Below are 288358 nucleotides of genomic sequence, written 5' to 3' on the forward strand. Positions count from 1 at the left end.
ACAGACCATCACTCAACATAGACCCTCCCCCAGCACAGACCCTCCCTCAGCACAGACCCTCCCCCAGCACAGACCCTCCCTCAGCACAGACCCTCCCTCAGCACAGACCCCTCCCTCAGCACAGACCATCACTCAACATAGACCCTCCCCCAGCACAGACCCTCCCTCAGCACAGACCCTCCCTCAGCACAGTCCTTCCCCAGCACAGACCCCTCCCCCAGCACAGACCCTCCCTCAGCACAGACCCTCCCTCAGCACAGACCATCACTCAACATAGACCCTCCCTCGGCACAGACCCTCCCTCGGCACAGACCATCACTCAACATAGACCCTCCCCCAGCACAGACCCTCCCCCAGCACAGACCCTCCCTCAGCACAGTCCTTCCCCAGCACAGACCCCTCCCTCAGCACAGACCATCACTCAACATAGACCCTCCCCAGCACACACCCTCCCTCAGCACAGACCCTCCCCAGCACAGACCCTCACTCAGCACAGACCCTCCCTCAGCACAGACCCTCCCTCAGCACAGTCCTTCCCCAGCACGACCCCTCCCTCAGCACAGACCATCACTCAACATAGACCCTCCCCCAGCACAGACCCTCCCTCAGCACAGTCCTTCCCCAGCACGGCCCCTCCCTCAGCACAGACCATCACTCAACATAGACCCTCCCCCAGCACAGACCCTCCCCCAGCACAGTCCCTCCTGAAAGGGCGAGGGCTATGCCCTCCATCTTGCCTGTATCCTCCATGTTGGGGCCACATGCGGCCTTCTTCCCGGAAGCCCAGGCCTCTGCTGGCCACGCCCGGGATTTTAAACTTACCAATGACAATCAAGGGAAGTGCGCGCCATAGATATGACCACATCCTGTGTAACAGGACCCGGCTTGCGCCTGACCAATCGGCAGAGCACAGTCCTTTCTCCTCCCCTTACTCCGACCCCCCCCCCCCCCCCATATAACCGGTCTCTGGGCGGGGTTGGCTCTCTTGGCCACTTGGCTAGCCGATGTGTCGGTGAGTCTGGTGGATGGAGAGCTCAGCTAGCTTGAAATACAGATTCTTATGCTTTTGCATCTGATTGGATGGCTCCCTGATGTGGTTTCTTGGGAATCTTGAAATCTGGGCATAACACCTCCCTCAGCACAGACCCTCCCCCAGCACAGACCCTCCCCCAGCACAGACCCTCCCCCAGCACAGACCCTCTCCCAGCACAGACCCTCCCCCAGCACAGACCCTCTCCCAGCACAGACCCTCCCTCAGCACAGACCCTCTCCCAGCACAGACCCTCCCCCAGCACAGACCCTCTCCCAGCACAGACCCTCCCTCAGCACAGACCCTCCCCCAGCACAGACCCTCCCTCAGCATACACCCTCCCCCAGCACAGACCCTCCCCCAGCACAGACCCTCCCTCAGCATACACCCTCCCCCAGCACAGACCCTCCCTCCGCACAGACCCTCTCTCACTCAGATCAGATCCCTCCTGCCAGCAGGCCTCCCTGTCACTACCCTGGCAACTGCTCTCCCGGTGCTCTGGTCAGGGCAGGGTTTGCTCCAAGAGAAAGTTCCAGCCCAGGTTCCTGCGCAGCCCGGGCCTATCCCACTCAAACCCCGGTTTGCACTTTCTGTTGGTCTTATTTATTTATTGTTTGTTTGTTTGTTTATTTATTTATTTATTAATATTCCAGAGCCCAGCGGCTGCCCCCACCGGCGTGCTGAGTGACACTCCATGCTCCCGCCCTCCACCTGTCGCCGCATCACATCCCCATGGCAACGACCAGGCAACGATCTCTCGGTTTCCGAGCTTCTCCGGGCGGGGCGAGGCTCCGCACAGCTGTCCCCGCCGCGGTCTCCAGCCCGGCAGCGCGCAGAGGACACGCTGTTTCTCACGCGGATGGCGTGCGCAACGGGACTCTAAGGGGGTAGACTCCCGGCGGCGGGACTTCCCGGAGGGCGGGCGCCGTGCTTCCCGCCTCGTTCCCTCCGGGTACCGGGAGGTGCGGCGGCCCCGAGAGGCGCCCAGGCCCCGCCACCCGAGCTGCGTGCGGGAGGCCCTGCTCAGCTGCTTCTCCTCCCGCTCCTGCCCGAGAGGCGCCGCTGGGAACGCGCTGCGGGGCGGGCGCCCTGGGCGGTCACCGGGAACTCACCGCGCCGGCCCCGCAGCCTCGCCGGTGAGCCAGGCCCCGCCCCCTCCCCTCCCACCTCCCCTCCCACCTCCCCCACTCCGCTCCCCTCCACCTCCCCCCGCCCACCTGGCGGCGCTACAGCCACGCGCTCCCCCTCCGCTCCCCTCACCGCCCTTCTCACTTCTGAGACCCAATATCCACCCCTTCTCCTCTAAGTGTTTTTTCGTAGTTGTTGTTTGTTAATCCTCACCTGAGGACGTTGTTTCATTGTCTTTTAGAGAGAACGGAGAGAGTAGGGAGGGGGGTTAGAGAGAGAGAGAGAGAGAGAGAGGGTCTGTGTGAGAGACATACTGATTGGTTGCCTCCCACACGTGCCCCAACTGGGGAGAGGATGGAGCCAGCAACCCAGGCCTGTGCCCTTGACCAGAATCGAACCCTAGACCTTTCAGTCTGGGGCTTGGCGCTCTAACCACTGAGCAACAGGCTAGGGCAAAAAATGTCTCCTGTACCCGGTGATGCCTCCCTGCCTTCGAGTTTTCATGCCCATGTGAATTCCCACGCTCATGCTTTAAACGGTGATTTTTCTCCTGTTTGTAGTTTATTATCCTAGCCAGAAGGACTTAGGACGGGGAGGAACAGTATTAACATATATATGTATGTGTTTTAGCCCCACACCCCTAGGGTTGGGCCCCGGTGTGTGCTCTGGGAGGCGGAGGTAAGGCCGGAGAAGCAGCCACAGGTCCTCTGTGGGTGGGGTTTGGGGGTCAGAAAGACCTCGTCTAATAAACCTCGAAAAACCAGGGCTGAGCTGAAAGAGGATGGGGTTTCCTGTCGAAGCGAGGGACCCCGTCACGATGTTGGATCAACCATCAGAAAAATTCCAGTCGGGAAAAGTCCAGAAAGAATCTTACACTTGAGCCTCTGATGCAGGAGCAGAGATGGTGCTTCGAGGATGTGATGTGGCATTTTGACCGCCAGATGGCGACCGAGACCAAAGATTCAGTTGTTTTTTCTTTAACTTCCTCTGCAGGGAATCCCCGTGGAAACCCAGGTTTGTAAGGGGCTTTCCCAGGTAGCCTGTGCGTTTCCTTCCTTTCTCACATTACCTGTCCGCCAGGCTGAAAGGAGCGGTGGTAGTGGGAATTCAGGAAAGGGAGGACAGAGGGCGCGAAGCTGCCAGCCCAGCTCCCGTCCTCACTGCTGGGCCTCTCCCTGACCCGCCACCCTTCACACCCAACGCTGCAGTTCTTATTTATTTTAAATTTTTATATTTTCAATGACAGTTTACATTCAATATTATTTTGTATTTATCAGTTTTAGGTGTGCAGCATAATAATTAGACAATCATATACTTTACAGAACGTTTCCCCTGACACTTCCAGTACCCACCAGGAGCTAGTTATCACAATTTTACTGACTACGCTCCCTCTGCTGGACTTCACGCCCCGTGACTGTTTTGTAACTACCAGTCTGTACTTCTCAATCCCTGCACCTTTTTCACCCAGTCCCCCAACCCCCATCCCACCTGCCAGTCTGTTCTCTGTGTCTGTGAGTCTGTTTGTTTTGTTTGTTTACTTTGTTCTTCAGATTCCACGTCTAAGTGAGAGCATATGGTATTTGTCTTTCTCTGATTGGCTTATTTCACCGAACGTAATACCCTCTGGGCCCACCCATCACCGGCTGCTGTCCGTAATCACTCCACTCGCCCTTTATCACTGAAGTCTTCACCCATAGGAAGCTGGGTCAAAGACAAACTGAATTTAATGTTCTATAAAACAAGACAAAATCTGGCAAATTAAAACATAATAGATACAAGAAGCAAATCCATTTGGCAAATTGGCTCTTCTGTGACCTCAGGGCACTGGCCAGCTTCCCAGTCACTACGATGAACGTGGGCACCTGATCAGGTCGAAGGCCTAGAAGGGACAACAGAGAGCGCTTAGTGCAGTCCACGCGCTCTGCCACTGGAGCCGGGAGCTCTGGGGGCACCAACGCTGCCTTTCTTCTTCACCAACGTATTCCCAGCGCCTGGAACAGTGCCAATCACACAAGTTTGCTAATGGAAGAATGAAGTAGAAAAACCAGGCCATACTGTTCTAAGTGGCTTGTCTAGGGCCACACAGCCAGTTAGTGGCGAGGCCAGTCCTAGAACTCAGGTGATTCCACTTTCACTAATTTGTATAATATCAACAGTGTTTCTATTTTGAGTCTTTTAGTCTTAGTTATTATATGAAAGACTTCATCTCCTCTTTTTTCTATATATTTTATTTTATTTTTCCATCATCATTGATCCCCATGAACTCTCCTCCAACCCCTCCCTGCAATCACAACCTCCATCTCCCCTTAAGGCAGTTCAGTGGCCAGAGAACTGGAAGGATTTCCTGCCGGCAGTATCCACATGACATGTTCTCTTCTTTCTTCCATCTTGAGCACAGTCATTAGAGTTCTCTCCTCTCCTATTTCTTCCCCAGATGAATAGCTTGGTTAGCACTTACAGTGCATCTGAATTTGAATATAGATGCCCACACACGCGCGCGCGCACACACGCACACACAGATACACAAGCACAGGCACTACTTGGTGTTCCTGGGGAGACATAGTAAAATTCCTGACTGTATCAACTCTAGAATCCTATATAATAAAAGCCTAATATGCTAAGTGTCTGACTGTTCATTTGACCGTTTGACCAGGAGCTAGGACACACACTGCCTACCAGGGGGCAGACCCTCTGACTGATAAGTTAGTTTGCTGCTGGAGTCTGGGCCATCGGGACTGGGTGTGACAGGCTGGACACACCCTGGAGCCCTTCCACAGTCCCTCCCTGACCCGATAGTGCACTGGTGGGGTCCCTCGCCTGGCCTATGCCCTCTCACAATCCGGGACCCCTTGGGGGATGTCAGAGAGCTGGTTTTGGACCAAGCCCTGCAGGCCAGGCCAAGTGACTCCACCAGTGCACGAATATGTGCACGGGTCCTCTAGTATGCTATAAGAATTCTTCATGTGAATTACAACTTGACTGACTGCAAACCAATTTCTGCAATTCCGACCTTGTATGTTTTTTTTTTTTTTTTTTTTTAAATTAGGGGCTCATATTTGAAACCACCATTTGCTGTTTGTTTCCAGACCACGGTGCTGTGGAGGGAGCAGCCACGTGGGCCTCCCACCCTAACTGACTGCTGTGCAGCGAGGAGCAAGGCTCAAACCCCAGGTGCCCAGTGGACGGCCTGCCTGCGCTAGCTGGTCCAGGAAGCTGCCAGCTGGAGGACCAAGGCTGGCTTTTAGCTGCCCATCACCAGAGGCTCCCCTCTCCTCAGCCCGAGATCACAACTCCCGGCTCTGAGGTCCCAGATGCCCTGAGGTGTTCCCCGACAGCACTTGCGGAAGTCTGCGCCTGAATCCTCTGCCCTTGGCACCAAAATAACCGAAAGTTGCCATGGACAAGGCTACCTTCTCACTCGTGCCCTGAAAGGGAGCAAGGAGGACGCGAGGGCCCAGCCCTAGAGCACAGACACTTGGTGCCGCTGCCTGTCCTTCTGCGGTTGACCCGGTCTTGGAAGTTTTCGACTTCTCGGTGGGTCCTCAGCTCCTGACTGTCACCTCAGGCCACGCACTTCTCTGCAGGAAGCCTGCCCTCCTCCCTGAGCACCACCCGGCTGGGCCTGCGGGTGTCGCTGCTCACAGGCCCCTGCTACTTCTGTGCAGGGACAGGGACACGGAGAGGCCCTCTTGCCCTCTCCTCCCCAAGCCTGCCTGCCTGTCGGTCTGTGTATCATCTATCTATCTATCTATCTATCTATCTATCTATCTATCTATCTATCATCTATCTATCTACCTACCATCTATCATTTCCATCATTTATACTATATCTCACGGTGTCCCAGTGCCAAATCAAGGAAGGAAATAAACAGGTTTTAGTTATCTCCTCTCCCGGGGAATAACATTCCACTTCCTCTTACCTCCCTACTGTCAAACCCTAAATATAAGAACCAGAGAAATGGAATAAATGTCCCCGAAGAAATACTCCAAATCGCATTCTTGTCCTGGTTCCTGAACCCCTGAGCGTATTCCAGCGCAGGCAGGCTCGTGCTGAGCAGTAGGTGGCTCAGGAATCCTTTTGTTGCATTGAGAGCTTTCGTTAAAAGTGTTTACCCGGCGACAAATGAGAACTTAAGCTATTGGGTTGACTGGCTTTTTCCTAAGAACTGTCCAATCCTAAGGCTCAGAGAAGGGTTCCCCATTTCCATCTTCTGCAAAGTGAAACATCAGGTGAGCTGCTGGCAGCTGTGCCGACTGCGGTGCTTCTGTGCGGTTGTCTCGGTTTCCGCGTGGAAAGATGACCGGGACCCCCAGAAGCCCCTGGGCGGCAGCTGGAATTGTGACGGTGGTTCTCACGGTGCTGAGGACGCCCCTGGCTCACCGCAGAGGGACCCCCGGTGAGTGCTGGGCAGCTGCTCTGCCAGCCCCCAGGCCTGGGGGTGCTGGGAGCTCAGGGGCTTGGGGTTGGTGTGCTGCACTCTGAACTCCCAGGTAGGCTTGGAAGGGCTCCCATGACAGTCCAGATGTCTCCGCCTTAGAAAAAAGATTTTGCTACCTTCTTTTCTCCATCCTCTGCAGCTGAAAGGAGGGTAGTGTCTTTCTTTAAAAAAATATATTTATTGATTTCAGAGAGGAAGGCAGAGGGAGAGGGAGATAAAAACATCAATGAGAGAGAACCACTGATCGGCTGCCTCCTGCATACCCCCTACTGGGAATTGAGCCGGTAACCCTGCATGTGCCCTTGACTGGAATCAAACCTGGGACCCTTCAGTTCACAGGCCGATGCTCTATCCACTGAGCCAAACCAGGTAGGGCGAAAGGAGGATACTTTCTCTCAGGGAGTGGGCTTTGGGATCTCAGAGTTGGAAGAAAAAGTACATTTTTACCAAAACAAAGGTACCGAACTACTACTACTTTACCCTCTTTAATCCTCAACTGAGGATATACCCATTGATTTAATTAATTAATTAATTAATTTTTACCCATTCATTTTAGAGAGAAGAAGGGAGCAAGAGAGAGAAATATAGGCCAGTTGCCTCCTGTATGCACCCAGAAGGGATCGAACCCACAATCTTTTCCATGTATGGGACGATGCTCCAAGTGAGAAGGATTTGCCCTGCCCTTTTGGGCCAAGCAGTGCTCAGTGGGACTCGGGGGTGCAGAGGTTCAAACACCATGGTCTCTGCAGCGCCTTATGTGAAGAGAACCATCCCCTCCTGGAGTGTGAGTGGTGGGCCAGGGCGATAGCGCCGGTCTGGAGAGGAGAGCCCTTGGGGGTGGAAGGCAGGCGGCGAGTCTGTTGTATATTGATGTTCTTGGTGAACGGAGGCGCAGAGATGAGTCGGACGACAGGATACGGAGAAGCAGAGGGCTACCGCTCGCTCAGGCGAATAGCAAAGATCCTCTGATGCCTCATGGCTTTTATTGGGGGTGAGCACAGCAAATAACAATGGAGTGCAGCAAGTAACAATGATTAACAATCATGCTTATGAAATCATCAGAGCTAAGTTATACATTACACTATTAATTTCCTACATAATACAAAGACTCTTTCCACCTGCAGCAGTGCACCCTCCCCTGAACTTTTTATGCCCTCATGGACTATTCATCATGTCAAGGAAAGTTCTGCCTCGGAACAGTAAGTCTCGCGTGCAAGACTTTGTTCTGACGCGGCCCGCTTGCAGGCTCACGCCTTCTCCCGGCAGAGCGTCCTCTTCTAGTTAACTTCTTTCCGCTTGACCGCTACATTTCCCCCTTTTTTGTTTTGCTTCAGGTTCATGATAGAAAAAATAGCACTGCGTTGATTGTTCACTGCTGCGGCTTTACGGGATCTTCTGCAGACTAAATATAGAACAAAGCAAAGTATTAATACTAGCAATAACAACCCTGAGGAGGTTCCCATTAATGCTTGAATATGTGGAATAGGATTCATATTCTGTATCTTATTTATAAGACCTTGTAAAACTTGCTGTCCGGTTACCTCCTCTAATCTCTTTTGAAATGTTGTATGAATATGATCTTGAAGATCAATAATTTATACAGACCAGTATGGTTTCAATCACATTTTAACTGTAATCGCCTTTGCAGGCTTACAATTTGGTCCTCTAATAAAGCTACTGTTTGTTTAAGATCGGCTATTTGTTTATTAATTTCACTATCAATTTTCCGTTGAGAACTCCATAACTGTTCTGAATCTTTATGCTATTCCTGAACAAAAGTAGCAGTTTGGACTGATCGCTGCAATGCCACCCCAGCCGTAGCTGCAGTTGCTGTCACAGCAATCAATCCTAGAATTGCAGCAATTATTATGCCAATAAACCTTTTTGACCTTTTTAATATTCCTTCCGCAATGGTTTGGAGAGCTCCAGCTAGAGAACTTTCCTGCCATCGTCGGTCCATCCGCACAGGTAACCATATTCCTGTTCTGGCTCGCAATAGATACAAGCTTTCTCTATTGTGATTAAAAGGTACAGAGTTATTTACACAAGTTAACAAAGTACAATCAAAACAAGATATTTCTCCAGCAGTTTGATTCCATTGGATTGGACCTTTTTTCATCTGGTTTCAAAGGTCCACGATCTTTAAAAAGTCTAGGCATTTAATTAGAGTCATTAGTTACAGGGCCTTCCATGGGCAGTCACAAGACGTCCCCCTTCCTGGCATCGGCACTTCACCTGTCCCCATGTAGGTGGAGAAGTATTTTGGGTGCGAGGCAACTGCGTGCGAATTGTTTGTCCTCCCTGGATGGTTAGCTGAGCAAACCGGTCTTCTAGTTCCGTCTCGTCACGCTTCCTCTTGCTCGCCATGCCTTAGCTTGATTCTTTTATCAGGAATCCAGAACTTCTTAGTTCCTGTGGAAACATAAGCCTAGCCTCGACCCCATCTTAAAATGGTAGCCGGGTACCATTGATTAGTAGTGATATTTTGATACATAATAGGTTGTTCTACCGGGACCTCCTTTTTATGTCCCCAATGCATTTTGGCAGCTGATACTGCATCTGTATTCAAATTTAAAAATTTTAAAGTAAATAGAGCTCTTAATAATCTTCGTCGGGGAGTCTGGCCTTGATACCAGCTCCTCTCCCCCTTTTTGTTTTTGTAGCATTTCCTTAAGGGTGCGATTCTGTTGTTCAATAATTGCTTGACCTGTATTGTTTCCAGGAATTTCTGTAATATGTTTAATATCAAATTGTTGAAAAAATTGTTGACATTTACCTGATAAATATGCTGAGCCATTGTCAGTTTTAATGGCTCGGGGCTTGCCCATTACAGCAAAGGCTTTAATGCTGGATTTGGAATTCCAGGTTGTAAAGGTTCTATAGATTTAATAATCTTATTAATTCTTCTTAAATCAGTTAACATTCTCCATTTATCTGGTTTTTTCTTTATAATAAAGACGGGAATTCTATAGACTAGAGCTGGCTTCTATATGCCCTAGTTGTATTTATTCTTTGATAATAATTTGGAGCACTTCCAACTTTTCTCTTGTTAGGGGCCATTGCTCTACCCAAACCGGTTCAGTTGTTTTCCATTTTAAAGGCAGGGCGAAGCGCTTTGAAGTGGCCCCCTCTATAAATTTTGGTCCTGAACATTGGTGCCAGTGACACCAGCACCAGCTTGACAAATCATTTGTCTATGACCTTTTTGTAAAGAAGGTATAATAATTGTAGCCTTCCACTGTTGTAAAAGATCCCTTCCCCACAAAGATAGTGCAATGGAGACAACATATGGCTGTATTTTGCCTTTTTGTCCTTCAGGCCCTTGATATTCAAGTACATTAGAGCTTTGTAAAATTTTAGTGAGGTTTACAACCTGTAAAAGTTGCATTCACCTTGTGTACCGGCCAAGATTGAGGCCAGTGCAAAGTAGAAACTATAGTTACATCAGCCCTAGAATCCACTAGGTTGATAATTTTTATTCCCTCCGGGAATAAATTGTAAAAATTGAGGTCTTTGGCCTCCTAAAATTGTATGTTAAAAAACCTTTTTTCCTGTGCTACTAAATCTTCTAGTTTGCTTAACTGGTGCTGTATGCCCTATTTGTTTATAGGGAAGTAATAATAACTGTGCCATTTTTTCCAGCCTTTATATTTATAATACTAAAAGCAGACATCATAATTTATATTTCTCCTTTATAATTTGCATTAATAACTCCGGGAGCATGCTTAGCTTTCCCTTGTGGGACTTTTGCCTTCAGACCATTTTTTTTTTTTTTCATATGTTCCACTTTCCCACATCCATAGCATTTAGCAGGATGGGAATTGCAGTTTTTAATGCATCAGCAAGAAGATTAGAATTATTATTAATTTATGTAAGATTTTAATAAGATGATTATTATTATTATATTAATATTATTTATATAACTTTAGAAAATGATTGGACTGGGATGCTAGCCTCCTCTATTTTTGACCAAGCCTTTAAGCAACAAGTTCTAATTTGTGCAATAACAGCATTCTCTAACAGCACCTGTTGCTGTAAGCTACTATGTGTTCCAGTTCCTGTTAACTGGTCAAAATTACATCCAGGTGGGTTTTCTTGGGCGTTAATCATTGCCACTCTCCTGGCTTCTTCCCACCACCAGGATTTAAATTGCAGATATTGCCCTGGGGCTAATACTGCCTTAGCTATAGCATTCCAAGTATAAGGAATTAATTTATAATCTGTATAAATTAATTTTATATTAATTAATATATAAAAATTAATAATATATATAATTATATATAATATTATAATTAATAATATATATAACTCTTGAGGGTATTGAGCATTAGCAGCTCTTTGTGTCCTCAGGAGGTGGGTGGAGGCTCAGCTGCTAACGCCAGATTAATGGCTAGTGCCGCTTTACTTTCACTTTTCGGTGGCAGTGCAACCAACTCCTGAGGGCTTTTATTCTCTTTCTTTTCCTTACTACTGTAAGTAATAATTCTTTTAAACTTCCTAAAATTTCCTTCATCTCTGTTTCCCTTCTCGCCACTCTTTTTTTCCTTAACTTAGGGCGAGGGCATCGTTCATCTTCCGAACCAGCAGAAGATGAATCATCCAGCTCTGAATCGCTGGCTGAGGTTATTCTTTCATAACCCCCTACTTCATTTTTATCCCTAGCTTTCTGTCTTTTACTTGACTCCCTCGGTTCAGTGACCTCTAACGGGAGCGGCTCGGGTGGTAGTGATTTCCCAGGAGGGAGAGGCTCAGGATTTAAACATTCAACTCCTGGAGCAGCACTTTGTGACTTCATAGGAATTTCTTCACAATCTTCAGAATCAGACTGAAAAGGCTGTAAAGCTAACGTTACTAAATTAAAAACAGCCCATACATCAGCCTCTATAGCATTTCCCTGTTGGTGAGCCCTTCTTAATGACCTTCCAATTTGTTTCCACAATTTAAGATTTAACTGCTGTTTTCCTTCTGGGTTAAACCAATAACAGTGCTGCTGAATTGCTTCAAACAATTTTTTAAAAGCCTCACTCTTCACTTTTACCCCTGAACTCTTTAACAATGATCTCAAGACAGCTATATATTGACTCTGCATCGACGGGCTAGTCCCCATACTCTGCTTCTATTGCCGAAAGTTCCGCGTACTCGGCGCTGGCATCTCCCTTTCGGTCCCACGCCCCTTAGACTCACCCCTGGTCCCTGTTCGGGTGCCAGATATTGATGTTCTTGGTGAACGGAGGCGCAGAGATGAGTTGGACGACAGGATACGGAGAAGCAGAGGGCTACCGCTCGCTCAGGCGAATAGCAAAGATCCTCTGATGCCTCATGGCTTTTATTGGGGGTGAGCACAGCAAATAACAATGGAGTGCAGCAAGTAACAATGATTAACAATCATGCTTATGAAATCATCAGAGCTAAGTTATACATTACACTATTAATTTCCTACATAATACAAAGACTCTTTCCACCTGCAGCAGTGCACCCTCCCCTGAACTTTCTATGCCCTCATGGACTATTCATCACATCAAGGAAAGTTCTGCCTCGGAACAGTAAGTCTCGCGTGCAAGACTTTGTTCTGACGCGGCCCGCTTGCAGGCTCACGCCTTCTCCCGGCAGAGCGTCCTCTTCTAGTTAACTTCTTTCCGCTTGACCGCTACAGTTGTACCCTTGATCGGGATTGGTGATGGAGAGGGCTGCAAGAATGGCGAAAAGCAAGGAAATTAACAGTGATTTTGCACCCACTAATTCCCAAACCCTGGGTGATATCATTACACAAACTATGCCACTGAGTCTTTCCACACATGGATGCACTGATGAGCCCACTTTTAAAAAATTATTTTGAAATATAACACAATACAGGCATGATATAAAGCACAGATATAAAATTAACAAAACTTATAAAGAAATATCCAACTAATAATAACCAGGTTAAAAATGACTGAATGTTACCAGCACCTAAAGAAGTCCCACTAGCCTCTTCCCAATTAGCCCACTTCCAGTTGCCAGAGCCGGTGCTTGCAATCTCATGACCCTTGTAATACTGATTTCTTGCTTTCTGTTATGGGTCTAACATATGAATGTGTCCTTAAACAATGTAGATTAGCATTAGTGGTTCCATAAATGTGGTGTTTGTCTTGCTCCTTTTGCCAGTGCTACGTCTGAGGTCCGTCACAGATCTCCCAGGTAACGGCTGTCCATCTACATTTGTTGTCGGGGACTAACTTCCACTTTGAGATGCAACACTTACCCCTTCCAATGTGGATGCATTCTGGGGCTGCGCCTGTTTCTTCACGTATCCTGCAGCCTCTGAGCCTGACGTTTTTAGACCAGCGTATATGCTTAGATTGGAATCCATAGGCAAGAGGCTATGCTGGCTTCAGCTCTACGGCAGGAGGTCCGACTGATGGAAATTGGTTGCCTCTACCACTCGCGCAGTTCACAGGAAAGCCAGCCCAACTCTTGGCAGCTCTTGGCATTTAGACTTTCTTGTGTTGCCCTGTGTTGTGGGCAGGTAGTGGTGTTTCACCATATTTTTAGCTGGCATTTCTCTGATTACTAATGAGGATGAGCCATTCTGCATGTTTATTGTCCATCAGTATTTACTCTTTGTTGAAGTATCTATTTAGATATTTTTTCTTTTTTTCTATTATATTACCTGTCTTATTTGTTTTTAGAAAATATTAAAAGGTATTGTGGCCTTGGCTGGGTGGCTCAGTTGGTTGGAGCATCATCCTGTGCACCAAAAGGTTGTGGGTTCAATCCCCAGTTGAGGGTCATGCAGGAGGCAACTCATCTCTCTCTCTCTCTTTCTCTCTTCCTTCCTCTCTATAAAAACCAATAAAAACATATCCCAGTGAGGATTAAAAATAATAAAGAACTGTGTTGTGAGTCGAGCGCCTGACCCGTGCATGCTTTGCGGATACCTGTTTGTATTTTCTTGCTTGTCTTTTTTGTTTGTTTGTTTATTTTTTTGTGGCTTGTCTTCTTAACTCTCAGTATTGCTTGATGGGCAGCAGTTGTTAATTTTAATGAAGTTGAAGTTATCAGTCTTTTCTCTTTATGGTTAGTGCTTTGAACGATCTGTGTGAGAAGTCTTTACCACCCAGAGCCATGAAGGTGGCGTAGCATGGCCTGTTCACGCAGGTGTAGTTGCATCTGGCGCGAGGCCCATGCCTGCCTTGCTCTCTGCCCCGCCACTGGGACACCGTTTATTAACAACAGCACCATTTCCCACTGAGCTACAATGCCACCGTGGTCGTAAACTTACTGTACATATATGCCTGGAACGAATTTTGATATATAGTTTGCCATCTGTTTATTTTCCTATGTCTGTGTCAATAACACAGTGTACAATTACCAGTTTTATTTGATATTTTGGTATTTAGTAGAGAAAAGTTTCTCATAATATTTACCTCTTCAAGAGTAGTTTGGCTAATCCTTGCTATTAAATTTTAGAATCTCCCTGGTGTGGCTCAGTGGATAGAGTGTAGGCCTACACACCTAAGGGTCACGGGTTCAATTCCCCGTCAAGAGCACATACCTGGGTTGCAGGTTCGATCCCTGGCCATGGTTGGGGCACGTGTGGGAGGCCATTAATCAATGTATTTCTCTCACATCGATGTGTCTCTCTCACTCTCATCATTCCCTCCCTTCCACTCTCTCTAAAAACACTAGTGGAAAAAATATCTTTGCATGAGGATTAACAACAACAACAAAATTTTAGAATCATCTTGTAAAGTTTTAAATAATAAAAAACTGTAAGAATTTTAATTGATATGCATAAAATCCATTAATTCACTTAGCATAATTGTCATCTTTAATATACTGAGTCAATTCAAAATATATCTTTTTATTTATTTGGGAATCTTTTAATATATCTCATAAAATTTCATTATTTCCTTCAAGAAATCTTGTATATCTTTTGTAGGTCTTATTCCCAGATAATTTTTTTTGATGTGGTAATAATTGAAAAATTGTTCTTGGTCTATATAATGTTTTAAAATAGATCTTGTATGAAGCTACTTGCTGAACTATCGCTTTACATCCATTTAGCAATAGATTGTTTGGATTTCTTTATTCGCAGATCCCTTATATGCAGATACTGACAGTTTTATCTTTTCCTTACCAATCATTCACTGTTCCATTGGTTTTCCTGCATTACCTTCGGTTTTCTCTAATAAATGCTCAGTTCAGGGCTTGAGGCCGAGAAGGCATCGAACTCCTTCCTGGGGATAAAATTCGGGGGGTTGAGAGCAGGGTTTATTGAGCCGCGTGGCCGTACTGGTGTCTCCCTTCCCCAGCGCCCGCCCAGTGGGTGGTTGACACGGCCCCCCCGCCCCCCGCAGGGGACTTCGTGTACCAGTTTAAGGGCACCTGCTACTTCACCAACGGGACGCAGCGCGTGCGGCTCGTGGCCACCGAAATCTACAACCGGCAGGAGATCGTGCGCTTCGACAGCGACGTGGGGGTGTTCGTGGCTGTCACGGAGCTGGGGCGGCCCCACGCCGAGAGCTGGAACAGCCAGGAGGACCTGCTGCTGGTGTACCGGGCGCAGGTGGACGTGCTGTGCAGACACAACTACAAGGAGATGGCTCCCTTCACTGCGCAGCGGCGAGGTGGGCTGGAGGCTCCTCGCGCAGCCTCGCGCGGAGGCCGGGAAGGGATCTAATGTGGTTGCCTAAGATCCCGGTGGTCCTGGGGTTCACCTTCCCGGGAGAAGTGGAGGCAGGCCGGGGAGGGGCCTGGCATCCAGGTGGTGAGGAACTCTGCCTTGGGCGGCGCTGGTGGTCCCTGCTCGGAACTCAGTCCTCCCTCGGTCACAAGGCCCTGCCCACGGGCCCCCTACTGGGCTCTTGTGGCGCCTGGACCGCCCGCGGGTCAGAGCTGGTCCCCGCGCTGTGCACATGTGTGTAGGGATATGCACACACGCAGAGTTTAAAAATGGTCAGTCCATGTTGCAAAGAGTTTCACATAAATTATCCTGTTTAACAAACAAGGAAACACCAAGTAAAGGTATTATTTCCCTAGAAAGCAGGCTTACAAATTATTGGTAGCCCGTTCATACCCAGGGCAGGGGTTCTAATGAAGACGATTTGAAACCCTTGTCCCTCTGCTGCTGTGAGAGAGAAGGGCCTGGGAGTGGGGGAGGGGGGGCGCTCAGCTTCCAGAGCCCGTGCCCAGCCTGCGTCCACGTTTCCCAGGAACGTGAACCCCCAGGACCACCGGGATCTTGGGCAACTACATTAGATCCCTTCTCGGCCTCACGTCTTCTTCCTGGTCACCCTCCCAGTGGAGCCTACAGTGACCATCTCCCCAGCCAGGACAGAGGCCCTGAACCACCACAACATGCTGGTCTGCTCGGTGACGGATTTCTATCCAGCCCACATCAAAGTCCGCTGGTTCCGGAATGACCAGGAGGAGTCAGCGGGCGTCGTGTCCACTCCCCTGATTAGGAACGGGGACTGGACCTACCAGGTCCTGGTGATGCTGGAAATGACCCCCCAGCGAGGAGACGTCTACACCTGCCGCGTGGAGCACCCCAGCCTCCAGAGCCCCATCGCAGTGGAGTGGAGTAAGGGCTCCTCATGGCACCCGGACTGGGAAGCGCAGAGGCAGGGAGGACCTGGGCCTGGCGGGTGGGTTGCCCCTTAGCTCTGGCCACCTACTTTCTGGGTTGGGATCATGGAAGACTGAGGTCCCCTTATCCCCAAGACGTGGCCATCCCTGTACTAACCCACTCCCCAGCTGCAGGTCAGCCTGGGCTTGTGTCTCCCAAGAGCTGGGCTCCAATATTAATGCTGGTCTCTCGGGGAAGGTCTGTGGGTTTCCAGGTGGACGCACTTCCTAAGAAGCTGCCATCACCCCTACACCCCACCCATCTGTGCTGCCTCCTGGGGCCCCTGCTGCCTCCTGGGTCCCTGCTGCCCTGGACCCTCTGTCTGCTTCCAGAGCTCCTCCTGCCTTGACCTGGACTAGACTCAGGGCTTCCAGATGAGGACACGGTGGAGTGTGGGGACAGACGGTGACCTGCAGGCTTTTACTTCCCAGGGGCGCAGTCTGAACCTGCCCAGAGCAAGATGCTGAGTGGAATCGGGGGCTTCGTGCTGGGGCTGGCCTTCCTGGGGCTGGGCCTTGTCGTCCACCTTTGGAAGAAGAAAGGTGAGGCCTGTGGAGAGCGAGTGGGAGCCTGGTGCTGGGAACGCGCCTACCGACCTGAAAGGAAGGGCTGGGGGGTCAGCGGGAGCTGCAGGGACTGGGAGACTAGCTCTCCTGCCGGGCCAGGCTTGCTTCTTCACACAGGTGCACGGTGAAGGCTCGTTCTCAGGCAGAGAGAGCAGCTCTCCAGCTGTCCTCACCTCTGTCCTCACCGCTGTGGGGCAGTTATTAGATGGGACTTCCTGCTCTGAGCTCCCTGCCTGAAGCACGTGCAGGCTCTGTCGCCTTCCTAGGTGACTGGCTGCGTGGCTGGGTGGCCTCACCTTATGGCGTGGAAGCCTTATGGGCCTGGGTGGGTGAGGACAGACCGGGAGCTCTTGCATTCCCTGGTGGAGGGTGAGAGGAGAGGCAGATGCAGTGTCCCTCTCGCCAGGTTAATGAGTTTCCCTTTTCTTTTCCTTCTTCCTGAGGATAGGAGGCCCCGAGGCCCCGCCCACAGGTGACGTTCCCACTCTTCCCGCAGAGACGTGACTCAGGTGAGACAGAAAGGAGGGAGTGGGCTTGTCTGCACACTGACCGGCTCCCGTTGTGCTTCCTTGCTTCAGCCACATGCGTTCTCATGTGAGTCGGGCTGGGGAAACTCTGGGATGTTCTGCATAGTCTCAGCGGGCGACTTCGGAGGTCATTTCCCAGACTAAGACCAGGCCTTGGCACCAGCCGTGCAGTGAGGTTTGCATGGTACCCCAGCGTCCAAATGGCAGGAAGTGCCGCTGAGCTTGCTGGCGGGCGAGGCGACGGGCCCGCGGGGGGCAGGGCCAGTTTACTCAGGGACGTGTGGCTGCTGACGCCCTCCTGTCTCTTCTCCAAGGCTCTGCACTGACCCAGACATTCTTCTTCCTGGATTCGTCACCGCCTTTCCTGGGCCTTGACATGCTGTTACGTCGTCCGAGGGTCCCAGCCTCCCCTCCACCAGGCTGGTGAGCAAGCCACCTGTGCCAGCTGTCACCCAGGTCCTGCCCCCAGAGACGGAGAGGCAGCTGCTGGCCTTCCTTTGGTTCTGCCTTTGCTGCGTGGCCTGTGACTGGTTTGCACCCGGTGCTGCAGGCTCTTGCCCGCCGTGTCTGTCTGAACCAATGCCCATTCTCAATGGCGTTTCAGATCCTGCTCTTCCTGAAGACAGCCCCTGAGTTCAGCGCCAAGCTCTTTTCTTTCAATAAATTTTTTTTTCAAAATTAAAAAGATTTGTGTATCACTTGTGTTCCACTTCTGCTTGCGTATGCGGTGGTTGGCGGGGGTGGGGGATGGGGTGGGAGGTGGGGGGTAGGGGGAGTGGAGGGGGTGGAGGTGTGTGTGAGGTGTGTGGGGGGAGACACTGAGCAAAACAAAGGTCAGATTCTCAAGTTCAGTTACGCTCCAAAGAAGGTATTATCCAGGCAAGGAGACTAGGAAACCATGGGTCTCCATGCTTGGTATAACTCAGGGGCCACATACGAATGGGACATGAGCCCTGGCTGGTTTGGCTCAGTGGTTACAGCGTCAGCCTGCAAATCAAAGGGTCACGGGTTCAATTCCCAGTCAAGGACACGCACCTCAGTTGTAGGTTCTCCAGCCCCGGTAGGGGTGTGTGTGGTAGGGGCATGTGCAGGAGGCAACTAATCAATGTATCTCTCTCATGTTTCTCTCAATGTCTCTCTCTCTCTCTCTCTCTCTCTCTCTCTCTCTCTCTCCCTCCTCCCTCCTTCCCACCCTCTCTAGAAATCAATGGGTGAGGATTTAAAAAAAAAGAATGGGACATGAGGTATGAAACAAATTCAGGTTTCCACCCTCCAGGGCCCTTGGGTCTGGGGTTGTGTGCCTCTCCTGGCTCCCACTGTGGTCTATGAGCTTCAGGTATTTGTGCACCTGACTGGCACCTGATGCCTAGTGGTGTAACGGTTGGAACCAACAGCATAAACTTTTCCTGTAAATGGCCCTGTGTACAGTGGGGAAAAACAATGATTGTTAACTGAATATGACCCACCCACTGTAATAAGCAATGGAGGTTTTATTAGTACTTTTTAAGTTGCATATGATGAAAACTCTACTAATGCCAGCTTAAGAGAAAAAATTAGGTTCATGAGATTTGAAAGTTCATTATGTGAGTTTGGCTTCAGAAAATGCCTAGATCCCAGGACTCAAATGAGGTCTTTATCCCTCCTCCCTCTGGCTCCCTCCTTCCTCTCTCCTCCCCTCTGTGCTCCCTCCCTTCTCCCAGTGTGCTTCTTTCCCCTTCTATTCCACATCTCTCTGTCTGCTGCTTCTCTCTGTCTCTCTCATATCTCTCTTGCCATCCCTGTCTGTCTGAATGACCCGCTCTTGTGCTGTTTATCTATCAGATGGCTTTTTTGTCTCTGTATCTGCATTTCTCTTTATATCCATATCTCTGTGAATTTCTTTCTATTTCTCTCCTTCCTTCTCACTCTATGACCCTTTCTTTCCTATGAATATGTATTTACTGTGTCTTTCTCTCAGGATGTCTCTCTGCCCACCTCTTTGTTTCTTAGTCTGTTGGCCCATGTGCCTTGCTGGGTTTTTCTCTCTCTGTCATTCTGTCTTCCATGGTCTTTCCCTTTGTCTATACTCTCTCCTATGCTGTTTGTCTCCCTGCCTCTCTGTCCCAATTTCTCTTTGTGTGCATCTGCTGCCCCGTGTCTGTCTCTCTGATTTCTACTTTTCCCTGTTCATTTCTCTTATTTTCTCCTGCGGGAGTCAGCATTTCCCACTCAACTAGGAAAGTGGCCATCTCATATTTTCAGCCCAACACCTGAAAAGCAAGAGACCATTATGTCAGCTCCAATTAGCAATCTGGCGAAAGCACCAGTTTTTCATACAGTCACTATAGATATGGGATTCTTACAATTGCTCTCAGGGCAAAATATAATTAGGCTCAAGAGGCCACTTAAGGTATAAAGATGGGAAAGAGATAGAAAGATGCTAGACAATGTAATCCCTCTGTTAGGGACACAATTTTAGGGCTAAATCTGGCATCTATTGATTGATTTGTGGATGTTGAACCACCCATGCACCCCTGGAATAAATCCAACTTAATTATAGTATATAATCCTTTTAACATTTAATTTGGTTTGCTAAGATTTTGTTGATGATTTTTACATCTATATTCATCAGAAATATTGGCTTATAATTTTCTTTACTTGTAATGTCCTTGTCTGATTTTGGGATCAGGGTAATGCTGTCCTCATAAAATGAGTTTGCGAGTGTCCCCTCCTTTTTATTTTTTTGGGAGAGTTTGAAAATTATATTAATTAGTCTTTAGGTTATTGGTAGAATTCACCTGTGAAGCTGTCTGTTGCTGGACTTGGTTTGTTGGGAGGCTTTTAATTGCTGATTCAATCTCCTTACCAGCAACCCATCTCTTCAGATTTTCTATTTCTTCACCATGAAGTCTTGGTAGGCTGTATATTTCTAGGAACTTATCTGTTTCTTCTAAGTTGTCCAATTTGTTGGAGTTTAACTTTACATAGTCATCTCTTATGATCCTTTGTATTTCTGTGGTATCAATAGTAACACCTCTTTTGTTCATATTTTTATTAATTTGAATCATCTCTCTTTTTTTCTTGGTGAGTCTAGCTAGCTAAAGGTTTGTGATTTTTTTTTTGTATCTTCAAAAAACAAGTTCGGTGGAACCAAGATGGCGGCGTAGGGTGTGGACCTGTGTGTGCTGCTCTCTCACAGTATCATTGAAACTACCAGCTATGAGGCAAACAACCACCACTCAGAACCATGGGGAAGTTGGCCCAGTGGGAGATCTACAACTGGAAGAAAAGAAAGAAGCGCAGTGAGACTGAGTGGGAGCTACGGAGGCACCAAAACCAGAGGTACGCAGTCACACGCCAGGCGGGCTGCAAATGGATTCACGGTTTTTTTTTTTTTCAATCGGAAGTGGTTACGAACCCTCGAACCCTCTGGGCTTGCTCGGGGCGGGTCTCTGAGGCCCCAGATCCCACAGGGAGAGGTGGCCAAGGCCTTGCAGTGGTCGGAGAGTGAGGTTAGCTCTGACGCGCCGCTGCTCGCAGGCACTGAGGGACAAGAACTCCTGGTGTCCCGGGAGGCGAGGGGCGCGGAGACGCCGCCATCACAATTTCCTCCGCACTGGCGACTCCTTGAGACCCCGCCCTATCATCCGGGCTGTGCCAGAGGCACAAGAGGGAATGACTGTGCTTTTACAAACTCTCAAATCCACTGAGCTGGTTTGGGCGGGTCTCTGAGGCCCCAGGCCCCACCGCGAGAGACCTCACGGCCTTCCAGCGGTCAGAAAGCGAGGGAGACTCTGGTGCTCGGCTGCTCGCCGGCACTGGGGGATGCAAAGTCCTGGTGTCCTGGATAGGCAAGGGGCCGCTGAGACTCTGCCCCGGCGACTCCCTGTGACCCCGCCCTACGCAATTTATATTCCCATCTGGGCTGTGCCAGAGTCACAAGTAGAAACGCCTTTGCTTCTGCAAACTTTCAAATCCATTGAGCTGGTTCGGGCGGGATCATGAGGCACCAGACCCTATGGGGAGAGGCAGCACGGCCTTCCAGCCATCAGAAAGCGAGGGAGGCTCTGTCGCACAGCTGCTCACCGGCACTGGGGGACACAAAGCCCTGGCGGAGAGGCAAGGGGCCGCGGAGACTCAGCCAGTGCTATTTGCTTTGCCATGGCGACTCCCTGAGACCCAGCCCTAGACAATTTACATCCCCATCCAAGCTGTGCCAGGTGCACAAAAGGACCCACCTGTGCTTTTGCAGCCTAACCCAACAAATTGCAGACTTCAACTGCTCGCAGCCATGGGAGACACACTCAAGAAGCAGACCCAGGAGAACCAGGATGGCGGCGTAAGGAAGAAATGTGTGCGTGCTACCTCACACAACAACATCGAAACTACCAACTATCGGACAAACAGCTATCATACAGAACCATGGGAAAGTTGGCCCAGTGGAAGCTCTACAACTGGAAGGAGAGAAAGAACATTGAGACTGAGTAGGATGTGCAGAGACACCAAGTACAGAGCCCAATCCAACAAACTGCAGATTTCAACTCCTCGCATAGAAAGAAGAGCATTGAGACTGAGTAGGATGTGCAGAGGCACCAAGTACAGAGCCCAACCCAGCAGGCTGCATATTTCAGCTCCTTGCATCTGGGAGGGATGCAATCGGGGGGCGGAGTCGGGTTTGGGGCAGGCCAGGGCTGGGCCCAGCTGGGCCGGCGCTGTGGAACCGCTGTACCAGCAGTTGCACAAACATGCCCACCGGTTCCAGTCTCGAGTGGGGTGCTGGGGGACGGCAGACAGGCAGTCTGTGCACTTGGTGGAGGGCATGATCCGAGCAGGAATGCTGGATGTTCAGCCACCAGGAACGCCTGGAGATTTTGTCTGGTGGGGAGCCACCAGCAGGGGACAGAGGGCCAAACTTCCTGTTTCCCCGGTAAGGCTGGGATGGCCCTGGTGAGGTCAGGACAGCCCCGGTGAGGTTGAAACTGCCCCGGTGAGGTCGGGATGGCCCCGGTGAGGTTGAAACTGCCCCGGTGAGGTCGGGACGGCCCCAGTGAGGTTGAAACGGCCCCGGGGTGGTAGGGACGGCCCTGGTGAGGTAGGGACGGCCCTGGTGAGGTTGAAACTGCTCCGGTGAGGTAGGAACGGCCCCAGTGAGGTTGAAATGGCCCCGGTGAGGTCGGGACGTCCCCGGTGAGGTTGAAACTGCCCCGGAGAGGTCAGGACGTCCCCGGTGAGGTTGGGATGGCCCCGGTGAGGTCGGGACGTCCCCGGTGAGGTTGAAATGGCCCTGGTGAGGTTGAGACTGCTCCAGTGAGGTTGGGACAGATAATGGGGACCAGTATAGACTAATGAACAGGGGTAGATACAGAGACAGAGCAACATTGAACAGACTGTCAAACTACAGTGGGAAGCCTGGGGAGGGTTTGGGGGGGATTAAGAGATCAACCGAAGGACTTATATGGATGAATATAAGATTAACCAATGGACACAAGACACGGGGGCGGGGGGGGATGGTGGGTAGGGGCCGGGGGAATGTCAAGGGGGGGAAAAAGGAGACATATGTAATACTCTTTGTAATACTTTAAGAAATAAAAATTATTAAAAAAAAACAAGTTCTTTGTTTTATGATCTTTTCTATTGTCTTTTTAGTCTCTATTTCATTTATTTCCATTCTGATCTTTATTTTCCTATTTCTAACTTTGGGCTTTATTTTTCTCTTTTGGTAGTTTTTTGAAATGCAAAGTTAGGTTGTTTATTTAAGATCCTTTTTAAAAACATATTTTTAAAAATCTTTATTTTTGAGAGTATTACACATGTCTCCCTTTCCCCTTTCCATTGCCCCCCTCCACCTTGTTCCCACCCCACCCCAGGCCTTCACCACCCTATTGTTCATGTCCATAGGTAATGCATATATACATGCAAGATCTTTGGTTAACCTCTCCCCTGCTCCCCCTTCCCTCTGAGATTTGTCAGTCTGTTCCATGTTTTCATGCCTCTAGTTCTATTTTATTCATCAGTTTATTTTGTCCATTAGATTCCTTGTTTGTTTATTTTGATTTTAGATTCAATTGTTGGTAGATATCTATTTATTGCCATTTTCTCCTTCTCCTTCTCCTCCTCCTTCTCCTCCTCCTCCTCCTCTTCCTCCTCCTCTTCCTCCTCCTTTTCCTCCTCCTCCTCCTCCTCCTCCTCTTTCTTCTTCTTCTTCTTCTTCTTCTTCTTCTTCTTCTTCTTCTTCTTCTTCATCTTCTTAAAGAATACCCTTAAACAATGTAATACTGGTTTGATGGTGATGAACTCCTTAGCTTTTTCTTGTCTGTGAAGCTCTTTATCTGATCTTCAATTCTAAATGGTAGCTTTGCTGGGTAGAGTAATCTTGGTTGTAGGTCCTTGCTATTAATCACTTTGAGTATTTCTTGCCACTCCCTTCTGGCCTGCAATGTTTCTGTTGAGAAATCATCTGACAGTCATATTGGTGCTCCCTTGAGGTAACTAACTGCTTTTCTCTTGCAGTTTTTAAGATTCTTTCTTTGTCTTTAATCCTTGGCATTTTAATTATGATGTGTCTTAGTATGGACTTCTTGGGATTCCTCTTGTTTGGGACTCTCTGCACTTCCTGGACTTGTACGTCTATTTCTTTCACCAGGGAGGGGAAGTTTTCTGTCATTATTTCTTCAAATAGGTTTTCAATATCTTGCTCTCTCCATTCTCCTTCTGGCATCCCCAAAGTGCAAATGTTGGTATGCTTGAAGTTGTCCCAGAGGCTCTTTACACTACTTTAATATTTTTAATTTTTTTGCTCTTCTGATTGGTTGTCTTTTGCTTCCTCATTTTCCAAATCATTGATATGATTCTTGAAACCCTCTACTCTACTTTTGAATATATTTTATTGATTTTTCACAGAGAGGAAGGGAGAGGGATAGAGAGTTAGAAACATCGATGAGCGAGAAACATAGATCAGCTGCCTCCTGCACGCCACCTACTGGGGATGTGCCCGCAGCAAAGGTACATGCCCCTGACCAGAATCAAACCTGAGACCCTGCAGTCCGCAGGCCAATGCTCTATCCACTGAGCCAAACCGGTTAGGGCCTCTACTCTACTCTTGAATCCCTACAAATTATTCTTTACTTCAGGTAATGCATGCTTAATTTCTGACTGGTCATTTTTCATGTGTTTGATGTTCTTACTAAGATTCTTGTAAGTCTCACTAAGTCCCTTGAAGCTCTCATTAAGATTCTTGAGCACCTTTATAACCATTGTTTTGATCTGTATCCAGTAGTTTACTTGCTTCCATTTTTTTAATTTGTGACATGCTTCTTTGTCTTCACATTTTGGCTGCATCCCTGTGTTTATTTCTATGTTTTAGGTAGAGCTACTATATCTCCTGGAATTGATAGAGTGGCCATGTGTAGTAGGTGTACTGTTGGGCCCAGTGGCTCAGCTTCCCCAGTCACCTGGGCTGGGCCCTCTAGGTGCACCCCTGAGTGGGCTGTGTGCACAGCCTTGTTGTAATTGAGACTTGATTGCTGTTGGCATCACAGGGAGAAATTGACCTCCAGGCTAATTGACTGTGAGAACCAGCTGTGACTGCAGTGAAAGAGCTGCTCTGCAGTGAATCCCCTTCTCATACCACCCCCCCACCCCCAAATTAAAAAAGCTGGGTGGCATAGCAGTTTGAGGTAAGACATAAGAACAAATAGAAAGGAATAGCAAAAATGGGGAGACAAAGAAACAATCCCCAAAGGAAAGAAAAGGAGGAATTGCTAGAAAAGGAACTAAATGAAATGGAGGCAAATAATTTGTGATGTAAAGATTTCAAAGTAATGGTTATAAGGGTGCTTAAACATCTGACTGAGAATTACAAGCAACTCAATGAAAATTATAGTAAGCTGAATGAAAAATATACCAACATGGATAAGAATCAAGAGGAAATGAAGAATGACATAGCTGCAATAAATAGACTACAACAAGCATGTCAAACTCATGGCCCACGGGCAACATGCAGCCCACAACAAACATTTTTGTGGTCCAGCCAATATAATGGTATGTAAGAAACATTTTAATAAAAAATTTCATAACTTAATTTTTACAATATCCTGTTATACATAATTATTAATAATGATCTACAACATTTGCTAATGACTGATTACTATAATTGTTTTGCATTCATTTTCCTTATGCATCTTATGTGCAGGCATACCATTTTTCTCCACTATCCAGCAGTGAATACTTTAGTAGTCGATTGCTATGTCATTAGTCTTGGACTGACTTGTTTGGTGTGTATAACAGGAAACATTTTGCTTTCAGATAACAAGAAAAATAGGTTTATTTGCATTACACTTATTAGTTTGTGCAGTTATTCAGTTAATGTTTAATAAAAATATTAATTTTTATTAAAATGTTCTATTATTTTATGTTAATGATTACTCATTTATTTTAGCCCTTTGTATTCATCATGTCTCTATCAAAATAAACCTATGTTTCTATGAAAATTGAAGCTTTTGTTTATTTGACCCATGTTAGCCTTTGAGTTTGACATGCTTGGTTTCAACAGTAGATTAGAAGCAGCTGAGGACCAAATTAGTGAGTTAGAAGACAAGGTAGAAAAAACAGCCAATCAGAGCAGCAATTGGAAAAAAAAATTAAAATCAGGAGGAGAGTTTAAGGGAGATTTGGGATAACATGAAATGAAGCAACATTCACATAATAGGGGTGCCAGAAGGAGAAGAAGCTGAGCAAGGAATAGAAAACCTGTTTGAAGAAATAATGACAAAAACATTCTATTACTTGGGGAAGAAAAACATCACCCAAGTCCAGGAAGCACAGAGAGTCCCAAACAAGAGGAACCCCAAAATACCCACACCAAGACACATCATTCATAATCAAAATGGCAAACATTAAAGACAAAGAAAGAATCTTAAATTCTGCAATAGAGAGACAGAAAGTTATCTACAAGGGATCTCCCATTAGACTATCAGCTATTTCTCAACAGAAACACACCAGGCCAGAAGGGAGTGGCATGAAGTATACAAAGTAATGAAAAACAAGGGACTAAATTCAAGACTACTCTATCCAGTAAGACTGTCATTCAAAATTGAAGGTGAAATCAGGAGCTTTGCAGATAAAAAAATGAGTAAAGGACCCCAAGGGGTCCTGGATTGCAAGCAGGTGGAGACCAGGCCGAGGGACCCCACCAGTGCACAATCGGGGCCAGAGAGGTACTGCGGGAGGGCTCCAGGGTGTGTCCAGCCCCATCTTGCCCAGTCCGGATCAGGGCCGATAGGGGCTGGCCAGGGAAGGATGTGGGGGGTTGGCCAGTTGGGGAGGGACTGTGGGAGGATTCCAGGGCATGTCTGGCCCATCTTACTCAGTCCTGATCGACCAGACCCCAGCAGCAAGCTTACCTACTAGTCAGAGTGTTTGCCCCCTGGTGGTGAGTGCATGTCATAGCAACTGGTTGACCAGTCAACTATCTGCCCCCGGTGGTCAGTGCATGTCATAGTGAGCAGTTGAGTGGCCTTAGCATATCATTAGCTTATTACGCTTTGATTGGTTGAACGGCTGACTGGTAGATCGGACTACCAGAAACTTAGCATATTAGGCTCTTATAATATAGGATAGTACAGGAAATTCTAGCATAGCAATCAGGCAAGAAAAAGAAGAAATAAAAGACATCCAAATTTCAAAGGAAGAAGTAAAATTGTCATTTTCAGATTACATGATGCTGTATATAGAGAACCTTAAAGATTCCACCAAAAAACTATTATAATTGATAAATAAATTCAGTAAATTAGCAGGATACAAAACAAATATCCATAAATTGATTGCATTTTAATTAATTTATTTTTAAAATACGTTTTCATTGATTTTCTTTTAGAGAGAGAGGAAAGGAAAGACACACACACACACACACACACACACACACACACAGAAACATTGATGAGAGAGACACATTGATTCATTGCCTCTGCCCACACTGAACCCGAAATCTGGGTATGTGCCTTGACCATGAATTGAACCAGTGACCTCTCAGTGCATGGGTCAATGCTCAACCAACTGAGCCATACCAGCCAAGGCAGTTGAGTTTTTATACACCAATAATGAAGTATCAGAAAGAAAAGCTAGGAAAACAATCTCATTTTCAATTGCATAATAAAATAAAATACCTAAGAATAAATTTAACCAAGAAGGTAAAAGACCTGTACCCAATCGATGTGTCTCTCTCACATCAATGTTTCTCTCTGTCTCTCCCATTCCCTTCCAAGCTTTCTAAAAATCAATGGAAAAATAGTCTCGGGTAAGGATTAACTAATAAATAAATAAATAAATAAATAAATGGAAGAAGATACAAATAAATAGAAGCATATATTGTGTTATGGATAGGAACAGTTTACACGGTTTAAATGTCCATACTACTCAAAGCAATCTGTAGATTCTAAAAAATTCTTATCAAAATGTCAATGGTATATTTCACAAAACTAGAACAAATAATCCAAAAATGTATATGGAGCCACAAAAGATCCTGAATAGCCACAGCAATCTTGAGAAAGAAAAACAAAGTTGAAGGTATCATACTATCTGATATCAAACTATACAACAAGGACACAGTAATCAAAACAGTATGGTATTGCCACAAAACAAACATATAGATCAATGGAACAGAATAGAGTGGTTGGAAATAAACCCATACTTATAAAGTCAATATTTCACAAAGCATGCAAGATCATACAATGGGTAAAAGATAGCCTATTTAATAAATGCTGTTGGGAAAATTAGACAGATATGTGCAAAGAAATAAAGCTAGACAACCTTCTTACATCATATAAAAGAATAAATTCAAAATGGACTAAAGACTTAAATGTAAGTCTCAAAACTATAAAAATCCTAGAAGAAAACATAGGCAGTAAAATCTCTGACATTTCTTTCAATAATATTATTTTTCTGATTTTCTCTTCAGGCAAGGGAAAAAAATAAAAAATGGGATTATATCAAGCTAAAACTTTTTGCACAGCAAAGGAAACCATCTACAAAATGAAAAGACAACCCACAGAATGGGAGAACATATTCACCAAAGGTACACCTAATAAAGGGTTGATATTCATAATTTAATAAAACAACCTCCTAAAAAGCAACACCAAAAAATCAAACAACCTAGTTAAAAAAATGGATAAAGTACTCAAATAGACAGCTCTCCAAACAGGAGACATAGATGCCCAATAGACATATGAAAGATGCTCAACATCACTAATCATCAGAAAAATGCAAATTAAAACCACAATGAGATATCACCTGTCAGAAGGGCTATCATCAATAAATCAATAAACAAATGATGTTGAGGATGTGGAGAAAAGGGGACCCTGTGCATTGCAGATTGGTGCAGCCACTATGGAAAACAATATGGAAGTTCCTAAAAAAATTCAAAATGGAACTTTTTTATGACCTGTGATTCTATTTCTGGGTATGTATAGAAGAAACCCAAAGCACTCACTTGAAAGGATAAATGCACCTCCATGTTTTCTGCAGTGCTATTTAAAATAGCTAAGAGTGGATAAAATAGGAATGGTCCATATAAACAATGGAATATTACTCTGCCATAAAAGAGAAAGAAATCTTACATTGGTGACAGCATGGTTGGATCTAGTGAATATTAGGCTTAGGAAAATAACTCAGGCAGAGAAAGACAAATACCATCTGATTTCACTTATATGTAGAATCTAAAGAACAATATTAACTAACAAAACAGAAACAGACTTACAGATACAGAGGGCAGACTGATGGCTGCCAAGGGTAGAGGAGATGGGGGATTGGGTGAAACAGGTGAAGGGACTGAGAAGTACACATTGGCAGTTACAAAATAGTCACAGATTGTAAAGTGCAGCATAAGGAGTATAGTCAATAGTATTGTAATAACTGTGTAAGGTGCCAGGTGGGTACTGGACTTATCAGGGGGATCACTTTGTAAATTATATGAATGTCTAACCACTGTGCTGCACACCCAAAACTAATACAAAATAATATTGAATGTAAACTGTAGTAGAAAAAGGTAAAAAACGTAAATAAAAAAATAAAGTTATGGAGAGAGACCAAGATGGCGGCATAGGTAAACACCTGAGATTGCTGCTGCAAACAATCACTTCAAAAATACAACTAAAAGACGGAACAGACATCAACCAGAACCACAGGAAGGCTGGCCGAGGACACACTCTTCAACTAGAAAGAAAGACAACAGCATACCGAGGCTCAGAAGAGGCGCAGTGTGGAAAATTTAAAGGTGCGGAGGTGCACTCGAAAAGCAGGCTGGTGGCTGAGTGTGCGGTTGTCGTTTTCAATCAGGAGGGAGTCTCAGACTCTGAGCTCCTGATCCGGGCGAGTCTCTAGGGACTCAGACTCAAACGGGAGAAGCGGGATTGTCTGGCATCAGTTGAAACGTGAGGGCAGCTTTCTCTCCGAGGTTTGCAGCGGTTGCCGGGGTTCTGAGAAGCAGAGCCTCTGGGAACAGGACTGAGAGCAGCCATAACTGCTCCCTCCGCCCGCCCTGCTGATCCCGGCCCGCCCAAGCCCTGCGCAGAGCCATTTGCCGATCACCTCAGGCAAAGGCTGGATTAGCACCACCCCAGAGGATTGAAGTTTTCCACACAGCTGATTCCTACAGCCAGTCTGCCTGGTGGTCAAATCCCTCTAGTGTTAACTACAACAATTAAGGCTTGGCTAGAACAAGACTGCGCACAAAGACCACAAGGGGGTGCACCAAGAAAGCATAAAAGATGCGGAGACAAAAAAACATGACAGAAATGGAGGATATGGAGCTAAAAATCGCAATTTTGAGGGTTTGCTATAAACTTGAGCAGAGCCTCACGAAAACTAATGAGACCCTTGATGCTACGATAAAGAAATTAGAAAGTAAGCATACACGGACTGAAATAAAGAATATTATACCCAATAGCAGACCAGAGGAGCACAAGAATCAAACCAAAGATTCGACAAAAAACACCCAATTGGAAAAGCAAAATGAAAAAAGAATCCGAAAGTGTGAAGATAGTGTAAGGAGCCTCTGGGACAGCTACAAGCGTACCAACATCAGAATAATAGGAGTGCCAGAAGATGAGAAACAGCAAGATATTGAAAACCTATTTGAAGAAATAATGGCAGAAAACTTCCCCCACCTGGTGAAAGAAATGGACTTACAGGTTCAAGAAGCGCAGAGAACCCCAAACAAAAGGAATCCAAAGAGGACCACACCAAGACACATCATAATTAAAATGCCAAGAGCAAAAGACAAAGAGAGAATCTTAAAAGCAGCAAGAGAAAGAGACTCAATTACCTACAAGGGTATACCCATACGACTGTCAGCTGATTTCTCAACAGAAACTTTGCAGGCCAGAAGGGAATGGCAAGAAATATTCAAAGTGCTGAATACCAAGAACCTACAACCAAGATTACTTTATCCAGCAAAGTTATCATTCAGAATTGAAGGTCAGATAAAGAGCTTCACAGACAAGGAAAAACTAAAGGAGTTCATCACCACTAAACCAGTATTATACGAAATACTGAAAGGTATCCTTTAAGAAGAGGAAGAAGAAAAAAGTAAAGATACAAATTGTGAACAACAAACATGCATCTATCAACAAATGAATCTAAGAATCAAGTGAATAAATAATCTGATGTACAGAATGAACTGGTGATTATAATGAATCAGGGACATAGAAAGGGAATGGACTGACTATTCTTGCGGGGGAAAGGGGAATGGGAGATTCGGGAAGAGTCTGGACAAAAATTGTGCACCTATGGATGAGGACAGTGGGTGGGGAGTGAGGGCGGAGGGTGGGGCGGGAACTGGAAGGAGGGGAGTTATGGGGGGGGGGAAGAGGAACAAATGTAATCTGAACAATAAAAATTTAAAAAAAAAAAGAAAAAAAAACCATAAAAAAATAATTTTTTTAACATAAAAAAATAATTTTTTATAACATAAAAAAGCAATTTGTTTAGGTCTAGATAATTCTTTTACTTGTTTTTTGGAATGTGAAATTGAGGAGAATATGATTCTGATTAAGCTACCTAAAACTATACTTCAACATTCACTCGTTCTCAATGCATGAGTGAAATCTGAACCAAACATTAGGTTTTCTGCAGAGTACAAAAGCCTATTCATTATTTCTGATTCTCTGTCACTTCTAAGTTACTTTCAGGAACTTGCTATACCAACGATTCACTTCCCCTCTCTTTTTATTTTTAAGGTCTTTACTTTTCCATGAAGTTTTACCTCTTCCTTTTTGTCTTGCTTTGGGTCGCATACATGAGGTCTACCACTTCCAGTTTCAGATCTCTCCTGAGGTTGGCATTTGTAACTTGCACTAAAACATCATTGGTGATGTTCTTTTTGAGGCTTCGCCACCATAAGACATTAAATTAAACTAATTAATTAACTTATTTATTTTTACCATAAGACATTTTAAAGAGAGAGTCCCATCATTCAACAGAAGATATTTACTATTTTCTATATATTGCCCTTACAACACATGCTCCGTATACTTGGACTTAGATTGGGGTCCTTTAATGAGGATGGTATGGTGAGGATCACCATAATCCTCAGCAACAATGCTTTCCTCATAGATTCACATTCTTGGAGAGCATAGGGTCTTAAATTTATAATAGTTTAAAAGTTCTTCCCTTCTTTTAACTTTAACACATCACTTACCTTAAAGTATAAGTTCTCAAAATAAATTGGATTTATATTTCCTGACCTGGATATATATATACCTTTCTCTAGTTCATAACTTGAGAATAAGGCTTTCATAATGGGGGATTTATTAGTAGCATTTATTTTGGAATTACATTATATATATATATATATATATATATATATATATATATATATATATGAAAGGAATAGTAACACACAGATTAAAGACTGAACACAGCTGGCCTCCCAGAAGCAGCTTGTGTGCACCTTCTAATTACCAACCTTAAGAGGAAAATATTACTCTGAAATTGTGAAAATTATTTCCTTATATACTCATCATTTTTAATTTCAGAAAAATAAAATTTTATTTGTTCGTTTTATTTCTTTTGATAAATATTTCATATGATTCACCATTTTCTTTCAAAAAGTTTTAAAAATTAAATTTTTATTGTTAAAAGAATTAAATACATTCTTTTTTGTGTGTAATTATATACACCCATTAAGAGGGTTATGATAAAAAATTTAGAAAATATCAAGTGTTGGTGTGGATGTAGGAAAGTTGGAACCCTTGTGCATTGCTGTTGGAAATGTAGAATATTGCAGCCACTGTAAAAAACAGTATGGTGGTTTTTAAAACAATTAAAAATAGAATTACCATGTGATCCAGAAATTGGGGAGATTATATATATATATATATATATATATATATATATATATATATATAAATATATATATATTATTTTTTTTCAAAAGAATAGAAAACAAGAATTGGAACAGATATTTGTACACCAATATGCATTGCAGTATTTTTCACAATAACCAAAGGTGGAAATAATTCAAATGTATATTGATGGATGACTGGATAAACAAAATGTGGTATACACATACATTGAAATCTTATTCAACCTCATAAAGAAAGGAAATTCTGATACATACTACAACATGATAAAATGGTCAACTTTATTTAGAGAAAAAGTAGAATGGTGTTTGTCAGGGGCTGGAGGGAGGATGGGGATGGAGTTATTGTTTAATGGGTACAGAGTTTCAGTTTGGGATGGAAAACATTTTGGAAATGGATGGTGGTGATGGTTGCACAGCAATGTGACTGTGCTTAATGTCACTGAAACATAGACTTAAAAATGGCTAACATGGTAAATGTCATGTTATCCATATCTATATATATAAAAGGCTAATATGCAAATTGTCCCTTGGGCGGTTGTTTGACTGGGAGTTCAACTGCTTGCTATGATGTGCACTAACCACCAGTTGGGGGCATGGAATGAAGAAAGGCACCAGCCAGCAGCTGGGGAAAGGAGGCCCCAGCCGGCAGCGAAGGCCCCGGCCAGGCCTAGGGACCCTACCCGTGCACGAATTTTGTGCACTAGGCCTCTAGTTTACCATAATAAAATAAGTAAGAAAGCAAGAAAGGTAAGAATGCCTAATATCTGGAACTGTGTAAGATGTAGAAAACTAATAATTTAAGCAAAAAGAATGATCAACATGGACTAAACTTGGTTCCCAAAGTTTGGGCATGGAGAGTAGCGTTTCAAGACCAGATCATATAAATCACACTCCTAGTTCAAATGTATTTGGGGCTTACTGTGTGGCACATATTAGCCTAAGTGTTTTACATGCATTAACTCGTGGGTCCTCTCAACAGCCTATTTTGTGGTTACTGAAGGATTACATTCTACTAGTATGTAAATTGGAAATATTGTGGCATTAATATATTACTAAAATCTCAGTTAACCTACAACAACCCCAAATTAAAATGTTATCAATAAACATAATCCACGAGCTTGAGCATGAAGTGAGTTTAAATTGTATTTATGCTATTGCCAAAGGGAGGTGCCTACAGGGAGGTGAGGCCCGTTAGCCAGCCAATGCCCTCCATCTCTCCTTTCTCACTGATATTCGCCCAAGTAAGAGCAGAGTGTGGGGACTTCCTGGGCACACACTGCGGTCTCTCCTGTTGCTGCTCTCACTTCTGACTTTTTTCTCTTCTCAACCTACAGTTTTGGTCTAATCTAGGGAAGAAAGTGGGGAGGAAACCTCTCAGATCATTCTGCATTTCTCACAAATCTAATGCTTATGATAAAATTTCACTTTTATTCTCAAAATCCAATTTTGTATTTAAAATACTTTATTTCAATTTTTTTTGTCTCTTCCACAGATTTTTGAATTCTATTTTAAAATAAAAAACCTAAATATTGTACCTTCCTCATTTTTTGGTATTTTTTGGATATAAAAAACATTACACTGAGGGGAGAAAGTTTGCACTATTCTCACTGATACCTAAATGGGTAAGGAGAGAGAGAACAAAATGGAAGTACAGAAAGGAAGAAAACATGTTTATTATGTTACAATATCATTTGGACACGTTGACTGTGTGTTATTAACATGACCCAAGAAAGAGGTTAAATGAGCTGAGATGTCTGCTAACATTCCAGCATGAGGTCTCCCATACTTATCCATTTAGAGAAAATTATACTCTAAACAAAGATACCTATGAAAGAGATATAATTTTTTTTTCAGTACAGATATTGAATTAGGGTCACTAAGGACCAGGAGGCTGGGCAGAATGGCCCAGGTTTTTCTGTGAAAGGTAGGTGATGAATGAAGACTGAGTAGGAAGAATTCATAAAGGTCAGTGGTCTCTGAAGAAAAAATTGGTCACAAGTTCCACTCAAATGGGGAGATGAGGAGGCTGAGGAAGGAGCAGGGAGCAGGTCTAGGTCATACATCAAGGCCAAGACAGGGAACTGAGTCTGAACCATTCCTCTTCTTTCTTATGAAGACCGATGACCTGAAACAGGAAACAGCACGAGATTGGTGGGTCCTCCATTCCTGTCCCAAGGTCAACCCATTCTTCAATTTTCCCACAAATTTTCAAACACATTTATGTATCCTGGGTGCCAATCCTCCCCCACCGGCTTCACTACCTGCAGAAACATCACCCCAGATCTGTACACCTGATTCCTACCTTCCCACTTCCCAGGCTGAGACTCATGTGTTCCTCCAGCTCCTGGAGGCAGCCCCTGCGTGCAGCCGGCGGATGGTTAGCACGGAGCCCACTACGATGCCCACGAGGCCCACGGCCAGCCCCAGGGCACAGACCACAGTCTCTGTCAGCTCCGACATGGGGGCTGGAATCTCAGGCTCTGAGAAAAAAGAAGCTCACAGGGTCAAAGGGCGCTGTATGCAGGGTGTCGTATAAGGGGACCAATGTGTGTGTTTGGAAATGCACAAGACATCTGGACTTTGGGAGAAGAGTATAGTCAATTATTAGAAAACTTACAGTTGCGGGAAATAAACCTGTGGCCCTGGGGGTTTAGGGCTCTAAGGCAAGACCATGTGACGTGGGACAGAACTCAGGGTGTACGGACAATGAAGGGATGCGGCGTACCCCAGTGCCTGAGGAGCGGCTCTTCCAGGCCCCAGTGCGCCACCCTGCAGTCATAGAAATCCTCAGCTGAGGGAAGGAAAGTGAGGTAACTGAGCTTGAGGAAAGAGTGGTCACTCTTGGGGTAGAAGGTTGTCTCAGCAACGCCTTCGGCAACGGGGTGTCCATTGTATAACCAAGTGATGTTGATCACAGGAGGGAAGATGTTGTCCACCAGACAGATGAGGGTGTTGGGAATACCCAAGGTCACGGGAGATTTGGGAAACACAGCCACTTCAGGAATTTCTACAATGAAGACAAAACACTAGTTTGAATTTGGGACACCCGTGTCCTGAGTTACCTAATTAGTTTGGGTGGCCCTCCCGGTCCCAGCTCCCCAGCTGTTAGTAGGTATTTCCTGTGTCTTTTCAGACTAACTTTTACAGTAAGCAACGGCTTCCCCCTTTCCACCTATTTATTAGATCAATTCTTTCACTGTTTCTTTTTTTATGGGCAGGACTGTCCAAAACTTCTACCTTGCCTTTTCCATCTTCTGAATGAGGAAGGTTAATGTGATTGTGTGACTTCAGAGGGGTGCCATCATCTTCACCTCACATCCTGAACCGTCCTCTTCCTTTGGATCACTATGAAGCTCAGAACACTTTCCTCTCTTTGGGAATGCACAGGACACTGTGTGTGTGTGTGTGTGTGCGTGTGTGCACACACTTCTTAGGCTAAGAAGCTGGGAACGCCCTCTTATTGGATTATAAGGAGTACTTTATGGAACCAGGAGGAGGGATGCTTAAAGAGTAAATGGATATGATGGGGACAGGGTATCTGGTAGGAAATGAATAGAAAGGGGAAGAATTTATAGTATGCTGGGAAGAGCAGCTCTTCCAGGGAAAAGGAGGTGAGACCTGGGATGTGAGAAGAGAGACAGAACTGGGACACTCACCATTGGTGGCAGGTGTGAAGTTGGAATCTTTTATCAAGGTGTCCAAATTTCTTTTTGCCACAACAATGTTTTGCAGGGCGTTCTGAGTTTCAAACTTGGTGAAATTGCTAAACTCAGGCAGCCGCCACACAGTTTCCCTTGTTTTCAGGTCCACGTAGAACAGCTCATCTCCGTCAAATTCATATGTGAACTGGCCAGAGGCGCCATACGTCTGGTAAACATTTGTGCCATAAGTGCCCACGTGGTCGGCTGGTGAGTGGCCATTCAGGAGCAAGGAGATATGAATGGGAAGGTGGAATATGGAGGGAGGAGAAAAGCTTTATTATACAAAAGCACAAGGAACTCTGTTCCATAGTGTAGGTTGCATTGGCATGGTCTGCTATCAGTCCCTGTTTCTGAGTTATGTAGCTTAGGGTATCGAGATGTAAGCTCTTAACATGACCTCCTAACAACTTTCAGGCACATATATTGTCTTCCCATGATAACGTGTACTCCAGGAGGCATTGGGATGCTATGACTTGTTCCTGATAGAGTCATGGTACATAGTAAGAATTCAGTCATATTTGCTAAATAAAAATAAATAAGTACATTTAATTCTTAAGCTTATCTCTAATCACTTAATCCCCATACTGTCTTACCCGTTCAAAGCATTCATCTTATTCTAACACACCATGGAGTTTATTCACTGATTGAATATATTTTTAAATCATCTGAGTTCTTTATGGGTAAGAACCTTGGTTTATGCTAAGCACCAGAGGAGTGCTCAGTGTCTGTTGAAGTAATGAATCTCATTTGCAAAATGTTTTGGAGATTCCACTGTATTCTATATCTCTTCATTTCCCTCTGTTTTGCTGTAGGTCTCAGTAACTGTTGTCATTGCCATGACAAAGCAGGCAAAGTTCTGGCTTGGAGACTGAAAGGTAGAGAAACGAGCCCTAGACCAGGAAGGTGTGTCAAAAGTAGATGGAGAGCAGGGGGGCGAACGAGCCAGGTAATGGATCTGTTTTTACCTCTTTCTAGAGCTTTACTGGCTTAGGTGACAGGGCTGCTGGTTTGGGTTGATACGCTGAGACTAACCTACTTGAAGTCCCTGGGTTTTCCATCATGCATCATCCCAGCTTTGTGGAACACATACGGGAAGTGACACTCAGAATAATCGTGCTGTATCCCGGCACTTATATAGGTCTCTGTTTTTTTTAAAAAATATACTTTATTGGTTTTTTACAGAGAGGAAGGGAGAAGGATAGAGAGTTAGAAACATCGATGAGAGAGAAACATCGATCAGCTGCTTCCTGCACGCCCCCTACTGGGGATGTGCCTGCAACCAAGGTACATGCCCTTGACTGGAATAGAACCTGGGACCCTTCGGTCCACAGGCCAACGCTCTATCCACTGAGCCAAACCAGTCAGGGCATAGGTCTCTGTTTTTAAAATACACATCTGTGTACTTATTTTATTCGATCACATGTTCTTTAGAACAATGAGTCAATCAATTAATTTTACATATGAGGAATCTGGAGATCAACGTAATGAATTGACTTGCTTAATGTCATCCAATTAATTCGTTTTATTTTTCCAATTGCAATTATCTTCAATAAAGTTTATCCTCCTCATTTTCTGAGCCCAAACCCAGAGTATAAATTATGTTGAAAAAAGAAAATGAATGACTTGCTACTTTACATGTGGCACAAAACATTTATGGGGATGGTCATTGTAAGGAACTGGACAGCTAAAATGCAATAACTAATAGCTTTGAAAGAGTTTTGAGTGGGTTGGAAGTAGCAGGCTCCCAAACTGCTGTTAAAAAAGCAGTACGTTGGAGAAATATACCTGCTGTGAGGAGCGACCAGAGCTAAGGCCACAACAACGTCCAGGCGGTGTTGGTTGGTTGTGACATTGGAAAGAGAACAGGGCTCGGTGACCACTGCAGTCACCGGGACAGCATGACATCTAGCTCAGTCTACAACTGACCATAGGTTTGGGCTGGGGTTTGGTTTCTGGGAGGGAAAATAAGCATAAGAATTCCGATGGGAGGGTACTGGGTTTCACAACCGCTAAGTCTAAACAAAGGCATTCCCGGTTCTTACAATTCTTCCTAAATCCACACCCTCACCGAGCACTCACCCCTGATGTCTCCACTTCCACAGGGGCTCGGCGTGGAGGCCAGAGCCAGGGCCCCTAGAATCAGAGCTTCCGTGGGGGCCATCCTCCTCCCAGGTCTCCTCAGGAGTGGCTGCTCTGAGTGGAGCAGGAAGGGGACGGTGCAAAGAAACGATCTAGACAGGAGAGCCAGAGGAAGGAAGCACCAGGAGGAGCCAGACCTTGCCCACAGGTCACCGCAGCCGCCAGAGGAATCCCCAGAGCTGACACTCCATTGCTAGCTGAAGCGCTTTTAGAAGAGATCTGGCAGGAATCTGGGAAGTTCCCTAGGGGCACAGGCTCCCCGGGGAGCAGAGGGAGCCTTTCTCTATAGATGGAGGGAGAGGCGAGAAACAGAAGCCTCTTCACTCTGACAGAATGTGCGGGGTGGATGTGCAGGGGGAGGAGGGCTGCTGGGTCACCTCAGGGGTGGTCCCTGGGCAGGGTCCTTTGCGTTATGTTCCTACTGCCTCTGGGACGTCTGCCCTTGCCGGCTGCGCCCCACTCCCCACCCACACACCCACTGTGTTTTAGGTGATTGGGATCCAGGAGGAGCACAAGAGACAAAAGTTCTGCATTTAGGAAACTTCCTGTATTTTGGATCAGCTCTGTTCTCAAAAAGACCTCCACTAGTGGGAGCCAATTAATACCCCCCCCACCCCTTGTACTCCTTTAAGCAAGTTCTTCTCTCACTTCCTCAAAAGCACCCTAATTTTAAATGCCTGCATTTTCAAACATTGGTGACACCCTGTAGCGCTGTAAGTCACGTGAAGTGCGCACTAACAGGGTGCCCTGCTCCCCTCCCGGCGCCTCTGCTCTCTGCACTGTGGCCTGCGATGGCTGCCTGTCTGAGCCGAAGCTGCGGCCATGACGCACACCCAGGAGACCCACCTGGGTTATGTGGGTCCTGAGCGTGGCTCCGCCTGTGCAGGGTTGGCCCTGGAATTTTGGCAGAGATACTGGGAGCTGCTGGTGTCTCATGTCTCATGTTCCCACTGACATGTGTCCGTGAACCTGGAGGTGTTTTCTGGTTCTGTTAGAATCTACTCCGTTTACCACGAAGCCTCCATCTCTGCACAGAACACAGTTTTTTCCTCATATCGTTCTAAGCTACACTGCATCCTGGAGAAGTGTCCTGAGATGCTGGCAGCAGACCAAACACTTTGTTTGCAGACATTAGATTTCACCTATAATGATCTTCTTATTCATTTTAATCCATTTAGTGGGCTGGAGTTTTAAAGGCACAGGATCAGGGCACCATCAAACAGTAAGAGCCCGGTTTCAGAGGTCGCGTGGGATAAAGGGAAGTCCAGGCCAAATCCTGCCACCTGGCAATGGACCGTAGATGTGTGTGTGTGTGTGTGTGTGTGTGTGCACGTGTACACAGGTCAGGGGAGGTTGGGAAGGTTTGTTACTCTGACTTTCTGCCTGCCCCTCTGTTTCACCGATCTGTTCTACATTTAGTCACTTCTTAGTTGCTTCTGAGGCCAGAATAGCAGCTTTACACTTAGCAATATAAAATTATCAGTAAGCTGACTAATAATGAATGAGTATGACATTGACCAACATAGAATCTCCTTTTGTCTGACAAGGCAAAACATGCTTCTCTTGGTAATTTAGTGGAAGAAGATGCACTGTTAAATAATGTGAAAATTTCCAACAGTTTGCTAGTATTCTGAAGCATATTTTAGAAAATGTGATTTAATTTAGAATGTTGCAATTCAGTTGCATGTTATGTTAATTATCGCTGTTTCCACAGTGAGGATTTTCTGGGACCTCCTGTAACGGCACTCAAGTTACTATGTTGATACAGTAAAAGTCTGTATTTTTTAATGTGCTTTAAAATTTAAGTTTATCATTAGTTTTATTATTAATTCCAGGACCTCTTTAGAGTCACAAATTGACCACTGTTGACGTCCTATCCTAACAGCAGAGGCTGGAGGGAACTGCCGACAAATACGCAGACTCTGTAATAAAAAAGACTGAAATTAAAATACTCTATCTTGCCCAGCCAGTGTTGCTCAGTGGTTGAGCGTCGACCCATAAAGCAGGAGATTTAGGTTCTATTCCCGGTTAGGGCACATGCCCGGGGTTTCAGGCTCGATCCCCAGTAGGGGGCATGCAGGAGGCAGCCAAAGGATGATTCTGTCATCATTGATGTTTCTATCTCTCTCTCCCTCTCCCTTCTTCTCTCTAAAATCAATAAAGTTTAAAAGAACAAAACAAAAGCTTTAAAATACTCGCTCTTATTGTAAGCAATTGAATAATTTCAGACAATTTATGGGCATTATTTTAACCCAGCATTCTTAACTATAAAATGAAAATGGTACATCTCACCCAGTAATTTGTTAATATTTTAAAACTAAACTACATATGTAAGTATAGTTATTGAATTAGTAGGCATAGGTTAGTTAAAAGATCCTCTTTTCCATCCATGCTGTTGCAAATGGTAGACAACAGGGGGGTGAGGGCATTTGAGGGAGGGGGATGGGGGTAATGTGGGGATAAGGACACATATGTAATAACTTAATCAATAAAGAAATTTAAAAAGATCCTCTGTTTATCCTTTTAATGTCTGTAGGATCTATAATGGTCCCTCTTTCATTCTCTTATTGCTAATTTTTGTTTCTCTTCTTTCCTTGATTAGCGCTCCTGTGGGCCAGCAGAGAGTGGGTGCCACGGAGTGAATTTCCTGTGTCTGGGGATGACATGTGTCCCGCTAGCCTGCCTGTATCCTACTGGGGGGCTCTTGGCTTGTTACCCCTGTGTCCAAGGTGGCGACTGTCAAGTGTGAGCTTACGAAGAATTTAACTTCAGAGGAGGCCATTGGTCACAGTAAGATCTCCATTACAGGGATTGGGTCAGTTGGCATGGCCTGTGCCACCCGCATCCTAGGGAGGGCCTGAGTGATGTTTGTGCCTTGGTGGCTGCCGCTGAAGGCAAACCAAAGGTGAAACATGGATCTTGAACATGGCAGTCCTTTCCTGAAAATGCCAAATATTGTTGCCAGCAAAGTGTACCTCGTGGAATTTATACTGCAAAATCTGGCCTCGTGATTACTACAGCAGGTGCACACCAGGAAAGGGAGAAACACACCTTAATTTAGTCCAGTGAAATGTGGCATCTATATATATAAGGTATCCCAAAATTCACACAAGATTGTGTGAATTTTGGGACACCCTATATAAAAGCCAAGCAACCAGAACGGCACCCCCCCCACTTGGCCTTCCCCCTGGTCATGCCCCCCCCGCCCAATCAGGGGCGAGGCCGGCCAACCACCCATGCATGAATTCGTGCACTGGGCCTCTAGTATCTCTATATTTCCTCCTCTCTCTAGCCTCTGAAAACTACCACTCTGTTCTCTGTTTTTATGAATTTGACTGCTTTAGATTTCCAATACCAGTGGTGCTATGCAGTGCTTGTCTTTCTGTGTCTGGTTTGTTTCACTCAGCGTAGTATCCTCCAGGTTCATCCATGTGGTAACAAATGCAGGTTTTCCTCGTCTTTAAAAAAAAGTATGATGTGTTTGTTTGTTTTTTGTTAATCCTTACCTAAGAATTTTTTCCATTGATTTTTAGAGAGAGAGTGGAAGGGGGGCGGGGGAGGGTACATGCACATGAGAGAAGGGGGGGAGGAGAAAGAAAGAAACATAGATGTGAGGGATACATTGTTTGGTGTGATTGCTTCCTGCATGTGCCGGGAGGATTGAACCTGCAACCCAGGTACATGCCCTTGATCAGGAATCAAACCCATGACCCTTTGGTGCCCAGGCCAATGTTCTAACCATTGGTAAGGGCAGTTTTCCTCCTTTTAAAAGATTGAATAGCATTTCATTGTATGTACTTACCACATTTTATTTATCCATTGATCTACCAATAGACATTTGGGTTGTTTCCATGTCTTGGCTGTTGTAAATAATGCTGCAAGAACAGAGAGGTGCATGTATCTATTCAAATAAACTGACAAATAACATAGAGTCTGAGGCATGGAAACAAGGAACAGACTGACGAATGTCAGAGTGAACGGGGGAGGGGAGGAAAGAAGAGATTAACCAAATAATGTATATGTATATATGCATTGCCCATGGACACAGACAATAGGGTGGTGAAGGTCTGGGGCAGGGTGGGAACCAGGTAGAGGGGGGCAGTGGGAGGAAATGAGGGGACATCAGTAATACTTTCAACAGTAAAGATTTAAAAAAGACAGGATCATACTAAAAGTGAGGACCAAATTACAAATTGACAATATATCCAAACTAAAATGAAACAAGGAACATTGCAAAATGGCATAAAAAAGAGTCCAGAGATTGACGACAAGATAAAATAGGTTAACAGGTAACAGTGATTGTACTGGGTTTCCTCTGATGCATAACAGATTACCACAAACCACAAGTAAAGTAACGCACATTTATTTTCCCACAGTTTCTGTGAGCCAGAATCCATTCACAACTTAATGTGTTCCTCTACTTGGGATGTTATCCTATCACGTTTTCTACATAACAAAACCTCATCAAGGACAACCTGTCACCTTCACCATATTATTGGTTGGAAGCAGGTCACATTTCCAGTTAACTTTCAAGGCAGGAGATTACCCAGGGGTCACCTTGAAGTGTATCTCTTGGTTCCCTCTCTGGATTCTTGGTTCTCCTGAGTCATCCTTCTTTGCAGTAGCACTTGTTTGGAGCTTAGCAGTTTATCCATCTGCTTCCTGCCAAAGGAAACTGGGGAGCCCCACAGCCTCCCCATTTGTACTATCGACAATTAAGTCCAGGCAGAAGTATGTCTTCAAAACTGTGTGACAGTCCTAACCTGTTTGGCTCAGTGGATAGAGCATCAGCCTGTGGACTCAAGGGTCCCAGGTTCGATTCTGGTCAAGGGCATGTACCTTGGTTGTGGGCACATCCCCAGTGGGGAGTGTGCAGGAGGCAGCTGAATCGATGTTTCTCTCTCATCGATGTTTCTGACCCTCCTTCTTCCTTCCCATCTATTAATAATCAATAAAATATATTTAAAACAAAACAAACAAAACAAAAAACTGTGTGACTTCTGTGGATTTTTTGAAATTCACTCTATTGGACAAAAGCCACATCTATTAATATGTTTGAGGCCATCACTTCTCTATGTTGATCATGCTGAGAAGTCTGAGGGACAACAACTGAGAAGACTGGTGAGGCGCAACTTCAATATCCTGAGAGGACTGGTGGGGTGATACTTGAACCTCCTGAGAGGACTAGTGAGGAGCACATTAAATCTGGGAGGACTGGTCAGGCACACCTTCAAACTGAGAAGTTAATGAGGAACACGTTCAATATTCTGGGAAAACTTGTGAGGCCAACATTCATCTGAGAGGACTGCTGAGGTGCACTATCATTTTCCTGAGAAATGAAGCTGTGAGGCACAGCTTCAATCGGAGAGGCTGATGAGGAATGTCTTCAATCTCCTGAGAGGACTGCTGAAGCCCACATTCAATCTGAGAGGACTGCTGAGGCGCACCTTCAATCTCCTGAGGGGACTGGTGAAGCACAGCTTTCATCTCTGGGGGCCCCTTTGGGTGACTGTGTTCTCTGCCTGATTGATTTTCCCAGATGTGTCTGCCACCGTGACACAGTGACTGATAGAGTCAGCAGACAAAAGGAGGCAAACATGTACATGGGAATTCTGAAAGAAGAGAAGACAAGCTGCGACAATGCTGCGGTTTCATTTTCAACTGCTTTTATTGTGAACGTGACGAGGAAGAACTCTTAAGGCCCATGAAGAATTATTGAGCAGTTTTCGAAGGGAGTCTCAGGAAAAGGTCCTATCATCACAACAAAATAGAAGATGTGAGAGAGAACAAGGGAAAGCGCCCTGTTCTAGCTGCCATGAGCCACAGAAACTGAGAAAAGGTATTGAGGAAGTTTTATGCAGCAACCTCCAGTAGCTTTATACTAAGTGTCCCAGAAAAGGTGTGTAGAATGAATCTAGAAGAGTTTTTCTTGAGCTTAGGGAATACTTTAGTCTTTGGATAGATAATATTCATGCAATTTAAAGGCATCAAGGAGAATAACGGAAATGTACAAGTAGTTACCTATGTAGTGATGAAATTTTTGACTATAAGATCAGAAACAAGCCCTAACCGGTTTGGCTCAGCAGATAGGGCATCAACCTGCGGACTCAAGGGTCCCAGGTTCAATTCCAGTCAAGGGCATGTACCTTGGTTGTGGGCACATATCCAGTAGAGAGTGTGCAGGAGGCAGCTGATCGATTGTTCTCTTTCATTGATGTTTCTAACTCTCTATCCCTTTCCCTTCCTCTCTGTGAAAAAATCAATAAAATATATTTAAAAAAAGATCAGAAACAAAATAAAAGCAAACAATGATAAAACTCACTTTTAAGGCTACCAGAAAGGAAGTAAAAAAAACTAGCCCAAATAGTTCATCTACACTAATAAAAGACAAACATGCAAATTGACCATACCTTCACTCTGCCCTAAGCCACACCCACCAGCCAATCAGAGTGACTATATGCAAATTAACCCAACCAAGATGGTGGCTGGCAGCCACAGAGCTGGAGCAAGCAGGAGGCTTGGTTGCCCCAATGATGGAGGAAGCCAAGCTTCCCGCCTGCCTTGGCTGGCTCTGAGCTCCACTCAAAGCAACAAAGTTTCAATTATAGAAGGTAAATAAACACCAGATACCTGTTTTCAGCTGGCCATGGCCACAGAGCTGGAGCGAGCAGGAGGCTTCCCCCCCGCCTGCCCTGGCCAGCTCTGAGCTCCTATCAAGGCTACAAAGTTTCAATTATAGAGGGTAAATAAATCCCAGAATAAAAAAAAGAAAAGAAAAAAAGAAGAGGCTGGGAGCTTCTGTCACCGGGAGGGTTGGCCAGCCTGAAAACGGCCCTCAGCCCTTCACCCAGACTGACTAGGCACCCCAGTGGGGACCCCCACCCTGAAGGGAGTGTGACCAGCCTGCAAACAGCCATCAGCCCCTCACCCAGGCTGGCCAGGCACCCCAACAGGACCCCCACCCTGATCTGGGACACCCTTCAGGGCAAACCAGCTGGCCCCCACCCATGCACCAGGCCCCTATCCTATATAATAAAAGGGTAATATGCAAACTGATCCTAACAGCAGAACGACTGGGAATGACTGGTCACTATGACACACACTGACCACCAGGGGGCAGACTTTCAATGCAGGAGCTGCCCCTTGGTGGTCAGTGCACTCCCATAGGGGGAGGTCTGCTCAGCCACAAGCCAGGCTGATGGCTGCCAGTACAGCGGTGGTGGTGGGAGCCTCTACCACCTCCTCAGCAGCACTAAGGATGTCCGACTGCAGCTTAGGCCTGCTCCCTGCTGGCAAGTGGACATCCCCTGAGGGCTGCCGGGCTGCCAGAGAAATGTCTGACTGCCAGCTTGGGCCTGATCCCCCAGGGAGCGGGCCTAAGCCAGCAGGTGGACATCCTCCGAGGGGTCCCAGACTGCAAGAGGGCATAGGCTGGGCTGAGGAACCCCCCTGAGTGCACAAATTTTTGTGCACCGGGCCTCTAGTTATACATAAAAGGACAGAAAGAAGACAGGGAATGGAGTTTATATCTGAAATGTTAGATGCTGAGAAAGACATGGAAAATAAAGGAGGCTAACTGAATGCAAGAAGCTGGGTGTTATTACAAACTTTTGAACAATAATAGATACAGAGGCAGAGCTGCCTCAAACTGATTGTCAAACTGCAGTGGGAAGGCCAGGGAGGGTTGCTGGGGAGGAGAGAGGGGATTAAGAGATCAACCGAAGGACTTGTATGCACCCATATAACCATAACTAATGGACATAAGACACTGGGGGGTAAGGGAGGGCAGGGGCTTGTCAAGGGCGGGGGGGAAAAAAGGACACTTATGTAATACCCTTTGTAATACTTTAAGCGAAAAAAAAAAAAAAAAAGAAGCTGGGTGTTGCTGGAAAGGCAGTGTGGGAGAGGTTTGGGAGGTGGAAGAGAGACAAGGGAGAGGAGAAAATTGCAGCAGAAGCCACAAGCAGTAACAAGGATACTAACAATCCCTGTGTGGATGATTAAAAATTCTTATTGCTACACTCTCAAACAACTAAATTACATTTCAAAAAATTTCAGTTATATTTTGTCTTTCTTTTGATGTAAAATGGTGCTAAAGCACATTCCTTCTACTGGAAGTTCAAGATCCCTCTTTGCAGCTCGAAGGGTATTACCTGGGTGATGTTCACCAGCAGGTGGCGACACTGCACTTTCCCTTCTCCCTCCCTCTCACATCTGGACTGGGAAATGCCAGCATCCCTTCCTAGAGGGCAGCAGGCAGCCCACCCAGCTCTTATTTCCCTGACTGTTCCTTCCTTGTTTCCAAAATGTGATGCAACCTGATAAGCCGTTAGGGATGTTTGAGAAGCAAAGAAGCATGAAATGGAGCAGATCCTAACGCCTGCTTTTGCCTGAAGTCCAAGGAGCTTGGTCTTTTAGCTGTTCTAACAGGTAAGAGATTAATACTACAAACCTGCAGGCTTCAAGCACCTTCCTGCCTGCACTCTGGAGCAGGCCACTGTCCTTCCCGTGAGCTTTGGTGGTCCCCTGCCACCATCTAGTGCCTCCTTCATACCTCGGAGTGACATTTTACTCTTTATTTAAAAACTAGAGGCCCGGTGCACAAAAATTTGTGCACTCGGGGGGTAAGGGGGGTCCCTCAGCCTGGCCTGTGCCCTCTCACAGTCTGGGACCCCTCGGGAGATAACGACCTGCTGGCTTAGGCCTGCTCCTGGTGGCAGAGGGCAGGCCCAATCCCTAGGTGCAGCCCATGGTCGGGCTCAGAGCAGGGCTGATTGGGGATTTGGGGCACCGCCCCCTGTCATGCACGGAGCAGGGCGGATTGGGAGGTTGCGATGCCACCCTCAGTCACGTTCAGGGTAGGGCTGATCCCCCCATTAACCCCCAACCACCTCCACCGCCGATTCACTCCCTAGAGGAGAGTCCCACCTTTCACACTCAAGGCAGGGTCGATGGGGAGGTTGTGGCACCACCCCCTGTGACGCACAGAGCAGGGCCCTTCAGGGGGGTTGGGGCTCCGTACCCTGTCACGCACAGAGCAGGGCCAATCAGGGGGTTGGGGAACTCCCCCTTGTCATGCACAGAGCAGGGCCCATGAGGGGGTTGGGGAGCTCCCTCCTGTCACGCACAGAGCAGGGCCGATCAGGGGGTTGAGGAGCTCCCCCCGTCACTCACAGAGTAGGGCCAATAGGGGAGTTAGGGCACCGCCTCCTGTCACACACACAGCAGGGCGGATCAGGGGGTTGGGGCACCGCCACTCTCACACTCAGGGCAGGGCCAATGGGGAGGTTATGGCTCTACCCTGTCACACACAGAGCAGGGCCTGGTGTATGTGGGGGGGTTGGGACGCCGCACCCTGTCACACACAGAGCCGCAGGGTGATCAGGGGGTTTGGGCGCTGCCCCCTGTCATGCTGATCTGGTGCCAGGAGGCCTTGCGGCTCCACTGATCCCGGTGCTGGGAGGCATATTACCCTTTTACTATATAGGATAGAAGCCTGGAGGCTGGCTGGTTTGCCCTGAAGGGTGTCCTGGATCAGGGTGGGGGTCCCCACTGGGATGCCTGGCAAGCCTGGATGAGGTGATGATGGCTGTTTGCAGTTGGTCACACACCCTTCAGGGTGGGGGTCCCCACTGGGGTGCCTGGCCAGTCTGGGTGAGGTGCTGAGGGCTGCTTTCAGGCTGGCAGTTGACTGAAGCTCCCAACCGCTCTTTTTTTTCTTTTTTTCTTTTTTATTCTGGGCCAGCTTTAGCTCTGGCTCTAGCTCTGAGGCTTCTGCTGCTGAAAGCAGGTATCTGGTTTGTTTGCGTTCTATAATTGAAACAATGTATAACTCCAGCTCTGAGATCCCGGCCGGCTGAAAGCTGGTTTCTGGGGTTTTGTTTAGGTCCTATATTTGTTACAATGTTTCTTAGAGTTGCAGCTCAGAGGCTGGCAAGTCAGGCGGGGAACGTTGGAGTCTGCAGTCACTGGAGCAAGCAAGCCTCATGTTCGCTTCCAGCTGTCTGGCTGCCGGCCGCCATCTTGGCTCACAGTTAATTTGCATAAGGATATGCTGATTAGCCAATGGGAAGGGTAGCGGTCGTACGCTAATTACCATGTTTCTCTTTTACTAGTGTAGATAGTCAGAAAAATATATCATATGGTTTAAAAATTGAATAATTGTATTTTAATAAAACCATGAAAGCTTGTTATGTCTTCCCAAATAGGAGCCTTTAACTCCAATGAAACACACACACACACACACACACACACACACACACACATGTATGATCAAGGAAGTATCCATTCATTCCTATTCTATGAGGTGATTTTAACATGAACTGACCCTGATATGTTTCCTGTGTTCTAGTTGCCCACCTTGTAGGCTGTGTCTGTTACCAATTCCTCTATCCCGGCCTAAAGCGAAAGTCACAGCTCAACTCTCTCTAGCACTTCTATTGGGTCAAATGCTCCAAAAGGGACCACGGATAACTTCTCTGACAGTGAGTTTGCATGAACTCATGTTCTAAAGCCCAGATGTGCATCTTCTTCCTAGCAGGCCCTTAGCACTAGGTGACTGTGTGACTTGTCACTGCATGTAAGGATTCAGAATCAGAGTTTGGGCCCCGATTCACCCCCTGGAGGAGAGTCCCTCCCTAAGGCTCACCAACTGCCTGTTGTTACATTAGTGAGACATAAACTTCTGTGTTTGAGTCAACATACACTCTGGGCCGATTTATTACCGCAGTCTGGCCTGCTCTAATAATATCACAATCCACTGTGCTCTTAGAGTGCTGCATTTGGAACCAGACTGGAACAGATCCAAACCACTTAGTCAAGGACAGGAACAGTAAGTCTAAACTGCCACTTCTTCCCTCCTCCACGGCACCATCACCTCTCCCTGAACCTACACCTATGTCATCATAGAATTCTGATTAACTAATTAAGGCAGGGGAAGGGAGGAATTCGGGCTTAGTTCCCTAAAGGGTTGAATTACACGGTGGCATTATTTGGAAGTTGTTGGCTGCTATAGCTTAGGGATGGCTCTCAATGGCTTGGTTACCCCCTTTAAATGTGGGGGGAGGTGGCCTGAGGTAAGATACTCCCTACTGGGCAGTGGAGACTATTAGTAACAGGCCAGTCACAGCAGTGGGCACTGTGGCAAATCTCAGTAACCTCCATGCCTTAGTCGTCTAGGACAGTGGTTGGGAAACTGTGGCTCGCAAGCCACATGCAGCTCTTTGGCCCCTTGAGTGTGGCTCTTCCACAAAATGCCACTTGTGGGCATGCACGTATAGTGTGATTGAAACTTCGTGGCCCATGCGCAGAAGTTGGTTTTTGGCTGGGGCGAGTCTATTTTGAAGAAGTACTGTTGATATTTGGCTCTGTTGACTAATGAGTTTGCCGACCACTGATCTAGGAGATCACAACTGGCCACACTTCTTGAGGAATAACTGAGGTGTGTTAACCTTCACAGGAAAGAAAAGAGAGGAACCATATTGAAGTCTTGGAGCCGGGGTCGCCGATTCACTCCCTAGAGGAGAGTCCCTCCCTAAGGCTCACCACCTGCCTGTTGTTACATTAGTGAGATATAAACTTCTGTGTTTGAGTTAACATACACTCTGGGCCGATTTATTACCACAGTCAGGCCTGCTCTAATAATATCAAAAGAAAAAAGTGTGTGGACACATCATTTTCACTTATAAAACGGGAAGAACTCAAGAAGTATGATAATGCACTCTCACACATTGGTGGGCGTTTACATTGATAAGCTTTTATGCAGGGACATTTGGCACTGTCCATCAAAATGACAAATGTTCAGTCTTTGATCAGCAATTCCACCTCCAACCACTTATTTTGCTACATCTTGAACATGTGGATAGTAATGCAAGTATAAGGCTATTTGCTGGTTTATAGGAGCAAAGATGTCTATCACAATCAGACTGCTACGGAATTATTTTCAAAATGAGCAGATATTTATGTTCAGCTATGAAAACACCTCTAAGATACATGGTTGATTGGGAAAAGCAGAGTGTATAGCAGGCTATGGCTCGCGTTAATAATGGAGAGCTATTCAGGTGACAGGTGGAGACAGGTGTTTGCTGGTGTGTGTGGAGAGTATGGAAGGAGAGCCAGAGGCTCTAACAGTGATGACTCCTGAAAGCACACCTGATAGATGTCGGTTCAGCTTGGGGGACAGAAACACTTCGTACTGTCATACTCCTCTGTGCTGAGGTTTTTGTCAGGAATGTGTGGTAACTTTAAAATAAGTTTAATGTAAAACAAACCAAAAAGGGGGTGAGGAGAGAATAAATAAGAATGTAACTATTTTTTTATACCACATATATATTTATTCTTCATTCATTCATTCTTTTCTTTTTTATTTTAATTTCTTTATTAGTTAAGGTATTACAAATGTGTCCTCATCCCCCCATTAACCCCCAACCACCTCCACCTCGCCCCGCCACTCATGTTCTCATCCCCCTGTTGTCCATGTCCATTGGTTTGGCTTATATGCATGCATACAATCCTTTGGTTGATCTCTTCCCCTTACCCCCACCCTCTCCTACTTTCCCTCTGGGGATTGATAGTCTGATCGCTGTTTCTCTGTCTTTGGATCTGTCCCTGTTCATCAGTCTATGTAGTTCTCTATATTCCACAAATGAGTGAGATCATGTTGTATTTATCTTTCTCTGACTGGCTTATTTCACTTAGCATAATGCTCTCCAGTTCCATCCATGCTGTTGCAAGTGGTAAGAGTTCCTTCTTTTTTACTGCAGCATAGTATTCCATTGTGTAGATGTACCACAGTTTTTTAATCCACTCATCTGCTGATGGGCACTTAGGCTGTTTCCAAATCTTAGCTATGGTGAATTGTGCTGCTATGAACATAGGGGTGCATATATCCTTTCTGATTGGTGTTTCTGGTTTCTTGGGATATATTCCTAGAAGTGGACATACAGAAGGCCAAAAGACATATGAAAACATGCTCAAAGTCACTAATTATACGAGAGATGCAAATCAAAACAACAATGCAGTATCATCTTACACCTGCCAGAATGGCTATCATCAACAAATCAACAAACATCAAGTGTTGGAGAGGATGTGGAGAAAAAGGAACCCTTCTGCACTGCTGGTGGGAATGCAGACTTGTGCAGCCACTATGGGAGATAGTACAGAGTTTCCTCAAAAAACTAAAAATGGAACTCCCATTTGACCCAGTGATCCCACTTCTAGGAATATATCCCAAGAAACCAGAAACACCAATCAGATAGGATATATGCACCCCTATGTTCATAGCAGCACAATTCACCATAGCTAAGATTTGGAAACAGCCTAAGTGCCCATCAGCAGATGAGTGGATTAAAAAACTGTGGTACATCTACACAATGGAATACTATGCCACTATAAAAAAAGAAGAAACTTTTACCATTTGCAACAGCATGGATGGAACTGGAGAGCACTATGCTAAGTGAAATAAGTCAGTATTTTGTGGAAGAGCCACACTCAAGGGGCCAAAGAGCCGCATGTGGCTCATGAACCACAGTTTGTCGACCGCTGTTCTAGGTATTTAAAAATGATTCCCTTTGTCTTTCCCTCCCAGAAGCAGGAGAGGATTTATTTAGCTTGGCATAATGCTCTCTAGGTCCATCTGTGCTGTTGGGAATGGTAAGAGTTCTTTCTTTTTAATAGTAGTGTAGTATTCCATTGTGTAGATGTATCACAGTTTTTTTTTATCCATTCGTCTGCTGGTGGGCACTTAGGCTGTTTCCAAATCTTAGCTATTGTAAATTGTGCTGCTATGAACATAGGGGTGCATATACTCTTTCTGATTGGTGTTTCTGGTTTCTTGGGATATATTCCTAGAAGTGGGATTACTGGGTCAAATGGGAGGACCATTTTTAAGTTTTTGAGGAAATTCCATACTGTTTTGCACAGTGGCTGCACCAGTCTGCATTCCCACCAGCAGTGCAAGAGGCTTTCTTTTTCTCCGCATCCTTGCCAGCATTTGTTGTTTGTTGATTTGTAGATGGCAGCTATTCTGACAGGTGTGAGGTCATACCTCATTATCGTTTTGATTTGCATCTCTCAAATGATTAGTGACTTTGAACATGTTTTCATAAGTCTCTCGGCCTTCTGTAGGTCCTCTTTTGAAAAGTGTCTATTGAGGTCCTTTGCCCATTTTTTGATTGATTGTTAAGTTGTAAGAGTTCCCTGTAAATTTTGGAGATTAAACCCTTATCGGAATTAACATTGGAAAATATGTGCTCCCATGCAGTGGGCTTTCTTGTTGTTTTGTTGATGGCTTCTTTTGCTGTGCAGAAGCTTTTTATTTTGATGTAGTCCCATTTGTTTATTTTCTCCTTGGTTTCCATTGTCCTAGGAGCTGTATCAGTAAAGATATTGCTATGACATATGTCTGATATTTTGCTGCCTATGGATTCTTCTAAGATTTTTGTGGTTTCTGTCTTGTGTTTAAGTCCTTTATTGATTTTGAGTTTATTTTAGTGTATGGTGTGAGTTTGTGGTCTAGTTTCATTTTTTTTTCATGTATCTGAGTAATTTTCCCAACACCATTTTTGAAGAGACTATCTTGACTCCATTGTATGCTCTTGCCTCCTTTGTCAAATATTAACTGAGCATAATGGCTTGGGTCGACTTCTGGGTTCTCTGTTCTGTTCCATTGGTCTAAATGTCTGTTCTTGTGCCAGTACCAGGGAGTTTTGAGAACAGTGGGTTTGTAATACAGCTTGATATCTGGTATTGTGATCCCTCCAACTTTCTTCTTCTTTCTCAGGATTGCTGCAGCTATTGTAGGTCTTTTTTTATTCCATATGAATTTTTGGAGAGTTTATTCTAGGTCTGTGAAATATTCTGTTGGTATCTTAATGGGGATTGCATTGAATCTATAGATTGCTTTGGGTAGTATGGACATTTTAATGATGTTGATTCTACCAATCCATGAACATGGTATGTTCTTCCATCTGTTTATGTCTTCCTCTATCTCTTTTTTCAATGTCCTGTAGTTTTCTGAATACAAGTCTTTTACTTACTTAGTTAAGTTTATTCCTAGTTATCTTAATTTTTGTTTGAATGATAAATGGTATTTTTTTTTTAGTTTCTCTTTCTGTGAGTTCATTATCCTAATATATAAAAACCCAGGGTTCATTATGTCCAAAATGACCAAAGGCTCAACCCAATGCCAGGCTAGGGAGTTGAGGCAGCGGGAGCTGATCAATCAGCAGCAGCGGTGACTGGCGACTGGCTACTGGTGACTGGTGAGCTGCTGAAAAGCAAACCTCCTGGTCCCTCCTCCCGCCTATGACTCCAATCAATTGATGGCTGAGGCAGGGCAGAACTGGGGACTGGCTCCCTTAGTAGTCCTGTAAGTGCTATCTCAAGAAGACAGGCCAGGCACCAACAGACCAGCGCTGTCGGCATGATCCTGACAGCACTGCTGGCCTCCTGGAACTTGGCCTCAGGCACTGAGGCCGCTTCCCCTCCCTAGACGCTCCACAAAGTCACTCAAGCCCGCCCTGCTCCAGACAAAGTGTGATCACTGTACACAGAAGAAATGTAGTAAAAAATAAAAACTGATGACCAAGGGCCTGCCTCCACGAGCTCATGGGAGCCTCCAAGGCTGGGTACCCGGAGTATTTTAGGGGCTTCAGGTGAGCGAACAACACAGAGGGGTCAGGAAACCTCCCTGGAGGATGGGCAGTAGGTCTGATCGTGGATCCATCCATCCTTCCATCTGCCAACAGCCGCCTCCTCAGAGAATGGGAGAACAAGGGGTGGGGGGTGGTTCTGCAAACCCCAGAGGGAATCCAAGGTCTCAGGTACTCTGCCCTGCCTGCTGACACTTTCAAATGCTCCCTGAGTCAAAGGTGCTGCCAGAGAGACCCTGGGCGGGTGCCTGGCACAGCAGCCTCTCTGCATTTGCCTGTTCATCATTGTGTCTGTCTGTGTCTGTCAGGCTGTCCCCGATCTTGCTTCCACTTCTAGAACTAACCTTCTGGTATAGCAACAACCCACAAATCCGTATCCCTTTCCTATGGCAGGATACTTGACCCCCACAGGCTATACCCCTTCGCCCCCTCCTCCCTACCCTGTGACCGCTGGGTACTCGGAGCAGGTGCAGCATCCTGGGCCTGGACCGGCGCCAGTGCCTGCCCACGTGCCTGCCCCTGTGCCCAGCTTCGCTCTCTTCCCTCGCCCAGCCCCAGTGCTCTGGGGCCTGCTGCCCACATCTTGCCACTGACCGGGGTACCTTCTGGCCTTGAATTCTTGGTGCCGATTAATCAGATCCTGATTCACCAGAAAGCTGCGTGAGTGGAAACCCTTCTAGGCTGGGAAACAAGTAACTGGTATGAACTGCGCTCAATGGCTGGACAGCCCCTGGGTTAGGTGGCTGAAGAGAGCAACTGCTGTGCACGTCTGTGCTGAGGCCCCTTTGCATCTGTCTGGTGGACTCTGGGGACCGAGAGTGGAAATACAGTCTCCACCAGGCACCATCATTGGCCATGTGCTGCAGACCTGGCATTCCTTCCTCTGCAAGTTCTCCATTCAAGATGCCGATCACCATATGATCCTGTGAGTGGTGGGGTCCTGCTGGATGTGTGACTGTGGCACAGACACCAACTTTGAGGTGAAGACTCCAGATGAGTCCCACAGTGTGGGCCACATCAGCAAGCAATGGGGGTGGAGGGTGTGCATGCTCCAAGAAGCCGTCACGGATGCAGATGACTGCCTTGCAGTTCCCGTTGGATCTGGACAGAGAGTGAAGGCTTTACTGCTGGGAGCCACATTCCTCACTGACTACATTTTCTTCAAGAAGCGAGGAGGCACTGGGCCCTCTGCCATCACCAGTTAGATGGCATCTCAGGGTGGGGACCATCATCTCAGCCAGAACTCAAGATGGTCATCTGGCCTGGCCTGGCCCCTCCTCAGAGGCAGCCCTTTCCTCCATGTACACTGCAGAGGACAGACAGGGATGCCTAAGAGGCTGGGGCCATGGTACCCCATCTCTACCCTACTCCCCTGGCCTCCTTCACCTATGGCCCCCAAAGAAGGGTATGTATGAGAGCACTTCCCTTGCTACCTCTCACCACTGTCTCCAGCCATCCCTCAGCACACAAGCATATTGGCTTTCAGACTTGCCCTACTCACTTCCCCTCACCCCCTTCCAGGGCCTCTGCTCTGGATGGGGCCTTTGGAGTCCAGGGCTCTGGGGTTTTACAACAGAGCTGGGGTGGGAAAGGGTAAATAGCACCAAAGATGGCTTATATGGCCACCCACCTCTGCCTCAGCTTGACCAATTAGTTCAGCCTCAGATTGTGGCACTCAGAGGAGATCCCTTCTCCTCAGCAACAGCTCTAGGGCCTCAGCCCCAGTGCCAACCTCCTCTCCCCCTTGGCCCTCCCACAGCTGGTGCTTTGTGCAGCTCCGTGTGCCTTACTTAACCACCCCTTCCTTCCCTGTTCCTACAAAGGAGGCTGCATCTTTGTATGTTATATTCATATAAACTTTGTAACATTTTTGGAAAAAAACAAAACAAAATGATGACCAAGAGAATGCCACAGTCAACGTCTGTCCGGAGTCTGGCTCAGAAGAACGGGGAGAAGGGAGAATTCCATAAGTTGGCCGATGCCAAGGTGTTTCTGTGTGACTGCCTGGCGTGTGACAGTTGTGTGACCGTAGAGGTGGGCAGTAAGGAGCAAGGGGTTCGGTATTGCGAGAGGGATTTCCAACTTTCAGCAGGTAGGCATCCCCTGAGGGATGGTGAGAGAAGGTGCAGGCCGGGCTGAGGGACTCCCCACCCCGGGCATGAATTTCATGCACCAAGCCTCTAGTTGGTATATAAAAAAGCCATAGATTTCTGGGTGTTAATTTTGTATCCTGCTACATTGCCAAATTCATTTAAGTCTAGTCATTTTTTAATGGTGTCTTTGGGGTTTTGTATGTATAATATCATGTCATCTGCGAATAAGGACAGTTTTACTTCTTCTTTTCCAATTTGGATACCTTTTATTTCTTCTTCTTGTCTGTTCACTATGGCTAGCACTTCCAGTACTATATCGAACAGGAGTGGTGAAAGTGGGCATCCCTGACTTGTTCCTGTTCTAAGAGGAAATGGTTTTAGTTTTTTCCCATTGAGTATGATGTTGGCTGTATGTGTGTCATATATGGCTTTTATCATATTGAGATATGCTCCCTCTATTCCCACTTTGCTGAGAGTTTTTAATCAAAAATGGGTGTTGGATTTTGTCAAATGCTTTTTCTGCTTCTATCGATATGATCATGATATTTTCGTCTTTCAGTTTGTTTAGGTGATGTATCGTGTTTATTGGTTTGCAAATATTGTACCAGCCTTGCATCCCTGTAGTGAATCCCAGTGGTCATGGTGTATGATCTTTTTAATATATTTCTGGATGTGATATATTAAGCCCAGAGTAAGTAGAATTGAGGAAATAATAAAGATCAGAGTAGAAATAAATAACGTAGAGGCTAAAAAAAATACAAAAAATCAATGAAACCAAGAGCTAGTTCTTTGAAAGGACAAACAAAAATTGACAAACCATTAGCCAGACTCATCAAAAAACAAAGAGAGAGGATTTTATGCTAATATTTTGTTGAGGATTTTAACATCTGTGTTCATCAAGTATGTTGGCCTGTAATTCTATTTCTTTGTAGTGTCTTTATTTAGTTTTGGAAATAGGATAATGCTGGCCTCATAAAAAGAAATTGTAAGTGTTCCTTCCTCTTAGATTTTCTGAAATAGTTTGAGGAGTATAGGTGTTAGTTCTTCTTTGAATGTTTGGTAAACCTTGTGAAGCTGTCTGGACCTGGGCTTTTGTTTAGTTGGAGTTTTTTCTAAAATTTTTTTTATTACTGCTTCTATTTCATCAGTTGTTATTGGCCTACTCAGGTTTTTTGATTCTTCCTGATTCAGTTTTGGGAGATTGTATTTTTCTAGGAATTTGTCTATTTCATCCACATTGTCCAGCTTGTTGGCATATAGTTGTTCATAGTATTTTCTTTTTTTGTTTTTTTTTCGCTAAAAGTATTACAAAGGGTATTACATAAGTGTCCTTTTTTCCCCCCCGCCCTTGACAAACCCCTGCCCTCCCTTACCCCCCAGTGTCTTATGTCCATTAGTTATGGTTATCTGGATGCATATAAGTCCTTCGGTTGATCTCTTAATCTCCTCTCTCCTCCCCCCCCACCCCTCCCTGGCCTTCCCACTGCAGTTTGACAATCAGTTTGAGGCAGCTCTGCCTCTGTATCTATTATTGTTCAAAAGTTTGTAATGGTCTTTATTATCCATGAATGAGTGAGATCATGTGGTATTTTTCCTTCATTGACTGGCTTATTTCACTTAGCATAATGCTCTCCAGTTCCATCCATGCTGTTGCAAATGGTAGGAGTTCCTTCTTTTTTACAGCAGCATAGTATTCCATCGTGTAGATGTACCACTGTTTTCTAATCCATTCATCTACTGATGGGCACTTAGGCTGTTTCCAGATCTTAGCTATGGTGAATTGTGCTGCTATGAACATCGGGGTGCATATATCCTTTCTGATTGGTGTTTCTGGTTTCTTGGAATATATTCCTAGAAGTGGGATCACAGGGTCAAATGGGAGTTCCATTTCCAATTTTTTGAGGAAACTCCATACTGCCTTCCATAGTGGCTGCACCAGTCTGCATTCCCACCAGCAGTGCACAAGTGTTCCTTTTTCTCTACAACCTCTCCAGCACTTGTCGTTTGTTGATTTGTTGATGATGGCCATTCTGACAGGTGTGAGATGGTACCTCATTGTTGTTTTGATTTGCATCTCTCGGATGATTAGTGACTTTGAGCATGTTTTCATATGTCTCTTGGCTTTCTGAATGTCCTCTTTTGAAAGGTGTCTATTTAGATCCTTTGCCCATTTTTTGATTGGATTGTTTATCTTCTTTTTGTTACGTTGTATGAGTTCCCTATAAATTTTGGAGATTAAGCCCTTATCAGATATGACGTTGGCAAATATGTTTTCCCATGAGGTGGGTTTTCTTGTTGTTTTGTTGATGGTTTCTTTTGCTGTGCAGAAGCTTTTTATTTTGATGTAGTCCCATTTGTTCAGTTTCTCTTTAGTTTCAAGTGCCCTAGGAGCTGTATCAGTGAAGAAATTGTTTTGGCATATGTCTGAGATTTTGCTGCCTTTGTATTCTTCTAGAATTTTTATGGTTTCCTGTCGTACATTTAAGTCCTTTATCCATTTTGAGTTTATTCTTGTGTATGGTGTAAGTTGGTGGTCTAGTTTCATTTTCTTGCATATATCTGTCCAATTTTCCCAACACCATTTATTGAAGAGACTATCTTGGCTCCATTGTATGTTCATGCCTCCTTTGTCAAAAATTAATTGAGCATATTGGTTCGGGCTAATTTCTGGACTCTCTATTCTATTCCACTGATCTATATGTCTGTTCTTGTGCCAGTACCAGGCAGTTTTGAGAACAGTGGCTTTGTAATACAGCTTGATATCTGGCATTGAGATCCCGCCTACTTTGCTTTTTCTCAGGATCGCTTCAGCTATTCGGGGTCTTTTTTTATTCCAGATGAATTTTTGGAGAGTTCGTTCTAGATCCTTGAAGAAGGCCATTGGTATTTTAATGGGAAGTGCGTTGAATGTATAGATTGCTTTGGGTAGTATGGCCATTTTAATGATGTTGATTCTACCCATCCAAGAACATGGTATGTTCTTCCATCTGTTTATGTCTTCCTCTATCTCTTTTTTCAACGTCCTGTAGTTTTCTGAGTAGAGGTCTTTTACCTCTTTAGTTAAGTTTATTCCTAGGTATCTTAATTTTTGGGGTGCGATGGTAAATGGGATTGTTTTTATAATCTCTCTTTCTGAAAGTTCACTATTGGTATATAGAAATGCCTCGGATTTCTTGGGGTTAATTTTGTATCCTGCTACATTGCCAAATTCATGTATTAAGTCTAGTAGTTTTTTGATGGAGTCTCTAGGGTTTTGTATGTATAATATCATGTCATCTGCAAATAAGGACAGTTTTACTTCCTCTTTTCCAATTTGGATGCCTTTTATTTCTTCTTCTTGTCTAATTGCAATGGCTAATACTTCCAGGACTATGTTGAACAGGAGTGGAGAGAGTGGACATCCCTGTCTTGTTCCTGTTCTTAGGGGAAATGGTGTTAGTTTTTGTCCATTGAGTATGATGTTGGCTGTGGGCCTGTCATATATGGCTTTTATTATGTTGAGGTATGATCCTTCTATTCCCACCTTGCTGAGAGTTTTTATCAAAAATGGGTGTTGGATTTTGTCAAATGCTTTTTCTGCATCAATTGATATGACCATGTGGTTTTTTTCTTTCAATTTGTTTATGTGATGTATCACGTTTATTGATTTACGGATGTTGTACCATCCTTGCATCCCTGGGATAAATCCTACTTGGTCATGGTGTATGATCCTTCTGATGTACTGCTGGATCCGATTTGCTAAGATTTTGTTGAGGATTTTGGCATCTATGTTCATGAGGGATATTGGCCTGTAATTCTCTTTCATTGTGTTGTCTTTACCTGGTTTTGGTATTAGGGTGATGCTAGCTTCATAAAATGTGTTTGGAAGTGTTCCATCCTCTTGAACTTTTTGTAGTAATCTGAGGAGGATAGGTTTCAGTTCTTCCTTAAAAGTTTGGTAAAACTCCCCTGAGAAGCCGTCTGGTCCTGGGCTTTTGTTTGCTGGAAGCTTTTTGATGACTGCTTCAATTTCTTCCATAGTTATTGGCCTATTGAGATTTTTAGATTCTTCCTGATTGAGTTTTGGAATGTTGTATTTTTTTAGGAATTTGTCCATTTCCTCCAGGTTGTCTAGTTTGTTGGAGTAGAGTTGCCCGTAGTATTGTTTAACAATCATTTGTATTTCTTTGGGGTCTGTTGTTATTTCGCCTCTATCATTTCTGATTTGGTTTATTTGGGACCTCTCTCTTTGCTTCTTGGTGAGCCTGGCTAGGGGTTTGTCAATCTTGTTTATCCTTTCAAAGAACCAGCTCTTGGTTTCATTGATTTTCTGTATTGTTTTTTTGGTCTCTATTTCATTGATTTCTGCTCTAATCTTTATTATCTCCTTCCTTCTGCTCACTCTGGGCTTTTCTTGTTGCTCTCTTTCTAATTCTTTGAGTTGTAGAGTTAGATGATTAACTACCATTTTTTCTTGTTTTTTGAGGTAGGCCTGTAGAGCTATAAACTTCCCTCTCAGGACTGCTTTCATTGTGTCCCAGAGGTTTTGGATTGTTGTGTTTTCATTGTCATTAGTGTCCAGGATGTTTTTAATTTCTTCTTTGATGTCATCGGTAACCCAATCAATATTTAATAACATGCTATTCAGCTTCCAAGTGTTTGAGTATTTTGGGTTGTTTTTATTGTAGTTTATTTCTAACATTATGCCATCGTGGTCTGAGAAGATGCTTTTTATGATTTCAATCTTCTTGAATTTGTGGAGACTTTGCTTGTGACCCAATATGTGGTCTATTTTTGAATATGTCCCATGAGCACCTGAGAGGAATGTATATTCCGCAGCTGTGGGGTGAAGTGTTCTGAAGATGTCAATTAAGTCCATCTGATCTAGTGAGTCATTCAGGATTGCTGTTTCTTTGCTGAGTTTTTGTCTAGCGGATTTATCCAGTGATGTTAGTGGTGTATTAAAGTCCCCTACTATGATTGTATTGTTGTCGATCTCTCCCCTGATACCTTCCAGGAGTTTTCTTATGTATGTGGGTGTTCCTGCATTGGGTGCATATATGTTTATCAGGGTTATATCCTCTTGTTGTATTGATCCCTTTAGTATTATGAAGTGGCCTTCCTTATCTCTGGTTATGGCCTTCACTTTGAGGTCTATTTTGTTGGATATAAGTATTGCTACCCCCACTTTTTTTTCATTTCCATTTGCCTGAAAGATATTTTTCCATCCCTTCACTTTCAGTCTGTGTGAGTCCCTTCTAATGAGGTGGGTCTCTTGTAGACAGCAAATGTATGGGTCATGTTTTTTTATCCATTCAGCCACTCGATATCTTTTGATTGGACCATTTAGTCCATTTACATTTAAAGTTATTATTGAAAGGTACTTGTTTGTAGCCATTTCTATTTTTTTGTGGCTGCTTTCTTTCCGGGCTTTTTATTTCTTCTTTTTACACCAGTCCCTTTAGCATTTCTTGCATTGCTGGCTTGGTGGTGATGAACTCCCTTAGCCTTTTTTTGTCTGTGAAGCTTCTTATTTCCCCTTCAATTTTGAATGATAGCCTTGCTGGATAGAGTATTCTTGGATTCAGTCCTTTGCTTTGCATCACTTTGTAGATTTCCGTCCATTCTTTTCTGGCCTGATGTGTTTCTGTTGAGAAATCGTTTGATAATCTGATGGGGGACCCTTTGTAGGTAACTCTCTGTTTCTCTCTTGCAGCCTTTAAGATTCTCTCTTTGTCTTGTACATTTGCCATCGTTATTATGACGTGTCTTGGTGTCGGTCTTTTGGGGTTCATCTTGCCTGGGACTCTCTGTATTTGTGTAACTTTTTTCTTCCCCATATATGGGAAGTTTTCTGTCATTATTTCTTCAAATAGATCTTCTAATCCTTGCTGCTCTTCTTGTCCTTCTTGCAGCCCTATTATACGTATGTTACTTCCTTTCATGTTGTCCTGAAGCTCCCTTAGGCTCTCCTCCTGTTTTTTAATTTTTTTCTCCAGTTGCTGTTCAGATTGAGCTTGTTTCTCTGCCTTATCTTCTAACTCACTAATTCGGTCTTCTGCTTCTTCTAGTCTGCTGTTGAAACTTTCCATGGTGTTTTTGATTGTAGCTATATCACTTTTCATTTCTTCCTGATTCTTGCATAGGTTGTTGATTTTCTCATCCATCCGGTGAATGAATTGTACAACCATTCTTTTTCTGAATTCTTTTTCTGTCATGTTGCACGCTTCAGCTTCATTAATTTCCTTTCTTGGTGATTCTTCATTGTCTTTCCTCTGGGTATTGTGTCGTCTCTTCATTCTGATTATCTCCTGATGGTTCAAAGGGTTGAGTTGCGTGGGCCTGGGCCGTGCGCAGTGGGAGGCTCCCACCACCCTAGTGTCACTGAAGAGCTCTGACACTAAGATGTGTGGTTGTTGTTGGTTGGTGGGAACCAGGCTCGCTCCGTGTCAGTGTTGCCAACACTCAATGTGGCCTCGCACGTGCCCTTAGAATTAGGGACCCTGCCTGCACTCTGCTGAAATAGAGGCCCCCTGGAGCGTGTTTAAAACCAGAGCAGAGCCCCCTAGCTTGCGCCAGGAGTCAGAGTTCCCCAAGAGTTCAGTATCAGAGTCTCTGTTGCTTCGCGCAACCTCACCTTGAGAATCAGGGTCCCTGTGTGCCCTTGCACCAGGAATTGGATTCACTGGCTCTTAGTATGAATGCACAGGAAATCAGGATCTCAGGCGCAGGTGATAAGAAACACAGTCAAGTCACTGGTGCTTGGTGCTGCCTCTTGCCCTGAGAAACGGGGTTTCTGGGCCTGTGCTAGGCGGACAAACTCCCGTTCGCGCGATTGCTCCCAGCCCAGGGCTCCAAAGCCAGCAGTGCGCGCAGGATTAGTTCCTGGTGCTGTGCGCGTTTTTGCTCCCAGCCCAGGGCTCTGAAGCCCGCAGTGCGCGTAGGATCAGTTCCTGGTGGTGCGCGCGCTTATGCTCCCAGCCCAGGGCTCCGAGGCCCGCAGTGCGCATAGGATCAGTTCCAAGGTGCTCGCGCACTTTCAGGCCAAAGTTTCTGCAGCGCTGAGGCCCCGGCAAGGGGTAGGTCTATCAGTTAGTTACTCTGGCACTGCCCGCGATCCTGGGGGAAGGGGGGATGGGCTCTGTTACTCACGGATCTGCAGCAGGGATTTCTGAACTTTCCGCGTCTGCTGGTCTGTAGCTGTGGTCACAGGTCTCTGTCCCCAGTGGCTGCAGGGTCCTGGTATGCGTCTGAGATCAGACTGGGTGGTGCTGAGGCCAGGATCCTAGTCTCAAGCAGCTCTGTTTCCCAAGGTGGCGTGGTCGCTGTGCCTTTGCTGGCCGCCCAGGAATGTCTGCCTTTCCGTGGAGGGGTGCAGGTTTCCTCTGGGCTCTTGCAGTCGCGCTGCTTGCAAGTCGTTGCCTCCGGGTTAGTAGCCGCTGGGTTAGTAGCCGATCTCTGGATGCCGGTAACCTCTTCCCAAGATGGCGCGGTCTCGCTACTGCGCTGGTGCCCAGGGGGAAGTTTCAGCCTCAATCTCTAACCATCCGCATTTTTCAGGAGTTCTCTGTCTTTCCTGGCTGCAGACTGTCTCTCAGCTGAACCTCCCCAGCTTGATCGGGCTGATTGTTACCCATTTCAGCTGCTCGCCCCTATCTGCTCCGGGACGAAGGACCAACACGTCCGTCTAAGCCTCCGCCATTTTTCCTCCCCCCCATAGTATTTTCTTGTTATCCTTTGTATTTCTGTGGTGTCAGTGTTACTCCTACACTTTGGTTTCTGATTTTACTTATTTGGGGCCTCTCTCTTTGTTTTTTGATGAGCCTGGCTAATGGTTTGTCTATTTTTGTTTGTCCTTTCAAAGAACTAGCTCTTGGTTTCATTGCTTTTTTTGTATTGTCTTAAGTCTTTATGTTATTTATTTCTACTCTGATCTTTATTATTTCCTCAATTCTACTTACTCTGGGCTTTTTTGTTCCTCTGTTTCTAGTTCTTTAAGTTGTAGGGTTAAATAGTTGATTGCTGATTTTTCTTTTCTTTTTTTTGAGGTATGCCTGTAGTGCTATGAACTTCCCTCTTAGGATTGATTTTTCTGCGTCCCCAGAGATTTTGGGTTGTTGTGTGTCCATTTTCATTTGTTTCCAGGAAGTTTCTGATTTCTTTCTTGATCTTGTTGTGAACCCATTTGTTTTTACTATAGTTGATTTCTAATTTCATTCCACTGTGATCTGAGACGGTCCTTGATATGATTCAATCTTCTTCAACTTGTAAAGATTTGTTTTGTGTCCTAACATGTGGTCTAACTTTGTGAATGATCCATGTGCACTTGAGAAGAATGTATACTCTGCTGCATTGGGGTGAAATGTTCTATAAATGTCAATTAAATCCATTTGATCCAGTGTGTCCTTTAGCATCTCTGTTTTTTTGTTAAGTTTTTGTCTGGAAGATCTATCCAGTGTACTCAGAGGGGTGTTAAGTCTCCTACTATGACTTTATTGTTGTCAATCTCTCCATTAAAGTCCTCTAGAAGTTTTTAAAAAATATATTTAGGTGATCCTATGTTGGGTGCGTATATGTTTACCAGGCTTATATCCTCTTGTTGGATTGATCCCTTTAGTATTATGTATTGACCTTTGTTGTCTCTTGTGATGGCCTTCATTTTAAAGTCTATTTTGGAGAATATGAGTATTGCTACTCCAGCTTTTTTTCTTTTCTATTTGCATCAAAAATTTTTTTCCATCCCTTCACTCTCATCCTGTGTGTGTCATTTGTTTTGAGGTGGGTGTCTTGTAGACAGCAGATAGTTGGGTCATGTTTTGTATCTAATCTGCTACCCTATGCCTTTTGATTGGAGCATTTAGTCCATTTACATTTAGGGTTATTACTGATAAGTACTTATTTATTGCCATTATATTTCTGTACTAGAGACTTGGTGCACAAATTCGTGCACGGGTGGGGTCCCTCGGCCTGGCTGGCAATCGGGGTCTCTTGCAGCCATCTCACCCAGTCCCGATTGGGGCTGATGGGTGAGGGACTGTGGGAGGCTGACTGTGGAAGTGCACTGACCACTAGGGGGCAGCTCCTGCATTGAGCACCTGCCCCCTGGTGGTCACTGTGCACGTCACAGTGACCAGTCGACTGATTGTTCAGTAGACCGGTTGTAATGGTCGCTTGGGCATATATATATATATACAGACACACACACACACACACAGTGGCCAGATTATTATGACCACCTGATGTTTGTAGGCAGATTGGCTATAATTTCGTGCTGAAGTTGCTAGAGGGCCAGATCATTATAAACATCTGAATAGCACAACATACCTAATCAAGTTAATCCTATCATGTTGATGGCATATCCCAATGGAGATGGCTTCTTCCGACGAGACAATGCACCATGCCACGGTGCTAATATTGTGCAGGAGTGGTTTCAAGAACATGAGAGAGACTTTACCTTGTTTAGGTGGCCCCCACAATCACTAGATCTCAATCCAATTGAGCATTTGTGGGACGAAGTTAGAAGAGCCATCAGGCAGCTGGTTCCACAACCATCAAATCTTTCAGAACTGGACAGTGCTATTCATCAGGCATGGTGTCAGATTCCTCGCATCACCTTTGAACATCTTGTGGAGTCAATGCCAAGAAGAATCACTGCAGTATTGAAGGCAAAAGGTGGCCCAACAAAGTACTGATGGGGTGGTCATTATAATCTGGCATATGTATATATCCCCCTAGGTTTCTCTCTCGCTGTTTCTTCTTCTCATTACAGCAATCCCTTTAGTCTTTCTTGTAATACTGGCTTGGTGGTGATGTATTCTTTTAGCTTTTTTTTTTTTTTTTGTCTGGGAAGCTCTTTATTTGACTGTCTATTTTGAATGATAGCCTTGCTGGATACAGTAATCTTGGTCTCAGATCCTTGCTTTCCATTACCTTGAGTACTTCATGCCATTCCCTTCTGGCCTGTAGAGTTTCTGATGAGAAATCAGTTGTCAATCTTATGGGAACTCCTTTGCAGGTAGCAGTGTTCTTTCCTCTTGCTGCTTTTAAGATTCTCTTTTTGTCTTTAATTTTTGGCATTTTAATTATGTGTCTGGGTTTGGGCAAGTTTGGATTCTTTTTGTTTGGCGTTCTCTGTGCCTCCTGAATTTGTGTGACTTTTTCCTTTACCAGGTTAAGGATATTTTCTGCCATTATTTCTTCAAACACCTTTTCTATGCCTTTCTCCATTTCTGCCTCTTCTGGCTCACCTGCTATTCTAATATTGTTATATTTCATGTTGTCCCACAGCTTCCTTAAGTTGTCCTCCAGTTTTTAAATTGTTTTTTCTTTTTGGTTTCCTGATTGAGTGATATTTTCAACTCTGTCTTCTAATTCACTGATTCAATCCTCAGCTTCCCCTAATCTGTTATGTATTCCTTCCAATGTGTTCTTTATTTGTGTTATGTCATTCTTTATCTCAGACTGTTTCTTTTTCATAATTACTATATCTTTTTTAATGCTGTTGAGCATCTATAACATCAATACTCTGAACTCTGTTTCAGATAAATTTCTTATTTCTGCTTCATTTATCTCTTATCCTGGAGAATTCTCTGGTTCTTTCATTTGGGGGTTGTTTCTTTGTCTTTTCATTTTGGCTTTCTGTTTGGATTTGTGACTATACATTACACCTCTAAACCTCTCAATCTCCAGTGCAGCATAGTGTCAAAGGCTGTTTCTGACTAATTAGATCAGGCAGAAACTAAAAGTCTTCAGAGACCCACCATTGCCTACAGACTGACAGGATTCTGACTTGAATTGCCCCCTGGCAATCTTTTTCAGGTGTGGAAAGAGTTTTTTCAGCAGGGTGGGGCAGTTGCTACTGCCTGAAAGCTAACTGTTATTATAATCTCTTAAGTGGCCTCAGGGCAAGGTGTTTTCCAATAGGGTGTGTCAACTCTCTTCTCCCAAGGCAAGGTAGATATCTATGTGGGAAAGACGTCCTCTGCTGCAGGAAGGAATGATTCAGCCCAGGAAACTTGGGGTGTCTGCCTTCTGAGCTCTATCCTCTGAGGCCCCATTCTTGGTTTCTGCTCTCACAACTCCAGTCTACTTCACTTTCCCTCTGCTGGGGCACAAGGTGGAAGGCTCCACAGGGAATTTTGTGCATTGGCCCTTTAGGAAGGTGCCTGAATTTTCAGCTGTTACTCTCTGGCAGACAGCACCCCACTGCTTTTCACAGCCAAATGTTATGTTGGTCCCCTCTCCAGTTTTGGTGCTCTCTGCCCGGGGGCACAGCTTGGGAATTAGATCCCAGAGTTCTCAGTGGCAACCCCCCACAGCTGAGATATCTCTCCGGGACTCAGTTGCTGTCTGTCAGAGCCTGGTCTGTCATTTTGTGCCTCTGCCCCTCCTACCAGTTGCTATGTGATCTTCACTTTCAGTCTGTGGGTATCAGGGTTCTCTCCTGTGAGTTTTCCACTGATTATTCCCATTGATTCTTTATGTTGTCCTCTCCATTCTTCCATTCTGTGGGTGAATCTATCCATTTAAAACTTTCTTTGGTTATTTTATTTTTGTGTTATAAAATTTCCTTTTGGTTCTTCTTTGTAATTTTATAGGTTTTCTGTTGTTTTCATTTCTTTCAAGAGTATTTCTAATTGCTTGTTGAAGCAACTTTATGATGGCTGATTTAAAGTCTTTTTCAGAAATTTCAACACCTGTGTCAGCTCAGTTAGCATTTTTCCATTATCTTTTTGCATTTAAATTGAGATATTCTGATTTATTGGTACGACAACCTATTTTGCATGAAAACCTGGGCATTTTGTCTGTTATGTTATAAGACTCTGGATATCATTTAATTACTGTCTTATAGGCCTCCTCTAGCACCTTTCTGGTGGGGAGAGAAGATACATTTCCTCATTACTGGCAGGTGGTGGTGGGTATCCAGGTTTCCCACTTGGCCTCTGTCACTGCTGGATGGGAGTGGGGGTTCAGTCTCCCCCCTAGGCCTCCATTGGTGCCACCCCAACAGGGAGCTGGGGGAGGGGTGCCTGGTTACACCAGAAGAAGGTGGAAGTCAGGTCTCTCCATGTGGTCTCCACTTACACTGTGGTTCCAGGGAGGATCTCATCACCAGTGACAGAGATGAGAGACCTGGCTTTCCACTCAGCCTTTTCTGACCCTAGGTAATCTGTGTTCTAATAATTGTAGGGGAAATGCTGTGAAATGTCCAATATCCTCTCCTTGTCATATGATTAGTTAAGTTAATCATGATAATCACATTGCCTGTGTCATGGACTCCTTATGGGTGGGAAAATCCTTAAACAATTCTGGCCAATGATATATGTTGACATCTCAGTAAGTAAAATTAGTCTCTCTACACAGTTATATGAAAAAGTGTGTATGTTGCCATAGATGTTAGTGACAGCCGGTTTATACCAATCAGGATCACAGTACAAAAGAGATTTCCACTTGGATCCTTTTTTCTTTAAATCATCACCAAAGGATATGTTTTTATTGATTTCAGAGCAAGGGAGAGAGATAGAGAGAGAGACAGAGAGAGAGAGAGAGAGAGAAACATTCCATTGCCTTCTGTATGCATCTCGACTCGGGATGGAAACCACAACCTAGGTACATACCCTGACCAGGAATCAAACCCACAACCTTTTGGTGTAGGGGACATTTCAATCATATGAGCCCCTGGGCAGGGCTCCACTTGGATAACTTAAAATGAAGATTCTTAATTACAGGACCATTTATGGAAGTGTAGCTGTGTTATGGTGTGAGAAGACCAAGGGGTTTTGAAGTTCCTGGAGACGAATAAAAGTGGGAAGTATTGAAGAGAGAGAGGGAGCTGGCAGGAGCTATAGTTTGGTAGGACTAGCCAGTGCCAGAACAATTGTGTGCAAACCAGGAAGGCATAGAGGAGGAACACCATGACTTTGCCTTCTTCCAACCTTCTGATCTCCATCAGAGGCTTAACACAACTAAAAACTAGCTGAAAAGTCTGACCAAGTGATGCTATATCGTTAGCTCAGAGGGCACAGATTAGGACCAATAAGGACAAGAGAATAGATCTAGTTAAGCAAACTAAAAACAACCAGTACACTCCTTGAAACCACAGGGTGAACCAACTGTAGGATAAAGCCAATGCTGGAGATGGAAGAGCAGGGAGATAGAAATAATTGGATCCATGATGACATGGATAAAGACTAAATCAATTGACCCCATAGACTTCCCTATTTCTGGACTTTCTGTTGTTTATATATAAAATCCTAATATGCAAATAGATCGAATGACTGAACAACTGATCAACCAGTCACTATGACCTGTGCTGACCACCAGGGGGTATGCATGGAACATGGTGGGCGTCAGCAGCAGGTGGCAGAGCGCAGAACATGGTGGGCATCGGCTGCAGCGGGATGGTGGGTCAGGTGAGTGGGGGTATCAGACCAAGGTGGGGTGCCGGTTGCTGTCATTGGGGTGAGCCTCTGGTGGTTACTGAAAATTCTTTGCTCCTACATGCTGTGGTCCCATCCAGCACTCGCACCTGCTGCTGGTGCCAGCCCCGCTCATACCTGCTGCTGGCGTTGGAGCCACCGCTCTCACATGTTGTTGACCCTGATCACTCAGCGCTATCAGCAGTGTGAGTGGCGGCTGCTGGCCCCGGTTGCCCCTCAGGGCTTCTCCACCTCCCCCTGCTCCTTAGGGGCAATGGGGGTAGGCAGCTGCTGCTCACACCCACTGCCAGCGACAGCCCTGCTTGCACTCGTTGCTGGTGCTGGAGCTGCTGCTTGCACCTGTTGCTGGTGCTGGCCCCAGTCGCTCCACGCTGTCAGTGGGTGTGAGCAGGGCCAGTGCCATCAGTGCATGGGAGCAGTGGCAGGAGCAGGGCTGCTGGCACACAGGAGACCAGGGCCCGAAGTGGGAGGGAATGGGTGGGGCACAGAGGATGGGCCCTTGCCCTCCGCAGCCTCACATTCCACAGTTCCTTTTAAAGTGCATGAATTTGTGCACTGGGCCCCTAGTAAAATATAAAAAATGTCCTTATTTATGAGCTAGTCTCAATGGGTATTTTTATTACATGAAGGCCAAAGCATACCATCTAATATTAGAGTAATTTACCTATTGTTTGTGTACATGATTATGAAACATATTTCTTTTCTCTTGAATTTCTTCCCTCCTCCACCCTGATTTACCACAAATACAAGTGTGTTGCATAAAACATCTTTTCAGGTTTATGTGGAGGATTCACATGTCACAATGAAATGTAAAAAATAAAAATAAAAATTGCACATTATATGTTTTTGTCAAAAATCATTTAGGTTCCTGACTACTCCACTCCTTAGGGTGCCTTCCCTTTTTCCAATTCATTACTTTCTTTTCTTTCCCTCTCCTCCCCACTTCTGTTTCCTTTTCTGCCTATGCCTCTTACATTTCATCTTCCATAATTAGATTGAAAATAAGGCCTACATTACTTTTTAGAGACTGCATATTATACATTTATGAGCAACATTCACTTTTTTTAATTTCTTAAAGTATTACAAAGAGTATTACACATGTCTCCTTTTTTCCCCCCCTTGACATTCCCCCTGCTTCCCCCACCCCCCAGTGTCTTGTGTCCACTGGTTATTCTCATATGCATGCACTCAAGTCCTTCGGTTGATCTCCTACCGCCCACAACCCTCCCCAGGGTTCCCACTGTAGTTTGACAGTCTGTTCAATGCTGCTCTGCCTCTGTATCCGTTTTTGTTCATCAATCTATAATGGTCCTTATTATCCATAAATGAGTGAGTTCATGTGGTATTTTTCTCAGCTTCCCAGGGGCCGTCCCAGCCTCACAGGGGCTGTCCCAACCTCACCGGGGCCGTCTCAACCTCACCGGGGCTATTTCAACCTCACCAGGGCCGTCTCAACCTCACCGGGGCCAATTCAACCAACATTCACTTTTTAAAATATATTTTTTAATGTTGATAGTATTAAAAGTATTAACCATTCCCCCTGCCCCCCCCAATCCTCCCAACCCCTACTCACCCCAGGACATTCACTTTTCTTGGAAGGTAATTGTGATTATACCTAATATCTTCACTACCCCCAAACACATATGCTATATAATCTTACATAATGGTAATTATTTCTAATTTTTACAATAACTATGCAAATAAGATTTTGCTCTATTGCATTATAATGAAGAAAGTGTCTTGAGATGTTTATGTGCCCTAAAATACTAGTTGATGTAGCTTATATTTAACCAAAATGTGATACATATATTTGGTCTACTCTGTTGGGCATATCTTTTGCATTAAATATTTTCTTGGCTTGTTTTCTCTCAAAAGGACCTAACTCACTGAGAGGGTATGCAGTAACCACGGATTGTGTGACTTTTGCTGGTGCTCAGTGGTTCAGAGCACCATTCCAGGTCCAGTGTGGAAACCAGAGACTTTAGCTGACTGTCTCCTGCTGGGGCTGACCGGCAGACCCTGAGTGATGGATGAATGATTACTCTGACACACAGTTCTGTGAAATAGAGGCTAAAGGGCTAGATAGCATAAGGAGCCCAAAAAACCCTGTTTGCCTGCCTCCTTAAGCTTTTATTATCACAACAGCTTGAACTCAAATGAACTATTAGATACTATCAGCAGGGTAAGCGTTCTTGAGCAAGCACATGCATCTTTTAAGCAAGGACATGTCTAAGGAAACACCTGGGGGCTCAGACTTGTTTGGAAAAGTCAAGGCAGGGCAGGCACCTTCAGCCAACTCCTGTCTTATGCCTCTCCTCAGTCTCCAAGCTAGATAATAGCCCCTCAATTGTGGGACCTGGTCCCATATCCAGAACTGTAACCTCATTCTGGCTTCATTATCCTCTCCAAGTGAGACCATCAGAGGGGCTGAGAGTAATGGTGGATGTAGTACAACACCCGCCTTAGTCTCTGGCTGCTCAGAATAGCTTAAGTTTTCATATATGAGGATATCAGATCATTCTCACCCAAATATTATTGCTGGTGACACGGTTGTGCTTAAATCATGACTTTGGGTGTGAATTTAAGTGAGGCTATGATATCTTTTATATAGTTGAATATTAGAGCCTTTCTTTACTGATAAGAACTTAATAGAAGAAAGTGACATTATGAAGATCCATAGAGAGATATTTACAGTTTTTTTAAAGATAAAGAAACATGGTGACCTCAGGGAGAAGCAGGGGGAAGAATGGTCTCTGGAAATATCCCAGGAATCAAGAGGAAAACAGAAACAGAGATGAGAGAGAAAAAAGCCAGAGGTGAGCATGAAAGTGTGACATGTGTAGGTGAGTGCTGAGTGACCCCACCGAGGTGGGGAGTGGACGAGGAGAGTGACAGGAAGAAAGAGCCTGAAGAAACAGATCAGGAGAGAAGGCTCAGTCTGCAGCAGCCCTTAGCAGGCAGCGTGGGTTCTCCTCTCCTGTCCTTAGATGATAAGGAAGGATCTCTCCACAATGCAGACTGGTGTCTCTCCCTTCTCTGAAAGTGGGTTGGAACCAAGGATTCTGGGAACAGAGGTGTTGGGATTAGAAAGGCACAGGGTCCAGTGGGGAGCTGCAGTGCAGATCAGAGGGGTAGGGGTGAGGGTGCAGGCAGAGTTGGAACATTCAGGCATGACGTCCAGACCAGTGTTTGAGTGAGCAGTGTTCCTCGTTCTCCAAAAGGGTCAAATGCTACAACCTGTCAATCTCAGGTTGCTCCTACTTGACCCTTTTTTCCAGGTTCCCTTAGACCTGCTCATCTAAATCAAAAGAGGGTGCCGTAGGCCTGCGTGGTCAGTTACTGTCAAAGGGGGCAGAGCATGAGAAGAGGAGCGATGGATGGGTAGGACTCCAGGAGGGTCTGACACTGCACATGCACACTGATCAGGATGGAACCAACACTTGAAAGCTCCTGGTACAAAACCCAATTTCCTTTCTCTTTCTCTCAGGTTCCCCACGTGCCTGGGGTTTTCTTTGGAGGCTGTTATATTTGAGAAGTCGGGTCCAGAAACAAGTTCTGGATAAAAACCACTTGTGGTGGAGGTTCCTGCTCACTCTCACGGATGTTTCTTATGGGTCAGTCAGTGAATTTGGCAGAACATCAATTTAGCCCATATATCAGTTTGATATACTGACCAGCTGTAGTAAATTTAGCAATTTACCATAATTTGGTTGAGGAATAGTTTTATTGAATTCATTTATTAATTGTCTAGTGAACAGTAAAAATGTTAGCATTTCAGTTAGAAATTTTTCAGTTTATATCTATATTGGTATCAAATCCTTTTAAAAGTGTTATTTTATAAATTTTAGCATTTTAAAGGCACTTTGCTAATTTCTCCAAAGAATCCTATCCTATATAATAAAAGCCTAATATGCTAAGTGTCTGGTCATCCGTTCAGCCAATCAAAACATAATATGCTAATGATATGCTAAGACCTCTCAACCGCTTGCTAGGACGTGCACTTACCACCAGGAGGCAGACACTCTGTCTGGTAGGTTAGCTTGCTGCTGAGGTCTGGCCAATTGGGACTGAGCCAGATGGGCTGGACATGTCCTGGAGCACTTCTCCTGCAGTCCCTCCTCGGCTGGCCAACGTTCCTCGTTCCTCCCTCGCCCAGTGATCATGTGCTGGTGGGGTCCCTTGGCTTGCCTGCACCCTCTCGCAATCCGGGAATGCAGGAAGCCACCCATTGTCTTCACTATCAGAGAAGTGTAAACAAGGATCCCAGAATGTTGGTGAACCTTGAGCCCCTGGCAAGGGTCAGAGCTATGCACCGATTGTTTCATCCAGACAATGGGGGCTCAAGCTATTTCCTGACCAAATAGTCTCAGAGTAAATCTTTCTAATATTTACTGACCTTTAAGATAGTCTGTCTGTTACTGCAATTACCTACCTGCCTGACTAAGAGGTAGATGTGTATTCAAAATTGAATAAAAGGTTGGTGAGGCCTGGGTAGTGGTGGAAGTCCTTCCCCTTGAATTGGGCTCCCTCTTGGTCCTCCAATTTCCAAATTATTATTTCTTGCCTAGTCTCTTTCATTTGCATGCAGCCCCTTCTCCAGATCCTGAACCCTGAACCATGCGGGACCTGGGTCTTCACATGGGACCCCCAGGGAATGTGGGACACCCTCTTTTGGCCCAATCCTGCTCAACACAGGAGCTTCCCCCCCGGTGATCAGTGCGCTCCCACAAGGGGAGCGCCGCTCAGCCAGAAGCCAGGCTCATGGCTGGTGAGCACAGCGATGGTGGCTGGAGCCTCTCCCACCTCCACAGCAGTGCCTAGGATGTCTGACTGCGGAGAGTGGGCCTAAGCCATCAGTTGGCCATCCCCTGAGGGCTCCTGGACCTTGAGAGAGCACAGGCGGGGCTGAGAGATACCCGCCCCCCACCCCAGAGTGCATGAAGTTTGTGCACCGGACGTATAGTAAATTTATAAAATATACCAAATTCAACCAAAACATATATATTTTTAAATCTTTATTGTTCAGATTATTACAGATGTTCCTCTTTTTTCTCCCCATAGCTCCCTTCCACCTGGTTCTCACCCCATCCCATGCTCTTACCCCCTCCACTGTCGTCATCCATAGGTGTAAGATTATTGTCCAAACTCTTCCAGCACTCCCCACACCCCTTGCCCCTGAGAATTTTCAGTCTGTTCCCTTTCTATGCCCCGGATTCTATTATATTCACCAGTTTATTCTGTTCATCAGGTTTTTTATTCACTTGATTTTTAGATTCACTTGATAGATATGTATTTGTTGTCCCTTTGTTGTTCATAATTTTTTTATCTTTACCTTTTTCTTCTTCCTCTTCTTAAAGAATACCTTTCAGCATCCTATCTAATAAAGAGGGAATATTCTAATTGACGGGGAGGTGGGGAATCTGATTGCCTTGATTGCAGGCCAGGCCGAGGGACCCTACCCAGGCACTAATTTCATGCAGCGGGCCTCTAGTTTAGGAATAAATGCTTGATGAATTTTTATTAAAGGGAAATACTATTCTGGGGACAGTATTTCTATATTACTGCTGGCATTAAGGCAGCCACGGAACCTTTAAAATGAACGTTTCTTGGTTCCTGCAGTGAATGCAGAACGGGTCCTGGATGGCACTTCTGGTGACAGATGGTTACTATGTTTGCGGTGAACCCCACTGACCAGTGCAGATTCCAAGGATTCCAGGGAAGGTGGGTTCTCCCTGAATTTCCACCAGGAAGGAGTCCCCAAACTTAAGCTTCCACCAGAGCTAACAGAGGATATCCCTGGGGAGTCTTCCTACCAAACTTGGACTCATATTAACAGCTGCTTCTTCATCGCAACATCTACCCATGCCCTGCCAGGTGGTTCAGTTGAGGTGCTGGAATTGGGATGTTGCCTTCCTCCCAGACCAAGCCAGGCCAGCAGCAGCTGCCCTGAGTACTGTCTCCAGGATGGGGACAGTGCAGAAAAATCCAGAAAATGTAGAGAATGCTGACTGCTTCAGGGAAGCAGCTGGCAGAAGTCCAAACCAGACCTTTCAGATGAGATTTTAGCCAATCAGAAAAAGGAGTCTAAGCTGACAACCCTGTTGCTAGTAGAGAGTCTGTGTGAAGAGGCCTGTGAGACCCAGGAATCCCCAGGTCTGACGCAGCCTCCACTGCACAGCCCAGAGCAGAATGGAGTGCACAGCCCAGAACTGAACCGGTTGCACGGCCCAGATCAGAGCCGAATGCACAGCCCAGAGCAGAACACACAGCCCAGGACAGAACCAAGTACATGGTCCAGGGCAGAACTGAGTGCATGGCCCAGAGAGGAACTGATTGCATGGCCCAGAGCAGAACCAAGTGCACAACCCAGAACAAATGGACCACACAGCTCAGAGCAGAACCGAATGCACGGCCCAGAGCAGAACCAACTGCATGGCCCAGAACAGAACTGGCCACACAACCCAGAACAGGTCTGAGTGCACGACCCAAATCAGAACCGACTGCACAGCCCAGAACAGAACTGAGTGCACTGCTAAGAACAGAACTGAGTGCACTGCCCAGAACAGAAATGAGTGCACGGCCCAGAACAGAACTGATCGCTCATTCCAGAAAAGAACCAAGTGTATGGCCCAGAGCAGAACCAAGTACACAGCCCAGAGCAGAACTGAGTGCACTGCCCAGAGCAGAACCTCGTGTACAGCCCAGAACAGAACTGAGTGCATGGCCCAGAACAGAACTGAGTGCACGGCCCAGGGCACAACCGAGTGCACGGTCTAGAACAGAACCAAGTGCACAGCCCAGAGCAGAACTGATGGAATTTCTCCCCTACGACTGGAGGCAGGTGATGGGCCAGAGGCCTCTGCTGATTCTGAGGGACCCTGAGGTGGGGGCTGAGGCACTGAGGCCTTCAAGTTCCCTCTCTGACTCTTCTTCCTTGTCCCCAGCTCCATTCCAGGTCTGAGTTGGATGTTCCTCCCCTATGCTTCTACCCTGACTCTGGAGTGACCCTGACCCTGACCCACCACTGCTGGTCGGAGCCCAGGGCTGATCCCTTGGCTCAGGGGCTCCAGAGAGATGCACCCAACAGAGAAATTGGAAGCAGCTCACGGCCTCCACATGCCATTAACACGACCCCTTGTTGTTGCCTCCTCCCTGCTTCTTGTACCTGGTAAACTGCTTATATTCTGCATTCAGATCCTGTCCTCAAATTTAAAAGGAGAACCTAAAATGTAGGAGAGAGAGAAAGACTTACCTTGTTTATTAATGTTTTCCAGGCATTGTCTTAATTGCTCAATAGCTGTTCAGTACTACCCCTAGTAATGAGCAAGAGGAGCCTGAGAAATAATACATTTATTAAAAACTCCATCAATAGTTCTGCCTGTGGGGTTTGATGTTCAGGGGCCACACAGCATGAGCTGTGAGTGTGCACACCTGCTCCCTCAGTCACATGGTGCAGGCCCCAGGGTGCTTCTCCACATCTTTGCTCTCAGGCCTGGAGCTACAGGTGCCTGTGTCCTGTTGATGTGAATGTTTGTGGTTGTGCCTTTGTGACATCAAATGGACCAGGGAGGACTGAAGCAGCCGAAGAGCTTAGAAGAGAAAAGTCAACTTCAATGTAGAACCCACTTCAGAATATTCCATTGGAGAAGTGAGGGATGTTCTCACCTCTCCTTAGCCTTCAGATACTCTCACGACCATTAAACCCCAGCTCTTGTGGCCGGCCCCAATGGCAGGCTGAGTAAACCTCATATGGAGAGTTTTAAGAGCTTGCAATAGGCTGCATCAAACAAACAAACAAACAAGAAAAAGAAAAATCAACTTAACTTTCAAATACTTTCATTCAAAGAGCACCAATGTAGGAGATTCTCTCATAAGGAAGACTCACTTGCCAGCAGGGCTTGTGTCATTTTGTGTGTGATATTCCCAACAGCTAAACATGCAGCAGAGCGGAACACTGCACTGTTAAAGCAGTCATATTCCTGGGCTGTGTGGCTGGTAAGTGTGTGTGTATGAAGGTGCAGATGTAAAATGCATGAAACATGATCCACATTTTTCAAGAGAAACCTGAGGCTAAAAGAGGTTGAGTAACTTGTTTCATAAAGCGCATTCAAGGTAGAGCTGCAGCTCAAAACCATTCCTCTCACAGCTCTGCTCTTCCCACCACGGCTTCAGGCTCCTCATTGTTTAAGATAATAGAAGGTTTCTTCACTGATACAGCTCCCAGGGCAGTTGAAACTAAAGAGAAAATGGACAAATGGGACTTCATCCAAATAAAAAGCTTCTGCACAGCAAAAGAAACCATCAACAAAACAACAAGAAAACCCACTGCGTGGGAAAACATATTTGCCAACGTCATATCTGATAAGGGCCTTATCTCCAAAATTTATAGGGAACTCATACAACTTAACAAAAAGAAGATAAACAATCCAATCAAAAAATGGGCAAAGGAGCTAAATAGACACCTTTCAAAAGAGGACATTCAGAAAGCCAAGAGACATATGAAAACATGCTCAAAGTCACTAATCATCCGAGAGATGCAAATCAAAACAACAATGAGGTACCATCTCACACCTGTCAGAATGGCCATCATCAACAAATCAACAAACGACAAGTGCTGGAGAGGATGTGGAGAAAAAGGAACACTTGTGCACTGCTGGTGGGAATGCAGACTGGTGCAGCCACTATGGAAGGCAGTATGGAGTTTCCTCAAAAAACTGGAAATGGAACTCCCATTTGACCCTGTGATCCCACTTCTAGGAATATATTCCAAGAAACCAGAAACACCAATCAGAAAGGATATATGCACCTATATGTTCATAGCAGCACAATTCACCATAGCTAAGATCTGGAAACAGCCTAAGTGCCCATCAGTAGATGAATGGATTAGAAAACAGTGGTACATCTACACGATGGAATACTATGCTGCTGTAAAAAAGAAGGAACTCTTACAATTTGCAACGGCATGGATGGAGCTGGAGAGCATTATGCTAAGTGAAATAAGCCAGTCAATGAGGGAAAAATACCACATGATCTCACTCATTCATGGATAATAGAGACCATTATAAACTTTTGGATAATAATAGATACAGAGGCAGAGCTGCCTCACACAGATTGTCAAACTGCAGTGGGAAGGCCGGGGAGGGTTGGGGGGCAGGAGGGAGGGGGGTAAGAGATCAACTGAAGGACTTGTCTGCATGCATATGAGCATAACCAATGGACATAAGACACTGGGGGGTAGGGGAAGCTGAGGTATTGTCAAGGGCGGGGAAAAAAAAAGGACACATATATAATACCCTTTGTAATGCTTTAAGCAATAATAATAAAAAAAAAGATAATAGAAGGGAGCATCTCCTAAAAATGATTTTCTCTCTCTGATACATGATCCCCACTTAGTCCCCTCCTAAAAATCTCATGTGTAAGGATAATAGGTTTTAACTGAATATCACAAAGATGTCCACTCATGAATCACTTTTCTCTCTTGGTTCTTTAATTCCCAAGGCTTTCACCTTCTGTAACTAAGAAAAGTCTTCAAATGTTCATCCAGCGCAATTTGATGAAGACTGGGTTCCAGGCACTGGCTGAAGAACCTTCATAGAAAGCATCTGCCCGGAGACAGATGAGGTGGGTCAGCTCCAGTGCTGATTGGCTCCTTTCCTAAGGACTCTGCAGTCTGACCCTGTGTGGTTGCTCTCACAGGTTTCTATTCTCTAAAGTGGCTGCATCAGCCATCAGGTGGAGCCGGGCTCACTCCCTTACTTCTTCCTTTGTTTCCATTATGTCTGGGAAGCCGGCTCTGTGGATCCCCGGAGGCCCCTGGACAGCAGCTGTGATGGTGTGGCTGGTGGCGCTGAGTGTCCCAGTGGCTGAGGGCGGGGACTCTCCATGTGAGTGCAGGGCAGCTGCTCCGCAGCCAGCCTGGGGTGGGCTCTGAGGGACCCTTGGCTGGGGCGTGGGGGGCTATGACCTGAGAATAGTCTGTGATCAGCATTTCCTCTTTGGGAAAGGGAGCTGCTACGTTCTCATGTCCGCCTTCTGGTGACAAGGTGAGGACATGGCCATCTCAGGGGCTCCAGCCTGGGGATGACACAATGCGGGGGGAGGAGACTGGCCACTGCCAGTGACAGGAAAATGGTTATTTTTGAGGAAAAGAGTTTCTCCAAAGAGGAGACAGCAGGACTTGTCCCCAAGACCTTGTCTGGACTGAAGACTAAGGGGCTCTGGTTGGGGAACCATGTGCGACAGGTCTGTGGTGTCAGGTTTTGGGGAAAGGGCTCCCCATCCCTGAGTCTGAGCGGAGGGCTGGCAGCAAACCCTGGCATCCGGGCAGCTGACCTGGTGCCACAGGCAGGGGCTCAGCTTCCTCCCAGGGACTTGGGGTCACGCAGTGAGTGGGTAGGATTGCGTCTTGAGTTGATGGTGGAGGGAACTGAGGAGAAAGGGAAAGTGAAGAGGGGATGACATGCTGAGAAGCCATTTATTTCAGACAGAATTCCGTCTCCCTGTAAACTCTGTCAGGCTTCCTGCCACCCCTGGTGTAGGTGTCCTGGTCTTCCTACACAATTACCTTTATGCTCTGGGTGCTCTGGGCAACTGCCCAGCTGGCCGTTGGCACAGTCCACCTGGCATCGAGCTGATCTAACTCGGAAGCCTGTACCCTTTCCATGATGAGCTCCCTTTCTGGGGTTGGAGGGGTGGGTCTCTGGGACCACTGTTGGGGGGAAGGTCTGTGCCAGGGAGGAGGGGTGAGTGCGAGCCTGTGGAGCGAGGACGCTGGTTCTGTGCTTTACCGTCATTGCTCCCTGACTCTCTGGCCTGTGGACCCTGGTCTCTGAGGTTCCGGATTCCCTGGGAAATGGGACCTCAGGGGAGGGCGTCCTGACCGCACTGAGGCGGGGCCTGGATGTGAGATCTCAGACTGCGGGCCCAACTGGTGTCAGGCTCAGGCGGGATCCAGGCCCCAGGGCGTCCAGGGGACCCTGTCCCCTCCCTCTAGGCGGGCAGTTTCTATGGCCTTGGAAGGGCCGAGGAGGGGGCGGCGGAGCCTCCTGAGGGTTGGGCTGGGGTGCAGAGTGGGGCTAAGGCTGGGTCTGGTGGGGCTGCAAGTCTGTCCCCAGGCGCACCAGCCGCTCTGCCTGGGGGCTGAGGCCTGATGGGCGGCTCCCGCAGGGAACTTCGTGCTCCAGTTTAAGGGCCTCTGCTACTTCACCAATGGGACGCAGCGCGTGCGGGGTGTGGCCAGATACCTCTACAACCTGGAGGAGCAGGTGCGCTATGACAGCGACGTGGGGGAGTTCCGCGCCCTGACCCCGCTGGGGCAGCTCCTCGCTGAGAACTGGAATGGCCAGAAGGAGCTCATGGAGCAGGAGCGGGCCTATGTGGACACAGTGTGCAGACACAACTACCAGATTGAGGCCCTCACTACCCTCCAGTGGCGAGGTGAGTGCCCGCTCACACCCCCTCAGCAGGGAAGTATCTCCACGTGGGAGGGGCGGCTCTGCAACCACAGCTGGGCTTTGTTGGGGAAAGAAGAGAAGACCGAGGGTGAGATGGCGGCGGGACCAACGGGGGACCTAAGAGGGCCTGAGAGGGATTGAAGGGGACCTAGGACAGGGACCTGGATCGGGACCCAGGGGGACCAGGAACTGGACGGGGGGCGGCACGGGGGGCGGCACGGGGGGCGGAGGGCGGCACCTGCACAGACCCCGCTGCCCGCCAAGTCCCTGAGAGCCCGCAAGGCCTGTTTCTCTTTCCACCCATTCAGTACCCCCAGCCGACCCCCCACCCACTCCTGCTCAGGTGTTTACCTCCTGTCCCTCACTTTGCGGGAGCTGCCCCGTGCCTCATGTCCCTGTGCCTGGTGTCCCTGTGCCCTGTGTCACCGTGTCCCCCGCCCCTGCCCTGCTGTGAGCCCCTAGCAGGCCTGCCTCCAGTTTAACCACCTGGTGGGGTGGGCGGCTCCAGGGCCCTGTGCACATGTGCACACGTGCGATATATCACAGTCGTGACCAAGTGTTTTGACTCTTGGGCCTGAATTCTGTTTCCTACATGTCTGTCAGTAGTCCTGCACCTCTTTTAGCAGCGACTGTCAGGTACGTTTCTGGGCCTCTGCCTACACATTCCCTGGCCAGTGAGCTCACTCAGCCTTTCTGGGATGAATGAGTACATTCTCAGCAGCCACCACTGAGGCTCAGTAGAAAACAGAAGGGCAAGTAGAGCCTTAAAACTGACTTTATTATTTGCTCTATTTTGCTTAATACCATAAACTCTTGTTGACTTGGGGGTCTTAATAATTCAGAATTTGTGAATGCAAAGTCTGAGAAAAAAGTGTTTGCTAAACAGCAAAACAACCCTTTAATGGTGAAAGGCAGAATTTTAATTTCTTAGAAAGCTCAACAAATGGCGCAATAGTTTTGAAGTAAATAAATGATGCTATTAAATTATTGAATAAAAATTGTTTCAGGGTATCATTTTATCTACAGCCTGCCTACTTCTCTTCCCCTGTCTCCCGTCTCCCCAGAATCCACTTCACGGGAAGATATTTTAATTGAATTTTGTTTTGGTGACTTTGGTTAATAAAATTATATAGGTTTCAGGTGTACAATTCTACGATGCACCATCTGTATATTGTATTGTGTATTCACCATCCCAAGTCAAGACTCCTTCCATCACCATTTATTTCCCCTTTATCGTCATCTCCTTCCTACCCAACCCCCTTTCCCTCTGGTAATGACCATACTGTTGTCTGTGTCTATGAATTTTTTGTTTTTATTTGTTTTTTGCTTAATCCTTTACCTTTTTCATCCAGTCCCTCAACCCCCCTCCCATCTGACAGCTATCAATTTGTTCTGTTTCTTTGTTTTGTTTTGTTAGTTTATTCTGTTCATTAGATTCCACATATAAGTGAGATCGTATGTCTTTCTCCGACTGGCTTATTTCATTTAGCATAATATTATTCAGGTCCATCCATTGTATCAAAGAGTAGGAGTTCCTTCTTTTTTTTAAAAAATATATTTTATTGATATTTTACAGAGAGGAAGGGAGAGGGATAGTTAGAAACATCGGTCAGCTGCCTCCTGCACACCTCCCACTGAGGATGTACATGCCCTTGACTGGAATCACACCTGGGACCTTTCAGTCCGAAGGCCGACGCTCTATCCACTGAGCCAAACCAGTTAGGGCAAGAGTTCCTTCTTTTTAACAGCCATAGCAATGTGTAAATGAACCACAGATTTTTTTTTATCCACTCACTTACTTACCAATGGGCACTTGGACTGCATCCTAATCTTGGCTATTGTAAATAATGTTGCAATGAACATAGGGATGCATACAGTGGGGCCTTGACTTACAAGTTTAATTTGTTCCGAGACCGAGCTCGTTAATGAGCTCGTTAAGGAGCTCATTAACTCAAATTACTCTATCAACTCAAAGCACAAAATCGACTGAGAGACAGCTGGTATTTCAAAAAACTCGTTAGTCGGGACACTTGTAAGTCAAGACCCCACTGTATATTCTTTTGAATTAGTGTTTCAGGTTTCTACAGATATATCCCCAGAAGTGGAATTGCTGGGTCATAAGGCAGTTCCATTTTTAATTTTTTGAGGTAACTCCATATTGCTTTCTCCAGTGGCTGCACCAGGCTGCATTCCCACACACAGAATCATCATTAACTTCAGGGGTAGATACAGTGGGGCCTTGACTTACGAGTGTCCCGACTAACGAGTTTTTTTTGAGATAAGAGCCATCTCTCGGCCGATTTTTTGCTTTGAGTTGCAAGCTCAAAAAAATTCGGGTTATGAGCCAGCTTCAGATACCCCACCACTAGTTGGCGCAGCGAACGTCACAGTGATTTGACATACGAGTAATTTGAGTTATGATCTCCGTCATGGAACGAATTAAACTCGTAAGTCAAGGGCCCACTGTATTTTGAATGTTAATTATAGCCATTTAATGAGTATTTATTTCTTGAGAATTACCAAACACCATCTATATTATGCTATTTAATTTCACAACTACTTGTGTGTTAAGAGTTAGCATGATCACTTTAATATGCTAATATTGTTACATAACAAACACTAAGTAATTGGCCTACAGGTATTCACGAGGTCCCGAGGCCTCCCCCAGATACACAACAGTCATTGTGTTCTGTATTGCATGTGTACACTGCATGTATATAATGGAAGTACAGCCTCATTAAAGCAGTTATGACCAGAACAGCAAAATGAGTCTGTTCTTGCCTATTTTCTTTTCTTTTTAAAAAATGTTTTCATTGGCGTGACTCAGTGGTTGAGTATCGACCTATGAACCAGGAGGTTGAGGTTCAATTCCCGGTCAGGGCACATGCCCAGGTTGTGGGCTTGATCCCCAGTGAGGGGCATGCAGGAGGCAGCCAATCAATGATTCTTTCTCGTTCTCTCTCTTCATTCCTCTCTGAAATCAATTTAAAAAATGTTTTCATTGATTTTTAGAGAGAGAAGAATGAGAGAGAATCATCAATTGGCTGCCTGCTGCATGTCCCCAACTGGGTATTGAGCCCACAACCCAGGCATGTGCCCTGGCTGGGGATCAAACTGGTTACCCCTTGGTTCATGGGTCGATGATCAACCTCTAAGGCACACTGGCCAGGCTACCCATGTTTGTGCCAATTTTCAATGTTGGGACAAAATGATAATTTCAGGGGATTGAAAACTCACTGATGAATCCCTGGTCTGGCACCAGTGTTATCTGTACATGTTCAGATAAATCTTAGCTGATTTTACACTCTCTCACCTTCTGCCCCACATCCTAATGCCACCAAGTACTTATATTTTTGCAATTTCAGGTCTTTTTCATAATAATTATTCTAACATTTTTCTCTTGAACTTGTGACCTCTATTTTTAATCTCAATCTAAGCTGACAGATTTTTTAAATCCAGCTAGCTTACCATGATTTCAGTTCCCAGGAAGGAGAATCAGACAAGAGTCAATCTCTAAGCTGAAAATGTGATTCCTTCCAGGCGATGGCTCAGGAGTGCCTTATGAAGGGGGCACTGAGACTCCTGCTGACCCCAGGAAGGCTTACTTACTTACATGTTCACTTCATATTCTCATCAACCCAGGCCACCTCTGCAAGGTTTTCAGGGTATTTTCTACAGAGAGCATACATGGTAATAACGTCTGATTTCAGAACAAGGAAGTACTTCTTAATAGTAAGGGGATAGAGACGGGTAGGCTGGAATATTTAGTGCAGTTTTACACTGTGGGACTAAGGGAGATGTAGTAAAATGGCTAAAGAGGTAAAGGAGAAGATGTGTATATAGGTAGGGAGAGGTGTATCGTATTTGATCATGAGTAGCAATTTGAGAAGATAAAGAACTCGAGACATGGGCAAATGTAATTTCTGTAGTATCACTTGTTTTCAGGCTTCCCTTTCTTTTCCTTCAAAAAATTACAAACTTTTGAAATAACATTTATTTTGTGTCTCTGTTACTAGATTGCACATTCTATAAGGACAGGGACCATGGTCTGTTGTTTATCTTTCTATTCCTAGTGCTTGTGGAATTTATAGTTGTTGAATGAATGAATAAATGAATCAGTAAATGGATAAGACATAGGTGGCTTAGGTGATGTGGACATGAGATTTATTATTTAACTAGAGGCCCGGTGCACAAAAATATGTGCACTTGCGGGGGAGGAGGGTCCCTCAGCCCGGCCTGTGCGCTCTCGCAGGCTGGGACCCCTCGAGAGATAATGACCTGCTGGCTTAGGCCTGCTCCCGGGTGGCAAAGGGCATGCCCAATCCCTAGGTGCAGCCCCTGGTCAGGCTCAGAGCAGGGCCGATTGGGGAGTTGGGGCACCACCCCCTGTCATGCACAGAGCGGGCGGATCAGGAGGTTGTGATGCCACCCCTAGTCACGCTCAGGGTAGGGCCGATTGGGGGTTTGGGGCACTGCCCCCTGTCACACTTAAGGCAGGGTCGATGGGGAGGTTGCGGCACCAGCCCCTGTCATGCACAGAGCAGAGCCAATCAGGGGGTTGGGTTGCTGCCCCCTGTCACTCACAGAGCAGGGCCAATCAGGGGGTTGGGGAGCTGCCCCCTGTCACAGACAGGGCCCATCACGGGGGGTTGGGGCTCCATATCCTGTCACACACAGAGTAGGGTCGATCAGGGGGTTGGAGAGCTCCCCCCTGTCATGCACAGAGCAGGCCCCATCAGGGGGTTGAGGAGCTCTCCCTTGTCACTCACAGAGTAGGGCCGATAGGGGAGTAGGGGCACCGCACCCTGTCACACACAGAGCAGGGCGGATCAGGGGGTTGGGGCACTGCCCCCTGTCACACTCAGGGCAGGGCCAATGGGGAGGTTATGGCTCTCCCCCGTCACACACAGAGCAAGGCCCGTGGAGGGGGTTGGGGCGCCACCCTCTATCACCCACAGAGCAGGGCCAATCAGGGGGTTGGGGCACCGCCACTGTCACACTTGGGGCAGGGCCGATGGAGAGGTTATGGCTCTACCCTGTCACACACAGAGCAGGGCCCGTGGGGGGGTGGGGGTTGGGGCGCCGCACCCTGTCACACATAGAGCAGGGCCGATCAGGGGGTTGGCGCGCTGCACCCTGTCACACACAGAGCCACACGGCGATCAGAGGATTGGGGAGCTCCCCCCTATCAGGCACAGAGCAGGGCTGATCAGGGGGTTTGGGTGCTGCCCCCTGTCACGCTGATCCCGGTGCTGGGAGGCATATTACTTTTTTACTATATAGAATAGAGGCCTGGTGCATGGGTGGGGGCCGGCTGGTTTGCCCTGAAGGGTGTCCTGGATCAGGGTGGGGGTCCCCTCTGAGGTGCCTGGCCAGTCTGGGTGAGGGGCTGAGGGCTGTTTTCTGGCTGGCGGGTGACTGAAGCTCCCAACCGCTCCTAGTTTTCTTTTTTTTAAATTTTTATTCTGGGCCAGCTTTAGCTCTGAGTCCTCGCTGCTGAAAACATTGATACAATGTTGCGGTCTGGCTGGCTTTCAGTCTGGCTGATTTCTGGGGTTTTGTTTAGCTTCTTATTTGCAATATAGTACATAGTTGCTTAGAGTTGCAAGTTAGACGGGGAACGTTGGAGTCCGCAGTCACTGAAGCAAGCAAGCCTCCCTGCTCGCTTCAGTGCATGGCTGCCGACCGTCATCTTGGCTGACAGTTAATTTGCATAAGGATATGCTGATTAGCCAATGGGAAGGGTAGAAGTCGTACTCTAATTACCATGTTTCTCTTTTATTAGTGTAGGTAGTATACAACTTAATGGGCGTTTGCCACAGAATGGCATCTGGGCTAGGTTAGGCTAAAAACTGAGAGAGGCCAAAACCGGTTTGGCTCAGTGGATAGAGCGTCAGCCTGTGGACTGAAAGGTCCCAGGTTCGATTCCGGTCAAGGGCATGTACCTGAGTTGCGGGCACATCCCCAGTAGGAGATGTGCAGGAGGCAGCTGATCGATGTTTCTCTCTCATCGATGTTTCTAACTCTCTATCTCTCTCCCTTCCTCTCTGTAAAAAATCAATAAAATATATATTTAAAAAAAAAAAAAAAAAAAAAACTGAGAGAGGTTCGTTGATGGATGACATGTGAGAAGTGCTCCTGCCCTTAAATCCTGCCCGTGTTTGCCACTGAGAATGGTAGGGAAGAGCCTGTTTGAGAGCATTGCTTTGGAGGAGGGATGTGATGGTTACTGCTGTCCTGCTCTGTTGGACATAGAACTGTCTGTAATGTTCCTAATTCTCAGTCCGTGTTACTGTTCATGGAGCCATGACTAGTGTAGATGGTCTCATGCCCCCGGATATTCAAACTGAGGTATATTCTCCACTGTGAGGTGCCTCAGGACCAACAGGAAACTTCTCTCTTCCCTGGTGTGAATCCCTAGAGCTGATCCCCAGGGTCACCGTCAACAGGTGGAGGGAAAAGAAGTCCAGGTTTTTCATCTTTATTTAAAAACATTGTGAATAGTGGCCTGTATAACACAGCAATTTAAACATTTAAAGGCTTCATTTTTATTAATTGTTAACAGAATAACTCCCATAAAATGATTGCTGTTAGCTCTTGACCCTGAAAAGTTAACTGTTTACTTGAGCTAATCAAGTGGCCCAGCTCGGGTCCTCATCCTGGACTCGGAATCCAGGGATCTTTCCAGCTGGTTCAGGGAGGACCCTCCCTGTGGGGAGACTTGCCTCTGCCCCACATCTCACTCCGTCTTTTCCTCTCTGTTACCCCTGCCCTCCCAGTGGAGCCCACAGTGACCATCTTCCCAGCCAAGACAGAGGCCCTAACCCACCACAACATGCTGGTCTGCTCGGTGACGGATTTCTATCCAGCCCACATCAAAGTCCGGTGGTTCCGGAATGACCAGGAGGAGACAGCCAGCGTCCTGTCCACCCCCCTGATTAGGAACGGGGACTGGACCTACCAGATCCTGGTGATACTGGAAATGACCCCCCAGCGAGGAGACGTCTACAACTGCCGCGTGGAGCACTCCAGCCTCCAGAGCCCCCTCACAGTGGAGTGGCGTAAGGGACAGTTTCTTTCCTGCACCCTGGGCCCCACAGAGAGAGGGCAAACAGCAGACCCTGCCTGTCCCATTGCATCCTTGCCCCTGATGTCACTGCTGAGTGGACATCACAGGACGCTAGGCTGCCTCATTCCATGGCAGGGGCATCCGAAGATTTCTGATATCATTGTGTTTCCAGACACTAGGGAGGTCATTCTACACAAGACTATGGTGGCTGGTGACGGGGCTTGGGGTCCAAGGTTAGGATGTGTGTGAAGGAGCCGGACCCACTCCCCCGTCACCACCCACGGTGCCCAAGGGTTTACTGGCTGGTCCCCCCAGGGATGGAGGCTTCCAAAGGGCCCCTGTGGGTTTGGGACAGAAGCTGACACCCAGGCTCTGCTCCCCAGGGGCACAGTCTGGATCCGCCCAGAGCAAGATGCTGAGTGGCATCGGGGCCTTCGTGCTGGGGCTGCTCTTCCTGGGCCTGGGCCTTGTCATCCGTCACAGGAAACAGAAGGGTAAGCAACTGGGGAAACGGGAGGATGGGCTGTGCCCGGGACCCTCTGTTGAGGGGCTGTACCCGGGACCCTCTGTTGAGGGAGCCTCTGCTTCTAGGTGTAACTCTCCTCCTGACCTGGAAGGCAGGCAGCCGGGCTGGTGGTGGGAGGAAACAGACAGCTAGGCCAGGCTTTGGACTGGATTTTACTGGGTGAAAGGCAGCCCTGCCACAGGCGTGACTGTGGCGAGTGTCCTGGGGCTGAGAGCTCATCACTGTCTCGCTGGCCCCTTTCCAGAAGCTGCTTCTTTAAGATCAGGGCGTTGTCTTTCCTTCCTTCTAGTGACAGGTCCACTCATTTGGGGGATTGTAGCTTAGGGGGTAAGGCCTTGTGGCCAAGGGTAGGGAGGAAATAGATTTCCAATTAAATTGCTTATTTCATTTTCTGTGGGTAGGAGAGGGCTGGCTGTTAAATGTGACCTTTCTCTGTGTAAAGTCTTTTTGTAGGATCTGATGGGCCTCTGCCTCAAGTACTGTCTCTGCTCTGATTTAATGGGGGTGGTGGTGTGAGGACAGGAAAAAGACGGGGTGAGGGGCCATGAGGTGAGTCACAAAGGTCATGGTTCATGGCTTATTTCCTGTCATGGGATCAAGGGTTAGGGGAGAAGCTCACCCAGATTCTGAAGGAAGCTCTGGCTTGTTATCCAGAACCAGGGTTTAACTTTGGTGGATCTTTCTGTGAAATGTGGAGCCAGAGCCATGTCTGGGGTGGTAGACACGGGGATGATGTCCACTTGGCGCCACTTCCCGCCTATGGGCCTTTATAAGTGACTACTAGTGGTGGAAGGAAGGTGAGTTACCATAATTTACTAAAAAGAGTAAGGTCTTTCTTCATATTCCACAGAAGGATAACATCTGCTCGCTCACCTTTCACACATCTGCGTGGAGCTGAAGTGCTTGTCCTCTTTAGCTGATTTCACCTTTGCACAGATATTGCGGGAGGTGATGGTGATATTTCCTGGACCTCATCGTTAACTGATGGTTCAGGGACCCCAAGAGGAGTGGAAAGGGGCGTACCCCCCAGAATGCCGAGTGCTGATCACTCTCTTTTACAGGGCTCCTGCACTGACTCCTGAAGGTATATCATTGTGCTTGGTTTTCTCTCCTCTGAGATGGGTGCCGGTCTTTGCCCAGAGTTCCAGTTGCCTGTTAACCTGTCCATCTCTGAGATCAAGCCCTACAGTCACCCTGACAGTCCTCACGTCATCTTGTGTGACCCTCACCCCAAGGATGCTGCCTCCTGCACTGACTTCAGAGTCTCTTCCTATTCCTGCCAAAGTGTTTTTCTGTTTCCATTCTCTCCCCACAGACTGTTCAAGAAAAGCATATTGAACTCAATTACCTACCTACAGAGCTTTTTTATCATAACTAAACGTATTGTGAGTTCTCTGTGTCCTGAACCTCCTTAAATGAGCAGAGGTAGGAAGCCACTCCAGAATGAAAGCAACATATTTTGAGGTGACCCAGCCAGCCTGGGACCAGACGGAGGGGTTTTTCCTTGAAAGGAGACTAGAAGCATCTTGGGGTTAGAAAATAATTTCAATCATCACATCCTTCATGATTCTTTAGTATTGATGTTGAGTGCAGTGGCCTTAGAACTGCTGCCTCTCTTCCAGTTTGGGGAGAATTCTGTAAGTAAGCATGTGGAATTGTTGCATTCTGATACAGTGACCTCTGGTCACTGAGGTTTCAAATACATCCTGGCAAGTCACATTGGCCAAGGTCTATTTTTATTTCTGAGAAAGTATAATAAGCAATAAAAGTACTATTTTTGGTTTTAAATGATAGAAATCCAACACAAATTTACTTTGTTCATGTTACCTGGGGTCAAGTTGACTTCAGAAGAGACAAGATCCCTCAGGAGTTTGACCAGGAAACCAGGAGTTTGGTTGCTCGCTATGATGTGCACTGACCACTAGAGGGTGGTGCAGAATGAAGGAAGGCCCTGGCCAGCAGCCAGAAGGATCCAATCGGCCCTGATCGCTGGCCAGGTGTAAGGACCGTTCCTGTGCATGAATTTTGTGCACTAGGCCTCTAGTTTAAAAATAAATGGTACCATGGACCTGACGCTGACAAACCAACACTCGTCTTCTTCCAAGTGGGACACAGGCCCCGCCACCAGCCTGGAGCGACACCTCACCAAATTGCAGCCAACACTGCCAAGAACCCATGGTGCAAAATGTGCCCCACAGCCCAGCCCAGCCCGGAAACAGTTGCATGGATGCCAGGTAATGACATCACATAGCTACACCCAGCTTCCTCTCCCTAGCGATTAGCCTCCTTGCAGTTTCTTTAGGCCAGGAACCCGATTTGCTTTACAGCCAGGTGCAAATATTTTACAATTTAACCAAATGTTTGTGAAGCATTTTCCCATGCTTCATTTCATTTGATCCTCACAGAAGTCCTCCAGTAGGTAGATAGGAGACTTGGTAGAATCCTATTTTCTTTTCATCAGCCAGAAAATGGAGATTTAGAAAGTTTAGAAACTTGACCTGACTGAAAAGAAGTAAGAAATGGTGAACCTTGAAAATCACTTCAGGTTTTCTCACTGCGCAGAGTATAGTCAAACACAGTTAAATATCTTACCCTTTGTTCTCCCTGTGATCTATAATAATAATCTGCTTCGTGTTGATATTTACTGCTGTGTTGCTGATAATTACCTGAAAGAGAAGTTGGCGTGCTTCACTGGGCTGGAAAAAGTTTAGCTAAACAGAAAGCAGGTCTAATTAAGCAAGTTTATCTATATCTATAAAAGGCTAAGTTGACTCCTGCATGTGCGATACATATAAAGCTCTTGCTGGCGCCAACTGCACATGTGTGTTTCAATCTGTTGTTGTTGATCATGAATTTGGTTGACACTTCTATTATAGAGAAAGGGCGAATAGTGATTTAAAAATATTTCTTCTAATGAATTTCCTTTCAGTGTGCACGAATTCATGCACCAGGACACTAGTTAATAAATAAAAACTTGTTCTATATGAGAACAGCAGGACACTTGGTAAGTAAATCTGATTAAAAAAACCTTCAGGTTTGAAGTTTCAGCTGAATCATGAAGCCATCAGCACATGACTGAATCCACTGTAGTCAAATGCACTGTGCTTTAGTCTGAGTTGTAAGACGTGTTTCCATTTCCCTGCATCCACACATTCCATAAGCGTGAAATTGGTGAAATAAAAAGGGGGAAGAATGGAAAAGGGAGAAAATATCCAAGGATGTTTGTCTTTATTTAAGTAGTTTAAGAAGTTTGATCTAATCTTGGGGTCATAAGAAATTTACTTCAGAAATTAGTCTTTCTTTATATTTTATTGAGGGATAGCTGAAAAATAAAAATTGTGTAAATTTAGCATGGAACTCTCAAGCTCCATCCATGTCGTGGCAAATGGCAATATTTAATCATTATTTTATGGCTGAGAAGTATTACATAGTATATGTACCACCTCTTCTTTATCCAATCATCCATTGAAGGGCACTTGGTTTTTTCCATGTCTTGTCCATTGTGAATGATGCTGCAATGAGGTGTACAACATGAGACTTCATTTTGAAAACCAATACTTCACCATAACATTAAATAGAGAATATAAGATAAGAAGGGAAGGCAGTTGCTGAATGTCAAGTATAGAGAAGAGAGGTTTGGTTTTTACTTAACAAAAATATTTTCCATCATACACAAAAGTAGAGAGAATAGTATAATGAACCCTCATGTACTCATCACCCATCTTCAACAAAACGGAGAAGGTAGTTTACTTTTTTAAAAAAGAAAAGTCTTCACTTGAGGATGTTTTTTTATTGATTCTAGAGAGAGAGGAAGGAAGAAGGAGCAAATGAGAGAGAAAAATTGATCAGTTGCCTCATGCACATGCCCCCACCGAGATCAAACCCACAACCTAGGTATGTGCCCTGACAGAAATCAAGCCCGTGACCCTTTGGTGCATGGGAGGATGCTCTAAACCCCAAGCAACACTGGCCAGGGCAAGATAGTTTACTTTTTAGTATAAATTATATCTATCAAAAATTTTATCCTGTCTTAAAACAGAAAATCCAATAAATTTTAACCTATGGTGCAAAGTGAATAGAGTCTTCTAGATCTAAGCTCCTTTAGTTGGCTTAGGATTCTTTTAGAGGAAAAAGGAGAAATATCCCCCAAAATGGTGTATAGAATCTGAAGGACTTGAGGGCTTTAAATTAAGCAAGTGCCTCATGTGGTCTGTGCTTGCAAAGGTGACTGGGGTGAGACTTGTAGTAAACCTGTAGCTGGTTGAAGGATCAGAAGGAGGAAAAGCAAAAGGGGAAAAGGGAATGTGGGGAACAGGTGGAAGAAAAGGAACTGGGAGGAGAGGGAGTGAGAGAGAGAGGAGAAAGAGAGAGAGAGAGAGAGAGAGAGAGAGAGAGAGAGAGAGAGAGAGAAGAAGAAGAAGAAGAAGAAGAAGAAGAAGAAGAAGAAGAAGAAGAAGAAAAGAGGAGAAGAGAAGAGAAGAGACGAGAAGAGAAGAGAAGAGAAGAGAAAGGGAGAACAAATTATATGATGTAAAATGATAGGAAGTATTCCACAAAGGGCATGAACTTTAGAATTTAGTCTCCGGTCTATCACTAATTATTGCTGTGTCTGTGAGTGTATCTCTGAATCTCTCTAAGCCTAGTTTCATCATCTGCAAAATAGTGCTAATAATACTTATCTGGAAGGGATATTGTCAGTATCAATTTAATGAAATATAGTAGTCCCCCTTATCCACAGTTCAGCTTTCTGTAACTGCAACCACTGACTGTTGACTGCAGTCCAAAGATATTAAATGGAAAATTACAGAAATAAACAATTCATAAATTTTAAATTGCATGCCATTCTAAGTAGTATGATAAGTTCACACACTGTGTGCCCCTTGGAGAAGCGTGGACTGCTGTAATGTGTGTAAAAAATAATTCTTGTAAGACAATGAGAAAAATTGAATACTGACTGTACTAAGGAATTATTTATCTAATTTTAGGTGTGGTATGATGTTATGTTTCTAAATAGTCATTATATTTTAGGTTTCATAATTAAATATTTAAGTAAAAGGTGAAAGGTTTATGCGATCTGAAGAGCAACCAGAGTATTTTCTAAATATCCAGTGTGCACGTAAGATTAAGTGAATAGGTTTACAAAATTTCCATGATTTGATCATTGTTAAAGCTGGACTGTTGATAAATGGATGTATTCTCACTCTACTGTATGTAGTTGAAATTTTCCATAATGCTAGTTTGTAGTTTGTTTGTTTTTAAGTGTTCCATGAAAGACGAAAATAGGCACAGAAGCATTCAACTTGAAGTTATGATAGTTTTTAAAGTCCTCTCTCTCTCTCTCTCTCTCTCTCTCTCTCTCTTTCTCTCTCAGATATTTTTATTGATTTTAGAGAGGAAGGTAGAGGGAGAGAGAGATAGAAACATCAATGACGAGAGAGAATCATTTATTGACTGCTTCCTGCACACCCCCTACTAGGGATTGAGACCACAACCAAGGCATGTGCCCTTGACCAGAATTGAACCCGGGACCCTTCAGTCCACAGGCCAATGCTTTATTCACAGAGCCAAACAAGCTAGGGCAACATTAGTTACATTTTAAGTGCTCACCTAGCCACATGTAGCTAGTGGCTACCACACTGGACAGAGTGTGGCTAGTGGTTACTACACTGGATAGAGCTCTCTCTCTTTTAAAATCATACTTAGAAAACCCTGAGTATCCAATTGCCACTCTGGGCTGTAAGACTGAGAAATGTAACCCTAAATATTATATATACAACAAGAAATGATAGCAAAAGACAGCAATGTTCCCTTTATTATTGACTGTATTAAGCCCCAAATTTAATTAATATATTTTCTAATTTAAAAAACAATGCAAAAATGGTGATTGAGCCCTGGCCAGTGTGGATCAGTGGCTGGAGTGTCAGCCTGCGAACTGAAGGGTCGTTAGTTTGATTCCCGATCAAGGGCAAGTATCTGGGTTGCAGGTTCAATTCCCTACCTGGTTGGGGGCATGCGGGAGGCAGCTAATTGATGTGTCTCTTTTGCATCCATGTTTCTCTCTCTCTCTCTCTTTCTCTCTCTCTCTCTCTCTCTCTCTCTCTCTCTCTCTCTCTCTCTCTCTCTCTTCCTCTCTTCCACACTCTCTACATAACCAATGGTAAAAGTATCCTCAGGTGAGGATTAACAACAACAAAATGGTCATTGAGTACAAGTGGGTGATACATATCAACTAATTTCTGAGTGTATTAAAGTAATGTGAAAACAGATATTTTCATTGTCTTCAAGAAATACATACATGTGCATGCATATAAACATAACCAATGGACACAAGACACTGGGGGCGGGGTAGGGGAGGCCTGGGGAAAGTCAAGGGGGGGGGAAAAAAGGAGACATATGTAATACTCTTTGTAATACCTTAAGCAATAAAAAAAACAAAATAAAAAAAATACATACATGGGAAATAATTCCACAAACATAATTACAAACTCTGAATACTGTATGAAGGAAAAGGACAAGGTAACATGAGAGAGGAACCAGGGACCAGCTATAGTTTGGTAAAATTTAGAGGAGGGTTGAAGAAATGTATCTTCCAATGAAATAAAATGGTAGATAGTATGTGAAAGACAAGGTTAAAATGTTTGAAAAAATCTTGCCATATGAAAGAGATCAGAATAAAATACAATGAAAATGATCACAAATTTAGTAGAAAAAGTTCATTTAAGAGCAAACAAGTTATTAAAGTTTTTCTAATTATAATTCTTAGAATTGTAAAAATATTGCATGTATAGAAGTACTAAGGGGCTAGAAATTGAAAAATTTAATAGCAAGTTTGGAAAATTAAATAAAGAAAATCTCCCTGAGATTAAAAAAAGACCAAAAAAAAGGGGCAATATTTTGTAGAATAATAGCTAAGATTTAGAAACAACCAAGACATAGAGAATAGATCAAGGAAGACATAGAGAATAGATCAAGGAAGTCCAACATCAAGTTAATAGAGCTAGAGAGAAAACAGAAATGAAGGATGAAAATTACCACCACAAATAATAAGAAAACATTTCCAGCTATAAAGGATCTAATTCTTTAGATAAAATGCTACTGTCAAATATTTAGCAAAATTAATTTTAAAAGACTCATCTTAAGTATATTATTTAAAAAATGTCAGAACCTAGGGGCAGATTATGACATATTCCAGTGAGGGGAAAATAAAGCAGACTGAACGGAGTAAAAAATCAGCCTTTCAGATACTTCTATCATTAAGAAAATGAGAAAAAGGAAAATTATTGTCTATTAATAAATGTACACCTTTTCAAAATCACAATTAGTCATGAAGGCAATAAAAATACCGAGAGACAGAAAAATATATTAAATTACTGACCACAAAAAATAAATAAAAATAATAAAATAAAGTAAAATAAAACTTAATGACCACACACAGTTTTATTGGAAGTTGATTGAGAGTATGACTTAGTAAAGTGCGGTTGTTATTCAGAAGTGAGAAAGGCAAGGATGCAATAAATAGTGGATTCAACTCCAGAAATCATTGAATAGAGCAAGCCTAAAATACTTGACTACACAAGTGATATTTATAAAGTGATAAACAACTTTTTCAACTTTTTGAATTAAGCTATGAGCAAAGCCACAAGATAATTATTGTTACAACAGAATGTCAATATTTTCAGCTTTGACAATATATATTTTTAAAAAGTGCAGATACCTCAATTTTGCAAGAGGGAGGAGAAAGAAAGGGTAGCAATGCCAATACCTTCATGTTTCAAAAAGGGGGATGAGAGACATTGGTCATATATATACACAAAAATATATTTAAATTGCAAAATGAAACTGAAAGAAGAATTATGTAAAATGACTCATGAATTAAAGCAGGATTTTATTATTTTTTAATTTTTTATTGTTTGAAGTATTACATATGTCTACTTTTCCTCCCATTGACCTCTCTCCGGCCACTCCCACCCCCAGCATATGCCCTCACCCACCTAGTGTCTGTGTCCATTGTTTATGCTTATATGCATGCATACAAGTCCTTTGGTTTTCCCTTTCCACCACTTCCTGCCTTCCCTCGGAGGTTTGACAGTCTGTTGGATGCTTCTCTGTCTCTGGATCTATTTTGTTCATCAGTTTATATTGTTCATTATATTCCACAAATGAGTGAGATCATGTGATATTTATCTTTCTCCAACTGGCTTATCTCGCTTAGCATAATGTTCTCCATGCCCATGCATGCTGTTGTGAATGGTAAGAGTTCTTTCTTTTTTATAACAGTGTAGTATTCCATTGTGTAAATGTACCTCTGTTTTTTAATCCACTCATCTGCTAATGGGCACTTACTAGTTGGTTGTTTCTAAATCTTAGCTATTATAAGTTGTGCTGCTATCAACATAGGGGTGCATTTATCCTTTGTGATTGGTGTTTCTGGCTTCTTGGGATATATTCCTAGAAGTGGGGTCACTGGGTCAAATGGGAGTTCAATTTTTCATTTTTTAAGGAAACTCCATACTGTTCTCCACAGTGGCTGCACCAGTCTGCATTCCCACCAGCAATGCAGGAGGGTTCTCTTTCTCCACATCCTTGCCAGCACTTATCCTGTGTTGATTTGCTGATGATAGCTATTCTGACAGGTGTGAGGTGATATCTCATTGTCATTTTGATTTTCATCTCTCGGATGATTAGTGACTTTGAGCATGTTTTCATGTCTCTTGGCCTTCTGTATGTCCTCTTTTGAAAAATGTCTATTTAGGTCAAGCACGTCCCACTGGACGTGAGTTTGACATGCTTGATTAGGTCCTTTGCCCATTTTTTGATTGGATTGTTTATCTTCATTTTGCTAAGATGTATGAGTTCCCTATAAATTTTTGGAGATTAGGCAAATTTGTTCTCCAATGCAGTGGGCTCTCTTGTTTTGTTGATGGTTTCTTTTGCTGTACAGAAGCCTTTTATTTTGATGTAGTCCCATTTGTTTATTTTCTCCTTAGTTTCCATTGTCCTGGGAGCTGTATCTGTAAAGATATTGCTACAATATGTGTCTGATATTTTACTGCCTGTCTATTCTTCTAAGATTTTTATGGTTTCCCATCTTACATTTAAGTCCTTTATCCATTTTGAGTTTATTTTTATTTATTTATTTTTAATTCTTTATTAGTTAAGGTATTACAAATGTGTCCTCATCCCCCCCATTGACCCCCAACCTCCCCCCCACCACTCATGCTCTCATCCCCCTGTTGTCCATGTCCATTGGTTTGGCTTACATGTGTGCATACAAGTCCTTCGGTTGATCTCTTCCCCAAACCCACTCCCTCCCCTACTTTCCTTCTGGGGATAGATAGTCTGATCCATGTTTCTGTGTCTTTGGATCTGTCCCTGTTCATCAGTCTATGTCATTCTCTTTAATTCACAAATGAGTGAGATCATGTGCTATTTATCTTTTTCTGACTGGCTTATTTCACTTAGCATAATGCTCTCCAGTTCCATCCATGCTGTTGCAAAAGGCAAGAGTTCCCTCTTTTTTACCACAGCATAGTATACCATTGTATAGATGTACCACAGTTTTTTAATCCACTCATCTGCTGATGGGCACTTAGGCTGTTTCCAAATCTTAGCTATGGTGAATTGTGCTGCTATGAACATAGGGATGCATATATCCTTTCTGATTGGTGTTTCTGGCTTCTCGGGATATATTCCTAGAAGTGGGATCACTGGGTCAAATGGGAATTCCATTTTTAGTTTTTTGAGGAAGCGCCATACTGTTCTCCACAGTGGCTGCTCCAGTCTGCATTCCCACCAGCAGGGCAGAAGGGTTCCTTTTTCTCCACATCCTCTCCAGCACTTGTTGTTTGTTGATTTGTTGATGATAGCCATTCTGACAGGTGTGTGATGATACCACATTGTCGTTTTGATTTGCATCTCTCGTATAATTAGTGACTTTGAGCATGTTTTCATATGTCTTTCGGCCTTCTGTATGTCCTCTTTTGAAAAGTGTCTATCTAGGTCCATTGCCCATTTTTTTATTGGATTGTTTATCTTCCTATTGTTAAGTTGTATGAGTTTCCTGTAAATGTTGGAGATTAAACCCTTATCGGTGATATCATTGGCAAATATGTTCTCCTATGCAGTGGGCTTTCTTCTTGTTTTGTTGATGGTTTCCTTTGCTGCACAAAAGCTTCTTATTTTGATGTAGTTCCATTTGTTTATTTTCTCTTTAGTTTCCCTTGCCCTAGGAGCAGTATCAGAGAAGGAATTCCTTCGGCATATGTTTGCGATTTCACTGCCTGTGGATTTCTCTAATATTTTTATGGTTTCCCATCTTACGTTTAAGTCTTTTATCCATTTTGAGTTTATTTTTGTGTTTGGTGTGAGTTGGTGGTCTAGTTTCATCCTTTCGCATGTATCTGTTCAATTTTCCCAACACTATTTATTGAAGAGACTGTCTTGACTCCATTGTATGCTCTTGCCTCCTTTGTCAAATATTAATTGGGCATAGTGGTTTGGGTCGATTTCTGGGCTCTCTATTCTATTCCATTGATCTATATGTTTGTTCTTGTGCCAGTACCAAGCTGTTTTAAGAACAGTAGCTTTGTAATACAGTTTGATATCTGGTATTGAGATCCCACCTACTTTGTTCTTCTTTCCAAGGATTTCTGCCCCTATTCAAAGTCTTTTTTTATACCAGATGAATGTTTGGAACGTTCGTTCTAGATCTGTGAAATATGCCATTGGTAGTTTAATGGGGATTACATTGAATCTATAGATTGCTTTGGGTAGTATGGACATTTTGATGATGTTGATTCTACCAATCCATGACCATGGTATGTTCTTTCATCTGTTTATGTCTTCCTCTATGTCTTTTTTCAGTGTCCTGTAGTTTTCGCATATAAGTCTTTTACCTCCTTAGTTAAGTTTATTCCTAGGTAGCTTATTTTTTTGGTGCGATGGTAAATGGGATTGCTTTTTAGTCTCACTTTCTGTAAGTTCACTATTGGTGTAAAGAAATGCCATGGATTTCTTGGCATTAATTTTGTATCCTGCTACATTGCCAAATTCATTTATTGAGTCTAGTAGTTTTTTGATGGAGTCTTTAGGGTTTTCTATGTACAGTATCATGTCATCTTCAAATAAGGACAGTTTTACTTCTTCTTTTCCAATTTGGATGCCTTTTATTTCTTCTTGTCTGATTGCAACGGCTAATACTTCCAGTACTATGTTGAACAGGAGTGGTGAGAGGGGGCATCCCTGTCTTGTTCCTGTTTTTAGGGGAAATGGTTTTAGTTTTTGCCCATTGATTATGATGTTGGCTGTGGGTTTGTCATATATGGCTTTTATTATGTTGAGGTATGATCCCTCTATTCCTGTCTTGCTGAGAGTTTTTATCAAGAAAGGGTGTTGGATTTTGTCAAGTGCTTTTTCTGCATCAATTAAAATGACTATGTGGTTTTTATCTCTGAATTTGTTTATGTGATGCATTATATTTATTGATTTGCGGATATTGTATCATCCTTGCTTCCCTGGGATAAATCCTACTTGGTCATGGTGTATGATCTTTCTGATGTACTGCTGGATCTGATTTGCTAGGATTTTGTTGAGAATTTTGGCATCTATGTTCATGAGGCATATTGACCTGTAATTCTCTTTCATTGTGTTGTATTTATCTGGTTTTGGTATTAGGGTGATGCTGGCTTCATAGAATGAGTTGGGAAGTGTTTCTTCTTCCTGAATTTTTTGGCATAGTCTGAGGAGGATAGGTTTTAGGTCTTCCTGGAATGTTTGGTAAAACTCCCCTGTGAAGCTGTCTGGTCCCGGGCTTTTGTTTGCTGGAAGCTTTTTTTTTTTTTTTTTCTTTTTTTTCTTTTTATATTTTATTGATTTTTTACAGAGAGGAAGGGAGAGAGAGATAGAGAGTTAGAAACATCGATGAGAGAGAAACATTGACCAGCCGCCTCCTGCACATCTCCCACTGGGGATGTGCCTGCAACCCAGGCACATGCCCTTGACCGGAATCGAACCTGGGACCCCTCAGTCCGCAGGCCGACGCTCTATCCACTGAGCCAAACCGGTTTCGGCTGCTGGAAGCTTTTTGATTACTGCTTCAATTTCCTCCATAGTTATTGGCCTATTGAGATTTTTAGATTCTTCCTGATTAAGTTTTGGAATGTTGTATTTTTCTAGGAATATGTCCATTTCCTTCAGTTTGTCTAGTTTGTTAGAGTAGAGTTGTTCATAGTATTATCTAACAATCATTTGTATTTCTGTGGGGTCTGTTATTTCTGCTCTTTCATTTCTGATTTTGTTTATTTGGGTCCTTTCTCTTTGTTTCTTGGTGAGCCTGGCTAGAGGTTCATCAATCTTGCTTATCCTTTCAAAGAACCAGCTCTTGGTTTTGTTGATATTTTGTATTGTTTTTTTGGTCTCTATGTCGTTGACTCTGATCTTTGTTATTTCCTTCCTTCTGCTTACACTGGGCTTTTCTTGTTGCTCTCTTTCTAACTCTTTGTGTTGTAGAGTTAGGTAATTTATTCTCATTGTTTCTTTTTTCTTGCAGTAGGCTTGTAGAGCTATGAACTTCCCTCTCAAGACTGCTTTTGCTGTGTCCCATAGGTTTTGGATTATTGTGTTTTCATTGTCGTTTGTTGCCATGATGTTTTTTATTTCTTCTTTGATCTCTCTGGTAACCCAGTCATTGTTTAATAACATGCTATTTAGTCTCCATGTGTTTGATTTTTTTGGATTGTTTTTATTGTAGTTGATTTCCACTTTTATGCCATTGTGATCTGAGAAGATGGTTGATATGATTTCAGTCTTCTTGAATTTGAAGAGACTTTGCCTGTGACCCAATATATGGTCTATCTTTGAAAATGACCCACATGCACTTGAGAAGAATGTATATTATGTGGCTTTGGGGTGAAATGTTCTGAAGAGGTCAATTAATTCCATCTGATGTAGTGTGTCATTTAGGATTGATGTTTCTTTGCTGATTTTTTGTTTAGAGGATTTGTCCAGTGGTGATAATGGGGTGTTAAAGTCCCCTACTATGATTGTATTGCTGTCAATCTCTCCCTTTATATCCTCCAGAAGATTTCTTACGTATTTGGGTGCTCCTATAGTGGGTACGTATATGTTTACCAGAGTTATTTCTTCTTGTTGGATTGCTCCCTTTAGTATTATGAAGTGGCCTTTCTTATCTCCTTTTATGTCCTTCACTTTGAGATCTAATTTGTCAGATATGAGTATTGCTACCCTGGCTTTCTTTCCACTTACATTTGCCTGAAAAACCTTTTTCCATCCCTTCACCATCAGTCTGTGTGCGTCATTTTTTCTGAGGTGTGTTTCCTGTAGACAGCAGATATATGGGTCATGTTTTCTTATCCACTCAATTACCCTATGTCTTTTGATTGGGGAATTTAATCCATTTACATTTAAAGTTATTATTGATAGATACTTGTTAGTCACCATTTTTACTTTACCCCTATGTTCCTTCTTTGTTTCCTATTTTTTCTTTTTACAACAGACCCTTTGGCATTTCTTGCATTTCTGGTTTGGCGGTAATAAACTCTCGTAGACTTTTTTTGTCTGTGAAGCTCCTGATTTCACCCTCAATTTTGATTGATAGCCATGCTGGGTACAATATTTATTGGATTCAGACCCTTCCTTTGCATGACTTTGTATATTTCATCCCATTCCCTTCTTGCCTGATGTGTTTCTGTTGAGAAATCAGTCCCTAGTCTGCTGGGGGATCCTTTGTAGGTAACTTTCTGTCTCTCTCTGGCTGCATTTAAGATTCTTGCTTTGTCGGGAGAGGAAACCAAGATAGCAGCATAGGTAAACACCAGAGTTTGCTGCCTCGAACAACCACTTCAAAAATACAACTAAAAGACGGAACGGACATCATCCAGAAACACAGGAAGGCTGGCTGAGTGGAAATTCTACAACTAGAAGGATAAAGAAAAGCATACCGAGACTCAGAGGAGGTGTAGTACAGAAGTAAAATACTAAGGTGTGGAGGTGCATGCGGAGCAGGCTGACGGCTGAGGGCGCGGTTGTCGTTTTCAATTGGGAGGGAGTCTCAGGCTCTGAGCTCCAGTTCCGGGCAAGTCTCTAGGGACCTAGACTCATACAGCAGAAGCGGGACTGTCTGGCATCGGTCGGAACTCGAGGGCAGCTTTCTCTCCAAGGGGCTTACAGCGATTACCGGGACACGGAGAAGCAGAGCCTCTGAGGGCAAGATTGAGATCAGCCATAACTGCTAGCCCCGCCCTGTTGATCTCATGGGACCTGCCCCACCCAAGCCCTGCAAGGAGGCTTTTGCTGGATAGCCTCAGGCAAAGGCTAGATTAGCACCTCCCTAGAGATCCAGGAGCCAGGAAACCCAGAGGTCAGAGTGGGACCACCCAGTTTGCAGCCCCATGGAACCATAAAGGACACACTCAGGGGGCAGACTCAGTGAGCACCAAAGCCCCTTTGAAGCAAGTCTTGCCCCAGAGGGGTGTCTCCAGCACAGAAGTTCTCCCACTGCAGACACAGCTGATTCTCAAAGCCAATTGGCCTGGAGGTCAATTCCTCCCAGGGATAACTACAACAATCAAGGCTTAACTACAACAAGACTGTGCACAAAGACCACATGGGGGTGCACCAAGAGTGTCCTCCTCAGGTAATTGGGGAGGCTAAACCACTGGGCCCTAGAGGACACTCAGCACAGAAAACCACTTTATCAACACAGGGAAGCATAAAAAATGCGGAGATAAAGAAAAAGGACACAAATGACAGAAATGGAGGAAAACAAACTACTGGGTATAGAGTTCAAAACCACACTTTTAAGGTTTTTCAAGAATTTTCTAGAAACTGCTGATAAACTTAATGAGATCTACAAGAAATCTAATGAGACCCTCAAGGTTGTGATAAAGGACCAACTAGAAATTAAGCATACACTGACTGAAATAAAGAATATTATACAGACTCCCAACAGCAGACCAGAGGATCGCAAGAATCACGTCAAAGATTTGAAATACGAAGAAGCAAAAAACACCCAACCGGAAAAGCAAAATGAAAAAAGAATCCAAAAATACGAAGATAGTGTAAGGAGCCTCTGGGACAACTTCAAGCGTACCAACATCCGAATTATAGGGGTGCCAGAAGAAGAGAGTGAGCAAGATATTGAAAACCTATTTGAAGAAATAATGACAGAAAACTTCCTCTACCTGGTGAAAGAAATAGATTTACAAGTCCAGTAAGTGCAGAGAACCCCAAACAAAAGGAATCCAAAGAGGATCACACCAAGACACATCATAATTAAAATGCCAAGAGCAAAAGACAAAGAGAGACTCTTAAAAGCAGCAAGAGAAAAACAGTTAGTTACCTACAAGGGAGTACCCATACGACTGTCAGCTGATTTCTCAACAGAAACTTTGCAGGACAGAAGGGAGTGGCATGAAATATTCAAAGTGATGAATGCCAAGAACCTACAACCAAGATTACTTTATCCAGCAAAGCTATAATTCAGAATTGAAGGTCAGATAAAGAGCTTCACAGATAAGAAAAAGCTAAAGGAGTTCATCACCACCAAACCAGTATTATATGAAATGCTGAAAGGTATCCTTTAAGAAGAGGAAGAAGAAGGAAAAGGTAAAGCTACAAATTTTGAACAACAAATACACATTTTTCAACAAGTGAATCTGAAAATCAAGTGAATATTCTGATGAACAGAATGAACTGGTGATTATATTAGTATCAGGGGCATAGAAAGGGAGTGGACTGGCTATTCTTGTGGCGGGCGGGGGGGGGGGGTGTGGGGGGCGCAGGAAGAGACTGGATAAAAATCATCCACCTATGGATGAGGACAGTGGATGGGGAGTGAGGGAGGAGGGTGGGGTGGGAACTGGGTGGAGGGGAGTTATGGGGGGAAAAAAGAGGAACAAATGTAATAATCTGAACAATAAAGATTTAATTAATAATAATTAAAAATAGATTCTTGCTTTGCTGTTGGTGTTAGCCAATTTAATTATAATATGCCTTGGCATCGGTCTTTTGGGGTTCATTTTGTTTGGGAGTCTGTGAGCTTCTTGGATTTGTGTGGGTTTTTTCTTCTGTATATCAGGGAAATTTTCTGTCATTATTTTTTCAAACAGGTTTTCTACTCGTTGCTCAGTTTCCTCTCTTTCTGGCACCCCTATTATTCAGATGTTGTTTCGTTTTGTGTTGTCCCAGAGTTCTCTTAGGCTCTTCTCCTGCTTTTTAATTTTTTTCCTAGAAGCTGCTCTGCTTGGTTATTTTTTCCTACCTTGTCTTCTAGCTCACTGATGCGGTCCTCTGCTTTTCTAGTCTACTGTTGATGCTTTCTATTGAGTTCTTCATAGCAGTGAAGTCATTTTTCATTTCTTCTTGGTTTTTCTTCATTTCCTCTTGGTTCTTACACATATTGTTGAATTTGTCTTCCATTCTTTTCATCCACCTTATGGCCATTTCTCTGAATTCTTTCTCTGACAGGTTGCTTGCGTCCATTGCCTCCATTTTGTTTACTTCCTTTTCTGGTGATGCCTGTTTTTCTTTCATATGCGGGTTGGTTCTTTGTTTCACAATGATCTCTCTTCTCCAGGTGTTTGGTTATGTAGTTCTCTCTCTGCTTTCCATGGGGGAGAAGCAGGGCTCGTCTGAGTTCCCGTAGTCGTGCTGCTTGAGATCCATTGTTTCCAGGTTAGTACCCAGTCTCTGGATGCCATGGATGCCACGTCTTTGGATGCATACGCTTCCAATAACAGCCACTCAAGATGGCACGTTCTCTGCAGCTGAGCTGGAGCTCTGGGAGAGATTTAAACCTCAGTCTCCAGCTGTCCCCTTTCTCCAGGAGTCCTCTATCTTTCCAGGCTGCAAACTGTCTCCCAGCTGAATATCTTCTGCTTATTCGGGCTGTATGTTACCCGTTTCAGCTGCTCATCCTTATCTGCACCGGGACAAGGCAAGGGACATGTCCGTCTATACCTCTGCCATTTTTCTCTCCTTGAGTTTATTTTTGTGTATGGTGTAAGTTGGGGATCTAGTTTCATTTGTTGCATGTATCTCTCCAATTTTCTCCCACACCATTTATTGAAGAGACTGTCTTGACTCCATTGTATGCTCTTGCCTCCATTTTCAAATATTAATTGAGGATAATGGCTTGGGTTAATTTCTGGGTTCTCTGTTCGGTTCTATTTGACTATATGTCTGTTCTTGTGCCAGTACTAGACAGTTTGAGAAGAGTGGGTTTGTCATATAGCTTGATATCTGGTATTGTGATCCCTCCAACTTTGATCTTCTTTCTCAAGATTTCTGTGGCTATTCGGGGTCTTTTTTAAATTTTTATTCCAGGCGAATTTTTAGAGTCCATGAAATATGCTATGGGTATTTTAATGGTGATTGCCTAGAATCTATAGACTGCTTTGTGTAGTATGGACATTTTAATGATGTTGTTTCTACCAATTCATGAACATGGCATGTTCTTCCATTTGTTTATGACTTCCCTCTCTCTCTCTTTCTCTCTCTCTCTCTCTCTGTCTCTTACCTCAGTTAACTTTATTCCTAGGTATCTTAATTTTTTTGTTGCAATGGTAAATGGGATTTTTTAAAAGTTTCACTTTGTGTGAATTCATTATTGTTGTATAAAAAGCCATAGATTTCTGGGTGTTAATTTTGTATCCTGCTATTGTCAAATTCACTTATTAAGTCTACTAGTTTTTTGATGAAGTCTTTAGGGTTTTCTATGTACAATATCATATCATCTGCGAATAATGACAGTTTTACTTCTTCTTTTCCAATTTGGATGCCTTTTATATCTTCTTCTTGTCTGATTGCTATAGCTAGCACTTCCAGTACTATGTCAAGCAGGAGTGGTGAAAGTGGGAATCCCTGTCTTGTTCCGGTTCTTAGAGGAACTGTTTTTAGTTTTTCTCATTGAGTATGATGTTGGCTGTATGATTGTCATATAAGGCCTTTATTATGTTGAGGCATGATGCCTCTATTCCCACTTTGCTGAAAGTTTTTATCAAGAAAGGGTGTTTGATATTGTCAAATGCTTTTTCTGCATCGATTGACATGATTATGTGATTTTTTATCTCTCAATTTGTTTATGTGATGTATAACGTTTATTGATTTGTGGATATTATACTATCATTGTATCCCCAGAATAAATCCCACATGGTCATGTTATATGATCTTTCTAATATAATGTTGGATCCGATTTGCTAGAATTTTGTTGAGGATTTTGGCATCTATGTTCATCAGGGATATTGGCCTGCAATTCTCTTTCTTTGTAGTGTCTTTATCTGGTTTTGGAATTAAGGTAATAGTGACTTCATAGAAAGAGCTTGGAAATGTGCCTTCTCTTGAATTTTTTGGAATAGTCTGAGGAGGATAGGTTTTATTTCTTTTTTGAATGTTTGGTAAGACTCCCCTGTGAAGCTATCTGGCACAGGGCTTTTGTTTGCTAGAAGTTTCTTGATGACTGCTTCAATTTTCTTCCATAGTAATCAGCCTATTCACATTTTTTATTCTTTGTGATTGACTTTTGGAAGGTCGTATTTTTCTAGGAATATGTCCATTTATTCTAGGTTGACCAATTTGTTGGAATAGAATTGTTCATTATATATATATTTATGTGGGGTCTGTTTTTATTTTGCTTCTTTCATTTATGATTTTGTATATTTGGGTTCTCTCTCTTTGCTTCTTGGTGAGCCGGGATAGAGGTTCATCAATCTTGTTTATCCTTTCAAAGAACCAGCTCTTAGTTCTATTTTTTAAAAATATATATTTTATTGATATTTTACAGAGAGGAAGGGAGAGGGATAGAGAGTTAGAAACATTGATGAGAGAGAAACATCGATCAGCTGCCTCCTGCACACCCCTTACTAGGGATGTGCCTGCAACCAAGGTACATGCCCTTGACTAGAATCGAATCTGGGACCCTTCATTCTCTATCCACTGAGCAAAACCAGTCAAGGCAACTCTTAGTTCTATTGATCTTTTATAGTTTTTTTTTTTTGTCTCTAAGTCATTTATTTCCAATCTGATCTTTATTATTTCCTTTTTTTCTGCACACTCTGGGCTTGTTGCTCTCTTCCTCATTCTTTAAGTTGTAGGTTTAGATGATTTACCAGTTTTTGTTTTTGTTTTTTTGAGGTAGGTCTATAATGCTATGAACTTTTCTCTCAGGACTGCTTTCCTGGTGTCCATAGATTTTGGATTTTTGGTTTTTTTCATTGTCATTTGTTTCCAGGATGTTTTTTATTTCTCCTTTGATCTCTTTGGTAACCCAATCATTGTTTAATATCATTCTATTTAGCCTTTGAGTGTTAGAATTTTTTTTATTGTAGTTGATTTCTAATATTATTCTATTGTGATCTGAGAAGATGTTTGACATGATTTCAATCTTCTTGAATTTGAAGAGACTTTGCCTGTGTCCCAGTATGTAGTCAGTCTATCTTTGAAAGTGACCTATGTGCACTTGAGAAGAATTTACATTCTGTAGCTTTGGGGTAAAATGTTCTGAAGATGCCAATTAAATCCATCTGATCTAGTGAGTTATTTAGGATAGCTGTTTCTTTGTTAAGTTTTTGTCTAGTGGATTTATCCGGTGGTGTCAATGGGGTATTAAAGTCCCCTACTATGAATATATTGCTGTTGATTTCTTCCTTGATATCATCTAAAAGTTTTTTAAATGTATTTGGGCGCTCCTGCATTGCTTGCACATATGTTTACCAGAGTTATATCCTCTGGTTGTATTGATCCCTTTGTATTATGAAGTGGCCTTCCTTATCTCTTGTTATGGCCTTCACTTTGAGGTCTATTTTGTCAAATATAAGTATTGCTATCCCAGCTTTTTTTCATTTCTATTTGCCTGAAAAATATTTTTCCATCTCTTCACTTTCAGTCTCTGTGAGTCCCTTGTTCTGAGGTGAGTCTCTTGTAGACAGCATATATATGGGTCATGTTTTCCTATCCATTCAGCCACTCCATGTTTTTTTGATTGGAGCATTTAATCTATTTACATTTAAGGATATTATTGATAGGTGTTTCTTTGTAGCTGTTGTGTGTGATTCCCTCCACGTCCCGTGTGGTTCAGGGTTCAGGATCTGGAAGAGGAGCCGCACACAAATGAAAGAGAAGAGACAAGAGATCATTGGAAATACTGGGGGGCCAGGCGGGCAAGTCCAACTCAAGGGGAAGGACACTCACTGGTACTCAGGCCTCACCAAGCTTTTATTGATCTGGGATACACCCATAGCATAGCCCTTGGGCAGGCGATTTCCAGTAACAGGTAGACTAGCCCATCAGTAAGGATTTACATAATAATAAATGAGGAAGTTGCCTCAGCTACCACTGTCTGGACAAATAGAGGTGGCGCCCAGCTCCAACCTTTGCTAGGGCTTCAAATGTACCCGGCTTCAAAGGTACCCAGCTTCAAAGGTACCCAGCCTTCGGGGGGTTCTCTGTCTATGCTAATCAGCTAGTGAAGACAATAAGTGGCTTCCCACATTTACCCCTTATTTTTTCCTTAAAAATCTTGTATCTGCAGAACAGAAATAAACATATAAGAACAAAAATGTTTAAGTCCCAATTTCAATGTCCAACAGTTCTGAGTCTAAGTTTCAATGTCAGACAGTTCCTTATGTGTACAAGTTAGCAATGATATTTCAGTTCTGGATGGTGGACAAATGGTGGCAATGCAGGTCCGACCCTCTCTGGTTTGGTCCTGGGCAACCTGCAGTGATGCACAGCTGCTGACTGCTAGCATGGCAAAGTGTCATCAGCATCCTCCATCTCTGGATTGTTTTTCCTCTTGTCTTCATGGCTGGAGCATTCCTGATAATTACTCTCTGTTGCAGGAATCCACATGGTCTTGGAGTTGTTTTCTGAAAATATACAAATGTATTCTCGACCAAAGGTTAATAAAGGAAAATTTACTTGGGGTCTGATTTATTTTTGCCCAAAATGAATTTCCTTTGGCTTATTTTGACACCACGTATGTTTTTCAAGGGTGTCTTGCTGTAAGCATTACAAATGGAAAAAAATTTTTATCTAGATGTAATTTAGTTACAGGATATTTTTCCTTACATGGTATTTTCCCACTATCCCCCTTTTCTGATTTAATTATTAGGAAACTTTTTGGGAAATTTATAATGCAGTCTAGATAACATTATATTTTAATTTTTTGCACAAAAATATGACTGCTTTAGGTCATTGCCTGTTAAGCAATTTTTCCATGAAATGAAAATTTTGGTTAATACTTCTTGAGCCAATTTTAATTAATCTGAAAACTTGACTACTATTTTACTGTCAAATTTAATACTCTAACAACAATCTTAGTTTACACTGTAAATATTAGTGGAAAGGATTATTTTGCATCCTTGAGAAGGCCCTGAGCATTCCTGTTGTTAGGCTGGATTTAGATATAGGGTAGCTGCTGTCAGCCAAGTCTCTGTTGTCTGGGTCCTGATCTGAGTTGGGCATGGGAAGCGGGAAGCAGCCATGGGGGAAGGAGTCCTGCCTCAGAAGGGGTGAGTGTTCAAGCCCCTGCATAGTTGGGGGGTGGGGGGTTAAGGATCTGTGCCCCACCTCTGTTGACCCCCAAGTTCTCTCCTGCTGGCCCCTCTGCGACTGTGTCTGTCTTAGGTCGTTCCTCCCTGAGGAATCTTACTCGTCTTTGACTAACCAGCCATCCTCCGGGGCCAAGCAGGGTGATGTGAGGTTCAGTTCTGTCTCCTTGGTAACCTATGCCCCTGTGGCCTCCATGCCCAGCAACTGCCTTGGGATCCCCTTGCCTGCTGGCAGGGCCCCGGCAGTGATCACATATCTTGGGGAACCCAGGTTTCTTCTCCAGAGAGTACCCTGCTCACGCCATTGGGCAAGAGACAGATCCATGGCACCAGCCACCATGACCTCAGCAAGAACAGAGAGCTCAGGCAACAGCTGTGGGCAATTGGATTGTGAGAAGAGGAACCCTCATGGCAAAAAGGGCAAGAGAGGCCAATATAAAATGCTCAAGTGCCTTCCCAGGGGGCCTTCCACATAGTGGAAGGGAAAAAATCCTTTCATGTCCTCATTAAATTGCTGCCAAACATTCAAAGAATTAGTTTGTAAGTATGTTTGGGATAAATGTACAATACACTGTTGTAAAATATCAAAAATTATTAATGACATTGTAGAATAATATCATGTAAGGATATTCTTTGCTCTAGGCCATGACAATTAAATCTTAAATTGGATGTCTCAAGGTTTGGAATGAGGAACCTGGTTTGCAAAAAGGCAGTTTAAACAAATTATCTAGCGCCCTTGGGTAACCTGGGTTAAACTTAGGCATGTTATCTAAATTACAGTTTTGGGTCTCTGGAACACTGAGTCAACAAGGAAACGTTAACTGGAGCCCTCTGTCCTTGGGATAACTGTGCTGTCCTTCCCAGGTATAGGAAAATGTGGTTTCTAAGACCAGTATGAAACTATAGTTTTTACCTGAGATAATTGTTACCATACTTCACTTTACCATGCCCCATGTGGTCTCTGGGCTGTTTGTTGTCTGGCTCATCCTCCTCCTGCTCCTCATCTTCAAGGGACTGCTTGGAGTTGCTGCTTTCTGTAGCTGAGGTAGTTGATTGCCTGAAGCTGCATGGTGTGGCTCCAGGCACAAGGTCCTCATTAGTCTGGCTAGTTTCTTTCTTGGATCCCTGTTGCAGTTTAATATTTCTAGCAGGAATCCACATGGATTTGGAAAAATTCTCTGGGAATATTCAAGCATACCCTCTGCCAAAGGTTAATAATGGGTCAGGTCCCTTCCATAAACCAAATTCGGGATCCTTCCACATAACTAGACCATTTTCTTTTGTTTTATTCTGACACCAATGTAGCTCAGCTTCAAAGGTACCCAGCCTTTGGGGGGTTCTCTGTCTATGCTTATTAGCTAGTGAAGACAATAAACGGCTTCCCACAGTAGCCATTTTTATTCTTTATGCTTTTGTTCCTTCTTCCCTTTCTATTTCTTCTTTATACAGCAGTCCCTTTAGCATTTCTTGCATTGCTGGCAGTGTAGTGTTAAATTCCCTTAGACTCTTTTTGTCTGCAAAGCTCCTGGTTTCCCCTTCAATTTTGGATGACAGCCTTTCTGGATAGAGTATTCTTGGATTCAGTCCCTTGATTTGTATCACATTGTATACCATATTTTTCTGTGTATAAGAAACCCCCATGTATAAGATGCCCACCACTTTTCCAACCCAACATTAAGAAATCAATATTTCAAACATTTTTCTGGTTTTCCTCTTAATGTCTTCTTCTGTTTTGGCATCCTAAGGAGTTTTGCTTCTTGTTTTCTCCACTGTCTGATCATACACTCAGTGGGAGGAGGTCCAAATTGTCTCTCTGCAACTCAATTCCATGCTCTTTTGCATAGCTGATTACATTCAGTTTGAATTTTGCAGGGTAAGACAATCGCTTACTGGTATTTATCTTTTTATTTTTTGACATTTATGGACTCAGAATGTTCCGGTCCCTGTTGCATCTGTGTACTCTCCACTTCCACCTCCAGCTCCAATTACAGCATCAACAATAAGGATCATGATTGGAGGGAGTTCTGAAGCTGCAAGAGCCTTTCAGAGTGTTCTCAAGGCAGGGTGGGTTTCAGGGCCTTGCTAGCCTCACACTGGGCTGGCATTGGACAAGTTCCCCCTGAGAAGTGGGGTGAAATGGGTAAGCAGTCCACCTCACCTAAGGCATTTCCAGAGGAGGGCTTACAGCTGAGGCTGTCAGTAGAAAAACTCCCTGAAGCTGAGGGAATAAATTCTTCAGTCCCAAATGGAGGAGTATAGGTGGACCAGAACAGCTCCCTCTACAGGTACGCTCTTCTAGTCACTGGGAATACATATATTTTCAGGTGGAAGAAAACAAACAGATTTTAAAAATTCATCATCTCCTAACTTTCATTAACTCAGCTGATTCAACCTTTTGGTTTATAAACTTTCCTCCTTCAATTAAGCATTTCATTATAATCAGGAAGGGAAAGATTATGTCGCAGTAGGGTCTTATCAACCTGCATTAAAAATTAAATCTCAGTGGCTTAATTCAATAAAAGCAACTTCATAGCCCTTCAAGGGTCTCAGGTTATGAAGTTTCCATCTTGTACACCATCACTTCAACAACAGCTTCCAGAGGAAGACAAAGCAGACACAGCTAAAACCCACTTTCAAGTTCCACTGGCTGGTACTAGTCATATGGCCCAAGCCTAACCCTGGGTGAGGCTGGGAAATGTACAGAAGCTTATAGAATACTAGAGGCTCGGTGCACAAAAATTTGTGCACTGGGGGGTGGGGGGAGGGCGGTCCCCCAGCCCAGCCTGTGCCCTCTCGCAGTCTGGGACCCCTCGGGAGATAACGACCCGCTGGCTTAGCCTGCTTCCGGGTGGCAGAGGGCAGGCCCAATCCCTAGGTGCAGCCCCTGGTCAGGCTCAGAACAGGGCCGATTGGGGAGTTGGGGCACCGCCCCGTCATGCACAGAGCAGGGCGGATCGGGAGGTTGCGATGCCACCCTCAGTCATGCTCAGGCTAGGGCCGATTGGGGGGTTGGGGCACCGCCCCCTGTCACACTCAAGGCAGGGTCGATGGGGAGGTTGCGGCGCCACCCCCTGTCATGCACAGAGCAGGGCAGATCAGGGGGTTGAGGAGCTCCGCGCTGTCACTCATAGAGTAGGGCCGATAGGGGAGTTGGGGCACCGCCCCCGGTCACACACAGAGCAGGGCGGATCAGGGGGTTGGGGTGCTGCACCCTGTCACACTCAGGGCAGGGCCAATGGGGAGGTTATGGCTCTACCCTGTCACACACAGAGCAAGGCCCGTGGAGTGGGGTTGGGGCACCTCCACTGTCACACTCGGGGCAGGGCTGATGGAGAGGTTATGGCTCTACCCTGTCACACACAGAGCAGAGCTCGTGGGGGGGCAGGGGTTGGGGCACCACACCCTGTCACACACAGAGCAGGGCGGATCAGGGGGTTGGTGCGCTGCACCCTGTCAAACACAGAGCCGCAGGGCAATCAGGGGATTGGGGAGCTCCCCCCTATCAGGCACAGAGCAGGGCAGATAGGGAGGTTGTGGCCCCGCCCCCTGTCACACACAGAGCCGCAGGGCGATCAGGGGATTGGGGAGCTCCCCCCTGTCACACACAGAGCTGCAGGGCGATCAGGGGGTTTGGCCGCTGCCCCCTGTCACGCTGATCCCGGTGCCAGGAGCCTCACTGCTCCGCTGATCCCGGTGCTGGGAGGCATATTACCCTTTTACTATATAGGATAGAGACCTGGTGCATGGGTAGGGGCCGGCTGGTTTGCCCTGAAGGGTGTCCTGGATCAGGGTGGGGGTCCCCACTGGGGTGCCTGGCCAGTCTGCGTGAGGGGCTGCGGGCTGTTTTCTGGAAGTGAGTGACTGAAGCTCCCAACCACTCCTTTTTTTCTTTTTTTATTCTGGGCCAGCTTTAGCTCTGAGGCCTCACTGCTGAAAACATCGATACAATGTTGCTAAAGCCCGGCTGAATGAAAGCCGGTTTCTGGAGTTTTGTTTAGCTTCTTATTTGCAACATAGTACATAGTTGCTTAGAGTTGCAACTGAGAGGCCGGCAGCAGCAGGCGGGGAACGTTGGAGTCCGCAGTCACTGAAGCAAGCAAACCTCCCTGCTCGCTTCAGTGCCTGGCTGCCAGCCGCCATCTTGGCTGACAGTTAATTTGCATATACTCACTGATTAGCCAATGAAAAGGGTAGCGGTCGTACGCTAATTACCATGTTTCTCTTTTATTAGTGTAGATTAGTAAGCACCACAGATATGATTGAAGGTAGTAAGGTCAAATGCTCATGAGTAGTAGGTTGTTCTCTAGTATACCCATAGACTAGTCTCCAAGGTATATGTCTACTAAGACTCAGTTTTTTTTTGTTGGCAAACTTGTTATATAAGATGTGCTTTATCAATTAAAGATTATATTATGCAATGAAATCTGGGTGTAAAAATACTTGTTTTGTGCTAGGGTGAGGGACTGCGCCATGGAAGGGTTACAGAATGTGCTGGGAGGGGGGACTGACATATGGAGAAGGATTGTGTTGCCAGGATATGAGGATTGTGTATGTGCTGGGAGGAGGGACTGACGTATGGAGGGGAGTTGCAGGGTTAGGAACCATGGAAGAAAAATTGCTAGATTGTCTTAGACCAGTCAGGTGTGACTCTGTTTACCCCCCCTTTGTGCTTATGAACTTTCTGTGAGCTTCTAAGGTAACATTGTTTTGCTTCTAAGGTAACACTGTTTTGCTATAAAAATCATAATGCACACTTGCTCTTTGCCACATGCCCCGAGGCTTCCCAGAGGGGGAAGGTACGGGCTGTGGTCAGCTGGCCAGCTTAATAAAAAGGCTTTCAAATTTAAATTCGGAGTCGGTGGTCTATCTCGTTGAGCCAACCCATAACAGTTTTTATGAAGCTGTCACTGGAAGGGAAGAAGACTCTGACCCTCTCATTGAAAAGAATCTCCCAGCGTGGGGCCAGTGTGGCAGTGTGGAACCATAAGAATGCCCTAGCATATACTCTAGCACTTACCTTCTAATAGGGCTTATGTTTCAACTGGAAAAGTCCAATTTCAATGTCTCCCTCAACTCTAGGTCTGGTTAAATATCCAGCCCTACCTCTCATCTTTGCAGGGTCAAGAGCAAAGAGCTACACATAGAGAGCAAGGGTTCCCCGGACACCCACACAAGTCTTGCTGCCAGTGGAAATGGAGTCTTTGTGGTTTTGCAAGAAAAGCAGTGCGGGACCATGTATGGAGGGTGAGGTATGGTGGTGAGGTTTATTGAAGCTGGACTCTCCCGGGTTTAGCTCCGCTCTGCTGTGGAAGAAGTCCATCCTTGTCTTCGTCAAGCCCAGAACAAAGGCCAAGGTCAAGAGATTCTGCAACATCGGTTCAGTCCCTTTCAAAGCTTAGTCCAGTTCAACCTTTGTCCCAGTTGGGCTAGTGCAATATCTCTTCCCTGCTGGTCTCTGGCTGGTGGTGCCTTATTGTTTCCAGGCTGGTGTTTGGAGCCACAATGCTGCGGGGCCCCAGGCGACTGCTAGGCCTGCATGGCTGTATGGAGAGACAACGCAGGAACTAACAGGAAAAGGACATGTCACACACACACACACACACACACACACACACACACACACTCACATACAGGGGAGGGAGAGATAAAAAGGGAGTTCTTTTTTTTGATAAAAAACTTCCTTTTATCATGACTTGTAATATTGTTGTGAAATTCTAATAACATAAATACCAAACAGCAGGGAAACAAATTTATACATAAAATACAAGTTTAAAAATATAAAATATTATGTACATAACATAGTATAATGGAAAATTCTTTAAAACATGCCAGAAGCCGGTCCATCCTTGCTGCTTGACACAGTCGCTGCAGGAAAGAAACATCTGCACAGCATATGTTTCAAGAGACCTGGCATATATAGCATACTGTTCTTAATATGTTTGCTCCCTTTAGCGCCATGTGTTTTAACCAAGGTCACCTCTCCGAGAAAGGGTGTTTCCCCAGGTGGGGATTTTTCCCTGAGGTTAGGGAGGAGATACAACCCCTTAATTAAGTGCCAGGCGGGTAGTTAAGCTACATAATCTTTACTCCCTGGAATGGAGATAAGAAACGCCCTAACCTTTGTAATAGAAATTGACAGGATTAAAATCGGCTGGCATAAATACGGATGTAACAAGACAATAAACATGAGATCCTCATCAGTTCCTAACCAGAACTCCGACCAGAACTTTGGCTGGAGATCCTGGCTAGAGGTCCTGACTAGGCTGCTGATCAACTGAAGGCTGTCTTTGTGTCATTCCTTCTTCGCCAACTCCGTCCACACCTTTGGGGACCCCTGGACCCGCTGGGGTTGGACTCCAGCAACAACATATGTATTTTTATTGATTTTTTACAGAGAGGAAGGGAGAGGGATAGAGAGTTAGAAACATCAATGAGAGAGAAACATCAACCAGCTGCCTCCTGCACACCCCCTACTGGGGATGTGCCTGCAATCAAGGTACATGACCTTGACTAGAATCGAGACTGGGATCCTTCAGTCCACAGGCCAACGCTCTATCCACTGAGCCAAACCGGTTAGGGCAGTATAATGGAAAATTCTTATAAAATAATCTTAAACAGAAAAGTAGAAAACCAAATTATCCAAATATGTGAGGACAAAGCTTGGAAAGGAAGTCATAAAACACAAAACGGTGGATTGAACTAGATTGATAGTATTATGGTTACTTTAAAAAAATTAAAATTGTTTAAAATATTTTTATATATTTAAAAATGAGAGAAATGGCACCATATTGATAATATTTAATGTTAATTTCTTTTTTTTTAGCTATAAGAAACATATTCTCAATATATGAATTCAGGGTAAGAACTATTATAATAGGGCATGACTAAGAGTATGGTTGGCTCCCTACAAACCTTTTCACTCCTGGCATTGAGTTTTTAGTAACATCGTCCTGGTGCATATAGAATCCACAGTCTTGTACCATGTGTTTTCTTATCTATATTCTGAAGCCAGTCTACAGGTAATTAGGCATTATTCATGCTGCTATTGCTGATTCAAAATGGCAGGTATAGCTATACATATCCAGTTATTTTACTTACTGAAGATTGTGTCTGTTATCACACCAAAACCTGTACTAACAGAAAGAGGGTTTGTTCCCTGCAACCTTTTTAGGGAGCTAAATCTAACCATCTGTAGTAATGTTTTCATGTTTTGTTTTGTTTTTGCTTAGGAAATGATTGCTAACATATGGCAGTGTCAAATGATTTTTACCTTTCTTTTAGCAGGAAACAGCATGTCATGTCTTAAGTAGTCTGGAGATTGTTTGCTTTTGAAATTATGAATCACTAAAGAATAGTGTCTACTGCCCTTCATTATACTGCCCTGCATTATACCAGAAAAATTCATAAATGTCCCTAAATTTATATGTAAAGTAATTTAAATAAAAACTTAGATAATATACTGTTAGTTCAGATTTCAACCCCAAAAGTTTGATTAATATACTTGGTTGTATAGTAATCTTGAAAGGAGCCATAGAAAAGCCTAAGCTCTTGTTCAGATAAGGGTTTGGAGGACTAACTACATTACTTGCTATAACAATGGAAAAATATCTCATTTTATGAAACATACTCATATGAGATGTCTTCCATTTGGGCGATAAAAATAGCTCTACCTAATGATCTTGGCATTTACATGGTCAGTTTACACTCTGTGTAGTTGAATAGACTGAAGGGATTAGACAACGTGAGTTCAAAGTCTCTCTGACCTCACATTGTATGCTTTTGAAATATTTCAAATTGTTTAATAGCAGTGAGTAGCTCATCGTAAGATTTTCAGTTTCTGAATATGGATTACGGAAACAAATATTAATCACATGTTCTAATTAGTATGGATGCATTTATGGCTACAGAATACTTAAACTGGGACTCCTCTAGAAATCTAGGGCATAGAATTTAATCTGGGATTAAAAAACTAATTGGCCCATAATTTCCACTTCTGACTTGAGCTCACTAGCAACAGGCATAAGCCTAGCATTTTGTTAATATGTTTTTTTCTTTTTTAATATATAGTTCCTCTGTTCACTAGCATCAGGCACAATGATCTAATCATAAAAGTCTTTTCTTTCTTTTTTAAGGGGTTAATATTCAAAATTTATAAGGAACTTATATATAACAACACCAAAAACAAAACAACACACACACACAAAATAATCCAATTAAAAAATGGGCAAAGAATGTAAATAGGCACTTCTCCAAAAAAGACATACAGATGGCCAATAGACATGTGAAAAGATGTTCAGCATCACTAATTATCAGATAAATGCAAATCAAAACCACAATGAGATATCAGAATGGCAATCATCAATAAATCAACAAACAAGTGCTGGCGAGGATGTGGAGAAAATGGAGCCCCCGTGCACTGCTGGTGGGAATGCAGACTGGCGCAGCCACTGCGGAAAAAGGCGTGGAGTTTCTTCAAAAAATCAAAAATGGAACTGCTTTATGACTCCATGAATCCACTTGTGGGAATATACCCAAAGAAACCTGGAACACTAATTCAAAAGGATGTGTGCACCCCTGTGTCCATTGCAGCATTATCTGCAATCGCCAAGATCTGCAAACAGCCCAAGTGCCCATCAGTAGGTGAGTGGATAGAAAAGCTGTGGTATATTTACAGAGTGGAATACTATGCAGCTATAAAAAATAAGGAAATCCTACTTTTTATGACAGCTTGTACGAATGTGGAGATTATTTTTTTTGGTTGTTTTATTGCTTAACTGAAGGACTTGTATGCATGCATATTAGCATAACCAATGGACATAAGACACTGGGGGGTAGGGGAGGCCAGGGGATTGTCAAGGGCGGGGAGGGGGGGAAGGACACGAATGTGGAGATTATTATGCTAAGTGAAATAAGCCAGTCAGAGAAAGACACATACTGATCTCACTTACATGTAGAATCTAATGAACAAAATAAAACTAGCAAGCAAAATAGGGCCAGAGGCATGGACACATAGAACAGATGGACAGATCTCAAGAGGGGATGGAGTGTGGGGGCACTGGAAGAGATTAGCCAAAGAACATCTATGCATATGGGCATAGTCTGTGGATACAGACAAGAATGCGGTGAAGGCTGGGGGAGGGAGAGGAGGACCGGGACTGGGTAGAGGGGAGGAAAGGGGAGAAAAATGGGAGACATCTGTAATAGTGTCAACAATTGATAAAAAAAAAATGAAAGTTAAAAGCTTTCCACAGATCTTACCTTCACCGGCTTTCTTTCCAGTGTGCAATTCCCCATTTCTGTAAGATGCAAGAGTTAACGGAAGACTTTCCCCTGTCTGTTGACTTATTGAGCTCCCTTCCAACATGTCCTCTCCATTCATTCAGGATTTTGAGAAAAGCAAAGCTTTCCCCACCTCCCTTTCCTTTAGATGGCCTCTCTTAGCTGTGCTTCTTCAGATGGCTTTTAAGCAATGAATTATTCGTGTAGCCTTTCCCACATTCTGCACGCTTATAAGGCCTCTCTCCAGTGTGGATCCTCGTATGCATGGTGAGTGTCTGAATAAGTGTTTCTTGAGGTGTAGGAAATATCGGAAGGCTTTCCCACATTCCTGACATGCATACGGTTTCTCTCCAGTGTGAATGCTCCTGTGTTTCTTAAAGAACAAACGATAAGTGTAGGATTTCCCACAATCTTGACATCTATAGTTTTTCTCTCCATTCTGTATGCTCCTGTGTGACCCAGAATGTGAAGCTTTTCCCACTTTGATTATTCTTGTTCTTCGTCTATGCTGTATAAGATTGCATTGGCACAGCGGGCATCGGTTTCCTTTGGAGGATGTTTCCACACTCATTGGACCCATAAACTTTCTCTTGAACGTGAGTCTCGCATGGCCTAAGGACACAGTCTTCTGGAAAGACTTTCCCCAATGGGCCTCATTCATAGACTTTTACCCCCGAAATGTTTTATCAGGTGCACAAAGCACATGATTCCGATTCTTGACCCATGTGACCGTGTGACCGATTGCAGCTCTGTTGGAGTTCTCACACTTGGAGCTGACTGAATGCGCTGCCACAATCCTCTATTGCCCTTGCTGTTTTCAGAGGTTTTGTGATTACTCCTTAAGACACAATTTCGTTGCAAAATATTTTGGGGGGTGTGTTTTCTGGTGGGATCTCCCTGCGAAGGCACAAGCTTCTCCCTCGTTTCACAGACTGGAACCAGACAGCTGTCTTTCTCTGGGGCAGCCGCCCCGTGCCTCCCTTTCTGCCCCCTCCGCCTGTGTGGCTCCCTGCTTTGTGGCCTTCCAAGTCTCCTCCTGAAATGGGATTGTTGCCCGTGAAACACACTCTGTTGGCTTCACAAACTGTGTTTTTAGCAAGAATGTCCTGCTGAGAGGCTGAGTCTTTGGTTTTCTGTCAAATCACCTCACGGAGGCCAGGTTCCGGATGTTCTCCAGCATCACATTTTGGTAGAGGTCCCTCTGCTCCGGGGCCAGCAGGGTCCACTCCTCCTTGGTGAAGTTCAATGCCACATCCTTGAAGGTCACCGCATCCATCCCCTAGCATCTGCTTCTGGCGCCGCACATGAGCTCATTCAGGCGCTGGAGTGTTGTGGAACGGGAACAAGAGCCTTGGAACTGAACAAACCAGAAGAATCAAATAAACCCATAGAAACACCCCTCCCCTGCCCTGGGATGGGGGAGGGATCGGACCCTATAAAAGTTTTTTCTGAAAAGAAAGTAAATTATCCAGAGAGGCAAAGAATGACTATTAAGTAACGATTGGTGATAAATGATGATAGTACATAACAGACATGACAGCCCAAAGTTAAATCATTTAAGGATTAAAAAAAATAATAATGTTTAATATTAATATATTTCTAAGTCTCATTACTTAAAATCAAGAAATAGCTAAAATGATCTATTTTTAATGAAAATCCACCTTGAAAGTATTGAGCATATATTGTTCCTTTTTTAACCTTTATTTTTATTGTTGATATTATTACAGATGTCTCCACTCCACCCCCCACGCCCCTTGCCCACCTCCACCCAGTACCTGTACTCTCTTCCCTCTGGCCATCACCACAGTTGTCTGTGTCTATGGGTTATGCATATATGTTCTTTGACTAAACCCTTCCCTTTTTTTCATCCATTCCTCCCTTCCCCCTCCTATCTAACAGCTGTCAGTCTGTTCTATGTATCCATGACTCTGTTTCTGTTTCATCCATCAGTTTATTTTTTTATTAGGTTCCACATATATGTGAGATCATATGGTATTTGTCTTTCTCTGACTGACTTATTTCTCTTAGCATAATACTCCCCAGGTCCATCTGTAATGGGGCAACCCGAGGAGATGACCACCAGGGACTCAGATCAAGATTTAGGAGTCTCTATTAAGCTGGTCAGTGACTACAGTTACAGCACCCTGCCAAAGCAGAGGCTTAACTGCAGTGCCGACTTCCATGGCCAGCGACTACAGTTACAGTACCCTGCCAAAGCAAAGGCTGAACTGCAGTGCCGACTAAAGGAGTTACAGTGTTTTTATTTGCAAAACCCACAAATTTAGTTACAACACAATTTGTTCCCGACACAGTACAGTATCAGTACAGTGGCTACCTTCCTATCTATGTGTTCTAGGAACAGACAGCACAGCATGACCTGTCTGGCCAAAGAACCAGATATGCAGCCCAGCATATTCCCCACTGGTTTTATGTATATGAGTCAAGTCATTGACTCTTTTGGGTCATTGTTAGGGAGGGAGTTATATTGACCCCTCAGGACTATAAGCTTGATAGAATTAATTCTTTGCCGAATAAAGTCAGTGGGCCTGTTTATAAGATAAGGACCTGGAATGAGGGCCAGGAGTAATCTTTAGAGTGTCCAAAGAGTCCTGGACTCTTTATTTTGCCTGGATTGTCTTAAGCCAGGTGTGATGAAGCCATGTCAGGATTCTGTTGACCTTGACTGCTGTGGGGGTGGTCCTTTCCAGGTAGGAGTCAGTCCTTGGGTGGCAAATTTCTTTACCCAAAAAGAGTCACCAGTTTGGAAGGGATGAACCGGATACAGGCAGATCATCTCGGACATGCTTCTTGTCTGCTTTCTGGGTAGACTGTAAAGCCTGAAAGAACTTGAGTAAAGATTAGCTCTGGATTTCAGCTTTTCTAGATTGGATTTGCATGTAAGCTGGTGAGATGGGTAGTTCAGGGTCTGGAAGAGTCACTAGAATATGTAGAGGCCCCACTGGTTTTAGGGCAACCTCCTGGGCTGCTTCGTCTGCAGCCTAGTTCCCTCTTGCTTCTGTGGAGTCCTCTGACCTTGTAAATAGCACTAAGTATGTGAGCCTTTGGAAATGCATACCTGCTATCAGTATAAATTGTTACTGATTTTTCTTACTGATTCAGGCATCAGAGAGCCTGAATAAGGGCAATTAACTTGGCTTTCTGTGCTGAGGTCCCGCGAGTGAGTGCCTGAGGTCAGATGATTCAGTCTAAGCCCCCACATACCTGATTCCTTCCTGGACAAAATGTCCATCGGTGAACAGTATCTCTTTGGCTATCCACCTTGTCTTACATACCTAGAGGTGGAAATACTTAGTTACATCTGGTAGCACTAGTTGGCCATCCTCCTTGCTCTGCTCATGTCTGTCTCACTGCCTAATATATTACCTCAAGGATCCTGGTACTGAATTTTTTTTTTTTATTGCTTAAAGTATTACAAAGGTATTACATATGTCTCCTTTTTTCCCTGCCCTTGACAATCCCCTGGCCTCCCCTACACCCAGTGTCTTATGTCCATTGGTTATGCTTATATGCATGCATATAAGGTCTTCAGTTGATCTTTAACCCCCCTTCTGCCCCCCTACCCTCCCTGGCCTTCCCACTGCAGTTTGACAGTCTGTTTGAGGCAGCACTGCCTCTGTATCTATTTTTGTTCATAAGTTTATAATGGTCTTTATTATAAATGAATGAGTGAGATCATGTGGTATTTTTCCTTCATTGACTGGCTTATTTCACTTAGCATAATGCTCTCCAGTTCCATCCATGCCGTTGCAAATGGTAAAATTTAATTTTTTTCCCAGCAGCATAGTATTCCATCGTGTAGATGTACCACTGTTTTCTAATCCATTCATCTACTGATAAGGCTGTTTCCAGATCTTAGCTATGGTGAATTGTGCTGCTATGAATATAGGGGTGCATATATCCTTTCTGATTGGTGTTTCTGGTTTCTTGGAATATATTCCTAGAAGTGAAATCACAGGGTCAAATGGGAGTTCCATTTTTAGTTTTTTGAGGAAACTCCATAATGTCTTCCATAGTGGCCTCACCAGTCTGCATTCCCACCAGCAGTGCACGAGTGTTCCTTTTTCTCCACATCCTCTCCAGCACTTGTCGTTTGTTGATTTGTTGATGATAGCCAGTCTGACAGGTGTGAGATGGTACCTCATTGTTGTATTGATTTGCATCTCTCAGATGATTAGTAAGTTTGAGCATGTTTTCATATGTCTCTTGGCTTTCTGAATGTCCTCTTTGAAAGGTGTCTATTTAGATCCTTTGCCCATTTTTTGATTGGATTGTTTATCTTCCTTTTGTTAAGCTGTATGAGTTCCCTATAAATTTTGGAGATTAGGCCCTTATCAGATATGACATTGGCAAATATGTGGGCTTTCTTTTTGTTTTGTTGATGGTTTCTTTTGCTGCGCAGAAGCTTTTTATTTGGATGAAGTCCCATTTGTTCATTTTCTCTTTAGTTTTAAGTGCCCTAGGAGCTGTATCAGTGAAGAAATTGCTTCTGCATATGTCTGAGATTTTGTTGCCTTTGGATTCTTCTAGAATTTTTTTGTTTTCCCTTCGTACATTTAAGTCCTTTATCCATTTTGAGTTTATTTTTGCGTATGGTGTAAGTTGGTGGTCTAGTTTCATTTTCTTGCATATATCTGTCCAATTTTCCCAACACCATTTATTGAAGAGACTATCTTGACTCCATTGTATGTTCTTGCTTCCTTTGACAAATATTAATTGAGCATATTGGTTCGGGCCGATTTCTGGGCTCTCTATTCTATTCCATTGATCTATATGTCTGTTCTTGGGCCAGTACCATGCAGTTTTGAAAACAGTGGCTTTGTAATACAGCTTGATATCTGGTATTGAGATCCCACCTACTTTGTTCTTTCTAAGGATCGCTACAGCTATTTGGGGTCTTTTTTTATTCCAGATGAATTTTTGGAGAGTTCATTCTAGATCTGTGAAATATGCCATTGGTATTTTAATGGGAAATGCGTTGAATTTAAAGATTGCTTTGGGTAGTACGGACATTTTAATGATGTTGGGTCTACCAATCCATGACCACGGTATGTTCTTCCATCTGTTTATGTCTTCCTCTATCTCTTTTTTCAACGTCCTGTAGTTTTCTGAGTAGAGGTCTTTAAGTCTTTAGTTAAGTTTATCCCTAGGTAGCTTAATTTTTTTGGTGCGATGGTAAATGGGATTGTATTTTAGTCTCTCTTTCTGAAAGTTCACTATTGGTGTTTGAAATGCCTTAGATTTCTTGAGGTTAATTTTGTATCCTGTTACATTGCCAAATTCATGTATTAAGTCTAGTAGTTTTTTGATGGAGACTTTAGGGTTTTCTATGTATAATATGTCGCCTGCAAATAAGGACAGTTTTACTTCCTCTTTTCCAATTTGGATGCCTTTTATTTCTTCTTCTTGTCTAATTGCAATGCCTAATACTTCCAGTACTATGTTGAACTGGAGTGGTAGAGTAGGCATCCCTGTCTTGTTCCTGTTCTTAGGGGAAATGGTGTTAGTTTTTGTCCATTGAGTATGTTGTTGGCTGTGGGCTTGTCATATATGGCTTTTATTATGTTGAGGTATGATCCTTCTATTCCCACCTTGCTGAGAGTTTTTATCAAAAATGGGTGTTGGATTTTGTTAAATGATTTTTTTGTATCAATTGATATGACTATGTGGTTTTTTTCTTTAAATTTGTTTGTTTATGTGATGTATCACATTTATTGATTTTCAGATATTGTACCATCCTTGCATCGCTGGGATAAATCGTACTTGGTCATGGTGTATGATTTTTCTGATGTACTGCTGGATCCGATTTGCTAAAATTTTGTTGAGGATTTTGGCATCTATGTTCATGAGGGATATTGGCCTGTAATTCTCTTTCATTGTGTTGTCTTTACCTGGTTTTGGTATTAGGGTGATGCTGGCTTCATAGAATGAGCTTGGAAGTGTTCCTTCCTCTTTAATTTTTTGCAGTAGTCTGAGGAGGATAGGTTTTAGTTCTTCCTTGAATGTTTGGTAAAACTCCCCTGTGAAGCCATCTGGTCCTGGGCTATTGTTTGCTGGAAGCTTTTTGATGACTGCTTCAATTTCTTCCATAGTTATTGGCCTGTTGAGATTTTTAGATTCTTCCTGATTGAGTTTTGGAATGTTGTATTTTTCTAGGAATTTGTCCATTTCCTCCAGGTTGTCTAGTTTGTTGGAATAGAGTTGTCCATAGTATTTTTTAACATTCGTTTGTATTTCTGTGGGGTCTGTTGTTATTTCACCTCTATCATTTCTGATTTTGTTTATTTGGGTCCTCTCTCTTTGCATCTTGGTGAGCCTGGCTAGAGGTTTGTCAATCTTGTTTATCCTTTCAAAGAACCAGCTCTTGGTTTCATTGATTTTCTGTATTGTTTCTTTGGTGTCTATGTCATTTATTTCTGCTCTAATCTTTATTATCTTCTTGCTTCTGCTCACTCTGGGGTTTTCTTGTTGCTCTCTTTCTAATTCTTTGAGTTGAAGAGTTAGATGATTTAGTACCATTTTTTTCTTGTTTTTTGAGATAGGCCTGTAGAGGTATAAACTTCCCTCTCAGGACTGCTTTCATTGTGTCCCATAGGTTTTGGATTGTTGCGTTTTCATTGTCATTAGTTTCCAGGATGTTTTTAATTTCTTCTTTGATCTCATTGGTAACCCAATCAATATTTAATAACATGCTATTCAGCTTCCAAGTGTTTGAGTATTTTGGGTTGTTTTTATTGAGGTTTATTTCTAATATTATGCCATCGTGGTCTGAGAAGATGCTTGGTATGATTTCAATCTTCTTGAATTTGGGGAGACTTTGTTTGTGACCCAATATGTGGTCTATTTTTGAATCTGTCCTATGAGCACTTGAGTAGAATGTATATTCTGCGGCTTTGGGGTGAAGTGTTCTGAAGATGTCAATTAAGTCCATCTGATCTAGCGAATCATTTAGGATTGCTGTTTCTTTGCTGATTGTTTGTCTAGAGGATTTATCCAATGATGTCAGTGGTGTATTAAAGTCCCCTACTATGATTGTATTGTTGTCGATCTCTCCTTTGATATCTTCCAGGAGTTTTTTTTATGTATTTGGGTGCTCCTGCAGTGGGTGCATATATGTTTATCAGGGTTATATCTTCTAGTTGTATTGATCCCTTTAGTATTATGAAGTGGCCTTCCTTATCTCTTGTTATGGCCTTCACTTTGAGGTCTATTTTGTCCGATATAAGTATTGCTACCCCAGCTTTCTTTTCATTCCAATTGCCTGAAAGATATTTTTCCATCCCTTCACTTTCAGTCCTTGTGAGTCCCATCTTCTGATGTGGGTCTCTTGTAGACAGTAGATGTATGGGTCATGTTCTTTTTTTTTTTTTTTTTTTTTTTCCGTAGGAAAATGGCATTTTTATTTTTATTTTTATTTTTTTTAAGTAAATCTTTATTGTTCTGATTACATTTGTTCCTCTTTTTTTCCCATAACTCCCCTTCTCCCAGTTCCCGCCCCACCCTCCGCCGTCACTCCCCACCCACTGTCCTCATCCATAGGTGTACGATTTTTGTCCAGTCTCTTCCCGCATCTCCCATTCCCCTCCCCCCCCCCAAGAATAGTCAGTCCATTCCCCTTCTATGTCCCTGATTCATTGTAATCACCAGTTCATTCTGTACATCAGATTATTTATTCACTTGATTCTTAGATTCACTTGTTGATAGATGCATGTTTGTTGTTCACAATTTGTATCTTTACCTTTTTCTTCTTCCTCTTCTTAAAGGAAACCTTTCAGCATTTCGTATAATACTGGTTTAGTGGTGATGAAGTCCTTTAGCTTTTCCTTATCTGTGAAGCTCTTTATCTGACCTTCAATTCTGAATGATAGCTTTGCTGGATAAAGTAATCTTGGTTGTAGGTTCTTGGTATTCAGTACTTTGAATATTTCTTGCCATTCCCTTCTGGCCTGCAAAGTTTCTGTTGAGAAATCAGCTGACAGTCGTATGGGTATTCCCTTGTAGGTAATTGAGTCTCTTTCTCTTGCTGCTTTTAAGATTCTCTCTTTGTCTTTTGCTCTTGGCATTTTCATTATGATGTGTCTTGGTGTGGTCCTCTTTGGATTCCTTTTGTTTGGGGTTCTCTTAGCTTCTTGGACCTATAAGTCCATTTCTTTCACCAGGTGGGGGAAGTTTTCTGCCATTATTTCTTCAAATAGGTTTTCAATATCTTGCTGCCTCTCATCTTCTGGCACCCCTATTATTCTGATATTAGTGCGCTTGAAGCTGTCCCAGAGGCTCCTTACACTATCTTCACACTTTCGGATTCTTTTCTCATTTTGCTTTTCCAGTTGGGTGTTTTTTGTCAAATCTTTGGTTTGATTCTTGTGCTCCTCTGGTCTGCTATTTGGTATAATATTCTTTATTTCAGTCCGTGTATGCTTACTTTCTAATTTCTTTATCATAGCATCGAGGGTCTCATTAGTTTTCGTGAGGCTCTGCACAAGTTTATAGCAAGCCCTCAAAATTGCGATTCTTAGCTCCATATCCTCCATTTCTGTTATGTTTTTTTGTCTCTGCATCTTTTATGCTTTCTTGGTGCACCCCCTTGTGGTCTTTGTGTGCAGTCTTGTTCTAGCCAAGCCTTAATTGTTGTAGTTAACACTAGAGGGATTTGACCACCAGGCCGACTGGCTGTAGGAATCAGCTGTATGGAAAACGTCTGCCTTCTGGGGAGGCGCTAATCCAGCCTTTGCCTGAGGTGATCTGCAAATGGCTGTGTGCAGGGTTTGGGCGGGGCGGGCTCAACAGGGCGGGCGGAGGGAGCAGTTATGGCTGCTCTCAGTCCCGTTCCCAGAGGCTCTGCTTCTCAGAACCCCGGCAGCCGCTGCAAACCTCGGAGAGAAAGCTGCCCTCAGGTTCCAACTGATGCCGGATAATCCCGCTTCTCCCGTTTGAGTCTGGGTCCCTAGAGACTCGCCCGGATCTGGAGCCCAGAGTCTGAGACTCACTCCCGACTGAAAACGACAACCGCGCCCTCAGCCACCAGCCCGCTTTGCGCGCGCACCTTGGTACCTTTGTATTTTCCACACTGCACTGCCTCTGAGCCTCGGTTTGCTGTTCTCTTTCCTTCTAGTTGTAGAGTCTCTCTTCAGCCAGCCTTCCTGTGGTTCTGGGTGATGTCCGTTCCGTCCTTTAGTTGTATTTTTGAAATGGTTGTTTGCGGCAGCGGTCTCCGGTGTTTACCTACGCCGCCATCTTGGTCTCCCCCTGGGTCATGTTCTTTTATCCATTCAGCCACTTGATGTCTTTTGGTTGGAGCATTTAGTCCATTTACGTTTAAAGTTATTATTGAAAGGTACTTGTTTGTAGCCATTTCTTTTTTGTGTGTGTGGCTATTTTCTTTCTGAGCTATTTATTTCTTCTTTTTACACCAGTCCCTTTAACATTTCTTGCATTGCTGGCTTGGTGGTGATGAACTCCCTTAGCCTTTTTTTGTCTGTGAAGCTTCTTATTTCCCCTTCAATTTTGAATGATAGCCTTGCTGGATAGAGTATTCTTGGATTCAGTCCTTTGCTTTGCATCACTTTATAAATTTCTGTCCATTCTTTTCTGGCCTGATGTGTTTCTGTTGAGAAATCATTTGATAATCTAATGGGAGATCCCTTGTATGTAACTTTCCGTCTCTCTCTTGCAGCCTGTAAGATTCTCTCTTTATCCTGAACATTTGCCATGGTAATTATGATGTGTCTTGGTGTGAGTCTTTTCAGGTTCACCTTGTTTGGGACTCTCTGTGCTTGTGTGACTTTTTTCTTCCCCACCTCAGGGAAGTTTTCAGATATTATTTCTTCGAATAGGTTTTCTAATCCTTGTTCCTCTTTCTGTTGTTCTGGCACCCCTATTATTCGTATGTTGTTTCATTTCATGTTGTCCCAAAGCTCCCTTAGGCTCTCCTCCTGTCTTTTAATTTTTTTCTCCAATTGCAGTTCAGTTTGGGTGTGTTTTGCTTCCTTGTCTTCTAATTCACTAATTAGATCTTCCGCTTCTCCTAGTCAACTGTTGAAACTTTCAGTGGTGTTTTTTATTGCAGATATATGGCTCTCCATTTCTTCTTGGTTCTTACCTAAGTTATTCATTTTTTCATCCATTTCTTTTTGATTCTTACATAAGGTATTGAGTTTTTCATCTGTTTCTTTTGCTTCTTGCATAAGCTGTTGATTTTTTCCTCCAACCGGTTAATGCACTCTAGGACCCTTAATCTGAATTCTTTTTCTGTCATGTTGCATGCCTCTGTATCACTTAGCTGCTTTCTAGTGAGTTTTTTTTCTTTCCTTTGGGGGTTTCTATGTCTGCCCTTGTTTTATCTCACCGACATATCTAGATGTTGAGTCGTTCAGTGGCTGCTCCCTGGGTGGCAGTGGCTCCTCGAGCTGTGGTTGCTCCTCATGCAGTTGTGGTAGCAAATGCTCCTCAGTTGGCAGCAGCTCCTCTGGTGGGTGCTGTTCACTGCTGTGGTGGCTCCTCTGGCTGGTGGGGGGAGGCTTCACATGCAGCTGCTGATCCTCAGACAGGGGGTGTCATGATCAGGAGGCTGCTGTTGCTTGGATCTGCTGTGTTGATTTAAAGGCACAAAATACAACACAACAAGGGACAACGTACCAGGCTCTGAACTCAAATGTATTGACGATATTAATAACCCCAAATAAAGGTGACCACTCAAGCTAAGAGAATTAGGGAATAAGGAAGAAAGAAGAGAAAAAGATAAAAGAGAAAAAAAAAAGGAGTGCAGAAATGAAATTGGGAAAAGGGATGAAAACAAAGTAAGAGAAAAGAGAGAATGAAGTAGAAGAGGGGAAGAGACTATTTATATGAGGAGAAAACTCCAATAGAACTGCCACTAATCCAAACAAATTCCAGGAACAGATCCCTGGAGATGAATGCAACCTACAAACAACCAGTAATATCAAGCGTGGTAAGGGAAAATAGAAGCACAAAAATAACCGGGGAGGGGGGGGGTGAGGGGGGGAGCGAAACAAAAGAAAAAGCAAAAGCAAAAGCAAAACAACCTCACAAACAATCCTAGAAAAAACCAATATACTCAACAATCAAACAAACAACAACAAAACAATAGAGAGAGAAAGGAAAAAAAGAAAGAAAAAAAATTTGGATAGTGAAGAAAGATAAGGGAGAGTTGTATAAGGATTTAGAGCAGGGGTTGGAAATAGGATATATAAGTAGGGTGAAATTTTGACAGGGGGTAAAAAGAAGGAATAGGGAAAATCTAAAGCAAGAATAGGGTAAGAGATACAGGACAACAAAACGGGAAAAGTGAGGTTTTAGCATAGTGGTAAATTTGAGGTAGAGAAAAATGATGTTAAAGGAACAATGAAAATAGAATGGAGAACACTAATCCCCAAATAAAATAAAGAGAAAATAAAATGACACTTTAAGAAATGGTAAAATGGTAGTAGTAATAATACTGGTTAAAAATAAAAATGTAGTAATTAAAAGGATAAAATCAGGTGATGAAAAAAGAAAAAAAATTGGTTTCTTAGTTAAAAGGTGAAAAAAGAATAAGAAAAATAAATACAAATTTGCAGTAGTGAGGGTCCTTCGCTTCTTCTACTCTTCAGTCTGGCACACCTTAGTCCTGCCAGTTATTCAGGAGGATGTTGAATTTCCCTGTGATACACTGTTCCTCCGTGTTGTAAACCACAGTCCTGATTTTAAAGCAGGCCGTATTTGTTTCCCAGACTGCCTTAATTTGTGTTTACATAAGAGTCAGTTTGTGGCTCAGCCTCTGCATGGCAGTATTTCTGGATTGACCTCAGAGGCTATACGGCCTCTCTATCCAATAGTTGGGGTTTATTTTCTCTATTGCACTTAAAACTGGTTTGAGGAAGTCCACTTCCCAGAGCTGGTTTTTTAATCATTATCCTGCTCTGTTTCCCAGATTCCACAAAAACAACTTTCCCCTGTAGTCTCTGTGAGTGTCCCCAACTGGGCAATCCCATGCACTGGGTTTAATAATCAAATTCCAAGATTTAAGGAGAAGAGAAAGAAAGAAACAAACAAAACAAAACAAAACAAAAAAAACTAAAAACAACAACAAAAAAACAAGAGCCTGTGGAGTTGCGCGAATTCGCAGCCCTGCACCTTCCAGCCCACACAAGTCTCTTCCGCACACCCTCTCTCTCCTTACATTGAGTAGCCTGCACACTGGCAAAATCTGAGGTTGCCTTTTTGCATCCAGTCCAGCTATGGGCTAATTTTAAGTGTTCCCTTCTGCCAGCAGCCCTGTGGGATCTCTTCCACACTCGAGGATCACGCTGGCCCCAAAGGCCAAGGTCTTTGTGAGGCGCAGACCTTCCCGTGCACACTCCTCTCCCCAACCTGAATTGCCAACTGCACATTCAGGAGAGACCTGACCTTTCTGTGAGAAGCAGGAGTCCACGTAGTCGCGCTGTCCCAGATCCGGTGTCTCCAGGTTAGCAGCCGATCTCTGGATGCTGGGTCTTTGGGTGTGCAGTCTACCTTTCCAAAAAACAGCCACTCAAGATGGCGTGGTCTCCGCAGCTGATCCGGCTTTCCAGGAGAGATTTCAGCCTCAGTCTCCAACTTTTTTTTTAAATTTTATTTATTTTATTGCTTAAAGTATTACAAAGGGTATTACATATGTGACCTTTTTTTCACCCGCCCTTGACAATCCCCTGGCCTCCCCTACCCCTTAGTGTCTTATGTCCATTGGTTATGCTTATATGCATGCATACAAGTCCTTCGGTTGATCTCTTACCCGCCTCCCTCCTGCCCCCCAAACCTCCCCGGCTCAGTCTCCAACTTTCAATCCGCTTTCTCCAGGATTCCTCTGCCTTTCCTGGCTGCAAACTGTCTCTCAGCTGAATATCCTCTGCTTATTCAGGCTGTATGTTACCCGCTTCAGTTGCTCACCCTAACAGCTCCGGGACAAGGCACGGGACACGTCCTTCTATACCTCCGCCATTTTTTCCCTCCTGGCTCTGAATTCTTTCAGGGAAAATGGACGTTGAATTTCTTCTGTAGCTGCTTCATGCTGAGGAGGTATGGAGTTTTCTCTCAGAACCAGGAGATCCTTGCTCTCTGTCAGAGGGACAATGAGGCCTGGGCACAGAAGAAGGTGGGCTTGTGACCTTGCAGAGACAAACTGTAACAAATGGTCCAGTGGAAGGTAAAGAAAACATTTCAGTTTTAATAACCTCTATTGAAATAGAGTTTTTCCCCTCGAAATTGCCCCAATGTTTATCAAAAGAGCTAAATTAAGACCAATTTATTTATTGTATTCAATTTGGCCTGATTGTTTGCATAAACACAACAAGAATGGTAACTGACTACTTTTTCTGGAATTTCATGACTGAATCTTAATGTGACCCATAGGGCCAGGAAGTCAAGCCATCCAGCTGCCATCAGGCTTGCCTGCAGTGTCTGCTGAATTAGGTGAATTCCTCACCTGCAGTGGCTCTACCAGGCCTATGCGCTAGGCTTCAAGGTCCATCTCAGTAGCCCTCCTACTCGTTGTGGCCCAGAGTGCTTGGGGGTTCCGCGGGAACGCAGAGGCACCCTTATTGCTCTCCTTCTACTCTGACTAACCACCAGTGATGGTAGGGTATGGGCCTGATGCTCCAGCACCAGCTATTTTCAGGGCTACCAAGCAAGATACCAGGCTTTCTCCATGGCACTCTTATTGGCTTTAAGTCTTCAGAGCTCAGACTGGGCTCTTTAAAACATGATACTCCAGTCAAAGTTTTCAGTCAATAAAACCACTATTGGAAACCGGTCTTATTGAATTTATGCAAAGAAATGTATTGCCATGATTTATTAAGTATTGCCAAATTTTGAAGGAATTACTTAAGGAGAAAAAGCTGCTGACCTGCCTTAAGATCTTCTGATTTTCCTTGCCAGTCCTTTTTATGGACTCTCCAGAGTTATAACAAAACAGTAACTGTTGGATTTCTTTTATCAGTCCCCCCCCCGCCAAGTACTTTGGCATAACTATTTACCCTCTGTTTAGGGAGGCAGAATGTAAATTATTTACTCTTCCTGGCTTACTGGCTTGTATCATTTAATAAATTTTCTTTTAATATTTCTCTTCTCCTTCTTATTACATACACAACCTTTATAAATTTCATACTTTCAAATTAGCCTTTAAACCTTCTTTTTATGTCCTTTAAAAATGCATAACCATGCCTCAGACCTTCTACTCAGTAATTCCTTATTCTTAGAAACCTCAATCCTTTAATGATTACTATAAAGTAACAGTCAGTATTTCTTAGATTACTAAGAGCAGGTATGAACTGCTTCCTTATGTAATTTCAAGTATATTGCATCAGTCTAATTTAGTATTGGAAGGGGTAAAAAGAACAAAACGGGGCAGAGAAGAACTTGTTGTGGCCTTGAGTCCAGTATAGTTCAGATAAGTAAAAATAAAAAAAAACTCTCTCTCCCTGCTCTCCCTGCCAACGGCCCCCCTTTTTCTGCATTAACCATTTATTCTGAGCTGCTCTCCCTCCTAGATTTTTCTTTCTTTACTCTAAGCCCCAGAGGCTCAAATCCTTCTCCTCCTTTACCACTTTTGGTTTCTCTGACCATCTCTTTGTCCCCCAGCCTAGGGCTCCTCCATCTCAGCAGGCTGAGAGCCTACTACCCTATCTAGCAAATCCTAACACCACTACTCCATCTCACACCTGCTCTGGAGCAGTTTTTGGCTCTCTTCCTCCCCCTGTCAGAGAGGATGCTGTCCCCAACAGAGACCTACTGTAAATCTATCAGGAAGGGCAGGCAAGTCCTAGGTCTCGGAACTACATGATAAAAATCTAGCAGTCCCTCTCCCTCACCCTACACAGACCTTGAGAAAATGTACTAATCTTAACCTAACAAGCCTTTGTTTAAACTTCTCTGGATTGCAACATTCACAAATTTTATACTTTTAAATTAACCTTAGACTTCTAAAATTTTAACCTAACACAGCAAAATTATACATTAGGGAAAAGCAATTAAAAGTTATCCATTGTCTTCCCCCTAAAGCGGGGTTTGCCCTATCTTTAAACAAATTAAACAACAGAACAAATACTCTCATGTGTACAGCCAGACAGCACAAAGACAACGAAGAACAAAAACAAAACAAACCAAACAAATGCAACCTAAGGTTGCCCAGACCAGGACCCGCAGACGCCGTCGAGTCTGGGCAGTCGGACTCTGAGGTTCTGCTGCATCCAGCCCTCTTTTGAGTCCTAAAGGAAACGTTTCACAGACAGATACCAGATTCTTACCTTCCCGCAGGAGGTCTAGGTTGCTTATCATTTTAGGATTGCAGTTTTGGGAGGAAAACACTCCGCCTCCTTGGGACCCGGGACAGAGATTGGAGTGTCCTCGCCTGGGGCATCAAGGGTGTCCACTGGCAACTCGGCCGGAGTGGATCTCACTGGGGGCTTCCAAATGTAATGGGGGGGACCTGTGGAGATGACCACCAGGAACTCAGATCAAGATCTAGGGTTGTGGAATTCAAGATGGCGGCAGTATAAGTAGACGTGTCCCAGGTCTTGTCCCGGAGCAAATGGAGTAAGCAGCTGAAACTAATAACACCCACCCCGAATTGGTGAAGAATACTCAGCTGGTGAGACAGTTTGCGGCCAGGAAGGGCAGAGTTCCCCTGGAAAGGTAAAAACCAGGGATCTAGGCAGGAAAGTTTGCCAGACCTCTGAGCCCAGAGGGTCAGAGGGAAACCACACAGCACCCAGCCGCGTCTCTTGGGACAGGCACAGCCCCTGACTGGGGAAAGGAAATCCGCGGGATTCCTGGTGCCGGGGGATTTGAGATCTGGGTTCTATGATCACGGAGGACTAAGCCTAAAGGGGCAGCCTGAAGAGCTGACCAGACCACGCAGTGCCGGTAAGAGAGGAGCTTACAGAGACTCAGCCTTCCCCGTTTCTGTGGCCGGTGTTTGTTTGTTTTCACTGAATCCTGCTCATAGGACATTTCAGATACAGACACTCACCTGTTCTGAAGAGCAGGAGAAGGTGCGGATGAGTGGAATCTGGGGAGAGGCTGAGGAGAGAAGGGGGGCCAGGAGAGGTGGCAGCGAATTGAGGGCTGAGTCACCCCTGAGCCCAGGACTAGGGCAGCCATTTTCTCTGAAATGTGTAACCCCTCCCTCCAGCCCCCAGGCAAGGAGCACAGCCACACCCATATTTCACCCTGCATGGTATGAAGGATTATACAAATCTGATTAGTCCCTGGGAGTTAACAGGGTCTGGCCTATAGAGGGACTTTCAGTCCCAGCAACAACACAGAGCAGGTAACTCTGGGCAGGGAACTTCCCCCAAACCAGTTTTAAGTGCAATAGAGAAAATAAACCCTAAACTGGACAGAGAGGCCATATAGCCTTGAAGGTCAATCCAGAAACACTGCCACCCAGAGACTGAGCCACAAACTGACTCTTAGGTAAATATAAATTAAGGCAGTCTGGGAAACAAATACTGCCTGCTTTAAAATCTGGACTGTGGTTTACAACACGGAGGAACAGTGTATCGCAGGGAAATTCAACATTCTCCTGAAAACCTGGTAGGACTAAGGCGTGCCAGACTGAAGAGTAGAAGAACCGAAGGACCTTCACAATTGCAAATTTTTGTTTATTTTTTTTAATTTCCTCACCTTTTAACTAAGAAACCATTTTTTTTCTTTCTCCATCACCTTATTTTACCCTTTTAATTACTACATTTTTACTTTTAACCAGTATTATTACTGCTACCATTTTATCATTTTTTAAGTGCCATTTTATTTTCTCTCTTTTTTTTTAAATTTTGGGAGTAGTGTTCTCCATTCTATTTTCATCGTTCCTTTAGCATCAATTTTCCCTACCTCAATTTTACCTCTATGCTAAAACCCTCTCCCTCACTTTTCCCCTTTTGTTGTCCTGTATCTCTTACCCTATTCCTGCTTTAGATTTTCCCTATTCCTTCTGTTTACCTCCTGTCAAAATTTCACCCTACTTATACATCCTACTTCCAACCCACTGCTCTAAATCCTTATACAACTCTCCCTTATCTTTCTTCACTATCCAAATTTTTTTCTTCTTCTTTTACCTTTCTGCCCCGACCTGCAGGGCACGCTTCGTGGGTACACCGCACCAAATCCTGCAAAAGAATGAGAGGATAGGAGACGCGAAGAAATGGAGGCAAGACAAAGTTCTGATCAAGCCTCAGTTTTATTTTTTACAGCGGGTGGTATTTATACTGTTTCTAGAGGAGGGGGGTGGGCAAAGGAAGTCGTTAAGGATGTAACAGACTTTGGAATGTCGCAGCTTATCAGCGGAGATGTAGCTTGCTTTGTGCTTAGGGTGAGGGTATGTTATTTTTTAACTCCAGGCTAAATCGCAAGGTTAACTTTTAACTCCAGGCCAAACCGGGAGTTGGCTTGGAGGAGCCAGAAACCTCTTGTTGTAAGCTGGAGATGTATATGTGATTTATAATGGCTCCCAACAATTCCTCCCTTACCATTTAGTTAAGGGTGGGCATTAACCGACTGGGGGAGTAGTGACCTGGTTCCTCCATGAGATCAGCAGATCTCACCTCTGGTGGCTCTTGGTATCTTTTGGGGAGGAGAGGCAGAGCCAACAATTATATATGTATGGATACCAACCTCTATGCAAACCAGGTGTGCTCACAGAGAAATCCAGAGGCGGTCGAGAAAATTTTGATTTTCTGTTTTGACCTTCTCTTGCAGTGCTTTGCCCTGCACCCAGACGGTACCCATACCATACCTCTATATAGAGTGTAGGTAAGCATTCCTCTGGCTTTATGCTGTCCCCGTGGGGAGGGAGCTCTGGCAATCATAATCACATTCTCGGTCTATAGTAGCTAAACGGTGGTAGTGAACCTGAATGGGTTTGGCCAGGATGCTATCAATTTGCTGTTTGACAAAACTTGTCAGTTTCTTAAAAGCCCATGGACCAAAGGTTAAAATTAACAGTAAGCTGACAAGGGGGCCAAGTGCAGGAAGCAGGTAGGGGAGTAGGCCATTGAGTCCGCTCCAAAGGGGGTTTTCGAACAGCTCTCTTCGCCTTTTCACCAGGTCTTCCTGGAGTTTTCTTATCTTGTCTCAGACGATTCCAGATTTGTTGGCATAAAAACAGCAGCGTTCCTGTAGGGCTAAACATATTCCTCCCTGCTCTGCTATAAGTAAATCTAATCCTCTTCTATTTTGTAAAACTACTTCTGCTAGGGAGTCAATTTGGTCTTGGAGATCATTGATAGTACCTGAAAGAGCCTGAACATCAATTAACTGATTAGATAATTTATTATAGGTATGTAATGCGGTTCCTTATCCAGCTGTGCCAGTGGCCACAGCTCCAGAGATGCCCAGTCCTATAAGTAAAGGAATAAATTGGACAGCCCGCTTACTGCGTCCAGCAATGTAATCAAGGCTGGGTAGGGGGACAGGTTCTCCCCCTGGAATAATATCAATGTCAGGGAGAATACTAGCCTGAACACATAATCCTGTCCAGTTTAAAGGTAGAGCTGTATAGGCCATATTACCTCCACATACAAACACTCGTCCAGGAGCGGGGCAAAGGGAGGAACTGTGATTGTGAACGGGAGAGCAGTTAACAAAGCTAACGAAGCCTACATCTAGATCATAACTATTATTCTGGGGGAGTTTTTGTAGACATGAGGAAAAGTTGAATGCAACAGGTTGAGTTCTAAAGGGCAAACTGAGGGTACAATTATTATTAGAAGTGATGTTACTGATGTCATCTGGAATGACACGGGGCATAGGTGTACCTAGGGTCATGCATAGCCAACAGTTTTCTGCAAGGGATGGATTGGAGGCATTTAAAGCACGGAGTGTGGCTTCTAAGATATCAGAGGTTTGGGTGTCTAGATCTACTCCTCGTGATTTAGGTAAGGCTAAAGGGTGATAGTGGAGGGGAGGATACATGTTTCTAATGAATTCTTCAATTTGGTTCTGAACTAGGGCTTCCCTGACTCTGTCAGAATTTATAGTATGATAGGCAGCTTTCTCATTTGATGACCCATCAGTAAAAACAGTTAAAGCTCCAGGAATTGGTTCCTGCGTAGTATTTTTTGGTATAATGATGGAGGTCTTATATAAAAATTGTAAAAGTTTATCTTTTAATAGGTGACAACTAAGTTCCCCTGAATATCCATTTAACCCAATTTGCCAATTTTAAGTCAGTTTGAAATAGCATTTATTCTTTTAACTTTACTTGTCCTAAGTTATGGACAGTAAATGACCTTAATTAAATTTCTGGTATTATTTTTTGGGTAAATTTGCATAAACTTTGTTTAAGGAGACAAAACACAAATTATTTAATTTAGCTTTTGAGGCCCAATATATTGATTTTTAATTTTAGTTAGGCATCTGAAGGAAAACCTTTTTATTTCCTTCCAGACAGCTTTCTTTCTCACACAAGCAACAAATGTAAGAAACATGGTTGCCTTTTGAGATTTTAACAAATACTGTCGCAAAGCTATATATTTCAAGTGATTATTTTAAAAAGGCAAAGCGAAGCAAGTAAATTTAGTATTTAGTAAACTTTTGATTCACAAGGGACAAATGCTGCCCCACCTCCAGCCTAATTTAATATGCAGCAGCGAGGAGCTTTTGTTATTTCAAATTACATCTTAAAATTCCACTGCAAAATTACTTGTTTTGCCCTTTCTCAGAGGCAAAAGCTTAAAATATATTTATTAATTTATATTTGATAAAGCTTTCTATGTGATTTCAAGTATATTAAATTGGCTTTATTAAAAAACCTTTAAGAAGAGAGGATAAACTTTTGAAAACATTTCAGGGCCCATGAAATGTCCCAAAGTCATTCCTTGGTTATGGTTTTGAAATCCAACTTGAAAGACCATCAAATATATATGTGTATATATATGATTTAAAGATTATATACCTTTTATAATTATTAAGAGATCAATTAAATTAAAACTGATCTTTGTATATAAAATTTCTGTTGGGATCACAGAATTTATTCTCTTTTTTAATCAGATCAATGAGTAACATATTTTGAATTCTAATTATTTCAGAGAAAGCACAAGATTTTCTTAAAAATAAATTTCTCTATGTTAGGCATTTAGTTACCACAATTATAATTTTTCCCAATTTGATTTAAGTAGAACTTTTTAGCTGGCAAGTCAAATATTTAGCATTTCTCAATCAGTAACATTTTTAGCAATAAACTTCAAAAAATGCAGGACATAATCAACCAACAGATTTAATTCTGTTCTTTAGATTTTGTACGAAGTACACTTAGATCTTATTTAATTCAGTATTATGTCACTTCAAGATACCTAGGTATAAACTCCAAGGTCTTAAATTTCACAGCAGATTTGGAAAACCACACTTGAGGCTGGCAAGGCAGGCCTGGCCCCAGCCTTTGATTTTAAAACGACCATAATTTTTCCTCTGGGGAAGGCCAACAAACAAGGTTGTAGATACATTGCTTCCTGCCCCTTGCTAGTCGGTGGGAAGTTTCAATATTGGCCTGGGGGAGGAAGGGGGGGGGGCTGTTTTCCCTGGAAGAGTAAATTGATCACATTCTTTAAGAATTTGCTACAGGTGGGAAGCAACTAGCCCCTTTTCTCATTAGAAATGTTTTGGCCAGCCTTTTCAATTAACAAAGGGCCGGTTTTTTACCGGGCTACTTAGATTTTTATCATTAATATAGATCAATAATTCTTGAGATTCAAATCTAGATTATTATTTTAAGGCAGTTATTTTGGTAACTTTTCTATAACAGACAATTTTACTAAATTTCTTTGAGGCTTTTAAGATTAACTTTGGAACAGGCTTTATTAACATTTCAAAAATCACTCTTTATTATGGAAATATACCAATCTTATTGCTAGAACCAGCCTGCATTTCTTCCCTGGCTCAAATATGCCATTTTTCTTAGGAAATAATCAGTCTTGGGTTTTATTCTGTACATTTGTAAAGAGATTTTTAGCTCAAAACTATCTAAATGTCCAAAATCGGATGATGCGCGCTTTTAGTTCCAAGCCAGTTTTTCTCTTTACACGTGAACAGAAATCCCAGACGCATTTTCTAAATTTTGTAAAACTTTTTTAATTACGAGAAGGAGATTTTAAATTTGAATACTGGGGAGGAGGCGTCCATATAGGATCGCCATGTGTTCCTTTTTCCTTTCCCCTACATATCCTGCTTTGAGGGAAGTTTTAGCAAATGACTTAGATGGCGTATTTTTCCCCAAAGTCATGCTTAATAGAAAAAGATATTTTAAATTTTTTCCTATTTCACTTTCTAAAGTCATGGTTAGCACCCAAGGTAATCTTAGCCAAAGTTTGGTTGTCATAAGATGTTCTCCAGTAATTTTTAAATAAAACACCAAGTAATCTCATTGCAGGAGAGCCCACAGCTCTGCCCTCTCCTGCCATCTCTGAATCTCTCTGAACCAGAGAGAGATTCGGCAGCGGGGTTTCATTTCTTAAAAGTAAAGAAGCTTTTTAAATCTTTCTTTTTAACCCTAAATCCTTGTGCCTTGAGGGACTCCCTGAGTCCTTTAAGAAGCCTTTTGAATCTTTTTAACCCTAAATCCTCGCACCTTGAGGGACTCCCTGAGTCCTGTAAGAAGCCTTTTAAATCTTTCTTTTTAACCCTAAATCTTCGTGCTCTGAGGGACTCCCTGAGTCCTTCAAGAAGCCTTTTGAATCTTTCTTTTTAACCCTAAATCTTCGTGCTCTGAGGGACTCCCTGAGTCCTTTAAGAAGCCTTTTGAATCTTTCTTTTTAACCCTAAATCTTCGCGCCTTGAGGGACTCCCTGAGTCCTTTAAGAAGCCTTTTGAATCTTTCTTTTTAACCCTAAATCTTCGCGCCTTGAGGGACTCCCTGAGTCCTTTAAGAAACAGGTCATGAGAACTCAAAGCCTGACCCATGTCTTAGCCTCTTCCACGTAAGCCTCCGGGACATATAAACCCCGTACCACGTCAGCCCAGGAGTCAACAAGGAGACGAACCAGCGAGGAAGATGCCAACCGTCACCTCAAAAGAGAGGCCCCTGTCCACATGTCATAGGTCTGGATGTTGAAATTCTCTGCTGAGACTACTTCAGTCCTGTTTATGCCACAGGTGTGTTTTCCTACGTAAGCAACCGGTTGGTATGATCCGCCAACTCGGACCCCTAGATCAGAGCTCCCCAGATCAAAACTTGTTTTCAAGTGCCTTCCTCGGAGCTGCTTTTGCAGCTCACTCCTCCTACGTAAACAGCCGGTTGGTATAACCCGCCAACTCGGACCCTTGTGAGGCAGGTAACCTGCTAGGACCCTCAGGCATTCACCAGTCGGGAGTCAGGCACCCCATGAGTGCTCACAAGGTGGACGGCTTGCGTTTTTAAGTAGGCAAGGAGTTTTCCCGGAGTAACAGTGACACAAGTTCTTACTGGTTTACTTCTAATTTTGGGTGGACGGTTTAAGCTTTAAAGTAGGCAAAAACACTTACTTCAGAGTCTCAGCTGGAGTCCCCATTTTCTCAGAAAGACCACTAAGACAAGGTGAACGCAGGGTTTTTGGAAGGAGTCAACCACGTGGAACGAAACCAAGGGACAAGCCTAAGTGATTCGGAGTTCTCTCTGCCGAAATCGGGTACCTTTCACTCTTCCCCGAAACAACAAGAGAGTGCTCAAAGTGGACTAGAGGCAGGAGACAAGGGGGGAGGCAATGAGGGAAGAGAATGCCTATCCAAAATGAATGCGTTCACTTACCAAAGCAACAGGTCTGACTCGCAAAGCAGGTAAGCAGAGCGGCGACCAGGAAAAAAGCAGGCTGACTCACAGGGCGATCCCAGTGGCGCCAAGGGGAGGTCTGGCCGGACATAAAAAGTGAACGTTCCTGAGGAGGATTGGAGAGCGGAGATGACGTTTGGGCGCCAGTTATGCCCCGACCTGCAGGGCACGCTTCGTGGGTACACCGCACCAAATCCTGCAAAGGAATGAGAGGATAGGAGACGCAAAGAAATGGAGGCAAGACAAAGTTCTGATCAAGCCTCAGTTTTATTTTTTACAGCGGGTGGTATTTATACTGTTTCTAGAGGAGGGGGGTGGGCAAAGGAAGTCGTTAAGGATGTAACAGACTTTGGAATGTCACAGCTTATCAGCGGAGATGTAGCTTGCTTTGTGCTTAGGGTGAGGGTATGTTATCTTTTAACTCCAGGCTAAATCGCAAGGTTAACTTTTAACTCCAGGCCAAACCGGGAGTTGGCTTGGAGGAGCCAGAAACCTCTTGTTGTAAGCTGGAGATGTATATGTGATTTATAATGGCTCCCAACACCTTTCTATTGTTTTGTTGCTGTTTGCTTGATTTTTGAGTATATTGTTTATTTTCTGGGTTTTTTTTTGTTTGTTTTTTTCTGTGTCTGTGTTTTTTAGGACTGGTTGTGAGGCTGTTTTGCTTTTTCTTTTTTTCTGCTGGTTTTTCCCCTCCCTCCACCCCCCCCCCCCCCCCCAGTTATTTTTGTGCTTCTGTTTTCCCTTGCCTCTCTTGATATTATTGGTTGTTTCTAGTTTTCATTCATCTCCAGGGAGCTGTTGCTGGAATTTGTTGGGATTAGTGGCAGTTCTATAGGAGTATTGTCCTCATATAAATAGTCTCTTCCCCTCTTCTACTTCATCCTCTCTTTTCATTCTTTTTTTTTTCTCTTTTTTCCCCTTCCCTTTTCCCAATTTCATTTTTGCACTCCTTCCCCCCCCCACTTTTCTTTTCTTTTCTTTTTTCTCTTTTCTCTTTTTCTCTTCTTTCTTCCTTATCCCCTAATTCTCTTAATTCGGGTGGTCACCTGTATTTGGGGTTATTAATATCGTGAATATATTTGTGTTAAGTGCCTGGTACGTGGTGCCTTGTCGTGTTGTATTTTGTGCCTTTAAATCAACGCAGCAGATCCAAGCAATAGCAGCCTCTTGATCACCACACCCTCTGTCTGAGGAACAGCAGCTGTACGTGAAGCCTCCCCCCACCAGCCAGAAGAGCCACCACAGCTATTAACAGCACCCACCAGAGGAGCTGCTGCCAACTGAGGAGCAGATGCTACTGCGACCGTCTGAAGAGCAACCACAGCCCAAGGAGTCACTGTCACCCAGGGGGCAGCCACTGAATGACTCAACGTCTAGATATGTCAGTGAGATTAAACATGGGTAGACAAAGAAATCCCCAAAGAAAAGGAGAAATCACTAGAAAAGCAGCTAAGTGATACAGAGGCATGCAACATGACAGAAAAAGACTTCAGAATAAGGGTCCTAGAGTGCATAAACTGGATGGAGGGAAAAATCAACAACTTATGCAAGAAGCAAGAAGAAACAGATGAAAAAATCAACTACCTATGCAAGAAGCAAGAATAAACAGATGAAAAAATCAATAACATATGCAAGAAGCTAGAAGAAACAGATGAAAAAATCAACAATTTAACACTTGGGTTGCGGGAAACTAGTTAAGTCGGCTCGCGTGAATTGCACATACTCCGCGGGAGCCTTCTTATTAATACATTTTTTTTTATAGACTAGCGGTAGAATGCGGGTAACGTATAAATACGTAAACTAAAGCTATCATAATTTTACTGAACGTTGCCATTTGCGCAAAAAAATTAGCAAAAATGGCCCTTGCCATGTGCCACCTGTTAGCGCCTGATGAAAACTACCCGCAACCCAAGTGTTAAATAAGACCCAAGAAGAAATGAAGAGTGGTATATCTGCAATAAAAAACACCATTGAAAGTTTCAACAGTTGACTAGGAGAAGTGGAGGATCTAATTAGTGAATTAGAAGACAAGGAAGCAAAACACACCCAAACTGAACTGCAATTGGAGAAAAAAATTAAAAGACAGGAGGAGAGCCTAAGGGAGCTTTGGGACAACATGAAATGAAACAACATACGCATAATAGGGGTGCCAGAACAACAGAAAGAGGAACAAGGATTAGAAAACCTATTCGAAGAAATAATATCTGAAAACTTCCCTGAGGTGGGGAAGAAAAAAGTCACACAAGCACAGAGAGTCCCAAACAAGGTGAACCTGAAAAGACTCACACCAAGACACATCATAATTACCATGGCAAATGTTCAGGATAAAGAGAGAATCTTACAGGCTGCAAGAGAGAGACGGAAAGTTACATACAAGGGATCTCCCATTAGATTATCAAATGATTTCTCAACAGAAACACATCAGGCCAGAAAAGAATGGACAGAAATTTATAAAGAGATGCAAAGCAAAGGACTGAATCCAAGAATACTCTATCCAGCAAGGCTATCATTCAAAATTGAAGGGGAAATAAGAAGCTTCACAGACAAAAAAAGGCTAAGGGAGTTCATCACCACCAAGCCAGCAATGCAAGAAATGTTAAAGGGACTGGTGTAAAAAGAAGAAATAAATAGCTCAGAAAGAAAATAGCCACACACACAAAAAAGAAATGGCTACAAACAAGTACCTTTCAATAATAACTTTAAACGTAAATGGACTAAATGCTCCAACCAAAAGACATCAAGTGGCTGAATGGATAAAAGAACATGACCCAGGGGGAGACCAAGATGGCGGCGTAGGTAAACACCGGAGACCGCTGCCGCAAACAACCATTTCAAAAATACAACTAAAGGACGGAACGGACATCACCCAGAACCACAGGAAGGCTGGCTGAAGAGAGACTCTACAACTAGAAGGAAAGAGAACAGCAAACCGAGGCTCAGAGGCAGTGCAGTGTGGAAAATACAAAGGTACCAAGGTGCGCGCACAAAGCGGGCTGGTGGCTGAGGGCGCGGTTGTCGTTTTCAGTCGGGAGTGAGTCTCAGACTCTGGGCTCCAGATCCGGGCGAGTCTCTAGGGACCCAGACTCAAACGGGAGAAGCGGGATTATCCGGCATCAGTTGGAACCTGAGGGCAGCTTTCTCTCCGAGGTTTGCAGCGGCTGCCGGGGTTCTGAGAAGCAGAGCCTCTGGGAACGGGACTGAGAGCAGCCATAACTGCTCCCTCCGCCCGCCCTGTTGAGCCCGCCCCGCCCAAACCCTGCGCACAACCATTTGCAGATCACCTCAGGCAAAGGCTGGATTAGCGCCTCCCCAGAAGGCAGACGTTTTCCATACAGCTGATTCCTACAGCCAGTCGGCCTGGTGGTCAAATCCCTCTAGTGTTAACTACAACAATTAAGGCTTGGCTAGAACAAGACTGCGCACAAAGACCACAAGGGTGTGCACCAAGAAAGCATAAAAGATGCGGAGACAAAAAAACATGACAGAAATGGAGGATATGGAGCTAAGAATCGCAATTTTGAGGGCTTGCTATAAACTTGTGCAGAGCCTCACGAAAACTAATGAGACCCTCGATGCTATGATAAAGAAATTAGAAAGTAAGCATACACGGACTGAAATAAAGAATATTATACCAAATAGCAGACCAGAGGAGCACAAGAATCAAACCAAAGATTCGACAAAAAACACCAAACTGGAAAAGCAAAATGAAAAAAGAATCCGAAAGTGTGAAGACAGTGTAAGGAGCCTCTGGGACAGCTTCAAGCGCACTAATATCAGAATAATAGGGGTGCCAGAAGATGAGAGGCAGCAAGATATTGAAAACCTATTTGAAGAAATAATGGCAGAAAACTTCCCCCACCTGGTGAAAGAAATGGACTTATAGGTCCAAGAAGCGAAGAGAATCCCAAACAAAAGGAATCCAAAGAGGACCACACCAACACACATCATAATGAAAATGCCAAGAGCAAAAGACAAAGAGAGAATCTTAAAAGCAGCAAGAGAAAGAGACTCAATTACCTACAAGGGAATACCCATACGACTGTCAGCTGATTTCTCAACAGGAACTTTGCAGGCCAGAAGGGAATGGCAAGAAATATTCAAAGTACTGAATACCAAGAACCTACAACCAAGATTACTTTATCCAGCAAAGCTATCATTCAGAATTGAAGGTCAGATAAAGAGCTTCACAGATAAGGAAAAGCTAAAGGACTTCATCACCACTAAACCAGTATTATACGAAATGCTGAAAGGTTTCCTTTAAGAAGAGAAAGAAGAAAAAGGTAAAGATACAAATTATGAACAACAAACATGCATCTATCAACAAGTGAATCTAAGAATCAAGTGAATAAATAATCTGATGTACAGAATGAACTGGTGATTACAATGAATCAGGGACATAGAAGGGGAATGGACTGACTATTCTTGGGGGGGGGAGGGGAATGGGAGATGCGGGAAGAGACTGGACAAAAATCGTACACCTATGGATGAGGACAGTGGGTGGGGAGTGACGGCGGAGGGTGGGGCGGGAACTGGGAGAAGGGGAGTTATGGGAAAAAAAGAGGAACAAATGTAATCAGAACAATAAAGATTTACTTTAAAAAAAAATAAAAATAAAAATAAAAATGCCATTTTCCTACGGGAAAAAAAAAAAAAAAAAGAACATGACCCATACATCTACTGTCTACAAGAGACCCACCTCAGAAGATGGGACTCACAAGGACTGAAAGTGAAGGGATGGAAAAATATCTTTCAGGCAATTGGAATGAAAAGAAAGCTGGGGTAGCAATACTTATATCGGACAAAATAGACCTCAAAGTGAAGGCCATAACAAGAGATAAGGAAGGCCACTTCATAATACCAAAGGGATCAATACAACTAGAAGTTATAACCCTGATAAACATATATGCACCCACTGCAGGAGCACCCAAATACATAAAAAAAACTCCTGGAAGATATCAAAGGAGAGATCGACAACAATACAATCATAGTAGGGGACTTTAATACACCACTGACATCATTGGATAAATCCTCTAGACAAACAATCAGCAAAGAAACAGCAATCCTAAATGATTCGCTAGATCAGATGGACTTAATTGACATCTTCAGAACACTTCACCCCAAAGCCGCAGAATATACATTCTACTCAAGTGCTCATAGGACAGATTCAAAAATAGACCACATATTGGGTCACAAACAAAGTCTCCCCAAATTCAAGAAGATTGAAATCATACCAAGCATCTTCTCAGACCACGATGGCATAATATTAGAAATAAACCTCAATAAAAACAACCCAAAATACTCAAACACTTGGAAGCTGAATAGCATGTTATTAAATATTGATTGGGTTACCAATGAGATCAAAGAAGAAATTAAAAACATCCTGGAAACGAATGACAATGAAAACGCAACAATCCAAAACCTATGGGACACAATGAAAGCAGTCCTGAGAGGGAAGTTTATACCTCTATAGGCCTATCTCAAAAAAACAAGAAAAAGTGGTACTAAATCATCTAACCCTACAACTCAAAGAATTAGAAAGAGATCAACAAGAAAACCCCAGAGTGAGCAGAAGGAAGAAGATAATAAAGATTAGAGCAGAAATAAATGACATAGAGACCAAAAAAAAAAAAAAAAACAATACAGAAAATCAATGAAACCAAGAGCTTGTTCTTTGAAAGGATAAACAAGATTGACAAACCTCTAGCCAGACTCACCAAGAAGCAAAGAGAGAGGACCCAAATAAACAAAATCAGAAACGATAGAGGCAAAATAACAACAGACCCCGCAGAAATACAAATGATTGTTAAAAAATACTATGGAGAGCTCTACTCCAACAAACTAGACAACCTGGAGGAAATGGACAAATTCCTAGAAAATTACAACATTCCAAAACTCAATCAGGAAGAATCTAAAAATCTCAACAGGCCAATAACTATGGAAGAAATTGAAGCAGTCATCAAAAAGCTTCCAGCAAACAATAGCCCAGGACCAGATGGCTTCACAGGGGAGTTTTACCAAACATTCAAGGAAGAACTAAAACCTATCCTCCTCAGACTACTGCAAAAAATTAAAGAGGAAGGAACACTTCCAAGCTCATTCTATGAAGCCAGCATCACCCTAATACCAAAACCAGGTAAAGACAACACAATGAAAGAGAATTACAGGCCAATATCCCTCATGAACATAGATGCCAAAATCCTCAACAAAATTTTAGCAAATCGGATCCAGCAGTACATCAGAAAAATCATACACCATGACCAAGTACGATTTATCCCAGGGATGCAAGGATGGTACAATATCTGAAAATCAATAAACGTGATAGATCACATAAACAAACAAATTTAAACAAGAAAACCACATAGTCATATCAATTGATACAAAAAAAGCATTTAACAAAATCCAACACCCATTTTTGATAAAAACTCTCATCAAGGTGGGAATAGAAGGATCATACCTCAACATAATAAAAACCATATATGACAAGCCCACAGCCAACAACATACTCAATGGACAAAAACTAACACCATTTCCCCTAAGAACAGGAACAAGACAGGGATGCCTACTCTCACCACTCCTGTTCAACATAGTACTGGAAGTATTAGGCATTGCAATTAGGGAAGAAGAAGAAATAAAAGGCATCCAAATTGGAAAAGAGGAAGTGAAACTGTCCTTATTTGCAGACGACATCATATTACACATACAAAACCCTAGAGATTCCATCAAAAAACTACTAGACTTAATACATGAATTTGGCAATGTAGCAGGATACAAAATTAACCCCAAGAAATCTGAGGCATTTCGAACACCAATAGTGAACTTTCAGAAAGAGAGATTGTAAAAACAATCCCATTTACCATTGCACCAAAAAAATTAAGCTACCTAGGAATAAACTTAACTAAAGATGTAAAAGACCTCTACTCAGAAAACTACATGACGTTTAAAAAAGAGATAGAGGAAGACATAAACAGATGGAAGAACATACCGTGGTCATGGATTGGTAGACCCAACATCATTAAAATGTCCATACTACCCAAAGCAATCTATAAATTCAAAGCACTTCCCATTAAAATACCAACGGCATACTTCACAGATCTAGAACAAACTCTCCAAAAATTTATCTGGAATAAAAAAAGACCCCGAATCGCTGCAGCAATCCTGAGAAAGAACAAAGTAGGTGGGATCTCAATACCAGATATCAAGCTGTATTACAAAGCCACTGTTCTCAAAACTGCCTGGTACTGGCCCAAGAACAGGCATATAGATCAATGGAATAGAATATAGAGCCCAGACATTGGCCCAAACCAATATGCTCAATTAATATTTGACAAAGGAGGCAAGAACATACAATGGAGCCAAGATAGTCTCTGAAATAAATGGTGCTGGGAAAATTGGACAGATAGATGCAAGAAAATGAAACTAGACCACCAACTTACACCATACACAAAAATAAACTCAAAATGGATAAAGGACTTAAATGTACGACATGAAACAGTAAAAATTCTAGAAGAATGCAAAGGCACCAAAATCTCATACATATGCCGAAGCAATTTCTTTACTGATACAACTCCTAGGGCATTTGAAACTAAAGAGAAAATGAACAAATGGGACTACATCAAAATAAAAAGCTTCTGTACAGCAAAAGAAACCATCAACAAAACAGCTAGAAAACCCACTGCATGGGAAAACATATTTGCCAATATCATATCTGATAAGGGCCTAATCTCCAAAATTTAGAGGGAACTCATACAACTTAATAAAAGGAAGATAAACTATCCAATCAAAAAATGGGCAAAGGACCTAAATAGACACCTTTCAAAAGAGGACATTCAGAAAGCCAAGAGACATATGAAAACATGCTCAAAGTCACTAATCATCCGAGAGATGCAAATCAAAACAACAATGAGGTACCATCTCACACCTGTCATACCGGCTATCATCAACAAATCAACAAATGACAAGTGCTGGAGAGGATGTGGAGAAAAAGGAACACTTGTGCACTGCTGGTGGGAATGCAGACTGGTGCAGCCACTATGGAAGACAGTATGGAGTTTCCTCAAAACACTAAAAATGGAACTCCCATTTGACCCTGTGATTTCACTTCTAGGAATATATACCAAGAAACCAGAAACACCAATCAGAAAGGATATATGCACCTATATGTTCATAGCAGCACAATTCACCTAGCTAAGATCTGGAAACAGCCTAAGTGCCCATCAGTAGATGAATGGATTAGAAAACAGTGGTACATCTACACGATGGAATACTATGCTGCTGTAAAAAAGAAGGAACTCTTACCATTTGCAACGGCATGGATGGAACTGGAGAGCATTATGCTAAGTGAAATAAGCCAGTCAATGAAGGAAAAATACCACATGATCTCACTCATTCATGGATAATAGAGACCATTATAAACTTTTGAACAATAGTAGATACAGAGGCAGAGCTGCCTCAAACAGATTGTCAAACTGTAGCGGGAAGGCCGGGGAAGGTTGGGGGGCAGGAGAGAGGGGGGTAAGAGATCAACCTAAGGACTTGTATGCATGCATATAAGCATAACCAATGGACATAAGACACTGGGGGGTAGGGGAGGCCAGAGGATTGTCAAGGGTGGGGAAAAAAAAGGTCACATATGTAATACCCTTTGTAATACTTTAAGGAATAAAAAAAAAAGATAGAAAGAAAAAAAAGATTTAGGAGCCTTTATTAAGCTGGCCAGCGACTACAGTTACAGCACCCTGCCAAAGCAGAGGCTGAATTGCAGTTCTGACTACAGGAGTTATAGCGTTTTTATTTGCAAAAACCACAAAGTTAGTTACAACACAATTTGTTCCCGACACAGTACAGTATCAGTACAGTGACTACCTTCCTATCTATGTGTTCTAGGAATAGAGAGCACAGCATGACCCATCTGGTCGAAGCACCAGCAGACATCCATACTGTCACAAAAGGTAAGAGTTTCTATTTTTTTTTAAAGCTGCGTAGTATTCCATCGTGTAAATGTACCATGGATTTTTTTTTTTTTTGGTTAATCCTTACCCAAGGATATTTTTCCCATTAATTTTTAGAGAGAGAGTGGAAGGAGAGTGGGAGATAGATGAGAGATAGGTAGATAGATAGATAGATAGATAGATAGATAGATAGATAGATAGATAAACATCTCTATGAGAGAGGTACATCATCAGTTGCCTCCTCATGTGCCCCACTCAGTACTGGGGATCAAACCTACGATCCAGCTACATGCTCTTGACTGGGAATCCAACCCATGACCCTTTGTACATTGGCTGATGCTCTAACCACTGAGAAACACTGGCCAGGCTGTACCACAACTTTTTAATTCACTCATCTACTGATGGGCACTTGGCCTGCTTCCAAATCTTAGCTATTGTAAATAACGCTGCTAATGAACATCAGGTGCATATATTCTTTCGGATTGCTGTTTCTGGATTCTTCATATATATTCCCAGAAGTGGGATCCCTGGGTCAAAATGCATTTTTAAATTTTCGTGGTAACCCCACACTGTTTTTAACAGTGGCTGCACCAGCCTGCATTCCCACCAGCAGTGTAGTAGTGTTCTCTTTTCTCCATATCCTTGCCAGCACCTGCTTATTGATTTGTTGATGATAGCCATTCTGGCAGATGTACAACATAATGATTTGATATTGGTATATATATTGTGAAATGGTCACCACAGTAAGTCTAGTTAACATCCATCACCATACATAGCTATAAAAACAATTTTTAAATGGTTGTTTTGTTTGAATATGTATCAAAACAGCATTTGGTTAAATGTTTCTTTTTCTTTTTTAGTATAATTTCTCTGTTCTCTATATTCCCTTGCAAAATATTTGCTGAAGAAATTGAATTGTTTGTCTATTAGAACTTTCCATATTCTGGATCCTGTTGGTTGCAGCCCTGTGATGTCATTTATTATGGGATTTTTGAGTTGGGCTCCAGAATATAACAGTAACACCAAGTGTTAACATCTTTTGACACGTATGAGTCAGGCTTTGTGTAAAGTGCTTGATTTGTAAAAAACATTAATCCTTCTAAATTTCATAATTTGCATGTGGTAAGTACTAACCCAATATATTTTATGTGATTTTTTCAATTATATAGACTTTAAACATTATGATATTAAATATGAATAGTCATACTTTGTACACACAATCAGAAATAATTCCAGTAACTCAAATAATTATTCAAGAATCACATAATTTAAAGTCACAAAGACTGATTTCCAGCTTCATTTACATATTGTGATGTGGTGGTCCTACTTAATTTTTAGCTGATTAAAATGTGTGGTCTTATTTTTAAGAATTATTTTAAATTATGCTATTTTAAACTTATATAAAAACTTATGAATGAATCCCTTTAATGAAATGCAACTACCATTAAGTTTGCATTCCTCAGAACTTCAAGGGGAATGAGTCTAAGTAGGGCAGATTTTTGTGTTTCTGGGACACTGGTAATAATACCATTCAAAATAATTCTTATATTACAGTAACACACACACCACCACCTCCAAATTGCCGGGTTCTTAACTTATGAATCATTGAAATTTATTCAAAATTCTATTGCAAAATTTCTCAAGTATATTTGTGTGTTTTTAGCTGACTTACATTTTATATACTAAAATGTTTATTTTCTACATTTGGATCATAATTGCTGATCTTTCAAAAATACACTTTATTTTAGAGAAGTTTAGGTTCACATTGAAATTGAGTGGAAGACACAAAGATTCCCATACACCCTCTGTTCCCCCCATGCACAGCCTCCCCCATTATCTACATCCCTTACCAGAGTGGTGCATTTGTCACAACTGATGAAACTACATTGACACATCATTATACTCAAAGTTCACAGTTGATATTAGGGTTCACCCTTTATGTTTGAACAAATGTATAATGGCATGTACCCACCATTATAGTGCCATACAGAGTATTTTCATTGCCCTAAACATTCCCTGTGCTCTGTTACTTACATTATCAGGATTATTTCTGGTTCAGAGTCCCTGCATGTACTAATCCCTAGTCTGCAATTTTAATTACTCTCTTACTTCTATCTCACAGGTAGTTTTCTCTGTGAATCTTTTGTACTTCCTTTTCAAAGTAAACAAACTTAAAGATCTATTGTATATAGCTTTGTTGCATATAGCATACTTAACTAAAAATTTATGGATTATAAGAAGGGAATATATTTTTCATTAGAGTAAAAACCCAAGGTCAAATATTACAACTTCTTGCCATATCAGCTTTTTTAGCAACCCCTTCAACAATGAAATGTTACTGATTGCTCTACCCTCTCTACTCTCTCAGCTTAACCCAATCTCAGCCTCTTGTCTCAAGAGGGTAAAAATCATCCAATTAACATATGAAAAGAAATTCATCCATGGCTCCACCTTTGAATCTCCTAAATTATTAAAGGGCTCAGGATGCTGTAACCAGTTTGGCTCAGTGGATAGAGCATCAGCCTGTGAGCTGAAAGGTCTCAGGTTCAATTCCGGTCAAGGGCATGTACCTTGGTTGCGGGCACATCCCCAGTAGGAGGTGTGCAGAGGCAGCTGATCGATGTTTCTCTCTCATCAATGTTTCTAACTTTCTCTCTCCCTTCCTCTCTGTAAAATCAATAAAATATATTTTTAAAAAATAAAAGGCTCAGAAAAACAAAAGTGTTTTCCATGTAATATCTATTACAAATAAATTTTTTATTTTTATTAATATATTTTTTTATTGATTAAGCTATTACATATGTGTCCTTATACCCACGTTACCCCCTACCCCCCCTCCCCCGCTCATGCCCTCACCCCCCTGTTGTCCGTGTCCATTGGATAGACCTATATGCTTGCATGTAAGTCCTTTGGTTGATCTTTCCCCCTTACCCCCACCCTCCCCTACCTTCCCTCCAAGGCCCGACAGTCAAATCAATGCCTCTCCATCTCTGGATCAGTCCTTGTTCATCAGTTTATGATGTTCATTATATTCCATAAATGAGTGAGATCATGTGGTATTTATCCTTCTCTGACTGGCTTATTTCACTTAGCATAATGCTCTCTAGTTCCATCCATGCTGTGGCAAATGGTAAGAGTTCCTTTTTCTTCTTCATCTTCTTAAAGAATACCTTTCAGCATTTCATATAATGCTGGTTTGGTGGTGATGAACTCCTTTAGCTTTATCTTATCTGTGAAGCTCTTTATCTGACCTTCAATTCTGAATGATAGCTTTGCTGGATAAAGTAATCTTGGTTGTAGGTTCTTGCTATTCATCACTTTGAATATTTCTTGCCACTCTCTTCTGGCCTGCATGGTTTCTGTTGAGAAATCAGCTGACAGTCATATGGGTACTCCCTTGTAGGTAACTGACTTTTTTTCTCTTGCTGCTTTTAAGATTCTCTCTTTGTCTTTTGCTCTTGGCATTTTCATTATGATGTGTCTTGGTGTGGTCCTCTTTGGATTCCTTTTGTTTGGGGTTTTCTGCGCTTCCTGGACTTGCAAGTCTATTTCTTTCACCAGGTAGAGGAAGTTTTCTGTCATTATTTCTTCAAATAGGTTTTCAATATCTTGCCCTCTCTCTTCTTCTGGTACCCCTATAATTCTGATGTTGGTACGCTTGAAGTTGTCCCAGAGGCTCCTTACACTATCTTCGTATTTTTGGATTCTTTTTTCATTTTGCTTTTCCGGTTGGGTGTTTTTTGCTTCTTCGTATTTCAAATCTTTGACTTGATTCTTGCGATCCTCTGGTCTGCTGTTGGGAGTCTGTATAATATTCTTTATTTCAGTCAGTGTATGCTTAATTTCTAGCTGGTCCTTTATCACAACATCGAGGGTCTCACTAGACTTCTTGAGGATCTCACTACATTTATCGGCAGTTTCCATAAAATTCTTGAAAAATCTTAGAAACGTGGTTTTGAACTCTATATCCAGTTGTCCTCCATTTCTGTCATTTGTGACCTGTTTCTTTGTCTTTGCATTTTGTCTGCTTCCCTGTGTTGGTAGAGTGGTTTTGTGTGCTAGGTGTCCTACAGGGCCCAGTGGCTCAGCCTCCCCAGTTACCTGAGGTGGACACTCTTGATGAACCCCCTTGTGGGCTTTGTGCACAGTCTTGTTGTAGTTATGCCTTGATTGTTTTAGGTGTCACTGGGAGGAATTGACCTCCAGGCCAATTGGCAGTGAGAATCAGCTGTGTCAGCAGTGGGAGAACTTCTGTGCTGAAGACACCCTTCTGGGGCAAGACTTGCTTCAGTGGGGCTTTGGTGCTCACTGAGTCTGCCCCCTGAGTGTGTTCCTTATGAATCTGAGGAGTTGTAATCTGGATGGTCCCACTCTGACCACTGGGTACACTGGCTCTTGGATCTAAGGAGGTGCTAATTAAGCCTCTTCCTGAGGTTACCCAGCAGGAGCTACGAAGAGATATGCAGATTCCCCTTCCTTTTTTGGGGGTTTGGGGGTGCCCAGATGAGGCCCAGCTGTGAAGCAATGCAAGCTGCTGTGGGGCCTTGGGCCTTCTCTTGGAAGTTCTGGGTCTGTCTGGCCCAGCTGCAATTTGTTAGGTAATTTTCAGGTTGCAAAGGACCCGGGCATTCATATACAAAAGCCTTTGCAGCAGCCTGGATGGGGCGGGGTCTTGGAATCAACAGGGTGGAGCAAGCAGCTATGGCTGATTCTCAGCCCTGCCCTAAGGGGCTGCTTGTCTCAGTGTCCTGGTAATTGCTGCCAGCACCTCTGAGGGAAAGCCGTCCTCAATTTCCGAGTTCTGCCTGCTGCCAGACCATCCAGTTTCTCCTGGTATGAGCCCTGGGACCCCAGAGATTTCCTGGAACCGGAGTTCAGAGCAGTCGGGAGCTTGTGACTCTCTCCCGAATCAAAAAGACAGCCACGTCCTCAGGTGCCCACCCCTTTCCATGCGTACCGGAGCCTCCGTACCTCTGCACTTTACTTTCGTAGCTCCTCTGAGTCTGTGTGCTCTTCTCTTTCTTTCTAGTTGTAGAATTTCCACTCAGCCAGCCTTCCTGTGGTTCTGTCTTTTAGTTGTATTTTTGAAGTTGTTGTCGGAGGCAGCAATTTCCGGCGTTTACCTATGCCGCCATCTTGGTTTCTCCTTAAAAATAAATTTGATAGATATGTGGTACATGTATATAAAATGAAATATTATTCCAGCCATAAAAAGAATGAAATCTTGCCATTTGTGACAACATGGATGGACTAGAGAGTATTATGCTCAGTGAAATACGTCAGACAGAAAAAGACAAATATCATATGATTCCACTTATTTGTGAAATCTAATGAACAAAGTAAATGAACAAACAACATGGAAACAAATTCACAGATAAGGAGAACATTTTGACAATTGCTAGATGGGAGGGGGCTTGAGGAGATTATTGAAAAAGAGGAAGGGATTAAGATGTACAGGTTTCCAGTTATAAAAACAGTCATTGGGATGTAAAATACAGCATAAGGAATATATAGTCAATAATCTGTCTACACTAATAAAAGAGAAACATGGTAATTAGCATACGACCGCTACCCTTTTCATTGGCTAATCAGTGAGTATATGCAAATTAACTGTCAGCCATGATGGCTGCCGGCAGCCAGGCAGCTGGAAACGAACATGAGGCTTGCTTGCTGCGGACTCCAACGTTCCCTGCCTCACTTGCCGGACTCTCAGCTGCAACTCTAAGCAACTATGTACTATGTTGCAAATAAGAAGCTAAACAAAACTCCAGAAACCGGCTTTCATTCAGCCGGGATTCATTCAGCCAGAACACAACATTGTATCGATGTTTTGAGCAGCGAGGCCTCAGAGCTAAAGCTGGCCAAGAATAGAAAAAAGAAAAAGAAAAAAAGGAGCGGTTGGGAGCTTCAGTCACTCGCTTCAGGAAAATAGCCCTCAGCCCCTTACCCAGACTGGCCAGGCACCCCAGTGGGGAACCTCATCCTGATCCAGGACACCCTTCAGGGCAAACCAGCTGGCCCCCACCCATGCACCAGGCCTCTATTCTATATAGTAAAAGGGTAATATGCCTCCCGGCACCAGGATCAGCAGAGCAGCAAGGCTCCCGGCACTGGGATCAGCGTGACAGAGGGCAGCGCCCAAACTCCCTGATGGCCCTGTGGCTCTGTGAGTGACAGGGGGTGGGGCCACAACCTCCCTATCTGCCCTGCTCTGTTCATGACAGGGGAAGGCACCCCAACCCCCTGATCAGCCCTGTTCTGTGCCTGATAGGGGGGAGCTCCCCAATCCCCTGATTGCCCTGCAGCTCTGTGTTTGACAGGGTGCAGCGCACCAACCCCCTGATCCACCCTGCTCTGTGTGTGACAGGGGGTGATGCCCCAACTCCCCTATCGGCCCTACTCTGTGAGTGACAGGGGGGAGCTCCTCAACCCCCTGATTGGCCCTGCTCTGTGAGTGACAGGGGGCAGCGCCCCAACCCCATGATCGGCCCTGCTCTGTGCGTGACAGGGGTTGGCACCGCAACCTCCCCATTGACCCTGCCTTGAGTGTGACAGGGGGCGGTGCCCCAACCCCCCAATCGGCCCTACCCTGAGCGTGACTGAGGGTGGCATCGCAACCTCCTGATCCGCCCTGCTCTGTGCATGACAGGGGGCGGCGCCCCAACTCCCCAATCGGCCCTGCTCTGAGCCTGACCAGGGGCTGCACTTAGAGATTGGGCTTGCCCTCTGCCACCCAGGAGCAGGCCTAAGCCAGCAGGTCTTTATCTCCTGAGGGGTCCCAGACTGCGAGAGGCCACAGGCCGGGCTGGGGGACCCCCTCAACCCCCAGTGCACAAATTTTTGTGCACCAGGCCTCTAGTCTACACTAATAAAAGACAAACATTCAAATTGACTGTACCTTCGCTACACCTTAAGCCATGCCCACCAGCCAATCAGAGCAACTATATGCAGATTAACCCTACCAAGATGGCTGCTGGCAGCCATGGAGCTGAAGCAAGCAGGAGGCTTGGTTGCTCCAGTGATGGAGAAAGCCAAGCTTCCTGACTGGCTCTGAGCTCCACTGAAGGCAACAAAGTTTCAATTATAGAAGGTAAATAAATCCCAGAATAAAAAAAAAGAAAAAAAAGAGAGGCTGGTAGCTTCCATCACCAGGGGGCTTGGCCAGCCTGAAAACGGCCCTCAGCCCTTCACCCAGACTGGCCAGGCACCCCAGTGGGGACCTCCACCCTGGAGGGGGTGTGACCAGCCTGCAAACAGCCATCAGCCCCTCACCCAGGCTGGCCAGGCACCCCAGCGGAACCCCCACCCTGATCCAGGACACCCTTCAGGGCAAACCAGCCGGCCCCTACCCGTGCACCAGGCCTCTATCCTATATAATAAAAGGGTAATGTGCAAACTGACCCTAACAGCAGAACGACTGGTCACTATGACACTCACTGACCACCAGGGGGCAGACACTCAATGCAGGAGCTGCCCCCTGGTGGTCAGTGTGCTCCCACAGGGGGAGGTCTGCTCAGCCACAAGCCAGGCTGATGGCTGCCAGTACAGCGGTGGTGGTAGGAACCTCTTCTGCCTCCTCAGCAGCACTAAGGATGTCTGACTGCAGCTTAGGCCTGCTCCCTGCTGGCAAGTGGACATCCCCTGAGGGCTCCTGGGCTGCCAGAAGGATGTCTGACTGCCAGCTTAGGCCCAATTCCCCAGGGAGTGGGCCTAAACCAGCAGGTGGTCATTCCCCAAGGGGTCCCAGACTGCGAGAGGGCACAGGCCAGGCTGAGGGACCCTCCCCCCCCAAGTGCACAAATTTTTGTGCACCGGGCCTCTAGTATAGTATATAAAAGACTAATATACTAAGTGTCCCTCTGACTGTCTGACCAGTCGCTATGATGCACACTGACCACCAGGGGCAGATGATCAATGTGACAAAGCAACACTTGGCTTCCCCCAACTGGGACACAAGCCCCGCCACCACCCTGGAGCGACAGCCCACCAAACTGTAGCAGACACTGCGAGACCCCATGGTGCAAAATGTGGCCCACAGCCCAGCCCAGTCTGGAAACGGTCCCTGTGGCCCCAGGTAATGATGTCACATAGCAACACCTGGCTTCCTCTCTCTAGCAACTAGCCTCCTTGCAGTTTTTTCAGGCCAGGAACACAACTTGCTTTATAGCCAGGTGCTGATGTCTGTGAAGCATTTTCCCGTGCTTCATCTCATTTGATCCTCATACAAGTCCTGGAGTAGGTACATAGGAGACTCAGTGGAATCTTATTTTCTTTTTATTAGCCAGAAAACAGAGATTTAGAAAGCTTAGAAACTTGACCCAATTGAAAAGAAGTAAGAAATGGTGGACCTTGAAAATGCCTTCAGGTTTTCTCAGTGTGCAGAATATAGTCAAACACTGCTGCAGTTAAATATTTTACCCTTTGTATTGATATTTATTGCTGTGTTGTTGACAATTACCTGAAAGAGAAGTTGGGGTGCTTCACTGGGCTGGAAAAGGTCAGAAAGCAGGTCTAATTAAGCAAGTGTACCTATCTACACTAATAAAAGAGAAACATAGTAATTAGCGTACAACCGCTACCCTTTTCATTGGCTAATCAGTGAGTATATGCAAATTAACTGACAACCAAGATGGCAGCTAATTTGCATATGTCGGCTCCAAGCCACAGACTGAGGCTTTAGGCCTAGGCCGGGGAGGAGCCAGCCAGGGATCAGCTGTGGCAGCGAGCTGGGGGTGCCCCGGCCCAGGCCTAAAGCCTTGGCCTGAGGCTTTAGGCCTGGGCCGGGGAGGAGCCAGCCAGCGATCAGCTGTGGCAGGAGCTGGGGGTGCCCCGGCCCAGGCTTAAAGCCTCGGGCAGAGGCTTTAGGCTTGGGTTGGGGAGGAGCCAGCCAACGATTGTTGATGGCAGTGGAGGCGGGGACCTGGGGGTGCCCCGGCCCAGGCCTAATGCCTCGGCCAGAGGCATTAGGCCTGGGCCGGGGAGGAGCCAGCCAGGGATCCTTGATGGTGGTGGCGGCCCGAACCGGGGTGCAGCCAGCCAGCGATCCTTGATGGCCACGGTGGCTTGGAGCTGAGGGTGTCCTGGCCCAGGGCTAATGACTCACCAGAGGCGTTAGGCCTGGGCAGGGGCCAAACCAGCAATTGGTGTGAACTACAGAGGAAACACCTTTTCTGACTGCTGATTGGTTAAGCTCCCTGTATGCCACTGGTAATATTCTTAGTAACTTGGGTAATAAGAATCCAAGAAGGTGATGTAGGGTTTTTTACCACACTCCTGGAGAAAAAAATGAATGTCTGCTGCTGGAGGGTTAAGAAATGTCATATCCTGTCTTAGCCAGTTCGGCTCAGTGGATAATGCCTCGGCCTGCCCAACGCAGATTCTGGGTTCAATTCTGACCAAGGGAATGTACCTAGGTTGCAGGTTCCTCCCTGGCTCCGGCCCAGGTCAAGGCTCATGCAGGAGGCAACCAATCAAAGTGTTCCTCTCACTTTGATGTTTCTCTCTGTCTTTCCCTTTCTCTTCCACATTCTCTAAAAATCAATGGAAACATATCCCCAGGTGAGGATAAAGAAAGAAAGAAATGTCATATCCTATGAAAGACACTTCTTGAAAATGCCTAAAGAAAGATATCATTTTTTCATGGTAAAGGGACTGGAGTCCGTGTTGATGAAAACACCTTGGTGGCTGCGTAGACTGGCAGTGGCTGCAACAGCGGGGTGATGGGGCTGGTGCCTTCCCCTGATCAGCCCAGTCGACTCCCACAAAGGGAGGCCAGACTGTGGCTTAGGCCCACTCCCCAAGGGGAGCAGGGAGCAGGTAGTAGGACATCTCCTAGGGCTCCCAGTATGTGATAGGGGGCAAGCTGGGCTGAGGGAACCCCCTCCCCAGTGCACAAATTTTTGTGCACCTGGCCCCTAGTATATATATAAAGCTCTTGCTGGTGCCAATTGCGTGCATGTTTTTCCATTTGTCATTGTCGTTTGTAAATTTGGTTGACACTTCTATTATAGAGAAAGGGCAAACAGCAATATTAAACTATTTCTTCTAATTAATTTCCTTTCAATGTGCACGAATTTGTGCACCAGGCCTCTAGTATTGTAATAACTATGTATGGTGCCAGATGGTATTAGATTTTTGGGGTGGTCACTTTGTAACTTATGTAATGTCTAATCATTATGTTGTACACCTGAAACTAATATAATGTTGTATGCCAACTGTAGTTGAAACATTAAATAAATTATAAAAATAGAGCTATTGATGATGGATATAACTAGCAGTATTTTCCTATGTATTTGTATACTGTATGCAAAGCACTGCCTACATATCAAGTTATTCAAATTCTGTCAATAACTCTGCAAGGAAAGTATTTTTGCCCCCACGTATGAATGAGAAAAAAGGCACAGACATGTCAGCTGCTTTACGCAGTGCTATAAAGTTTAAAATACCAGCTATAACATGCTGAGTCCTGGATTTGGATTTAGGTTTCTTTGTACTGAACTATGCTGCATCAGTTATTCTTTGACTCCCAGTTACATTTTAAGCTCCCAGAGGCAGATGGCACAGACAGGGGCAGCCTCACCCCCGTGGCTTTTCCATTGCGCCATCCTGGGTGCCATGTGTGGAGCTGTCATGCGGGGCGGAAAGACTGAGGCAACGTGGGGAACACAGTTGCAAAGGGTGGGATGTCGCCAAGCCAGATCACGTATACTCTCAGGAGTGAAGTGTTGGGTGCACCCCAGAGGGCCAGAGCGTCCCTCTGTGGGTCCATCTCCCTGCCAGGGTTTCCACTGCAAGACAGCGAATCCAGAGAAGGTCCAGCACCCACCACTGCATTATCTCATCCCTGTGCACCAGGGTGCTTTCTTCCTCCCAGGCTCCAGCTCCTTACCCAGGTGCTGTTCTGCTGCTCCCAGGTGCACAGGCATTCAGTGAGAGTGATTGGGCTTACCTGCCTGGGCACACCAGGAGCCATATTGAGCCCCTGTCCCTCACATGCCAGGGTGGCACAGGAAAATCCACAGGTTAGCTAGCAGGACACATCCAGGATGTGAGGCAAGCTACACCTGTATCCTAGGGACCCTGTTTTCTACTCCCTAGGGATCATGGTTTCTACTCCCACCCCTTTCCCAGTTGTTACTAACCCTAAGTAAGGACAAAGCACTTGGTCCTCAGATACCTCATTATTGCGTCATTCCAATGCCCTCCTAACTAACTTACCTTTTTCTCCTGCCTAGAGAATTGCTATCTCCTTAAGGGTGTGGCAGGAGAAGAAAGCTTTTACTAACATTATTTATTCTTCACAAATTTAAAGTTTGGGGAACAAATATTGACTACTGCTACTTTTGAGATTAAAAATTTCTTTCCAGTAACTTATTTCTCTGTCATAACTTTTAACAGCTATATTAAAATGAATACAGATTTATTTATTTGCTTTTTGTATTTTTTAAATCTACACAAAGGACAGAAGGTATATAGGACCTTCATTGATGCCTGAATTGGGGGTGGGGTGGGGCAGTGGCCAAAGGTGAGAACACAAGGAAGAGAGAAAAATTAACTTCAGCTAAGATATCAAAATATTATCAGACTATACTTGCTTTCTTCTGTGTTACTGGGCATGAAACCTGATCTGGGAAATGAGATTAAATGGGCCTGAAGCATAAAGGGCCATGGTCGTAGTCAGTCCTGAGATAAACGACAGGAAAATTTTCAGTAAAAACCTCATAAAGGGGGTTTATCCTTCCACAGAGATATTAGTTCAGGGCCACTGAGGGATTAGGTAACTGGGTGGATACCTCAGGAATCCCACAATAGGTAACAACTGAGAAAAAATTCAAGAGTTTGGGGGAGAATTCTGAGAGGTATGTGAGATCTGAGGGGGCTGCAGCACCTGTAGTCACAGAGAAGAAGTGAGAGGATGAGTGTAGGAAGAGAGAAATAACGTGATGAACGTGGTCAGGAAATAGTGCTGCCATCCAGCATGTCCACTCTCTGCTTTGGGATGGCAATGCACCTGCAACGACACAGACATGAGATCTAGTGGCTCCTGTGCTGCCATTATGTTGTTTCCCAATTCTGTTCTTCAACCACACTTGTGTCCTCAGTCTCCTCCCATTTTCCTTCCTTCTGCTTTTTATATCTGAATACTCACCTTCCCTTCATAAGGGCCCTTGTTGTCTGGAGACACCACCTGGGTGCAGGCCCTGGATAATGAAGACGGTGCCTGTGATGATGCCCACGAGGCCCATGGCCAGCCCCAGGGCACAGACCACTGTCTCCATCAGCTCTGACATGGGGGCTGGAATCTCAGGCTCTGTGGGTGTGAGGTTTTGGAGGTCAGAATACAGAGAGAGTTGCTGTGCAGGTATATGGGGTGGGATGGTGAGGGTTGGTTCTGTAAAGATGTGGGGCAAGGGGCTTAGTGAGAGGGTGCAAGTCTATCATTAGAAAACCTTAAAGTGTTAGTTTTAGGGCCATGGGTTAGGGGATCATAGGCAGATGTTCAGACTTGACAGAGGAAAGAAGGCACCAAAAGGCATAGGGCTCTGATGGAGGCCAAAGCATAGCAGCATTAGCACGAAAGTGCAAAAAAGACACTGGGAGGCAGAGGGACCTAGATCTCAGCTGGGCTGAATCAGCATAGGTTGCTCCTGCTGTGATGGCAATGGCTCCGGGTGATTTCCTGACCTGATCATCTTTACACTGTTTACCAGACTTTACCTTTGATCTGCCTGCACGCATTGCTAAAGGCAAATGTGTAATCAAACTGAATAAAAAGCAGGCAGGACCCAGACTTGTGGTTCCTCTTCTTGCAAAGAGGTTTCCACCTGGCCCCCCAATGCCTTCAAAATCCATATTTCTTATACAGTGTATTCATTGTATGTCATTGGCCCTCCTGCAAGTTATCCTGAACCACCATGCAGGTCGTGGCAGGGCTCATACCCACCCCAGCGCTTCAGGAGTGGCTGGTCGAGCCCCCAGTGCTCCACCTTGCAGTCAAAGACGTTGTCAGCAGAAGGGAGGAAGGTGAGGTAACTGAACTTGAGGAAGGAATCATCACTCTTGGACAGGAAGCTGGTTTCAAAAACACCCTGTGTGACTGAGTGCCCGTTGCTCAGCCACGAGATGTTGATCACAGGAGGGAAGATGTTGTCCACGGCACAGATGAGGGTGTTGGGCTGGCCCAGCTCCACGGGAGCCTTGGGAAACACAGTCACCTCAGGAACCTCTATGGTGAGGAAACAGCACTGGGTTTAGAATCGTGGGCAGCTCTGCCCTGAGGGTCCCTGCCTCCTGGAGGGCCCTCCCATCAACGTTTCCCCATTGGAGAGCAGAAATGCTCTTGTTCCCTCTGCTTGTGAGCCGCTGTACACTGCCAGCCCGTCATCCCCACACCTTTCTCTCTGTGGGCCCCTGGTTAGGGTGGACGTCTATGGGACCCGTCCTTTAAGGAGTTGAGGATTGCAGTGTGGGTGCAAGAAGCTGTATTTCATGGAAACATGTGATTTGTAAGAAGGGAGAGGATGAGGGTTCAGCAAATTCCATGAGAAGATCTGGGACTCCTTAGAAAGGAGCACATTTTATAGAGTGAAGGGAATCTATCTGAGTGAAGAAGGGAGTGAGGCCTGGTATGAAGGGTAGATTCAGGAAAGAGACAGGATGGTGGACACATACTATTGGGAGCAGTCTTATAGTTGGAGCGTTCAATCAGGAGGTGCAAGTTGTATTTTAACATAGCCATGTTTCTCAGTGCATTCCGAGGGTCAAAATATTTAAATTCACTGAACCCAGGCAGCCAGCAGACAGTCTCCTTCTTGGTCAGGTCCGCGTAGAACTCCTCTTCTCCATCAAATTCATGGGTGTACTGGCCAAAGGGACCGTAAGACTGGAAGACATTTATGCCATAGGCCCCAACATGGTCAGCTGATGAGGGAGATGGGAGCAGGGAGGTGCAAAACACAGGAGAGAAAGGATCTCGTTAAACAAAGTGACAAGAAACATTGTGGGCTGCACCTTTGGCACAACCTGCAGACAGTCCCCAGCACCTGCTCCCTCCCCTGGCTGTCCTGTTAGAATCCAGCTGCCTCTCCACTCCTATGGTTGCTCTTGTCACAGGAACAGAATTCCACAGGCCTGTTTACTGCTATTCTCTGCCCGCCTAGCTCAGCGCCTGGCACCTCTTGGGCTTAAGATAAATACTGAAATGGGCAGAACAAGGAATGAATGAATGACCATGGCCTTAGCTTTCTTTTCAGAGATTCAGTTTACCTCCCTCTGCTTCATAAGTTTTCTCTCTCGATTTCTTCATCAGTTAATAACACATTCATTGTGGGTCCTCTCCACTCAGGACTGGCTCAGAACAGAACATGTGCTATATAAGGATTCCTTCCTCCTTTTATTTTTTTAACCAACAAAAGCACACATAATATTATTTTAAAAGAATTGCCTCTATTTTAGGGAATAAGAAAGAGCATGAGCCCTGCCATGGTGGCCCAGTGGTTGAGCGTCAACCTATGAACCAGGAAGTCATGGTTCGATTCCTGATCAGGGTACATGCCCCACTTGTGGGCTTGATCCCCAGTAGGGGGCATGCAGGAGGCAGTTGATCAATGATTCCCTCTCATCATTAATGTTTCTATTTCTCTCTCCCTCTCCTGTATTCTCTGAAATCAATAAAAATATATTTTAAAAAAAGAAAAAACATGATAAGGGCAGTGACAATATTACAAAACACATAAAAGTAAACATGCTTCTAAGGTCTCTTTGTGTGTGTGTGTGTGTTTAATCCTCACCTAAGGATATATATGTGTGTGTGTGTGTGTGTGTGTATATATATATATATATACACAATCATATATATTAGTATATTAGTTTAACCCTTACCCAAGGATATTTTTCCATTGATTTTTTTTTTAGAGAGAGTGTAAGAGAGAGAGGAAGACAGAGAGAAATATTGATGTGAGAGAACACATCGATTGGTTGCCTCCTGTACTTGCCCTGACCAGGTCCTGGGCTGGGGAGGAGCCTGCAACTGAGGTCCATGCCGTTTGGTCTGCAGGCTGATGTCCTATCCACTGAGCCAAACTGGCTAGGGCCCTGAGTATATTTATTTATTTTTTTATTTTTTTGAGCGAGAGTGGGAGGGAGGGGAGGAAGGGAGACAAAGAGAGAGAATCCTCTCAGATTGATGGGCTGCTTCCCACACATGGCTCTGGAGATGAACCTGCAACCCAGGTACCTGCCCTTGACCAGGAATCAAACCTATGACCTTTCCGTGTGCAGGCTGATGCTCTAACCACTTAGCAACCAGCCAGGGCTAAGGTCTCTGCTTCTGGAACAGGGTGGTCCTTAGGGGAGAGCATCTGGTTTCCTCTGAAATGAAACTGGAAACTTCATTACACTTTGGATTCCTGTCATTTCCCACCCTCTGCTTTTCTTGAAGGACGTTACTAAACCTCTCCTTTTTCTGACTCAACACTTACCTTGTTGGGGACTCCGGGAAAACTCTAGCCCTTTCCTCGAATGGACAGTGTACTTGTCTGTGGCAGCCAGCGCAGCTGACTCCCAGGTGGGCATGGCTGGACAACTTGTCTGAGCCTTTTACCATTTCCTCTTCCCTACCTTCCATTTCCTGAGTTTCAACAAGGTTTCAGACAGTGCGAGGAGTGAGGAGTAACACACGGACCATGCATGGTCTCTGCCAGAGAGGAGCATCATGAATAGGGGAGTCGGGTGAGTAAGGAGCCAATAGGTGTAGTGTGCTGAGTCCTCCACAAATACCTCACCTGCCACTCAAACCAGATGTCACCCTTTCATGCTCCTTGGTATTTACAAGGGTCTGTTTTCCTCCCTCAAATTATCTTCCAGGATTTTCTGGACACCTCCAGTTCACTCTTGACGTTTCTGCTTAGTTACCAACTTCTTAGCTAAGTCCCCTCATTAAGCATAGTTTTGACCACATTATGATTTCCAGTCCCTCCATGCAAATGTCCTCTTTGCAAGTTTATCTAGTCCTCATCCCCACCCAGCATGACTCCCTTGGTTGGCCACTTAAAGGACCCTCCATCAAAGCCTTCTTGTCCTTGTAACGAATCCTCTTGATTCCATTTCCAACATGAATATATGTGATTATTCCTTTCATCTGCACGTGTCCTTGGCTGCACGCTGCTGCTGAGGGACCTAACTGTGCCAGCTGGAACTACTCACTCTCAGTTTCAGTCTTACTGGGCCCACTGTCCTGTGCAACAGCTGCCCTGCTCTGGGCACAGTATTGTCCTATCGCTAATCTGAGCTCCCTCCAGGGGCAGACAGTACGTCTCTTCATCTGAGTCCCCAGCACTGAGCTCCTGGTGCTCAAACTGTGTAGCAAATGTCATTGCTATTCTTCAGGGCTACAAAGATTTGGGGAAGACTGACAGACATGAAGGTAGCAACATCCTGTGAAAGTTAGACTCAGTGGTGATGGCTGCATTATGACTCCTAAGCCCTAAGCACTGTTGTTAGATGGGCCTTTATTTTTCCATAAAAATATTAAAAGCTTATATTTTATGACCATATTGGTATAAAGGCAAATATAATTCAGGCTAAATTAAACTAGTTTCTTTTACCCTAAAAGTTCATTTTTTTCTTCTAATTTTAAAAGAAAGGAAAACATTTTCATGGGGTCCTATAGGCATTGCGAGCCCTTGGCCCTTTGCCCACTGTGGGGGGTACGTCAAGCCAGACCAGAGCACTCTGGAGTGATGTTGAGAAAAGGGGACGTGGACGTACTCTGGAGAAGCAGACAAAACTTTCCTACCAAACCAAGAAAGCTTGGGAGCAGCCATATATATATTTAAAAGCCTAAGGGACTGTTACGACTGGTTGACCGGTTGCTATGATGATCACTGATCACCAGGAGGCAGACTCTCCATGCAGGAGCTGCCCCTTGGTGGTCAGTGTGCTCCCACAGCCAATCTCTTTTGGTCACTTCCCCAGGCAGGCCAGCCCTGATTGGCCCTGATTGAGACTGGGCGAGATGGCCCTGAGCAGCCCTATCACTGGCCAGGCTGAGGGACCCCACCTTTACACAAATTCGTGCACTGGAACTCTAGAGGTTAATAACATCATTGAAGATCAGAGTAACCTTTAGTTCATTTCCCCTTTGAACTACAGTGCTTGGTTTTTCTACTTTGCTTTTGTGAATCTACTCTTCTTGCCAATAAAACAACAGGAAAAAGAACCAGGAATAGATCCTGGAAAGAAAAAAGGGTAAAGAAATGATGAAGAGAGGGTGGAAAGGTGAGCAACAGAGGTGGAGTGGCCCAGGGGACCAAACCATGATTGGATGCCCAATCTTCCTCTTACAGAGCTTCCTTAGATGTGGTGAAGGACAAGCCATTTGGGCTGACAGTTTGAGACTAATGTAATTTAATTCACCATGTTTTCATCATAAAGTTCACAATTTTAAAATAAAAGTAAAGATATTCCCTACTTTGTTAAAGAATAATTATACAGCTATACCTGTAATAGTAGTAATTTTAAATATCATTGACATTTAATGGTCTTCCTTACTCGGGAAGCACACCTAAAACCTACTTTATTTGATTTTCTGTAAGGTGACGCATAAGCGGTAACTGAGATTAAGTGAAAACCACGTGATAAAATGACTTGTCTGAAGGCCCTCACTGGGCTGCTTACCCATTCCCCATCCGCCAGTTCTCAGCTTGGAAATGTATGTGAATCTGAGACAAAGCAGAGAACCCTTCTTTATATCTACATAGTACACATAATTCATGAAACTCTTTACCCAAGGTAAACTACAGGAGAAATATTCATCAAGCTCCAAAAGTTGGTCAGAAAAATTTGGAAGCAATGGTTCATGAATTTTAGTAACAGAACATCCACTTGTGAAAACACCCCTAATCTTTGAGGCAATCACACATAATGCCATAGAGCCTCTGGGCTATATTCATGGATCCAACATTAGAACCAGGATGATGGCCGTGGTGCAGTGTGCAACAGCTCAGGTAGCAGAGACTGGATGGGGACTCTGGTTTCCCACAGGAGGAAGGACCATAATTTTTGGATCTGCTTAATATTGAGGATGCCTTTGAGGGATCACTACTGTTTCTATGCAAATCTCTATCTTTTTTACCCTCCAATTCTGTTTCCCCAGCCCAGTCCCCATGTGGCTCAGCAGAGCACTCACCCACAATGTCTTCACCTCCACAGAGACTCAGCATGGTGGTCAAGGTGAGGGCCCCCCAAATCAGGACTCTATTTAGGGTCATCCTCTTCTCAAGGTGGTCTCAGCAGTTGCTACTCTGAGTTGTAGAGCAATGATGAGGACCAAGCGGAGAAAGAAATCTATAACACCCAAACTAAACCCTGCAGGTCAGGTTCTAGCCAATCAGAACTGCCCCCCTGTGATGACACCTCAGTTGCTGGTTGAAGAGTGTGTATTAGGAGGCTTGTCAGGGACTGGGAAATTCCAGGGTTCTGAGGTTCTGATGCAGCCTCCACTTCAACTGAGGGAATTCTCCATGAAAGGAGGGAAGGTAAGAAATCAGAATCTCCTCTCCTGGGTGTGCCTGCTGGTTCTCACAGACCTAAATAACCAGAACATGAACATTGTCTGAGCCACAAAAACAGCTAAGCACACTTCTCTCCTGGGTAGCATGAATGACTGCTGTTCCTTTTCATTACTTTTTAATTGATTAATGAGAGAGAGAGAGAGAGAGAGAGAATAAGAGAAACATTGATTTGTTGTTCCACGTATTTGTGCTTTCATTGGTTGCTTCTTGTATGTGACCTGAGACTGAACCCGCCACCTTGGCATATCCAGAGGAGGCTACCCGGCCAGAGCTGACTGCTGCTTCTCTGCCAATTAGAGCTCTAACTTCAGTATTGCCTTCCTTCCTTCCAGGTAAAATGTATTAAGATGCCCAATTATAGAACTACCTACCCCAGCACACACTTCCTAACAGAATCCAATTAAGAACAAAATCTCTATTTCTCAAATCCTTCCCAAGATCACCTACAAGCCCAAACCTTGAGGTTAATGATCAGTTTTATGTGTCAGCTAGGTTATAGGCCCCAGATAGTCAATCAAACGTTGATATTTTATAGATGTGACTAAAACCCACAAGCCATTGACTGAGTGACAGAGGTCATGCTGGATAGTGTGACTGAGCTGGATCTGTCACCTAAAGAGTCCCAGGTGCAGAGTGAGGCTACCCTGATGGAATGGATTCTGCTCTGGGCTTTGCACTCGGCCGAGAGTTCCAGTTGCCCTCCTGACAGTGGTCTGCCCTGTGGATCTTGGTCTTGCCCAGTTCCCCACAACTGTGTAAACTAGTCCTGCAATAATTCTCTGAATAGACTTCTCCTCCAGATTCTGCTTCTTTGGTTCCAACACCCACCTACTGAGATGCCTCACAATTCCCCAAAGTGAGTGTCTCCCTCACTGTGATGACACAACAACAGCTTGTTCACCCACAAGTGTGCTCCCCATGGCCTTTGGCTGGTGGCATTGACAGCACCCCATTAGGTTGTTGTGAGGATATACACATACTGCACTTGGAATGAATTCTTAGGACTCCTTAAATACACCTGTCATGCTTTAATACCAGTCCTATTTTATAAGGAGGACCTTGAAGCACAGAGGTGAGGTGTCAGGCTCACACAGCTGGTAAGTGGCAGAGATAAAATTTCACGAGGCAAACCATGAGGCCTTGTTGGGGAGGGTTCTTCTTCTGTGTGGATTCAGAATCCAGTGCACTGAAATAATTAGGATAGAAATTTGAACCTATAAGTGGCCTTATCATTTTCTGGGGGGCCTGCTGTTGCAAACCAAGAGCTTCTACTTGAGCCTGGCTGGCATGGCTCAGTGGTAGAGTGTCGACATATGAACCAGGAGGTCATGGTTAGATTTCCAGTCAGGGCACATGCTGGGGTTACAGGCTCCATTTCCAGTGGGGAGAGTACAGGAGTCAGCCAATCAATGATTATCTCTCATTATTGATGTTTCTCTCTCTCTCTCTCTCTCTCTCTCTCTCTCTCTCTCTCCCTTCCTCTCTGAAATCAATAAAAATATATTAAAAATTACTAAGAAACTACTCAGGTTTGTTGTAATTAACATTTATAACAGTCTCTAAAAACCTGTACATTTTCAAATTCTTTAGTTCTGACTTCCAGCTACTTTCCCCCGATACAGCCCTGCTTATGAAGTATTGGAGCTTCTATTCCAAAGACCAAGACCTCCATCACTGCAGTCGTTAAAAGTGCTTCACAATAAGGCAGAGCCTAGGGAAGCAAAGCACAGGGAAGACGGGCTTTGCAATCAAATAACCAAGTATTCAGCACTGCTTCTGATTTCATCTGTTGCATCAGCCTGGGCAAATCTTTTTTTTTTTAAGTAATTTTTATTTCTTGAAGTATTACAAAGAGTATTACATATGTCTCCTTTTTCCTCCCCTTGACATTCCCCCGGCCCCTACCCCCTAGTGTCTTGTGTCCTTTGGTTCTTATATGCATGCATATAAGTCCTTCGGGTGATCTCTTAACCTCCCCCCCCCCAACCCTCCCCAGGTTTCCCACTGTAGTTTGACAGTCTGTCCAATGCTGCTCTGCCTCTGTATCTACCCCTGTTCATCAGTCTATACTGGTCCCCATTATCTGTCCCAACCTCACCGGGGCCGTTTCAACCTCACCGGGGCCGTCCCGATCTCACCAGGGCCATTTCAACCTCACCGGGGCCGTCCCAAACTCACTGGAGCCGTCCAGACCTCACCGGGGCCCTCTCGACCTCACTGGGGCTGTATCGACCTCACCAGAGCCATCCCGACCTCACCAGGGCAGTTCCAGCCTCACTGGGGAAACACGAAGTTTGGCACTCTGTCCCCTGCCTGGCAGCTCCCCACCAGACAAAATCTCCAGGCGTTCTTGGTGGCTGAACATCCAGCACGCCTGCTTGGACTTCGCCCTCCACCAAGTGCACAGACTGCCCGTCTGCTGTCCCCCAGCACCCCACATGAGACTGGAACCGGTGGGCGTGCTTGTGCTTGTACAGCAGTTCCACATCGCCGGCCCAGCCAGGCCTGGCCCTGGCCTGCCCCGAACCCGACTCCGCCCCCCGAGTGCATCCCTCCCATATGCGAGGAGTCGAAATCTGCAGCCTGCTGGGTTGGGCTCTGTACTTGGTGTCTCTGCACATCCTACTCAGTCTCAATGCTCTTTTTTCTTTCCTTCCAGCTGTAGAGCTTCCACTGGGCCAGCTTTCCCATGGTTCCGTATGACTGCTGTTTGTCCTATAGTTGGTAGTTTCGATGTTGTTGTGGGAGGCAGCACGCACAGGTCTCTTCCTTACACCACCATCCTGGTTCTCCTGGGTCTGCTTCTTGAGTGTGTCTCCCATGGGTGTGAGGAGTTGAAGTCTGCAATTTGTTGGGTTAGGCTGCAAAAGCGCAGGTGGGTCTTTTTGTGCACCTGGCACAGCTTGGATAGGGATGTAAATTGGTTAGGGCTGGGTCTCAGGGAGTTGTCAGGGCGGAGCAAATAGCAATGGCGGTGTCTCCGCGGCTCCTTGCCTCTCCAGGACACCGGGGCTTTGTGTCCCCCAGTGCCAGCAAGCAGCTGCGCAACAGAGCCTCCCTTGCTTTCTGATGGCTGCAAGGCCATGCCGCCTCTCCTCGTGGGGTCTGGTGCCTCATAATCCCGCCCGAACCAGCTCAGTGGATTTGAGAGTTTGTAAAAGCGCAGGCATGTCCTTTTGTGCCTCTGGCACAGCCTGGATGGGAATGTAAATTGATTAGGGCGGGGTCTCAGGGAGTTGCCAGGGCGGAGCAAATAGCAATGGCGGTGTCTCCGCGGCTCCTTGCCTCTCCAGGACACCGGGACTTCGAGTCCCCCAGTGCCAGTGAGCAGCTGCGTGCCAGAGCCTCCCTCGCTTTCCAACCGCTGCAAGGCTGTGCCACCTCTCCCCGTGGGGCCTGGGGCCTCAGAGACCCGCCCCTAGCAAGCCCAGAGGATTTGAGAGTTCCTAACCTCTTCTGATTGAAAAAAAACCGCGCATCCAGTTGCAGCCCGCCTGGCGCTGGCAAATCTTAAATACAGTAGTCTTAGGGTTCTTTCCCATTAACGGGCTGAAAACTCTGATAGTTACTATGATGACGTGAAATTATAACATTTACAAATTATAAGGTACTCTTCCTGGCACATGGCAGGTATTCCCAGATGAGAACTACTATGTAGTAACAAATGTCACTAAAGATAATGGTATGAGAACATCATGCCTAGGCCAGCAACAGCCCATAAGTTCTCCTCCTGCACTGGGCCTCCTCCCTGTGGCAGTCATGCCTGTTGGCCACAGAAGCCCTGGAAATCACCCGGAAATGGGGTTTCTTTGAAGAGGGTGGCATCAGGAGGATGTTTCTATGTAACAATCTACCCCAAAACTGAATGGTTTTCTCCTGGTTCTGTAAGAGTAAAGTGTGCTGGGCCCACTCGGGCAGTCTTCATGCTGTGGGCTGGGCTCAGGTGCCCTCAGGTGGGCTTCCTCCCAGGTCTGCAGCCTCAAGTGGTTCAGCTGGGGTGGCCAGGCCTCCCTCCATGTGGGTTTGCTATCCAGCAGGCTGACTGAGGCTCATTCAGAAGGTGCTGGAAGGCTCCCTGATGCAAGAGCACACCTGCAGGGCCTCTTAAGTCTAACCTAGAACCCACAGCATTGCTTCTACTCCCTCCTGTTAGTCAAAGCAAGTCCCAAACCACCTCAGATAAGGGGGTGCTTAACAGACTGAAAAGTATTTGTGGCTGTTTTTGCAATTTGCATAGGCTTCTCTGGGTTTTGAGTGGATGTAAATGGGTTTGGTGTGTGAGAGTCGGAGTGCCTCCGTATTTGGCATGGATCTTACTGGCCTTTCTGTCTCCATTTCCCTTTATCCCCATGGACAGCACAGCACAGCTTTCTCAAGGAAGCTGAACTCAGGTCTGCTGAGCTCCAGTGTACACACTGTGCTCTCACATGGAATCTTTCATGGTCTTCCAGCTGCAAATACAGAAGCAGGGAGAACTGTAGGTCATTGGCTACGTTATTGTAATGCAAAGACCTGTGTACTGATGTCTGATCACATGGCTTCTCACAAGGATCATGTTAAAAAGGCAGATGGGCCTTGCAAAGACAGTGATTCTGATATTTAATAATATAATTCCTACTAGCTCTTCTGTGTTTTAAAATTTAAATTCTTTATTGTTTAAAGTATTACATATGCCTTCTTTCCCCCCCATTGATCTCTTCCTGGCTGCTCCAACCCTCCAGCATATACCCTCACCCCCCTACTGTCTGTGTGAGGCATATACTAGTATGCATGCATACAAGTCCTTTGGTTGATCTCTTATCCCATCACTCCCCACCCTTGCCAGGCTTCCCTCTGAGGTTTACTGTTTGTTATATGCTTCTATGTCTCTGGATCTATTTTTGTTCATCAGTTTAAGTTGTTTATTATATTCCACAAATGAGTGAGATCATGTGATATTTATCTTTTTCTGACTGGCTTATTTCACTTACCATAATGCTCTCCATGTCCATCCATGCTGTTGCAAATTGTAGGAGTTCCTTATTTTTTACAGCAGCCTAGTATTACATTATGTAGATGTACCACCATTTTTAATCCACTTACCTGCTGTGGGGCACTTAACTTTGTACATTGTGCTTCTGTGAACATAGGGATGCATATATTCTTTCTGATTGGTGTTTCTGTTTTATTGGGATATATTCTTAGAAGTGGGATTACTGGGTCAGATGGGAATTCCATTTTGAGTTTTTTGAGGAAACTCCATATTATTTTCCACAGTGGCTGCACCAGTCTACATTCCCACCATCAGTGCACGAGGGTTCCTTTTTCTCTGCATCCTTGCCAGCACTTGTCATTTGTTGATTTTTTGATGATAGCCATTCTGACAGGTGTGAGATGGTATTTCATTGTCATTTTGATTTGCATATCTCAGATGATTAGTGACTTTGAACATGTTTTCATACGTCTCTGAGCCTTCTGTATGTCCTCTTTCAAAAAGTGTCTATTTAGGTCCTTTGCCCATTTTTTGATTGATTTTTTATCTTCTTTTTGTTAAGTTGTATGAGTTTCCTATAAATTTTGGAGATTAGGGAGGAAGCAAGATGGCGGCGATATAGGCAGACGCGTCCCAGGTCTTGTCCCGGAGCAAACGGAGTAAGCAGCTGAAACTAATAACACCCACCCCGAATTGGCAAATTTACTCAGCTGGTGAGACGGCTTGCAGCCTGGAAGGGCAGACCTCCCCTGGAAAGGTTAAAAACCAGGGATCTGGGCAGGAAAGTTTGCCAGACCTGAGCCCAGAGGGTCGGAGGAGACCGCATGGCAGACAGCCGCGTCTCTTGGGACAGACACAGACCCTGACCGGGGTAAGGAGTTCCGCGGGTTTGCTGGCGCCAGGAGATTTGAGATTTGGATTTCGTGATTGCGGAGAACTGAGACTAAAGGGGGCATCCTGAGGAACTGATCAGACCGTGCAGTGCCCATAAGAGAGGAGCGTTTCCCAGACCATGCAGTGCTGCAGATCCAAGCAACAGCAGCCCCCTGATCACCGCAGCCTCCTGATCACCACAGCCTCCTGATCACCACACCCTCTGTCTGTGGAACAGCAACTGTACGTGAAGCCTCCCCCCACCAGCCAGAAGAGCCAACACAGCTGTGAACAACACCCACCAGAGGAGCTGCTGCCAACTGGAAAGCAGCTGCTACCGCAACCGTCTGAGCAGCAACCACAACCCAAGGAGCCCCTGCCACCCAGGGAGCAGCCACTGAACACCTCAACATCTACATATGTCAGCGAGATCAAACATGGGTAGGCAAAGAAACCCCCAAAGGAAAGAAAAGGAGGACTCGCCAGAAAAGCAGCTAAGTGAGACAGAGATATGCAACATGACGGAAAAAGAATTCAGAATAAGGTTCCTAGAGTACATGCACCACATGTTCAAGAAGCAAGAAGAAACAGATGAAAAACTCAACTACTTATGCAAGAAGCTAGAAGAAACAGATGAAAAAATCAACAACTTAAGTAAGTCCCAAGAAGAAATGAAGAGTGACATAGCTTCAATAAAAAACTCCATTGAAAGTATCAACAGTAGACTGGGAGAAGCGGAGGACCGAATTAGTGAATTAGAAGACAAGGAAGCAAAACACACTCAAACTGTACGGCAAATGGAGAAAAAAATTAAAAGACAGGAGGAGAGCCTAAGGGAGCTTTGGGACAACATGAAACGAAACAACATACGAATAATAGGGGTGCCAGAACAACAGAAAGATGAACATGGATTAGAAAACCTATTCGAAGAAATAATATCAGAAAACTTCCCTGAGGTGGGGAAGAAAAAAGTCACACAAGCCCAGAGAGTCCCAAACAAGGTGAACCCGAAAAGACCCACACCAAGACACATCATAATTACCATGGCAAATGTTCAGGATAAAGAGAGAATCTTACAGGCTGCAAGAGAGAGACGGAAAGTAACATACAAGGGATCTCCCATTAGATTATCAAATGATTTCTCAACAGAAACACATCAGGCCAGAAAAGAATGGACGGAAATCTACAAAGTGATGCAAAGCAAAGGACTGAACCCAAGAATACTCTATCCAGCAAGGCTATCATTCAAAATTGAAGGGGAAATAAGAAGCTTCACAGACAAAAAAGGGCTAAGGGAGTTTATCACCACCAAGCCAGCCATGCAAGAAATGCTAAAGGGACTGGTGTAAAAAGAAGAAATATCAAGCTCAGAAAGAAAACAGCCACACACACACACACAAAAAGAAATGGCTACAAACAAATACCTTTCAATAATAACTTTAAATGTAAATGGACTAAATGCTCCAACCAAAAGACATCGAGTGGCTGAATGGATAAAAAAACATGACCCATACATCTGCTGTCTACAAGAGACCCACCTCATTAGAAGGGACTCACACAGACTGAAAGTGAAGGGATGGAAAAATATCTTTCACGCAAATGGAAAGGAAAAGAAAGCTGGGGTAGCAATACTTATATCTGACAAAGTACATCTCAAAGTGAAGGCCATAACCAGAGATAAGGAAGGCCACTTCATAATACTAAAGGGATCAATACAACAAGAAGATATAACCCTGGTAAACATATATGCACCCAATGCAGGAGCACCCACATACATAAGAAAACTTCTGGAAGATATCAGGGGTGAGATCGACAACAATACAATCATAGTAGGGGACTTTAATACACCACTGACATCACTGGATAAATCCGCTAGACAAAAACTCAGCAAAGAAACAGCAATCCTAAATGACTCACTAGATCAGATGGACTTAATTGACATCTTCAGAACACTTCACCCCACAGCTGCGGAATATACATTCCTCTCAGGTGCTCATGGGACATATTCAAAAATAGACCACATATTGGGTCACAAGCAAAGTCTCCACAAATTCAAGAAGATTGAAATCATAAAAAGCTTCTTCACAGACCACGATGGCATAATGTTAGAAATAAACTACAATAAAAACAACCCAAAATACTCAAACACTTGGAAGCTGAATAGCATGTTATTAAATATTGATTGGGTTACCGATGACATCAAAGAAGAAATTAAAAACATCCTGGACACTAATGACAATGAAAACACAACAATCCAAAACCTCTGGGACACAATGAAAGCAGTCCTGAGAGGGAAGTTTATAGCTCTACAGGCCTATCTCAAAAAACAAGAAAAAATGGTAGTCAATCATCTAACTCTACAACTCAAAGAATTAGAAAGAGAGCAACAAGAAAACCCCAGAGTGAGCAGAAGGAAGGAGATAATAAAGATTAGAGCAGAAATCAATGAAATAGAGACCAAAAAAACAATACAGAAAATCAATGAAACCAAGAGCTGGTTCTTTGAAAGGATAAACAAGATTGACAAACCCCTAGCCAGGCTCACCAAGAAGCAAAGAGAGAGGTCCCAAATAAACCAAATCAGAAATGATAGAGGCGAAATAACAACAGACCCCACAGAAATACAAATGATTGTTAAACAATACTACGAGCAACTCTACTCCAACAAACTGGACAACCTGGAGGAAATGGACAAATTCCTAGAAAAATACAACATTCCAAAACTCAATCAGGAAGAATCTAAAAACCTCAATAGGCCAATAACTATGGAAGAAATTGAAGCAGTCATCAGAAAGCTTCCAGCAAACAAAAGCCCAGGGCCAGACGGCTTCACAGGGGAGTTCTACCAAACATTCAAGGAAGAACTAAAACCTACCCTCCTCAGACTACTACAAAAAATTCAAGAGGAAGGAACGCTTCCAAGCTCATTCTATGAAGCCAGCATCACCCTAATACCAAAACCAGGTAAAGACATCACAATGAAAGAGAATTACAGGCCAATATCCCTCATGAACATAGATGCCAAAATCCTCAACAAAATCTTAGCAAATCGGATCCAGCAGTACATCAGAAGGATCATACACCATGACCAAGTAGGATTCATCCCAGAGATGCAAGGATGGTACAACATCCGTAAATCAATAAATGTGATACATCACATAAACAAATTGAAAGAAAAAAACCACATGGTCATATCAATTGATGCAGAAAAAGCATTCGACAAAATCCAACACCCATTTTTGATAAAAACTCTCAGAAAGGTGGGAATAGAAGGATCATACCTCAACATAATAAAAGCCATATATGACAGGCCCACTGCCAACATCATACTCAATGGACAAAAACTAACACCATTTCCCCTAAGAACAGGAACAAGACAGGGATGTCCACTCTCACCACTCCTGTTCAACATAGTACTGGAAGTATTAGCCATTGCAATTAGGCAAGAAGAAGGAATAAAAGGCATCCAAATTGGAAAAGAGGAAGTAAAACTGTCCTTATTTGCAGATGACATGATATTATACATACAAAACCCTAGAGACTCCATCCAAAAGCTACTAGACTTAATACATGAATTTGGCAATGTAGCAGGATACAAAATTAACCCCAAGAAATCTGAGGCATTTCTATACACCAACAGTGAACTTTCAGAAAGGGAGATCAGAAAAACAATCCCATTTACCATCGCACCAAAAAAATTAAGATACCTAGGAATAAACTTAACTAAAGAGGTTAAAGACCTCTACTCAGAAAACTACAGGACGTTGAAAAAAGAGATAGAGGAAGACATAAACAGATGGAAGAACATACCATGTTCTTGGATTGGTAGAATCAACATCATTAAAATGTCCATACTACCCAAAGCAATCTATACATTCAACGCACTTCCCATTAAAATACCAATGGCCTTCTTCAAAGATCTAGAACGAACTCTCCAAAAATTCATCTGGAATAAAAAAAGACCCCGAATAGCTGCAACGATCCTGAGAAAGAACAAAGTAGGTGGGATCTCAATGCCAGATATCAAGCTGTATTACAAAGCCACTGTTCTCAAAACTGCCTGGTACTGGCACAAGAACAGACATATAGATCAGTGGAATAGAATAGAGAGTCCAGAAATTAGCCCGAACCAATATGCTCAATTAATTTTTGACAAAGGAGGCATGAACATACAATGGAGCCAAGATAGTCTCTTCAATAAATGGTGTTGGGAAAATTGGACAGACATATGCAAGAAAATGAAACTAGACCACCAACTTACACCATACACAAGAATAAACTCAAAATGGATAAAGGACTTAAATGTACGACAGGAAACCATAAAAATTCTAGAAGAATACAAAGGCAACAAAATCTCAGACATATGCCAAAACAATTTCTTCACTGATACAGCTCCTAGGGCAGTTGAAACTAAAGAGAAACTGAACAAATGGGACTACATCAAAATAAAAAGCTTCTGCACAGCAAAAGAAACCATCAACAAAACAACAAGAAAACCCACCTCGTGGGAAAACATATTTGCCAACGTCATATCGGATAAGGGCTTAATCTCCAAAATTTATAGGGAACTCATACAACTTAACAAAAAGAAGATAAACAATCCAATCAAAAAATGGGCAAAGGATCTAAATAGACACCTTTCAAAAGAGGACATTCAGAAAGCCAAGAGACATATGAAAACATGCTCAAAGTCACTAATCATCCGAGAGATGCAAATCAAAACAACAATGAGGTACCATCTCACACCTGTCAAAATGGCCATCATCAACAAATCAACAAACGACAAGTGCTGGAGAGGATGTGGAGAAAAAGGAACACTTGTGCACTGCTGGTGGGAATGCAGACTGGTGCAGCCACTATGGAAGGCAGTATGGAGGTTCCTCAAAAAATTGGAAATGGAACTCCCATTTGACCCTGTGATCCCACTACTAGGAATATATCCCAAGAAACCAGAAACACCTATCAGAAAGGATATATGCACCCAGATGTTCATAGCAGCACAATTCACCATAGCTAAGATCTGGAAACAGCCTAAGTGCCCATCAGTAGATGAATGGATTAGAAAACTGTGGTACATCTACACGATGGAATACTATGCTGCTGTTAAAAAGAAGGAACTCCTACCATTTGCAACATCATGGATGGAACTGGAGAGCATTATGCTAAGTGAAACAAGCCAGTCAATGAAGGAAAAATACCACATGATCTCACTCATTCATGGATAATAAAGACCATTACAAACTTTTGAACAATAATAGATACAGAGGCAGAGCTGCCTCAAACTGATTGTCAAACTGCAGTGGGAAGGCCAGAGAGAGTTGGGGGGCAGGAGGGAGGGGAGTAAGAGATCAACCGAAGGACTTGTATGCATGCATATAAGCATAACTAATGGACATAAGACACTGGGGGGTAAGGGAGGGTAGTGGTTTGTCAAGGGCGGGGGGGGGGGAAAAAGGATACTTATGTAATACCCTTTGTAATACTTTAAGAGGAAAATAAAAAAAAAAAAAAAAAAAAAAAAAAAAAAAAAAAAAAATTTTGGAGATTAAACCCTTATCAGATATAACATGGGCAAATTGGCAAATATGTTCTCCCATGCAGTGAGCTCTTGTTGTTGTTGTTTTTTTATTTCTTAAAGTATTACAAAGAATATTACACATGTCTCCTTTTTTGCCGCCCTTGACATTTCCCCAGCCTCCCCCACCCCCCAGTGTCTTGTGTCCATTGGTTATTCTTATATGCATGCATATAAGTCCTTCAGTTGATCTCTTACCGCCCCCCCCCAAACCTTCCCCAGGCTTTCCACTGTAGTTTGACAGTCTGTTCAATGCTGCTTTGCCTCTGCATCTATTTTTGTTCATCAGTTTGTATTGGTCTTTATTATCTGTTTCAACCTCACCAGGGCCATCCCAATCTCAGCAGGGCCGTCCTGACCTCACCGAGGACCGGGGTCATTACAACCTCACCGGGGCCGTTTCGGCCTCACTGGGGCCATCTCGACCTCACCGGGGCCGTTTAGACCTCCCCGGGGCTGTCTTGACCTCACCGGGGCCATCAGGACCTCTCTGGAGCCGTCCAACCTCACCGGGGCCGTTCCAACCTCACCGGGGCAGTCACGGCTTCACCGGAGCTGTCCTAACCTCACAGGGGCCGTTTCGACCTCACCGGGGCTGTTTTGGCCTCACCGGGGCCGTTTCAACCTCACTGGGACCATCCCGACCTCACCGGGGCCATCTTGACCCCACCAGGGCCGTTTTGGCCTCACAGGGGCCATTTCAACCTCACCGGGGCCGTCTTGACCTCACCGCGGCTGTCCCGACCTCACTGGGGCTGTCTCGACCTCACCAAGGCCGTCCCGACCTCACCGGGGCCGTAATGATAGCTGTTTGTCCTATAGTTGTTAGTTTTGATGTTGTGGTGGGAGGCAGCATGCACAGGTCTGTACCTTATGCCGCCATCTTGGTTTTCCTGGGTCTGCTTCTTGAGTGTGTCTCTTATGGGTGCAAGGAGTTGAAGTCTGCAATATGTTGGATTATGCTGCAAAAACGCAGGTGGCTCCTTTTGTGCCACTAACACAGCTTGGATGGGGATGTAAATTGAGTAGGGTGGGGTCTAAGGGAGTCACCAGGGCGGAGCAAATAGCAATGACATCTCCGCTGCTCCTCACCTCTCTGGGACTCCGGGACTTCACGTTCCCTAGTGCCAGCGAGCAGCTGCGCGACAGAGCCAATTTAACCCAACACCATTTATTAAAGAAACTATCTTGACTCCATTGTACGCTCTTGACTCCTTTGACAAATATTAGTTGAGCATAATGGCTTGGGTTGATTCCTGCATTCTCTGTTCTATTCCAATGTTCTAGTTGTCTGTTCTAGTGCCAGTACCAGGGAGTCTGAGAACAGTGGCTTTGTAATATAGCTTGATATCTAGTATTGTGATCCCTCCAACTTTGTTCTTTCTCAGTATTGCTGTGACCTCCTTAGTAAGGTTTATTCCTAGGTATCATAATTTTTTTGTTGCAATGGTAAATGGGATTGTTTTTTTAGTTTCTCTTTCTGTAAGTTCATTATTGGTGTATAAGAAAGCCATAGATTTCTGGGTATTAATTTTGTGTCCTGCTACATTGCCAAATTCATTTATTAATTCTAGTAGTTTTTTGATGGTTCTTTAGGATTTTCTATGTATTATATTATGTCATCTAAAAATAATGACAGTTTTCTTTCTTCTTTTCCAATTTGGATGCTTTTTATTTTTTCTTCTTGTCTGATCATTTTGGCTAGCACTTCCCATACTATGTCAAACAGGAGTGGTGAAAGTGGGCATCCCTGCCTTGTTCCTGTTCTTAGGGAAGATGGTTTTAGTTTTTGCCCATTGAGTATGATGTTGACTGTATGTTTGTCATATAAGGCTCTTATTATGTTGAGGTATGATCGCTCTATTCCCACTTGCTGAGAGTTTTTATCAAGAAAGGGTGTTGCATTTTGTCAAATGCTTTTTCTGCATCAATTGATATGATTATGTGATTTTTGTCTCTCAATTTGTTTATGTGATGTAAAACATTTATTGATTTGTGGATATTGTACCAGTCTTGCATCCCTGGAATAAATCCCACTTGGCCATGGTGTATGATCTTCCTAATGTAATGCTGGATCCGATTTGCTAGAATTTAGTTGAGGATTTTAGCATCTATGTTCATCAGAGATATTGGCCTTAATTCTCTTTATTTGTAGTGTCTTTATTTGGTTTTTGGATTAGGGTAATGCTGGCCTCATAGAAAGAGCTTGGAAGTGGGCCTTCTTCTTTAATTTTTTTTGGAATAGTCTGAGGATAAGTTTTAGTTCTTCGACCATTTGCCTACCATAAGCATCTATAGACCAACTTTGAAATAATTTTTCGTGAGAAATTTCAACTGAAGACATTCAATAACACCCAAATTGTGAGTGATATATTTATTTTTATAATATTCATTGCAAATTGATTTTTTAATTAAATCAAAATATCGTGGCATGTGGGGATGGATGATTTCCATTTTGGACCCGTGGCAGTTAACTGGTTGAATGTTTGGTAAAACTTCCCTGTGAAGCAGTCTGGACCAGGACTTTTGTTGCTGGAAGTTTTTTTGATTACTGCTTCATTTTCATCGGTAGTTATTAGCCTATTCATGCTTTTTGATTCTTCCTTACTGAGTTTCAGAAGATTGTATTTTTCTATGAATATGTCCATCTTATCTAGGTTGTCCAATTTGTTGGAGGAGAGTTGTTTATAGTATTTTTTATAATTCTTTGTATTTCTGTGGGGTCAGTTTTTATGTCACCTCTGATTTTGTTTATTTGAGTCCCCTCTCTTTGTTTATTGGTGAGCCTGGCTAGAGGTTCATCAATTTTGCTTATCCTTTCAAAGAACCAGCTCTTTGATTTCAGAGAGAAAGGGAAAGAGAGACATAGAAACATCAATGAATCGACAGAATCATTGATTGGGTGCCTTCTGCACATCCGCTACTGGCACTGGCAAATGAACCCACAACCCAGACATATGCCCTTGGCTGGAATCGAAGTTGGGACCCTTCAGTGTGCAGGTTGACACTCTATCCACTGAGCCAAGCCTGGTAGGGATCCTCTCTGATCCTTATTATTTCCTTCTGTTTACTCTGGGCTTTTCTTGTTCCTTTCTTTCTAATTCTTTTAAGATTTAGGGTTAGATAATTTATTGCCAGTTTTTCTTGTTTTTTTTTGAGGTAGGACTGTAGAGTTATGAACTTCCCTCTCAGGACTGCTTTCACTGTGGCAGTATATTTTGGATTATTGTGTTTTCATTGTCATTTGTTTCCAGGATGCTTTTTATTTCTTCTTTGCTCTCTATTGTAACCCAGTCATTGTTTAATAGTATGCTATTTAGCCTCCATGCGTTTGATATTTTTGAATTGTTTTTATTGTAATTGATTTCTAATTTTATGCCATTGTGATCTGAGAAGATGCTTGATATAATTTCAATCTTCTTGAATTTGCAGAGACTTAGCCTGTGTCCTAATATGTGGTCTATCTTTGAAAATGTCCCATGTGCACTTGAGTAGAATCCATTGCTTCCAGGTGAACATGTGAATTAGTTCTCTCTGATCAACAGAGTGGTTTAGGATTGCTGTTTCTTTGTTGATTTTTTTATCTAGAAGATTTATTCAGTGATGTCAATGGGGTATTAAAGCCCCCTACTATGATTGTATTGCTGTCAGCTCTTTCTTGATATCTTCAAGAAGTATTTTTTATGTATTTGGGTGCTTCTGCATTTGGAGGCAAAAATTCAAACTAAGAGGACTGATGAGGCACACCTACAATCTGAGAATACTGGTGAATATTTGTTTACCAGAGTTATATCCTCTTGGTGTATCAATCCCTTTGGTATTATGAAGTAGCCTTCCTTATTTCTTGTTATGGCATTCACTTTGAGGTCTATTTTGTCAGATATAAAGTATTGCTACCCCAGCTTTTTTTTTTTTTCATTTCTGTTTGCCTGAAAAATTTTTTCCATCTCTTCACTTTCAGTCTGTGTGAGTCTCTTGTTCTGAGCTGGGTCTCTTGTAGACAGCATATATATAGGTCATGTTTTATTATCCATTCAGCTGACCTATGTTTTTTTATTGGAGCATTTAATCCATTTCAGTTTATGGTTATTATTGATAGGTACTTGTTTGTTGCATTTTAAAAATATATATATTTTATTGATTTTTTTACAGAGAGAAAGGGAGAGGGATAGAGAGTTAGAAACATTGATGAGAGAGAAACATCAATCAGCTGCCTCCTGCACACTCCTCACTGGGTATGTGCCCGCAACAAACCTACATGCCCTTGACCAGAATCAAACCTGGGACCCTTTAGTCCGAAGGCTGACGCTTTATCCACTGAACCAAACCAGTTAGAGTGTTTGTTGCATTTTCATTCTTTATGCTTATGTTCCTTCTTCCCTTTCTATTTCTTCTTTTCACAATGGTTCCTTTAGCATTAATGCATTGCTGGTTTGGTGGTAATAAACTCCCTTAGCAGTTTTTTTTTTGTTTTTTTGTGTTTTTTTTTTTTTGTCTGCTAAGCTCCTGAGTTCCCCTTTAATTTGATTTATAGCATTGCTGGATAGAGTATTCTTGGATTCAATCCCTTGCTTTGCATCACTTTGTATACTTCATTCCATTTGCTTCTGGACTGATGTGTTTCTGTTGAGGAATCATTTGATAGTTTAATGGGAGATCCTTGTAGATAACGTTCTGTCTCTCACAGCCCTTAAGATTCTTTCTTTTTCATTAACGTTTGCCATTGTAATTACAATGTGTCTTGGTGTGGGTCTTTTTGGGTTCATCTTGTTTGGCACTCTCTGTGCTTTGTGACTCTTTTCTTCCCCAAGTCAGGGAAGTTTTCTGTCATTATTTCTTCAAATAGGTTTTCTATTTTTTGCTCCTCTTCTTGACCTCTGGCAACCCTGTTATGCAGATATTGCTTCATTTTATGTTATCCCAAAGCTCCCTTGAATTCTCCTCCTGCTTTTTAATTCTTTCTCCAATTGCTGTTCAGATTTTGTGTTTTTCTTACCATGCTTTCTCTGTTGCTGATTTGGTTCTCCACTTCTTCTAGTCTACTGTTGAAACCTTCCATTGTGTTTTTTTATTGCAACTATATCATTATTTATTTCCTTATGATTCTTACATATGTTGTTTTGTTGGCTGGTCAGAGTGCAGTGGTACCTACAACATATGTTGTTGATTTTCTCATCTTGCCGGTTTGGGAACTTTATGACCCTTACTCAGAATTCTTTCTCTGACATATTGGTTGCCTCTATTTCATTTAGCTCCTTTTATGCTGATTCCTCATTTTTTTTTCCTTGAAGGGGAAGAGGGTTACTTCTTTTTCCCCCAATTTTTGCTGTATCTTTCTGGCCAGGAACACCCTGCTTGGGGTTTGAGAAGTTGAAGACTCTATAAGGCCAATGATCTGGAAATTGTTAGCCAGAGCCTGGGTCTGCCTTGAGTCTCAAGCATTAATAATCCCTTCTGAGTTGTATAACCTTCTCTCATGGATTTAGTCCCCCAGTTGTCTGCTTCAGGTGCTGTGAGTGGTAGGAACATGTACACATTTCCTCTGGTGTGTGACTCCCTGTGAGGAGCCAGAGCCCTCTGGCATGCAAATTGCTGAGCAGCCCTGGCACTCTTGGCAAGTAGATGCCCTAGGTTTCTCTGACAGTGCACTTGCAGTGCGGTCCTGTGGCCCTTGAATGGGTACATCTGATTGCTCCAGGTTGCCCCAAAAGCATTCTCCTGTGGTCCAGAGTGGGGCAAGTGCTGGGTTGATCTGGGTAGCCCCAGCAGGACTGTCCCAGGGACTGAGGGGGAATGGATGTGGGTTGCTTAGGTGTGCAAAGTCCTTGCTTTCCTGTGGCCCAGAGTGAGGCATGTGCCGTGTTGTTACTTTCCCCCTCTACGAGTATGGGGCCGGGGCTAGTTGTTCTGGGTTGCACAGGTGGAGCAAACCTTCAATCTTCGGAAAGGCCTCCTGAGTCACACCTTCAATCTCTTGAGAGGACTGGTGAGGCACATATTCATTCTTCTCAGAGGACTAGTGAGTCGCACCTGAAATCTCCTCAGAGGATTGCTGAGGCAAACTTTCAAACTGAAAAGACTGATGAGACGCACCTTTAATCTGAGAGGACTGTTGAGGATACACTTCAATCTCCCGAGAGAACTGCTGAGGAACATCTTCAATCTTGTGACTGGTCTGGTGAGACACACCTTCAACTTCCTAAGAAGACTAGTAAGGAACAACACATATTCAGTCTCCTCAGAGGACTCATGAGTCACACCTTAAATCTTCTGAGAGGATGGTGAACCTCACCTTCAATCCCCTGAGAGGACAGTGAGCCTCATCTTCAATCTCCTGAGGGGATTGGTAAGGGGCACCTTCAGTCTCTGAGGGCCCCTTTGGATGAATGAGTTCTCTAACCAATTGATTTTCCCAGATGTGTCTGCCACAGTGTCACAGTGACTGATATAGACAGCAGGCAAAAGGAGGTAAACATGTACATGGGGATCCTTAAAAAAGAATAAGACAAGCTGCGGCAATGCTGCAGTTTCATTTTCAACTACGTTTATTGTGAAGGTGATAAGGGAGCACTCTTAAGGCCCATGAAGAATTATTTAGTAGTTTTCGATGGGATTCTCAGGAAAGGGTTCTATTGTCACAACAAAATAGAAGATGTGAGAGAGAGAACAAGGCAAAGAGCCCTGTTCCAGCTACCATGAGCCACAGAAACTGAGAAAAGGTATCGAGGAAGTTTTATGCAGCAACCCCCAATCACTGTATAATAAGTGTTCTAGAAAAGGTGTATAGAATGTGTATAGAATGAATCTAGAAGACTTTTTCCTGAGCTTAGGGAATACTTCAGTCTTTAGGTGGATAATATTCATGCAATTTAAAGGCATCAAGGAGAATAATGGAAATGTATAAGTAGTTATTTATGTAGTGATGAAAATTTTGAGTATTAGGTCAGAAACAAAATAAAAGCAAACAATGATAAAACTCACATGTAAGGCTACCAGAAAGGAAGTAAAAAAGCTAGCCCAAATAGTTCATTATACATAAAAGGACAGGAAGAAGACAGGAAACAGAGTTTATATCTGAAATGTTAGATGCCAGCAAAGACATGGAAAATAAAGGAGGCTAACTGAACCCAAGAAGTTGGGTGTTGCTGGAAAGGCAGTTTGGGAGAGCAGGTTTGGGAGATGGAATAGAGACAGGGGATAGAGGAGAAAGTTGCAGCAGAAGCCACCAACAGTAATAAGGATGCTAGCAATTCCTGTGAAGCATGATGAAAAATTCTAATTGTACACTCTCTAAGAACTAAATTACATTTCAAAAAATTTTGGAGTTATATATTGTCTTTCTTTTGATGTAAAATGAGGCTAAAGCACATTCCTTCTACAGGAAGTTCAAGATCCCTCTTTGCAGCTCTAAGGGTATTACCTGGGTGACCAGCAAGTGGCGAAACTGCACTTTTCTTTCTCCCTCCCTCTCACATCTGGACTGGGAGATGCCAGCATTCCTTCTAGAGGGTGGCAGGTAGCCCATCCAGCTCTTATTTCTCTGACTGTTCCTTCTTTGTTTCCAAAATGTGATGCAACCTGACACACCATTAGGGATGTTTGAGAAGCAAAGAAGCATGAAATAGAACAGATCCTAATGCCTGCTTCTAACTGAAGTTCAAGGTTCTTGGTCTTTTACATGTTCTAACACAGTGATGGCGAACCTTTTGAGCTTGGTGTGCCAGCATTTTGAAAACCCTAACTTAACTCTGGTGCTGTGTCACATATATAATTTTTTTGATATTTGCAACCATAGTAAAACTAAGATTTATATTTTTGATATTTATTTTATATACTTAAATGCCATTTAACATAGAAAAATCAACCAAAAAAATGAGTTCGCGTGTCACCTCTGACATGCATGTCGTAGGTTTGCCATCACTATTCTAACAGGTCAGAGATTAATACTACAACCCACAGGCTCCAAGCACCTACCATGCCTGCACTCTGGAGCAGGCCACTTTCTTTACCATGAGCTTTGGTGGTCCCCTGCCACCATCTAGTGCCTTCTTCATACCTCAGAGTGACCTTTTACTCTTTATTTAAAAATAGTCAGAAGAGGAATAGGAAACCAAGGTGGCAACATAGGTAAACACTGGAAATCGCTGCCTCGCACAACCACTTCAAAAATACAACTAAAGGACAAAACAGACATCGTCCAAAACCACAGGAAGGCTGGCTGAGTGGAAATTCTACAACTAGAAGGAAAGAGAAAAGCATACTGAGACTCAGAGGAGGTACGGAAGTAAATTCAGAGATACAGGAGGCGCACGTGAAAAGGGCCGGCAACTGAGGAAATGGTTATCTTTTTCAAACAGGAGGGAGACACAAGCTCCTGACTGCTCTGAACTCTAGTTCCAGGCGAGTCTCTGGGGACCTAGACTCATTGGGAGAAACTGGACTGTCTGGCATCGGTCGGAACTCGAGGGCGGCTTTCTCTCAGAGGTGCTTGCAGCGATTACCGGGACACTGAGACTGGGGGCCTCTTAGGGCAGGGCTGAGGATCAGCCATAGCTGTTTGCTCCGCCCTGTTGATTCCTTGAGACCCCATCCCACCCAAGCTGTGCACAGAGGCTTTTGTATTTGAATGGCCTGGCCCTTTGTAATCTAAAATTACCTAACAAACTGCAGTTGGGTCAGAGAGACCCAGAAAAATAAAAAGAAAGCCCAAGGCTCCACAGAAGCTTGCATTGCTTCACAGCTGAGCCTCATCTGGGCACCTCCAAATCCCAAACAAAGAAGAGAAATTTGCAGATCTCTCCATAGCTCCTGCTGAGTAGCTTCAGGCAGAGGCTAAATTAGCGCCTCCTTAGAGATCCAAGAGCCAGTGTACCCAGTGGTCAGAGTGGGACCATCCAGATTACAACTCCTCAGATCCATAAGGGACACACTCAGGGGGCAGACTCTGAGCACCAAAGCCCCACTGAAGCAAGTCTTGCCCCATAAGGGTGTCTCCAACACAGAAGTTCTTTCACTGTAGACACAGCTGATTCTCACAGCCAATTGGCCTGGAGGTCAATTCCTCCCAGTGACACCTAAAACAATGAAGGCATAACTACAACAAGACTGTGCACAAAGCCCACAAAGGGGTGCACCAAGAGTGTCCACCTCAGGTAATTGGGGAGGCTGAGCCATTGTGCCCTATAGGGCACCTAGCACAGAAAGCCACTCTATCAACACAGGGAAGCATAAAAAATTCAGAGACAAAGAAACAGGTCACAAATGACAGAAGTGGAGGAAAGCAAACTACAGGATATAGAGTTCAAAACCACGGTTATAAGGTTTTTCAAGAATTTTCTAGAAACCACCAATAAATTTAGTGAGACCTTCAATAAATCTAGTGAGACCCTCGAGGTTATGAAAAGGACCAACTAGAAATTAAGCATACACCGACTGAAATAAAGAATATTATACAGAGTTCCAACAGCAGACTAGAGGATCGCAAGAATCAAGTTAAATATTTGAAGTACAAAGAAGCAAAAAACACTCAACCAGAAAAACAAAAAGAAAAAAGAATCCAAAAATATGAAGATACTGTAAGGAGCCTCTGGGATAACTTCAAGCATACCAACATCAGAATTATAGGGGTTCCAGAAGAAGAGAGAGAGCAGGATATTGAAAACCTATTTGAAGAAATAATGACAGAAAACTTCCCCTACCTGGTGAAAGAAATAGATTTACAAGTCCAGGAAGCACAGAGAACCCCAAACAAAAGGAATCCAAAGAGGACCACACCAAGACACATCATAATTAAAATGCCAAGAGCAAAAGACAAAGAGAATCTTAAAAGCAGCAAGAGAAAAACAGTCAATTATCTACAAGGGAGTACCCATAGGACTGTCAACTGATTTCTCAACAGAAACTATGCATGCCAGAAGGGAGTGGCAAGAAATATTCAAAGAGATGAATAGCAAGAACCTACAACCAAGATAACTTTACCCAGCAAAGCTATCATTCAGAATTGAAGGTCAGATAAAGAGCTTCACAGATAAGAAAAAGCTAAAGGAGTTCATCACCACCAAACCAGTATGATATGAAATGCTGAAAGGTATCCTTTAAGAAGAGGAAGAAGAAGAAAAAGGTAGATACAAATTATGAACAACAAATACACATCTATCAACAAGTGAATCTAAAAATCAAGTGAATAAATAATCTGATGAACAGAATAAACTGGTGACTATAATAGAATCAGGGACATAGAAAGGGAATGGACTGACTATTCTCAGGGGGAAAAGGGTGTGGGGATGCAGGAAGAGACTGGACAAAAATCGTACACCTATGGATGAGGACAGTGGGGCGGCAGGGGGTAAGGGCAGAGGGTGAGGTGGGAACTGAGTGAAGGGGAGCTATGGGGGGGGGGAAGAGGAACAATTGTAATAATCTGAACAATAAAGATTTAATTAAAAAATAGTCAGAAGAATATACACATATAATTTAAAAATTGAATAAGTGTATTTTAATAAAACCATAAAAGCTCGTTATGTCTTCCCAACCAGGAGCCCTTAACTTCAATGAAACACACACACACACACGATCAAGGAACTATCCATACATTTCTACTCTATTAGGTAATTTTAACATGAACGGACCCTGAATTATGTCAAAAGTGTATTTTTTGGGGGGGGGAGGAAAGTGGGTGAACGTAAAGATCAATGAATTTTTAACGATTAAAATCATACAAAGTTTGTTCATTGACCAAAAGGATATTAAGTTAGAAATCAATGCAAAAATATATTACTAAATATTTGTAAACTTAAACACACATTTCTTCTGGATAAAACATGGGTCAGAGGAGAAATTAGAGGAGGACTTAGAAAGCGTTTTGAGATAAATGAAAGAGAACACAATGGATAACAATTTATGCAATGCATCAGAAGCAGGGCTCAATGGACAATGAAGCACAAGTGCTTATACTAGAAATGAGAAAAAATCTCAAATCAGTGGACTGAGATTCTTCCTTAGAACCTTGAAAATTGGTCCTCGCTGGTTTGGCGCAGTGGATAGAGCATTTGCCTGTGGACTGAAGGGTCCCGGGTTCAATTCTGGTCAATTCTGTACCTCAGTTATAGGCTCAATCCCAGCCCTGGTCAGATAACCAATCGATGTGTCTCTTTCACATCAATGTTTCTCTGTCTCTACCTCTCCCTTACACTATCTCTAAAAATCAATGGAAAAATGTCTTCTGGTGAGGGTTAACAACAACAACAAAATAAAGAACAAGAACCTGGAAAATTGAATAGAAACTTAAGCCTAAATTAAACAGAAGAAAGAAAATATAGAGCAGAAATGAATGATATGAAAAACAGAAAAATAATAGAGGAAACGAATGAAACACAATATAATTCTTTGAGAAGGTCACTCAAATGGGCAAACCTCTAGTGAGATTGATCAGGAAAAAGAGAAAACACAATTCACAAATATCAAGAATGAGAGAACAGCCATCACTACATATTGTGCAGAAATTAAGATGATAATAAAATACTGTATGAAAAACTTTATCCTTAAAATTTGGACCACTTAGAGGCATGGAAAAACTCCTTGAAAAATACAAACTATCAAAGGTCAGTAAAGACAATGGAATGACCCCAAACAGCCTGTATCTAATACAGAAATTGGAGATTTTCAGCTGAAACCCTCTCAAAAAGCACACGTCAGGCTCAGGTGTTTTCACTGGTAAACTCCCCCAAGCATTCAATGAAGATGTAACGCCATTACATGAGTTGTTCCAAGAACATACAAGGGGCGGGGGATCACATCTCAACTCATTCTCATTATCCTCATGACAAAAGTTAACTTGAAACGCAGGCAGACAGGGCAGGGTCCCGTGGGAAACAAAGGTGGGTGGGACATAGGCAGGGAAAACAGGGCAGTTTGAGCAGCCCAATCACAGGAACCAACCACGTAGAAATAATAATATGTTTCTGGACTCAAAGGGGGAGCATGGGAAAACTAGGGGGTGGGGCTGTAGCAACAATAAGGCCAAGTGACACATAGAAACAGGGAAAGTTCTGCATAGGAACAGGAAGAACACAGAAACAGGGAAAGTTCAGGTGAGTTGCTGGGCAAGAACAACTGTGGGAATCAATCAGGTGACGATGGGGATAGACATAGAGCAGGCTTGTGGCAAACATAGACCCCTGGACTACAGGCTTTAATAGGCAGCCCATTATTGGCCCCTCCCTGTGAGGGGAATCAGAATCTGCTTGTAATAAACTTCCCATGTTTTTGCTTAAATCTTCTAGTCCATGGAGCTCATTCTTTGGTGTCTCGAGTATGTCCCTGGGCAAAACCCTCGGCTCACCATTCTGGTTATCACTCCCAAATCAAAGACTAGAAATCAAAGAAAACTACAGACCAATATTCCCCATAAGCATAGATGTAAACATTCTTAACACAATTTTTAGCAAATTAAACCCAATTTTGTAAAAAGAATGATACAGCATGATCAATTGGAGCATGTAAAAGGAATGCAAAGTTGCTTTAGTATTCAAAAACCAATCAATGTAATTCACCATATTTTGAGATGAAAACAAAACCAAAAAATAGTTGGCTCAATTAATGCAAAAATATATTTGACAAACACTTATTCCTGACAGAAATGTTCAGGAAGCAAGGAATAGAACATATTTTCTCAGTCTGAGAATTGGATCTAAGAAAAGCTACAGTTACCATCAAACTTACTGGTGAAAGAATGAATGCTTTCCCTCTAAGACTGAGACCAAGGTAAACTTCTCTGCTCTCACCACTTGTAGTCAGCATAATACAGAAGGTAGATCCAGTGCAAAAAGCAAGAAAACTAAATAAGGGTCATGATAATTGGAAAAAAACAAAATAAAACTGTCTTTATTATAGATAACAATGGATATTATGATGTGGGGATTAGCTAACTGTTTTGGTAAAGGGTGCGATAGTTAACATTTTAGACTTGGTTACTTAAGAGGCAAAATCAAAAACATTATGCAGGTGGCAGCCGATCAATGATTCTCTCTCATCATTGATGTTTCTATCTCTTTCTCCCTTTCCTTTTGCCTCTGAAATAAATAAAAATATATTTTAAAAAAGTTAAAACATGCCCTATTTTTTTTAAGCATTCCATTCTTAGGTACTTGCCCCAAAGAGAGGAAATATTTGCACATAGACTTGTACCGAATGTCCATAGAAGATGTATTTGTAATAGCCTTAAACTGGAAACAACGCTGTATGTATCTGATAAAATACCACTCAACAATCAAAAGGAGGAAATCATTGATATGATTCAACATGGTTGAATCTCAAAATAATTATGAAGAATGAGAACAGACAGGAAAAAGATTTCTCATATGATTTAAATAAAATTTTATAAAATACAAACTCATTTTATGTAAATTTTAGAAAATACAAACTGATGGAAAGCAGTTTAGTGATTGCTTGGGGACTGGGGGTGGGGTGGTTTACAAAGGGTCACAAAGAAGTTTTAAGGATGGTGGCTATGTTCACTATCTTGAGTGTGGTGATGGCCCTATGGGTGTGTACAATATGTCAAAACTCATGAAATTGTAGTTTAAATATGAACAGTTTATTGTATGTCAATTATCCTATCTAATAAAAGAGAAACATGGTAATTAGCCATACGGCCGCTACCCTTCCCATTGGCTAATCAGTGAGATATGCAAATTAACTGCCAACCAAGATGGCAGCCGGCAGCCAGGCAGCTGACGTGAACAGGGAGGCTTGCTTGCTTCAGTGACTGAGGAAGCCAAGCTTCCCCACCTGCCTTGCCGGGCTCCCAGCTGCACTCTAAGCAACATTGTAACAAATATAGAAGCTAAACAAAACCCCGGGCTTCAGCCAGCAGGACCGCAACATTGTTTCAAATACAGAAGGTAAACAAAGGCCAGAAACCTGCTTTCAGCAGCGGAGGTCTCATAGCTGGAGCCGAGCCTCAGAGCTAAAGTTGGCCCAGAATTAAAAAAAAAGGGAAAAAGGACAGGTTGGGAGCTTCAGTCATCCGCCAGCCTGAAAAAGGCCCTCAGTCCCTCACCCAGGCTGGCCAGGCACCCAAGCGAGGACCCCCACCCTGAAGGGGGTGTGACCAGCTGCAAACAGCCATTATCCTCTCATCCAGGCTGGCCAGGCACCCAAGCGAGACCCCCTCTCTGATCCAGGACACCCTTCAGGGCAAACCAGCCAGCCCCCACCCACACACCAGGCCTCTATTCTATATAGTAAAAGGGTAATATGCCTCCCAGCACCGGAATCAGCAGAGCAGCGAGGCCTCCCGGCACCGGGATCAGCATGACAGGGGTCAACGCCCAAACCCCCTGATCGCCCTGTGGCTCTTTGTGTGACAGGGGGTGGGGCCACAACCTCCCTATCCACCCTGCTCTGTTCGTGACAGGGGAAGGCGCCCCAACCCCCTGATCAACCCTGCTTTGTGCCTGATAGGGGGGAGCTCCCCAACCCCCTGATGGCCCTGCAGCTCTGTGTGTGACAGGGTGCGGGAACCCAACCCCCCCCCCCCCCCCCCCATGGGCCCTGCTCTGTGTGTGATGGGGTAGAGCCATAACCTCCACATCGGCCCTGCCCTGAGTGTGACAATGGCAGCGCCCCAACCCCCAGATCAGCCCTGCTCTGTGGGTGATAGAGGGCGGTGCCCCAACTCCCCTATTGGCCCTACTCTGTGTGTGACAGGGGGCAGCGCCCCAACCCCCTGATCGGCCCTGCTCTGTGCATGACAGGGGGTGGTGCCGCAACCTCCCTATAGACCCTGCCTTGAGTGTGACAGTGGGCGGTGCCCCAACCCCCCAATTGGCCCTACCCTGAGTGTGACTAGGGGTGGCATCGCAACCTCCCGATCCTCCCTGCTCTGCGCATGACAGTGGGCAACGCCCCAACTCCCCAATCGGCAATGCTCTGAGCCTGACCAGGGGCTGTACCTAGGGATTGGGCCTGCCCTCTGCCACCTGGGAACAGGCCTAAGCCAGCAGATCATTATCTCCCGAGGGGTCCCAGACTGTGAGAGGGCACAGGCCGGGCTGAGGGACCCCCTCTCCCCCCTCAAGTGCACAAATTTTTGTGCACGGGGCCTCTAGTATATCAATAAAGCTGTGAAAAAAAGGAGAAAGTATAATGAGAAAGCTATTGGATTTTCTATTTTTTCATGATTTTACATATGTGTTTAATTTCCTTTCCTGGTATTTTACTTATTACTATTATGAATAAAAACTTTTCTGCAAATATATACATTTCGTGTTTGATGACTATAACCCAATATTGTTGTCTATATTCACTGCACTGTGCACTGGGTCTCCAGGACTTATTTCTTGTTCCCTAAATAGCGTCTCTCCTGTTTCCCCAAAAACGTGTTTCTTACTCACCTTCTCAGTGGTCTAACCTTCCAGGTGCATGTGCTGCTGGCTCCCAGCTGTAGGCGAGCTTTCCCACCGGTGTTGCGGCTGCAGAGATCCTGTGTGTCCCAGAGGTCGAGTGTGGCGAGGGCATCCCCCTGAGTTTGAATGACCCTCTTTCCATTGTTGCCCTGATCCTGTTGTTAGAAAATGGTTCTGTTATATTTCCAAACAATGTATTTAGGAACTTCAGAAATATTTGTGTAACAATTGCCTCCACATAACAAGAAAATATTCTATAATAAAAGGAATAATTAGAGAAAAATAAAATGTACAGTGCATTATAAAGTTAATTATAAAACAAAAATATAAGTGCAGTAACAAAAAACAAACAAACCTTTTTGGCCATTCTTGCTCATCTATCCTTACGTATTCACATGGTCAGCTCTGTTAAGTCCAGTGGATTTGATTATTACTTTAAATCTTAGAATATGGGACTTCTTTCCATTAACTCTTTTACTATATGACCTCACAGATGTTTGTTATGTTGTAATGATTCTACACATTTCTCACTATATGTATTTTATTCTCCATTTCCATTTCCCCCTAATTGCAGCTCTAGGCTTCTTGTTGGCCTTCTTAATGAGCCAGTCTGCTGGAGACAAGTGACGCTGCCTCACATCTGCTCCTCATTGGCTGGAGAGGAAACCATTATTTCCTCAAGAACAGCTTCTATAACAGTGGTTCTCAACCTGTGGGTCGCGACCCCTTTGGGTGTTGAACGACCCTTTCACAGGGGTCGCCTAAGACCATCGGAAAACACATACATAATTACATATTGTTTTTGTGATTAATCACTATGCTTTAATTATGTTCAATTTGTAACAATGAAAATACATCCTGCATATCTGATATTTACATTACAATTCGTAACATTAGCAAAATTACAGTTATGAAGTAGCAACAAAAATAATTTTATGGTTGGGGGTCACCACAACATGAGGAACTGTATTAAAGGGTCGCGGCACTAGGAAGGTTGAGAACCACTGTTCTATAATGTCTCTTTGTCACCAATGTCTTTGAATGTTGGAATAGATTTAAATGACAGAGTTTTGGGGAAGGGAAATAGTTATTGGAAACCTCTTTGAATGTGTGTTTGTATACCCTGTCCCAGACTCTATAAGACTGCCCTGATCTGAGAGGGAGGCAAAGGTCAGCGCAGGATGAGGGGACAGACACCACATCAGATCTTCATGTCACATCAGGTCCTGGATCTGAAACCAGGGGTGGCCCTGCACCAGCAGGAATTGCAAGAATACAATCACGCCCTACTCAACAAAGAGCACATGTTCTGAGAAAAGCGTTGTTAGGTGGTTGTGTGAACATCACAGAGTGCACTTACGCAAACCGAGGTGGGAAAGTCTGTTACACACCTAGGCTGTAAGGTCTAGTGTGTTGCTCCTAGACTACAAACCTGTAAAACAACATGATATTTAATCAAGCTCAAGAGAAAATTATACAACAAAGAGACACGGTAAACACAAGATGCATGAGGCTGTTGCCAGCTGACACAGCATATGGTTCCACAGCCACCATTTTTTTAATAAGTAGAAAAAGTATAATCCAAAATAGCAATAACATTGTAGTATACTAAATACATAGCAGTCACTCACAATCATTATTAAGTGTTATGTGCTGTAGGTAATTGAATGTGATACACCTTTATATGACTGGCAGTGTGGTAGGTTGGTAACACATGAGTAATGCCCTGTGCTATAATGTTCAACCCTTCGACTTTGTTAGATGATAAGAAATTTTAAGCTTTGCTATAGCCTTTGGGACCGCCGTGGTACATGTGGTCTGTCATCACCTGAAAGGAATGCAGTACATGAAGTGAGTGAATGTGTCAGCAGCTACAGCCTTTCCCCTTTGGGACATCAGGAGGTAGGTCTCACATCAAGGGGTCAAATGAACATCATTCATAATCCAGCTGTGCCCGGTCCTGGCTCTAATCAAGAACATGTTTGATGACTCTAGACTCATTGCTGAGTCGCTGATTCTCACAGCTCTTAGGCCAACCAAGGGTCCCAGGGAGTGGTAGTGGGTAAGAGGGAAATGGGGCTGGGCTTAGGGACATGTGCCCAGTGTCTCCCCAGCTGCCTGGAAGCGAATTCCTCTCTCAGGGAGTCTAGTGGAAAGGCAGAACTCTAGTACAAAACGGCTGCTGGTCCAGTCCCCCTCCCTTCCTATTTCTTTGAGGAAGAGTCATGACAATAATCACCATTCACATTTACAGATGAGGAAACTGGTCCAGAGGAGGTAAGTACCTTGTGTGATGTCACGTTAGTAAACGGTGAAACCACAAGTCAAGCGCAGGCAGTGAGGTTCCAGAGGGGCAGGCTCACTGCCTCCCACAGCCGCTGGCGTCTTTAGTCAATGAGATGAAGGGAGGTGGGTCTGTCTCTCTTCCTCACTTCCCCCACATCCAGCACCAGACCTGTCTCAGGAGATGGACATTTGTTAGGTTGTTGCTAAGTTTTTTCTGTCAGTTCCCTAAGGGGCAATGTCTGGGTGACCATGTCTGTGCTCTTAGTACTTAATATAATGCCTGGTATTGAGAGGGAGGCTTATAATCTGATAGATAGACCACCTGAATTCATCTGAAAAATAATCATATTATTTTAAATCTTAAAACACACACCAGTATACTTATGTGAATAGGGGGTTAAGTTTTTCTAAAGTTTTCTTTTCAAGGCCTGTGTAAAGAAATTAGGGAGGTGACTCAGCTGTCAATGTAGCAAGCAGAACCTATAAGCATGGTCAGGCTGATCCATCAGGAGTCAAACATCATCTCATCACCTGATGAGCAAAGGACAAGAGCTGATGTCTGCAGACCTCCAGGGCTGCCTCATGCCAGCCCCTTCCCCTTTATACCTAACTTTCTGGGAGGCAGGATTTGATGTTTGTAAGCACCCTGTCTTCTTGGTTCGTTGGCCTTAATAAATGCCTAATATGATTCTACCTGCCTTCGTTATTGGACACAGCGACAGGAAGCCTGAGCTCAATGGGGGTTTCCTGATAACAGTATCTGTTAAGTAGATGCCTAATACACAAAAACTCATAATTTATAAGTCAACACATACATGTAGGCATGAATGCATTGTGATAGGCACCTCTCACAGACACCAGGGGGTGCTATCCGACAGCCCCTGAGTCAGCGGGAGAGAGCTGTCCCCACCTTGAGTCGTATCTTCTCATATAAATGACTTTAAATGAGAGACTCCAGAAATTTGGGCTGTGAATTTACTGAAGCTAATTTATTAAAAAATTAAAGAAAGTGAAATTATTAAACAAATTAAAGCATGCACCTTTATTAAAGAAGCAAGGCAAGTAAACCTATGCATCTGGCTTAGGAAGCGCAGATGGGCTCTCAGCTCCTCTGAAGAGCAACTGGGGTGGGGTTTTCTGCCTTATAGACCCTCCTGTCATAGGTTTTAAAACCCTCCTCTAGCTATCATGGTGCAGATTAAGGCTGAAGGCCCCCCTCTATTTTGTTATGGTCCTTCCACAATTATGAGAAGCACCTGGCAACTTGACCTTGAGAAACCCAAGACTTCTGGCTTCACTGTTTAAACAGGGGCATGTGATAGACTGCCTTCTTCCCCCTCCTCCCTACTTCCCCTCCTTTCTGCTTCCCCCCTCCCTCTCCTTCCTGCCCTCTTCTCCTCCCTCCTCCTCATCTTTTCCCCTCCCTCTTCTCCCCCGCCCCCCACCTCACAGATTCAGGATGATTTGCACTAAGTGGTCTCTGGTTCCTTCTCCTCTCCCTCTTGCTTCCTGTCCTGCATTCTTTTGTGAAAGGGAGAGGTTTTAATCCTTTGTTCTCAAGATAAGGTCCTGCTACAAGCAGCCTGTAAAGCTTTTGGTTTTGTTTAATTTTCCTGCCTCGGTTTCCCTATTCCAGTTTTCCTGAAATTCTCCTAGCTTTTCATTGTCCTATAACAATATGAATGTGTCCTGTACAGAATCTGCACAGATTAGAAACCGGAAACTATCTTTATCTTAGGTGGGCGTTTTAGGAACCGCTATCCTTCGTGGCTTTTAAGACTTGTCTTCTCACACCGAGATAGTTAACTGTGGTCACTGCAGGTGGAGAGAGGCGGAGCTGCACTGCACAGATGTGCTGGATGCTTCTGACAAGTCCCCCCTCCATGGGAGATGCCTGTGCTGCTCAGCTGTCCAATCTCACACCCCAAACCCATCTATGGCTCAAGGTTTAGAGCATGAAAAATGTGAGAGCTTGGTCTCTTTTCTTCTCATTTTTGGTGAAGCATGATATTAAGTCACTGTTTTAATTATTTGAGGTAAACCTTTGTTTTAAAGTATTACATTATATGCGAGGGAAAGGAGAGTGATGACAAAGGCTATGTATAAAGATTGAAAAGTGGGTTTAGCAAATCAAATGAAATTGAAAACTGCAAATGTATTGCCTTACGGTAGGGGCTGCCACAAGCCTGGTGGCGTGAACAAAGGAATAGACTAGGCCAGTAATGGCGAACCAGTGATGGCGAACCTATGACACGCATGTCAGAGGTGACACGTGAATTCATTTTTTTGGTTGATTTTTCTTTGTTAAATGGCATTTAAATATCCTATATAATAAAAGAGAAACATGGTAATTAGTTGTAACTTCGCTACCCTTCCCATTGGTTAATCAGGGCGATATGCAAATTAACTGCCAACCAAGATGGCGGCCAGCAGCCAGGCTACTGACACGAACAGGAGGCTTGCTTGCTCCAGTGACGGAGGAAGCCAGGTTTCCCGCCAGCCGCTGCTGGGCTCTGAACTGCAACTCTAAGAAACATTGTTACAAATATAGAAGCTAAACAAAACCCCAGAAACCTGTTTTCAGCCGGCCGGGATCTCAGAACTGGAGTCCCAACAAAGTTTCAAATACAGAAGGTAAACAAAGCCAGAAACCTGCTTTCAGCAGCCGAGAACTCACAGCTAAAGCTGGCTCTCAGCTCCAGTGACAGCCATAGAAGGTAAATAAATCCAAGAATAAAAAAAAAAGGAAAAAAGGAGAGGTTTGGAGCTTCAGTGACCCGCCAGCCTGAAAACGGCCCTCAGCCCCTCACCCAGACTGGCCAGGTACCCCAGTGGGGACCCCCACCTTGAAGGGGGTGTGACCAGCTGCAAACAGCCATTATCCCCTCACCCAGGCTGGCCAGGCACCCCAGTGGGGACCCCCACCTTGATCCAGGACACCCTTCAGGGCAAATCAGCCAGCCCCCACCCGTGCACCAGGCCTCTATCCTATATAGTAAAAGGGTAATATACCTCCCAGCACCGGGATCAGCAGAGCAGTGAGGCCTCCTGGCACCGGGATCAGCAGAGCAGCGAGGCCACCTGGCCCCTTGAGCTGCGTGACAGGGGAAAGCACCCAAACCCCCTGATCACCCTGCGGCTCTGTGTGTGACAGGGGCGGTGCCACAATCTCCCTATCCACCCTGCTCTGTTCCTGACAGGGGAAGGGGCCCCAACTCCCCCATGGGCCCTGCTCTGTGTGTGATGGGGTGGAGCCGCAACCTCCCCATCGGCCCTGCCCTGAGTGTGACTGGGGGAGTGCCCCAACCCCCTGATTGGCCCTGCTCTGTGGGTGACAGGGGGCAGCACCCCAACCTCCCCATTGACCCTGCCTTGAGTATAACAGGGGGCGGTGCCCCAACCCCCTAATCAGCCTTACCCTGAGCGTGACTGAGGATGGCATCACAACCTCCTGATTGGCCCTGCTCTGTGCATGACAGGGGGGAGCTCCCCAACCCCCTGATCGACCCTGCTCTGTGTGTGACAGGGTACGGAGCCCCAACTCCCCTGATGGGCCCTGCTCTGTGCTTGACAAGGGTGGCACCACAACCCCCTGATCCACCCTGCTCTGTGAGTGACAGGGGGCGGCGCCACAACCCCCCAATCGGCCCTACCCTAAGCGTGACTGAGGGTGGCATTGCAACCTCCTGATTGGCCCTGCTCTGTGCATGACAGGGGGCGGCACCCCAACTCCCCAATTGGCCCTGCTCTGAGCCCGAACAGGAGCTGCAGGGCAGGCACCTAAGGATTGGGCCTGCCCTCTGCCACCCAGGAGCGGGCCTAGGCCAGCAAGTCGTTATCTCCAAAGGGGTCTCAGACTGTGAGAGGGCACAAGTGGGGCTGAGGGACACCCCCCGGCCAGTGCACAAATTTTTGTGCACCGGGCCTCTAGTATAAAATAAATATCAAAAATATAAGTCTTTGTTTTACTATGGTTGCAAATATCAAAAAAATTTCTATATGTGACATGGCACCAGAGTTAAGTTAGGGTTTTTCAAAATGCTGACATGCCGAGCTCAAAAGGTTCGCCATCACTGAACTAGGCCCAGGTGGTTACTCAGTCTCAGTTCCACATGTTGTGGTGACTAATAGCTCCAAGCAGACTTCACTTAATGGCTGGGGTTTTAAAGCCAATCACAGTAGACCTGCCCGTCCTATTGAGAGAAGGAGGAGAAAATGAGATCAGCTGTACTGTATTTTAGGTCCTTGAGTGACATTTCATTCCTTCTATCTTCAAAGATAGAAACGTAGACATAGAAATAGAAAATTGTTTAGAGGCTTGAGATCATAAAAATAGGCTAACTTGTAACTACTTTTTAATTTAACATATGATAAATAATTTTATTTTGTCGTTGAAGGTTCTTCTAAAACATTGTTTTGAAGAACTATATATAATTTTGCCATAATTCACTTAGTCCTTGAAAATTTGGGGTACTTATAGGAGTTAGTTGAAAGCATCTTTATTGAATGGTTGGTCTTCAACTCTCCTCCAGTCCTTATTATAGAACACTAGAGGCCCAATGCACGAAGATTCGTGCAAGAATGGGCCTTCCTTCCCCTGGCTGCCAGCACCACCTTCGCATCGACCCGGAGCCACCTTTCTGCCTTCCCATGTTGCCCAGAGGCCTGGATTGGCTGGGGTGGTGCGGAACACCTGTGTTGTCAACATGGCGATGACACAAGAGTCCTGCCCCCAGCTGCTCGTTGTCTGCATATGCAAGTTAACCCACCATCTTTGTTAATTTGGGTTAATTTGCATACTCACTTCTGATTGGCTGGTGGGTGTCATGAAGGTTTGGCCAATTTGCATCTTTTTTTTTATTAGTGTAGATGTGACACCATTTATTTACCATAACCTTGCTCTGCACCCAAGTTAAAGACTGAAAGCATCCATTTTGGATATATGAGCCACATAAAGAAAGAGACTTTACATTATAACATTTCTAGTAAATTAGCTAAACAAACCTGAAGCCCAACTTTTTGTAAGCCCTTTACTGCTACAGTATGTCAAACTGCTCTTAAGTGCTTTATTTTAAAACATGAACTAAAAACCAAATTATAGATTGTTTTGGAAAACCAAAAATGTAATAAAAAGACTAAAATGAAAATAATATGACCTCAGAGGTAAGGAGGGCAACAAAACGATTTAAACAAACAAACAATCATTATTCTCAGAGATATTTGAAATGCAATGAAAACAACAACAATCCAAAGTTCCTTAAAAATGCAACAGTGTAGAAAAAAGAGAGAGAATTAAAAAGTAACAAGAGGAAATGCATGTAGTTGGTTAGTTTTGCCCATTCATCATTTTTAATGACTTTTAGAATCATTAGGCCTCTGATTGTCCCTCTTCACCCAGGTCAGTTAATGACCAGATCAATGAAAATCCCCACAATAAAGGCCTAGAGGAAAGGCATGCTCATCTCCAAATATAAAAAATGACCAGTACCTTTTGTTTTATACAACGTGTGTGAGGTGGTATCTCATTGTAGTTTTGATTTGTATTTCCCTACTTGCTAGTGAGGTTGAACAGCTTTTCATATATCTATTGGCTGTTTGTATGTCTTCTTGGGAGAGATATATTTTCAGGTCCTCTGTCCACTTTTTTATTGGTTTGTTTGTTTCTTTGGTGTTGAGTTTTATGCATTCTTTATATATTTTGGAAATTAAGCCTTTATTGGAGCTACTGTTTGCAAATATCATCTCCTATCTGGTTGGCTGCTTCTTTGTTTTGTTGTCAGTTTCTTTTGCTGTGCAGAAGCTTTTAGTTTGATACAGTCCCATTCATTTATTTTTGCCGTTACTTCTTTTGCCTTTGGGGTCAAGTTCATAAAATGTTCTCTATGAACAAGGTCCATAAGTTTGGTACCTATATTTTCTTTTATGCAACTTATTGTTTCAAGCCTTATATTTAGGTCTTTGATCCATTTTGAATTAATTTTTGTACATGGGGGCAAACTGTAATCCAGTTTCATTCTTTTGCATGTGGCTTTCCAGTTTTCCCAGCACCATTTATTGAAGAGACTATCTTTACTTCATTGTGTGTTTCTGGCTCCTTTGTCAAAAATTATCTGTCCAGACTGGTTGGCATGGCTCAGTGGTTGAGCGTTGACCTATGAACCAGGAGGTCATGGTTCAATTCCCGTTCAGGGCACATGCCCGGGTTTTGAGCTTGATCCTCAGTATGGGGCATGCAGGAGGCAGCCGATCAATGACTCTCTCTCATCATTGATGTTTCTCTCTCTCTCTCTCACTCTCCTTTCCTCTCTCAAAATCAATAAAAATATATTTAAAAAAAAATCTCTCCATATACATGTGGTTTTATAGCTGGGCTCTCTATTCTGCTCCATTGATCCTTGTGTCTGTTTCTCTGCCAATATCATGCTGTTTTGATATCATGGCTCTGTGGTGTAATTTGAAGTCAGGTACGCTGATACCTCCAGCTTGGTTCTTTTTTCTCTGGATTGCTTTGGCTATTAAGGGTTGTTGTGATTCCATACGAATCTGATGATTTCTCATTCTATTTCTTTAAAAAATGACATTGGGATTTCGATGGGGATGCCATTAAACCTGTATATTACTTTGGGTAATATGGCCATTTTAATTATGTTGGTTTTTCCAATCCATGAGCACAGAATATTTTTCCATGTTGTTGTTTCTTTTAATTTACTTGCAGATCATCTTAATCTTTTGGGGTTTCCTTTAAGCTTTATCATGGGTTAGAGTAGTACTAGACGAGGGCTAGTCACTGCTAAAACATGGTCTTTCTGGTGGCCACTGAATGCCAGGTATTCACAGGAATTCTGCGCTCTGGATGACGAACTCACATTCCTCTAGTGTGTCATCTGGGACGCTTCAGACCAAGCTCCTGGATCCCTCTCCTCTGGGCCTTGTAGATTCCCCCCGTGCAGTTCAGCATCATAGAAAACGACAGACTCGCAGGAACACTATGTATATTCCTGGAGCTCTTTCCTCAGCCTTCCTTCCTCTCTGAAACCCTGCCCTTCAAATTCCATCCTCCTTCATCTTCCCAAACTCAGATCACTCTCTCTTCAACTCAGCACATCCACCCTGCTCTGCTTGTGACCTCCTCTTGTGCACCATATTTGAAAGAGGCCATTCAGGCAGAAATCCAAACCAATCACAAGTTTCCTGTAGCTTCTGCTGCTTTCCCAGGAATCACAGTCCTGTAGGGCCTGCTGTTCAATATCTGACAACAGTCACCTAGATATGTTTCCTGTGTTCTAGTTGTCCACCTTGTAGGCTGTGTTACCAATTCCTCTATCCGGCCTAGAGAGGCAGTCACAGCTCAACTCTCTCCAGCACTTCTATTGGACCACATGCTCCAAAATGGACCATGAATAACTTCTCTGACAGTGACTTTGCATGAACTCATGTTCTAAAGCCCAGATGTGCATCTTCTTCCTGGCAGGCCCTTAGCCCTAGGTGACTGTGCAGCTTGTCACTGGATGTAAGGATTCAGGTTCGGAGTTTGGGCTTGTACAACCACAACCCACTGTGCTCTTAGAGTGCTGCATTTGCAACCAGACTGGGACAGATCCAAACTACTTAGTCCAGGACATGAACAGTAAGTCTAAACTGCCATTTCTTCCTTCCTCCATGGAACCATCACCTCTCCCTGAACCTACAGCTACGTCATCACAGAATTCTGATTAACTAACTAATAAAGGCGGGGGGAGGGGGGAATTAGGGCTCAGTTCCCTAAAGGGTTGGATTACACAGTGGCATTATTTGGAAGTTGACGGCTGCTATAGCTTAGGGATGGCTCTCAATGGCTTGGTTACCCCCTTTAAATGTGGGAGGAGGTGGCCTGAGGTAATATTCCCTCCTGGGTAGTGGAGAATATTAGTAAGAGGCCAGTCACAGCTGTGGGCACTGTAGCAAGTCTCAGTAACCTCCATGCTTTAGTCGTCTAGGACAGTGGTCCGCAAACTACGGCTCTCGAGCCACATGCGGCTCTTTGGCCCCTTGAGTGTGGCTCTTCCACAAAATACTTTTGCGGGCGCGCATGTACAGTGCAATTGAAACTTCGTGGCCCATGCGCAGAAGTCGGTGTTTGGCCGGGGCGAGTCTATTTTGAAGAAGTACTGTTGATATTTGGCTCTGTTGACTAATGAGTTTGCTGACCACTGGTCTAGGGGATCACAACTGGCCACTCTTCTTGAGGAATAACTGAGGTGTGTTAACCTTCACAGGAAAGAAAAGAGAGGAACCATATTGAAGTTTTGGAGCCGGGGTCCCCGATTCACCCACTGGAGGAGAGTCCCTCCCTGAGGATCACCACCTGCCTGTTGTTACATTAGTGAGATATAAACTTCTGTGTTTGAGCCAACATACACTCTGGGCCGATTTATTACCACAGTCTGGCCTGCTCTAATAATATCAAAAGAAAAAAGTGTGTGGACACATCATTTTCACTTATAAAACTGGAAGAATGCAAGAAATATGATAATGCACTCTCCCACATTGGCGGGAGTTTACATTGATAAACATTTATGCAGGGACATTTGGCACTGTCCATCAAATGACAAATGCTCAGTCTTTGATCAGCAATTCCATCTCTATCCATTTATTTTGCTACATCTTGAACATGTGGAAAGTAATGCAAGTATAAGGCTATTTGCTGGTTTATAGGAGCAAAGATGGAAAACTATCTCATGTCTATCACAATCAGACTGCTACGGAACTGTTTTCAAAATGAGCAGATATTTATGTTCAGCTATGAAAACACCTCTAAGATACATGGTGGATTGGGAAAAGCAGAGTGTATAGCAGACTATGGCTCGTGTTAATAATGGAGAGCTGTTCGGGTGACAGGTGGAGACAGGTGTTTGCTGGTGTGTGGATAGTGTTTATGGAAGGAGAGCCAGAGGCTCTAACAGTGATGACTCCTGAGAGCACACCTGATAGATGTCAGTTCAGGTTGGGGACAGAAACACTTCGTACTGTCATACTCCTCTGTGCTGAGGTTTTTGTCAGGAATGTGTGGTAACTTTAAAATAAGTTTAATGTAAAACAAACCAAAAAGGGGGTGAGGAGAGAATAAATAAGAATGTAACTATTTTTTATACACCACATATATATTTATTCTTCATTCATTCATTCATTCATTCCTTTCTTTTTTCATTTTATTTTCTTTATTGGTTAAGGTATTACAAATGTGTCCTTATCCCCCCATTAACCCCCAACCTCCCCCCGCCCCACACACACTCATGTTCTCCTCCCCCTGTTGTCCATGTCCATTGGTTTGGCTTATATGCATGCATACAAATCCTTTGGTTGATCTCTTCCCCTTACCCCTACCCTCCCCTACTTTCCCTCTGGGGATTGATAGTCTGATCGCTGTTTCTCTGTCTTTGGATCTGTCCCTGTTCATCAGTCTATGTAGTTCTCTATATTCCACAAATGAGTGAGATCATGTGGTATTTATCTTTCTCTGACTGGCTAATTTCACTTAGCATAATGCTCTCCAGTTCCGTCCATGCTGTTGCAAAAGGCAAGAGTTCCTTCTTTTTTATAGCAGCATAGTATTCCATTGTGTATATGTACCACAGTTTTCTAATCCACTCATCTGCTGATGGGCCCCAAGGCCACAGCCAAGAGGCTGGAGTTCACAGGCCACTGTAGAGTCCTCGGGTAACTGAGGTCTGTATGCCTATTACATGATGCATGAGTGGGTAAGAGTCCTCCTAGGTCCCTTGGCATATGGTGCTGGATCCCATAGCTCCCACAAAAACTGGCTTATTTCACTTAGCATAGTGCTCTCCAGTTCCATCCATGCTGTTGCAAATGGTAAAAGTTTCTTCTTTTTTTATAGTGGCATAGTATTCCATTGTGTAGATGTACCACAGTTTTTTAATCCACTGATCTGCTGATGGGCACTTAGGCTGTTTCCAAATCTTAGCTATGGTGAATTGTGCTGCTATGAACATAGGGGTGCATATATCCTATCTGATTGGTGTTTCTGGTTTCTTGGGATATATTCCTAGAAGTGGGTTCACTGGGTCAAATGGGAGTTCCATTTTTAGTTTTTTGAGGAAACTCTGTACTGTCTCCCATAGTGGCTGCACGAGTCTGCATTCCCACCAGCAGTGCAGAAGGGTTCCTTTTTCTCCACATCCTCTCCAACACTTGTTGTTCGTTGATTTGTTGATGATAGCCATTCTGGCAGGTGTAAGATGATACTGCATTGTTGTTTTGATTTGCATCTCTCGTATAATTAGTGACTTTGAGCATGTTTTCATATGTCTTTCGGTCTTCTGTATGTCCTCTTTCGAAAAGTGTCTATCTAGGTCCGTTGCCCATTTTTTGATTGGATTGTTTATCTTTCTGTTGTTAAGTTTCACAACATTAGTAACAAAGAAACAGAATTTCCAGAGGATGAGGCCCAGAAATCAAGATTTTAAAAAGATTCCCAGGTGATTCTAATGTGCAGCCAAGGTTGAGAACCATTGTTCTAGAGCTGTGGTTGGCAAACTGCACCTCATGAGCAACATGCGGCTCTTTGGTCCCTTGAGTGTGGCTCTTCCACAAAATACCATGTGCGGGTGCCCCCTTACAGTGCGATTGAAACTTCGTGGCCCATGCGCAGAAGTCAGTATTTTGTGGAAGAGCCACACTCAGGGGGCCAAAGAGCCACATGTGGCTCATGAGCCACAATTTGTTGACTGCTGTTCTAGAGTATTTAAGAATGATTCCCTTTGTCTTTCCCTCCCAGAAGCAGGAGAGGATTTTTCTCCACCATTCACTGTGAGAACCAGTGGAGCTTCTGGACATAAAGCTCACAAAGGGTGGGGGCTCCAATGACAGGGTCCCCCCTTGGAGTTTAACTGTCAGGCGGTCTATGCTGAGCCTCCATCACTTGCCAATTACAGGCCAGACTTCCCCCTGGGCAGGTTCCTCGGAGCTTTGTGCTCTGTGCTTGTGAGCTTCATGCCTCCATAGCTGGGAGTCTCTGTATTTGCTGGATGGGCTTTCAAATTTGGGGGCAGTGGTTTGCCCCGTGATCCACTTCTCTTAAGAGTCTAAGAAGCGTGTTGATTTTTCAGTTTGTTCAGTTTGTACATGTTTTTAGGGTGCATTGGTGATTTATATCTTCTCACATGCTGGACTGGAACCCAGAAGTTGTTAATTGATTCTTTTTTTTTTTTTTCATTTTTAGTTCTTTTCTTTTTTCTTTCTTTCTTCTTTCTCTCTTTCTTTCTTTCACATGCAATAAATATTAATATTTCAAGAAAAAATATTTTAATTATAATAATACTACCAAAACTGTACTAACATAGTATAATATCACAAAAGTTGTAAGAAATATTAAAAATCTGCAAATAGCAGGATTACTATTATTATATTCTAAAATATTTTTTTCCTCTGGCTCTAATTTGGTTCATCAATTTATGTTGGTCATAATATTCCACAAATGACTGAGATCATGTGGTATTTATCTTTCTCCAACTGGCTTATTTCGCTTAGCATAATGTTCTCTAGGTCCATCCATGCTGTTGCAAATGGCAAGAGTTCTTTCTTTTTAATAGTAGTATAGTATTCCATTGTGTATATGTACCATAGTTTTTTTTATCCATTCATCTGCTGGTGGGCACTTAGGCTGTTTCCAAATCTTAGCTATTGTAAATTGTGCTGCTATGAACATAGGGGTGCATATATTCTTTCTGATTGGTGTTTCTGGTTTCTTGGGATATATTCCTAGAAGTGGGATTACTGGGTCAAATGGGAGGACCATTTTTAATTTTTTGAGGAAACTCCATACTGTTCTCCACAGTGGCTGCACCAGTCTGCATTCCCACCAGCAGTGCAAGAGGCTTTCTTTTTCTCCACATCCTTGCCAGCATTTGTCGTTTGTTGATTTGTAGGTGGCAGCTATTCTGACAGGTGTGAGATCGTACCTCATTATCGTTTTGATTTGGATCTCTCAGTGATTAGTGACTTTGAACATGTTTTCATATGTCTCTAGGCCTTCTGTAGGTCCTCTTTTGAAAAGTGTCTATTGTGGTCCTTTGCCCATTTTTTTGATTGTTTATCTTCCTTTTGTTAAGTTGTAAGAGTTCCCTATAAATTTTGGAGAGTAGAGCCCTTATCGGATATAACATTGGCAAATATGTGCTCCCATGCAGTGGGCTTTCTTCTTGTTTTGTTGATGGCTTCTTTTGCTGTGCAGAAGCTTTTTATTTTTATGTAGTCCCATGTGTTTATTTTCTCCTTAGTTTCCATTGCCCTAGGAGCTGTATCAGTAAAGATATTGCTATGACATATGTCTGATATTTTGCTGCCTATGGATTTTTCTAAGATTTTTATGGTTTCTGTCTTGTGTTTAAGTCCTTTATAGATTTTGAGTTTATTTTAGTGTATGGTGTGAGTTGGTGGTCTAGTTTCATTTTTTTCATGTATCTGAGTAATTTTCCCAACACCATTTATTGAAGAGACTATCTTGCCTCCTTTGTCTAATATTAACTGAGCAAAATGGCTTGGGTCGACTTCTGGGTTCTCTGTTCTGTTCCATTGGTCTATATGTCTGTTCTTGTGCCTGTACCAGGGAGTTTTGAGAACAGTTGGTTTGTAATGCAGCTTGATATCTGGTATTTTGATCCCTCCAACTTTCTTCTTCTTTCTCAGGATTCCTGCAGCTATTGTAGGTCTTCTTTTATTCCATATGAATTTTTGGAGAGTTTGATCTAGGTCTGTGAATTACTCCATTGGTATCTTTTTTTTTGTTGTTGTTGTTGTTGTTGTTTTTTTATTAAATTTTTATTTTCAGATTACATTTGTTCCTCTTCCCCCCCCCACATAACTCCCCTCCTTCCAGTTCCCGCCCCACCCTCCGCCCTCACTCCCTACCCACTGTCCTCATCCATAGGTGCACGATTTTTGTCCAGTCTCTTCCCGAATCTCCCATTCCCCTTACCCCCCCAAGAATAGTCAGTCCATTCCCTTTCTATGTCCCTGATTCATTATAATCACCAGTTCATTTTGTACATCAGATTATTTATTCACTTGATTCTTAGATTCACTTGTTGATAGATGCATGTTTGTTGTTCACAATTTGTATCTTTACCTTTTTCTTCTTTCTCTTCTTAAAGGATACCTTTCAGCATTTCGTATAATACTGGTTTAGTGGTGATGAACTCCTTTAGCTTTTCCTTGTCTGTGAAGCTCTTTATCTGACCTTCAGTTCTGAATGATAGCTTTGCTGGATAAAGTAATCTTGGTTGTAGGTTCTTGGTATTCAGCACTTTGAATATTTCTTGCCATTCCCTTCTGGCCTGCAAAGTTTCTGTTGAGAAATCAGCTGACAGTCGTATGGGTATTCCCTTGTAGGTAATTGAGTCTCTTTCTCTTGCTGCTTTTAAGATTCTCTCTTTGTCTTTTGCTCTTGGCATTTTAATTATGATGTGTCTTGGTGTGGTCCTCTTTGGATTCCTTTTGTTTGGGGTTCTCTGCGCTTCTTGGACCTGTAAGTCCATTTCTTTCACCAGGTGGGGGAAGTTTTCTGCCATTATTTCTTGAAATAGGTTTTCAATATCTTGCTGTCTTTCATCTTCTGGCACCCCTATTATTCTGATGTTGGTACGCTTGAAACTGTCCCAGAGGCTCCTTACACTATCTTCACACTTTCGGATTCTTTTCTCATTTTGCTTTTCCAGTTGGGTGTTTTTTGTCAAATCTTTGGTTTGATTCTTGTGCTCCTCTGGTCTGCTATTGGGTATAATATTCTTTATTTCAGTCCGTGTATGCTTACTTTCTAATTTCTTTATCGTAGCATCGAGGGTCTCATTAGTTTTTGTGAGGCTCTGCACAAGTTTATAGCAAGCCCTCAAAATTGCGATTCTTAGCTCCATATCCTCCATTTCTGTCATGTTTTTTTGTCTCCGCATCTTTTATGCTTTCTTGGTGCACCCCCTTGTGGTCTCTGTGCGCAGTCTTGTTCTAGCCAAGCCTTAATTGTTGTAGTTAACACTAGAGGGATTTGACCACCAGGCCGACTGGCTGTTGGAATCAGCTCTGTGGAAAACTTCAGTCCTCTGGGGAGGCGCTAGTCCAGCCTTTGCCTGAGGCGATCGGCAAATGGCTCTGCGCAAGGCTTGGGCGGGGCGGGCTCAACAGGGCCGGGGGAGGGAGCAGCTATGGCTGCTCTCAGTCCGTCTCCAGGGGCTCTGCCTTTCTGTCCCCACAACCGCTGCAAACCTAGGAGGGACCGTAGCCAGACAGTCCCGCTTCTCCCGTTTGAGTCTGGGTCCCTAGAGACTCGCCCAGATCTGTAGCCCAGAGTCTGAGACTCATTCCTGTTTGAAAACGACAACCGCGCCCTCAGCCACCAGCTCGCTTTGCGCGCGCACTGCCGCACCACCGTACCTTTAAATTTTCCACACTGCGTCTCCTCTGGGCCTCGTAATGCTGTTGTTTTTCCTTCTAGTTGAAGAGTCTCTCCTCAGCCAGCCTTCCTGTGGTTCTGGGTGATGTCCGTTCCGTCTTTTAGTTGTATTTTTAAAGTGGTTGTTCGAGGCAGCAAACTCCGGTGTTTACCTATGCCGCCATCTTGGTTTCCTCCCGTTGGTATCTTAATGGGGATTGCATTGAATCTGTAGATTGCTTTGGGTAGTATGGACACTTTAATGATGTTGATCCTACCAATCTATGAACATGGTATGTTTTTCCATTTATTTATATCTTTCTCTATCTCTTTTTTCAATGTCCTGTAGTTTTCTGAGTACAAGTCTTTTACTTACTTAGTTAAGTTTATTCCTAGTTATCTTAATTTTTGTTTGAATGGTAAATGGGATTTTTTTTTTTTTAGTTTCCCTTTCTGTGAGTTCATTATCCTGCTATATAAAAACCCAGGGACCATTATGTCCAAAACAACCAAAGGCTCAACCCAAAGCTAGGCTAGGGAGCTGAGGCAGTGGGAGCTGATCAATCAGTGGCAGCGGTGACTGGTGACTGGCAACTGGTGACTGGTGACTGGTGAGCGGCTGAAAAGAAGGCCTCTTGGTCCTTCCTCCCAGCCCTATGACTCCAATTAATTGATGGCTGAGGCAGGGCAGAACTGGGGACTGGCTCCCTTAGTAGTCCTGTAAGTGCAATCTCAAGAAGACAGGCCAGGCACCAACAGACCAGTACTGTCGGCATGATCCTGACAGTGCTGCTGGCCTCCTGGAACTTGGCCTCAGGCACTGAGGCGGCTTCCCCTCCCTAGACGCTCCACAAAGTCACTCAAGCCCGCCCTGCTCCAGACAAAGTGTGATCACTGCACACAGAAGAAATGTAGTAAAAAATAAAAACCGATGACCAAGGGCCTGCCTTCACGAGCTCATGGGAGCCTCCGAGGCTGGGTACCCAGAGTATTTTAGGGGCTTCAGGTGAGCGAACAACACAGAGGGGTCAGGAAACCTCCCTGGAGGATGGGCAGTAGGTCTGATCGCGGATCCATCCATCCTTCCATCTGCCAACAGCGGCCTTCTCAGAGAATGGGAGAACAAGGGGAGGGGGTGGTTCTGCAAACCCCAGAGGGAATCCAAGGTCTCAGGTACTCTGCCCTGCCTGCTGACACTTTCAAATGCTCCCTGAGTCAAAGGTGCTGCCAGAGAGACCCTGGGCGGGTGCCTGGCACAGCAGCCTCTCTGCATTTGCCTGTTCATCATTGTGTCTGTCTGTGTCTGTCAGGCTGCCCCCGATCTTGCTTCCACTTCTAGAACTAAGCTTCTGGTATAGCGACAACCCACAAACCCGTATCCCTTTCCTATGGCAGGATACTTGTCCCCCACAGGCTACACCCCTTCGCCCCCTCCTCCCTACCCTGTGACTGCTAGGTACCCGGAGCAGGTGCAGCATCCTGGGCCTGGACCGGCCCCAGTGCCCACCCACATGCCTGTCCCTGTGCCCAGCTTCGCTCTCTTCCCTCACCCAGCCCCAGTGCTCTGGGGACTGCTGCCCCCCTTTTGCCACTGACTGGGGTACCTTCTGGCCTTGAATTCTTGGTGCCGATTAATCAGATCCTGATTCACCAAAAAGCTGCGTGAGTGGAAACCCTTCTAGGCTGGGAAACAAGTAACTGGTATGAACTGCGCTCAATGGCTGGACAGCCCCTGGGTCAGGTGGCTCAAGAGAGCAACTGCTGTGCACGTCTGTGCTGAGGCCCCTTTGCATCTGTCTGGTGGACTCTGGGGACCGAGAGTGGAAGTACAGTCTCCACCAGGCACCACCATTGGCCATGTGCTGCAGACCTGGCATCCCTTCCTCTGCAAGTTCTCCATTCAAGATGCCGATCGCCATATGATCCTGTGAGTGGTGGGGTCCTGCTGGACGTGTGACTGTGGCACAGACACCAACTTTGAGGTGAAGACTCCAGATGAGTCCACAGTGTGGGCCACATCAGCAAGCAGTGGGGGCGGGGGGCGTGCATGCTCCAAGAAGCTGTCACGGATGCAGATGACTGCCTTGCAGTTCCCGTTGGATCTGGATGGAGAGTGAAGGCTGCACTGCTGGGAGCCACATTCCTCACTGACTACATTTTCTTCAAGAAGCGAGGAGGCACTGGGCCCTCTGCCATCACCAGTTAGATGGCATCTCAGGGTGGGGACCATCACCTCAGCCAGAACTCAAGATGGTCATCTGGCCTGGTCTGGCCCCTCCTCAGAGGCAGCCCTTTCCTCCATGTACACTGCAGAGGACAGACAGGGATGCCTAAGAGGCTGGGGCCATGGTGCCCTACCCTACTCCCTACCCTACCCCCTACCCTACCCTACCCTACTCCCCTGGCCTCCTTCACCTGTGGCCCCCAAAGAAGGGTATGTATGAGAGCCCTTCCCTTGCTACCTCTCACCACTGTCTCCAGCCATCCCTCAGCACACAAGCATATTGGCTTTCAGACTTGCCCTACTCACTTCCCCTCACCCCCTTCCAGGGCCTCTGCTCTGGATGGGGCCTTTGGAGTCCAGGGCTCTAGGGTTTTACAACAGAGCTGGGGTGGGAAAGGGTGAATAACACCAAAGATGGCTTATATGGCCACCCACCTCTGCCTCAGCTTGACCAATTAGTTCAGCCTCAGAATGTGGCACTCAGAGGAGATCCCATCTTCCCCAGCAATGGCTCTAGGGCCTCAGCCACAGTGCCAACCTCCTCTCCCCCTTGGCCCTCCCCACAGCTGGTGCTTGCTGCAGCTCCGTGTGCCTTACTTAACCACCTCTTCCTTCCCTGTTCCTACAAAGGAGGCTGCATCTTTGTATGTTATATTCATATAAACTTTGTAACATTTTTGGAAAAAACAAAACAAAATGATGACCAAGAGAATGCCACAGTCAATGTCCGTCTGGAGTCTGGCTCAGAAGAACGGAGAGAAGGAAGAATTCCATAAGTTAGCCGATGCCAAAATATTTCTGTGTGACTGCCTGGTGTGTGACAATTGTGTGACAGCAGAGGTGGGCAGTAAGGAGCAAGGGGTTCGGTATTGCGAGAGGGATTTCCAACTTTCAGCAGGTAGATATCCCCTGAGGGATGGTGAGAGATGGTGCAGGCCAGGCTGAGGGACTCCCCACCCCGGGCATGAATTTCATGCACCAAGCCTCTAGTTGGTATATAGAAAAGCCATAGATTTCTGGGTGTTAATTTTGTATCCTGCTACATTGCCAAATTCATTTATTAAGTCTAGTAGTTTTTTAATGGTATCTTTGGGGTTTTGTGTGTATAATATCATGTCATCTGCGAATAAGGACAGTTTTACTTCTTCTTTTCCAATTTGGATACCTTTTATTTCTTCTTGTCTGTTCACTATGGCTAGCACTTCCAGTACTATATCGAACAGGAGTGGTGAAAGTGGGCATCCCTGACTTGTTCCTGTTCTAAGAGGAAATGGTTTTAGTTTTTTCTCATTGAGTATGATGTTGGCTGTATGTGTGTCATATATGGCTTTTATCATATTGAGATATGCTCCCTCTATTCCCACTTTGCTGAGAGTTTTTAATCAAAAATGGGTGTTGGATTTTGTCAAATGGTTTTTCTGCTTCTATCAATATGATCATGATATTTTCGTCTTTCAGTTTGTTTAGGTGATGAATCATGTTTATTGGTTTGCAAATATTGTACCAGCCTTGCATCCCTGTAGTGAATCCCAGTGGTCATGGTGTATGATCTTTTTAATATATTTCTGGATGTGATATATTAAGCCCAGAGTAAGTAGAATTGAGGAAATAATAAAGATCAGAGTAGAAATAAATAACGTAGAGGCTAAAAAAAATACAAAAAAATCAATGAAACCAAGAGCTAGTTCTTTGAAAGGACAAACAAAAATTGACAAACCATTAGCCAGACTCATCAAAAAACAAAGAGAGAGGATTTTATGCTAATATTTTGTTGAGGATTTTAACATCTGTGTTCATCAGGTATGTTGGCCTGTAATTCTATTTCTTTGTAGTGTCTTTAGTTTTGGAAATAGGATAATGCTGGCCTCATAAAAAGAAATTGTAAGTGTTCCTTCCTCTTAGATTTTCTGTAATAGTTTGAGGAGTATAGGTGTCAGTTCTTCTTTGAATGTTTGGTAAACCTTGTGAAGCTGTCTGGACCTGGGCTTATGTTTAGTTGGAGTTATTTATTTATTTATTTTATTACTGCTTCTATTTCATCAGTTGTTATTGGCCTACTCAGGTTTTTTGATTCTTCCTGATTCAGTTTTGGGAGATTGTATTTTTCTAGGAATTTGTGTATTTCATCCACATTGTCCAGCTTGTTGGCATACAGTTGTTCATAGTATTTTCTTGTTATCTTTTGTATTTCTGTGGTGTCAGTGTTACTCCTACACTTTGGTTTCTGATTTTACTTATTTGGGTCCTCTCTCTCTCTCTTTTTTTTTTTATGAGCCTGGCTAATGGTTTGTCTATTTTTGTTTGTCCTTTCAAAGAACTAGCTCTTGGTTTCATTGATTTTTTTGTATTGTCTTAAGTCTCTATGTTATTTATTTCTACTCTGATCTTTATTACTTCCTCAATTCTACTTACTCTGGGCTTTTTTGTTCCTCTGTTTCTTGATCTTGTTGTTAACCCATTCGTTTTTACTATAGTTGATTTCTAATTTCATTCCACTGTGATCTGAGACGGTCCTTGATATGATTCAATCTTCTTCAACTTGTAAAGATTTGTTTTGTGTCCTAACATGTGGTCTATCTTTGTGAATGATCCATATGCACTTGAGAAGAATGTTGGGGTGAAATGTTCTATAAATGTCAATTAAATCCATTTGATCCAGTGTGTCCTTTAGTGTCTCTGTTTCTTTGTTAAGTTTTTGTCTGGAAGATCTATCCAATGCACTCAGAGGGGTGTTAAGTCCCCTACTATGACTTTATTGTTGTCAATCTCTCCATTAAAGTCCTCTAGAAGTTTTTAAAAAATATATTTAGGTGATCCTATGTTGGGTGCGTATATGTTTACCAGGCTTATATCCTCTTGTTGGATTGATCCCTTTAGTATTATGTATTGACCTTTGTTGTCTCTTGTGATGGCCTTCATTTTAAAGTCTATTTTGGAGAATATGAGTATTGCTACTCCAGCTTTTTTTTTCTTTTCTATTTGCATTAAAAATTTTTTTCCATCCCTTCACTCTCATCCTGTGTGTGTCATTTGTTTTGAGGTGGGTGTCTTGTAGACAGCAGATAGTTGGGTCATGTTTTGTATCCAATCTGCTACCCTATGCCTTTTGATTGGAGCATTTAGTTCATTTACATTTAGGGTTATTACTGATAAGTACTTATTTATTGCCATTATATTTCTGTACTAGAGACTTGGTGCACAAATTCGTGCACGGGTGGGGTCCCTCGGCCTGGCTGGCAATCGGGGTCTCTTGCAGCCATCTCACCCAGTCCCGATTGGGGCTGATGGGTGAGGGACTGTGGGAGGTTGACTGTGGAAGTGCACTGACCACTAGGGGGCAGTTCCTGCATTGAGCACCTGCCCCCTGGTGGTCACCGTGCACGTCACAGTGACCAGTCGACTGATTGTTCAGTAGACCGGTTGTAATGGTCGCTTGGGCATATATACATATATACACACACAGACACACACACACACTGAGTGGCCAGATTATTATGACCACCTGATGTTTGTAGGCAGCTTGGCTATAATTTCGTGCTGAAGTTGCTAGAGGGCCAGATCATTATAAAGGTCTGAATAGCACAACATACCTAATCAAGTTCATCCTATCATGTTGATGGCATATCCCAATGGAGATGGCTTCTTCTGACAAGACAATGCACCATGTCAAGGTGCTAGTATTGTGCAGGAGTTGTTTCAAGAACATGAGGGAGACTTTACCTTGCTTAGGTGGCCCCCACAATCACTAGATCTCAATCCAATTGAGCATTTGTGGGACGAAGTTAAAAGAGCCATCAGGCAGCTGCTTCCACAACCATCAAATCTCACAGAACTGGACAGTGCTATTCATCAGGCATGGTGTCAGATTCCTCGCATCACCTTTGAACATCTTGTGGAGTCAATGCCAAGAAGAATCACTGCAGTATTGAAGGCAAAAGGTGGCCCAACAAAGTACTGATGGGGTGGTCATTATAATCTGGCATATATATATATATATATATATATATATATATATCCCCCTAGGTTTCTCTCTTGCTATTTCTTCTTCTCATTACAGCAATCCCTTTAGTATTTCTTGTAATACTGGCTTGGTGGTCATGTATTCTTTTAGCTTTTATTTATTTTTTGTCTGGGAAGCTCTTTATTTGACTGTCTATTTTGAATGAAAGCCTTGCTGGATACAGTAATCTTGGTCTCAGATCCTTGCTTTCCATTACCTTGAGTACTTCATGCCATTTCCTTCTGGCCTGTAGAGTTTCTGATGAGAAATCAGTTGTCAATCTTATGGGAACTCCTTTGCAGGTAACAGTGTTCTTTCCTCTTGCTGCTTTTAAGATTCTCTTTTTGTCTTTAATTTTTGGCATTTTAATTATGTGTGGGGGTTTGAGCCTGTTTGGGTTCTTTTTGTTTGGTGTTCTCTGTGCCTCCTGAATTTGCGTGACTTTTTCCTTTACAAGGTTAGGGATGTTTTCTGCTATTATTTCTTCAAACACCTTCTCTATGCCTTTCTCCATTTCTGCCTCTTCTGGCACACCTGCTATTCTAATATTGTTATATTTCATGTTGTCCCACAGTTTCCTTAAGTTGTCCTCCAGTTTTTAAATTGTTTTTTCTTTTTGGTTTTTTGATTGAGTGATATTTTCAACTCTGCCTTCTAATTCACTGATTCTATCCTCAGCTTCCCCTAATCTGTTATGTATTCCTTCCAATGTGCTCTTTATTTGTGTTATGTCATTCTTTATCTCAGACTGTTTTTTTTCATAATTACTATATCTTTTTTAATGCTGTTGAGCATCTATAACATCAATACTCTGAACTCTGTTTCAGATAAATTTCTTATTTCTGCTTCATTTATCTCTTATCCTGGTGAATTCTCTGGTTCTTTCATTTGGGGGTTGTTTCTTTGTCTTTTCATTTTGGCTTTCTGTTTGGATTTGTGACTATACATTACGCCTCTAAACCTCTCAATCTCCAGTGCAGCATAGTGTCAGAGGCTGTTTCTGACTAATTAGATCAGGCAGAAACTAAAAGTCTTCAGAGACCCACCATTGCCTACAGACTGACAGGATTCTGACTTGAATTGCCCCCTGGCAATCTTTCTCAGGTGTGGAAAGAGTTTTTTCAGCAGGGTGGGGCAGTTGCTACTGCCTGAAAGCTAACTGTTATTATAATCTCTTAAGTGGCCTCAGGGCAAGGTGTTTTCCAATAGGGTGTGTCAACTCTCTTCTCCCAAGGCAAGGTAGATATCTATGTGGGAAAGATGTCCTCTGCTGCAGGAAGGAATGATTCAGCCCAGGAAACTTGGGGTGTCTGCCTTCTGAGCTCTATCCTCTGAGGCCCCATTCTTGGTTTCTGCTCTCACAGCTCCAGTCCACTTCACCTTCCCTCTGCTGGGGCACAAGGTGGAAGGCTCCACAGGGAATTTTGTGCATTGGCCCTTTAAGAGGGTGCCTGAATTTTCAGCTGTTACTCTCTGGCAGACAGCACCCCACTGCTTTTCACAGCCAAATGTTATGTGGGTCCCCTCTCCAGTTTTGGTGCTCTCTGCCGGGGGGCACAGCTTGGGAATTAGATCCCAGAGTTCTCAGTGGCAACCCCCCACAGCTGAGATATCTCTCCGGGACTCAGTTGCTGTCTGTCAGAGCCTGGTCTGTCATTTTGTGCCTCTGCCCCTCCTACCAGTTGCTATGTGATCTCCACTTTCAGCCTGTGGGTATCAGGGTTCTCTCCTGTGAGTTTTCCACTGATTATTCCCATTGATTCTTTATGTTGTCCTCTCCATTCTTCCATTCTGTGGGTGAATCTATCCATTTAAAACTTTTTTTGGTTTTTTTATTTTTGAGTTATAAAATTTCCCTTTGGTTCTTATTTGTAATTTTATAGGTTTTCTGTTGTTTTCATTTCTTTCAATGGTGATCAGAATTGCTTGTTGAAGCAACTTTATGATGGCTGATTTAAAGTCTTTTTCAGAAATTTCAACACCTGTGTCAGCTCAGTTAGCATTTTTCCATTATCTTTTTGCATTTAAATTGAGATATTCTGATTCATTGGTACGACAACCTATTTTGCATGAAAACCTGGGCATTTTGTCTATTATGTTATAAGACTCTGGATATCATTTAATTATTGTCTTATAGGCCTCCTCTAGCATCTTTCCTATGGAGACAAAAGGTATATTTTCTCATTACTGGCAGGTGGTGGTGGGTATCCAGGTTTCCCACTTGGCCTCTGTCACTGCTGGATGGGAGTGGGGGTTCAGTCTCCCCCCTAGGCCTCCATTGGTGCCACCCCAACAGGGAGCTGGGGGAGGGGTGCCTGGTTACACCAGAAGAAGGTGGAAGTCAGGTCTCTCCATGTGGTCTCCACTTACACTATGGTTCCAGGGAGGATCTCATCACCAGTGACAGAGATGAGAGACCTGGCTTTCCACTCAGCCTTTTCCGACCCTAGGTAATCTGTGTTCTAATAATTGTAGGGGAAATGCTGTGAAATGTCCAATATCCTCTCCTTGTCATATGATTAGTTAAGTTAATCATGATAATCACATTGCCTGTGTCATGGACTCCTTATGGATGGGACAATCCTTAAACAATTCTGGCCAATGATATATGTTGACATCTCAGTAAGTAAAATTAGTCTCTCTACACAGTTATATGAAAAAGTGTGTATGTTGCCATAGATGTTAGTGACAGCCTGTTTATACCAATAAGGATCACAGTACAAAAGAGATTTCCACTTGGATCATTTTTTCTTTAAATCATCACCAAAGGATATGTTTTTATTGATTACAGAGCCAGGGAGAGAGATAGAGAGAAAGAGAGTGAGAGAGAGAAGAGAGATAGATAGAGAGAGAAACATTCCATTGCCTTCTGTATGCATCCTGACTCGGGATGGAAACCACAACCTAGGTACATGCCTTAACCAGGAATCAAACCCACAACCTTTTGGTGTAGGGGAAATTTCAATCATATGAGCCCCTGGGCAGGGCTCCACTTGGATAACTTAAAATGAAGATTCTTAATTACAGAACCATTTATGGAAGTGTAGCTGTGTTAAGGTGTGAGCAGACCAAGGGGTTTTGAAGTTCCTGGAGAGAGTAAAAGTGGGAAGTGTTGAAGAGAGAGAGGGAGCTGGCAGGAGCTTTAGTTTGGTAGGACCAGCCTCTGCCAGAACAATTGTGTGCAAACCAGGAAGACATAAAGGAGGAACACCATGACTTTGCCTTCTTCCAACCTTCTGATCTCCATCAGTGGCTTAACCCAACTAAAAACTAGCTGAAAAGTCTGACCAAGTGATGCTATATCCTTAGCTCAGAGGGCACAGATTAGGACCAATAAGGACAAGAGAATAGATCTAGTTAAGCAAACTAAAAACAACCAGTACACTCCTTGAAACCACAGGGGGAACCAACTGTAGGATGAAGCCAATGCTGGAGATGGAAGAGCAGGGAGATAGAAATAATTGGATCCATGTTGACATGGATGAAGTCTAAATCAATTGATTCCATAGACTGCCCTATTTCTGTTATTTATATATAAAATCCTAATATGCAAATAGATCGAATGACTGAACAACTGATCAACCAGTCACTATGACGTGTGCTGACCACCAGGGAGTATGCATGGAACATGGTGGGCGTCAGCAGCAGGTGGCAGAGCGCAGAACATGGTGGGCATCGGCTGCAGCGGGATGGTGGGTCAGGTGAGTGGGGGTATCAGACCAAGGTGGGGTGCCGGTTGCTGTCATTGGGGTGAGCCTCTGGTGGTTACTGAAAATTCTTTGCTCCTACATGCTGTGGTCCCATCCAGCACTCGCACCTGCTGCTGGTGCCGGCCCCGCTCATACCTGCTGCTGGCGTTGGAGCCACCGCTCTCACATGTTGTTGACCCTGATCACTCAGCGCTATCAGCAGTGTGAGTGGCGGCTGCTGGCCCCGGTTGCCCCTCAGGGCTTCTCCACCTCCCCCTGCTCCTTAGGGGCAATGGGGGTAGGCAGCTGCTGCTCACACCAACTGCCAGCGACAGCCCTGCTTGCACTCGATGCTGGTGGTGGAGCTGCTGCTTGCACCTGCTGCCGGTGCTGGCCCCAGTCATTCCACGCTGTCAGTGGGTGTGAGCAGGGCCAGTGCCATCAGTGCATGGGAGCAGTGGCAGGAGCAGGGCTGCTGGCACACAGGAGACCAGGGCCCGAAGTGGGAGGGAATGGGTGGGGCACAGAGGATGGGCCCTGTGCCCTCCGCAGCCTCACGCTCCACAGTTCCTTTTAAAGTGCATGAATTTGTGCACTGCGCCCCTAGTAAAATATAAAAAATGTCCTTATTTATGAGCTAGTCTCAATGGATATTTTTATTACGTGAAGGCCAAAGCACATCATCTAATATTAGAGTAATTTACCTATTGTTTGTGTACATGATTATGAAACATATTTCTTTTCTCTTGAATTTCTTCCCTCCTCCACCCTGATTTACCACAAATACAAGTGTGTTGCATAAAACATCTTTTCAGGTTTATGTGGAGGATTCACATGTCACGGTGAAATGCAAAAAATAAAAATAAAAATTGCACATTATATGTTTTTGTCAAAAATCATTTAGGTTCCTGACTACCCCACTCCTTAGGGTACCTTGCCTTTTTCCAATTCATTACTTGCTTTTCTTTCCCTCTCCTCCCCACTTCTGTTTCCTTTTCTATGCCTCTTACATTTCATCTTCCATAATTAGATTGAAAATAAGGCCTACATTCCTTTTTATAGACTGTATATTATACATTTATGAGCAACATTCACTTTTTTTTTATTTCTTAAAGTATTACAGAGTATTACACATGTCTCCTTTTTTCCCCACCTTGACATTCCCGCAGCTTCGCCCACCCCCCAGTGTCTTGTGTCCATTGGTTATTCTCATATGCATGCATTCAAGTCCTTCGGTTGATCTCCTACCAACCCCCCCCCAATACTTCCCAGGGTTTCCACTATAGTTTGACAGTCTTTTCAATGCTGCTCTGCCTCTGTATCCATTTTTGTTCATCAATCTATAATGGTCCTTATTATCCATAAATGAGTGAGTTCATGTGGTATTTTTCTCAGCTTCCCAGGGGCCATCTCAGTCTCATAGGGGCCATCCCAGCCTCACAGGGGCTGTCCCAGCCTCACAAGGGCTGTCTCAACCTCACCGGGGCCGTCTCAACCTCACCGGGTCCAATTCAACCTCACCGGGGCTATTTCAACCTCACCAGGACCGTCTCGACCTCACCGGGGCCAATTCAACCAACATTCACTTTTTAAAATATATTTTTTAATGTTGATAGTATTAAAAGTATTACCCATTCCCTCCCCCCGACCCCCCCGATCCTCCCAACCCCTACTCACCCCAGGACATTCACTTTTCTTGGAAGGTAATTGTGATTATACCTAATATCTTCACTACCCCCAAACACATATGCTATATAATCTTATATAATGATAATTATTTCTAATTTTTACAATAACTCTGCAAAAAAGATTTTGCTCTATTGCATTATAATGAAGAAAGTGTCTTGAGATGTTTATGTGCCCTAAAATACTAGTTGATGCAGCTTATATTTAACCATAATGTGATACATATATTTGGTCTACTCTGTTGGGCATATCTTTTGCATTAAATATTTTCTTGGCTTGTTTTCTCTCAAAAGGACCTAACTCACTGAGAGGGTATGCACTCACCATGGATTGTGTGACTTTTGCTGGTGCTCAGTGGTTCAGAGCACCATTCCAGGTCCAGTGTGGAAACCAGAGACTTTAGCTGACTGTCTCCTGCTGGGGCTGACCGGCAGACCCTGAGTGATGGATGAATGATTACTCTGACACACAGTTCTGTGAAACAGAGGCTAAGGGACTAGATAGCATAAGGAGCCCCCAAAACTCTGCTTGCCTGCCTCCTTAAGCTTTTATTATCACAACAGCTTGAACTGAAATGAATTATTAGATACTATCAGCAGGGTAAGCATTCTTGAGCAAGCACATGCATCTTTTAAGCAAGGACATGTCTAAGGAAACACCTGGAGGCTCAGACTTGTTTGGAAAAGTCAAGGCAGGGCAGGCACCTTCAGCCAACTCCTGTCCTATGCCTCCCCTCAGTCTCCAAGCCAGATAATAGCCCCTCAATTGTGGGACCTGGTCCCATATCCAGAACTGTAAGCTCATTCTGGCTTCATTATCCTCTCCAAGTGAGACCATCAGAGGGGCTGAGAGTAATGGTGGATGTAGCACAACACCTGCCTTAGTCTCTGGCTGCTCAGAATAGCTTAAGTTTTCATATATGAGGATATCAGATCATTCTCACCCAAATATTATTGCTGATGACACGGTTGTGCTTAAATCATGACTTTGGGTGTGAATTTAAGTGGGGTAATGGTATCTTTTATATAGTTGAATATTAGAGCCTCTCTTTACTGATAAGAACTTAATAGAAGAAAGTGACATTATGAAGATCCATAGAGAGATATTTACAGTTTTTTTAAAGATAAAGAAACATGGTGACCTCAGGGAGAAGCAGGGGGTAGAATGTTCTCTGGAAATATCCCAGGAATCCAGAGGAAAACAGGAACAGAGATGAGAGAGAAAAAAGCCAGAGGTGAGCAAGAAAGTGTGACATGTGTAGGCGAGTGCTGAGTGACCCCACCGAGGTGGGGAGTGGATGAGGAGAGTGACAGGAAGAAAGAGCCTGAAGAAATGGATCAGGAGAGAAGGCTCAGTCGGCAGCAAACCCTTAGCAGGCAGCCTGAGTTCTCCTCTCCTGCCCTTGGATGATAAGGAAGGATCTCTCCACAATGCAGACTGGTGTCTCTCCCTTCTCTGAAAGTGGGTTGGAACCAAGGATTCTGGGAACAGAGGTGTTGGGATTAGAAAGGCACAGGGTCCAGAGGGGAGCTGCAGTGCAGATCAGAGGGGCAGGGGTGAGGGTGCAGGCAGAGTTGGAACATTCAGGCATGACGTCCAGACCAATGTTTGAGTGAGCAGTGTTCCTCGTTCTCCAAAGGGTCAAATGCTACAACCTGTCAATCTCAGGTTGCTCCTACTTGACCCTTTTTTCCAGGTTCCATTAGACCTCTTCATCTGAATCAAAATTGTAGGGCCGCTGGCATAAAGAGGGTGCCGTAGGCCTGCGTGGTCAGTTACTGTCAAAGGGGGCAGAGCATGGTAAGAGGAGCGATGGATGGGTAGGACTCCAGGAGGGGTCTGACACTGAGCATGCACACTGATCAGAATGGAACCAACACTTGAAAGCTCCTGGTACAAAACCCAATTTCCTTTCTCTTTCTCTCAAGTTCCCCACGTGCCTGGGGTTTTCTTTGGAGGCTGTTATATTTGAGAAGTCGGGTCCAGAAACAAGTTCTGGATAAAAACAACTTGTGGTGGAGGTTCCTGCTCACTCTCAAGGATGTTTCTTATGGGTCAGTCAGTGAATTTGGCAGAACATCAATTTAGCCCATGTATCAGTTTGATATACTGACCAGCTGTAGTAAATTTAGCAATTTACCATAATTTGGTTGAGGAATAGTTTTATTGAATTCATTTATTAATTGTCTAGTGAACAGTAAAAATGTTAGCATTTCAGTTAGAAATTTTTCAGTTTATATCTATATTGGTATCAAATCCTTTTAAAAGTGTTATTTTATAAATTTTAGCATTTTAAAGGCACTTTGCTAATTTCTCCAAAGAATCCTATCCTATATAATAAAAGCCTAATATGCTAAGTGTCTGGTCATCCGTTCAGCCAATCAAAACATAATATGCTAATGATATGCTAAGACCTCTCAACCGCTTGCTAGGACGTGCACTTACCACCAGGAGGCAGACACTCTGTCTGGTAGGTTAGCTTGCTGCTGAGGTATGGCCAATTGGGACTGAGCCAGATGGGCCGGACATGTACTGGAGCACTTCTCCTGCAGTCCCTCCTCGGCTGGCCAACGTTCCTCGTTCCTCCCTCACCCAGTGATCATGTGCTGGTGGGGTCCCTTGGCTTGCCTGCACCCTCTCGCAATCCGGGAATGCAGGAAGCCACCCATTGTCTTCACTATCAGAGAAGTGTAAACAAGGATCCCAGAATGTTGGTGAACCTTGAGCCCCTGGCAAGGGTCAGAGCTGTGCACCGATTGTTTCATCCAGACAATGGGAACTCAAGCTATTTCCTGACCAAATATTCTCAGAGTAAATCTTTCTAATATTTACTGACCTTTAAGATAGTCTGTCTGTTACTGCAATTATCTACCTGCCTGACTAAGAGGCAGATGTGTATCCAAAATTGAATAAAAGGTTGGTGAGGCCTGGGTAGTGGTGGAAGTCTTTTCCCTTGAATTGGGCTCCCACTTGGTCCCCCAATTTCCAAATTATTATTTCTTGCCTAGTCTCTTTCATTTGCATGTGGCCCCTTCTCCAGATCCTGAACCCTGAACCATGCGGGACCTGGGTCTTCACATGGGACCCCTCAGGGAATGTGGGAGACCCTGTTTTGGCCCAATCCTGCTCAACACAGGAGCTTCCCCCCGGTGATCAGTGCACTTCCACAAGGGGAGCGCCACTCAGCCAGAAGCCAGGCTCATGGCTGGTGAGCACAGCGATGGTGGCTGGAGCCTCTCCCACCTCCACAGCAGTGCCTAGGATGTCTGACTGCGGGGAGTGGGCCTAAGCCATCAGTTGGACATCCCCTGAGGGCTCCCGGACCGTGAGAGAGCACAGGCAAGGCTGAGGGACATCCCCCCCACCCTGGAGTGCATGAAGTTTGTGCACCGGACCTATAGTAAATTTATAAAATATACCAAATTCAACCAAAACATATATATTTTTAAATCTTTATTGTTCACATTATCATAGATGTTCCTCTTTTTTCTCTCCATAGCTCCCTTCCACCTGGTTTTCACCCCATCCCATGCCCTTACCCCCTCCACTGTCGTCATCCATAGGTGTAAGATTTTTGTCCAAACTCTTCCAGCAACCCCCACACCCCTTTGCCCCTGAGAATTTTCAGTCTGTTCCCTTTCTATGCCCCGGATTCTATTATATTCACCAGTTTATTCTGTTCATCAGGTTTTTTATTCACTTGATTTTTAGATTCACTTGATAGATATGTTTTTGTTGTCCCTTTGTTGTTCATAATTTTTTTATCTTTACCTTTTTCTTCTTCCTCTTCTTAAAGAATACCTTTCAGCATCCTATCTAATAAAGAGGGAATATTCTAATTGACCATCACTCCCTCACAAGATGGCAGCATGCACAGTCAATAAGGAGGGAATATGTTAATTGACTGCCATGCCCTGAAAGATGGCAGCGCCCACAGCCATAAGATGGCGGCGCCCAGTCCCCTTAGTCCCCCAGACACCCAGGGCCAGCCCGAGGCACTGGGAAGCCTTGGATGGTGGCTGCCCAGCTGCCCAGGGCCACCTGAGGCTCAGGTAACCAGGGCCGGCCAAGGCTTGTGCTGCTGGCAGTGACAGCAGCAGAGGTTTGATGGGGCATCACCTTCCCCTGATCGCTGGGTCGCCTCCCACCCCTGAGGTCTCCTGGACTGTGAGAGGAGGCAGGCCATGTTGAGGGACCCCCTCACCCCCTCCAGTGCATGAATTTTCATGCATCGGGCCTCTAGTTTCATATAATACTGGTTTGGTGGTGGTGAACTCCTTTAGCTTTTTCTTGTCTGTGAAGCTCTTTATCTGACCTTCAATTCTAAATGATAGCTTTGCTGGGTAGAGTGATCTTGGTTGTAGGTTCTTGCTATTCATCACTTTGAATATTTCTTGCCACTCCCTTTTGGCCTGCATAGTTTCTGTTGAGAAATCAGCTGACAGTCATATGGGTACTCCCTTGTAGGTAACTAACTGTTTTTCTCTTGCTGCTTTTAAGATTCTCTCTTTGTCTTTTGCCCTTGGCATTTTAATTATGATGTGTTTGGTGTGATCCTCTTTGGATTCCTCTTGTTTGGGGTTCTCTGTGCTTCCTGGACTTATAAGTCTATTTCTTTCACCAGGTAGGGGAAGTTTTCTGTCATTATTTCTTCAAATAGGTTTTCAGTATCTTGCTCTCTTTCTTCTCCTGGCACCCCCATAATTCTGATGTTGTTACGCTTGAAGTTGTCCCAGAGGTTCCTTACACTATCTTCATATTTTTGGATTCTTTTTTCTTTTTGCTCTTCCGGTTGGGTGTTTTTTTGCTTCCTTGTATTTCAAATCTTTGACTTGATTCTTGGGATCCTATAGTCTACTGTTGAATCTCTGTATATTATTCTTTATTTCAGTCAGTGTATGCTTAATTTCTGACTGGTCTTTTTCCATTTTATTGGCATTCTCACTAAGATCCTTGAAGGTCTCACTAAGTTCCTCGGAGGTTTCTAAAGATACTTGAGTAACCTTATAACTGTGGTTTTGAACTCTACATCCAGTAGTTTGCTTTCCTTCATGTCTTTCATTTGTGACATGTCTCTGCATTTTGGCTGCTATCCTGTGTTGATAGAATGGCCTTGTGTGGTAGGTGTCCTATAGGTCCCAGTGGCTCAGCCTCCCCAATCACCTGAGGTGGACACTCTTGGTGCACCTCTTTGTGGGCTTTGTGCACAGTCTTGTTGTAGTTAAGCCTTGATTGTTGTAGGTATCACTGAAAGGAATTGACCTCCAGCTGTGTCTACAATGGAAGAACTGCTGTGCTGGAGACACTGTTATGGGGCAGAACTTGCTTCAGTGGGGCTTTGGTGCTCACTGAGTCTGCCCCTTGAGTATGTCACTTATGGATGTGAAGAGTTGTAATCTGGTATGGTCTCAAACTGACCACTGGGTACACTGCTTCTTGGATCTCAAGGAGGTGCAAAGTCAGCCACTGCCTGATGCCACCTAGCAGGCACTACAGAGAGATCTACATATTCCTCCTCTTTGTATGGGGTTTGGAAGTGCCCAGATAAGGCCCAACTGTGAAGCAAGGCAGGCTGCTGCTGCCGGGCCTTGGGCCTTGGGCCTTCTTTTGGAAGCTTTGGGGCTTTCTGACCCAGCTGCAGTTTGATAGGATTTAGACTGAGAAAGGACAGGCCATTCATATGCAAAAGCCGCTGTGGGCAGCTTGGATGGGGTTGTAAATTGGGTGGGGTGTGGTCTCAGGGAATCACCAGGGCTGAGCAAACAGCAATGGCTGCCAGTCAGCCCTAAACCAGAGAGGTCCTCCCGTCTCCACGTCCTGCGCCCCCATGCAGGAACAATGATCCCTGTGAGCACCTCTGAGAGAAAGCCGCCCTCATGTCCCCAGAGTCTCGCCCAGAACTGAGTTCAGAGCTATCGAGAGCTTGTATCTCCCTCCCGATTGAAAAATAAAGAGAGCACCGGTTGCCAGCATATTCCACGTGCGCCTCCGCATCTCCCACCTCCTACCAGTCTCAATGCACTTTTTCTTTCCTTCTAGTTGTGGAGCTTCCACTCAGTCAGCTTTCCCACAGTTCTGGATGATAGTTGGTTTGTCTTTTAGTTGTATTTTTGATGTGGTTGTGAGAGGCATCAAGTACAGGTGTTTACCTATGCCGCCATCTTGGTTCTCCCAAAACCGTGGTCGGCAAACTGCGGCATGTGAGCCACATGCGGCTTTTTGGCCCCTTGAGTGTGGCTCTTCCACAAATACCATGTGTGGGCGCACACGTATAGTGCCATTGAAACTTCGTGGCCCATGTGCAGAAGTCTATTTTTGGCCTGGGAGAGTCTATTTTGAAGAAGTACTATTGATATTTGGCTCTGTTGACTAATGAGTTTGCTGACCACTGTCCCAAAACATTTTAACCATTTAAAATATTTATTCCAATTTACACTCGAAGCATTTTAAACAGCTTCTAAAATTATCAGTGAATTGTAGTTGTCCAGTTTTCATTCTGTGTTTATTAATGCATTTTCTGTAAAGCTTCATGGAACCTACACTGCTTGTTGGCAGAAGATGGAACAGAGTCCTCGAGAGTGAGAGCATGGGGATGGGGGATGGAGGGGGCGGGGCAGGAGGCCCAGGCACTGGGAAGGCTGTAATTCATAGCCCTTTAATTCATTTCCAAACCAGCAACTATGGCTTAACATATTTTAAAAAATATAAAAAAAGAAATGAGTTTTGAGTACATTAATGATTTTAGTAAATTTAGCAAACTGGTCATTGGCAAACTGGTTCCTTAGTAAACTGGTTTTTGGTGGTTTTGGGTCCTCCAGTGCACCTGGATCCTTTTGCATCACATAAAGAGACCTAGCAGCTCCTCCACACTGCTTCCATGTGGCTTTATGAACAGAAAAGCCATCATGGCACTCCTCTACTTAAATCATCTCTGTTTTGTCATACTGTGAAGAAAAGTCAGGTGACTTTCAATTGTGCTGTTGTCAAACCTAGCAAAGACCCGTACACCTGAATCCCACCCTCTAATCATACTAAACCACATGATGTGAGTGCCCTCCCCAACCCCCAATCCTTGCCGAACTTCCCCTTCTGAACCCCAGTAAGTGTTCTTGCCTGGAAAGGCCCTTTGTCTCTGAGCCATCACCTCCTCTGAGAAGGGCACCTGGAAGTTTGTCTTAGTCCCGCCGTGACCTCTACACCGTCAACTCCCTGTCCTCCTCATCTTGAAATAGTATTCATGAATTAATCCACAAATAACCATCATCCTCTGGCCCTATGTTGCCAGCCCATTCTAAGAGAAAAGGAAGTAACTGAACCAATAGCCACCATTACAGTTTATAGTTTTGTGTCCTGAACCTTTAACACTGTCTTTAGTCAGTGTGTATGCCAGTCCCCTTAGTGGCTGCTGCAAACTTTTGTCTTTCATTTTTCCTCATGTGTGTCTCCCCTCCCACGTGTGAACTCCTAGAAGGTAGGATCCTTGTATTTTCATCCTTGATACCCAGGACCTTAACTCTGTAGGGGTATAAAAATATTGTACAGTACCCACCATCTGGGATCTGCTAGATTTCAGGGAGGGGGACAGAACTACAGGAAACAAGACTGCATAGAAGGGTTGGAGCTGAGCTGCGTGGACCCTGACCATGGGTGGGGTGTGCAGGGCACTCAGCCTGCAGCCAGGACAGGCCTCTTAGACGTGTGGCAGCAGCTACAGTGAGGAGAGGCCAATCCCTCTTCCTCTAAATCCAGTGAAGATTGGTGAAGTCTGTCCTCCTAGGCCATGTAGCTCACAAAGCTGCACTCACTTTGTTCTTCTCTCATCGATTTGTGTGTGACTCTGTGTTTTGTACTCAGGTTTCCCCATTTGTGAGCCCACTGAGAGGAGGACCAGGCTCTGAGAGCTGAAGTTGTGATTAAATGGCAGTTCTGTGCTGGCACTTCAGAGGGAAAGGCAGGGGGTTCATGGTCAAATGCATCTAATGTGCTCCCCCCACCTTTCTCTCTGTAATGATTGGGTAAGTAGCAGGGATTAAAAATCATAGAAATTCCAACATGTGAACAGAGATGAGAAATAACAAGAAGACTTCTCTGTCTTTGTTAGTGATGTCAACAAAGATGAACTCATACATTACGTCCAAACTAACGTGCATGTGGCTCAGCACGGATCATGGGGACTCTTACAGGTATGTCTGCTCTCATGACTGTCCTGTGAGGTGTGTGTTCCACCTACAGATGAGGGAAACCTGAGTCTTTCATGGTGAAAGTTTTATCCATGGTCACTCTGCTACTAATTTGACTCTTCAGATTCTCTAAAATGTGATTTTAAAGAGATAGGTTGTGTGGAGAAAGGACCTACTTTATATGTGTCATGGGAAATGCTTATAACTGGTTAACTAAGGGTTCATAAGGGGTCATATGTGAGTAGCTCCATAAGATTTAGAAAGATCTTTATACATAGAGGGCTAATATGCAAAGTGTCTTCTTGGGAGTTCCACCAAGAGAACGAGAGTCTGATCGCTCGCTATGACGTGCACAGACCACGAGGGGGTGGTGCTGAGGGAGCGAGGGAAGGAAGAGACGGGGAGGTGGGGAATCTGATTGGCCTTGATTGCAGGCCAGGCCTAGGGACCCTACCCATGCACTAATTTCATGCACTGGGCCTCTAGTTTAGGAATAAATGCTTGATGAATTTTTATTAAAAGGAAATAGTATTCTGGGGACAGTATTTCTATATTACTGCTGGCATTAAGGAGGCCACAGACCCTTGAAAATGAACTATGTTTCTTGGTTCCTGCAGTGAATGCAGAATGGGTCCTGGATGGTGCTTCTGGTGACAGATAGTTACTATGTTTGTGGTGAACCCCACTGACCAGTGCAGATTCCAAGGATTCCAGGGAAGGTGGGTTCTCCCTGAATTTCCACCGGGAAGGAGTCCCCAAGCTTAAGCTTCCACCAGAGGGAACAGAGGACGTCCCTGGGGAGTCTTCCTACCATAACTTGGACTCATATTAACAGCTGCTTCTTCATCGCAACATCTACCCACGCCCTGCCAGGTGGTTCAGTTGAGGTGCTGGAATCGGGATGTTAGCTTCCTCCCAGACCAAGCCAGGCCAGCAGCGGCTGCCCTGAGTAATGTAGCCAGGATGGGGACAGTGCAGAAAAATCCAGAAAATGTAGAGAATGCTGACTGGGTCAGGGAAGCAGCTGGCAGAAATTCAAACCAGACCTTTCAGATGAGATTTTAGCCAATCAGAAAAAGGAGTCTAAGCTGACGACCCTGTTGCTAGTAGAGAAGTCTGTGCTAAGAGGCCTGTGAGGCCCAGGAATCCCCAGGTCTGACACAGCCTCCACTGCACAGCCCAGAGCAGAATGGAGTACACAGCCCAGAACTGAACCAGGTGCATGGCCCAGATCAGAGCCGAATGCACGGCCCAGATCAGAGCCGAATGCACAGCCCAGAGCAGAACCGAGTGCACGGCCCAGGACAGAACCAAGTACATGGTCCAGGGCAGGACTGAATGCATGGCCCAGAGAGGAGCTGATTGCATGGCGCAGAGCAGAACCAAGTGCACAACCCAGAACAAATGGACCACACAGCTCAGAGCAGAACCGAATGCATGGCCCAGAGCAGAACCAGCTGCATGGCCCAGAACAGAACTGGCCACACAACCCAGAACAGATCCGAGTGCACGGCCCAGATCAGAACTGATAGCACATTCCAGAAAAGAACCAAGTGTATGGCCCAGAGCAGAACCAAGTACACAGCCCAGAGCAGAACCGAGTGCACTGCCCAGAGCAGAACCTCGTGTACAGCCCAGAACAGAACTGAGTGCACGGCCCAGAACAGAACCGAGTGCACAGCCCAGGGCACTACCGAGTGCATGGTCTAGAACAGAACCAAGTGCACAGCCCAGAGCAGAACTGATGGAATTTCTCCCCTACGACTGGAGGCAGATGATGGGTCAGAGGCCTCTGCTGATTCTGAGGGACCCTGAGGTGGGGGCTTAGGGCACTGAGGCCTTCAAGTTCCCTCTCTGCCTATTCTTCCTTGTCCCCAGCCCCATTCCAGGTCTGAGTTGGAAGTTCCTCCCCTATGCTTCCACCCTGACTCTGGAGTGACCCTGACCCTGACCCACCACTGCTGGTCGGAGCCCAGGGCTGATCCCTTGGCTCAGGGGCTCCAGAGAGATGCACCCAACAGAGAAATCAGAACCAGCTCACGGCCTCCACATGCCCCTAACACGACTCCTTATTGTTGCCTCCTCCCTGCTTCTTGTACCTGGTAAACTGCTTATATTCTGCATTCAGATCCTGTCCTCAAATTTAAAAGGAGAACCTAAAATGTAGGAGAGAGACTTATCTTGTTTATTAATGTTTGCCAGGCATTGTCTTAATTGCTCTATAACCATTCAGTATTACCCCTAGTCATGGGCAAGAGGAGCCTGAGGAATAACACATTTATTAAAAACCCCATCAGTAGTTCTGCCTGTGGGTTTGATGCTCAGGGGCCGCACAGCATGAGCTGTGAGTGTGAACACCTGCTTCCTCAGTCACACGGTGCAGGCCCCAGGGTGCTTCTCCACGTCTTTGCTCTCTGGCCTGGAGCTACAGGTGCCTGTGTCCTGTTGATATGAATGTTTGTGGTTGTGCCTTTGTGACATCAAATGGACCAGGGAGGACTGAAGCAGCCGAAGAGCTTAGAAGAGAAAAGTCAACTTCAATGTAGAACCCACTTCAGAATATTCCATTGGAGAAGTGAGGGATGTTCTCACCTCTCCTTAGCTTTCAGATACTCTCACGGCTATTAAACCCCAGCTCTTGTGGCCGGCCCCAGTGGCAGGCTGAGAAAACCTCACATGGAGAGTTTTAAGAGCTTGCAATAGGCTGCATCAAACGAACAAACAAACAAACAAGAAAAAGAAAAATCAACTTAACTTTCAAATACTTTCATTCAAAGAGCACAAATGTAGTAGATTCTCTCATAAGAAAGACTCACTTGCCAGCAGGGCTTGTGTCATTTTGTGTGTGATATTCCCAACAGCTACACATGCAGCAGAGCGGAACACTGCACTGTTAAAGCAGTCATATTCCTGGGCTGTGTGGTTGGTAAGTATGTGTGTATGAATGTTCAGATGTAAAATGCATGAAACATGATCCATATTTTCCAAGAGAAGCCTGAGGCTAAAAGAGGTTGAGTAACTTGTCTCATAAAGCGCATTTGAGCTAGAGCTGCAGCTCAAAACCATTCCTCTCACGGCTCTGCTCTTCCCACCAGGGCTTCAGGCTCCTGGAGTGTTTTAGATAATAGAAGGGAGCATCTTTGTGACAATGATTTTCTCTCCCTGATACATGATCCCCACTTATTTCCCCTCCTAAAAATCTCATGTGTAAGGATAATAGGTTTTAACTGAATATCACAAAGTTGTCCACTCTTGAATCACTTTTCTCTCTTGGTTCTTTAATTCCCAAGGCATTCACCTTCTATAACTGAGAGAAAGTCTTCATATGTTCATCCAGAGCAATTCGATGAAGGCTGGGTTCCAGGCACTGGCTGAAGAACCTTCATAGGAAGCATCTGCCCGGAGACAGATGAGGTGGGCCAGCTCCAGTGCTGATTGGTTCCTTTCCTTGGTCTCTCCAGTCCGACCTTGAGTGGCCACTCTCACAGGTTTCTATTTTCTGAAGTGGCTACATCAGCCATCAGGTAGAGCCGGGCTCACTCCCTTTACTTCTTACTTTGTTCTCCATTATGTCTGGGAAGCCGACTCTGTGGCCCCCCAGAGGCCCCTGGACAGCAGCTGTGATGGTGTGGCTGGTGGTGCTGAGTGTCCCAGTGGCTGAGGGCGGAGACTCTCCACGTGAGTGCAGGGCAGCTGCCCCACCGCCAGCCTGGGATGGGCTCTGAGGGACCCTTGTCTGGGGCATGGGGGGCTATGACCTGAGAATAGTCTGTGATCAGCATTTCCTCTTTGGGAAAGGGAGCTGCTATGTTCTCATGTCTGCCTTCTGGTGACAAGGTGAGGACATGGCCATCTCAGGGGCTCCAGCCTGGGGATGACACAATGCGGGGGGAGGAGACTGGCCACTGCCAGTGACAGGAAAATGGTTATTTTTGAAGATAGAATGTTTCCAAAGAGGAGACAGCAGGACTTGTACCCCAAACCTTGTCTGATTAAAGACTAAAGGGCTCTGGTTGGGGAACTGTGTGAGGCAGGTCTGTGGTGTCAGATTTGGGGGAAAGGGCTCCCCATCCCTGAGTCTGAGCGGAGGGCTCACAGCAAACCCTGGCATCCGGGCAGCTCACCTGGTGCCACAGGCAGGGGCTCAGCTTCCTCCCAGGGACTTGGGGTCACACAGTGAGTGGGTGGGATTGCGCCTTGAGTTGATGGTGGAGGGGACTGAGGAGAAAGGGAAAGTGAAGAGGGGATGACATGCTGAGAAGCCATTTATTTCAGACAGAATTCCGTCTCCCTGTAAACTCTGTCAGGCTTCCTACCACCCCTGGTGTAGGTGTCCTGGTCTTCCTACACAATTGCCTTTATGCTATGGGTGCTCTGAGCAACTGCCGGAGCTGGCACCGCCGGAGCTGGCCGTTGGCACAGTCCCCCTGGGATGGAGCTGATCTAACTCGGAAGCCTGTGCCCTTTCCACGATGAGCTCCCTTTCTGGGCTCGGGGGTGGGTCCCTGGGACAGCACTGTTGGGGGGAAGGTCTGTGCCAGACTGAGTGGGAGGAGGGGCGAGTGTGAGCCTGTGGGGCCAGGACGCTGGGTTCAGGGCTTTCTGTCATTGCTCCCAGACTCTCTGGCCTGTGGTCACTGGTCTCTGAGGTTCTGGATTCAGTGGGAAATGTGACCTCAGGGGAGGGCGTCCTGACCGCTCTGAGGCTGGGCCTGGATGTGAGATCTCAGACTGTGGGCCCAGCTGGTGTCAGGCTCAGGCGGGATCCAGGCCCAGGGGGTCCAGGAGACTCTGTCCCCTCCCTCTAGGCGGGCAGTTTCTATGGCCTTGGCAGGGGCGAGGAGGGGGAGGCGGAGCCTCCTGAGGGTTGGGCCGGGGTGCAGGGTGGGGCCGAGGCTGGGTCTGGTGGGCTGCAAGCCTGTCCCCAGGCACAACAGCCGCTCTGGCCAGGGCCTGAGACCTGATGGGCGGCTCCCGCAGGGGACTTTGTGCTCCAGTTTAAGGCCCTCTGCTACTTCACCAACGGGACGCAGCGCGTGCGGCTGGTGGTCAGACACCTCTACAACCTGGAGGAGTACGTGCGCTATGACAGCGACGTGGGGGAGTTCCGCGCGCTGACCCCGCTGGGGCGGCCGGAGGCCGAGTACTGGAATGGCCAGAAGGACCTCCTGGAGCGGGAGCGGGCCTATGTGGACACGCTGTGCAGGTACAACTACCAGCTTGAGGCCCCCGCGACCCTCCAGAGGCGAGGTGAGTGCCCGCTCACACCCCCTCAGCCCGGAAGTCTCTCCACGTGGGAGGGGCGGCTCTGCAACCACAGCTGGGCTTTGTTGGGGAGAGGAGGGAAGACCGAAGGCGAGACGGTGGCTGCAGGACCAAGGGGGGACCTAAGGGGGGCTGAGGGGGATGGAAGGGGACCTAGGACAGGGTCCTGGATCGGGACCCAGGGGGACCAGGGACTGGACGGGGGGTGGGGGTGGGGGCGGCACCAGGAGGCGGCACCTGCACAGACCCCGCTGCCCGCCAAGTCCCTGAGAGCCCGCAAGGCCTGTTCCTCTTTCCACCCATTCAGTACCCCCAGCCGACCCCCCACCCACTCCTGCTCAGGTGTGTTTGCCTCCTGTCCCTCACTTTGCGGGAGCTGCCCCGTGCCTCATGTCCCTGTGCCTGGTGTCCCTGTGGCCCGTGTCCCCGCGCTGCTGTGAGCCCCTAGCAGGCCTGCCTCCAGTTTAACCACCTGGTGGGGTGGGCGGCTCCAGGGCCCTGTGCACATGTGCACAGGTGCGCTATATCACAGTCGTGACCAAGTGTTTTGACTCCTGGGCCTGAATTCTGTTTCCTACATGTCTGTCACTAGTCCTGCACCTCTTTTAGCAGCGACTGTCAGGTACGTTTCTGGGCCTCTGCCTACACATTCCCTGGCCAGTGAGCTCACTCAGCCTTTCTGAGACTAATGAGTACATTCTCAGCTGCCACCACTGAGGCTCAATAGAAAACAGAAGGGCAAGTAGAGCCTTAAAACTGACTTTATTATTTGTGCTATTTTGCTTAATGCAGTAAACTCTTATTGACTTGGGGGTCTTAATAATTCAGAATTTGTGAAGGCAAAGTCTGAGAAAAAAGTGTTTGCTAAAAAGCAAAACGACACTTTAATGGTGAAAGGCAGAATTTTAATTTCTTAGAAAGCTCAACAAATGGCGCGATAGAACTGAAGTTTTGAAGAAAATAAATTAATGCTATTGAATTATTGAATAAATATTGTTTCAGGGTCTCATTTATCTGCCTATCTTCTCTCTCCCTGTCTCCCGTCTCCCCAGAATCCATTTCACGGGTAGATATTTTTAATTGAATTTTGTTTCGGTGACTTTGGTTAATAAAATTATATAGGTTTCAGGTGTACAATTCTACGATGCACCATCTGTATATTGTATTGTGTGTTTACCACCACAAGTCAAGGCTCCTTCCATCACCATTTATTTCCCCTTTATCATCATCTCCTTCCTCCTCAACCCCTTTTCCCCCTGGTAATGACCCTTCTGTTATCTGTGTCTATGAGTTTTTTTTGTTTTGTTTTTTGTTTTTTGCTTAATCCTTCACCTTTTTCACCCAGCCCCTCAACCCTCCTCCCATCTGACAGCTATCAATTTGTTCTCTTTCTATTTTTCTTGTTAGTTTATTTTGTTCATTAGATTCCACATATAAGTGAGATCATATGTCTTTCTCCGACTGGCTTATTTCACTTAGCATAATATTCTTCAGGTCCATCCATTGTCTCAAAAATTAAGAGTTCCTTCTTTTTAACAGCCATTCCAATGTATAGAAGTACCACAGTTTTTTTATCCACTCATTTACCAAAGGGCATTTGGACTGCTGCCTAATCTTGGCTATTGTAAATAATGCTGCAATGAACATAGGGATGCATATATTTTTTTGAATTAGTGTTTCAGGTTTCTACAGATATATCCCCAGAAGTGGAATTGCTGGGTCATAAGGCAGTTCCATTTTTAATTTCTTTTGAGGTAAGTCCATATTGCTTTCTCCAGTGGCTGTGCCAGGCTGCATCCCCACACACAGAATCATCATGAGCTCCAGGGGTAGATATTTTGAATGTTAATTTTAACCATTTAATGAGTGTTTATTTCTTGACAATTACCTTACCAAACACCATCTATATTATGCTATTTAATTTCACAACTACTTGTGTGTTAGGAGTTAGCATGACCACTTTAATATGCTAATATTTTTACATAACAAATACTAAGTAATTACCTACAGTTATTCACGAGGTCCTGAGGCCTCCCCCAGATACACAGAAGTCATTGTGTTCTGTATTGCATGTGTATACTACATGTATATAATGGAAGCACAGTCTCATTAAAGCAGTTATGACCAGAAGCAGCAAATGAGTCTCTTCTTGCCTATTTTCTTTTTAAAAAATGTTTTCATTGGCCTGGATGGCGTGGCTCAGTGGTTGAGTATCAACCTATGAACCAGGAGGTTGAGGTTCAGTTCCTGGTCAGGGCACATGCCCAGGCTGTGGGCATGCAGGAGGCAGATGATCAATGATTCTCTCTCATCATTGATGTTTTTATCTTGTTCTCTCTCTTCATTCCTCTCTGAAATCAATTAAAAAATGTTTTCATTGATTTTTAGAAAGAGGATAATGAGAGAGAATCATTGGCTGCCTCCTGCATGTCCCCAACTGGGTATTGAGCCCACAACCCGGGCATGTGCCCTGACTGGGAATTGAACAGGTTACTTCTTGGTTCATGGGTCAATGATGAACCACTAAGGCACACTGGCCAGGCTACCCATGTTTGTGCCAATTTTCAATGTTGGTGGGACAAAATGATAATTTCAGGAAATTGAAAATTCACTGATGAATCCCTGTTCTGGCACCAGTGTTATCTGTACATGTTCAGATAAATCTTAGCTGATTTTACACTCTCTCACCTTCTGCCCCACATCCTAATGCCACCAAGTACTTATATTTTTGCAATTTCAGGTCTTTTTCATAATAATTATTCTAAAATTTTTCTCTTGAACTTGTGACCTCTATTTTTAATCTCAATCTAAGCTGACAGGTTTTTTAAATCCAGCTAGCTGACCATGATTTCAGTTCCCAGGAAGGAGAACCAGACAAGAGTCAATCTCTAAGCTGAAAATGTGATTCCTTCCAGGCGATGGCTCAGGAGTGCCTTATGAAGGGTGCATTGAGACTCCTGCTGACCTGAGCTAGGCCCACTTACTTACATGTTCACTTCACATTCTCATCAACCCAGGCCACCTCTGCAAGGTTCTCAGGGTATTTTCTACCGTCTGGTAATAACATCTGATTTCAGAACAAGGAAGTACTTCTTAATAGTAAGGGGATAGAGATGGGTAGGTTGGAATATTTAGTACAGTTTCACACTGTGGGACTAAGGGAGATTCAGTAAAATGGCTAAAGAGGTAAAGGAGAAGATATGTATATAGGTAGGGAGAGGTGTATTGTATTTGATCATGAGTAGCAATTTGAGAAGATAAAGGACTCAAAACATGGGCAAACGTAATTTCTGTAGTATCACTTGTTTTCAGGCTTCCCTTTCTTTTCCTTCAAAAAATTACAAACTTTTGAAATAACATTTATTTTTTGTTTCTGTTACTAGATTGCAAGGTCTATAAGGGCAGGGGCCATGGTCTGTTGTTTATCTTTCTATGTCTAGTGCTTGTGGAATTTATATTTGTTGAATGAATGAATAAATGAATCAGTAAATGACTAAAACATAGGTGGCATAGGTGATGTGGACATGAGGTTTATTATTTAATAACTAGAGGCCTGGTGCACAAAAATTTGTGCACTCAGGGGGGAGGGGGTGTGCCTCAGCCCGGCCTGTGCCCTCTCACAGTCTGGGACCCCTCGGGAGATAACAACCTACTGGCTTAGGCCTGCTCCTGGGTGGAAAGGGCAGGCCCAATCCCTAGGTGCAGCCCCTGTTTGGGCTCAGAGCAGGGCCGACTGGGGAGTTGGGGCACCACCCCCTGTCATGCACAGAGCGGGCGGATCAGGAGGTTGTGATGCCACCCCTAGTCACGCTCAGGGTAGGGCCGATTGGGGGGTTGGGGCACCGCCCCCTATAACACTCAAGGCAGGGTCGATGGGGAGGTTGTGGCGCCACCCCCTGTCATGCACAGAGCAGGGCTGATCAGGGGGTTGGGGCGCTGCCCCCTGTCACTCACAGAGCAGGGCCCATCAGGGGGGTTGGGGCTCCATACCCTGTCACGCACAGAGCAGGGTCAATCAGGGGGTTGGGGAGCTCCCCCCTGTCACACACAGAGCAGGGCCAATCAGGGGGTTGAGGAGCTCCCCCCTGTCATGTACAGAGTAGGGCCGATAGGGGAGTTGGGGCACCGCCCCCTGTCACACACAGAGCAGGGCCCGTGGGGGGGGAGGGTTGGGGCACCACTTTCTATCACCCACAGAACAGGGCCAATCAGGGGGTTGGGGTGCCGCCACTGTTCACACTCAGGGCAGGGCCGATGGGGAGGTTATGGCTCTACCCCATTACACACAGAGCAGGGCCCTTTGGGGGGGGGGGAGAGTTGGGGCACCGCACCCTGTCACACACAGAGCTGCAGGGCAATCAGGGGGTTTGGGCGCTGCCCCCTGTCAAGCTGATCCCGGTGCCGGAGGCCTCATGGCTCCGCTGATCCCAGTGCTGGGAGGCATATTACCTTCTTACTATATAGGATAGAGGCCTGGTGCACGGGTGGGGGCCGGCTGGTTTGCCCTGAAGGGTGTCCTGGATCAGGGTGGGGGTCCCCACTGGGGTGCCTGGCCAGCCTGGATGAGGGGATGATGGCTGTTTGCAGCTGGTCACACCCCCTTCAGCGTGGGGGTTCCCATTGGGGTGCCTGGCCAGTCTGGGTGAGGGGCTGAGGGCCGTTTTCAGTCTGGCGGATGACTGAAGCTCCCAACCTGTCCTTTTTTTCTTTTTTTTTAAATTCTGGGCCAGCTTTAGCTCTGAGGCTTGGCTCCAGCTCTGAGACCTCAGCTGCTGAAAGCAGGTATCTGGTTTGTTTGGGTTCTATAATCGTAACACTGTTTCAACTCCAGCTCTGAGATCCTGGCTGGCTGAAAGCAGGTTTCTGGGGTTTTGTTTAGCTTCTATATTTGTAACAATGTTTCAAACTGCAAGCTCAGAGGCCGGCAGCAGTAGGCGGGGAACGTTGGAGTCCTCCGTCACTGAAGCAAGCAAGCCTCCTGTTAGCTTCAAGCTGCCTGGCTGCCAGCCGCCATTTTGGTCGGCAGTTAATTTGCATATCACCCTGATTAGCCAATGGGAAGGGTAGTGGAGGTAAGGCTAATTACCACGTTTCTCTATTATTAGATAGGATTTACAACTTAATGGGAGTTTGCCACAGAATGGCATCTGGGCTAGGTTAGGCTAAAAGCTGAGAAGGGGCTTTGTTGATGGATGACATGTGAGAAGTGCTCCTGCCCTTAAATCCTGTTCGTGTTTCCCGTTGAGAATGGTAGGGAAGAGCCAGTTTGAGAGCATTGCTTCGGAGGAGGGATGTGATGCTCACTGCTGTCCTGCTCTGTTGGACATAGAACTGTCTGTAACGTTCCTAATTCTCAGTCCATGTTACTGTTCATGGAACCGTGACCAGTGTTGGTGGGCTCATGCCCCGGAGACTCAAACTGATGTATTTTCTCCACTGTGAGGAGCTGCAGGACCAACAGGAAACAGGGTCACCGCCCTGGTGTGAGTCCCTAGAGCTGATCCCCAGGGTCACCATTAACAGGTGGAGGGAAAAGAAGTCCAGGCTTTTCATCTTTATTTAAAAACATTGTGAATAGTGGCCTCTATAACCTAGCAATTTAAACATTTAAAGGGCTTCATTTTTATTAATTGTTAACAGAATTTCTCCCATAAAATGATTGCTGTTAGCTCTTGAGACTGAAAAGTTAACTGTTAACTCAAGCTAATCAAGTGGCCCAGCTCGGGTCCTCATCCTGGACTCGGAATCCAGGGATCGTTCCCGCTGGTTCAGGGAGGACCCTCCCCGTGGGGAGACTTGCCTGTGCCCCACATCTCACTCCGTCTTTTCCTCTCTGTCACCCCTCCCCTCCCAGTGGAGCCTACAGTGACCATCTCCCCAGCCAAGACAGAGGCCCTAACCCACCACAACATGCTGGTCTGCTCAGTGACAGATTTCTATCCAGCCCACATCAAAGTCCGGTGGTTCCGGAACAACCAGGAGGAGACAGCCGGCATCGTGTCCACCCCCCTGATTAGGAACGGGGACTGGACCTACCAGGTCCTGGTGATGCTGGAAATGACCCCCCAGCGAGGAGACGTCTACACCTGCCGCGTGGAGCACCCCAGCCTCCAGAGCCCCATCTCAGTGGAGTGGCGTAAGGGGCAGTTTCTTTCCTGCACCCTGGGCCCCACAGACAGAGGGCAAACAGCGGCCCCTGTCTGTTCCATTGCATCCCTGCCCCTGATGTCACTTTTGAGTGGACGTCACAGGACACTAGGCCTCCTCATTCTGAAGCAGGGGCATCCGAAGATTCCTGATAGCATTGTCTTTCCAGACACTAGGGAGGTCACTCTACACCATGACTATGGCGGCTGGTGACGGGGCTTAGGATCCAAGGTTAAGGATGTATGTGAAGGAGCAGGATCCACTTCTTCCCTGTCACCACCCACAGTGTCCAAGGGTTTACTGGCTGGTCTTGTCCCAGGGGTGGTGGCTTCCAAAGGGTCCCTGTGGGTTTGGGACAGAAGCTGACACCCAGGCTCTGCTCCCCAGGGGCGCAGTCTGGATCTGCCCAGAGCAAGATGCTGAGCGGCGTCGGGGCCTTCGTGCTGGGGCTGATCTTCCTGGGCCTGGGCCTTGTCATCCGTCACAGGAAACAGAAGGGTAAGTAACTGGGGAAATGAGAAGGTGGGCTGTGCCCGGGGCCCTCTGTTGAGGGAGCTTCTGTTTGTAGGTGTAACTCTCCTCCTGATCTGGAAGGCAGGCAGCCGGGCTGGTGGTGGGAGGAGACAGACAGCTGGGCCAGGCTTTGCACTGGATTTTACTGGTTGAAAGGCAGCCCTGCCACAAGTATGACTGTGGCGAGTGTCCTGGGGCTGAGAGCTCATCACTGTCTCGCTGGCCCCTTTCCAGAAGCTGCTTCTTTAAGATCAGGGCGTTGGCTTCCCTTCCTTCTAGTGACAGGTCCACTCATTTGGGGGATTGTAGCTTAGGGGGTAAGGCCTTGTGGCCAAGGGTAGGGAGGAAATAGATTTCCAATTAAATTGCTTATTTCATTTTCTGTGGGTAGGAGAGGGACTGGCTGTTAAATGTGACCTTTCTCTGTGTAAAGTCTTTTTGTAGGATCTGATGGGCCTCTGCCTCAAGTACTGTCTCTGCTCTGATTTCATGGGGGTGGTGGTGTGAGGACAAGAAAAAGACGGGGCGGGGGGCGCAAGGTGAGTCACAAAGTTCATGGTTCATGGCCTATTCCCTGTCATGGGATCAAGGGTTAGGGGAGAAGTTCGCCCAGATTCTGAAGGAAGCTCTGGCTTGTTATCCAGAACCAGGGTTTAACTTTGGTGGATCTTTCTGTGAAATGTGGAGCCAGAGCCATGTCTGGGGTGGTAGACACGGGGATGATGTCCACTTGGCGCCACTTCCCGCCTATGGGCCTTTATAAGTGACTACTAGTGGTGGAAGGAAGGTGAGTTACCATAATTTACTAAAAAGAGTGAGGTCTTTCTTCATATTCCACAGGATAACATCTGCTCACTCACCTTTCACACATCTGCGTGGAGCTGAAGTGCTTGTCCTCTTTAGCTGATTTCACCTTTGCACAGATATTGTGGGAGGTGATGGTGATATTTCCCGGACCTCATCTTTAACTGATGGTTCAGGGACCCCAAGAGGAGTGGAAAGGGGCATACCCCCCAGAATGCCGAGTGCTGATCACTCTCTTTTACAGGGCTCCTGCACTGACTCCTGAAGGTATATCATTGTACTTGGTTTTCTCTCCTCTGAGATGGGTGCCGATCTTTGCCCAGAGTTCCAGTTGCCTGTTAACCTGTCCATCTCTGAGATCAAGCCCTACAGTCACCCTGACAGTCCTCACGTCACCTTGTGTGACCCTCACCCCAAGGATGGTGCCTCCTGCACTGACTTCAGAGTCTCTCCCTATTCCTGCCAAAGTGTTTTTCTATTTCTATTCTCTCCCCACAGACTGTTCAAGAAAAGCATGTTGAACTCAATTACCTACCTACAGAGCTTTTTTATCATAACTAAATGTATTTTGAGTTATCTGTATCCTGAACCTCCTTAAATGAGCAGAGGTAGGAAGCCACTCCAGAATGAAAGCAACATATTTTGAGGTGACTCAGCCAGCCTGGGATCAGATGGAGGGGTTTTGCCTTGAAAGGAGACTAGAACCATCTTGGGGTGCCACACAAGGGTGGGAAGAGGGGACAGAAAATAATTTCAATCATCACATCCTTCATGATTCTTTAGTATTGATGTTGAGTGCAGTGGCCTTAGAACTGCTGCCTCTCTTCCAGTTTGGGGAGAATTCTGTAAGTAAGCATGTGGAATTGTTGCATTCTGATACAGTGACCTCTGGTCACTGAGGTTTCAGATACATCCTGGCAAGTCACATTGGCCAAGATCAATTTTTATTTTTGAGAAAGTATAATAAGCAATAAAAGTACTATTTTTGGTTTTAAATGATAGAAATCCAACATAAATTTACTTTGTTCATGTTACCTGGGGTCAAGTTGACTTCAGAAGAGACAAAATCTCTTAGGAGTTTGACCAGGAAACCAGGAGTTTGGTTGCTCGCTATGATGTGCACTGACTACCAGGGGATGGCACAGAATGAAAGAAGGCCCCAGCCAGCATCCAGAAGGATCCGATTGGCCCTGATTGCTGGCCAGGCGTAAGGACCCTACCTGTGCACTAATTTTGTGCACTAGGCCTATAGTTTAAAAATAAATGCCACCATGGACCTGGCGACAACAATCCAACATTTGGCTTCTTCCAAGTGGGACACAGGCCCTGCCACCAGCCTGGAGCGACACCCCACCAAATTGCAGCCAACACTGTCAAGAACCCATGGTGCAAATGTGGCCCACAGCCCAGTCCAGCCTGAAACAGTCACTGTGGGCACCAGGTAATGACATCACACAGCTATGCCCGGATTCCTCTCCCTAACGACTAGCCTCCTTGCAGTTTCTTCAGCCCAGGAATCTGATTTACTTTATAGCCAGGTGCAAACATTTTACAGTTCAACCAAATATCTGTGAAGCGTTTTTCCAAGCATCATTTCATTTGATCCTCACAGAAGTCCTCGAGTAGGTAGATAGAGACTTGGTAGAATCCTATTTTCTTTTTATTAGCCAGAAAAATGGAGATTTAGATTTAGATTTGACCTGACTGAAAAGAAGTAAGAAATGGTGAACCTTGAAAATCACTTCAGGAAAAATACCACATGATCTCACTCATTCATGGATAATAAAGACCATTATAAACTTATGAACAATAATAGATACAGAGGCAGAGCTGCCTCAAACAGATTGTCAAACTGCAGTGGGAAGGCCGGGGAGGGTTGGGGGGCAGGAGGGAGGGGGTTAAGAGATCAACCAAAGGACTTGTATGCATGCATATAAGCATAACCAATGGACATAAGACACTGGGGGGTAGGGGAGGCCAGGGGATTGTCAAGGGCAGGGAAAAAAAGGAGACATATGTAATCCTCTTTGTAATACTTTAAGCAATAAAATAATAAAATAAAATAAAATAAAGAAAAAGAAAATCACTTCAGGTTTTCTCACTGCGCAGAATATAGTCAAACACTGCTACAGTTAAATATCTTACCCCTTGTTCTCTCTGTGTGAGATATAATAATAATCTGCTTTGTGTTGATATTTACTGCTGTGTTGCTGATAATTACCTGAAAAAGAAGTTCGTGTGCTTCACTGGGCTGGAAAAAGTTTAGCTAAATCAGAAAGCAGGTCTAATTAAGCAAGTTTATTTATATCTATAAAAGGCTAAGTTGACTCCTGCATGCGCGATACATATAAAGCTCTTGCTGGCACCAACCTCACATGTGTGTTTCAATCTGTCATTGTTGATCGTGAATTTGGTTGACACTTCTATTATAGAGAAAGGGCAAATAGCGATTGTAAAATATTCTAATTAATTTCCTTTCAGTGTGCACGAATCCGTGCACTGGGACACTAGTCTATATATATAAAAGCCTAAGCAACCATCGAAACTGAACAGGCTGTGTGGGGTGACTAGGCCAGCAGGGGGGTGAGGGGCAACCAAACAACCAGGAAGCAGGCTGCGTGGGGCAACCAGGCCAGCAGGCGGGTTAGTGAGGGTTGACCAAACGACTGAGCAGCAGGCTGCGTGGGGTGACCAGGCCCGCAGGGGCGGCATTTGGGGGCGACCAGGCCGGTGCAGGGAAGGGGTGAGGGGCAACCAGGCCGGCAGGGGGGGCATTTAGAGGTGACCAGACTGGCGGTGGGGGGCAGTTGGGGTGACCAGGTAGGCAGGTAGGGCAGTAAGGGGAGACCAAACTGGTGGGGGGGGGGGGCAGTAAGGGGCAACTAGGCTGGCAAGGGGGCAGTTTGGGGTGACCAGGCCAGCGGGGGGGGGGGGCAGTTAGGGGCGATCAGGCAGGCAGGCAGGTGAGCAGTTAGGAGCCAGTGGTCCCAGATTGTGAGAGGAATGTCCAACTGCCAGTTTAGGCCCCAGATTAGAGAGGGTGTAGGCTGGGCTGAGGTGACCCCCCCCTTGCACGAATTTTGTGTACTGGGCCTCTAGTTAATAAATAAAAACTTGTTCTATATGAGAACAGCAGGACACTTGGTAAGTAAATCTGATTTAAAAAACCTTCAGGTTTGAAGTTTCAGCTGAATCATGAAGCCATCAGCACATGACTGAATCCACTGTAGTCAAAAGCACTGTGCGTTAGTCTGAGTTGTAAGACGTGTTTCCATTTCCCTGCATCCACACATTCCATAAGCGTGAAATTGGTGAAATAAAAAGGGGGAAGAATTGCCGGAACCGGTTTGGCTCAGTGGATGGAGCGTCGGCCTGCGGACTGAGGGGTCCCGGGTTCGATTCCGGTCGGGGGCATGTGCCTGGGTTGCGGGCACATCCCCAGTGGGGGATGTGCGGGGGGCAGCTGGTCGGTGTTTCTCTCTCATCGATGTTTCTAACTCTCTATCTCTCTCCCTTCCTCTCTGTAGAGAATCAGTAAAATGTATTTAAAAAAAAAAAAAAAAAAAAAAGGGGGGGGGGAAGAATGGAAAAAGGGACAAAATACACGAGGATGTTTGTCTTTATTTAAGTAGTTTAATAAGTTTGACCTAATCTTGGGGTCATAAGAAATTTACTTCAGAAATTAGTCTTTCTTTATATTTTATTGAGGGATAGCTGAAAAATAAAAATTGTATAAATTTAGCATGGAACTCTCAAGCTCCATCCATGTTGCGGCAAATGGCAATATTTAATCATTATTTTATGGCTGAGAAGTATTACATAGTATGTATGTACCACCTCTTCTTTATCCAATCATCCATTGAAGGGCACTTGGTTTTTTCCATGTCTTGTCCATTGTGAATGATGCTATAATGAGGTGTACAACATGAGACTTTATTTTGAAAACCAAAGCTTCACCATAACATTAAGTAGAGAATATACGATAAGAAGGGAAGGCAGTTGGTGAATGTCAAGTATAGAGAAGAGAGGTTTGGTTTTTACTTACAAAAATATTTTCCAACATACACAAAAGTAGAGAGAATAGTATAATGAACCCTCATGTACTCATCACCCATCTTCAACAAAACGGAGAAGGTAGTTTACTTTTAAAAAAAAATAAAAGTCCTCACTTGAGGATTTTTTCATTGATTCCAGGGAGAGAGGAAGGGAGAAGGAGCAAGTGAGAGAGAAAAATTGATCAGTTGCCTCATGCACATGCCCCCCCGAGATCAAACCCACAACCTAGGTATGTGCCCTGGCAGAAATCAAGCTCATGACCCCTTTGGTGCACGGGAGGATGCTTTAAACCCCAAGCAACACTGGCCAGGGCAAGATAGTTTACTTTTTGTATAAATTCTATCTCTGAAAAATTTTATGCTGTCTTAAAACAGAAAATCCAAGAAATTTTAACTTATGGTACAAAGTGAATAGAGTCTTCTAAATCTAAGCTCCTTTAGTTGGCTTAGGATTCTTTCAGAGGAAAAAGGAGAAATACCCCCCAAAATGGTGTATAGAATCTGAAGGACTTTAGGGCTTTAAATTAAGCAAGTGCCTCATGTGGCCTGTGCTTGCAAAGGTGACTGGGGTGAGAGTTGTAGTAACCCTGTAGCTGGTTGAAGGATCAAGGGAGAAAAAGCAAAAGGGGAATAGGGAATGTGGGGAACAGGTGGAAGAAAAGGAACTGGGAGGAGAGGGAGAGAGAGAGAGAGAGAGAGAGAGAGAGAGAGAGAGAGAGAGAGAGAGAGAAAATAAAGGGAGAACAAATTATATGTGATGTAAAATGATAGGAAGTATTCAACAAAGGGCATGAACTTTAGATTTTAGTCCCAGGTTTGTCACTAATTATTGCTATGTCTGTGAGTGTGTCTCTGAATTTCTCTAAGCCTCAGTTTCATCATCTGCAAAATAGTGCTAATAATACTTATCTGGAAGGGATATTATCAATATCAGTTTAATGATATATAGTAGTGAAACATGGTGGCAACCATGGTTGGTGGGAATTGCTGTTTAATATTTTAACCCTGCTGACTTGGCTTCTGTCATTATTTGCTTGCTAAAATAATAGAAAAGTTATTTTGATTTTCTGAACTTATGTATGCTATCCCAATTGATTGAATACTCCATTGTTGGTGGGTTGAATATCCCATTGATTGTGATCTTATGGTTATCGAAGCACATTCTTTTGTACCTGGAAACCAGGACAGCACAATTACCCTAAATTGCCTCAGTGGCTACAGATAATGTGTTTCCGTTGACTCAGTGGTCCCAAGACCCGGTGGCTCTAGATAATGTGTCTCTGTCAACTCAGCTGTTCCCAAGATCTGAAACTATAATTAATCTTTGTAGATAACTAATTGGCTCAATCTAGCCTCTGTAACAAACTGCTTTTTTTTGCAAACCAGGTTCCTTATTCCAAACCCTGAGATGTAATCAATACCTTTGTGATTTTTGCCTATATTAATCTGGTGTTGGGGCTATGTAATCACTATGAGGTTTGAGAGAGCAAAATGCCCCCTCGTAGTCCCAGATTTGAAATAAATGTGACTCCTTAATTGGACTTCTTGAGGCATCCTTGTGTGATTTGCGGGGTACATTACAACAGTAGTCCCCCTTAGCCACAGTTTGGCTTTCTGTAATGGCAGCCACTGACAGTCGACTGCAGTCCAAAAATATTAAATGGAAAATTACAGAAATAAACAATTCATAAATTTTAAATTGCATGCAATTCTGAATAATATGATAAGCTCTCACACTGTGTTCCCCTCGGAGAAGGGTGGATGCTGTAATGTATGTAAAAAATAATTCTTGTAGGACAATCAGAAACATTGAATATGGACTGTACTAAGGAATTTTAGGTGTGGTATGATGTTATGTTTCTAAAGAGTCATTATATTTTAGATTTCATAATTAAATATTTAAGTAAAAGGTGAAAGGTTTATGCGATCTGAGAAGCAACCAGAGTATCTTCTAAATATCCAGTGTGCACATAAGATTAAGTGAAGAGGTTTACAAAATTTCCCATGAATTGATGATTGTTAAAACTGGACTGTTGATAAATGGATCTATTCTCCCTACTACTGTATGTTGTTGAAATTTTCCATAACGCTAGGTTGTAGTTTGTTTGTTTTTAAGTGTTCCAGGAAAGACAAAAATAGGCACAGAAGCATTCAACTGGAAGTTATGATAGTTTTTAAAGTTCTCTCTTGTGCCGAGCCAGCTCAGCCAAGGGTTCTAAAGCCTGAGTGAGGGCGGTGAGGAAATGAAGAAATGACAGACAAAGAGAATAAGCTGGGTCTATGGATCTTCCTGTGCCTGGCTGAGGCCACAGAGAGAGATCCAGAGGCAAGCTGAGCCTTTATTTTATAGCCAGAGATAAACAAGGTAGTGGTCACCATAATTACAATGTTCTTGCGAATTTCACTTGTTTTGGCAGCACTTGCTGCACTTCCCTCAGCCCATTAGCTACCCAGGGAAGATCTAGGGAGCCTCATAAGGTCAAGCCTAATTATGCTAAGAGGACTGTGCCCTCTAAGCTGGGACTTGTTTGTGGCTTTGCCAACAGGTCAGTCTGAGGCTTAACCCTATAGTTGCACCCTACATCTCACCCTTTCTTTATTTTTAAGCTATTATAATGAAAGTAAATCTTAAGCATCAAGAACAAAACTCTGGCTATTAAAACAACAAAACAATGCCAATGCAAAACCCAAACTACATACATGTTAACATTTTAAAACTTAAACATAAAGCTCTGGCTATTAACAAAACAATGCCAATGTGTTAACATTTTTAAAACTAGTAAGAATAATAAAACAACGCCAATGCAAATCAGCAATAAGTGAGTTTCTGCTAAATGAAAGTTTCTTTTGCTGATTTACTCAGAGTCCTCGGACTTGGCTGCGCAAGACTTTGCAGAAGACTGGCCACCAACCAATGCTAGCATAGCCAGAAACATGATTGAGGGAGTAGCTTCCACATCTTGTTTTTCAACCATCTGCTGGGCCTCAGTTGTTAACTTCTTCAGCTGACCCCATGTTGGCACCTTGGTCCCTTGCGTAGCCTTCGTTTTCTTCATTTCTCTGCTTTGCTGTCATCGGGGCAACTCTAAGTCTTTGGAACGATGGGACAAGGAGCTTCTCTGGGTCCATTGTGGTGATGCACGCAACGCTCTGGTTCCCAAATTGGCTGCACTGCTCCTTCTGGAAAGATACAAAACACAACCTCTTCCCCACATCATTACTGAATCTGGTAAAACTCTTGTCTGGTTTTTATAGTCTTCTACCGGCCTAAGTAGGCAGAGGCTATTGTACAGGAGGCCCGATGCCTTCCGGCCGCTGTACAAATCTCTGCATTGTAAAATATAGAATATTCTTCTCCGCCCTTTTTTGTTTTTATAAAAAAGGTTTATAGTTGATGGAATTCTGACCATTTGTAAAAGGATATACATTTTAGAGCTTGCTACTGCATTCCTCTTCATTCCTGGCAATGCTGTCAGGTGCTCCAAAATGTTAAATCAGAAGATATCACATGAAGCCTCAATAAGACAGCTTATTTTAAATCAGCTAAATGGGGTTAGAACTAATTAGAACAGGCTATTAAACATGGTAAGATGAAACCTGAAGAAATAGCTCTGGCTTCCTAGATACATATAAACATACATGCTCCCCTGTATTTACGACTTCCTACTTCAACTTAAAAAGTTGCAAATTATGCAGCTTTACATTTTTATTGTGAATTGGTTCTACTTTTGAGCCTTAGCACTTCAAAATAAAACCTTAACTTTGAGTCAAATTGTTAGTTTTTCTTTTTGTGTCAAGAGCTAACTTTGATGTGTTAAAACTAAGTAAAATCCATTTACTCATTCCAAAGCAGGCATTAAAAAGAAAAACCCCCAAATGCTTTCCTATATCCATTTTAAGAGTAGGATTGGTGCTTTCCGCTATTACCTGAGTCCTGATCTATCACCCCAGGGGGAACTTGCCAATCCTGCGCTTCCCGGGGTGACATGATAAAGGTTTACTGAGCCGGCTGGAAAGGCTGCAGTAGGGTTAGGGATAAGGCCCCTACTGTTTGGTGAGACAGCTGAAGTTTCCCTGCCTCGGGGGCATTGGTCGCCACAGTTAAAGCATCCCCTTTTCCTTTTCTGCTGACCAGCGAACAACACCTCCTTTAATGTGGCAGCTAATACTGCTCCTTGAACGTAGGCTGGTCCAATGTCAGCACAAACGGATGAAATCATGGACAGTACCATTCTTCCTATAGGGGTGTAAAGCCTCTTGACATACTCCATTTGCATTTTCAACAGCTAATTGTTTCACAGGTATCATTCCAGCCTCAGGGTCAGCCACAACCCTGCCTACAGATTGGAACAAACAAGCCACAAACTCCTGATATGGCTCCTCAGGGCCTTGCCTAATTTTGCTTATGTCTAAAGACTTTTCCCCTTTTGTTGGCACTTGCCTCCAGGTTTTGGTGACATATATTTATCTGCTGATAAGCTCACATGGGGTATACTAACTGAGCCTGCAAAGCTCCATGAGGTCCAGTGCCCATGAGCATATAATTGCAATGGGTACCCCATGAGTGTGGTTTCTGTTAGCCTGCTCCGCACTAAGCTCTGTCCAATTAGATTTCCATAGTAAGTAATCTCCAGGTGAGAGAAGCCTTCGTGACAATATTCCAGTCACCAGGAGCCATAGCTTCATCAGATACTGTATCTAGTAACCCCAGCACAAAGGGGGAGGTTGGTCCATACATAGGACAAGAAGTCTTCAACTCCTTCAAAGTCTTAAAAGGTACAGGCTGATGGCCACGGAGCATCTGACATGGATTCTGAGGATCAGGCTGCTCAAATACAGGATATAAACTGAATCCTGACTTATCTTCCCCAGCCTGCCTGGCCTCATACAGAGTCTGCTGGAGTAGAGCCAAAGGCACCATTCTTGTTTCTGCTTCTTTAGGGGGTAAAAGAAGAGGCATATGAGCAACAGTAAGCTCCCCAAATGTTTGCACCAGACCCCCATTATCCCAAACCTGCCGGCGCTGTTCCCTTGCTTCCTCCAATCCTTGTTCATATTTGGGAGGAAGTGCATCGTCCGGAGGGCTCTCTCCCACAGGAGCTGCAGCCCCAGGGACTGGAGGAGGCAGTGGAGGCTTCGATGGTACAGGTGGTGTTGGAAGCCTCTGGTAGCCTTTCCCCACCTGTCTTGATTCCCCTGCTACATTCATTCATCCACTCCCTTTCTGGAGTGGGCTCTAGGCAGTCCCAAATCAGGGACCACAGACTGAAAGCAGAGGCAGGCATTTCCTCTGGACCTTCAGCGATATAATGATCTTTAAGTTGTTTTCCTACCTTCTCCCATTATATTTGCCTCTATATGTACCTTTCCTTCCTCAGAAAACCATGGGCAGGTTTTACTCACAAAACCCAACAAATCGAAAGGCTGTTCATACCTCACAGAACAGCCCGGTGCTTGGGGCACACACAGCCTTAAGCATGGATACGTATACATTCTTTTCCTGCGATCATGAATTTCCCATGTTTTACAATGAACTTTGCTCCTTACCTTCCTTTTTGTTTTCTGCACGTGCTTCACTGGAGCGTCCTTTCACCTGACAACTGTAGTTCCCCCGAACTTAGGCCCCACGTTGGGCGCCACATGTGCTGAGCCAGCTCAGCCAAGGGTTCGCCTGAGCGAGGGTGGCGAAAGGATGGAGAAATGACAGACAAAGAGAATAAGCTGGGTAGGTGGATCTTCCTGTGCCTGGCTGAGGCCACAGGGAGAGATCCAGAGGCAAGCTGAGCCTTTATTTTATAGCCAGAGGTAAACAAGGTAGTGGTCACCATAGTTACAATGTTTTTGTGAGTTTCACTTGTTTTGGCAGCACTTTCTGCACCTCCCACAGCCCATTAGCTACCCAGATAAGATCTAGGGAGCTTCATAAGGTCAAGCTTAATTATGCTAAGAGGACTGTGCCCTCTAAGCTGGGACTTGTTTGTAGCTTTGCCAACAGGTCAGTCTGAGGCTTAACCCTATAGCCACGCCCTACACTCTCTCTCTCTCTTTAAAATATTTTTATTGATTTCAGAGAGGAAGGTAGAGGGAGAGAGAGATAGAAACATCAATGATGAGAGAGAATAATTGATTGGCTGCATCCTGCATGCCCTTGAAGTTGAACATCAAGTTAATAGAGTTAGAGAGAAAACAGAAATGATGGATGAAAATTACCACCATAAGTAATAAGAAAAAATTTCCAGTTATAAAGGATCTAATTCTTTAGATAAAATGGTACTGTCAAATATTTAGCAAAATTAATTTTAAAAGACTCATCTTAAGTACATCATTTTAAAAATGTTAGAACCTCAAGAGCAGATTATAACATATCCCAGTGAGGGAAAAATAAAGCAGACTGAACAGAGTAAAAAATCAGCCTTTCGCTGAAACCAGTTTGGCTCAGTGGATAGAGCATCGGCCTGCGGACTGAAAGGTCCCAGGTTCGATTCCGGTCAAGGGCATGTATCTGGGTTGCGGGCACATCTCCAGTAGGAGATATGCAGGAGGCGGCTGATCAATGTTTATCTCTCATTGATGTTTCTAACTCTCTATCTCTCTCCCTTCCTCTCTGCAAAAAATCAACATAATGTATTTAAAAAAAAGATTTTTTTAAAAAAATCAGTCTTTCAGATACTTCTATCATTAAGAAAATGAGAAAAAGGAAAATTATTGTCTATTAATAAATGTACACCTTTTCAAAATCACAATCAGTCATGAAGGCAATACAAATACTGAGAGACAGGAAAATATATTAAATTACTGACCACAAAAAATAAATAAAAATAATAAAATATAGTAAAATAAAATTTAATGAGCACACATAGTTTTATTGGAAGCTGATTAAGGGTATGACTTAGTAAAGTGAGGTTCTTATTCAGAAATGAGAAAAGCAAGGATGCAAGAAACAGTGGATTCAACCCCAGACGTCACTGAGGAGAGCAAGCCTAAAATACTTGACCACACAAGTGATATTTATAAAGTGATAAACAACTTTTTCAACTTTTAGAATTAAGCTATGAGCAAAGCCAAAAGACAATTATTGTTACAATAGAATGTCAATGTTTTCAGCTTTGACAATATATATTTCTTAAAAGTGCAGATACCTCAATTTTGCAAGAGGGAGGAGAAAGAAAGGGTAGCAATGCCAATACCTTCATGTTTCAAGAAGGGGGATAAGAGACATTGGTCATACATGTATATAAAAATATAGTTAAATTGCAAAATGAAATTGAAAGAAGAATTATGTAAGATGACTCATGAATTAAAGCAGGATTTTATTATTTTTTAATTTTTTATTGTTTGAAGTATTACATATGTCTCATTTCCCCCCCATTGACCTCTTTCCTGCCACTCCCACCCCCAGCATATGCCCTCACCCACCTAGTGTCTGTGTCCATTGTTTATGCTTATATGCATGCATACAAGTCCTTTGGTTGATCCCTTTCCACCACTCCCTGCCTTCCCTCGGAGGTTTGACAGTCTGTTGGATGCTTCTGTGTCTCTGGATCTATTTTGTTCATCAGTTTACATTGTTCATTATATTCCACAAATGAGTGAGATCATGTGATATTTATCTTTCTCCAACTGGCTTATTTCGCTTAGCATATGTTCTCCATGTCCATGCATGCTGTTGTGAATGGTAAGAGTTCTTTCTTTTTTATAACAGTGTAGTATTCCATTTGTAGATGTACCTCTGTTTTTTAATCCACTCATCTGCTAATGGGCACTTACTAGTAGGTTGTTTCCAAATCTTAGCTACTGTAAATTGTGCTGCTATGAACATAGGGATACATTTATCCTTTGTGATTGGTGTTTCTGGTTTCTTGGGATATATTCCTAGAGGTGGGGTCACTGGGTCAAATGGGAATTCCATTTTTCATTTTTTAAGGAAACTCCATACTGTTCTCCACAGTGGCTGCACCAGTCTGCATTCCCACCAGCAATGCAGGAGGGTACCTTTTTCTCCACATCCTAGCAAGCACTTATCCTGTGTTGATTTGCTGATGATAGGTGTTCTGACAGGTGTGAGATGATACCTCATTGTCGTTTTGATTTTCATTGCTCGGATGATTAGTGACTTTGAGCATGTTTTCATGTCTCTTGGCCTTCTGTGTGTCCACTTTTGAAAAGTGTCTATTTAGGTCAAGCACATCCTGCTGGACGTGAGTTTGACATGCTTGATTAAGTCCTTTGCCCAGTTTTTCATTGGACTGTTTATCTTCATTTTGTTAAGATTTATGAGTTCCCTATAAATTTTGGAGATTAGGCAAATTTGTTCTCCCACGTAGTGGGCTCTCTTGTTTTGTTGATGGTTTCTTTTGCTGTACAGAAGCTTTTTATTTTGATGTAGTCCCATTTGTTTATTTTCTCCTTAGTTTCCATTGTCCTAGGAGCTGTATCTGTAAAGATATTCCTATGATATGTGTCTGATATTTTACTGCCTGTGGATTCTTCTAAGATTTTTATGGTTTCCCATCTTACATTTAAGTCCTTTATCCATTTTGAGTTTATTTTTGTGTATGGTGTAACTTGGGGGTCTAGTTTCATTTTTTGCATGTATCTGTCCAGTTTTCCCAACACCATTTATTGAAGAGACTGTCTTGCCTCCATTGTATGCTCTTGCCTCCATTTTCAAATATTAATTGAGCATAATGGCTTGGGTCAATTTCTGGGTTCTCTGTTTAATTCCATTGGACTATATGTCTGTTCTTGTGCCAGTACTAGACAGTTTTGAGAACAGTGGCTTTGTAATATAGCTTGATATCTGGTATTGTGATCCCTCCAACTTTGATCTTCTTTCTCAAGATTTCTGTGGCTATTTGGGGTCTTTTTTTTATTATTATTCCAGGTGAACTTTTAGAGAGTCTGTTTAATATGCTGTGGGTACTTTAATAGGGATTGCATAGAATCTATAGATTGCTTTGGGTTGTATGGACATTTTAATGATGTTGATTCTACCAATCCCTGAACATGGTATGTTCTTCCATTTGTTTATGTCTTCCTCTATCTCTTTTTCAATATCCTGTAGTTTTCCAAATACAGGTTTTTTACCTCCTTAGTTAAGTTTATTCCTAGGTATCTTAATTTTTTTGTTGCAATGGTAAATGGGATTTTTTAAAGTTTCACATTGTGTGAGTTCATTATTGCTGTATAAAAAGCCATAGATTTCTGGGTGTTAATTTTGTGTCCTGCTACATTGCCAAATTCACTTATTAAGTCTAGTAGATTTTTGATGGAGTCTTTAGGGTTTTCTATGTACAATATCGTGTCATCTGCAAATAATGACAATTTTACTTCTTCTTTTCCAATTTGGATGCCTTTTATTTCTTCTTCTTGTCTGATTGCTATAGCAAGCACTTCCAGTACTATGTCAAACAGGAATGGTGAAAGTGGGAATCCCTATCTTGTTCTGGTTCTTAGAGGAACTGGTTTTAGTTTTTCCCATTGAGTATGATGTTGGCTGTATGTTTGTCATATAAGGTTTTTATTATGTTGAGGCATGATACCTCTATTTTCACTTGTTGAGAGTTTTTATCAAGAAAAGGTGTTTGATATTGTCAAATGTTTTTCTGCACCAATTGACAAGATTATGTGATTTTTTATCTCTCAATTTGTTTATATGATGTATAACATTTATTGATTTGTGGATATTGTACTATCATTGTATCCCCGGAATAAATCCCACTTGGTCATGGTGTATAATCTTTCTAATGTAATGCTGGATCTGATTTGCTCGAATTTTGTTTAGGATTTTGGCATCTATGTTCATCAGGGATATTGGCCTGCAATTCTCTTTCTTTGTAGTGTATTTATCTGGTTTTGGAATTAAGGTAATAGTGGCTTCATAGAAAGAGCTTGGAAGTGTGCCTTTTCTTGAATTTTTTGAGGATAGGTTTTATTTCTTCTTTGAATGTTTGGTAAAACTCCCCTGTGAAGCCATCTGGCACAGGGCTTTTGTTTGCTAGAAGTTTTTTTTTTTTTTAATTTTTATTTATTTTTTATTTTTTTATTACTGCTTCAATTTTCTTCCATAGTAATCAGTCTATTCACATTTTTTATTTTTTGTGATTGAGTTTTGGAAGGTTGTATTTTTCTAGGAATATGTCCATTTTTTTCTAGGTTGACCAATTTGTTGGAATAGAGTTGTTTTAATATATACATATTAATATATATATAATCCTTTGTATTTCTGTGGGATCTGTTTTTATTTTGCCTCTTTCATTTATAATTTTGTATATTTGGGTTCTCTCTCTTTGCTTCTTGGTGAGCTTGGCTAGAGGTTTATCAATCTTGTTTAACCTTTGAAAGAAACAGCTCTTAGTTCTATTGATCTTTTGTTTTTTTTGTCTCTATGTCATTTATTTCCAATCTGATCTTTATTATTTCCTTCCTTCTGCTCACTCTGGGCTTTTCTTGTTGCTCTCTTCCTCATTCTTTAAGTTGTAGGGTTAGATGATTTATTAGCAGTTTTTCTTTTTTTTTTTTTTTTTTTTTTGAGGTAGGTCTATAATGCTGTGAACTTTCATCTCAGGTCTGCTTTCCCTCTGTTCATAGATTTTGGATTTTTGCTTTTTTCATTGTCATTTGTTTCCAGGATGTTTATTTATCCTTTGATCTCTTTCATAACTCAATCATTGTTTAATAACATTCTATTTAGCCTTTGAGTGTTAGAATTTTTTTATTGTAGTTGGTTTCTAATAGTATTGTATTGTGATCTGAGAAGATGTTTGATATGATTTCAATCTTCTTGAATTTGAAGAGACTTCGCCTGTGTCCCAATAAGTGGTCTATCTTTGAAAATGACCCATGTGCACTTGAGAAGAATTTACATCCTGTAGCTTTGGGGTAAAATGTTCTGAAGATGCCAATTAAGTCCACCTGATCTAGTGTGTCATTTAGGATAGCTGTTTCTTTATTGATTTTTTGTCTAATGGATTTATCCGGTGGTGTTAATGGGGTTTTGAACTCCCCTACTATGAATATATTGCTGTTGATTTTTTCCTTGATATCTTCTAGAAGTTTTTTTAAATGTATTTGGGTGCTCCTGCATTGCTTGCATACATGTTTATCAGAGTTATATCCTCTGGTTGTATTGATCCCTTTGTATTATGAAGTGGCCTTCCTTATCTCTTGTTAAGGCCTTCACTTTGAGGTCTATTTTGTTAGATGTAAGTATTACTACCTCAACTTTTTTTCATTTTCATTTGCCTGAAAAATATTTTCCCATCTCTTCATTTTCAGTCTCTGTGAGCCCCTTGTTCTGAGCTGGGTCTCTTGTAGACAGCATATATATATGGGTCATGTTTTCCTATCCATTCAGCCACTCCATGTTTTTTTGATTGGAGCATTTAATCCATTGACATTTAAGGATATTATTGATAGGTACTTCTTTATAGCCATTTTTATTCTTTATGCCTTTGTTCTTTCTCTTTCTATTTTTTCTTTATACAGCAGTCCCTTTAGCATTTCTTGCATTGCTGGCATTGTAGTGTTAAATTCCCTTAGATTTTTTTTGTGTGTCTGCAAAGCTCCTGATTTCCCCTTCAATTCTGGATGACAGCCTTGCTGGATAGAGTATTCTTGGATTCAGTCCCTTGCTTTGTATCACTTTGTATACCATATTTTTCTGTGTATAAGACACCCCCATGTATAAGACGCCCACTATTTTTCCAAACCAACATTAAGAAATTAATATTTTAAACATTTTGGTGGTTTTCCTCTTAATGCCCTCTTCTGTTTTGGCTTGTTAAGGAGTTTTTCTTTCTGTTTTTTCCACTGTCTGATCATACACTCAGTGGGAGGAGGTCCAAATTGTCTCTTTGCAACTCAATTCCATGCTCTTTTGCATAGCTGATTACATTCAGTTTGAATTTTTCAAGGTTAGACAATCGCTTACTGGTATTTATCTTTTTATTTTTTGATATCTTTATGGGTGCAGAATGCTCCAGTCCCTGTTGCATCTGTGCAACCTCCACCTCCACCTCCACCTCCACCTCCAATTACAGCATCAGCAATAAGGTTCATGATTGGAGGAAGCCCATTTGACACATGTGGCTCCCTCCTTGGCTGACTTCTGTGTATAAGACACCCGTTGATTTTAAGTCTAACAATTTTAGAAAAAAAAAGCATCTTATACACAGGAAAATATGGTACTTTATTCCATTTCCTTCTGGCCTGATGTGTTTCTGTTGAGAAATCATTTGATAATTTAATGGGAGATCACTTGTAGGTAACTCTCTGTCTCTCTTTGTCAGCCTTTAAGATTCCCTCTTTGTCATTAATGTTTGCCATTGTAATTATAACAAGTCTTGATGTGGGTCTTTTTGGATTCATCTTGTTTGGGACTCTCTGTGCTTGTGTGATGTTTTTCTTCCCCAAATCAAAAAAAAAAAAAAAAAGTTTTCTGTCATTATTTCTTCAAATAGGTCTTCTAATCCTTGCTCCTTTACTTGTCCTTCTGGCACCTCTATTATACATGTTACTTTGTTCCATGTTGTTCCAAAGCTTCCTTAAGGCTCTCCTCCTGCTTTCTGATTTTTTTTCTCCAATTGTTATTCGGATTGGGTGTGTTTTCTGCCCTGTCTTCTAACTCACTAATTCAGTCCACCGCTTCTTCTAGACCACTGTTGAAACCTTCCATTTTTTTTAATTGTAGCTATATCATTCTTTATTTCCTCTTGATTCTTACATAAGTTGTTGATTTTCTCATCCATCTGGTTTAGAATTCAGAGTATAACCCTTAAGCTGAATTCTTTTTTTGACATATTGCATGCTTCTGTTTTATTTAGTTCTTTTTCTGGAGAGTCACCCTTTCCTGGGGTTGTTTCTTTGTCTCCCCATTTTTGCTCTCACTGAAGGGTCCAGGAGCCGAGTTACATGGGGCCTGTAGCTGAAGTGGCAGGTTGGCGGTAGGGTCGCCACCCCGAGAGTCACAGGAGGGCTCAGGTGCGTGGCTTGTGTCTGAAGCAGTGGCCTTGGTGGGAGGGGAGTGTACTCCATGGCTCATAGGAGCCTGTGGCTGAGGAGGCTGTTGCCCTGGTGCCTGTGGATCTGCAGACAAGGTATAAGGTCTTTGGCTGGAGTGGCTGTAGGGTTCCTGATGGTGTTTGAGGCCAGTCTGGGTGGTGGTGAGGCTGGACTCCCAGTCACAGCAGCTCTCCCTTTCAAGATGGTGTGGTTTCTGTGCCAGAATGGGCTGCCCCTGGAGTGCTTGCAGTGGTAGCAGGGGCTCCCCATCCCAGAAAGCCCAGTCTGCTGGCTCCCTCCCTCCCACACATATATCACACATCCACACACTCCCCTATCGCTCCCCTACTAGCACTCTCGCACTCACTGCCATCCTGCCAGCTGCCATCTTGATTCACCCCTGCCTTCAAGCAGGACTTTAGAAGTTGGGCTGTTAAGCATTCACAAAAGTCCTAAACTTAACTTCCAGGGAGTTCTGAAGCTGCAAGAGCCTTTCAGAGTAGGCTCAAAGCAGGATGGGGTTCAGGGCCTTGCTAGCCTCACACTGGGCTGGCACTGGAAAAGTTCTCCCTGAGAAGTGGGGTGATATGGGTGAGCGGTCCACCTCACCTAAGGCATTTCCAGAAGAGGGCTTACAGCTGAGGCTGTCAGCAGAAAAATTCCCAACAGCTGAGGGAATAAATTCTTCAGTCCCAAATGGAGGAGTATAGGTGGATCAGAACAGCTCCCCCTACAGGTGCGCTCTTCTAGTCACTGGGAATACATATATTTCCAGGTGGAAGAAAACAAACAAACAGATTTTAAAAATTCATCACCTCCTAACTTTCATTAACTCAGCTGATTCAACCTTTTTATTTATAAACTTTCCTCCTTCAATTAAGCATTTCATTATAATCAGGAAGGGAAAGATTATGTTGCAGTAGGGTCTTAGTTTTATCAACCTGCATTAAAAATTAAATCTCAGTGGCTTAATTCAATAAAAGCCACTTCATAGCCCTTCAAAGGTCTCATGTTATGGAGTTTCCATCTTGTACACCATCACCTCAACAACAGCTTCCAGAAGAAGACAAAGCAGACACAGCTAAAACCCACTTTCAAGTTCCACTGGCTGGTACTAGTCATATGGTCCAAGCCTAACCCTGGGTGAGTCTGGGAAATGTGCAGAAGCTTATAGAATATTAGTAAGCACCACTGATATGATTGAAGGTAAGGTCAAATGCTCATGAGTAGTAGGTTGTTCTCTAGTATACCCATAGACTAGTCTCCAAGATATATGTTTACTAAGACTCAGGTTTTCTGTTGGCAAACTTGTTTATATAAGATGTACTTTATCAATTAAAGGTTATATTATGCAATGAAATCTGGGTGCAAAAAATCCTTGTTTCTATGAAGCTGTCACTGGAAGGGAAGAAGACTCTGACTTTCTCATTGAAAAGAAGCTCCCAGCGTGGGGCCAGTGTGGCAGTGTGGAACCATAAGAATGCCCCAGCATATACTCTAGCACTTACCTTCTAATAGGGCGTATGTTTCAACTAGAAAAGTCTAATTCCAATGTCTCTCTCAACTCTGGGTCTGTTTAAGTATCCAGCCCTGCCTCTCAACGTTGCAGGGTCAAGAGCAAAGAGCTACACATACAGAGCAAGGGTTTCCCGGACACCCACACAAGTCTTGTTGCCAGTGGAAATGGAATCTTTGTGGGTTCGCAAAAAAAGCAGTGCAGGACCACGCATGGAAGGGTGAGGTATGGTGGTGAGGTTTATTGAAGCTGGACTCTCCCGAATTTAGCTCCGCTCTGCTGTGGAAGAAGTCCAGCCTTGTCTTCATCAAGCCCAGAACAAAGTCCAAGGTCCAGTGATTCTGTGCCATTGGTTCAGTCCATTTCAAAGCTTAGTCCAGTTCAACCTTTGTCCCTGTTGGGCTAGCAGAGTCCCTCTTCCCTGCTGGTCTCTGGCTAGTGCTGCCTTATCGTATCCAGGCTGGTGTTTGGAGCCCACAATGCTGTGGGGCCCCAGGCAGCTGCTAGGCCTGCATGGCTGTATGGAGAGAGAACTCAAGAACTAACAGGAAAAGCACATGCCACACACACACACACACACACACACACACACAAACACACACATATACACATACACACACACACACACACACACGCACGCTCACACACGGGGGAGGGAAGGGGGAGAGATAAAAAGAGGTGTTTTTTTTTGGTAAAAAACTTTATTTTATCACGACTTGTAATATTTTTGTGAAATTCTAATACCAAACAATAAGGAAACAAATTTATACATGAAATACAAGTTTAAAAACATAAAATATTATGTACATTACATAATATAATGGAAAATTCTTATAAAATAATATTAAACAGAAAAGCAGAAAACCAAATTATCCAAATATCTGAGGATAAAGCTTGGAAAGGAAGTCACAAAACACAAAACGGTGTGTTGAGTTAGATTGATAGTATTATGGTTACTTTAAAAAAATTAAAATTGTTAAAAATATTTTTACAATATTTAAAAATGAGAGAAATGGCACCATATTGCCAATATTTAATGTTATTTTTATTTATTTATTTTTAAAATATATTTTATTGATTTTTTACAGAGAAGAAGGGAGAGGGATAGAGAGGTAGAAACATCGATGAGAGAGAAACACTGATCAGCTGCCTCCTGCATGCCCCCCACTGGAGATGTGCCCGCAACCAAGGCACATGCCCTTGATCAGAATTGAACCTGGGACACTTCAATCCGCAGGCCAATGCTCTATCCACTGAGCCAACCCGGTTAGGGCTATTTTTTTAGCTATAAGAAACATATTGTCAATATATGAATTCAGGGTAAGAACTATTATAATAGGGCATGACTAAGAGTATGGTTGGCTCCCTACAAACCTTTTCACTCATGGCATTGAGTTTTTAGTAACATCGTCCTGGTGCATATAGAATCCACAGTCTTGTACTATGTGTTTTCTTATCTATATTCTGAAGTCAGTCTACAGGTAATTAGGCATTGTTTATGCTGCTATCTCTGATTCAAAGTGGCAGGTATAGCTATACATATCCAGTTATTTTGCTTACTGAAGATTGTGTCTGTTATCACATCAAAAACTGTTCTAACAGAAAGAGGGTTTGTTCTCTGCAACCTTTTTAGGAAGCTAAATCCAACCATCTGTAGTAATGTTTTTGTGTTTTGTTTTCTTTTCTGCTTAGGAAATGATTGTTAACATATGGCAGTGTCAAATGATTTTTATCTTTCATTTAGCAGGAAACAGCATGTCATGTGTTAAGTAGCCTGAAGATTGTTTGCTTCTGAAATTATGAATCATTAAAAATAGTGTCTACTGCCCTTCATCATACTGCTCTGCATTATACCAGAAAATTTTAAAAATGTCCCTAAATTGTATGTAAAGTAATTTAAATAAAAGCTTAGATAAGATACTGTTAGTTCAGATTTCAACCCCAAAGTTTGATTAATATACTTGGTTGTATAGTAATCTTGAAAGGAGCCATAGAAAAGCCTACGCTCTTGTTCAGATAAGGGTTTGGAGAACTACCTACATTATTTGCTATAACAATGGAAAAAAATCGCATTTTGTGAAACATACTCATATGAGACGTCTTCCATTTGGGCAATAAAAATAGCTCTATCTAATGATCTTGGCGTTTACATGGTCAGTTTACACTCTGTATAGTTGAGTAGGCTGAAGGGATTAGACAATGCGAGTTCAAAGTCTCTCTGACCTCACATTATGTGATTTTGAAATATTTCAAATTGTATAATAGCAGCGAGTAGCTCATAGTAAGATTTCCAGTTTCTGAATATGGATTATGGAAACAAATATTAATCACATGTTCTAATAAGTATGGATGCATTTATGGCTACAGAATACTTAAACAGGGACTCCTTTAGAAATCTAGGGCATATAATTTAATCTGGGATTAAAAAACTAGTTGGCCCGTAATTTCCACTTCTGACTTGAGCTCACAAGCATTAGGCATAAGCCTAGGATTTGGTTAATATGTTTTTTTCTTTTTTAATGTATAGTTCCTCTGTCCACTAGCATCAGGCGCAATTATCTAATCATAAAAGTCTTCGCTGAAAAGAAAGTAAATTATCCAGAGAGGCAAAGAGTGACTATTAAGTAATGATTGGTGATAAATGATGATAGTACATAACAGACATGACAGCCTAAAGTTAAATCATTTAAGGATTAATAATAATAATAATAATAATAATGTTTAATATTAATGTATTTCTAAGTCTCATTACTTAAAATCAAGAAATAGCTAAAATGATTTATTTTTAATGAAAATCCATCATGAAAATGTTGAGCACATATTTTTCCTTTTTTAACCTTTATTTTTATTGTTGATACTAGAGGCCTGGTGCAAAAAAATTTGTGCACTCGGGGGGTTCCCTCAGCCTGGCCTGTGCCCTCTTGCAGTCTGGGACCCCTCCGGGGATGTCCACCTGCTGGTTTAGGCCCACTCCCCGGGGGATTGAGCCTAAGCTGGCCATCAGACATCCTTCTGGCAGCCTGGGAGCCTCAGGGGATGTCCACTTGCCAGCGGGGACCAGGCCTAAGCTGCAGTTTGATATCCTTAGCACACTGAGGAGGTGGGAGAGGCTCCTGCCATCACTGCTGTGCTGGCAGCTGGCAGCCTGGCTTGTGTCTGAGCAGAGCTCCCCCTGTGAGAGCACACTGACCACTGGGGGCAGCTCCTGCATTGAGTGTCTGCCACCTGGTGGTCAGTGTGTGTCATAGTGACCAGTCATTCCCAGTTGTTCTGCTGTTAGGGTCAATTTACATATTATGCAGTAACATTCCCCTTTAATAGCCTGGCAGGACCTCCAATGGTGGAGGAATGGGGTGGCGGGGCCCCAGCCACCCAGTCCCCTTGACAACCCACCCCAGAGCCCAGAGTGGGAGGCTCTGCAGCACCCAGCGGGGGGCTAGACAAGCCAATTCATTTCCCATCGCTGAGTGGGTCGGGAGGAGGCAGTGCCGACCTTAATCACATGGTGGTTAAAAAAAAAAAATAACTAGGAGCCAGTGGTAGGAAGGGGAGGCAAAGCTAGGGCATGGAATGACCCCACCTGCTGCCCCAATCCCTCCACCTGTGGACCCCAATAAATATTTGTAGGGGACGCCGGGGCTGTGGCCCTGGCAGGGGTGGGTGTGCGCTGACCCTATTTCAGGCAGCACTCAAAGTAGGTGGAGCCGATGTAGCCACCTCGCATGGAACGCTGCACGTTCTGCTCAAACAGTCACCGGTTGTTCTGCAGGACCTCAGCAGCTTCCTTGTTCAGTGGGTCTTCAGGGTTGGGCTCCAAGAAGAGATACTGCAGGCCATAAATTATGGAGTTTATCATAAGCTTACATTATGCTGATTGTTTAATAGACTTGCTATATAAGCAGAAAGAACATGGTTCAACTACATATTTTTATATGTATGGGCATTACTCTTAGTGATATTTGTTGTTCTTTGTTGCTCATGCCACTTAACTGCAGGTTGAGACCTATTCTCCTTGCAAGTAGGTCGGCTGCCATCTTGATTGGGTTAATTTGCATATAGTTGCTCTGATTTGGCTGGTGGGCATGGCTTGGAGCATAGCAATGGTATGGTCAATTTACATGTTTCTCTTTTATTAGATTTGATTATTACAAATCTGAGTAGGGCAGATTTGTGTGTTTCTGGGACACTGGTACACGGGTACCCCCACACTGGTGCATGGGTGGGGGCTGGCTGGTTTTCCCTGAAGGGTGTCCTGGATCAGGGTGGCAGTCCCGCTGGGGTGCCTGGACAGCCTGGATGAGGGGCTGTGGGCCATTTTCAGGCTGGTCACACCCCCTTCAGGGTGTGTGTGGGGGGTCCTGCTGGGGTGCCTGGACAGCCTGGGTGAGGGGCTGATGGCTGTTTGCAGGCTGCCAAGCCCCCCACTGGGGACCCTCAGCCCATAAGGGTGTGGCCAGTCTAAGTGAGGGGCTGATGGCTGTTTGCAGGCTGGCCACAGCCCCTGCAGGGTGGGGGTCCCCGCTGGGGTGCCTGGCCAGCCTGGGTGAGGGGCTGATGACTGTTTGAAGGCTGGCCACAGCCCTTTCAGGGTGGGCCCTGGGGTGCCTGGCCAGCTTGGGTGAGGGGCTGATGGCTGTTTGCAGGCTGGCCACTGCCCCTTCAGGGTGGGGGTACCCGCTGGGGTGCCTGGCCAGCCTGGGTGAGGGGCTGATGGCTGTTTGCAGGCTGGCCACGGCCCCAAGTCACCCAAGGTCCCAGTGGAGGCTGGCTGGAAGCAGGTATCTGGGATTTATTTATCTTCTATAATTGAAACTTTGTTGCCTTTAGTGATGGCCACAGCCGGCCAGGGCAGGCGGGAAGCTTGGCTTCCTCCATCGCGGGGACAACCAAGCCTCCTGCTTGCTCCAGCTCTGTGGCTGCCGGCTGCCATCTTGATTGGGTTAATTTGCATATAGTCGCTCTGATTGGCTGGTGGGCGTGGCTTGGAGCATAGCAATGGTATGGTCAATTTGCATGTTTCTCTTTTATTAGATTTGATTATTACAGATATCCCACTCCACATCCCCCCCCTCCTCTTGCCCACCTCCACCCAGTACCTGTACTCTCTTCCCTCTGGCCAACACCACAGATGTCTGTGTCTATGGGTTATGCATATATATTCTTTGACTAAACCCTTCCCTTTCTTTCATCCATTCCTACCTTCCCCCTCCTATCTAATAGCTGTCAGTCTGTTCCATGTATCCATGGCTCTGTTTCTATTTCATCCATCAGTTTATTTTTTTATTAGGTTCTATATATGTGTGAGATTATATGGTATTTGTCTTTCTCTAACTGACTTATTTCTCTTAGCAAAATACTCCCCAGGTCACGAAAAGTTCCTTTTTTTTAAAGCTGAGTAGTATTGCATTGTGTAAATGTACCATGGCTTTTTGTTGTTGTTGTTAATCCTCACCCAAGGATATTTTTCATATTGATTTTTAGAGAGGGAGAGTGGAAGAAGAGTGGAAGATACATGAGAGATAGGTAGGTAGATAGGTAGATAGATAGATAGATAGATAGATAGATAGATAGATAGATAGATAAACTTCTATATGAGAGAGGTACATCATCCGTTGCCTCCCTCATGTGCCCCACTCAGGACTGGGGATCGAACCTACAATCCAGCTACATGCCCTTGACTGGGAATCCAACCCATGACCCTTCGTACATTGGCTGATGCTCTAACCACTGAGAAACACTGGCCAGGCTGTACCACAACTTTTTTATCCACTCATCTACTGATGGTCACTTGGCCTGCTTCCAAATCTTAGCTATTGTAAATAACACTGCTAATGAATATCAGTTGCATATATTCTTTAGGATTGCTGTTTCCGGATTCTTCATATATATTTTCAGAAGTGGGATCCCTGAGGCAAAATGCATTTTTAAATTTTTGAGGTAACTCCACACTGTTTTTTACAGTGGCTGCACCAGTCTGCATTCCCACCAGCAGTGTACTAGGGTTCCCTTTTCTCCATATCCTTGCCAGCACCTGCTTATTGATTTATTGATGATAGCCATCCTGGCAGGTGTATAACATAATGATTTGATATTGGTATATATTGTGAAATGGTCACCAAGTAAGTCTAGTTAACATTCATCATCATACATAGTTATAAAAACAATTTTTAAGTGGTTGTTTTGTTTGAATATGAATAAAAACAAAGCCTAGCATTTGGTTAATGTGTTTCTTTTTCTTTTTTAATGTATAATTTATCTTTTCTCTATTTTCCCTTGCAAAATATTTGCTGAAGAAATGGAATTGTTTGTCTATTAGAACTTTCCATATTCTGGATCCGGTTGGTTGCATCCCTGTGGTGTCATTTGTTATGGGATTTGTGAGTTGGGCACCAAGTGTTAACATCTTTTGTCACTTACTATGTGTCAGACTTTGTGTAAAGTGCTTGATTTGTAAATAAAAAAAATTAATCCTTCAAAATTTCATAATTTACATGTGGTAAGTACTAACCTGATATATTTTATGTGATTTTTTCAATTATGTAGATTTTAAACAGTATGATATTAAATATGAATAGTCATACTTTGTACACACAATCAGACATAATTCCAGTAACTTAAATAATTATTCAAGAATCACATGATTTAGACAGCTGATTTCCACAGCCAGCCGGCCTGGTGGTCAAACCCCTCTAGTGTTAACTACAACAATTAAGGCTTCACTAGAACAAGACTGCGCACAGAGACCACAAGGGGGTGCACCAAGAAAGCATAAAAGATGCGGAGACAAAAAAACATGACAGAAATGGAGGATATGGAGCTAAGAATCGCAATTTTGAGGGCTTGCCATAAATTTGTGCAGAGCCTCACGAAAACTAATGAGACCCTCGATGCTACGATAAAGAAATTAGAAAGTAAGCATACACGGACTGAAATAAAGAATATTATACCCAATAGCAGACCAGAGGAGTACAATAATCAAACCAAAGATTCGACAAAAAACACCCAATTGGAAAAGCAAAATGAAAAAAGAATCCAAAAGTGTGAAGATAGTGTAAGGAGCCTCTGGGACAGCTTTAAGCGGTCTAATATCAGAGTCATTGGAGTGCCAGAAGATGAGAGACAGCAAGATATTGAAAACCTATTTCAAGAAATAATGGCAGAAAACTTCCCCCACCTGGTGAAAGAAATGGACTTACAGGTCCAAGAAGCGCAGAGAACCCCAAACAAAAGGAATCCAAAGAGGACCACACCAAGACACATCATCATTAAAATGCCAAGAGCAAAAGACAAAGAGAAAATCTTAAAAGCAGCAAGAGAAAGAGGCTCAATTACCTACAAGGGAATACCCATACGACTGTCAGCTGATTTCTCAACAGAAACTTTGCACCACCAGAAGGGAATGGCAAGAAATATTCAAAGTGCTGAATACCAAGAACCTACAACCAAGATTACTTTATCCAGCAAAGCTATCATTCAGAATTGAAGGTCAGATAAAGAGCTTCACAGATAAGGAAAAGCTAAAGGAGTTCATCACCGCCAAACCAGTATTATATGAAATGCTGAAAGGTATCCTTTAAGAAGAGGAAGAAGAAGAAAAAGGTAAAGATACAAATTATGAACAACAAACATGCATCTATCAACAAATGAATCTAAGAATCAAGTGAATAAATAACCTGATGTACAGAATGAACTGGTGATTATAATAGAATCAGGGACATAGAAAGGGAATAGACTGACTATTCTTGGGGGAAAAAGGGGTGTGGGAGATGCGGGAAGTGACTGGACAAAAATCATGCACCTATGGATGAACACAGTGGGTGGGGAGTGAGGGTGGAGGGTGGGGTGGGAGCTGGAAGGAGGGGAGTTATGGGGGGAAAAAAGAGGAACAAATGTAATAATCTGAACAATAAAGATTTAATTAAAAAAAAAAAAAAAAAAAAAAAAAAGAATCACATGATTTAAAGTCACAAAGACTGATTTCCAGCTTCATTTACAGTATTGTGATGTGGTGGTCCCACTTAATTTTTAAGCTGATTAAAAAGTGTGGTCTTATTTTTAAGAATTATTTTAAATTATGCTATTTTAAACTTATATAAAAACTTATGAATGAACCCCTTTAATGAAATGCAACTACCATTAAGTTTGCTTTCCTCAGTACTTCAAGGGGAATGAGTCTGAGTAGGGCACATTTGTGTGTTTCTGGGACACTGGTAATAATGCCATTCAACATAATTCTTATATCACAGTAACACACAGTAACACACACACCACCACCTCCAAAATCCTGGATCCTTATCTTTTGAATCATTGAAATTGATTCAAAATCCTATTACAAAATTTCTCAAGTATATTTGTGTGTTTTTAGCTGACTTACATTTCATATACTAAAATGTTTATTTTATACATTTGAGATCATAATTGCTGATCTTTTAAAAATACACTTTATTTTAGAGAAGTTTTAGGTTCACAATGAAACTGAGTGGAAGATACAGAGATTCCCATATACTCTCTGTTCCCCCCATGCACAGCCTCCCCCATCATCTACATCCCCTACCAGGGTGGTGCATTTGTCACAACTGATGAACCTGCATTGACACATCATTACACTCAAAGTTCACAGTTGATATTAGGGTTCACCCTTTATGTTTGAACAAATGTATAATGGCATGTACCCACCAGTATAGTGCCTACAGAGTATTTTCATTGCCCTAAACATTTCCTGTGTGCTGTTACTTACATTATCAGGATTATTTCTGGTTCAGAGTCCCTGCATGTACTAATTCCTAGTCTGCATTTTTAATTACTCTCTTACTTCTATCTCACAGGTAGCTTTTCTCCTTGAATCTTCTGTATTTCCTTTCCAAAGTAAACATAATTTTTTAAGTTTTTAAACAAACTTAAAAATCTGTTGTATATAGCTTTCTTGTGTATAGTATACTAGTACTTAACTAAAAATTTGTGGGTTATAAGAAAAGAACATATTTTTCATTAGAGTAAAACCCAAGGTCAAACATTACAACTTCTTGCCATATCAGTTATTTTTAGCAACTCCTTCAACAATGAAATGTTACTGATTGCTCTACCCTTTCTACTTTCTCAGCTTAACCCAATCTCAGCCTCTTGTCCCAAGAGGGAAAAAAATCATTTAATTAACATATGAAAAGATATTCATCCATGGTTCCACATTTGAATCTCCTAAATTATTGAAGGGCTCAGAAAAACAAAAGTGTTTTCTATGTAGTTTGATCTATTAAAAGTAAATTAGATAAAGATGTGGTAAATATATATATAAAATGAAATATTATTCCAGCCATAAAAAGAATGAAATCTTGCCATTTGTGACAACATGGATGGACTAGAGAGTATTATGCTCAATGAAATAAGTCAGACAGAGAAAGACAAATACCATGTGATTCCACTTATTTGTGGAATATAATGAACAAAGTAAATGAACAAACAACGTGGAAACAAATTCACAGATAAGAACATTTTGACAGTTGCTAGATGGGCAGGGGCTTGGGGAGATGGTTGAAAAAGAGGATGGGATTAAGATGTGCACATTTCCAGTTATAAAACAGTCATGGGATATAAAGTACATAATAGGGAATATATAGTCTATAATCTATATATATAAAAGGCTAATATGCTAAGTGTCCCTCTGACTGTCTAACTGGTCGCTATGACACACACTGACCACCAGGGGCAGATGCTCAATGTGACAAAGCAACACTTGGCTTCCCCCAACTGGGACACAGGCCCCCCACCACTCTGGAGTGACACCCACCAAATTGCAGCAGACCCTGCCAGGACCCCATGGTGCAAAATGTGGCCCACAGCCCAGCCCAGCCCAGCCCAGAAACAGTTGCTGTGGGCACCAGGTAATGATGTCACATAGCAATGCCTGGCTTCCTCTCCCTAGCAACTAGCCTCTTTGGAGTTTCTTCAGGCCAGGAACACGACTTGCTTTATAGCAAGGTGCTGATGTCTGTGAAGCATTTTCCCATGTCTCATCTCATTTGATCCTCACAGAAGTCCTGGAGTAGGTAGATAGGAGACTCAGTGGAATCCTATTTTCTTTTCATTAGCCAGAAAATGGAGATTTAGAAAGCTTAGAAACTTGACCCTACTGAAAAGAAGTAAGAAATGGTGGAACTTGAAAATGACTTCAGGTTTTCTCACTGTGCAGAATATAGTCAAACACTGCTGCAGTTAAATATTTTACCCTTTGTTCTCCCTGCATGATCTACAATAATAATTTATTGCTGTGTTGCTGACAGTTACCTGAAAGAGAAGTTAGGGTGCTTCACTGGGCTGGAAAAAGTTTAGCTAAATCAGAAAGCAGGTCTAATTAAGCAAGTTTATCTCTCTATATATAAAGCTCTCACTGGTGCCAACTGCACAAATGTTTTTCCATCTGTCATTGTCGATAGTAAATTTGGTTGACACTTCTATTATAGAGAAAGGGCAAACAGTAATATTAAACTATTCTAATTAATTTCCTTTCAATGTGCATGAATTTGTGCACATTGAAACTAATATAATGTTGTATGCCAACTGAAGTTGAAACATTAAATAAATTATAAAAATAGAGCTATTGATGATGGATATAACTAGCAGTATTTTCCTATGTATTTGTATACTGTATGCAAAGCAGTGCCTACATATCAAGTTATTCAAATTCTGTCAATAACTCTGTAAGGAAAGTATTATTGCCCCCACGTATGAATGAGAAAAAAGGCACAGACTTGTCAGCTGCTTTACCCAGTGCTATAAAGTTTAAAATACCAGCTGTAACATGTTGAGTCCTGGATTTGGATTTAGGTTTCTTTGTACTGAACTATGCTGCATCAGTTATTCTTTGACTCCCACTTACATTTTAAGCTCCCAGAGGCAGATGGCACAGACAGGGGCAGCCTCACCCCCGTGGCTTTTCCATTGCGCCATCCTGGGTGCCATGTGTGGAGCTGTCATGCGGGGCGGAAAGACTGAAGCAACTTGGGGAACACAGTTGCAAAGGGCGGGATGTCGCCAAGCCAGATCACATATACTCTCAGGAGTGAAGTGTTGGGTGCACCCCGGAGGGCCAGAGCGTCCCCCTGTGGGTCCATCTCCCTGCCAGGGTTTCCAATGGGAGACAGCGAATCCAGAGCAGGCCGGCACCCACCACTGCATTATCTCATCCCTGTGCACCAGGGTGCTTTCTTCCTCCCAGGCTCCAGCTCCTTACCCAGGTGCTGTTCTGATGCTCCCAGGTGCACAGGCATTCAGTGAGACTGATTGGGCTTACCTGCCTGGGCACACCAGGCAGCCATATTAAGCCCTATCCCTCACATGCCAGGGTGGCACAGGAAACTCCACAGGTTAGCTAGCAGGACACATCCAGGAGGTGAGGCAAGCTACACCTGTATCTTAGGGACCCTGTTTTCTACTCCCTAGGGATCATGGTTTCTACTCCCACCCTTTCCCAGTTGTTACTAACCCTAAGTAAGGACAAAGCACTTGGTCCTCAGATACCTCATTATTGCGTCATTCCAATGCCCTCCTAACTAACTTCCATTTTTCTCCTGCCTAGAGAATTGCTATCTCCTCAAGGGTGTGGAGGGAGAAGAAAGCTTTTACTAGCATTATTTATTCTTCACAAATTTAAAGTTTGGGGAACAAATATTGACTACTGCTATTTTTGTGATTAAAAATTTCTTTCTAGTAACTTATTTCTCTGTCATAACTTTTAACAGCTATATTAAAATGAATACAGATTTATTTATTTGTTTTTGTATTTCTGCTGTAACAAATCTACACAAAGGACAGAAGGTATATAGGACTTCATTGATGCCTGAATTGGGGGTGGGGTGGGGCAGTGGCCAAAGGTGGGAACACAAGGAAAAGAGAAAAATTAACTTCAGCTAAGATATCAAAATATTATCCAACTATACTTGCTTTCTTCTGTGTTACTGGGCATGAAACCTGATCTGGGAAATGAGATTAAATGGGCCTGAAGCATCAAGGGCCATGGTCGTAGTCAGTCCTGAGATAAACGACAGGAAAATTTTCAGTAAAAAACTAATAAAGGGGGTTTATCCTTCCACAGAGATATTAGTTCAGGGCCACTGAGGGATTAGGTAACTGGGTGGATACCCCAGGAACCCCACAATAGGTAACAACTGAGAAAAAATTCAAGAGTTTGGGGGAGAATTCTGAGAGGTATGTGAGATCTGAGGGGGCTACAGCACCTGTAGTCACAGAGAAGAAGTGAGAGGATGAGTGTAGGAAGCGAGAAGTAACGTGAAGAACGTGGCCAGGAAATAGTCCTGCCATCCAGCATGTCCACTCTCTGCTTTTGGATGGCAATGCACCTGCAACAACACAGACATGAGATCTAGTGGCTCCTGTGCTACCATTATGTTGTTTCCCAATTCTGTTCTTCAACCACACTTGTGTCCTCAGTCTCCTCCCACTTTCCTTCCTTCTGCTTTTTATATCTGAACTAGAGGCCCGGTGCACAAAAATTTGTGCAGTCGGGGGGAAAGAAGGGGTCCCTCAGCCCGGCCTGTGCCCTCTCGCAGTCTGGGACCCCTCAGGAGATAACGACCTGCTGGCTTAGGCCTGCTCCTGGGTGGCAGAGGGCAGGCCCAATCCCTAGGTGCAGCCCCTGGTCGGGCTCAGAGCAGGGCTGATTGTGGAGTTGGGGCGCCGTCCCGTCATGCGCGGATTGGGAGGTTGTGATGCCACCCTCAGTCACGCTCAGGGTAGGGCTGATTGGGGGGTTGGGGCACAGCCCCCTATTACACTCAAGGCAGGGTCGATGGGGATGTTGCGGCGCCACCCCCTGTGAGGCACAGAGCAGGGCCCATCAGGGGGGTTGGGGCTCCGTACCCTGCAGGGCCAACCAGGGGGTTGGGGTGCTGCCTCCTGTCACACACAGAGCAGGGCCCATCAGGGGGGTTGGGAGCTCCCCCCTGTCATGCACAGAGCAGGGCCTATCAGAGGGTTGAGGAGCTCCCCCCTGCCACGCACAGAGCAGGGCAATCAGGGGGTTGGGGAGCTCCCCCCTGTCACGCACAAAGCAGGGCCCATCAGGGGATTCAGGAGCTCCCCTTGTCACTCACAGAGTAGGGCCAATTGGGGAGCTAGGGCACAGCCCTCTGTCACACACAGCAGGGCAGATCAGGGGGTTGGGGCGCCGCCACTGTCACACTCAGGGCAGGGCCGATGGGGAAGTTATGGCTATACCCCATCACACACAGAGCAGGGCCCGTGTAGGGGGTGGGTTGGGGCGCCACCCTCTATCACCCACAGAGCAGGGCCAATCAGGGGGTTGGGGCACTGCCACTGTCACACTCAGGGCAGGGCCGATGGGGAGGTTATGGCTCTACCCTGTCACACACAGAGCAGGGCCTGGTGTATGTGGGGGGGTTGGGACACCGACCCTGTCACACACAGAGCCGCAGGGCGATCAGGGGTTTGGGTGCTGGCCCCTGTCACGCTGATCTGGTGCCAGGAGGCCTTGCGGCTCCACTGATCCCGGTGCTGGGAGGCATATTACCCTTTTACTATATAGGATAGAGGCCTGGGGGATGGCTGGTTTGCCCTGAAGGGTGTCCTGGATCAGGGTGGGGGTCTCCACTGGGGTGCCTGGCCAGTCTGGGTGAGAAGCTGAGGGCTGCTTTCAGGCTGGCAATTGACTGAAGCTCCCAACCACTCCTTTTTTTCTTTTTTTCTTTTTTTTATTCTGGGCCAGCTTTAGCTCTGGCTCTAGCTCTGAGGCTTCTGCTGCTATTATCGAAACAATGTATAAATCTAGCTCTGAGATCCTGGCTGGCTGAAAGCTTTTTTCTGGGGTTTTATTTAGCATCTATATTTGCAACATAGTTTCTTAGAGTTGTAGCTCAGAGGCCGGCAAGGCAGGCAAGGAACGTTGGAGTCTGCAGTCACTGGAGCAAGCAAGCCTCATGTTCGCTTCCAGCTGCCTGGCTGCCGGCCACCATCTTGGCTGACAGTTAATTTGCATAAGGATATGCTGTTTAGCCAATGGGAAGGGTAGCGGTCGTACGCTAATTACCATGTTTCTCTTTTATTAGTGTAGATACTTACCTTCCCTTCATAAGGGCCCTTGTTGTCTTGAAATACCACCTGGGCGCAGGCCCTGAATAATGAAGATGGCGCCCGTGATGATGCCCACGAGGCCCAAGGCCAGCCCCAGGGCACAGACCACTGTCTCCATCAGCTCTGACATGGGGACTGGAATCTCAGGCTCTGTGGGTGTGAGGTTGTGGAGATCAGAATACAGAGAGAGTTGCTGTGCAGGTATATGGGGTTGGTTCTGTAAAGATGTGGGGCATGGGGCTGAGTGAGAGGGTGCAGTCTATCATTAGAAACCCTTAAAGTGTTTGTTTTAGGGCCATGAGTTAGGGGATCATAGGCAGATGTTCAGACTTGACAGAGGAAAGAAGGCACCAAAAGGCATGGGGCTCTGCTGGAGGCCAAAGCACAGCAGCATTAGCATGAAAGTGCAAAAAAGACACTGGGAGGCAGAGGGACTTCAATCTCAGCTGGACTGAATCAGCATAGGTTGCTCCTGCTGTGATGGCGATGGCTCCGGGCGATTTCCTGACCTGATCATCTTTACACTGTTTACCAGGCTTTACCTTTGCTCTGCCTGCACGCATTGCTAAAGGCAAATGTGTAATCAAGCTGAATAAAAAGCAGGCAAGACCCAGAGTTGTGGTTCCTCTTCTTGCAAAGAGGTTCCCACCTGGCCCCCCAGTGCCTTCAAAATCCATGTTTCTTATGCAGTGTATTCATTGTGTGTCATTGGCCCTCCTGCAAGTTATCCTGAACTGCCGTGCAGGTCGTGGCAGGGCTCATACCCACCCCAGTGCTTCAGGAGTGGCTGGTCCAGCCCCCAGTGCTCCACCTTGCAGTCATAGACATCGTCAGCAGAAGGGAGGAAGGTGAGGTAACTGATCTTGAGGAAGGAATCATCACTCTTGGACAGGAAGCTGGTTTCAGAAACACCCTGCGTGACTGAGTGCCCGTTGCTCAGCCACGAGATGTTGATCACAGGAGGGAAGATGTTGTCCACGGCACAGATGAGGGTGTTGGGCTGGCCCAGCTCCACGGGAGACTTGGGAAACACATTCACCTCAGGAACCTCTATGGTGAGGAAACAGCACTGGGTTTAGAATCGTGGGCAGCTCTGCCCTGAGGGTCCCTGCATCCTGGAAGGGCCTCCCACCAATGTCTCCCCATCAGAGGGAGGAGATGCTCTTGTTCCCTCTGCTTGTGAGCCGCTGTACACTGCCCGCCCGTCATCCCCACACCCTTCTCTCTGTAGGCCCCTTGTTAGGGGAGGACGTCTATGGGACCCGTCCTTTAAGGAGTCAAGGATTGCAAAAATCTGTATTTCATGGAAATATGTGATTTGTAAGAAGGGAGAGGATGAGGGTTCAGCAAATTCTATGAGAAGATCTGGGACTCCTTGGAAAGGAGAGCTTTTTATAGAGTGAAGGGAATCTATCTGAGGCAAGAAGGGAGTGAGGCCTGGTGAAGGGTAGATTCAGTAAAGAGACAAGATGGTGGACACATACTATTGGGAGCAGCGGTATAGTTGGAGCGTTTAATCAGGAGGTCCAGGTTGTATTTGAATATAGCCATGTTTATCAGTGCAGTCTGAATGTCAAAATATTTAAATTCATTGAACCCAAGCAGCCAGCAGACAGTCTCCTTCTTGTCCAGGTCCACGTAGAACTCCTCGTCTCCATCAAATTCATGGGTGTACTGGCCCGAGGGACCATAGGATTGGTAGACATTTATGCCATAGGCCCCAACGTGGTCAGCTGATGAGCGAGGTGGGAGCAGGGAGGTGCAAAACACAGGAGAGAAAGGATCTCGTGAAACAAAGTGACAAGAAACATTGTGGGCTGCACCTTCTGCACAGCCTGCAGACAGTCCCCAGCACCTGCTCCCTCCCCTGGCTGTCCTGTTAGAATCCAGCTGCGTGTCCTCTCTGATGGTTGCTCCTGTCTCAGGAACAGAATTCCATAGGCCTGTTTACTGCTGTTCTCTGCCCACCTAGCTCAGCGCCTGGCACCTCTTGGGCTTAAGATAAATACTTAAATGGGCGGAACTAGGAATGAATGAACGACCATGGCCTTAGCTTTCTTTTCTTTTTTAAAAAAATATATTTTATTGATTTTTGAAAGAGAGGGAGGGAGAGGGATAGAAAGTTAGAAACATCGATGAGAGAGAAACACAGACCAGCTGCCTCCTGCACATCCCCCTCTGAGGATGTGCCCGCAACCAAGGTACATGCCCTTGACTGGAATCTTACCTGGGACCTTTCAGTCCGCAGGCCAATGCTCTATCCACTGAGACAAACCAGTTTGGCGGCCTTAGCTTTCTTTCCAGAGATTCAGTTTACCTCTCTCTGCTTCATAAGTTTTCTCTCTCAATTTCATCATCGGTTAATAACACATTCATTGTGGGTCCTCTCTCCTCAGGACTGGCTCAGAGCAGAACATGTGCTATACAAGGATTCCTTCCTCCTTCTATCTTTTTAACCAAGAAAAGCACATATATTATTTGAAAAGAATTGCCTCTATTTTAGGGAATAAGAAAGAGCATGAGCCCTGCCAGCATGGCTCAGTGGTTGAGCATCAACCTATGCACCAGGAGGTCATGGTTCGATTTCTGGTCAGGGTACATGCCCTGGTTGTGGGCTTGATCCCCAGTAGGGGGACTGCAGGAGGCAGCTGATCAATGACTCCCTCTCATCATTGCTGTTTCTATTTCTCTCTCCCGTTCCCTTCCTCTCTGAAATCAATAAAAATATAATTTAAAAAAAGAAAGAGCATCATAAGGGCAGTGACAATATTACAAAACACATAAAAGTAAACATGCTTCTAAGGTCTCTGTTTATGTGTGAGTTTGTGTTTAATCCTCACCTAAGGATATATGTGTATATATATATATATATATATATATATATATATATATATATAGTTTAACCCTCACCCAAGGATATTTTTCCATTGATTTTTTTTTTTTTTTTTTTTTTTTAGAGAGAGAATGGAAGAGAGTTGGGAAGACAGAGAGAAATATTGATGTGAGAGAACACATCGATTGGTTGCCTCCTGTACTTGCTCTGACCAGGGCCCGGGCTGGGGAGAAGCCTGCAACTGAGGTCCATGCCCTTTGTTCTGCAGGTTGATGTTCTATCCACTGAGCCAAACTGGCTAGGGCCCTGAGTATATTTATTTTTTATTTTTTATTTATTGAGAGTGGGAGGGAGAAGATGAGGGGGGACAAAGAGAGAGAAACCTCTCAGATTGATTGGTTGCTTCCCACACATGACTCTGGAGATGAACCTGCAACCCAGGTACCTGCCCTTGACCAGGAATCAAACCTATGACCTTTCCGTGTGCAGGCTGATGCTCTAACCACTTAGCAACCAGCCAGGGCTAAGGTCTCTGCTTCTGGAACAGGGTGGTCCTTAGGGGAGAGCACCTGGTTTCCTCTGAAATGACTCTGGAAACTCCATTAGATTTGGATTCCTGCCATTTCCCACCCTCTGCTTTTCTTGAAGGACGTTACTAAGCCTCTCCTTTTTCTGACTCAATACTTACCTTGTTGGGGACTCAGGGAAAACTCCGGCCCTTCCCTCGAATGGACAGTGGACTTGTCTGTGATGCCAAAGAAGACAGCCAGCGCAGCTGACTCCCAGGTGGGCCTGACTGGACAACTTGTCTGAGCCTTTTACCGTTTCCTCTTCCCTCCCTTCCTATTTCCTGAGTACCAACAAGGTTTCAGACATTGTGAGGAGCGAGGAGTAACACACGGACCATGCATGGTCTCTGTCAGCAGGGAGTTTAATGAATAGGGGAGTCAGGGGAGTAAGGAGCCAATAGGTGAACAGTGCTGAATCCTCCACAAATACCTCACCTGCCCATCAAACCAGACGTCACCCTTTAATGCTCCTTGGTCTTTACAAGGGTCTGTTTTCCTCCCTCAAATTATCTTCCAGGATTTTCTGGACACCTCCAGTTCATTCTTGACATTTCTGCTTAGTTACCAACTTCTTAGCTAAGTCCTCTCATTAAGCATAATTTTGACCACATTATGATTTCCAGTCCCTCCATGCAAATGTCCTCTTTGCAAGTTTATTCCTCATCCCCACCCAGCATGACCCCCTTGGCTGGCCACTTCCAAGGCCCTCCATCAAAGCCTCCTTGTCCTTGTAAGGAATCCTCTTGATTCCATTTCCAACATGAACATATGTGATTATCCTTTTCATCTGCAAGTGTCCTGGCTGCACGCTGCTGCTGAGGGACCTCACTGCGCCAGCTGGAACTACTCACTTTCAGTTTCAGCCTCACTGGGCCCATTGTCCTGAGCAGCAGCTGCCTTGCTCTGGGCACCGTGTTGTCCTATTGCTAATCTGAGCTCCCTCCAGGGGCAGACAGCACATGTCTTCATCTGAGTCCCCAGCACTGAGCTCCTGGTGCTCAAACTGTGTAGCAAATGTCAGTGCTATTCTCCAGGACGACAGAGATTTGGGGAAGACTGACAGACACGAAGGTAGCAGCATCCTGTGAAAGTTAGACTCAGTGGTGATGGCTTCATTATGACTCCTGAGCTCTAAGCACTGTTGTTAGGTGGGCCTTTATTTTTCCATAAAAATATTAAAAACTTTCATGAAAAACTTTTATTAAAAAATTTTATGACCATATTGGTACAAAGGCAAATATAATCCAGGCTAAATTAAACTAGTTCCTTCTACTCTAAAAGTTCATTTTTTCTTCTAATTTTAGAAGAAAGTAAAACATGTTTATGGGGCCCTATAGGCATTGTGAGCCTTTGGCCGTTTGCCTACTGTGGGGGGGTACGTCAAGACAGACCAGCGTACTCTGGAGTGACATTGAGAAAAGGGGACGTGGATGTACTCTGGAGAAGCAGACAAGACTTTCCGACCAAACCAAGAAAGCTTGGGAGCAGCCATCTATATATTTAAAAGCCTAAGAGACTGTTACAACTGGTGAACTGGTTGCTATGATGTGCATTGACCACCAGGAGGCAGACTCCCAATGCAGGAGCTGCCCCCTGGTGATTAGTGTGCTCCCATAGCCAATCTCTTTTGGTCCCTTCCCCAGGCAGGCCAGCCCTGATTGGCCCTGATTGAGACTGGGTGAGATGGCCCTGAGCAGCCCTATCGCTGGCCAGGCTGAGGGACCCCACCTTTACACAAATTCGTGCACTGGGACTCTAGAGGTTAATAACATCATTGAAGATCAGAGTAACCTTTAGTTCATTTCCCTTTGGACTACAGTGCTTGGTTTTTCTACTTTGCTTTTATGAACCTACTCTTCATGCCAATAAAACGACAGAAAGAAGAACTAGGAATAGATCCTGGAAAGAAAGGAGAGTAAAGGAATGATGAAGAGAGGGTGGAAAGGTGAGCAACAGAGGTGGAGTAGCCCAGGGGACCAAACCATGATTGGATGCCCAATCTTCCTTGCAGAGCTTCCTTAGATGTGGTAAAGGACAGGCCTTTTGGGCTGACTGTTTGAGACTAATGTAATTTAATTCACCAAGTTTCATCATAAAGTTTTCAATTTTAAAATAAAAGTAAAGCTATTCCCTACTTTGTTAAAGAAAAATTATACAGCTATACCTGTAATAGTAGTAATTTTAAAATATCATTGACATTTAATGATCTTCATTATTTGGGAAGCACACCTAAAACCTACTTTATTTGATTTTTTTGTAAGGTGACGCATAAGCGGTAACTGAGATTAAATGAAAACCACGTGATAAAATGACTTGTCTGAAGGCCCTCACTGGGCTGCTTACCCATTCCCCACCCATGCCAGTCCTCAGCTTGGAAGTGTATGTGAATCTGAGACAAAGCAAAGAACCCTTCTTTATATCTACATAGTACACATAATTCATGAAACTCTTTACCGCAAGGTAAACTATAGGAGAAATATTCATAAAGCTCCAAAAGTTGTTCAGAAAAATTTGGAAGCAATAATTCATGAATTTTAGTAACAGAACATCCACTTGTGAAAACACCCCTAATCTCTGAGGCAATCACGCATGAATGCCGTAGAGCCTCTGGGCTGTATTCATGGATCCAACATTAGAACCAGGATGATGGCCGTGGTGCAGTGTGCAACAGCTCAGGTAGCAGAGACTGGATGGGGACTCTGGTTTCCCACAGGAGGAAGGACCATAATTGTTGGATCTGCTTAATGTTGAGGATGCCTTTGAGGAATGGCTACTGTTTCTATGAAAATCTCTATCTATTTTATCCTCCAACTCTGTTTCCCAGTCCAGTCCCCACATGGCTCAGCAGAGCACTCACCCACAATGTCTTCCCCTCCACAGCGACTCAGCACGGTGGTTAGGGCGAGGGCCCCCCAAATCAGGACTCTATTTCGGGTCATCTTCTCAAGGTGGTTTCAGCATTTGCTGCTCTCAGTTGTAGAGCAATGATGAGGACCAAGCTGAGGAAGAAATCTAAAAACACCCAAACCAAACCCTGCAGGTCAGGTTGTAGCCAATCAGAAACCGCCCCCTGTGATGACACCTCTGTTGCCAGTTGAAGAGTGTGTACCAGGAGGCCTGGCAGGGACTGGGAAATCCCCAGGTTCTGAGGTTCTGATGCAGCCTCCACTCCAACTGGACCTGAGGGAATTCTCCATGAAAGGAGGGAAGGTAAGAAATCAGAATCTCCTCTCCTGTGTGTGCCTGCTGGTTCTCACAGACCTAAATAACCAGAACATGAGCATTGTCTGAGCCACAAAAACGGCCAAGAGACTTTGTTCGTAGTTGGATTCTGTTACGGCCAAGCACACCTCTCTCCAGGGTAATGTGAATGACTGCTGCTCCTTTTTATTATTTTTTAATTGATTGATTTGAGAAAGAGAGAGAGAGAGAAAAAGAGAGAGAGAATAAGAGAAACATTGATTTGTTGTTCCACATGTTTATGCTTTCATTGGTTGCTTCTTGTATGTGACCAGAGACTGAACCCACAACCTTGGCATATCCAGAGGAGGCTACCCGGCCAGAGCTGACTGCTGCTTCTCTACCAATTAGAGCTCTAGCTTCAGTATCACCTTCCTTTACCTTAATACAGGTACAATGTATTAAGATGCCCAATTATAGAACTACCCACCCCAGCACCCACTTCCTAACAGAATCCAATTAAGAACAAAGTCTATATTTCTCAAATCCTTCCCAAGATCACTCACAAGCCCAAACCCTGAGGTCAATGATCAGTTTTATGTGTCAGCTAGGTTATAGGCCCCAGATAGTCAATCAAACGTTGATATTTTATAGATGTGATTAAAGCGCACAGACCATTGACAATGATAGAGGTCATGCTGGATAATGTGATTGAGCCGGATCTGTCAGCTAAAGAGTGCCAGGCGCAGAGTGAGGCTTCCCTGAGGGAGTGCATTCCGCTCTGGGCTGCAGCTTGGGCTGTGCAGAGAGTTCCAGCTGCCCCTCCTGACAGAGGTCTGCCCTGTGGATCTTGGATTTGCCCAGTTCCCCACAACTGTGTAAACTAGTCCTGCAGTAACTCTCTGAATAGACGTCTCCTCCTGATTCTGCTTTTTTGATTCCAACACCCTCTTACAATCACAATTCCCCAAAGTGAGTGTCTCCCTCACTGCGATGACATAACATCAGCTTGTTCACCCCCAGGTGTGCTCCCCGTGGCCTTGGCTGGGGGCATTGACAGCACCCCATTAGGTTGTTGTGAGGATATACACATACTGCACTTGGAATGAATTCCTAGGACTCCTTAAATATACCTGCCATGCTTTAATTCCAGTCCTATTTTATAAGGAGGACCTTGAAGCACAGAGGTGAGGTGCCCAGGCTCACACAGCTGGAAGTGGCAGAGATAAAATGTCACGAAGCAAGCCATGCGGCCTTGTTGGGGAGGGGTCTCCTTCTGCGTGGACAGAATCCAGTGCACTGAAATAGTTAGGATAAAAATTTAAACCTATAGGTGGCCTTATCATTTTCTGCGGGGCCTGTTGTTGCAAACCAAGAGCTTCTACATGAGCCTGGCTGGCATGGCTCAGTGGTTGAGTGCAGACCTATAAACCAGGAGGTCATGGTTAGATTTCCAGTCAGCACTGCTTCTGATTTTATCTGCTGTGTCAGCCTGGCAAAATCCTCAAAATACAGAAGCCTTAGGGTTCTTTCCTAGAAATGGGGTGAAAACTCTGATAGTTACTATGATGGCATGAAATTATAATATTTACAAATTATAAGGTTGTTCATTGTATTTTTAAATAATTCTTTGTATGTCTGTGGGGTCGGTTGTTAAGTCACCTCTTTCACATCTGATTTTGTTTATTTGAGTCCTCTCTCTTTGTTTCTTGCAGTTTTTCTTGTTTATTGAGGTAGGACTGCAGGGCTATGAACTTCCCTCTCAGGACTGTTTTCACTGTGTCCATAGGTTTTGGATTATTTTGTTTTCATTGACATTTGTTTCCCGGATTCTCCTTTCTTAGCGCAATCATTGTTTAATAATATGTCACCTCTTTCACATCTTATTTAGCCTCCAAGTGTTTGATATTTTTTCATTGTTTTAATTGTAGTTGATTTCTAATTTTATGCCATTGTGATCTGAGAAGATGCTTGATATGATTTCAATCTTCTTGAATTTGTAGAGACTTAGCCTGTTTCTTAATATGTGGTCTATCTTTGACACTGTCCCATGTGCACTTGAGAAGAATCCATTGCTTCCGGGTGAAATGTTCTGAACATGTCAATTAGTTCTATCTGATCTAGAGAGTCATTTTGGATTGCTGTTTGTTGATTTTTTTTTTTTGTCTAGAAGATTTATCCAGTGATGTCAATAGGGTATTAAAGTTTCCTACTATGATTGTATTGCTGTCAACTCTTCCTTGATATCTTCAAGAGTATTTTTTTAATGTATTTAAAAATTAAAAGGAAGGTATCTTGCAACTTCTAGGAAATCTCCACCAATGGAGCAAAGAAAAAAAAAAAGAGCTCTATTATTCTGTGAGCACCAAACCAGACTGGGCTGGGGTCTCACACAATTCACTCATACGGTTGCAAAGATAGACAGAAACTTCACTCTTTCATGTACCCAGGCAGATACATGCATTGGTGCTACCCACCCCTGCATTGGGTGCTCCTGCACTGGGTGCATATTTGTTTACCAGAGTTATATCCTCTTGGGGTATCGATCCCTTTAGTATTATGAAGTGGCCTTCCTTATCTCTTGTTATGGCCTTCACTTTGAGGTCTATTTTGTAAGATATAAGTGTTGCTACTTCAGCTTTTTTTTTTCCATTTCTGTTTGCCTAAAATTTTTTCCCCATCCCTTCACTTTCAGTCTGTGTGAGTCCTTTGTTCTGAGCTGGTTCTCATGTAGACAGCATATATATGGGTCCTGTTTTCTTATCCATTCGGCTAACCTATGTTTTTTTATTGGAGTATTTAATCCATTTCAGTTTATGGTTATTATTGACTAGAGGCCTGGTGCATGAAATTGGTGCATGGGGGGGCAGTCCTTTAGCCCTGCTTGCACCCTCTAACAATCTGGGACTACTGGCTCCTAACTGCTTGCCTGCCAGCCTGATTGATCACTCCTAACCACTCTGCTTGCCTGCGTCATTACCCCTAACTGCTTGGCTGCCTGCCTCATCGCCCCTTACTGCCTCTGTCTGCCTGCCTGATCAGCCCTAACCACTCTGCCTGCCTGCCTGATTGCTCCTAACTGCTCGCCTGCCTGTTCACCCCTAACTGCCTCTGCCTGCCTGTCTCATTGCCCCTCATATTACACTTTTATTATCATAGATAGTTGCCTTGCTCCAAGTTGTAAGAACCTGCCTATCATAGAGATAGAAAAGTTT

General features: G+C 44.2%; 5 protein-coding genes, 1 long non-coding RNA gene and 3 pseudogenes across 14 annotated transcripts; 4 read left to right on the forward strand and 5 right to left on the reverse strand.

The window, feature by feature from the left end:
- The first annotated feature begins 1688 nt into the window (after positions 1–1688).
- LOC139012640 (SLA class II histocompatibility antigen, DQ haplotype C beta chain-like) lies at positions 1689–151220 on the forward strand. 5 transcript variants are annotated; one of them, XM_070418808.1, is made up of 8 exons: positions 1689–2166; positions 3052–3172; positions 3709–4277; positions 5205–6554; positions 14936–15205; positions 15880–16161; positions 88543–88653; positions 89747–95010. In XM_070418808.1, the coding sequence occupies exons 4-8, from the start codon at positions 6455–6457 to the stop codon at positions 89758–89760; spliced, it is 777 nt and encodes a 258-aa protein (XP_070274909.1). In that variant the 5' UTR covers positions 1689–2166; positions 3052–3172; positions 3709–4277; positions 5205–6454; the 3' UTR covers positions 89761–95010. The 5 variants fall into 5 exon arrangements, 4 of the variants coding, with proteins under 4 accessions (XP_070274909.1, XP_070274906.1, XP_070274908.1 ...); XR_011471885.1 differs by lacking the exons at positions 1689–2166; positions 3052–3172; positions 3709–4277; ... (1 more) ...; positions 14936–15205; positions 15880–16161 and adding exons at positions 79341–79521; positions 80804–81073; positions 87870–88151; positions 151206–151220 and having other exon boundaries at positions 89747–90919; XM_070418805.1 differs by lacking the exons at positions 1689–2166; positions 3052–3172; positions 3709–4277; ... (1 more) ...; positions 14936–15205; positions 15880–16161 and adding exons at positions 79341–79521; positions 80804–81073; positions 87870–88151.
- LOC139012642 (uncharacterized) lies at positions 7512–12403 on the reverse strand. 3 transcript variants are annotated; one of them, XR_011471888.1, is made up of 3 exons: positions 11781–12266; positions 8486–9040; positions 7512–7998 (listed from the first exon to the last, which is right to left on the reverse strand). It is a non-coding gene; the product is annotated as an uncharacterized lncRNA (long non-coding RNA). The 3 variants fall into 3 exon arrangements; XR_011471887.1 differs by having other exon boundaries at positions 7512–9008; positions 11781–12403; XR_011471886.1 differs by having other exon boundaries at positions 7512–9040; positions 11781–12403.
- Positions 34962–38498, reverse strand: LOC139013273 (HLA class II histocompatibility antigen, DQ alpha 2 chain-like). Its single transcript, XM_070419451.1, has 4 exons — positions 38417–38498; positions 36293–36541; positions 35362–35643; positions 34962–35116 (listed from the first exon to the last, which is right to left on the reverse strand). Exons 1-4 carry the CDS (start codon positions 38496–38498, stop codon positions 34962–34964), a joined length of 768 nt encoding a protein of 255 aa, XP_070275552.1.
- Positions 54513–55331, forward strand: LOC139013274 (phospholipid scramblase 3-like; annotated as a pseudogene).
- LOC139012956 (zinc finger protein 114-like) lies at positions 119689–120806 on the reverse strand (annotated as a pseudogene).
- An 11452-nt stretch (positions 151221–162672) lies between the features above and the next one.
- LOC139012649 (SLA class II histocompatibility antigen, DQ haplotype D alpha chain-like) lies at positions 162673–169592 on the reverse strand. Its single transcript, XM_070418817.1, has 5 exons — positions 169458–169592; positions 164942–165190; positions 164214–164495; positions 163419–163580; positions 162673–163280 (listed from the first exon to the last, which is right to left on the reverse strand). The coding sequence occupies exons 1-4, from the start codon at positions 169537–169539 to the stop codon at positions 163426–163428; spliced, it is 768 nt and encodes a 255-aa protein (XP_070274918.1). The 5' UTR covers positions 169540–169592; the 3' UTR covers positions 162673–163280; positions 163419–163425.
- Positions 169593–214765: 45173 nt separating this feature from the next.
- Positions 214766–215583, forward strand: LOC139013275 (phospholipid scramblase 3 pseudogene; annotated as a pseudogene).
- A 21073-nt stretch (positions 215584–236656) lies between these two features.
- LOC139012644 (boLa class II histocompatibility antigen, DQB*0101 beta chain-like) lies at positions 236657–247750 on the forward strand. Of its 2 annotated transcripts, none has more exons than XM_070418809.1 (5): positions 236657–236834; positions 238137–238406; positions 244276–244557; positions 244956–245066; positions 246130–247750. In XM_070418809.1, the coding sequence occupies exons 1-5, from the start codon at positions 236726–236728 to the stop codon at positions 246141–246143; spliced, it is 786 nt and encodes a 261-aa protein (XP_070274910.1). In that variant the 5' UTR covers positions 236657–236725; the 3' UTR covers positions 246144–247750. The 2 variants fall into 2 exon arrangements, with proteins under 2 accessions (XP_070274910.1, XP_070274911.1); XM_070418810.1 differs by lacking the exon at positions 246130–247750 and adding an exon at positions 245515–246119.
- Positions 247751–276205: 28455 nt separating this feature from the next.
- Positions 276206–284947, reverse strand: LOC139012648 (SLA class II histocompatibility antigen, DQ haplotype D alpha chain-like). 2 transcript variants are annotated; one of them, XM_070418815.1, is made up of 5 exons: positions 284821–284947; positions 280046–280294; positions 279330–279611; positions 278550–278711; positions 276206–276811 (listed from the first exon to the last, which is right to left on the reverse strand). In XM_070418815.1, exons 1-4 carry the CDS (start codon positions 284900–284902, stop codon positions 278557–278559), a joined length of 768 nt encoding a protein of 255 aa, XP_070274916.1. In that variant the 5' UTR covers positions 284903–284947; the 3' UTR covers positions 276206–276811; positions 278550–278556. The 2 variants fall into 2 exon arrangements, with proteins under 2 accessions (XP_070274916.1, XP_070274917.1); XM_070418816.1 differs by lacking the exon at positions 276206–276811 and having other exon boundaries at positions 277995–278711.
- Between the last annotated feature and the right edge of the window lie 3411 nt (positions 284948–288358).

This window comes from Myotis yumanensis, unplaced genomic scaffold, assembly GCF_028538775.1.
Source record: "Myotis yumanensis isolate MYYU_CA2020_CCGP unplaced genomic scaffold, mMyoYum1.0.hap1 SCAF_6, whole genome shotgun sequence".
NCBI classification, from domain to species: domain Eukaryota; kingdom Metazoa; phylum Chordata; class Mammalia; order Chiroptera; family Vespertilionidae; genus Myotis; species Myotis yumanensis.

Excerpts from the sequence above, each read along its gene's own strand:
- LOC139012644 (XM_070418809.1), top strand. The coding sequence starts at position 236,726 with ATGTCTGGGAAGCCGACTCTGTGGCCCCCCAGAGGCCCCTGGACAGCA. Across the intron at positions 238,407-244,275 it reads CGCGACCCTCCAGAGGCGAG|TGGAGCCTACAGTGACCATC; the intron begins GTGAGTGCCCGC and ends CTCCCCTCCCAG. Across the intron at positions 244,558-244,955 it reads CCCCATCTCAGTGGAGTGGC|GGGCGCAGTCTGGATCTGCC; the intron begins GTAAGGGGCAGT and ends TCTGCTCCCCAG.
- LOC139012640 (XM_070418805.1), top strand. The coding sequence starts at position 79,413 with ATGTCTGGGAAGCCGGCTCTGTGGATCCCCGGAGGCCCCTGGACAGCA. Across the intron at positions 81,074-87,869 it reads CACTACCCTCCAGTGGCGAG|TGGAGCCCACAGTGACCATC; the intron begins GTGAGTGCCCGC and ends CTGCCCTCCCAG. Across the intron at positions 88,152-88,542 it reads CCCCCTCACAGTGGAGTGGC|GGGCACAGTCTGGATCCGCC; the intron begins GTAAGGGACAGT and ends TCTGCTCCCCAG.
- LOC139012649 (XM_070418817.1), bottom strand. The coding sequence starts at position 169,539 with ATGACCCTAAATAGAGTCCTGATTTGGGGGGCCCTCACCTTGACCACC. Across the intron at positions 165,191-169,457 it reads TGGAGGTGAAGACATTGTGG|CTGACCATGTTGGGGCCTAT; the intron begins GTGAGTGCTCTG and ends CTCCCTCATCAG. Across the intron at positions 164,496-164,941 it reads CTATAAGACTGCTCCCAATA|AGGTTCCTGAGGTGACTGTG; the intron begins GTATGTGTCCAC and ends TCCTCACCATAG.
- LOC139012648 (XM_070418815.1), bottom strand. The coding sequence starts at position 284,902 with ATGACCCGAAATAGAGTCCTGATTTGGGGGGCCCTCGCCCTAACCACC. Across the intron at positions 280,295-284,820 it reads TGGAGGGGAAGACATTGTGG|CTGACCACGTTGGGGCCTAT; the intron begins GTGAGTGCTCTG and ends CTCGCTCATCAG. Across the intron at positions 278,712-279,329 it reads GCCACTCCTGAAGCACTGGG|AGCCTGAGATTCCAGTCCCC; the intron begins GTGGGTATGAGC and ends TCACACCCACAG.
- LOC139013273 (XM_070419451.1), bottom strand. The coding sequence starts at position 38,498 with ATGGCCCCCACGGAAGCTCTGATTCTAGGGGCCCTGGCTCTGGCCTCC. Across the intron at positions 36,542-38,416 it reads TGGAAGTGGAGACATCAGGG|CCGACCACGTGGGCACTTAT; the intron begins GTGAGTGCTCGG and ends GCCACTCACCAG. Across the intron at positions 35,117-35,361 it reads GCCGCTCCTCAGGCACTGGG|AGCCTGAGATTCCAGCCCCC; the intron begins GTACGCCGCATC and ends CTTTTTTCTCAG.